General features: G+C 45.4%; 1 protein-coding gene across 3 annotated transcripts; it reads right to left on the reverse strand.

The window, feature by feature from the left end:
* Window positions 1-84,711: 84,711 nt before the first annotated feature.
* Window positions 84,712-220,199, reverse strand: USP15 (ubiquitin specific peptidase 15). Of its 3 annotated transcripts, none has more exons than XM_073541517.1 (21): window positions 220,039-220,199; window positions 192,068-192,195; window positions 191,318-191,460; window positions 171,952-172,078; window positions 163,634-163,779; window positions 162,220-162,278; window positions 144,381-144,525; window positions 143,036-143,209; window positions 137,007-137,165; window positions 132,833-133,057; window positions 129,220-129,303; window positions 123,033-123,127; window positions 117,449-117,640; window positions 117,159-117,274; window positions 113,617-113,889; window positions 107,241-107,311; window positions 103,056-103,171; window positions 96,985-97,134; window positions 89,790-89,893; window positions 88,421-88,509; window positions 84,712-87,009 (listed from the first exon to the last, which is right to left on the reverse strand). In XM_073541517.1, exons 1-21 carry the CDS (start codon window positions 220,125-220,127, stop codon window positions 86,824-86,826), a joined length of 2,871 nt encoding a protein of 956 aa, XP_073397618.1. In that variant the 5' UTR covers window positions 220,128-220,199; the 3' UTR covers window positions 84,712-86,823. The 3 variants fall into 3 exon arrangements, with proteins under 3 accessions (XP_073397618.1, XP_073397619.1, XP_073397620.1); XM_073541518.1 differs by having other exon boundaries at window positions 191,318-191,448; window positions 220,039-220,198; XM_073541519.1 differs by lacking the exons at window positions 191,318-191,460; window positions 192,068-192,195 and having other exon boundaries at window positions 220,039-220,161.
* Between the last annotated feature and the right edge of the window lie 68,159 nt (window positions 220,200-288,358).

The raw sequence follows: 288,358 nt of genomic DNA on the forward strand, positions 1-288,358 counted from the left end.
GTGATGCTTCTCTAATTTGTGTAATTAACAGCACCTGTAACTTACCTGTGGCACCTAACAGGTGTTGGCAATAACTAAATCACACTTGCAGCCAGTTGACATGGATTAAAGTTGACTCAACCTCTGTCCTGTGTCCTTGTGTGTACCACATTGAGCATGGAGAAAAGAAAGAAGACCAAAGAACTGTCTGAGGACTTGAGAAACCAACTTGTGAGGAAGCATGAGCAATCTCAAGGCTACAAGTCCATCTCCAAAGACCTGAATGTTCCTGTGTCTACCGTGCGCAGTGTCATCAAGAAGTTTAAAGCCCATGGCACTGTGGCTAACCTCCCTAGATGTGGATGGAAAAGAAAAATTGACAAGAGATTTCAATGCAAGATTGTGAGGATGTTGGATAAAGAATCTCGACTAACATCCAAACAAATTCAAGCTGCCCTGCAGTCCGAGGGTACAACAGTGTTAACCCGTACTATCCGTCGGCATCTGAATGAAAAGGGACTGTATGGTAGGAGACCCAGGAAGACCCCACTTCTTACACCGAGACATAAAAAAGCCAGGCTGGAGTTTGCCAAAACTTACCTGAAAAAGCCTAAAACATTTTGGAAGAATGTTCTTTGGTCAGATGAGACAAAAGTAGAGCTTTTTGGGCAAAGGCATCAACATAGAGTTTACAGGAGAAAAAAAGAGGTATTCAAAGAAAAGAACACGGTCCCTACAGTCAAACATGGCAGAGGTTCCCTGATGTTTTGGGGCTGCTTTGCTGCCTCTGGCACTGGACTGCTTGACTGTGTGCATGGCATTATGAAGTCTGAAGACTACCAACAAATTTTGCAGCATAATGTAGGGCCCAGTGTGAGAAAGCTGGGTCTCCCTCAGAGGTCTTGGGTCTTCCAGCAGGACAATGACCCAAAACACACTTCAAAAAGCACTAGAAAATGGTTTGAGAGTAAGCACTGGAGACTTCTAAGGTGGCCAGCAATGAGTCCAGACCTGAATCCCATAGAACACCTGTGGAGAGATCTAAAAATGTCAGTTTGGAGAAGCCACCGTTCAAATATCAGGGACCTGGAGCAGTTTGCCAAAGAAGAATGGTCTAAAATTCCAGCAGAGCATTGTAAGAAACTCATTGATGGTTACCGGAAGTGGTTGGTCACAGTTATTTTGGCTAAAGGTTGTGCAACCAAGTATTAGGCTGAGGGTGCCAATACTTTTGTCTGGCCCATTTTTGGAGTTTTGTGTGAAATGATCAATGTTTTGCTTTTTGCTTCATTCTCTTTTGTGTTTTTTCATTTAAGACAAATTAAATGAAGATAATAATACCAAAGAATTTGTGTTTGCAATCATTTTCAGGAAGAAACTGAGTATTATCTGACAGAATTGCAGGGGTGTCAATACTTTTGGCCACAACTGTAACTTGCGTTTGTGAAAAAAATGGAAATTTGGCAAAAATGTTGAAAATTTCGCAATTTTCCAACTTTTATGCTCTTAAATCACAGAGATATGGCACTAAAAAAACTTAATAAGTAGCATTTCCCACATGTTTACTTTACATCAGCACAATTTGGTAACCAAAATTTTTTTTTGTTAGGAAGTTATAAGGGTTAAAAGTTGACCAGAGATTTCTCATTTTTACAACACCATTTTATTTTTACAGACCACATTACATTTGAAGTCACTTTGAGGGGTCTATATGATAGAAAATACCCAAAAGTGACACCATTCTAAAAACTGCACCCCTCAAGGTGCTCAAAACCAGATTCAAGAAGTTTTACCAAGGGTAACAGGAGAAATTGGATGGGAAAAGTTATTGTGCAATTTGTCCTGAGTACGCCGATACCTGATATGTGGGGGGAACCACTGTTTGGGCGCATGGCAGAGCTCGGAAGGGAAGGAGCGCAGTTTGACTTTTTCACTGCAAAAGTGGCTGGAATTCAGATCGGATGCCATGTCAAGTTTGGAGAGCTCCTGATGTGCCTAAACAGTGGAAACCCCCCACAAGTGACCCCTTTTTGGAAACTAGACCCCCCAAGGAACTTATCTAGATATGTAGTGAGCACTTTGAAAACCCAAGGGCTTCACAGAAGTTTATAACGTACAGCCGTACAATTAAAAAAATCATTTTTCTTTCCACAAAAATGATCTTTTCACCCCCAATTGTTATTTTCCCAAGATTAACAGGACCCCAAAAGTTATTGTGCAATTTGTCCTGAGTACGCTGATACCCCATATGTGGGGGTAAACCACTATTTGGGCACATGGCAGAGCTCAGAAGGGAAGCAGCGCCATTTGACTTTTTTGGCTGGAATTGAGATCGGACGCCATGTCGCGTTTGGAAAGCCCCTGATGTGCCAAAACAGTGGAAACTCCCAATTCTAACTCCAACCCTAACACCAGCACACCCCTAGCCCTAACCCTAGCCCTAACGGGAAAATGGAAATAAATAATTTTTTTAATTTTATTACTTTTCCCTAACTAAGGGGGTGATAAAAGGGGGTTTGATTTACTATTTATAGTGGGTTTTTATTTTTGGCAGCTGTCGCACGCTAAAAGACGCTTTTTATTGTAAAAATAGTTTATGCATTACCACATTTTGAGAGCTATAATTTTTCCATATTTTGACCCACCGATTCATCTGAGGTCTTATTTTTTGCGGGACGAGTTGACGTTTTTATTGGTACCATTTTCGGGCACGTGACATTTTTGATTGCTTTTAATTCTGATTTTTGGGACGCAAAATGAACAAAATCTAGCATTTCATGAATTTCTTTAGGGGGGTGCATTTACACCGTTCCATGTACGGTAAAATTGATAAAGCAGTTTTATTCTTCGAGTCAGTACAGTTACAGTGATACCTCACTTATGACTTTTTTTATGTTTTGGCGTTTTTATGCAATGAAAACAATTTTAGATAAAAAATAATTATTTTTGCATCGCTTTATTCTGCGAGCTATAACTTTTTTATTTTTTCGCCGATGACGCTGTGTGGCAGCTCGATTTTTTTGTAGGACAAGATGACGTTTTCAGCGGTACCATGGTTATTTATATCCGTCTTTTTGATCGCGCCTTATTGCACTTTTTGTTCAGCGGTATGATGATATAGCTTTATTTTTTGCTTCGTTTTTTATTATTATTTTTTAAGGGGTTCAATAAAGGGGTTAACAAGTGGGACAGTTTTATAGGGCGGGTCGTTACAGATGCGGTGATACCACATATGTGTACTTTTATAGTTTTTTTTATTTTCAAAAAATGAATTTATTAGGGAATATTTTTTTTTAAATTTAATTAGCGATTTTTTTTATAAATTATTTTTACACTTTTTTTTATCTTTATTACATTGTCCCAGGGGGGACATCACTGTCATGTGACAGATCACTGATCTGTCACATCACAGATTGCTGTGACAGATCAGCGATCTGTCCCAGGCAGTGCTGCAGGCTTAAATAAATATAAAAAGAGAGAAGTCAGCGCTGCCCATGGTCAGAATGCATAACATGAAGTGCAATGCACATATTGACATCTAACTGTAATCAAAATGAGACATTTGGCAAAATATTGATCAATACATTGAGCCACCCCGCCGCGCCAAGGCAATCTCATGTGGGGGGTCCTACTCTACATTTTTTATTACTCACTGTGCCATTACAGCCTCCTGAATATTTTAAAAGCAAGACCATATCTATTACAAATGTACCTGAAACATGTCTGAATCGCTCCCGTGCAGCCAGATGAAACAAGTGCAGATAAAGGCCAACCAGGTCTGAACACAGACATCTCAGGTTAAACCTCCACACACTGCCCAACCAGCAAACACAGATGAAGGGCTATGCAGGCTCAGACACAGATGTACAAATTATAAAGCCTGGGGCAGGGCGGGGCTGCTGTGTGTGTGCACAGCAGCCTAGATCCATCACCATGAATACAGCAAAAATGGCGAGCATAACCCAGCGCGCACGGCAACAGTGGTGGTCAGCCACGATGCAATATGCAAATATAAAAAGAGAGAAGCCAGCGCTGCCGATGGTCAGAACGCATAACATGAAGTGCAATGCACATATTGACATCTAACTGTAATCAAAATGAGACATTTGGCAAAATATTGATCAATACATTGAGCCACCCCGCCGCGCCAAGGCAATCTCATGTGGGGGGTCCTACTCTACATTTTTTATTACTCACTGTGCCATTACGGCCTCCTGAATATTTTAAAAGCAAGACCATATCTATTACAAATGTACCTGAAACATGTTTGAATCGCTCCCGTGCAGCCAGATGAAATAAGTGCAGATAAAGGCCAACCAGGTCTGAACACAGACATCTCAGGTTAAACCTCCACACACTGCCCAACCAGCAAACACAGATGAAGGGCGATGCAGGCTCAGACACAGATGTACAAATTATAAAGCCTGGGCCAGGGCGGGGCTGCTGTGTGTGTGCACAGCAGCCTAGATCCATCACCATGAATACAGCAAAAATGGCGAACATTACCCAGCGTGCACGGCAACAGTGGTGGTCAGCCACGACGCAATATGCAAATATAAAAAGGAAGGCTTCCTCATGCCGGTGCTTTGCAGGCATGAGGAAGCCGCCTCCCTGCAGGCCCCCGAAGGTCGCCGCCGCCATTTTGGATCCGGGGACCTGCAGGGAAGGAGACCCCCGCAGCAGCGCTGCACATCACGCTGCTGCGGGGGTCTCAGGGAAGCACGGAGGGAGCCCCCTCCCTGCCGATGCTTCCCTAAACCGACAGTACACTGCGATCGTGTTTGATCACGGTGTGCCAGGGGTTAACGTGTCGGGGGCAGTCCGTGACTGCCCCTGACACATAGTGCCGGGTGTCAGCTGTGATAATCAGCTGACACCCGGCCGCGATCAGCTGCGCTCCCCCCGTGAATGCAGCTAATCGCGCTAGACGTACTATTCCGTCCTTGGGACTTGGGTCCCAGGTCACATGGACGGAATAGTACGTCTAATGTCGGAAAGGGGTTAAAAGCTCATTAAAAGAGTTAACTTCTCATTCTAATTACAGAGCCTCTAAATTGCACTGGATGGCTATTCTGTCTTGCAATGTCAGCTGCTGACTCCGAAGTGGTTAATTTGCTTGACTACTGCCTTCCTTGGATGTGGTACATGTTTATCAGGTAGCCTGATTATTCATTACACATGTGTACTCTTGTGGTAATGGCCCGGATTGGGGGGTGGTCCACTGCTTACCGTGACCAGACGACACAGACACCAGATGGAGGCACATTTTGGTTGCAACAGGTCCGAGTTTATTGGCCGTCCTCCTGACAACCGTAGCCATACACCGCAGCACCTTCACAGCTCTCCGTATTGAGGCCCGGGTACCTGCACCTTTCTTCAGTCGTAGTGACGTTCCTCGCGGATCTTTCGCTGGGGCTGCCCTAGGCCTATCTGCCGCCAGCGCTTCACCAGTCTGAAGTCGTCGTCCAATTGGTACCCCCGGGGCCTCGTCTGTCCTGCGGTTCTTTGTGTCAGGGCCACCCCCCTGACTGTCTCTTCCTATCAGATCCCTGGTCGAGCTCGTCACCGTTGTCAGTCCTCCGTACTGAGTCTTCTCCTCCTGAGCTCCTCCCGGGACTAGCCTAGCCTGGAACCCTGTCCTGTCCTATTTATCCCCCTCCTCGGGAATTTCCCTCCTGGGTTCCTATCTCCCCGCCCCCATGACTAAGCGGTTTCTATAGCCCTAATCTGCTGTCAAGTCCTAAACTACACTCCCCCCTGCCATCTTGTGGTCAAACTAAGGTACTGCACCCATTCTACACTTTTCCTAGCTATTTCCCTTCTGTCATTACAACCATCCATCTACAGTGCACAAACCGTCCCTTCTCCCTACAGACAAGTCCATCTGTCAGGTCACCTTCCCTACACTACCCCTTCCTTTGTCTATTGTCGTCTCCGACAATTGTACTCCCTACCTTCCTCGTCCTAAAGCTTGCCCACTGTCTGTTGTCGGACCGGTTGTTGGGCCAAACCCGCCACATGCGGGGGGCCGAACCAAACTGGGAGCACCATGCTCCGAGCAGTCTACTGCTACTCGCCGGTGCGCACGCCACGTGACAACTTCTTTCAGGTTGTCTAGGTCCACCCGGACTACTCTACGGCGTGTACCTCCCTCTACTCTCCCCTTCTGTTACTCTCAACTGTCCGGAACGCCATGACAGAGGCCTTTCACCTACCAGGTCATCGTTAGCGCCCACCTATCCTTTTGGGGTGTCCGTGGTGTCGGTGACCTGACTGACGGACCACTGTCTGGTTCACTCTCTTCCGTCTTATCATCCTTCAATTTTTAAAAAGAGTCATGGTCAGCATTTTTATCCTACCCTGTACCCGGGACCTGTTGCACATTCTTATACATATTACACATTAAACCAACTTTTTGTACACCATATATACAGTTACCTTTGCTTTTTTTTTCAACACAACATTTCTTTAAGCACAACATTTCAAAAACAGAACATGAATACTCCCCCTTCCTTTAACATGAGCACTTTCCCATATGCATCCCCGCTGTATCAGGAGAAAACATCAAACAACAAAAAACATTTTCCTTAACTTGGACATGAAACTGTCCTTTAGGCTGCACAACAGTGCATCGAAATCCTGGTAGTCCGGGCCATCTCCTGATGGCCGATGTTCCACCAATTCAGCAGGGAACTCCACAGCCGTGAAGCTCCCGGGATGCCTCGGCTGTTCCTGGGCCCCGCGTGTTCTTTTTGTCCAGGGCTCAGGAGTCATCTCCCTCCTGAGAGATGCGTCGAAAGGGGTAGAAGGGGCCGAAGGAGGTTCCACGGTGCGCGTTCCGTGCCATTTCTCTGCTTGGGGACCAGAGAACTCCGCTGCCACAGCATCGTTAACTGGCAAAAAAGTCTCAGGGGCAGAGCTGGCCTCAGTGGCCCCTGCGCAGGGATTGGCACCCTCTCCACAGGGCCCAGTGACCCCTGGGGGTGCCCAGCACGGATGTTAAGTAACAGGAGCCTTAGGTCCCATGTCCCCGCTGGGGGACAGCGCAGGGGCCCAGCAGTCCACCACCGGTGGTGGCATAGGCGCTCTCATCTCCGGTGATGCGATGGCTTCGCTCCATCCAGCCACAAGCTCCTGCAGTTCCAACCGCAGGCAGGGGACCGGGGTTGTTGACCGGCGAGAAAAGGAGCGGAGAAGCTGGGGCCTGCTAGAGGAGATGGCAGATGACTCCGCAGAGGCGGCGGAGCCCGGCGACCTGGCCAAAGCAGTGATCTGGAATGGGGCCGGCACGGCCGCGGACCTTGATGGGCAGGCTGCAGCCGCGGATGGAAGTGCGGCAAAGGCTGCCACGGGTACCAGTGAGTAGGCCATCACTGGAACCGTGAGCGAGGCAGTGGCGTCCACGGGTGCTGCCGGGTAGGCTGCGGATGGCGTCGTGGGTGGACCAGAGGCGGCCACGGAGCAGGCCGCAGCCAGGGACGAAGTAACGGCAGCTGCGGAGGTCAAAGGATTGGCCGCAGAACCTGGCAGCCCGGCCGCCGCGACGTTCTGGAACGAGGTCGAAGTGATGGCAGGTCTCGATGGATAGACTGCCACTGGAAGATGGAGCATGGCAGGAGTGGCCACGGGCCGGTTCTGCGCCGGCGACGCGGGACGTGGCGCCACCAAGCGGGGTGGCTCGGGATCGTTGGCCGAGATGTCGGTCGTCTAGGTGGGGGCTGCAGAGTCATCCGGAGTCGGGGTCGCTGGAGAGCGGGAGGCCAAGCGGGGAGGCCGAGGGCCGGTGTCGGGGCCCTGGGACCAGTCTTGTGCTCGGGACGTGGGGGGCGGGACCTGCCTGCGGCTACACCGGCTGTTACGAAGGTACTCTCACCTTTCCCGGCACCGCGGCTTTCTGCAGGTTGTTCCTCCACTCTCCCAGAAGTCGGTCCGAAGTGTAGCTGGCCTCTGCTGCTCCTCCGCAGCTCCCGCTCCCGTCGTCTGGCGCCCGCCGCTGCTCTTCATCCCACCCTTCGGCAGGACCGCCTCCAGGCCTGATGGCTCCGCAGGGATGATTGGCCACAGTTCCTCCAACAGCTGCTCTTGGTAGTCCACGTTAGCGCCAACCTCCTCCTGACCGGAGGTCACCAGCGCTGGGGAGGCACAAAGTCTCTTTTGGGTTTTCTTTGGATGGGTCCAGCCACAGTCCCAATTTGTATTCCACTCAGGCACCATCTTGCAAAATTTTCCTTTTCCGGATCTGCTCGAGAAAAGCCAGCGATCCACCGTCCAGTTTTTGTTCCACCCCAGATCCTCTGATGACAGCCAATGATCCGGAATAGTCTCAAATTTGTAATCCACAAGTAAAGCAATTCAAGCCCTTTTGATTTCTTCTATCGCAGTCTTGCCGCTGAAGTTGTAGTATTGGCGGCGGCGATCCTGCCGACTATGCCAAATGTGGTAAGGGGCCCGGATTGGGGGGTGGCCCACTGCTTACCGCGACCAGACGATACAGACACCAGATGGAGGCAGATTTTGGTTGCAACAGGTCCGAGTTTATTGGCCGTCCTCCTGACGACCATAGCCATACACCGCAGCACCTTCACAGCTCTCCGTATTGAGGCCCGGGTACCTGCACCTTTCTTCAGTCGTAGTGGCGTTCCTCACGGATCTTTCGCTGGGGCTGCCCTAGGCCTATCTACCACCAGCGCTTTACCAGTCCTAGGTCGTCGTCCAATTGGTACCCCCGGGGCCTCGTCTGTCCTGCGGTTCTTTGTGTCAGGGCCACCCCCCCTGTCTGTCTCTTCCTATCAGTCCCCTGGTCGAGCTCTTCACCGTTGTCAGTCCTCCGTACTGAGTCTTCTCCTCCTGAGCTCCTCCCGGGACTAGCCTACCCTGGAACCCTGTCCTGTCCTATTTATCCCCCTCCTCAGGAATTTCCCTCCTGGGTTCCTATCTTCCCGCCCCCCCATGACTAAACAGTTTCTATAGCCCTAAGCTGCTGTCAAGTCCTAAACTACGCTCCCCCCTGCCATCTAAGGTACTGCACCCATTCTACACTTTTCCCAGCTGTTTCCCTTCTGTCATTACAACCATCCGTCTACAGTGCACAAACCATCCCTTCTCCCTACAGACAAGTCTGTCCGTCAGGTCACCTTCCCTACACTCTGCTACCCCACCTGTGGGTGGTTTGAGATTGTTTGTCTTAGGCTGGGGTCACACTAACCGACGCAAAATACGGTCCGTAGTTTACATGCGTAATACGGATGAATGACCCCTAAATAGTGCTCCGTATGTCATCCGTAAGCAAGGTGTGGTTGCGTATTTTGCGCATGTAAGCATCCGTATGCCATCCGTATGCTGAGATTTTCTCGCCGCCTTGCAAAATTGACATATAATGGAGCCCTATGACAGGGTGTCTAACAGAAACGAAATAATAGATATAGACACATAGAATGCATATATATATATACTGTATATATATATATATATATATATATATATATACATACATGTTATTGTGACAAACATATATATATATATATATATTTATATTTCACAGAGTTCTTCATAGCAGAATAGCCGCTAATTAAATTGCTGGCTTCTATCAAATCATTCCCCAACCCGACATGAAATGACACATGGTTTACATTCAGTGAAGCATTTCATTTCATGTTTTTTATATGTCCCTGACTAATAATTAGATGAGGGTTTGTGTGCAAAATTTGGGAGTTGTAGTTGTTATTTTAAGGGGTTAGTTTGTTGTTAAAAAATGCGTGGGCTTCCCATTGCCCTGTAGCGGTGGCGAATGGGTTAATCTAACAAAGGGTTAATGTCACCTTACAATCGAATGGTGACATTAACCCTTTGTTAGATTAACCCACTCGCCACCACTATAGGGCAATGGGAAGCCCACACATTTTTTAACAACGAATTAACCCCTTAAAATAACAACTACAACTCACAAATTTTGCACACAAACCCTCATCTAATTATTAGTCAGGGACATATAAAAAAACATGAAATGAAATGCTTTACTGAATGTAAACCATGTGTCATTTCATGTCGGGTTGGGGAATGATTTGATAGAAGCCGCAATTTAATTAGCGGCTATTCTGCTATGAAGAACTGTGTGAAATATAAATACATATATATGATTGTCACAATGACATATGTATATATATATATATATATATATATATATATATATGTATGTATTCTATGTGTATATATCTATTCTTTCTTTCTTTATTAAACCTGTCAGTGTGAGTTTACTGTATAGCGCACTGAATTGCCGGCTTTTCTAAAAGACACCGGGTGCGTATTTCTCGCAAGTCACATGTGTGGTCCGTGTGTAATGCGTATTTTTAGCGCACCCATAGACTTGCATTGGCGTATTACGGGCGTAGTACGCTGACAATCGCAGCATGCTGCGATTGGCAAGGACTGTAGAATACGCCCGAGAAATATACGGCTATTAGGAGCAAACCCATAGAGAATAATTTGTCCGTGTGTAATGAGTGCTTTTAACACCTCTCACTCGTCCGTATTCCTCGCCAGTGTGACCCCGGCCTTAGAGTTCCTCCAGTTCCTTCACTTTGTGTTCCACCAGGTCCCCTCTTATTCATTGCCCCATTTCCAACAAACAAAAAATTGAAAACAGAGTACAATTCCATTATCCCGAGCTGAAATATTCATGTGTGGTTATCTGCTTTGAACCATCATTTTTTCAAAGGAAACACTTTAAGCCCATGGAACCCTTAGGCAACAACATTGGAGAGGTGTCCTAAGGCAAAGTGGCTTGTACTTGCAGTATCAAGTCTTATGGCAGACCGCTATTTGTATGCAGAATCAAACTATGAGCTTTTTATCTGTGGCTGCTCTCCTGTATGCTATTAAAGATAAAAGTTTGGCTCTATGGGTGAGATTTTTAAGCTGCTAAAGTAGGAGTATTCTGCCCCAATCTGTGTGTGAAATTTGTAAGCTGATAATGTAGGGGTAATCCACTCCATGCTTTGTGGGTGAAATTTGTAAGCTGCTTCTGAGTAGAGATGAGCGAATATTTCAATGTTCAGTTCGGCTCACGATTGCCGAATTTGCAATATTCGCAGATTTAATCATCGATTAAATCACTTAATATAGCCGAACATACACAGCACAAAAGCCAGTGTTTACCAAGCTGTGTGACAGCGTGGGAAACACTAGCATAGTGCTTCTGATTGGCGGTGAAATCATCCCCGCCAGTCAGAGAGCTGCGGTTCCCATGCTGTCAAAAGACAGCGTGAGCTCTCAGCTGTGATTGGAGGTATAAAGTTTACCTCCAATAACTGGTGTCTGGACTAAGGGAGGGACAGTACTGTAGTCTTACCTGAATAACTGCAATATCCATGTCCAGTCCTTCCCCTACAGAAAACTGTACTCTTCTCTCCAGCATACCTGTATCTCCAGACTCAGCTTTCTCTGGGCACTTCCCAGGTGACAACGGTCCCTCTTTCAGGCGACCCCCAGCAATGGAGAGACAGTCCAATTTAACCTTAACACTTTCTTTACTGAGTACTTCACATGTTACATCCACAGTTGGTACATCGTGACATTTAATGGTTTTCTCATCTTTCCCTTTCTGGCTGTTGCTTCTGTGCAGTACATGCCCTAGGTGGCTTGGCAGGGGCTTACCGGCACAGTCAGGGTGCTGGTGTCTGTCCTGTCCCCGGTCACTCTTATGGGGCACGTGTGTAATACTCTCAGACATGGAGCGTTCTGTGCTCGCTTCCCGAGAGTCACAGGACTCACGCTGGAAGTCTCTTTCACTCTGGTCCCCGCTGTTGGCGGCAGGCGACGACAGGCACTAGTTTGCACACTGCTAGTGCTCTCAGGGTATGGCACTTCTCTCTCAGTTTGCTGCACAGCTAGCTCAGCTCTACTCGGTGTGCACGGCTCAGCTCTGTGTATAAGGCTCGGCTCTGCACGGTTTGGTTCGGCCTGCACAGCTCTGCAGAGGTCCCTCTCTCCGGAGTGCTGCTGGGCACGCTTGGCTCTGCAGGTGACAGGGCCCTCTCTATGCGACCTGTCGCAGTGTCAGTACTCCATGCAGGGACAAGGGAAGCAGAGCACACCACTCACTGTTCTGCACGCTGCTCTGCCCTGGCGCCTAACTGCTGTCTTTCGCGCGCTTTCTCCTTTTATCTCTCTGCTGCTGCATGCCCTTTTCTGGCTCTCCCCGCCCCCTCCTGTCAGCAGGAAGCCCCGTCTCACTCCTTCCCTCAGACAGCAGGGAAAGGTCTGCCCCAATCAAGCTTCCCCCCGGGAACAGAGGATGCAGCCCCCCTAGTTCCAGACCCGGCATGCAGGTGTAAGAGGGGGCGAGGATGGTAGTCGCAGCTGAGGACACCGGGGCTCTGGTGTCCTGACCTCCTCCCACATAAAAACCATCAGCTTCTACCGGCGTTCCTTTTTGAGGTGCTGGTCCATGGACAGGGATTCCACTGCGGTGCAACCCAGCTCCTGCACACTTGGTTCCAGTGCTCAGAGTTGAAATAACAGACACAGATACCGGTTCTGATGCCAAATCAACGATTTTACTTTCTTCTTCTACAATGGTCCTGGACACATCAGTTACATTACAGTCCACACAGCATTCCTCCTACACTTTTCCTTGCTTACTTTCTATATCCTCATGCACATTACGGGATAGTAGCACCCTTGGGGGTACCGCAGCATCACTCCTGAAGAACCTCACATCATAGGGGAACCCGTTCATCCGCTTCTCCTCAGACTTGCAGGCTTCAGCCCCATTTAAGATCTGCCACATGGTGAACACTCTGCGCCCTGCATGACTTTTGGATCACTTCTTCCTTTCAGTTCCTGCTGCTATCATAAACTGCAATTTCCCCGGGTGCTCCAATCTTATTCAGCACCCGCCTGACTGTGCCCGTGCTCTGCTTCTTTTCTACAACATTACATAGCTGTTATGGTGTCCTGGGCTTAGAGCCCTTTTGGACACTTCGGGCGTGCTCGCCCTTCTGCCTAAATCCTATAGCCTACACTTACTTAACCCATAGCAGCTCCTCCTACAGATAACCCCTTTGAGAACTACCTATCAGCTATACCTAACAAGGCCCTCTAGTATACCCCCATCTAGTGGCCCGCAATAGAACTACACTTACCCAGTCTTTGGAACTATATACTAAGAGTGCCCTCCACTATTGAACCCGAATGACTTACCCTAATCTTATACATTAACATATGGCATACAATACAATATAATACAATATCTTACATCATGATAACAAATAATGTGGCAATACCAATAAACAGGAGGTAATACACCGTAGTGTAGCAATACCGAAGCATCATAATATCTGTACATCATTTAAAATATATATTAATATTAGAACTCCTTAAAGGGAAGGTGAAATTAAAGGGATATCCTGCTCAATACCCTACACAGGTACCCGAGGTCCGGTTTATCTCCTTACACTTACTGCCACTAATAACAGTGAGAGCAGGAGCGGCGGATGAGAGTATTCATCAGCCAGTCTTGAATTGTAAATAAATAATTTAAAAAAAAAAACCTGCATGAGTTCCCCTGTATTTTTGATAACCAGCCAGGCAAAACTCACAGCTGGGGGCTGCAACCCTCAGCTGTCAGCTTCAGCAAGGCTGGTTATCAAGAATAGAGGGGTCCCCCCAAAAGCCGGCAATTCATATGCATCGTTCAGTAAAATCACAGCGTGACATGTAATAATATAATAGATAAAATACACTTGGATCCACCCAAGGCAAGCTGCAAGCCCTGTCTATTGAAAAGTATCCCAGAAGGATTTTTGAGGATACACAATCTAAAGCCATATTAGTCTTCTATCAGGTGAGTGCATAAAATTGTGCACCCTTTAAAGACTACAATATTATGTTTATGCACTTAGAGCGCCGCGATTTGTCTGTTCTCTCCCAAACAGGGTTTTTTTTGCAAGCACTAAATTTTGTATTTATTTTCGGAAAATGTGAAATGGTCAAAATAACAAAAAAAAATCCAGTGCCTGCAGACCTCATATAATGCTAAGAAAACAAGTTAATAATCATTTAGAAACAACAATACTAATGTTTTAACTCAAAGAGTTCAGAAATCAATATTTTGTTTAATAACCATGATTTTTAATCACAGCTTTCATGCGTCTTGGCATGCTTGCCACCAGTCTTTCACCCTGCCTTTGAGTGACCTTATGTCACTCCTGGTGCAAAAATTTCGGCAGTCCTTCTTTGTTTGATGGCTTGTGACTATCCATCTTCCACTTGATTATATTCCAGAGGTTTTCAATGGAGTTCAGGTCAGGAGATTGGGCTGGTCATGACAGAGTTTTGATGTGGTGGTCCTTCATCCACACATTGATTGACCTAGCTGTGTGGCATGGCACATTGTCCTGCTGGAAAAACATTTCTCAGAGTTGGGGATAATTGCCTGAGCAGAAGGAATCAACTGTTTTTCCAGGATAACCTTGTATGAGGCTTGATTCATACGTCCTTTGCAAAGAATGACCTGCCCAATTCCAGCCTTGTGGAAGCATCCCCAGATCATCACCGATCCTCCACCAAATTTCACAGTGGATGCTAATGTCACAAAGGAGGAAGAAAAAGACCGGGTTTTTCAATGTATCCACGCTGACCACACAAGGACAGAAATATACTTCATAGCTTTATTGTGCCGACACGTTTCGTGGCGGATCTGCCACTTCCTCAGGGCAAAAGAATTACAGTATCTGATTACAGCCGTGGTTTTATACAAAACCTTCATGACATCACAATTACATGCAAAAAGACATCACTTCCTGTGGAAACACCCCCTCCAATGTCAAAATGTCATACACCAGTCACAATAACTTTATATCAAGATCGAACCTATGATAAAACACATAAAACATCTAAAAAAATCAATCTTTAATTTGAAAAAGTGTATGAAACCTATATTCACTGCATATTAAAATTTCATAGAAATGGAGTTGACTAGAATTAAACCCACAGATTTTAGGCAAGCCAGAACACTTAAGGCTTCCCATTACCATCATACTATCTCTCCACTTGTCAGGAATGGTTGTGGTTTTATATATGACCTTCATGACATCACAAACAGACAAAACATCACTTCCTGTGAAAACGCCCCCTCCAATGTCAAAATGTCATACGCCAGTCACGATAACTTTATATCAAAATATAACCTCTGATAAAACACATTGAACATCTAAATAATCAATCTTTCATTTCAAAAATGTATGAAACTTATAATAAATATATATTAAAATTTTATAAAGATAGAATGACTGAACTCAAACCCACAGGTTTTAGGCAAGGCGGAACCCTGTAGGCTTCCCATTACCATTATGCTATCTATCCACTTGTAAGGAACAGTTATGTAATTGGGATAAACCGATTATTTGGTAAAATTCCCACTAGGTGTCTGACATCCAAAACCGGACCCCCACGTGAGAACGCTGACCCGCCAGGCCAGGGAAGGAAATCCGTCGGGTTGCTAGGGACAAAAAAACATGAGAGACAGCTTATCAAAAAAGATCTACCAACTCATTGAGGCCTCTAGGATGAATGATATCTAGTTTATATATTCAATACACTTCTCTCTTATTTAGACACTGTATTCTGTTTGGGGTATCCACTGGTATATGATCTATGGGTGTAACACGCAGTGAGGCTTTATTCACGTGTTTTTCAAGACAATGTCGAGACAAGCCATGTTTCAGATATCCTTTAAAGATATTGTGTCTATGTGAGTTCATCCTTAGATGCTGTGTTGTGCGTCCCACATATTGTTTCCCACAGCAGCAATCAATTAGACCAGGGGTCCCCAACCGCCGGTCCGCGGCCCAGCACCGGGCCGCTGCAGTGCCCTTGCCGGTCCGCGGACACAAGGGGAGCCAGGGGCGGTCAGTGGCGTAGCGGGGGCTGGGGCGGCACGCAGCAGTTCTTAGCGGCGGCCAGGGAGCGATCCAAGCAGCTCCGCTGCCTGCAAGAGGGAATAGCAGGAGCGGAGCTGCAAGGACCCGTCCAGCTTCCTGCCCGCCGCCCGCGCTTCCTGTCTCTGACTGACACAGAGAGGAGAGCGCGGCCGCTGCTGTGTCAGTGCGAGGAAGCGTGGGCGGCGGGCAGGTGAGAGGAGAGAGGTGGTGTGTGTGTGTGTGTATGTTTGTGTGTGTGTACATGTATGTCTGTGTGTGTGTGTGTGTGTGTGTGTGTGTGTGTGTATGTATAATGTATGTCTGTCTGTGTGTGTGTGTTGGTCTGTGTTTGTGTAGCCTGGCCCTGGAGGAGATGGGGACATGAGGAGAAGGCCATGAGAGGAGTGATGGAGAGACGGCAGTGATGGGGTGAAGGCAATGATGGGGAGAAGGGAGTGATGGGGTGAAGGCAATGATGGGGAGAGGGGAGTGATGGGGTGAAGGCAATGATGGGGAGACAGCAGTGATGGGGAGAGGGGAGTGATGGGGTGAAGGCAATGATGGGGAGACAGCAGTGATGGGGTGAAGGCAATGATGGAGAGATGGTAGTGATGGGGTGAAGGCAATGATGGGGAGAAGGGAGTGATGGGGTGAAGGCAATGATGGGGAGAAGGGAGTGATGGGGAGAAGGCAATGATGGGGAGACAGCAGTGATGGGGTGAAGGCAATGATGGGGAGACAGCAGTGATGGGGTGAAGGCAATGATGGAGAGATGGCAGTGATGGGGTGAAGGCAATGATGGGGAGAAGGGAGTGATGGGGTGAAGGCAATGATGGGGAGAGTGGAGTGATGGGGTGAAGGCAATGATGGGGAGACAGCAGTGATGGGGTGAAGGCAGTGATGGGGAGAAGGGAGTGATGGGGTGAAGGCAATGATGGGGAGAAGGGAGTGATGGGGTGAAGGCAATGATGGGGAGACAGCAGTGATGGGGTGAAGGCAATGATGGGGAGAAGGGAGTGATGGGGTGAAGGCAATGATGGAGAGATGGCAGTGATGGGGTGAAGGCAATGATGGAGAGATGGCAGTGATGGGGTGAAGGCAATGATGGGGAGAAGGGAGTGATGGGGTGAAGGCAATGATGGGGAGAAGGGAGTGATGGGGTGAAGGCAATGATGGGGAGAAGGGAGTGATGGGGTGAAGGCAATGATGGGGAGAAGGGAGTGATGGGGTGAAGGCAATGATGGGGAGAAGGGAGTGATGGGGTGAAGGCAATGATGGGGAGAAGGGGGTGATGGAGCACTTATTCAAAACCTATGGTGAGTTGAGTCACATTATAAATGTTATTTAATTATAAGTATGCACTGCTACACTACAACCGTGTCCATAGCCCCGCCCCCTTATGACCAAAGCCCCGCCCCTGCCACACCTCCATCCCCGCCCTGCCGGGCCATGGAAGAATGGTCTTGCTTGAAACCGGTCCCTGGTGCAAAAAAGGTTGGGGACCACTGAATTAGACAAATCACAAAACTGGATTGACATGTTAGCTTAAAATTAATGTCATATACTCTATCATTATCACTATTTGAATAAAAGGTATTTACATTATCACTGATCCATAAGCAACACAAGCATTTTTTGTTTTTACATTTAAAGGAAACTCTTATGTGCTTCTGTAAGGTACTTTTTCCTGCATTCGGGACTTTTTTGTCTCCCACATCTCTAATTCTACTGGGGGCTAAAATGTTTTTTAGGGATGGCGCCCTCCTAAAGGTAACCACTGGTCTAGTTGGTAATACTTTCTAATAGACTGGGTCATTTAGTAGGACCTTCCAATGCTTCTGTATTATGTTCCTGATAGTGCCATTTTGGGAAGAAAAGGTTGTGATGAAATTAGTGGTATAGTATTCATCTGTAGATTTTTTATTTTCTGTCCCATGTATTAAAATACTTTGTGAAATTCCCTTTGCCTCTGAGTATGCTTTTTTTTTTTTACTAATTGTTTAGGGTATTCATGCTCTAAAAATCTCTCTCTTAGACATTTACTTTGTTCCTTATAATCTTTTAGTAAGGTGCAATTTTTCCTTATTCGTTGATACTGATTTTATGGTACGTTTGTCAACCATTTGGTGTAATGGTTACTTTTGTAGTGTACATAGCTGTTGGCGTCAACTTTTTTGAAAAAATTCCTTGTTGTTATTTTACCTTTACCATCATGTTTTATCGTTAAATCCAAAAAGTTGATCTCCATTTTACTAATCTCAGGTGTTAATTCAATTCCCCAATTATTGCACATGATAATCTCCAGGAACTCAGACACTCTGTTCCTATGATTATTATAAATTATAAAAATATTGTCTATAAAACGCTTATAAATTATATCATCCCTGAATATGTTATTAAAAACATGCCATGACTCGAAGGTGGCCATGAATAAATTTGCATACGTAGGCGCCACCCTTGAGCCCATGGCCATGCCCCGTTTCTGATGGTAAACCTTCCCCTCAAACGTGAAATAATAATTATTCAAAATGAAGGACATGCCTCTCATAATGAAATCCTTTTGAGTTTCCAGGATCCTATCATCACCAGCGACAAACAGTTCAAAACATTCCAGACCTATCAAATGGTCAATATTCGTATACAGTCCTGTTATGTCCATAGATATAAATAAATAAATAAGACTTCTCCCACCTGATGTTCTCAATGGTTTGAATTAAATGTGTTGAATCTCTTAAACTTTTCAACTGGCTGACTTTGGGATTCATTATTCCATCTATATATGCTGCTAAATTTGAGGTCAGGGCACCAATCCCAGAGATAATCGGGCGTCCTGGGGAGTTTAAAATATTTTTGTGCAGCTTGGGAAGATTGTATAAGAAAGCCATTGCTGGATCTTTCACGTGCAAAAAATCCTTCTCTTGTTTGTTTAAAATCCCCAATGACCCAGCATCGTTGATTAACTCATTGTATGTGCGGATGGACTTATTATATATGTCCATATTGGATGTCCCATATATACTGGTATCTGAAAGTATGCGGTACGCCTCTGTTAGACAGGTGTTTCTATCTTGAATGGATATCCCCCCTCCCTTATCCGCCGCTCTTATAATGATAACCCTTAATTAATTACAGTGGATGCTAGACAATGTGGCTTGTACGCCTCTCCAGGTCTCCGTCTTACTATTAGACGACCAGGTGTTGGGCAAAGCTGAAAATTAGACTCATCAGAGAAGACTACCTTACTCCAGTTCTCTATGGTCCAATCCTTATGGTCTTTGGCAAGCTTCAGCCTGGCTCTCCTTTGCTTCTCATTGATGAAAGACTTTTTATACCTTTACATGACTTGAGCCCTGCCTCTAGGAGCCTGTTACTGAACTGTTTTTGCTGTGTACTTTACCCCAGCTGCCATTTGCCATTCCTGTCATGATCCCAGTGCAGGTTTTTGAGCTGCACACCTGGGGTTAATGTCTGGAGCTCTGTGCAGGTTTTGACCTGCACACCTGGGGTTAATGATTGTGGCCTCTTTCTGGTTCTGGGAGAGCTTCTTAAACCCCTGAGAAGCTTCAATCCCTGCCAGTTATACTTTTGTCTTTGGGCTAGTGTGCTGACCCCTGTGTGCATGTTTGTTGCTATAGCTTGTTTATATGGTTCTGACCCGGTTCTGTTTCCCGTTGTGAGTTTGCCTGTTGATTTTGCACTGCGTTATTATCTCTGTATGACTCTTTGCCTGTGACCTGACTACTCTCTGCTCGCCCCTCTTGTACCTTTGCAGCTATCTCTGTGTGTGACTCTTTGGCTACGTCTTAACTATTCTCCCTGTTTATGCCCCCTGGTAACTTTGTCTCGCAGTTACCCTGCTAGGAGTTATCTTGCAGCTCCTAGCTCTGTGGAGTTTAGGCCACGCCCCTAGCAGTCACATGCTTCAGGTCCTGTGGCTCTGAAGTGCACATCTACTCGGCTGCTGCCCGCTCCACAGGTATCTTTGAGCACTGTTCGCTTTACTCAGGACATGCGCACTGGCTCAGTGAGCAAGTTCAGTGCGGTGTTCCTGACAATTCCTTTTGTAAGTCACTTGATGTCATCCTGCGGTTGCTGAGTGACATTCGAATAAGATGACCATCATCCCGGTCAGTGGAGAGTCGTTTTTGCCCTCTGCCGTCTCTAGTTTTGTGGTCCCTAATGTCTACTGCTTGACCTTATTGTAATGAACTGCCATCTTAGAAATTTCAAGGATGGAGGCAACATGATTCTCACTGTATCCCTCTGCTAGTAAAGCCAGAATTGAGCTCTTCTTTTCCTCACTCAAGACTTTGCTTTTCAACTCCTTTGGCATGGTTAAAAGTTATTTTTTCATTGGGATATTACTAGCACATGTTTTGCCATCCAGCTTGTCCTAATGCAAGAGGATTGTGAACACCACAGCAGGGTTTTTTTATACTCTCCTTCATTAAATAAGATTTGGTTCAGGTGATCACCTAATCAGAAGCACATTAAGTAGAATGAGGTGCACTCTGGTTGGAATTCAACTGACACTGGAATGGAATGGCTGTCAGACATGTAGAGATGCTGAGTTTTATAAAATTGTGCAGTGGTCTCTTAATTTTTGCAAGAGCTGTAGATATATAGATGTCAGTGACACACACACATATATATATTTATGTGTATATATATTACATAGAAGAAAAGTCGGTAATTCAGCAGCCGCGGAAGTGTAAAATCACAGCAGGAGCCGACAGGATAGAAGAGACGGATTACACACAGTAAATACATATATATACACAGTAAATACATATATACAGTAAATACCTATATAGAATAGGTAGATATATAGATGTCAGTTTCAAATACAAATAGTACAGTGTGTGCAACTTACTGTACATGTATTTAATAAAAGATTATTTTTATGAAAAAATGATGTGGGCTCCTGCCTAATTTTCGTACCAGCAGAGGGAAAGCCGATGGCTGGGGGCTGATGTTTATAGACTGGGAAGGGGGTAATACCCATGAAGCTTCCCAGGCTATCAATATGAGCTCACAGCTGTATACTTAGCTTTCACTGGCTATTAAAATGGGGGACCCTAAAATAATGACTTAAAATGACTTAGGATCCCCCTATAATTAACAACCAGCAAAGGTTATGCAGACAGCTGCCGGCTGATATTAATAGTTAAAGAAGGGGCCATGGATACTGTCCCCAACTAAGGCTAAAAACATCAACTCTCAGCCACCCCATAAAATGTGCATCTGCAAGATGCGCCAATTCTGGCACTTAGCCTCGCTCTTTCCACTTGCCCTGTAGCGGTGGCAAGTGAGGTAATAGTTGATATCACCTTTGTATTGTCCAGTGACATCAAGCCCACGGATTAGTAATGGAGAAGCATCTATAAGACACCTATTCATTACTAATCCTATAGTTGTATGGTAAATAAAGACACAGCCAGAATAAAGTCCTTTATTTGAAATAAAACTAAGCACAGTTTTCCATTTTTATTTAAACGCCTAATTCCAGTGAAGCCCTCAATCACCTGTAATGAAAGTAAGATAATAAAACAACAATATACCATACCTGTCCATCGTTCTATCCCACGCCGTAATCCATGTCTCGGGGATAAACAGTTTTCAACCTGGACGGTGCCATGATGTCACTGTCCTGGCTGAAAACCACTGATGAATGAGATGCTGCTAGCACAGCCTCAGTGACTAGCGGTGACGTCACTGAAGCTGCGTTCCCAGCTGGGCTGAACGGCAGTGACCTCAGGGAGAAAGTCACACGGTGCACTCCCAGTGAACTCGCCTCTAGAATGCTGGAGATAAGCCCCGAAAGGCAGTGGCTGCAGCTAATAGCTGAAAAACCAGGTGACAGGTTCCCTTTAAAACACCAAATTTTGATTTCCCACTAGCTTCTATTGGGTTTGGGTCCAGGGTCAAGTTCAGACCCGGAACAAACTTTTTACTGTATGTACGTTAAACCTGGGAAACCCAAACATACTCACATTCGCTCATTTCTAATTACAGGAGCTGCTGACCAGCCAATCACTATTGTGATGATCACCAATATTAGTCATTCTCCGATGAGCTCTTTAATAGAAAACAATAACTTTTTGATCTTTATCATTTCAGATAATTAGAACTTATTTTCTATACAAAATAAAAATGAACATAATGTTGTTAGATGAAAAAGAAAATATGACATCAATGTGTTAAAAATATCAGAGTAAGATAACAATGAGAATATTACTATAATAAAGCAAATACATTCAAAAATGGTAAGATATGTCTCAAATATATTGTCATACTCCCAAGCGAGGTAGTCGTGGGCGAGCTTCTGTTCACACTCGCGTTCATGCGCTGCAATACACTTCAGCTGGACCTGTGTCCAGCTCATCAATAGCGGTCTCTCGGCCAAGAAAATTGTCAAACTGCATCATATGAGTGCCATGACACGTGGAAGAATGCTAAATAAAGTCCGGCCATCCATTCAAAAGCCAAGAGGTGGACGTCCAGGGTCTAGGCAAAATATCGGGGTCAACAAGTCTGCTCATCCCAAAGTCTATCAGTTCTGCCACGACAAACAGCAGTGGAGGTGGCTTGTATGCTTCATAATAGTAAGATCACAGATGTCCATGCAAGCATTGTTTGATTCATGTTACACAATTCTGGAACGGTGGCCCGAAAAAAAGTGAAGAAGCCTCATCTTAAATATCGTCATAAGAAGCTTTGACTCGAGTTTGCAAAAAAGTACGAAAGTGGACAATGGGAAATTGGAAACGGGTGATTTGGAGTGAGGAGACAAAAGTCAATAGACTAGACTCTGATGGGTGCAAAAGGGTCTGGAAGAGACAAGGGTAAAAGGGCTAACAGGTCGAGAAACTGAAGGAACTGTCAAGTTTGGTGGAGAAAGCGAGATGTTATAGGGCTGTTTCACAGCAAACGTGTTGGATACATGACCGAGATCGATGTATGCAAGTATCCTACAAGATAAGTTACTTTGTACACTCAAGTACTATGGATATGAAAAGGATGACATAATGTTCCAGCAGGACTGAAGAATAAGCTGTACCAACTTTGGGAATGTGTAGAAGAGACCTGAGTTCAGATTCTGGTCAAGACATGTTTGAATCTGACCTAGAGCCTGCTCAGAAGGATTCAGGCGGTACTGAAAGCCAAATGGGGAATTGCAAATTCTTACTTAGGCTGGTTTCACACTTGCATTGGGCAGAGCTGTGGAGGGCTGCGTACTTCCTCTGTTAAGCCCCGCCCACTGCTGCACCTCTTCCATTCAGCTCTGCCTACATCAGCATGCGTCCTGCGTACCTATCTTTAACATTGGGTCCCCAGGCCATGCAAATGTATGCGGATGCCTCCGCTTGCATCGTTTTGACGCTGCGCCGAACTGCGTCGAACACAACATGTTGCATTCTGTTGCGGTTGGCACAACGTTTAAAAAATAAAATTTAGATTTTAGGTGCAAATCAGTCACAATGCAGTGACATAATGTACATAACTAATCATATGCTAAATAGTTGCAAGTCAAATATGTGTATGAGATATCCAAGATTATTGTATATAAAATGATGATAGCCTCATGCTCGAAGCAGTAGCGGACAGTGAGTTATGGAGCCTGAAACTCAAAAGTTCAAAACATTGTTACCCTTTTGATCGTCAGTGTATATAAAAGTGAACACTACAAACATATGATTATACAATCAATATTTGGATATCTTATTTTGTCTCTAGCTCCCTTTGGAAGTTCTAATAATCGTAATGACCAGTCGTAATTATCTCTATGTTGTAGAAAACAGTATTGTGTATTCATATTTCAATCATTTCTAATTGATGTTATAATATAAAATTGTACTTATTTCTCCAAACCTCCTGGGTGAAGCCATTTATTTGCAAATGTCACTTTAGCGGTTTGATATTTTTGTTCTTAGTACTGATGAGTTGGTGTAATAAATTATATTTTAGAAGATAATGTATATTGTTAGAACAGCCTGGGATTTGTTTTCGTCTGGTTGCTGACAACAAATCAAAACAAAAGATTCCACATGTTAGTGCGCTGGTGTGAACATGAAATATGCAGAGTCCCTTGGCCAACTGCTTTAACAAGAGGTCAAGAGGTCTCCTTTTTATTCATGCTTTCTTTTTATATATTGTGAAATTACAATGTGGTCCTTGGGCAGTCATTTTACTTCCAGGCCCACCATTCTGTTGGTTCAGGCATTCCATAAACTGTTCATACTCATAAGATCGCTTGTAGAGGAGATACTGTAACTGTAAGCTGAAATTGTTATTGCGTCTGTAAGTGGTTTATTCCCTGCTACCTATTTTGAACACTTACTGATGCAAAAAAATATTTATTTCTACAAATCCCTGCCACTTCTGGCATAGAAGAATTGGATTTTATGAAAATGAAGTCTTGAAGCATATTAAACTGATGGCAGCTTTCACTACAATCAGTTTGACCAACATTATTTGAGAATATTGGCTCATTTTAAAAGAAATCTGTCACCAGGTTTTTGCCACCTAATTTGTGATCAGTATAATGTAGAGACGGAGACCTTAATTACAATATGTCACTCACTGGGCTACTTGCTGTAGATTTGATAAAATCAGCAGGAGATAATCACTAGAGGACTAGTAAACCTGCAGCGATGTATTCCTCATGTATAACCTACCTATAACTGGTAGATTTGTTGCAGATAAAACAGTGATTTTATAAAAACTGCAGTAAGTAGCCCAATAAGTGATCACTGGAGTCAAGATCTTTGCCCCTATGATATGTTGAGATAGAGTAGCAAAAACCTGGTGACTAGTGATAAGTGAGCATGCCCGCCACTACTTGGTACTCGCCCGAGCATCTCACTGCTCGAGATTCTCGGAGGTCGCGAGTATTTCTGTGGTTGCTCGACGGGAGCACAGGTCCCCGCCCTGCATGTTTGAAACTCTTTGGAGAGCCAATGAACATGCAGGGATTGTTTGCCACACGCTATAATGCCACAGCCATGTTGGTTGTGGCATTACAGTGATTGGCTGGCAGCACAGCGTCATCAGGTCTATATCAGACCTGGCACCGCTATGCTCGACACAGTGTACTTCTGTTATGCGGGGCTTAGGTCAAAGGAGGCTGAAATACCCGGGGCCCCTGCGGAGTCCCTCCAACTAGAGGAATACCCTATCTGACCCTCAACCCAGGGTTTCTGCTAATGGTGCAAATGCCTGAGCCTCCAACCTTTCCTTATCTCCTGCTCAGCCCTAAGCTGAACCCTCCACCCAGTGAGTTGTCAAACCACCAAAGCCCACACAGTAATGACAGACAGAGATAACTTAAACCGCACCGCGCCGCAAACACACAGGACAATACTGTAATGTGAACAGGGCAAAACAAAGCACAAATATAGGAAAGCGAAAAGGTAACAAGGGATCATACGCCACCAGATATGAATTTCTCTCTCCAACACCTCCTCTCCAGACCGGAACCACTTGGCATAAAACACAAGCTATAATCGGCGACGCCCACAGGCCAGCACGACTATTTAAAGACCGTGGGCGTGACCAAACATCCCACCTGATTTCCAGCTAGATTAACCCCCGATAACCTGAGTAAAATCAAGCCGGCGCCACTGAGGCTATAGTGGACGGAGATGGAACTACCGCTGCCTGCCGGACGCTGTGGTGTGAATAGCGTCCAACATGACAACTTCAGAATCAGGCAGTGTAGGGAGAGTTGCTGCTAAGCTAGAGAGAGATTTGCTTGGATCTTACTTAGTCTGGGTATACCAAATATTATACACATATCTATTTCAACTAACAGTCCTTCTGAGGACTAATAAAGCTGCATAGATATCAGTGCTAGGCAGGTAGGCAGTATATGTGGCAGACTGCAGTGCATATAGCAAGGGTCCATTCCAGTTCTGTCTGCTGCTGCTATTACAGATACTTGTAGACATAGCCCCAGGTAATAGGGGCCAGGAATACTTTTTTTACAGGCCAACTATTGAAAACTGTGGTTTGTCCATCACACGTATCAGAGATAAAAAGTGCGCTCAAAATTCTGGCATTTCTGGCCTCCCTTTAAATTTTGTTGCAGTGTGTTAGCGAAGTTATTGACACCAGTTTGCTGGTAAAAATAGTTACCTACAGGCCAGCTATTGAAAACTGTGGTTGGTCGGTCCGTCACACGGATCACATATAAGATCGCTCCAAATTCAGCCATTTGTAGTGAATGTGGAAAATATGGTCCTGCATTTAAAATGGGCAAGGCGCTTGGCAAGGGACGGGGAACTGGACGTGATGTTGATGGTGCATGCAGAGGCCAAGGCTGAGACCGTGACCGTGGGCAAGCTGAAATTGTGCCACAACAAACACCCACATCTTCTCGCCCGGCCTTCCTGTCCCAGTTACTAGGGGACTGCAGCACACCACTATTGAACCCAGAGCAGTGTGAAAAGGTTGTTGGTTGGATAGCGGATAATGTTTCCAGTCACTTTGCCACCACCACCATATTTCACACAGCCAAGTCTCAGTAGCCGTGAGTCTGGACTGCATGCTCCTCACCCTGATCCTCCTTCCTCCCACCATGCCGGGTGCCTGGGAGACAACTGATGCCACACTTGGACACTCAGAAGAGCTGTTCACTTTTCCATTTATAGATTCAGGCCTCTCACCAAGTCCACTTGACGCGGTGCAAGAAGATATTGCATGTAGCGAAGCCCAAACATTTGAGCACACGAATGCAACGGTGGGAAAGTGTCACAAGAGGTGGATGATGATGAGACACAATTGCCAGAAAGTCAGGAGGAGGAGGAGGAGGACCAGGGTGCGGAAGTAGAAGGCAAGGTGGTGGATGATATAGTAACTGACCAAAGCTGGCAGGACATGCAGAGCGAGGACAGCAGCACACAGGGAGATGGAGGTGTAGCACTCCAACATGCAGGAAGAAGCAGTGTGGTGGCCGCAGACAGAAGGCAGGCAACCTTTCCCCGTAACACCAACACAACGGAAGTTGCCAGTCCAACTGTTAGGTGTCCTGAGTCTGGTTGTTTTTTAAAGACTCTGCCATTTGCACCACCTGCCAGGCCAGCATTAGCAGGGGTAGCAAAACTACCAGCCTGACCACCACCAGCATGATCAGCCACAAGGCAGCAAAGCACCCGACATTGTGGGCCGAACCCCAGGGTCCAGGAACAGTGTCTGCGGGTGACACCACTGTTTCTTCCACTGTTGTACGTGCAAGCAAATCCCCTGTCCATGGTGCATGGGAAGATGCCTCCTGCCCTGCACCTGTCATTGCACACACTCAACTAGCACCATCATCAAGCTCGTCCACGTTCTTGTCAGAGAGCAGCATTCAGTTGTCCATACCCAAGTCCTTGTAACGCAAGTGCAAATACGCAGCCAATGCCCCACAGGCCACACTACTAAATTCACAAATTTCACGACTGCTTGCACTCAAAATGTTGCCTTTTAGGCTCGTGGAGACAGAAGCTTTCCACAACCTGATGACTGCAGACATCCCTTGGTACTCAGTCCCCAGCTGCCACTCTTTCTCCCGGTGTGCCATCCCTGAAATACACAAGCATGTGTCCCACAACATTAGCCGTGTACTCAACAATGCAGTTACAGGGAAAGTCCACCTAACCATGGACACGTGGAGAAGTGCTTGTGGGCAGGGATGGTACATCTCGCTGACAGAACACTGGGTTAACATAGTGGAAGCTCGGACCAAGTCGGACCTTGGAATGGAACACGTCCTCCCGACGCCGAGGATTATGGACCCCAGGTCAATCAGGGATGCCCCCACAGTCTACAGCTCCTGCACCTCATTCTCCTCTTCCTTCTCTTCAGCCTCCATCTCTGAATTGATCACATCAGTTACAAGCTGGGAGCACTACAGCACTGCCTCAGCCAAGAGGCAACAGGCTGTGCTGAAGCTAATATGCTAAGGTGACAAACCTCACAATGCTGAAGAGTTGTGGACAGATCTGAAAGAGCAGGCAGATCTGAGGCTGACACCGCTGAACCTACAGCTAGGCATGGTTGTGTGTGACAATGGCCAGAACCTGGTGGCGGCTCTGAGGTGAGAAGAACTCACATACGTACCATGCCTGGCCCATGTGCTTAACCTCGTGTTTCAGGGGTTTCTCAAATCCTACCCAGAGCTGCCGGATATGCTTGTCAAAGTACGCCACCTGAGGGCCTGTTTTAGAAAATCAGCTACAGCTTCCACTGCCCTTGCCGTGCTTCAGCAGCGTTTGCAGCTTCCGGATCACCGACTGGTGTGTGATGTCCTCACACATTGGAACTATACACTGCAGATGTTGGAAAGAATTTGTGAGCAGAAGAGGGCAGTTGTTGACTACCAGCATCAACAAGGCTGTCGGTATTCAGCTCAGACTCCACACATAAGACCTCAGGAGTGGATATGGATGTCAGACATATGTTCCATCCTCCAAAACTTTGAGGACTCCACCAAGAAGATGAGAGGCGATGACGCTATAATTAGCATCACCATCTCTGTTTCTCTCTGTTCTGAAACACGCTCTGCTCACAATCAAAGAGGATACATTGCAGGAGAAGCACAATGAGATGGAGCAAGGAAACATAGAGGGTGATTACACATAGCCCAGCCTCATCTCCTCCCATCGTGGATTGGGTGACAGTGAGAAAAGGGAGGAGGAGGAAGACCAGGTGCTAGTTTAATGCGCTATAGACTGTACTACCTGCACAACTGTCATACCGTCTGTTTAGCGTGGATGGCCTGAGAACAGAGAGGAGGAGAGCATTGTCAGTTGTCCTCTTGGTGAGGACGCGGAAGTTTTGTCTGTTAGCATTCTGGCATGCATGGCTGAGCTTGCTACGCTGCCTTTCCCGTGACACTCGTGTTCTTCATATTTTGGGTGACAGTCATTACTTGTTGGTGACACTTCTAGACCCATGCTACAAGAAGAACTTTCTATCTCTTATTCCTGAAGTGGACAGGCCTACTAAAATGCGGCAGTACCAGAAGGCCCTTGTTGCGGAATTATTAAAAAAATTAGGCGTCGAAACGCGTTGTTCTGCAGTCATCCGACTGATATGCTGTACCTGCTGGAATTTTAATATGTATTGGCACAATAAAATGGATTTTTAATTTTCCATTTCTGGCGCTGGAATTTCTCCTTTTTTTCCTTCCACTATTGATTGACTGCCTAGTCAAATCCGTGCGCAGGATTTGAATTTTACCAGCAAGGCAGTACGGTGAGCTGGATTATTTTCTCCCTTTTTCTTTTTTTATTAAAAAAATTCCCATCTGAAAACGCTGGCGGCAGAGGTCACAATTTGTTGGTCAACCAAGGAGTACATGCAAGCGTAGTGCTAAGATGTTAATGACCATCAGAAACCCATATTGGTAGCTTGTCTTTAAAGACCCCTTTAAGATATTAAACAGTAAAAGTTCAGCTCATATCAGCCTTGTATTTTCTGTAATTTTGGGGATTGTATAACTATCAATATTTAATGAGAACATGCATGTTTACAGAATTCACCCAATTATCACATACAGTGAGGAAAAAAAGTATTTAGTCAGTCAGCAATAGTGCAAGTTCCACCACTTAAAAAGATGAGAGGCGTCTGTAATTTACATCATAGGTAGACCTCAACTATGGGAGACAAACTGAGAAAAAAAATCCAGAAAATCACATTGTCTGTTTTTTTTTCATTTTATTTGCATATTATGGTGGAAAATAAGTATTTGGTCAGAAACAAGCAATCAAGATTTCTGGCTCTCACAGACCTGTAACTTCTTCTTTAAGAGTCTCCTCTTTCCTCCACTCATTACCTGTAGTAATGGCACCTGTTTAAACTTGTTATCAGTATAAAAAGACACCTGTGCACACCCTCAAACAGTCTGACTCCAAACTCCACTATGGTGAAGACCAAAGAGCTGTCAAAGGACACCAGAAACAAAATTGTAGCCCTGCACCAGGCTGGGAAGACTGAATCTGCAATAGCCAACCAGCTTGGAGTGAAGAAATCAACTGTGGGAGCAATAATTAGAAAATGGAAGACATACAAGACCACTGATAATCTCCCTCGATCTGGTGCTCCACGCAAAATCCCACCCCGTGGGGTCAGAATGATCACAAGAACGGTGAGCAAAAATCCCAGAACCACACGGGGGGGACCTAGTGAATGAACTGCAGAGAGCTGGGACCAATGTAACAAGGCCTACCATAAGTAACACACTACGCCACCATGGACTCAGATCCTGCAGTGCCAGACGTGTCCCACTGCTTAAGCCTGTACATGTCCGGGCCCGTCTGAAGTTTGCTAGAGAGCATTTGGATGATCCAGAGGAGTTTTGGGAGAATGTCCTATGGTCTGATGAAACCAAACTGGAACTGTTTGGTAGAAACACAACTTGTCGTGTTTGGAGGAAAAAGAATACTGAGTTGCATCCATCAAACACCATACCTACTGTAAAGCATGGTGGTGGAAACATCATGCTTTGGGGCTGTTTCTCTGCAAAGGGGCCAGGACGACTGATCCGGGTACATGAAAGAATGAATGGGGCCATGTATCGTGAGATTTTGAGTGCAAACCTCCTTCCATCAGCAAGGGCATTGAAGATGAAACGTGGCTGGGTCTTTCAACATGACAATGATCCAAAGCACACCGCCAGGGCAATGAAGGAGTGGCTTCGTAAGAAGCATTTCAAGGTCCTGGAGTGGCCTAGCCAGTCTCCAGATCTCAACCCTATAGAAAACCTTTGGAGGGAGTTGAAAGTCCGTGTTGCCAAGCGAAAAGCCAAAAATATCACTGCTCTAGAGGAGATCTGCATGGAGGAATGGGCCAACATACCAACAACAGTGTGTGGCAACCTTGTGAAGACTTACAGAAAACGTTTGACCTCTGTCATTGCCAACAAAGGATATATCACAAAGTATTGAGAAGAAATTTTGTTTCTGACCAAATACTTATTTTCCACCATAATATGCAAATAAAATGAAAAAAAAACAGACAATGTGATTTTCTGGATTTTTTTTTCTCAGTTTGTCTCCCATAGTTGAGGTCTACCTATGATGTAAATTACAGACGCCTCTCATCTTTTTAAGTGGTGGAACTTGCACTATTGCTGACTGACTAAATACTTTTTTTCCCCACTGTACATATTTATACACCTTTGTGCTGTTTATGTCTTATTTTGAGCTATTTCTAAATATATTTCTAATCATTAGGTCCTCCTCAGCACCCTTTTGTGGGTTGAGGATACTAATTCATAGGGCCCTAACCATATGGTTATGCTGCTAATATATGGTTTTAAACAACCAGGTCTCTTCTAGTACCCCACTGTGGGTTGAGGACATCAATCTATTGGCCCAAATTATGTGGTCATGCTGCTAATATATGGCCTTACTATTACGTTTCGGCCATTTTACATAGCTTTTATTTAAATATGTTAACCTGTATACATTGTATGTGCTGTAATCCAAATGATATATGCTAGCATGTTTGTATATCTGTATGTACATGAATTCTTTTGGCCTATTAGAATACTTTTGCATGTGCCAGATTAACCATCAGTCATTTTATATGAATATGTACAGTTGTGGCCAAAAGTATTGACACCCCTGCAATTCTGTCAGATAATACTCAGTTTCTTCCTGAAAATGATTGCCAAACACAAATTCTTTGGTATTATTATCTTCATTTAATTTGTCTTAAATGAAAAAACACAAAAAGAATTGTCCTAAAGCCAAATTGGATATAATTCCACACCAAACAAGAGAGGGTGGACAAAAGTATTGGCACTGTTCGAAAAATCATGTGATGCTTCTCTAATTTGTGTAATTAACAGCACCTGTAACTTACCTGTGGCACCTAACAGGTGTTGGCAATAACTAAATCACACTTGCAGCCAGTTGACATGGACTAAAGTTGACTCAACCTCTGTCCTGTGTCCTTGTGTGTACCATATTGAGCATGGAGAAAAGAAAGAAGACCAGAGAACTGTCTGAGGACCTGAGAAACTAAACTGTGAGGAAGCATGAGCAATCTCAAGGCTACAAGTCCATCTCCAAAGACCTGAATGTTCCTGTGTCTACCGTGTGCAGTGTCATCAAGAAGTTTAAAGCCCATGACACTGTGGCTAACCTCCCTAGATGTGGACGGAAAAGAAAAATTGACAAGAGATTTCAACGCAAGATTGTGCGGATGTTGGATAAAGAACCTCGACTAACATCCAAACAAGTTCAAGCTGCCCTGCAGTCCTAGGGTACAACAGTGTCAACCCGTACTATCCGTTGGCGTCTGAATGAAAAGGGACTGTATGGTAGGAGACCCAGGAAGACCCCACTTCTTACCCAGAGACATAAAAAAGCCAGGCTGGAGTTTGCCAAAACTTACCTGAAAAAGCCTAAAACGTTTTGGAAGAATGTTCTCTGGTCAGATGGGACAAAAGTAGAGCTTTTTGGGCTAAGGCATCAACATAGAGTTTACAGGAGAAAAAAGAGGTATTCAAAGAAAACAACACGGTCCCTACAGTCAAACATGGTGGATGTTCCCTGATGTTTTGGGGTTGCTTTGCTGCCTCTGGCACTGGACTGCTTGACCGTGTGCATGGCATTATGAAGTCTGAAGACTACCAGCAAATTTTGCAGCATAATGTAGGGCCCAGTGTGAGAAAGCTGGGTCTCCCTCAGAGGTCATGGGTCATCCAGCAGGACAATGAGCCAAAACACACTTCTAAAAGCACTAGAAAATGGTTTGAGAGAAAGCACTGGAGACTTCTAAGGTGGCCAGCAATGAATCCAGACCTGAATCCCATAGAACACCTGTGGAGAGATCTAAAAATGGCAGTTTGGAGAAGGCACCCTTCAAATATCAGGGACCTGGAGCAGTTTGCCAAAGAAGAATTGTGTAAAATTCCAGCAGAGCATTGTAAGAAACTCATTAATGGTTACCGGAAGCGGTTGGTCGCATTTATTTTAGCTAAAGCTTGTGCAACCAAGTATTAGGCTGAGGGTGCCAATACTTTTGTCTGGCCCATTTTTGGAGTTTTGTGTGAAATGATCAATGTTTTGCTTTTTGCTTAATTCTTTTTTTGTGTTTTTCATTTAAGACACATTAAATGAAGATAATAATACCAAAGAATTTGTGTTTGCAATCATTTTCAGGAAGAAACTGAGTATTATCTGACAGAATTGCAGGGGTGTCAATACTTTTGGCCACAACTGTAGTATGCAAATATTTTTCTACAATCTAGTTGCATTTGTATTAGTATATTAAGGGTATGATTGGAGGAACTCATATATAAGATTGAGTCTTTGAACTGTTTTGAGACCCCCTTTGATACATTTACATGTGCAAGCATCATTGTGTGGCAACTAATTCACCCATAACTACTTTTTGCATTTTGAGTGTTCTGCTCTACCTGTATACTGGTGTGGTGCAACAATTTTTTGCTACGGCCAGGTCCAACATGTTATATACCAAAATGGAGTCATGTAACCTAATGCATAGATTATATATTCCATCAACAAATTTTGAACAAACTCTTCTGTATTAGAGTCAATCTTCATTTTGGTTCATATATCTAACTTGACAATATGGGCACAATGACTGTATATTTTAAAGTCATCATGTATTGCTTTAATGCAGTATTTGTGCTCTGGTTAGGTCCAATGTGTTAGATACAAAAAGAGAAAATATGTGACCTAATGTGCAGATTATATTAACAAATTTCAAACAAATTTTTCTGCACTAAAGTTATTTTTTATTGTGGCTAGTATACCTGACTTGATAATAGGGGTAGTATGTTCATATATTTGTCAAATTATGGTACCCTTTTCTTTCTCTAGATGTATGTAATATTTTTGCTTACTGTGCCTGCGTTTTTGACACTTGCTCTGTATTTCCGCAATGGTGTATATCGGTGCAAGTAGTCATGATGGTACTTGCTTGTTTTTCTGTCAGCAAGTTTCTGTGTATTCACTTGCCTTTCGTATTAGTTCTGAATGTGCTATAATAGTTTTGTGGTATGCATACCAACATTAGTGATGTAACGCTTCTGTGACACCTACTTATGAATGTCTTTATATTATTGTATTCGCCCGCAAACAATAGTCGGCGAGCCACTCCGCATGCACTACATACACATACGTGATTCCTGATAATCACGCTGAGCGTGCAAGCACACTACAGGCTTTGATTCTGACTAGTGGACACTTCCGGGTGATCCACAGTACATCATTGTAAACACTCTGTTTTCTGTACTGTGGGTGTGCAAGCGCAGTATATGCTCTGATAATCACGCTGAGCTCGCAAGCGCACTACAGGCTTTGATTCCGACTAGTGGACACTTCCGGGTGATCCACCGTACGTCATTGTAAACACTCTCTTTTCTGTACTGTGGGTACGCAAGCACAGTATATGCTCTGACCTTGGCCAGTGAATACTTCCGGGCGACTCAGTGTGTGCGATCACAATGCCCTCTGCTTTTCTCCTGCCGCCAACCACCAGTTGGTAATAATTTATAGCTAATGATTTATGTTTAAATAGTTGGTTACAACAGAACCGGACAAGCTCACCTTGAAAAAGACACCTCAGGTGTCGGAACGCGTGGGTTATTCATACACCAATTTGGCTGCATGACTGCTTCCCATATGATGGGGCAACTGCGTCTTTTCCCTGACTGACTGGTCTGTGGTGATGTATTAGTCCACCTTATTCTATTTAGGCCAGCGGCCTTTCCATCAGGTTGTTTTTTCACTCAGGGTATAGGAGTCTGTGATCTAGCAGGAACTCATTGGTGGTTATAACGATATACTTTATACTATACTATGTTTGTCCCAATTTACTGTATTTTTTAAGTGTTTTTAAATTGTGTGTTGTCCTCTGGTTTTGTAAACAATAAAATTTATTTTGATATATATTTTTGTATCTTGTGTGGTGATACTAAATATATGCATGTTCTTTCCTTATATTGCTCTTATTTAAAGCCGTATCCGCGCCCTTTACGTACTTGACAAAACAGCGAGAGAGACACATCTCCAATCCAGCAGAGGCAGGGGAACACTGGCAAAGTTCTGGGAGAGCTTTCTCAGACCCTCCCATCGCACAGGCCCTGAGGTACGGGGCACTCTCACAAGGAGTGCAAAGTTTGGGAAGATGCTGAGGGAGTACCTTGCTGACTGTACCAACGTCCTCCGTGATTCCTCTGTGCCTTATAATTATTGGGTATTCAAGTTGGACATGTGGCATGAACTGGCTCTCTAGGCCTTGGAAGTCCTGGCCTTCCCTGCCGCTAGTGTTTTGTCAAAGCCGATTTTTAGTGCCGCTGTAGGAATTATAACTGATAAGTGCATCCACCTGTCAAATAAAATGCTTACAGGCTGACTCTTATAAAAAATGAACAAGGGTTGGCTAGGGCCAGACTTCTCAACACCACCGAATTGTAGCAGCATAAAATAAACTCAAATCCAGCGTCTTTTTTCCTGAGATCTGTTCCCATGTACCTCTTCACACCCACACATGGATATGCGCTTCTTGATTTTGGCTATTTGCTGTTGTCTTCCTCCCTTCTCCTCTTCCTCATCCTCCATCACCATATCACCAGGGTGATCGTGGTCCGTGATTCAACACCCACATAATTTTTTTTAAAGGGTGTTTATAACACCCGTAAAAACAATATGTTAAACAGTGTGTTCATTTATACCCCCCAGGGGTAAATGTTTGTCAGCCCATACACTTAGAGCATGGGCATTACAAGTATAGGAGACCCGCTCCTTTCTAATGGGAACTTTTTTTTATGAGGCTCTCCTCCACGTCTCTTCCAAGGTGCACTGGAGTGCCTCCAAATTTTTGGCAGCCCTTATGGGAACATTTTTTCATGAGGCTCTCCTGTATGTCTCATCAAAGGGGTATTGGGGTACATCCAAATTTTTGGCAGCCCTTGCATTCACTGCATTGGCAAACACTATGCGAGACCCACTTCTTAATAATGGGAACATTGTTTGCAGGAGTCCATCCTGTACGTCTCTTCAAAAGGGTATTTGGGGGGCGTCCAAATTTTGGCCTCCCTGCCACTCACTGCATAGGCAAACACTATGGGAGACCCACTTCCTAGTAATGGGAACATTTTTTTCTTGAGGCCCTCCTGTACGTCTCGTCAAAGGGGCATTGGGATGCGTCCAAATTTTTGTTAGCCCTTGCATTCACTGTATAGGCAAACACTATAGCAGACTCACTTCCTAATAAGGGAACATTTTTTCATGAGGCCCTCCTGTACATATCGTCAAAGGGGTATTGGGGTGCGTCCAAATTTTTGGCAGCCCTTGCATTCACTGCATAGGCAAACAGTATGGGAGACCCACTTCCTAATATGGGAACATTTTTTTCATGAGGCCCTCCTATACGTCTCGTCAAAGGGGTACTGGGGTGCGTCCAAATTTTTCGTAGCACTGTCACTCACTGCATACACAATAACAGTATAGGAGACCCACTGTTTAATAATGGGAACAACAAAGCATAGCCGGCTGATGGCTCTCTAAGAATAGTGAGGACCGACTGCTGGCCCTTTAAGAATAGTAAAGGCAGTCTGATGTCACTATAAAAATAGGCTTTGTGACTTTCAGAGTCCCTTGTTGTGAGTTCATTTTCCCCTTCATTACTGAGGCCCGAGGAACTCCCTCTTCTGGTAAAGAAAGGTAGTGAGCCTGAATGTCAAACACCTGAGGCTGATGATTGAGACTGGCTGAGTGGAGTTACGGACTGGATATAATGCTGCTGACGCCCTTCTGCCCTGCGGGTGATTTCTCTGTGGGATCCTTGGAGACCAGTCTGAATTCCTGCTCCTCCAAAGCTAAGTTTGCTGCTCGGCCTTTTGCTTTTGTGCTTTGACTTTGTTTTTGCTTTGTTTTTCTGGATTTCTGCCATTCCCTGCTGGGGTGTGCTGAATTCATTTAGCTCTGTCTTCTGAAAATACCTGAGTGCTGACTCAGTTTTTGAAGCCTAGCTGCTTCAGGGCCTTTTTCATATCAGCTGGTTGGCTTATGTCTTTGATAGGGTTTTGGCAGATTGCAGACAGCAGCCTTCCTGTCCTTTCCTATCTAGGTAGTTTTGGGGCCCTGTCTTTGCTCAGTCTATCTTTCTGTCTGTGTTAGTATTTTCATCTTGCTTCACCATCATTATATGTTGGGGGCTGCCTATTGCTTTGGGGTCTGCTCTGGGGCAGTTTAGATTTCCCCTTTCTTTCTTTAGGCCTATGTATTTCTCCGGCTGTGATTGAGGGGTCTAGGGCATCGTAGGAACCCCCCACGGCTACTGCTAGTTGTGTTGATAGGTTCAGGGGTCTGCAATCTGATAGTTGCCAACTTCTCTGGTTTTCTGGACTTAGCTTGTATTTCTGCTTTTGCCTCCTATGGTGACTCATTCATAACAGAATCACCCGCCATACCGCAGATTCTAGGGTACTCAATAGCAGGAAAGAATTGTAAGAAAAAAAAAAAAAAAGTGTGTATATTTTTTCCTCTATATCTCTGAGGCCGTAGGGGGAATTTTTTTTCTCTCAATGGAGATAAAGCAATTGTCTGATCGAGTGGAGCAGCTCGCTGCGGAAGTGTGGGGAATTTCCGCCTACCTTGCTCATTCACATGCTGCTGAACCAAAGATTCCTACACCTGATGTATTTTTTGGGGATCGGTCTAAATTTTTGAATTTCAAAAATAATTGTAAATTATTTTTTGCCTTGAAGCCTAACTCGTCAGGGAGCTCCGCGCAGCAGGTTAAAATTGTCATCTCTTTGCTGCGTGGCGATCCCCAGGATTGGGCGTTTTCTTTGAAACCAGATGATCCTATTCTGACTAATGTGAACGCATTCTTTCAAGCTTTGGGGTTGTTGTATGACAAACCTAATGCCATTGATCAGGCTGAAAAGACCCTGCTGGCATTGAGCCAGGGTCGTGATTCTGCAGAATTGTACTGTCAAAAATTCCGAAAGTGGGCAGTACTTACTACCTGGAATGATAATGCCTTGGCTGCTCTCTTTCGGAAGGGGTTGTCAGAAGCCGTAAAAGATACTACAGTGGGATTTCCTGTTCCCTCTGGTCTTGACGATTCTATGTCATTAGCCATTCAGGTTGATCGGCATTTGCGCGAACGCAAAGCTGCACGAGAGGTGTTGCCACCTGTTGAACAAATGTCTGAGCCTATGCAATGTGATAGAGTTTTTTCCAGAGAGCAGCGTCAGGAGTTCAGAAGGCGTAATAAGTTGTGTTTTTTCTGTGGAGATGCCTCGCATATTATTTCTGTCTGTCCCAAACGAGAGAAACGCTTTGCACACACGTTTTCTGTTGGGGGTGTTCAACCTAAGTTTCTTCTGGCTATTACTCTGATCTGCTCCCTGTCCACATTTTCCGCCAAGGCGTTTGTGGATTCGGGAGCAGCCCTAAACCTAATGGACTTGGATTTTGCTAAACGTTGTGGATTTCCGATGACACCTCTGCAGACACCTATCCCTTTGAGGGGAATTGATGCTACTCCTTTGGCTAAAAATAAACCCCAGTTTTGGACCCAGGTGGTAATGCGGGTCACCCCAGACCATCAAGAAAATTGCAGATTTCTGGTGTTGCATAATCTGCATGATACTGTTGTTCTGGGGTTTCCCTGGTTACAGATTCATAATCCAGTTTTGGATTGGAAATCTGTGTCTCTGGTGAGTTGGGGTTGTCGGTGTGCCTTTAGTGAGGCTCCGGTGTTTTCCACCTCTCCTCAGTCGCATGATGTTCCTGATTATTTGGCGGACTTTTATGATGTATTTAGTGAGAATGAGTCTGCGTCTCTGCCTCCTCATAGGAGTTATGACTGTGCAATTGAACTGAGCCCGGGGTGTAAATTTCCCAAGGGTCGGCTCTTCAATTTATCTGTACCCGAGCATGAGGCTATGTGATCCTATATTAAGGAGGCGTTGGAGAAGGGTCATATTAGACCATCCTCGTCACCCTTGGGTGCCGGTTTTTTTTTTTTATAGCCAAAAAGGATGGATCATTAAGACCTTGTATTGATTATCGTGCCCTCAACAAAATTACTGTTAAATATCAGTATCCGTTACCCCTGATTTCTGATCTATTCTCCAGAGTTAAAGGTGCTTGCTGGTTTACCAAGCTTGAACTCAAGGGGGCGTATAATCTTATTCGCATTAAGCATGGGGATGAATGGAAGACGGCGTTTAATACTCCAAAGGGACATTTTGAGTACCTGGTGATGCCTTTTGGGCTCACTAATGCCCCTTCTGTCTTCCAGTGCTTCATGAACGATATTTTCCGAGATTTTGTCGATAAATTTTTGATTATCTATCTGGATGATATTTTGATCTTCTCCAAGGATTGGGATTCTCATGTGGAACATATTCGGACTGTGTTCCGGATCTTGAGGGAGAATTCCCTGTATGACAAGGGATCTAAATGCCTTTTTGGAGTACAGAGGATTTCTTTTTTGGGATTTATTTTGTCCCCGTCAACTATTGAAATGGACCCGGCCAAGGTACAGGCCATTCACGATTGGGTTCAGCCCACTTCTTTGAAGGCCCTCCAGAAGTTTTTGGGTTTTGCTAATTTTTATCGGAAATTTATAGCAAAATTTTCTAGTATTGCCAAGCCATTGACTGATTTGACTAAAAAGGGTGCTGATGTGTTAAATTGGTCTCCGGAGGCTGTTTCTTCCTTTCAGGAGTTGAAGCGAAGATTCACCTCTGCCCCGGTTTTGCGGCAACCTGATGTCTCACTTCCATTCCAGGTAGAGGTGGATGCTTCTGAGATTGGTGCAGGAGCTGTTTTGTCCCAAAAGGATCCTGTAACATCTAAAATGAATCCCTGTGCTTTCTTTTCCCGAAAGTTCTCTCCATCTGAACGTAACTATGATGTGGGGAATAGGGAACTGTTGGCCATGAAATGGGCATTTGAGGAGTGGAGACATTGGTTGGAGGGAGCTAAGCATCAAGTCGTGGTCCTCACTGACCACAAGAATTTGATTTACCTAGAGTCGGCTAAGCGCTTGAACCCTAGACAGTCTAGGTGGGCCTTGTTTTTTTACACGTTTTGATTTTGTGGTTTCTTTTCTTCCTGGAACAAAGAATGTCAAGGCAGACGCCCTCTCTAGGAGCTTCCTTGCTGATTCTACTGTGGTGACCAAGCCTGCTACCATCTTAGGCGAAGGGGTAGTTCTTTCTGCCATCTCGCCCGATTTGAGACGTGCTCTGGAAGAGTTCCAGGAGGACAAACCTGAGCGTTGTCCCAGTGGAAAGTTGTATGTTCCTGACCAGTGGAAGAAGAGAGTGATGTCTGAAGTTCATTGCTCTGCTTTGGCTGGTCATCCAGGTATTTTTGGTACTAGAGATCTGGTGAGTCGGTTTTTTTGGTGGCTCTCCTTGTCTCGTGATGTCAGGAATTTTGTGCAGTCCTGTGGGACGTGCTCCCGGTCTAAATCGTGTTCTCGCTCTAGTGGGTTGTTGATGCCTTTGCCTGTCCCCAAGAGGCCATGGACCCATATTTCAATGGATTTCATCTCTGATATGCCTGTCTCTCAGAGGATGACTGTTATTTGGGTGATTTGTGATAGGTTCTCGAAGATGGTTCATCTTGTACCACTCCCTAAGTTGCTGTCTTCCTCTGAGTTGGTGCCCCTGTTTTTACAACAGGTGGTTCGTTTGCACGGTATTCCTGAGAACATTGTATCTGACAGAGGAGTGCAGTTTGTGTCTAGATTTTGGAGAACTTTCTGTTCCAGGCTGGGAATTCAGTTGTCCTTCTCCTCTGCTTTTCACCCTCACACCAATGGGCAGACAGAGAGAACAAACCAGACCTTGGAGTCATATTTGAGATGTTTTATTTCTGCTGATCAGGATGATTGGGTTTCATTTTTGCCCTTGGCCGAATTTGTTTTGAATAATAGAGCTAGTTCTGCCACTTTGATGTCACCTTTTTTTTGTAACTTTGGGTTTCATCCTCGATTTTCTTCAGGGCAGGTGGAGCCCTCTGCCTGCTCAGGTGTTGACACTGTGGTGGAGAGAATGCACCAGATCTGGGACCAAGTGGTGGATAAGTTATCTCTCTCCCAGGAGAAGGCCCAGCGGTTTTCCAACCGACATAGGACCATTGGTCCCCAGTTTAAGGTTGGTGATATGGTGTGGTTATCATCAAAAAATATTGCTATGAAGGTGGCTTCTCCTAAGTTTAAGCCTAGATTTATTGGACCTTACAAGTTTGTGGAGATTATTAATCCGGTCTCTTTTCGTTTGGCTCTTCCTGTCACATTTAAAATCCATAATGTGTTCCATAAATCTTTGTTGAAGAGGTTTGTTGAACCTGTTGTTCCGGGGGTGGCACCTCCAGACCCTGTATTGGTTGAAGGTAACATGGAGTATGAGGTAGAGAAAGTACTGGATTCCCGTCTGGCTAGACGGAGACTCCAGTATTTGGTTAAGTGGAAGGGTTATGGTCAGGAGGATAATTCCTGGGTCTCCGCCTCTGATATTCATGCCAAACGATTGGTGCGTGCCTTTCATCGGGCTCACCCTGATCGCCCTGGTGGCATAGTTGAGGGTTTGGTGACCCCTCCTCAAGGGGGAGGTACTGTTGTGAGTTCATTTTCCCCTTCATTACTGAGGCCCGAGGAACTCCCTCTTCTGGTAAAGAAAGGTAGTGAGCCTGATTGTCAAACACCTGAGGCTGATGATTGTGACTGGCTGAGTGGAGTTACGGACTGGATATAATGCTGCTGACGCCCTTCTGCCCTGCGGGTGATTTCTCTGTGGGATCCTTGGAGACCAGTCTGAATTCCTGCTCCTCCAAAGCTAAGTTTGCTGCTCGGCCTTTTGCTTTTGTGCTTTGACTTTGTTTTTGCTTTGTTTTTCTGGATTTCTGCCATTCCCTGCTGGGGTGTGCTGAATTCATTTAGCTCTGTCTTCTGAAAATACCTGAGTGCTGATTCAGTTTTTGAAGCCTAGCTGCTTCAGGGCCTTTTTCATATCAGCTGGTTGGCTTATGTCTTTGATAGGGTTTTGGCAGATTGCAGACAGCAGCCTTCCTGTCCTTTCCTATCTAGGTAGTTTTGGGGCCCCGTCTTTGCTCAGTCTATCTTTCTGTCTGTGTTAGTATTTTCATCTTGCTTCACCGTCATTATATGTTGGGGGCTGCCTATTGCTTTGGGGTCTGCTCTGGGGCAGTTTAGATTTCCCCTTTCTTTCTTTAGGCCTATGTATTTCTCCGGCTGTGATCGAGGGGTCTAGGGCATCGTAGGAACCCCCCACAGCTACTGCTAGTTGTGTTGATAGGTTCAGGAGTCAGCAATCTGATAGTTGCCAACTTCTCTGGTTTTCTGGACTTAGCTTGTATTTCTGCTTTTGCCTCCTACGGTGACTCATTCATAACAGTCCCTCCTTCATAAATGTAACAGGATGTGTCTGATGATGTCACACATCACATGGCCAGATAAGGTTGGAAATTGTTGAAATGACATTTTACAGTGAATGCATTTGTCTTGGTTGAAAGCAATACTAAAGTTTAAAAACACTACGTGTGAACATAGCCCAAAAAAATATATAAAGTGCTCTCAGTGAGAGAGACAAAATAGGAATCTTGTGGGTATGATACCTTTTAATGGCTAACAAATAATAGTGAATGTTGTTACAAAGCAAGCTTTCGGGACTGCTTACGTCCCTTCATCAGGCTGATATGACAAAATATTTGAAGAAACCCTTATTTATATACAGTTTAAAGCATAACATTTCAATAAACAAACAATGTGTCACGGGGGGCTTAGTTCAACTAAGGCCGTAACTCCCGGGGCCCCTGTGATGTCCCTATAACTAGGGGAAACCCTGTCTGACCCTCAACCCAGGGTTTTTGCTGATGGTGCAAATGCCTGAGCCTCCACCCTTTCCTTATCTCCTGCTCAGCCCTGCACTTAACCCTCCACCCTCCACCCAGTGAGGAGTCACAACACCAAAGCCCCCACACAAATATGACAGACAGGGAGAACTTAAACTGCACTGCGCCGCACACACACAGGAATATACAGTAATGTGAACAGGGCACAACTAAACACAAATATGGGAAGGAGAAAGGAAAACAATGGATCATACGCCACCAGACACGAATCTCTCTCTCTCTGCAACACCTCTACTCCAGACCGGAACCACTTGGTATGAAACACAAGCTATACTCGGCGACGCCCATAGGCCAGCATGACTATTTAAAGACTGTGGGCGTGACTAACCATCCAACCTGGTCTCCAGCAGGATTAACCCCTGAGAGCCTGAAGATCAACCCGGCGCCACTGAGGCTATAGTGGCTGGAGGTGGAACTACCTCTGCCTGCCGGACGCAGTGGTGTGAACAGCGTCCGACATGACATTACCCCGTCTTCTACGAGGGACCTCCGGACCCTCAAGACTCATAGGACCCGGCTTGTCCGGATGACGACGGTGAAAAGAACTGACCAGCCGATCCGCATGTATGTCTGAGGCTGGAACCCAAGACCTCTCCTCCGGACCATACCCCCGCCAGTGCACCAAATACTGAAGATTACGGCGTACTACTCGAGAGTCCACTACCTTGGCGACCTCAAACTCTAAATCGCCATCCACCATGACTGGAGGTGGCATCGGCGTCGTGTCCACCAAGCCTACCACCTTTTTCAATAAAGCCCTGTGAAACACGTTGTGTATCTTGTACACCGCGGGAAGTTCCAACCGATAAGCCACTGGGTTAATGATGGCAGAAATCCTAAAAGGCCCAATAAACCTTGGACCCAGTTTTAAAGATGGAATTTTGAGTTTTATGTTCTTCGTAGCTAACCACACCCATTCACCCACACACAGGTCCGGACCTGGCACGCGTCTACTGTCAGCCACCCGTTTGTACCTGGCACTCATGCTCAACAAACGCTGTTTCACCTGCCTCCAGACTGATGACAATTGGGCTCCTAGCTGATCCTCCTCCGGGACACCCCCCGAGTCACCCTGACGTAAGGTACAAAACTGAGGATGTTGACCGTACACACAAAAGAATGGAGACTCTCCCGATGACTCTTGGCGGTGATTATTTAACGCGAATTCGGCCAGAGGAAGGAAAGTAGACCACTCCTCCTGGTTGTCGGACACAAAGCATCGTAAATACTGTTCTAGATTTTGGTTCATGCGCTCAGTTTGTCCATTAGACTGTGGATGAAACGCCGATGAATGTGACAACTTGATCCCCAAACGTGAGCAAAAAGCTTTCCAAAACCTCTCCACAAATTGCGTACCCCTATCAGATACTATGTCCGACGGTACTCCGTGGAGTCTGACCACCTCCTTCACAAATACCTGAGCCAATGTCTTAGCATTGGGCAATGAAGACAACGCCACAAAATGCGCCATCTTTGAAAAACGGTCAACCACCACCAGGATGACCGTGTTCCCCGCCGAGGCTGGCAAGTCAGTGATGAAATCCATGGAGATTTCTGTCCATGGCCTATTGGGTACCCCCAGAGGCTGTAGCGTGCCAGCAGGACGGGTACGGGGTGACTTAGCCCTAGCGCACGTGATGCAAGCTGCCACGTATGAGACCACGTCCTGCCGGATTTTGGGCCACCAGAAACGACGCGATACCAGCTCTAAGGTGCCCCTCACCCCTGGATGACCAGCCAGTATCGAGTCGTGGTGTTCCTTCAACAGCTTAAGCCGAAGATGCAGGGGTACAAATGATTTTTGGCTGGAAGTCCTGGTGGTACCTCCTCTTGGGCCTCGGCAATCTCCGCCTCTACCTCCGTCGTGAGAGCAGAGACCACTACCCCTTTCTGGAGGATGGGTACCAGCTCTTCCCGAGGTTCTCCCCCCGGAAAACACCTAGACAAAGCATCCGCCTTGGTGTTTTTAGCCCCGGGACGGTAAGTCACAAGAAAATTGAAACGAGTAAAAAACAATGCCCAGCGGGCCTGCCTAGGAGACAGACGCTTGGCCGACTCCAGATAGAGCAGATTCTTATGGTCGGTGATGACTGTGACCTGGTGAGCCGCCCCCTCCAAGAAGTGTCGCCATTCCTCAAAAGCCAATTTGATGGCCAACAACTCCCTGTTGCCGATATCATAATTCCGTTCGGCCGGCGACAGCTTCTTGGAGAAGTAGGCGCATGGATGCATCTCGCTCAAGGACGAGCCTTGAGACAGTACTGCCCCCACTCCCACCTCCGACGCATCAACCTCCACCACAAAAGGTTTAGACACGTCTGGTTGCACCAGAATGGGTGCTGAAGCAAAACTATTCTTCAGACGCTCAAATGCACGTATAGCCACCTCAGGCCAGTTCGCTAGATCGGCACCCTTTTTTGTCATGTCCGTGAGCGGTTTGGCGATAGTCGAAAAGTGTTTTATAAATTTCCTATAATAATTGGCAAACCCAAGGAACCGCTGGAGTGCTTTCAGACTCTCCGGCCTCTCCCATTGCAGCACCGCTTGCACCTTAGCGGTGTCCATTTTAAACCCGGCTGCGGACACAATATATCCTAAAAAGGGCAACTCCTGGACAAAAAAAAAAAAACATTTTTCCAGCTTAGCATAGAGCTGGTTCTCCCGGAGCAACTGTAACACCTGCCTGACATGCTCCAAATGAGTGTCCCGATCGCTAGAATAAATGAGGATATCATCCAGGTATACAATCACAAATCTCCCCAGGATATGAGCAAATACATCATTAATAAAATGTTGGAAAACGGCAGGCGCGGTGGTCAACCCAAACGGCATAACCAGACTCTCAAAATGACCCTCAGGAGTGTTAAACGCCGTCTTCCACTCATCCCCCTGATGGACCCTTATGAGGTTATACGCCCCCCTGAGGTCCAGCTTGGAAAACCATTTCGCCCCCGCTACCTGGTTGAACAATTCCGGGATTAACGGCATTGGGTAGGGATCACGGATAGTAATCTGGTTTAACTCTCAGAAATCCAGACACGGGCGTAACCCCCCATCTTTCTTCTTATTGAAGAAAAACCCCGCGGCTACAGGCGAGGACGAAGGCCGGATGTGTCCTTTGCACAGACTCTCCGCGATGTAGTCTTTCAGAGCTTGTCTCTCAGGACCAGAAATATTAAACATCCTGGGCTTAGGTAATTTGGCCCCGGGTTTTAACCTAATCGCACTGTCATAGGCTCTATGTGGAGGCAGTTCTGAGCAACCCTTCTCAGAGAAAACATCCGCGAAATCCTGCAAAGCCTCCGGCAGGCTGGGCGTCACGGCGGACACACATGTGGCCAAGCAATTGTCTTGACAGAAACCACTCCATTGTACTATGTCCTGAGTTGTCCAATCAATTACCGGGTTGTGCCTGGATAACCATGGAAAACACAGGACCATTTGTGCTGGGAGATTACGGAGGACCCTACATGTAACCGACTCAGAATGTAGGACCCCAATGTGGAGTTTCACCTCTGCCACAAACTCCGTAATTTCCCTTTGAGGGAGGGGAACAGCATTAATGGTCACCACCTGTATGGGATGAGGAAGTTTTTCGATCTTAAACCCGGCGGTGTGTGCAAACTTCTCATCTATGAGATTGGTGGCGGAACCGCTATCCACAAATACTGATATTGGTAGCTCTCTGCCCGCGATAATAACCTTGGCAGGGAGCATACATTGAGATACCATCATGGAGGATATGCATACGCTCAGTTGGGTCTCCTCCATACCCACTGAGCTTAACAGTTTTCCGCCGATGTGACCCTCTTAGGCCGGTTTCACACTAGCGCATTTTCAGCGCGCGCACGGCCGGGGGTAGCTCCGCCCCCGATCCGGCTCTCTGCCCGGCGTGCCCGCCCCTTCCTTGTAGCGCCGCCTCCTAGCGGACAGCGGCGCCTGCGATCGGCGCACCCTATCTTTAGCATAGGGTGCGCCGATCGTGCGCAGGCCGTGCGCTAGTTGCGCTTTGACCTGCGCTGCGCACTTTTGACGGTGCGCCGTGCGCGCCAAAATCCGAAAAGTTTGATTTTGGCGCGCACGGCGCACCGTCAAAAGTGCGCAGCGCAGGTCAAAGCGCAACTAGCGCACGGCCTGCGCACGATCGGCGCACCCTATGCTAAAGATAGGGTGCGCCGATCGCAGGCGCCGCTGTCCGCTAGGAGGCGGCGCTACAAGGAAGGGGCGGGCACGCCGGGCAGAGAGCCGGATCGGGGGCGGAGCTACCCCCGGCCGTGCGCGCGCTGAAAATGCGCTAGTGTGAAACCGGCCTTAGGTAGTACCGGGCAAACGTTAACATAATGACCACTTTTACCACAGTAGAAACATGCTCCGGGCTTCCGGAATCCCGGAGCGCGACGCTTAACCTGTGCCACGCCAGCGATCTGCATAGGTTCAGGGAACTCATCAACTTCAACCACACTTGCACCTCTGCTTTCCCCCAGAGGTAGCGTCTCCTGTGCCCCCTGACGAAAACGGCGATCAATACGTATCACCAAACTCATGGCAGACTCCAACGATGCCGGAGTCTCATACATCAGGAGGGCTTGTTTAACCCTCTCTGATACCCCATGAATAAACTGGCTCCGCAGGGCTGGGTCATTCCACTGTATGTCTACAGCCCAGCGGCGAAATTCCGAACAATAGTCCTCTGCCAAGCGCTCCCCCTGGCGGAGGGCGCGGATTTTAGATTCCGCTAGAGCCAGTCGGTCAGGATCATCGTAAATGAGCCCGAGGGCAGAAAAAACATTATCAACAGAATGAAATGTAGCAGAGTCAGCTGGTAAAGAAAATGCCCATGCTTGGGGGTCACCACTCAGTAATGACAACACTAGCCCTACCCGCTGGGCCTCATTACCTGAGGAGATTGGCCGCATGCGGAAGTATAACTTGCAGGCCTCCCGAAATACGACAAATTTGCTGCGATCCCCTGAAAATCATTCTGGCAGCGGAAACTTCGGCTCTGCACCGATACCTGCAGATGCCGTTTGCACCTTCGCTACTACCAGGGCCTGCTGCTGAACTGCTTCTTTCAACTCGGAGACCTGTATGGACAGCGCCGCCAACTAGCGGGTTATGGACTCTAATGGATCCATGGACTCCTGAAAAAATGTGGGCCGATTATAATGTCACGGGGGGCTTAGTTCAACTAAGGCTGTAACTCCCGGGGCCCCTGTGATGTCCCTATAACTAGGGGAAACCCTGTCTGACCCTCAACCCAGGGTTTTTGCTGATGGTGCAAATGCCTGAGCCTCCACCCTTTCCTTATCTCCTGCTCAGCCCTGCACTTAACCCTCCACCCTCCACCCAGTGAGGAGTCACAACACCAAAGCCCCCACACAAATATGACAGACAGGGAGAACTTAAACTGCACTGCGCCGCACACACACAGGAATATACAGTAATGTGAACAGGGCACAACTAAACACAAATATGGGAAGGAGAAAGGAAAACAACGGATCATACGCCACCAGACACGAATCTCTCTCTCTCTGCAACACCTCCACTCCAGACCGGAACCACTTGGTATGAAACACAAGCTATAATCGGCGACGCCCATAGGCCAGCATGACTATTTAAAGACTGTGGGCGTGACTAACCATCCAACCTGGTCTCCAGCAGGATTAACCCCCGAGAGCCTGAAGATCAAGCCAGCGCCACTGAGGCTATAGTGGCTGGAGGTGGAACTACCTCTGCCTGCCGGACGCAGTGGTGTGAACAGCGTCCGACATGACACAATGAGCTTGAAGAACGAATCCTTACTTAGGTAAGATTGAATAGGTAGTGTGAAAAGTTCTGTGAGATCAAAGGGCTACTTGGAGGAGATAGCTCAGATATGGTAGTGGGTCATAAAACCTTCTGACAAATTGAGTCCTGTGTGAATAGAATCAAAGATTGTAATGAATTTGTGTTCCCACACTCTCTGATGTGTCTGTGATTTAATTTGTCTTTTAAAATGGCAACTTTCATATTGCCTATGTTGTGTCCTGGATGACAGAAATGTTTAGCCACAGGTAAATGGGTTTTTTGTCTGTAATTGTATGACGATGAGACCTCATCCTTGCTCTCAGTCTCTGTCCTGTTTCTCCAACATAGAGGCCACCCACAGGACATATATTGCATAGAATTAAAAACACCACATTGGAAGAGGAACATGTGAATGTCCCTGGGATCTTATAGTCCTGCTGTGTGTTGGGAATTTGGATTTTGTCTTTGGTCTCTATATGAATGCAGGTTTTGCATCTTCTCCCATTGCAAGGATATGTTCCTCTTGGTGAATCTGAGGGCATTGAACTTCGGATAATGATGTTTCTTAGATTGGGAGGTTGTCTGTAACATAGCAAGGGGGGTCTTTGAATAGTGTTTTAACTGTAGGATATGGTGAAGTTTCTTAGCCATTTTTCTGAGTATTTCAAGTTGTGGGTTGTAGGTCACTACCAGAGGTACACAATGATATTCCTCTTTTTTTCTGTATTGAAGTACTTGACTTCTAGGGATCCTTGTGGCCCTAACGATCTGATCATCAATGGAGGTGGGATGGTAACCTTGATTTAAAAATGACATTTTAAGCTGGGTTAGTTGTTCATCCCTGTCCTTGGGACTGGAACAGATACGGTTATATCTGAGGGCCTGGCTGTAGACAATGGACTTTTTAATGTGTTTAGGATGGAAGCTGTCCCATTTGAGGTATGTGGGATGGTCAATTGGTTTCCGATATACTGATGTTTGGAATGAACCATTTTGGATTTTTATGGTGGCGTCTAAGAAGTTGATTTTTGTTTTTGAATGGTCTAATGTCAAGTATATGGTTGGATCAAATTTGTTGAATTGTCATGGAAATTTAGAAGTTCTTGTTCAGGCTCAGTCCAGATTATAAATATGTCATCAATGTAACAGAAATAGGCAAAGAGTTTGATGGAGCAGGATGTTAAAAAGTCAGTCGGAGAGTGTGGGAACACAAATTCATTACAATCTTTGATTCTATTCACACAGGACTCAATTTGTCAGGTTTTATGACCCATTACCATATCTGAGCTATCTCCTCCAAGTAGCCCTTTGATCTCACAGAACTTTTCACACTACCTATTCAATCTTACCTAAGTAAGGATTCGTTCTTCAAGCTCATTGTTTGTTTATTGAAATGTTATGCTTTAAACTGTATATAAATAAGGGTTTCTTCAAATATTTTGTCATATCAGCCTGATGAAGGGACGTAAGCAGTCCCGAAAGCTTGCTTTGTAACAACATTCACTATTTGTTAGCCATTAAAAGGTATCATACCCACAAGATTCCTATTTTGTCTCTCTCACTGAGAGCACTTTATATATATTTTTTTCTACTGGCTAACACGGTACCAAACCACTTTTTTCGTTTTAACATAGCCCAAGGTATGGAGGAGCATTTTTGTTTTTGGTTATTTATTTTGCCTTATATACAAGTCATTACCGTGGAAACGATGTACCTTAACATATTTCCCAGGAAAATCCATTTTGGCTTAGTTTTTGTATGTTTTATTGTGAGTCTGTAAAAGCAGCGTAAGATTCTGGCAGAATTGTTCACAGCAGTGACCTGGGAGTCAGAAATGCTTCCAGGGGTCTTCCCCATGCTGTTTCCATGTCATTTGAGCACTGTTCCCATCGATTTCTGCAATTTCTAGTCCCTCTGCAGACAGACGGGGGCGCCGGAAAAATACTTGAGTTTCCCATAGACTTACATTGGGCTCGTTACTCGGGTTGAGTACCTAAGCATTCCAATTTGCATGATGTGAGCATTTTAGTGCTCGTCAAGCACTACTGGTGACAGATTCTCAATTAAGTGACATTTGACTTTGTAACCAATATTCTTTTTGTTCCATATGCATCTACACATCCTTAGATATTTCCAGTATAAAAGCAACACCCTCCCCTCCCCCACCCCTCACAAAAATCCTGTATTATCTCATTGCAAAGCTAATTGGCCACATATTCAACTCTTACATCATAACTCAACAAAATAAATTTAGGTTATGTTCATTTCAAGTTTTTTTTTTCACTCTACCGTTGAATACGTTAAATGCATAACAGTATCCATTTAACAGACACAGCATGAGCTTTTAATGATGTGTCCAGTAAATTGATGCCACTATAGCCTATGGGCGACGAATGCACTGGTATGCATCAGTTTTCCACATCCATCACCCTTTGGATATAATTACATACTATTAACTGTAGAGTCATGAAAAGCTATTGAAAAGTTTCCATTTAATGGATACATGTGACAGATCCATACAGTGACATCGGTCACTCATATACTTCGAAGTGAGAGAAAAAAGAATTATGGTTGTATGGTTTCTCTGTGATTGATTTACAACAAATGGAATTTTGTTATTGTTATCATGAAACTAAAATATAAGAATTGAGAAGGTGGCCCTTCCTGTCAAGTCTGTAAATTATAAGGAAATTGCAGCAATGGAACAGCGCAGGCCGATGCCGGCTCCAGGTTCGAGTAACGATGTTCTCTCATTTCGTCCTCTTACCCTGTCAAATTGTAAATTATTAGGTGGCCGCATTATCAGCTAGTATGAAATAAAAGGTCCTTTACATGTAGCAAATATAATAGCTATATTTTGGTCCATGAGTGAAGCAGAATCTTTTTGCTTCTAAAAAGTTTATGCTACTTTTATGGGCTGAAACATTATACAACTGGTTGAAAAATCAAGGATTTTTTACATGATCTCAATGTATTGTCTACCAGTCTGTAAATTAACTGGTAACATCAACTGAAAGATCGTGGCCAAACTAAAATTACAGTTTTGTTTCTTCAATATTTTATTACTTTTCCTAGTATTTAAACTTCAATATGAAAAGATGAAAAGACAAAAATACCAAGACTGTCTCTGCTATACAGATCAGCTGGACTGAACGAAGAAAAAAGTATTTTCTTGCATCAGTCAAAATACATGTTAGGTTCCTTGTTATGCGTATTTGGTTAAATATGCTCAAATGACCCATCATAAATCTGCAAAATACTGTATTTCTAATCCTTATAGTTAGTTATAGGCCGTTTACATAAAAAGATCCCAAAGCATATAAAACATTGAAAAGATCCCATATAACTTACCCTAGCTATGAACTTATTTACTGCTGCCACTTTCTGGAGAACATGAAAATGACAACTACAAGTGCGTAACAATGCAAAATTCATATAAACTGCACTGACTGCAGATCAGTAAGGGTATAACTACACATTGCAGTTTATTATACAGTTTTCAACAATATTTTTCAGCAAGAAATGTACATGCTCCCTTAAAAACTATGTTCAAATGAATGAAACAGATGTTTTCCTAAAACCAATCAAAATAGCATAGAATCAATAAAAGAAAAAAAAAAGGTTGTCTCAGCAGCCAAACTGATTTCAGATAACACAGCTAAATGGAAAAGTCTAAGGGCCCCGTCACACATAGCGATCTCGCTAGCGAGATCGCTGCTGAGTCACAAGTTTTGTGACACAACAGCGATCTCACCAGCGAGATCGCTGTGTGTGACAGCGATCAGCGACCGTCCCCCTGCCGGTATCGCTGATCACTGTAGGAAAGTCCTGGACTTTTCTTTGGTCGCTGGTCTCCCGCTGGCCAGCACGCATCGCTGTGTGTGACAGGCGGGAGACCAGCGATCAGCTGGTAACTAACGTACACATTGGGTATCCAAGGGACGTGCGTCCCTTAGAAACCCTATGTGTACGTTAGTTACCAGCGTGCTGATGCAGGGAGCTGGTGACTAACGTACACATCGGGTATCTAAGGGACGCACGTCCCTTGGATACCCGATGTGTACATTAGTTACCAGCTCCCTGCATCAGTGCGCTGGTAACTAACGAACACAGTGACGCCGCGCGCTCGGCGTCGCTGTGCTGATCGCTGGTGAAGCTGTCTGTTTGACAGCTCACCAGCGATCATGTAGCGACTCACCAGCGATCCTGACACGTTGATATCATTGTCGGGATCGCTGGTGAGTCGTTATGTGTGATAATTGACTTGTTTGGTGGGGCAGTACTTGAATGTACACTAAACCTTAAGGCCCCCTTAAGGTTTAGTGTACATTCAAGTACTGCCCCACCAAACAAGTCAATTATCATAGAAAAAGTGATGGTGCTAAGTATGTGAATTTGCAGCCTCTTCTTCTTGGTTCAGGTATGATATTTATATGGAGACAATGCATTTCAGTAATGTTGCCAGGATGATTAGATGACTGTCATGGGTCTGACTTCCAATCTAGGGAGACCACAGCCAGACAGACATTTTCTCTGTTGTGGCCACTGAATAAATTGGCCAATTAATGAGATAACACCAGAAATAACAAGATATATTATATAGTTGAAACCAGACGTTTACATACACTATATAAAAAGACACATATGCATGCTTTTCATAAAATCTGCCATGAGATAATAATAAACATTTCCCACTTTAGGTCAATTAGGATTACCATAATTAATATTTGCCAAATGCCAGAATAATGAGAGAGAGGATGTTTTAAGGCATTTTTATTACTTACTGGAAAGTCAAAAGTTTACATACACTTCATTAGTATTTGGCACCATTGCTCTTAAACTGAATGACTTGAGTTAAATGAATGGGATATCCTTCCACAGGCTTCTGACAATAGTTGGTTGGAGTTTGGGACCTTTCCACCTGAAAAAACCGGTGTAACTGATCCGGGTTTGTAGGTCACGTTGCTCACATCTGCCTTTTCAGCTTGGCCCATCAGTTTTCAATAGGATTGAGATCAGGGCTTTGCAGGATAGAAAAAAAAAGTGGTCAGACAATGCTGCGAATCACTATAAACGATTATTATTACAGTGGTCTTATTTTGAATAAAGACCACTGTAATAATAATCGTTTATAGTGATTCGCAGCGCGGATTGTCTGACCACTTTTTTCCCTATCCTGCATCTTCTACATCGGTCCTTCATGGATCTGTGGTTTCTGCAGCAGGGAATTCTCCATGCTTATTACAAGCTCCATCTGGTGAGTGCATTATTTTTAAATTGATATACTGTACTTACACTGGATAATGCACTATTGTGCTATTTCTCTTCAATAGTATCCCTTGAGATCAGGGCTTTGTGATGGCCACTGCAAAACACTGACTTTGTTTTCCTTAAGCCATTTTGTTACCATTTTTGCAGTATCCTTCAGATCATTGTCCATTTGGAAGACCCATTTGCGCCTAAGCTATAACTTCCTGGCTGATGTCTTGAGATATTTCTTCAGTACTGCCACATAATCTTCTTTTCTCATGATGCCATCTATTTTGTGAAGTACACCAGTCCCTCGTGCAGCAAAACATCCTCACAACATGATGCTGCTACCCCCGTGTTTCACAGTTGGGATGGTGTTCTTATGCTTCCAAGCTTCTTCCTTTTTCCTCCAAACGTAACAACGGTCATTATGCCCAAAAAGTTCAGTTTTAGTTTCATCAGACCAAAAGGATATGTCTCTAAAAATTAAGGTCTTTGTTCCTGTGTGCATTTGCAAAGCTTAATCTGCCTTTTTTATGCTTCTTTTGGAGTAATGGCTTATTCCTGGCAGAGTGGCCTTTCAGCTAGAGATGAGCAAATTTGTTTGGGTCCCTGCTTATTCGCAAGCTATAGCGCTTACCGAATAAGCTACAGCGGGAACCCGGATACATGGCGTGCTTCCGATGATCAGCTGTTCAGCTCTACAGCTGCATGTGTTGCGGCTGTGTCGCACCACATGCATGGAGAGCCTGTGTGTTGTGACTGTTACATAGCCACGACACATGCAGCTGCGGAGCTGAACAGCTGATCAGACGAAGCGCTCCATGTATTCAGGTTCCCACTGTAGCTTATTCGGTAAGCACTATAGCTTGCCAAATCAGCAGGGACCTGAATGAATTCGCTCAACTCTACTTTCAGCCCATGTTGATATAGCACTCGTTTTTCTGTGGATATTGACACAATCTTACCAGCTTCCACCATATTCTTCACAAGGTGTTTTGCTTTTGTCTTTGGGTTGATATGCACATGTCGGACCAAAGCACGTTCATCTCTGGGACACAGAACCCATCTCCTTCCTGAGTGGTATGATGGCTGGACATTCCCATCTTGTTTGTATTTGAGTATAATTCTTTGTATAGATGAACGAGACACTTTCAGGTATCTTGAAATTGTACCCAAGGATGAGCCAGACTTGTGCAAGTCCACAATTCTCTTCCTGATATTTTGGCTGATTTCTTTAAATTTTCCCATGATGGTACACAAAAAAACAGTGTGTTTCAGGTGTGCTTTAAAATACATCTACAGGTGTGTCTCTAATTAACTAGATATTGCCAAAAAATCAGAAGCTTCCAAAGATATGACATCATCATATGGGCAGTCCAGAATTGTTTAAAGACATAGTAATCTTAGTGTATTTAAACTTTTGACTTTGCAGTAAGTAATAAAAATGCCTTAAAACATTCTTTCTCTCTCTCTCATTATTCTGTCATTTGGAAAATATTAATCATTATGGTCATCCTAATTTACCTAAAATGGGAAAGGTTTATTCTGATTTCATGTCATATATTGAGAAAAACATGCATGTGTCATTTTATATAGTGTATGGAAAATTCTGGTTTCAACTGTACCTTTCTTTGATGCGACCCTAAACTAATTTCTACCAAACATGTCTCTCTTGGGCTATAACAGACAAAACCGTTGGCACAACCCAGAGTAGTGGTGCACAAGTAGGATCCCACTCCGTGAATATATAGCATATGAACTTGGCACACACGAGTGAATTCCGATGCAAAAGTATTTAATAAGGTACAGTACATACATTAGACGTTTCGGTCAATGTGACCTTCATCAATGTACCCTATGTTATACTGTGAGCTCGTGGAGGATTGAAAGGAAATGAGGCCAAACAATTCAGTGAGGAGGCACCTGGAGCCTTCTCTCATGAAAAAGTGAGCGTCCTGTATGCCAGCTTGGAGGCGGTATCCGCCGCGAATCCTGTGCCATGTGATTTCATGAAAGATATTGAGAAAAACATGCATGCGTCATTTTATATAGTGTATGTAAAATTCTGGTTTCAACTGTACCTTTCTTTGATGCAACCCTAAACTAATTTCTACCAAACATGTCTATCTTGGGCTATAAGCCTACAAGTGTAAAGGGCAGATAGGAACCAGAACTAGTTAGAAACAGCCTGAGGCTAATGTGGAGTGCTCAGTCAGAAAAGTAGGCATTCAAAACTCCAATACTGTATTACAAAAAACTGACCAGCACATCCTGGATACTACTGGCCCATTAAATTTGTAGAGTTCTACTCCGTCAGAGGTATGTTTGATAAATAATAGGACTAGGGTATCATGAAAGAAAAGTACGGTTTGCTGAGCCTGGTGGGGTCTCGTGAATTGTCCAATAGAGATGGGTGAACCCAAACAGTAAAGTTCGGCATCTGTACCGAACACCTACTGTTCGGGCATGGACACTGAACAAGGACTTCACCAGGAAGTCCATGTTACTGTTCGGGTTCGGCCCCCGAACCCTGAGCCCTGCGCTCTAAATAAATAATACAAAAAAAATGGAGTGGGTTCCCCTGTATGTTTGATAACCAGTCTGGCAAAACTGACAGCTGTGGGTTGCAACCTTCAGCTGTCAGATTTAGCAAGGCTGGTTATCAAGAATAAAGGGGTCCCCATGCTGTTTTTTTAATTATTTAATTTTTGACAACCAGTCAAGCTAAAGCAGAAAACTGGTGACTGGTATTCTCAGGCTGGTAAGGGGCCATGTATATTGGCTCCCTCAGTCTAGAATAGCAGCCAGCAGCCGCAAAGAAAAGGTACATCTTTTAGATATGCCAATTCTCGTGCTATGCCCAGCTCTTCCCACTTGCCATGTGGTGGTGGCAAGTGGACTTCATATTTGTGGGGTTGATGTCACCTTTGTATTGTCTGGTGACATAAGGTCCATGGCTTAGTAATGGAGAGGTGTCGCTCTGTCCCACGTCATATCCATGTTTGGATATAAATAGTTTTCAAACTGGACGGTGCCAAGATGCGACCGTCTAGGCTGAGAACCATGGAGGAATGAGCTGCTGCGAGTGCAGCATCAGTGATAGCGGTGACGTCATCAAGGTCACCGCCTGTCACTGAATCTGCGTTCCCAACCGGGCCCCTGAACTTTGGTGACCTCCAATGACACCATCGCTAGCACAGTGAGAAAAGTCTAATTTTAGGCTGAGGGTCCATATCCATGGCACCTTACCAGCCTGAGAATACCAGCCCCCAGTTGTCTATACCATTTTTTTATTTATTATTTATTTAGAGCGCATGATGAATACTGCAATCAGCTGCGCCTGCTCTCAATGTTATTAAATACAAAATCAAAAAGAAAGTCGGTCAAAAGTAAATGGCACTTCCTATCGCAACAGGGATCCCAAAAAAGAAAACAGAAGGAGTGAACTAGTGCATATGGTACAACAACAAATTTTATTGGAAAATAATTTAACAGAGTAAAAATAAGAAGAGTCATAGAGTGCCACATGGCCAGGATCTGATAGGGTCTACTGGCCACAGTATATGTGTGCATATGACAATGATAGAATAATAATATGATGCTACATTATTGGTACTCCAATCACAGGGGAAAAATCTTAAATAAAGTAAGGGCACTGTAGCTCAGTCAACCATCAGTTCACTCTATACAAAACATTGTCAAGCTCAATGTGGACAAATCTGAACTCATCATCTTTCCTCCATCTCATAGATCTTCCTTACCTGACCTAGCTATAAAAATTAATGACTTCACACTTTCCCCAGTACCGGAAGTCCACTGCCTCGGAGTAACCTTTGACCATGCCCTGTCCTTCATACCGCACATCCAAGCTCTTTCTACCTCCTGTCGCCTCCAGCTCAAAAATATTTCCAGAGTCCGTCCTTTCCTCAACTCTCAGTCTACTAAAATGCTTGTGCATGCCCCCATCATCTCCCACCTCGACTACTGCAACAGCCTTTTCTGTGGTCTCCCTGGTAACACCCTCGCACCTCTCCAGTCCATCCTTAACTTTGCCACCTGACTAATTCATCTCTCTCCTCGCTACTCCCCCGCTTCTCCCCTCTGCAAATCTCTTCACTGGCTCCCATTCTCTCGGCGTATCCAGTTCAAATTACTAATACTGACCTACAAGGCCATCTATAACCTGTCTCCCCCATATGTCTCTTAACTAATCTCCTGATACCTTCCCTCATGTAATCTCCGGTCCTCCCAAGACCTCCTTCTCTCCTCCACACTTATTCGCTCCTCACCCAACCGCCTCCAAGACTTCTCCCGAATAGCCCCTATTCTCTGGAATTCTTTGCCCCAACAAGTCTGACTATCAGCCACATTTGGATCCTTCAGACGGAACCTGAAAACCCACCTCTTCAAGAAAGCCTACAGCCTGCAATGACCCCTCTACCTCCTTCTCTCTCACCACTACTGGTGATATCAACTCAACCAACACCGGAACCGCTGCAACCCACCAACCTACTGTCTCCTTCCCCACCATCCTGTAGCATGTAAGCCTGAAAGGGCAGGGTCCTCTCTCCCCTCTGTATCAGTCTGTCATTGTTAGTTTGTTTACTGTAAGTGATATCTGTAATTTGTATGTAACCCCTTCTCATGTACAGCACCATGGAATCAATGGTGCTATATAAATAAATAATAATAATAATAACCCCTGAATAGTGACAAAATCAATCATATGTCATACAAGCAGTCCATCACGCTGCAAAGGTTAAATGCACAGTTAACAGCCCATAGAAAAATGAAGGCAAAGTGCCTGAGTGTATTACCTGGCAATGAGGTGTGGCAAATCCCAGCGCGCGTTTCGCGTCGGCTTCTTTGGGGGTTATGTGAAGATGACATGAAATGCACGTTGGGGTTTTCCACACATCATTGCCAGGTAACACACTAAGGCACTTTATCTTCATTTGTCTATGGGCTCTTAACCCTAGCATGCGTGACATCACAAATCTACACTTTTAACGGGGGCCTTTTTCATATGAAGAAACTCACATAAATAATTTTTACAAATTTATTTCAATATTGCAAAATAAGATATGACTAATGCACAACATTTTAATTATAATTTTTTTGCGGAAAACACCAAAAAAACTTTTTTTTTCCAAATTCCAAACAAAAATATGAAAAACACACAAAGGTACTGTATATAAATCTAGTGTAAACTAGCTGCAGCTACATTTCTTTTCTAACTTTTTCTTTTCAATTTTATTGGTCTTCCAAACAATTTTCACATGTTATCTTTTCTGAAGAATGTTCTTTACAGACATTTTCCCTACAAGTGGTACAATATCGCTCAGTTTTCCTCTCTAAGTTTCTTGGACAAATTAAACAAAGCTTTTGTTTTATTTCTCCTGGCCCTGGAATATCCTGAAACTGTACGCCACACCGTTTCATTGCTTCTTTATTTTGCTTTGGCAAGCATTTCATGTTGCTTTTCTCCATCATGTGAGGCATTACAAGTTCATGGCAAAGGTCCTTCAAGAATAGGCATCTCCTGTCCTTCCTCCTTGCATGGAATTCTGGATGAGTTTCTGTATAAATAATGAATGAATTCAGGGCTGCAACATCTAGCATATTTGAAAAAATTACTACAGGCGAACGTCTTGTTTGCCTCTTGCATGAATATTCTCCCACCATTTCATCCATTTTGTCTACACCTCCTTTAGTTTTATTGTAATGCAGGATGATTTCTGGTTTCAATTTACTGTCATTGCTGTCAATGCTGCAATCATGATGCATGGTACTGAGTAATACAACGGATTTCTCCTTCACTTTGAAAGATAGCAGCATTGCTTTGTTGTTGAAACCAAAGACACTCTCATAAAGTGTTCGCTGTGGATTGTGTTTCATTGCTTGAGGAATTTCTTGTCGGTTTGGTTTCATAGTACCAATAAGTGTAACAGCTTTTTCAAGCAGAAAATTGCCTAGTGCAACATTGGTAAAATATTTTGTCCATGGTAATATTTCTACCTGAATTGTATATTGGTACAGCAAGTGTTTTTATAATCTCAGACCCTAGATCTTTCTGTACTGGTGCATCAACTTATTTGCCACAGTAGAGAAGCCCATTTATGTCATAATTTACAGAATCACACATCCAGAATATTTTTATTCCATACTTGGCTGGTTTACTGGACATGTATTGTATGAACTTGCAACTTCCTCTGAAGGGCACAAGTTGCTCATCTACTTAGTTCTAGGATTGTAAAGTTTGGTGCAATTTTTGATAAATATGTTCCAGATATAACTGATAGGGGCTAATTTGTCTGTTTGGAACCTCGCTGCACGAGTTCGCTTATCATCAAATCAAATGTTTCTTCTAATTTCCTCATATCTGTCCACTGACATTGTCGCTTTATAGTGTGGATCTGAAAGTGGGTCCAGAAATAATTCTCTGATTGGAACGTCATATGATTTTTGACTCCCTGCCAGCAGTAAAAGTCCAATGTATGCATAAAGTTCCACTTTTGAGATATTTTTCCAGGACTTATCTTTTGCAGAAGCGATACGTCTTCCATCTAGGTTTGAACATAAAAGGACCTTTTCTGCAATATTGTCAGAAAAAAAGTACAGAATACGTCTTTAGGGGAAAAGTACCTGGGACTTCCCGCAGCTCCTTGAGCATGTCTCAAAATATTATATATTGGAGTACGTCCGACTAATGAAGGATTATTGTCCCAAAAAACATTTGTTTTGGATGTTCTAATTATCACTTCTTCAGGATCCACTTCATCATCAGAAGAATCACTGAATGAGGATGTTTGATTAGCTGGTAGCAGGTACTCTTCATCGGACAAAGATAGTTCACTTTCATCATCACTTTGAAACATAATTGCTTAAATATCTTGGTCACTCAGACGCTTGGAGGAAGACTGTGCCATTGCTGACTAGATGTTAGCAAACTAAAAGAAAAAACAATGAACACAATCAAGGTTGTGCCCCCTTCCTCCTCTCATCCTCATCTCTTACCTTTTATACTTTCTTTTAGGTGGTGTACAATTCTCTGGATTTTTGTGGCTCATAAGCTCTACCCTTTGTAAGCTTCTTATTGAAACAAAGAGACTAAAAATGAGTTAGACTTTCTCCCAACATCATATCACCAAAGGTTCTTCAGCAAGTAGCTCACAGTGTATACTGTCCTCAGTACTCTCTACACAGCTCATTACTGAGTTCAGAAGAACCTGAGATGATGTCATGGCCTTATCACTCCCTTCCAAAATCATATGACATTCTCACCTGGCATGATCCACCCCCCGGCCCCTCCACCAGCAACCCTGACTACAAATAAAGTAACCTGAGACACAAACATTGCTGAGTACATGATAAAAATAGCAGGGGCCTAAAAGGCACCCGTTTCGTACAGATGTGGTTTTCCCCAAAAAAAACATTTTTACACCAAAATGCCTATCAAAAAAATTATATGAACAACGGGATATTACCAACAACGACATGCTTGAGGAATACCTAGAGTTTCAAAATTCTAACTAAAGTAATTTTGCAGATAATAGCAAAAAAGTAAGCACCGGGGCATAAAAGGCCCCCGATACGCATTTTACCTGATGGACTGCTTGTATGACATATGATTTACTTTGTTTCTATCCATTTAGGTGTTTATTAACAATGTTTTGTATAGAATGAACAGATGGTTGACTGAGCTACAGTACCTTTACTTTATTTAGGATTTTATCCCCTGTGGTTGGAGCACCAATAATGTAGCATCATATTATTATTCTATCATTGTCATATGCACACATATGCTGCGGCCTGTAGACCCCATGTGTTCCTGGCCATGTGTCACTCCATGACTCTTCTCCTTATTATTTTTACTCTGTTAAATTATTTTCCAATAAAATTTGTTGTTTTACCATATGTACTAGCTTGCTCCTTACTTCCGTTTTTTTTTTGGGATCCATCTCGCTGTTATTAGAGGCAGCAGGTGACAGCTGATGAGAGCAGTACTCCCATCAGCCGATGCCAGTGACCGGAGGTAAACTTTTTACCTCCGATCACAGCTGCATGCTTACGCTATAATTTGACAGCGTGGGAACCGTGACTGTCTGACTGGCGGTAATGATTTTACCGCTGATCAGAGGCAGTGTTTGCCGCGATGTCCTGCATATGACAGCATGGCAAACACTGGATGTTCGGGGCCCCTATTCAAGAGAATGGGGTCCCGGTTCGGATCCAGGTACTGTTCTGGTGCCCAAACCCGAACTGTTTTTAACTGTTCGACAAATCCTGCCGGACCCATACATCCAGGGGTGCGCCCAACACTATTGTCCAATTTATAAGCTAAGTATGTTCATTTTTATAAGTATTTTCTACACACCAGTAATGCAGTTCAAATTTCAAATAATCAATATTTTTATACATCATCATAGCGCTTACGGAATGGTTTGTATATTATGCAGTCATATCAGCTGTACCTGTTCATACTTGCTTTATTATGTTCAAAGGTGCTGATCAGTTTTTCATTAGCTCCTCACAATGCATAGATTTCTCCACCATAAGTCTAGCACCCAAAAATTGTATACCAACAGAAAGGAAGGTGGCCGAGGCTCGATAAGCATTCAAGCCACCATCACGGATGAAACAAGGAGTATCCAGGAATACATCAGAAAATGGCACCAAAAGATGAGATGCTGAGAGAAAGTCTAAGGCAGCAACAACATATTTGGAAGGAAGAACAGGAACATGAAGCGCCATGGAAAGACAAGCAGCTGCATGGGATGTACTATCGACAGATAATGGAGGTGGCGGACATGGAGAAATCCTACCAATGGATGGAGAAAACTGGACTCCGAGACAGCACAGAGGCACTATCCAAAGCGGCACAAGAGCAAGCACTAAGTACCAGATCCATAGACGCAGGAATCTACTGTTATGGAAATTTGGTTGGGATAAATCTATCCCTGTGTGTGCTGCGGCCATTCCAAATTAAACTGAGTATTTTGAGCGCTCAAAGAATGATGACTGTGCACATGCTTGGTTAGAGGATAGCATTCCCTCAATACTCTGAAGGTTTATTACACATACATGGTTTTATAATTACGTATAGAAAGGAGTGGTTATTCAGTTTACATAAGGTTGAGCTTCAATGTTATTGGCTGTTTGAGTATATGGAATATATTGTGATCAATGCATGACAAAAGGCTGGTAAGTTACTAAAGTGTAACTCTTGAAACCAGGACAAAGTTGAGACATATACTCATCATTTTTGCACATCTGTTGTACTTCCTCTTTTCTTAGCCATGAAAAAAACCCTAAAAGCTGTCTGGTTTGTGGCAGCCATTTTAAAGCAGTGGATTATAGTATATATATTAGCTGTGATTATATATGAGTATATATGCAAGTGAGATCTATATGAAATGTACATATTTCCATCACACTACCACACAAGACAAGACCCAAGGTGCAGACTATGCAAAGGAACCTCAGAAACCGTCTAACACATAGTGGCAGGATTTAAAATGCAAGCAGGAATATCGTATACCAAAGCCACAACCAAGTAGCGGGAATTGTATACTGGAACATCTACACGGCATATGGGCTAAGTCCCCATTGTGGCAGGGCTAAGGGTCGTGTAATTGATGGGAGATATGTGCCTCATAAATGGTATATATATGGTAATTGTCTCTATAATGTAAGGCATAAGTAAAGCGTACCAGATATTATTATTGTGGTTGTTTGAAGGACCTGTGGTGAGGTCACAGTCAGGTGACCAGTCAGCTGCTGAGTTTGTGGGTGTGGCTACAGCCTTATAATGTGGCCTGCTCCTGAACCAGGGAGTTGTGTGTGGGGAGGACTAAGCCTCCCATGTGTGCTGAGACTCCTGCTCTGAGTCTACAACTACGGACATTTTGTGTTATTTTGCCTGAGCTAAAAGGCTATTTGTTTGGTGTTACGTTGCCTTGTGCGTTTATTCCGTGAATAAACCGCAAGCACTGTTGAAGAACCTGTCTCATATTTGTCTCCCGCTGCACCTAAGCGAGCCACATCCCCACAATTGGTGGTACACGTGCGGGCAGCGGTCCCAGCAGAGACTTGAGACAGTTGCTGCATGTCCTGGGTGAAGTTTGCAGCGGGGCAACAAGTACTGCCGGGAATCATGGAGGACCTGCTGAAACACCTGGTCCAGTCCCAGGCCCTGCAGCAGGAAACCAACAAGCTGTTGTTACAGCAGATCCAGCAAGGCCAGCAGGAGCAGCGGCAGCAGTTCCAGCAGAGCCAGCAGGAACAACGGCAGCAGATGCAGCTTCTGGCAACCGCCATCCAGGAGGGCAGGACGAGCGCCCCAACCCCAGGTCGGGCTGATGCCACCGACGTCGAGAAGGCGGTAAGACGCGCATTACAGAAAATGACCCCTGAGGATGATGTTGAGGCCTTCCTGACGGTGTTTGAAAGGGTGGCTGAGAGGGAAAAACTTCAGCCAGAGCGGTGGGCGGAGGTACTGGCCCCATACCTAACGGGGGAGCCCCAGAAGGCGTACTTTGACCTGACGGTACAAGATGCCAGAGAGTATCCCAAATTAAAAGCGGAAATTCTCGCCCGCTTGGGGGTAACAATGACTACCAGGGCACAGAGAGTGCATCGTTGGGCCTATCACCGGGACAAATCCCCGCGCTCCCAAATGTTTGACCTGTTGCACCTGGTCCAGAAATGGCTGCAGCCAGAGTCGGCTTCCCCGGCACAGATGGTAGAGCGAGTTGTGATGGATCGGTTTGTGCATTCTCTGCCGAGACCTCTACAGACTTGGGTTGCCCAGGGTGATCCCCAAAATGCTGATGAACTGGTTGGGCTGGTCGAGAGATACCAGGGGATGGAAGGTTCCCTGGGGAAGCAGCCCATTCCGTATTGGGGGTCCCAGCAGGGGGCGGAGTCACAAAAAGGCGTGGTGCGTCCAAGGTCAAAAGGGGTGGGGGAGGCGGTGCCCAAGGTCCTCTCGGGTGTTATTTGCTGGAAATGTCATGAGCCAGGACATATAGCGACCCGTTGTCCCCAGACCACCGAGCAGATGGACTGCAGCATGGGACGCCGTAGTTCATACTACGCATATCCAGCTTGCAGTGTGAACTCGCTACCTAACAAGGGGCCACAAGCGTGTCCCGTGAAGGTGAACGGTCGAGCAGCAATGGCGCTTCTGGACTCCGGGAGCTTGGTGACCCTTGTGAGGGCCAGTTTTCCTCTAAACATACTCCCGGGTAAAAAGATTGGTGTTCGGTGCATACATGGTGATGCAAAGGACTACCCTATGGCTAGGGTGAAGATTGAAACGGCGCATGGCACCGAGTCGCATGAAGTTGGTGTTGTTCGAGACTTGTTGCATCTCATAATTATTGGCCGGGATTTCTGTCTGTTTTGGGATCTGTGGGGGAGGGGTTCTGAGTGTGCTAGCAAGAGCAGGGAACCAATCCAACCCACTGAGGTATCGCCACCACCAGAGGCAGACGACTTTCCTTTATGTGTCCTTGTTGGGGATGAAGAGGAAGGGTCCCCTGTACCTGACATCCCAGAGTTAGGGGTGGCCGGGGAGAATTTTGGGACTGCCCAACATAGGGACCCCACACTAAGGGAAGCCTTTAACAATGTCACCGTCATTAATGGCGTTGCACAAGAGCCAGGAGCAGACACAAGGTTTCCCCATTTTATGTTGAGTGGGGAATTGTACCGGGTCACGAAAATAAGGGAGGAGGTGGCAGAGCAGTTAATAGTACCAGGCCCCTATAGACGAAAAGTGTTGGACATGGCCCATTCACACATCTTGGGGGGACACCTGGGGGTGGAAAAAACCCAGGAACGGGTTGTACAGAGGTTCTATTGGCCTGGGTGTCACCGGGAAATAGTAAACTATTGCAGGTCCTGCCCGACATGTCAGTTAACTGCCCCCACATCTCATTTTCGGAACCCTCTTGTGCCACTGCCCATTATTGAGGTGCCATTTGAGAGAATTGCCATGGACTTGGTCGGTCCCTTAGTTAAATCAGCTCGGGGGCATCAGTATATATTAGTCATCCTGGCCTATGCCACACGCTATCCTGAGGCCATTCCCCTGAGAAACTCCTCCGCGAAGAGTATAGCCCGTGAGCTGGTCCATGTGTTTTCCCGGACGGGTTTGCCGAAGGAGATCCTGACCGACCAGGGGACACCTTTTATGAGCAAAGTGATGAGAGAATTGTGCAGAGTCTTGCAAATTTCCCAGTTAAGGACTTCAGTGTTCCATCCGCAGTCAGATGGCCTTGTTGAGAGGTTTAACAAGACACTGAAGAGCATGCTGAGAAAAGTCATAGAGGAAGATGGTAGAGACTGGGATTGTCTCCTACCGTATTTACTGTTTTCTATCCGTGAAGTTCCCCAGGCCTCCACGGGGTTCTCTCCCTTCGAGCTTCTGTACGGCCGGCATCCACGAGGTCTCCTAGATATAGCCAAGGAAACCTGGGAAGCCGAAGTCACGTCCCACAGAAGCGTCATTGAGCATGTGGCACTGATGCAGCAGAGGGTTGCGAAGGTGATGCCCATTGTTAAAGAACATCTCCGCCAGGCACAAGAGGCTCAGGCCAGGGTCTACAACCTGTCAGCCAGAGTGAGGCAGTTCAATCCGGGAGACCGAGTTCTCGTGCTAATCCCGACGGTGGAAAGTAAGTTCTTGGCCAAGTGGCAAGGGCCATATGAGGTGGTGGAGAAGCTGGGAGACGTAAACTACAAGATCCACCAACCCGGAAGACGGAAGCCATACCAGGTTTACCATATTAACCTTATCAAGCCATGGCAAGATAGAGAGCCAGGGGTAACTCCGTGCTTGCTGGGCAACCTAGAAGGGGAGGTTGGAGCCGTTACCATAGCGGAGACTCTGTCGAAGGCCCAGAAACAGCAGTGCCGGGAGTTACTCCAGAAAAACAGCGACCTGTTCTCAGAGTTGCCGGGGAGCACGAAGGTGGTGGAGCACGAAATTCTGACCGAGCCACATGTGCGGGTGAACGTGAAACCCTATCGTATTCCTGAGGCCCGGCGAGAGGTAATCTCCAAGGAGGTGCAGCGTATGTTGAAGCTCGGGGTCATTGAGGAATCCAAGAGCGGCTGGTCGAGCCCGATTGTCCTGGTCCCAAAACCTGATGGTGAATGGAGGTTCTGCAACGATTATCGAAAGCTGAATGAGGTCTCCAAGTTCGACGCTTATCCCATGCCACGCGTTGATGAGCTCATCGAGAGTCTTGGACCGGCCAGATACATAACCACTTTGGATCTGACAAAGGGATATTGGCAGATTCCCATGGCACAGGAAGCCAAGGAGAAGACGGCATTCTCCACACCAGACGGGTGCTTCCAGTATGTCCGGATGCCGTTTGGCCTACAGGGAGCTCCAGCAACCTTCCAGAGGGCGATGGATAGAATCCTTGCGCCTCATAAGCTATATGCTGCCGCATATCTAGATGATATCATCATCTTTACCCCGGACTGGGAGACTCACCTGGAGAAGGTCCAAGCAGTGTTTGATGCTCTAAGAGAGGCGGGGTTTACAATAAACCCGAAGAAGTGTGCCTTGGGGAGAGAAGAAGCCAAGTACCTCGGATATGTAGTGGGGCGTGGCGAGATCAAACCCCAAATCAATAAAGTGGAAGCAATTCAGACATGGCCGAGACCTCTGTCAAAGAAGCAAGTTAAAGCTTTCCTGGGGATTGTGGGATATTACAGGAGGTTCATCCCAAACTTCGCCACAATGGCTGCACCTCTAACTGATCTGCTTAAGGGGACGAAGTCAATGATGGTCAGCTGGTCCGAAGAAGCAGAGTCAGCCTTCCAAGAAATGAAGGGAGCTCTTTGCAAACAACCCGTTTTGGTGGCCCCAGACTTTAAACGTGAATTTGTCCTCCAGACAGATGCCTCAGATGTCGGGATAGGAGCAGTCCTCTCCCAAGAGATACGTGGGGAGGAGCATCCTGTTCTCTACTTGAGTAGGAAGTTGACTCCTTGTGAGAGAAATTACTCAGTTGTAGAGAAGGAGTGTTTGGCCATAAAATGGGCAGTGGACACATTACGGTACTACCTGGTGGGACGGAAGTTTAGATTAATATCCGACCATGCCCCACTCAGGTGGATGAGGGAAACAAAGGGCAAGAAAGCTAGGGTCACCCGCTGGTTCTTAGCCCTACAAGACTTCAGCTTCCATGTAGAGCATAGGGCCGGGAAGCTACATGGGAATGCCGATGCCCTCTCCAGAATCCCTTGCCTGGTAGGTGAAAGTGCCAAGCCCCACGGCTTTAGGCAGAGGGGGGAGGTATGTGGCAGGGCTAAGGGTCGTGTAATTGATGGGAGATATGTGCCTCATAAATGGCTTGTCTCTATAATGTCAGGCATAAGTAAAGCGTACCAGATATTATTATTGTGGTTGTTTGAAGGACCTGTGGTGAGGTCACAGTCAGGTGACCAGTCAGCTGCTGAGTTTGTGGGTGTGGCTACAGCCTTATAATGTGGCCTGCTCCTGAACCAGGGAGTTGTGTGTGGGGAGGACTAAGCCTCCCATGTGTGCTGAGACTCCTGCTCTGAGTCTACAACTACGGACATTTTGTGTTATTTTGCCTGAGCTAAAAGGCTATTTGTTTGGTGTTACGTTGCCTTGTGCGTTTATGCCGTGAATAAACCGCAAGCACTGTTGAAGAACCTGTCTCATATTTGTCTCCCGCTGCACCTAAGCGAGCCACATCCCCACACCATATATAAGTCCCATGTGGGAGACCCCAGGGAAAGTGGTGGAGAATGAAAGGGCTAAAATCCTGGGGGACTTCAAGCTCCAGATGGATAAGCAGGTGTTGGAAAATTAACCAGACATTGTGATAGTAGACAAGGATCAGAAGACAGCAATGATAATAGATGTGGCTGTGCCAAGTGACTGCAACATCAGAAAGAAGGAATATAAGAAGCTGGAGAAATACCAGGACTTCAAAGGAGAACTGGAGAAGATGTGGAAGGTGAAGGCAACAGTGATCCCTGTGGTGATAGGGGCACTTGGAGCAGTGACCCCTAAGTTGGAAAAATGTCTACAACAGATCTCAGGAGCTACATCTGAACTCTCTGTCGAGAAAAGTGCAATGCTGGGAACAACTAAGATCCTGCGCAGAACCCTCAAACTACCAGGCCTCTGGTAGAGGACCTGAGAATGAGAAAGAACAAAAAAGACCACCCCCATTGGGGGTGAGAAGGAAGTTTTTTATTTACATATATACACACAGTCATGGCCGAAAGTGTTGGCATCTTAGAAATTGTTCCAGAAAATGAAGTATTTCTCCAAGAAAATAATTGCAATTACTCATTTGGAATACACATTAATTTATTTTACTCACTTATATAGCACCATTAATTCCACATCGCCATACAGGCATTATCGGCAGTCAGCGTTGGGACTATAGGTTCCTTTGCAGTATGTTTTTTTGGAATGTGGAAGGAAACCAGAGAACCCGGAGGAAACCCACGTAAACACGTGGAAAACATACAAACCTACTTGGAGATGCTGTCCTTGGTGGGATTTGAACCCAGGACCGCAGCGCTGTAATGCTGTAGTGCTAACCACTGAGCTTTGCACACCCTTTGGAAAAAACAACTGCAATCAATCTTTTCCTTTAACCATGAACAAGCTTCTTACATCTCTCAAATGGAATTTTGGACCACTCTTCTTTTGTAAACTGCTCCAGGTCTCTCATATGTGAAGGGTGCCTTCTTCCAACAGAAAATTTAAGATCTCTGCACAGGTGTTCAATGGGATTTAGAGCCAAATTCATTGCTGACCAGTTCAAAACTCTCTCCAGCGCTTTGTTTCCATTTCTGGGTGCTTCTTGAAGTATGTTTGTGGTCATTGTCCTGTGGAAGATCCATGACCTAGGACGCAAACCCAGCTTTCTGTCACTGGGCACTACATTTCCACCCAGTATTGAGGCTGCTTATCCACCATCCGGACTATCCTGCGTTGCAACGTTTCATTAATTTTTTTCAACCGTCTGCGTTCAGGGAGATGAGCTACAGTGCCATGAGTTGTAAATGTCTTGATTATGTTGTGCACCATTGACAAAGGAACATCAGGATCTCAGGAGATGGACTTGTAACCTTGAGCTTGTTGATATTTTTCAACAATTTGGGTTTTCAAGTCCTCAGACAGTTCTCTTCTCCATGCTTAATGTGGCATAGAAATACACACAATGCAAAGATTGAATCAACTTCTCCCCTTTTTATTTGGTTTCTGGTGTGATTTTTATATTGCCCACATGTTACTTGCCATAGGTGAGTTTCAATGAGCATCACATACTTGAAACAAAGCTGTTTACCCACAATTATGGAAAGGTGCCAAAAATCTGTCCTGCCCATTTGGGGTTTTGTATGAAGTTATGTCCAATTTGCCTTTTTTTCCTCTGCTTTTTTGTGTTGTTCCAATACACACAAAGGAAAAAAACATGAGTAATTGCAATAATTTTCTGGGAGAAATACTTCATTTACTGGAACAATTTCAAGGGTGCTAATACTTTCGGCCATGACAGTGCATGTGTATAGTGTTGAGCATTCCGATACCGCAAGTATCGGGTATCGGCCGATATTAGCGGTATCGGAATTCCGATACTGACTTCCGATACTTTTGTCATATCGGATTCCGGAATCGGAATCGGAAGTTCAAATTTGATTGACAGCCGAAATGACGTCATCATGATGCGCGGTGTGTGCGCATCATGATGCGCCGTCATTTCGGGCCTTCCGGGGGTCTCTGCCGGCCTGCCGGGGGTCTGTGCCGGCCTGCCGGGGGGCTGTGTGGACTGCCCGGGGTCTGTACCGGCCTGCCGGGGGGCTGTGCCGGCCTGCCGGTGGTCTGTGCACCCTGTGGGGGTCTGTACCGGCCTGCCGGGGGGCTGTGCTGATGTCCGGGGGTCTGTGCAGGCATCGTCCGATGGGACTACAAGTCCCATCGGGCGATGCCTGCTACCATGACAGTGATTGACACATTAGCCAATGATGGGACAGTAGTAGTCCCATCATCCGGCTAATGTGTTAATTGTAAAAAAAAAAAAAAAATACTACATACATACTACATGCATACTACATGCATGCTACATACCACATATATACTACATGCATGCTACATACATACTACATGCTACATACATACTACATATATACTACATGCATGCTACATACATACTACATGCTACATACATACTACATATATACTACATGCATGCTACATACATACTACATGCTACATACATACTACATACATACTACATGCATGCTACATACATACTACATGCATGCTACATACATACTACATACATACTACATAGATACTACATGCATGCTACATGCTACATACATACTACATGCTACATACATACCACATATATACTACATACATACTACATGCTACATACATACTACATATATACTACATGCATGCTACATACATACTACATGCTACATACATACTACATACATACTACATGCATGCTACATACAATACATTCATACAATACATACATAGACATACAGTACATATAACATAGAGTAACATACTTACCAATACTTGTCACATTGTTCCCCGAAGCCATTGTCATCTACGGAATAAATATTAACATAACAAACCAGAAAAATACTCACCCATGATCCGAAGCAGTCCACGAGTGTGTCCCACGACGATCTTGGGTAGAGAACTGCAGCATCAGCTGATGCTGCCGCTCTCTACGGGCTGCAGGAATCCAATGACGGAAGGTAGGTATCCTTCCGCACTGTATTCCTCCGCCACTTAAAAAAAAAAAATCCCTAGTCTCACTTTAAGTGGCGGAGGAATACAGTGCGGAAGGATACCTACCTTCCGTCATTGGATTCCTGCAGCCCGTAGAGAGCGGCAGCATCAGCTGATGCTGCAGTTCTCTACCCAAGATCGTCGTGGGACACACTCGTGGACTGCTTCGGATCATGGGTGAGTATTTTTCTGGTTTGTTATGTTAATATTTATTCCGTAGATGACAATGGCTTCGGGGAACAATGTGACAAGTATTGGTAAGTATGTTACTCTATGTTATATGTACTGTATGTCTATGTATGTATTGTATGAATGTATTGTATGTAGCATGCATGTAGTATGCATGTAGTATGCATGTAGTATGTATGTAGTATGTATGTAGCATGCATGTAGTATGTATGTAGCATGTAGTATGTATGTAGCATGCATGTAGTATGTATGTAGTATGTATGTAGTATGTATGTAGCATGTAGTATGTATGTAGCATGCATGTAGTATGTATGTAGCATGTATGTAGCATGCATGTAGTATGTATGTAGTATATATGTGGTATGTATGTAGCATGTAGTATGTATGTAGCATGCATGTAGCATGCATGTAGTATGCATGTAGTATGTACTGTATGTAGTATGTATGTAGCATGTAGTATGTATGTAGCATGCATGTAGCATGTAGTATGTATGTAGCATGCATGTAATATATATGTAGTATGTATGTAGCATGTAGTATGTATGTAGTATATATGTGGTATGTATGTAGCATGTAGTATGTATGTAGCATGTAGTATGTATGTAGCATGCATGTAGTATATACAGTATGTGGTATGTATGTAGCATGTAGTATGTATGTAGCATGCATGTAGTATGTATGTAGTATGTATGTAGCATGTAGTATGTATGTAGCATGCATGTAGTATGTATGTAGCATGCATGCAGTATGTATGTAGCATGCATGTAGCATGTAGTATGTATGTAGCATGCATGTAGTATATATGTAGTATGTATGTAGCATGTAGTATGTATGTAGTATATATGTGGTATGTATGTAGCATGTAGTATGTATGTAGCATGTAGTATGTATGTAGCATGCATGTAGTATATATGTGGTATGTATGTAGCATGTAGTATGTATGTAGCATGCATGTAGTATGTATGTAGTATGTATGTAGCATGTAGTATGTATGTAGCATGCATGTAGTATGTATGTAGCATGCATGCAGTATGTATGTAGCATGCATGTAGTATGTATGTAGCATGTATGTACTATATATGTAGTATGTAGTATGTATGTAGTATGTAGCATGCATGTAGTATATATGTACTATATATGTAGCATGTAGTATGTATGTAGCATGCATGTAGTATGTATGTATGTAGTATTTTTTTTTTTTTTTTTTACATTTAACACATTAGCCGGATGATGGGACTACTACTGTCCCATCATTGGCTAATGTGTCAATCACTGTCATGGTAGCAGGCATCGCCCGATGGGACTTGTAGTCCCATCGGACGATGCCTGCACAGACCCCCGGACATCAGCACAGCCCCCCGGCAGGCCGGCACAGACCCCCACAGGGTGCACAGACCCCCGGACATCAGCACAGCCCCCCGGCAGGCCGGTACAGACCCCCACAGGGTGCACAGACCCCGGGCAGTCCGCACAGCCCACCGGCAGGCCGGCACAGACCCCCGGCAGGCCGGCAGAGACCCCCGGAAGGCCCGTACAGACCCCCGAGAGGCTGTACAAGGGCAGGAAAGGGTTTTTCCAATTCCGATACCGGAAGTTTCATAGACTTGAATGGGACTTCCGGTATCGGCATCGGCGATACCGATACTTTTTTTTAAAGATCGGCCGATCCATTCCGATCCGATATTTTGAAGTATCGGACGGTATCGCTCAACTCTACATGTGTATAATATATATTATATGCACACAACCAAATCAGTTCTCTCAAGTGCCTTTGATTGTCATATGGGATTTGGAAATCTATCAAACTCATATTTTATATAAACAGATCATAGAACACGTATCAGAAGTTGAAAATAAGATATTTTTCCATTTCATTTGAAAAAATTTACTCATTTAGTTGTTGGCAACAGCTCATCTCAAAAAAGTTGGGTCAAGGCCAGGTCTACCATTGTATAGCATCCCGTCTTCTATTCATAACAGTCTGTAAACTACTCTGAAGTAAAGAGACTAGTTGCTAGAGTTTTGTTAGATGATTATTGTCCAATTCCTCTCTGATGTACAATTCCAGCTGTTCCACAGTCCGGGGTCCTTGCTGGATGTTTTGTTTCAAAATGAGCAAAATGTTTTCTATTGGTGAAAAGTCTAAACTGCCGGCAGCAGGTCCATCACCCGAACATTTCTTCTGTGAAGCCATGTTGTTGTGATGGATGCAGTATTTGGTTTGGCATCCTCTTGATGCAATATGCAAGGCCTTCCCTAAAATATATATTTTGACTGGATTTAAGTATTGTTCTATATAATGCATAGATATCTGATAGTGATAGTGATAGTGCCTGATAAGATGTGTAAGTTGCCCATGCCATAGGTACTAATGCAACCCCATGCCATCAGAGATGCAGGCTTTAAATGGTGTGTCAATAATAAACTGGATGGGTCCTCATGTCCAAAAGGTCACAGTTTCCATAAAAGATATTCTAATTTTGACTGACCTAACCACACAACAGTTTTCCATTTTGGCTAAGTTCATTTTAAATGAGCTTTGTTAGAGAGGTGCATTTCTGGATTGTGTTGATATATGACTTCTTCTCTGCATGACAGAGCTTTAACTTGCATTTGTGGATTGTATGGCGAACTGTGTTCACAGACAATGATTTCTTGATGTATTTCAAGCCCATACAGTGATTTTGTTTTTAACTATAAATTTTTATTAAGTGTTTAAAAAATGTATATCACAAATATAAGGGGCTCTGGTCAGATGAGACCAAAGTTGAACTTTGTGGGCTAAATGCAAAACATTATCTGTGGTGGAAAACTAATATGGCGCCCCTGAGGCTTAGTCGCCACAGAGGTACTGCACCTTCTCCTAAGGTGTAGCGCCCCACCAACTAGGTAAGTTGAGAAATCCTTTCCACACTCCAACACCTGCACCCCCACACAGGATAGTTCAGCAATGGACCGGATTGCAGCTCCATGCTTAGAGGATAGCAGAGCACCTCAGGTGGTTCCTTGCTTCGTAACACGAGATGTGCTGGGAGGTGGGTGGAGTTGTGATTCATATAAAAGGTTGGGAAGGTTTAGAATTGGAGGGCAGATCAGTCTGGAGGAGAGGCAGAGAGCAGGCTGACAGGAGGTCAGCCTGAGGGGAGCTCAAGGCGGAGGAAGACAGTCAGTCAGGCGGGGCTGAGGACTGGTCTTAGTGGAACGAGCTCCCTAGGAAAGGAACACAAGGAGAAAGATGTAGAACTGCAACCTAAGCTTCCATAAGAGAGAGAAGGAACAGCGCGGAACGAAGGAGTAGGAGAACAGAGAGTTGTAGGTTGGAAGAGGAACCCTGCCTATAGGTTCTCAGCGCAAGGCCGGGGCCCGGTCCCCGAGGTTGTATGGACACTTATGGTTCTGCAGCAGACACCGGTAGAGTAGTTGGCTGTAAATGCACTACTCCCATCCAAGACTTGGGACACAACAGCAACTAAATAGAGAGCCAGGACTCTGGAGAAAGGAGTCCCCGATAGAGGCTACAGCTGTCTGTCATACAATTAGAGTTGTTAGGAACATCTGACAGGAGGAACTTCAGAGTACCACGGTACTGGAGCTCTTCACACTAAAGGCGCAATAGAGGAGTCGTTCAGGAAAGGTACATGTTGGTGGAGTGTTGGAGAGGAGAAGCCTAACTTGCCCGGGAGGTTGATTGAGTCTCTGCCCCGGAGGACACGGCATGGAAGCGGGCACCAGTGGTTACCAAGAACTGTGAGTAAAGCGTTGAAACTACAAGCCCTGGTGTCCTCCATTCCTCTTGCGTCCACCAGCACTGCTACATTCCCTGCGCCGGACACTACACCATCAAGGTGTCCCCACATCTACACTGCCCTGGGACAACAGCCCTTCCTGTGGAGGGCTCTACCACCATTACTGCATCCCACCATCTGTCCCAGAGGATCTGTCTGCAGCGTCGGCTTAACATCTCCCTTTCTCGAACACCACAGGTGGCGTCACGAACTATTCAATTCCATTAACCACACACCACCATTGACATTGGGCGCCCAGGGTCATGGACCGGGTCACAGCTGCCGTGATACTTTCCCCCTGACACCGGCCCGGTACCGATTACCCCACTGCCCTGGACTGGAGGGCGACCCACTAAGACTGCACATTACCCTGCTAACACCATCCCCACTCTCAAACATGGTGGTGACAGCATCATGCTGTAGGGATGCTTTTCTTCATTAGGGACAGGTAAGCTGGTCAGAGCTGCTAGGAAGGTGGATGGGGAGAAATACCTGGCAATCCTGTAGTAAAAACTGTTAAGAGGCTGCAAAAGAGGAGACAGTTGAGTAGACCCTGAACATACCATGGAATGGTTTGGATCAAAACATATTCTTGTGTTTGAATGGCTCAAAGTCCAGACCTAAATTCCTTTGAGAATCTGTGTCAAGACATGAAAATTGTGGTTCACAGAACCTCCATCCAATCTCACTGAGCTAGAATCATTTTGCAAAGATTAATGGAGAAAAAAATCAGCCTCTATATGTGCAAAGCTGGTAAAGACATACCCCAAAAGAGTTGCAGTGAAAGGTGGTCCTACAGAGTATTGATTCAGGGAGGCTGAATACAAATTCAAGTCACAATTTTCAGATTCATATTTTTAAAATATTTAGAAAATTGTATATCATTTCCTTTACATTTCACAAATACTTGCTATTTTGTGTTGGTATCTCACAAAATGTAAATAAAATACATTTAATGTTTGTGGGTGTAACATGAAAAAGTTCCCTTTTTCAAGGAACTCAATTTGTCAAAAAGAAATAGATGGCCAGAGACTCAAATTTGCTTTCTATTCCCAATTGCTGCAATATGTCTTTCTCCCCATGTTTACTTCTTCCATCTAGGTTTTAGAGGCAGTTTCTTTCAAATTTACAGCCAATTCACACCTCCGGTGCATTCTAACCACATCAGTCCCTCTCTTCTCCCCTCGCTTATGTATAGATCACATGCACATGCTCCATGCACATTTGGAAAACACTCAAAACCATCCTCTCCCACAATAGAGACACTCACAAAACACTTTGGGGCAGCATGTAAGAAACTCCCTTACATTAAAAGCTTTTTTATTTTAAATTCTCTAAACCAGGGTTCCCCAACTCCAGTCCTCAAGGCCCACCAACAGGTCATGTTTTCCGGATTTCCTTAGTATTGCTCGGGTGAGCAATACTAAGGAAATCCTGAAAACATGATCTGTTGGTGGGCCTTGAGGACTGGAGTTGGGGAACCCTGCTCTAAACCGTCTGGCTCTCACTGAAACCTGGATCAAACAGTTGAACACTACCTGCTCTGCTGCTTTCTCGTATGGGGGTGCTACATTTTTATCAAACAAGCTGGATTTGTAGGCCTGCTTCTTTCTTCAAATTCTTTCTTTCAGGACAATCCCTGCAGTACTCTTAAATACAGATGCATCTCACAAAATTAGAATATTAATTCTAATATTAATTTATTTCAGTTCTTCAATACAAAATGTGAAACTCATATTCGATAGTCATTACACACAGAGTGATCTATTTCACATGTTTATTTCTGTTAATGTTGATGATTATGGCTTACAGCCAATGAAAACCCAAAAGTCATTATCTCAGTAAATTAGAATACTTTATAACACCAGTGGATACTGGTGGATACTTCACACTAGACCTTGGAAATCAAGGTCCCAGAGTCTGGAGGAAGAGTGGAGAGACAGACAATCCAAGCTGCTTGAGGTCTAGTGTGAAGTTTCCACAATCAGTGATAGTGTCATGACCAAAGTCAATGCAAGCCGTCTACCAGGAAATTTTAGAGCACCTTATGTTTTCCTCTGCAGACAGGCTTTCAGGAGATGGAAATTTCTTCCTCTAGCAGGACTTGGCACTTGTCCACATGGCCAAAAGTACCAAATACCTGGTTTAAAAACAAAAATATCAATGTGCTTGATTGGCCAGCAAACTCGACTGACCTTAACCCCATAGAGAATCTATGGGGTATTGTCAAGAGGAAGATGAGAGACACCAGACCCAACAATGTAGATGAACTGAAAGCTGCTATCAAAGCAACCTGTGCTTCCATAACACCTCAGCAGTGCCACAGGCTGATCGCCTCCATGCCACTCCGCATTGATGCAGTAATTGATGCCAAAGGAGCCTCGACTAAGTATTGAGTGCATTTACTGAATACACATTTTAGTAGGCCAACATTTCAGATTTTAAAATCATTTTGTCAAGCTGGTGTTATAAAGTATTCTAATTTACTGAGATAATGACTTTTGGGTTTTCATTGGCTGTAAGCCATAATCATCATTAACATAAATAACACCTGAAATAGATCACTCTGTTTGTAATGACTCTAGCTAACATATGAGTTTCACTTTTTGTATTGACAAACTGAAATTAACTTTTTGATGATATTTCAATTTTGTGAGATGCAACTGTATGTTGCTCTCTTGAGGTCTGTACTATCAAGTCTCTTCCACCTTTTCCCCAGGAGAGGCAGTTGTGTACTGCGATCCAGGTCAACCACACCAGTTCCTGAATCACTTTGCAACCTGGCTTCCTCATATTCTAACCTGTGTCACATCCATACTCACGAAGGGGGACTTTAAAATCCCAATTGATAATCCAATATCTTCTTCTTTAGCTCATTTTCTCTATATCTAACGTATCTTCTTGCTCTAGTCTCTGCACTAGTGACCTTTTCCCCTGAAACCTCCTTCACTCCATCTCCCGGCCATCACTACCCAAACTAAAATATATAGCTTCTCTCTTTCTTCTGGTATGTTTATTTTCAGTTTCAAACATGCGGTCATAATGCATTACCTAAAACGAAAAAAATTTTACCCATCCTGTTCTGCTAATTAAAGATCTGTCTTTAATCTTTCCTTTATCTCTACACGCTTGGGTTACTCATCTAATCGGTTATCTTTCAGATAACTCATATTGACCCTTTACAATAGTTTCTGCTCTTTTCACTCTACAGAATTGTCCATTACAAAAGTCTCTAATGATCTACTAATAGCTAAATCTAATGGTCAGTACGCTCTTCTCGAGCTCTCTGCAGCATTTGACACTATGGATCAATAACTCATCCTCACTATGCTCCTATTTATCGGTCTCATGGATACAGCTTTGTCTTGGTTCTCTTCCTACCTCACGGGATTGTTAGAGAGACAAATTAGAACCCCTGCTTGACTGCAAAAGACCTTCAGAAAGATTTAGCAAACTCTGAATTTGTGGTACACTGTTCTACGGTTCAGAGGCACCTGCATAAATATGGCCTTTGTGGAAGAGTCATCAGAAGAAAACTTCTCCTGCATCCTCACCATAAAATTCAGCATAAGTAGTATGCAAGAGAACATCTAAACAAGCCTGATATATTTTGGAAACAAGTCCTGTGGACCAATTAGGTTATAATAGAACTCTTTGGCCACAATGATCAAAGGTATGTGTGGAGGAAAAAGTACACACAATTTCAGGAAAAGAACATTTCACGAACCATTATGCAAGGGTGTGGATCAATCATGTTTTGGGGTTGAGTTACAGCCAGTGGCAAGAGGAAAATTTCACACGTAGTGGGAAGAATGGATTCAAATAAATTTCAAATTTCTTGATGCAAACATAACACCATTTGTAAAAAAAAAGTTGAACTTGAGAAGAGGATGGCTTCTACAAATGGCTAATGATCCTAGACACCATCAAAATCCACAATAGACTACCTCAAAATGCACAAGCTGAAGGTTTTACAATGGCCCTCACAGTCTCCTGATGTGAACATCATTGAAAATCTGTGGCTAGACTTCAAAATAGCAGTACATGCAAGGCAACCCAGGAATCTCACAGAACTGTAAGAATTTTCCAAGGAAGAATGGATGAAAATCCATCAAACAAAAACTAAAAGGATCTTGACTGGCTACAAAAAGCATTTACAAGCTGTGATACTTGCAAAAGTGGGTGCTACTAGGTACTAACCACGCAGGGTTCCCAAACTTTTGTATTTCCCCTTTTTTCTTTTAGTAATTTTTTTTAAATGTAAAAGCTGAAAATATATTTTTTTTGCGTGAAATATAAAGGAAATGTGTCATCTTACACTTTAGGCCTTCTAGAGAGCATTTCATTGTCAACTTGCTTAACTGTTCACAATTACAATAATTTTGACAAGGGGTGCCCAAACTTTTAAGTGCGACTGTACATACCCTCTGGCCCCTGGTCAGAAATCGCCGAATCCCTACAGCACAGTGCATGCGCTGGGGTGATTCATAAGTCTACAGTCACACAGAGTGACTGCAAACTTATCGATTTGGACCGGACAACCCCTTTAAGTACTCTTCTCTTTTATTACCACATAGCTCCAATTGGAAAAACGAACAGCAGATTTATCCTTCAGTAGCAGCTGTATGTGGATGACATCCACTGATACACATCTTCTCATGACTTCACTCCTACTAAGAACCAGTGATTGTCTGCTGTTTATATCTTAACGTGCTCCACGCATTTTTAACTGACACTTTCCAAAACTGAACTTCTTGTGTTTCCTCCCTCTACTAACCTACATACACCTGACATTTACATTTCTGTGTGTAATACTACCATGACTTCCAACCTGCTCGCTTGCATATCATAGGACATGTGACTCAGATCTTTCATGTCAGCCGAACCTCAAAAACATTTCCAGAAGCTGTGCATTTCTTATCTTTTCTAGATTGCACTGATTCATTCTTGTCTTGATAGCTGCAAATCACTACTAATCAAGCTTCCGCTCACTAAACGCTCCGCTTTCTAATCTATACTGAGTGCAAGAGGCAGGTTCATATTTCTGCCATTTATTACACTGGTTACCCATCCACTACAGAATATAAATTTAACCCTCACCCATTAAACTTCCCAAAGTTTTTCAGTACTCTACATCATCATTACCACCCTACTTGTGCTCTCCATTCTGATACTGATCTCAAGGTGCAACAGTTGTCTGGAACGTGCTACCCCATGTAGTAGGAATAATTCTCAGTGTCCACAGCTTTAAGCATGTCCTAGAAACATATTTCTCAAGCTAGGCCTATCACATCACTTTGCTAATGTAACTTTTTCCAGTTTTTCATTCCTATATTTTCAATCTGGTCCTACCATCTGTTTACATAGCATATTTTGACTTAGACAGATCCCTGATGAAGGAGAACATTAATTTTTCCCGAAACGCATAGGAGATGGTTCTTGTCGCCCATCGTTGTGGAAGAGTGCGCACCACAAGACGGCAAGAGTCACGTGACTGAAGACGTCACGCAGGTCCTACAGGTCCTGAAGCCGGTACACGTGCTCTCTACAGTACCGCAGGACATTGATCTCCAGCATCTGTCACCAGCCGGGACAGCGCTGCAACTTCATCTATAAGTGTACCAGTTATTGGTTTCTTGTCCCTCAATCCGGGCACTACTTCATCCATGGACATTTTAACCTAAGGATTTGAATGCAGCAGTATCTCCACAGGATCAACATTTCATATGGTGGAAGTAAGGTAATTTAACCCCACATTGACTAGAGTGTTATACTAAATGGAGAAAAATCCCGCACACCAGAAGACTTCATCAACTTCAAATTTATGTTAAGAACCTATAACGCTGCCCTTCACCTTGCCAAACAGACCTACTTCACCACCCTGATCTCCTCACTAGCCAACAACCCCAAGAAACTTTTTGACACTTTTCACTCCCTCCTCAGGCCAAAAGCACAAGCCCCTATCACAGACATTTGTGCTGATGACCTGGCCTCCCACTTTACAGAAAAAATAGATAATATCTGTCAAGAAATCTGCTCCCAACCACCAAGTGCTGTGACTCCCATCCCTTCCTACATCTCCCCTGGCTCACTCTCCACATTTGATCCCATCACAGAAGAAGTCTCCAGACTCCTCTCTTCTTCTCGTCCGACTACATGCACTACCGACTCCATTCCCTCACATCTCCTCCAGTCTCTCTCTCCAGTCGTCACAACCCACCTAACTACAATCTTTAATCTCTCCCTCTCCTCGGGCATTTTCCCATCCTCCTTCAAACACGCCATCGTTACTCCATTACTAAAGAAACCTGCTCTCGACCCATCCTGCACAAACAACTACAGACCAGTCTCCAATCTCCCCTTCATCTCTAAACTTTTGGAACGCCTAGTTTACTCCCGCCTTACCCGTTACCTCTCCATTCACTCCCTTCTAGACCCTTCACAGTCCGGCTTACGCCCCCTACATTCGACTGAAACTGCACTCATCAAAGTGACCAATGACCTTCTGACAGCAAAACGTAACGGTGACCACTCTCTGCTCATTCTTCTTGACCTATCTGCAGCTTTCGATACTGTTGACCACCATCTCCTACTCTCTAGGCTCCAGTCACTAGGCATTAAGGACACTGCACTCTCCTGGTTCTCTTCCTATCTCTTTGACCGCTCCTTCAGTGTTTTGTTCTCTGGCTCCACATCATCTCCTCTTCCTCTTGCTGTCGGGGTACCTCAGGGCTCAGTCCTTGGCCCCCTTCTTTTCTCTCTCTACACAGCCCCAATTGGACAGACCATCAGCAGATTTGGCTTTCTGTACCATCTTTATGCTGATGACACACAACTATACACGTCTTCCCCCGACCTTACCCCCGCTGTACTACAGAACGCCAGTGACTGTCTGTCCGCAGTCTCCAATATCATGTCCGCTCTCTATCTGAAACTCAACCTCTCCAAAACTGAACTTCTTCTGCTCCCGCCGTCTACTAACCTCCCTAAATCTGACATTTCCCTCTCCGTGGGTGGTACCACAATAACACCCCGGCAGCAGGTGCGCTGTCTGGGTGTTATGTTTGACACCAATCTCTCCTTCACATCCCATATACAATCCCTTGCCCGCTCTTGCCGCTTACACCTAAAGAACATCTCTAGAATCCGCCCTTTTCTCACTATGGAAACAAAAACCCTCACTGTTGCATTGATCCACTCTCGCCTGGATTACTGCAACGCTCTATTAATTGGCCTCCCCGTCACTCGACTATCCCCTCTCCAGTCCATACTTAATGCAGCGGCCAGGATCGTCCATCTGGGTAACCGGTACTCGGACGCGTCCGCTCTTCGCCAGTCCTTACATTGGCTGCCCATTCATTATAGGATCCAATTCAAAGTACTTGTTCTCACCCACAAAGCTCTCCACAGTGCTGCACCCCCTTACATCTCTTCTCTCATTTCTGTCTATCGGCCTAGCCGATCGCTGCGCTCTGCAAACGACTTTCGACTAACCTCTGCACTAATCCGTACCTCCCACTCCCGACTCCAAGACTTCTCCCGTGCTGCTCCTATCCTCTGGAATGCTCTACCCCAAGAAATCAGGACTATCCACAATTTGCATAGTTTTAGGCGCTCCCTCAAAACACACCTGTTCAGAGCGGCCTATCACATTCACTAATCAAAGTCATTCTCTGTGTAAGTGTGCGTGTGTAGCCCATTCACTATCTCCATCCATCCTTCACTCCCGCAAGATGGCTGGACCTTCATTGTAAATAAATCATTGTAAATACACACCTGTACTCTGTATCTCCCTCACCTCATTGTAGATTGTAAGCTCTCACGAGCAGGGTCGTCTTATTTCTTCTTATTTTCCTTTAATTATTGTATTGTTAGCGTTGTTACTTATGACTTGTGTTTTGAAACTGTTAAACTGTAAAGCGCTGCGGAATATGTTGGCGCTATATAAATAAAGATTATTATTATTATTATTAAATGTAATATCACACATTTGGACACATATAGAGGCAAGAAAATCCAGTGTACCTGTTACCAGTGCAAAATTCATTTATTTTATAGAATATAAATTTAACCTCACCCACTAAACTTCCCAAAGTTTTTCAGTACTCTACATCCTCATCATTACCACTCTACTTGTGCTCTCCATTCTGATACTGATCTATGGCTAACAACCCCTCTAATTAGAACCTTCCCCTTTTGTTTGTAAGACCCTCCTCAAGGTGCAACAGTTGTCTGGAATGTGCTACCCCATGTAGTACGAATAATTCTCAGTGTCGCCAGCTTTAAGCATGTCCTAGAAACATATTTCTCAAGCCAGGCCTATCACATCACTTTGCTAATGTAACTGCCCCCAGTTTTCCATTCCTATATTTTCAATCTGGTCCGATCATCTGTTTCCACTCACCCCATAGCATATTTTGACATAGCCAGATACTAGCTGGTGACTGGCTCACAAATGTGCTGGGATAAGGTGTTATCCAACCATGCTCGGGTTCTAACAGAGTGACTTTGGAGTGCTCAAATAATATGCTCAATTCCCCGCACCTGCATGTCTCGCACTGTTCGACAGCCACAACACGTGCATGGATTGCTTAACAAACCGGCAATCCCTACAGGTGTTTCGGCTGTCAAACAGCCGCGAGACTCGAATATATTATTCAAACACGCCAAAGGCACTGTTAGCACACGAGCATGCTCCGATAACACCTTATCTGAGCACGTTTGCTCATCAATAGTAAATAACCTTATTTATTATGTAGATGGCCTGATCGTACAATAAAACCACTTTTTACTATTTCTGGGACCTCGATTTCATAACTGACTGTAAACTCTTGTGAGCAGGGCCCTCCATCTTTGAATTGTTGACCTGTATGTTGCTCTGTTTTGTCTGATATGATTTGTAAATGTTGGCACAATAAAACTAAAATTATTACAACATAAATTAAAAGGTATGCTTTCATTTTGGCCATGTACTTGTGAGAATAACATTTTCCCAGAATGTAAAAACCCATCCACAGGGTATTGAAACTAAAAAAAGAAAACGGACTACATAAGGCCTTCAACAACTTTATTTAAATTCATATAAATAAATTAATCATGCACATTTTAAATGTAAACCCAAGTGAACGTAAAGTGCAGACAAACCTGTAACCTTCGTCATGCAGAAGGTTAACATTTGACATTATAAAATGAAAAACAAAAAGCAGCTTTAAAATACCAGGATATAATCACATCAGCTTTAATATCAAGCTAGGAAGCAAAGCCAAACCCTCAAGTCTCCTGGTCTTATACATTTATCTGTATTCTTAATGCTAATGTATAAATAAAATAATTTACCAAAATGTGCACTCACAGAGTGAACTCGTATTTACAATACACAATTTAAAACCTATTGTAGTTTTATTACATTGGTTCAAGTGAAGAACGTTATATTTTTTCTTTTATTTTCTTCTCTTTTTCTCGATTAGCTTTCCTCTGCCGGGACAGTGAAGAAATTTGTCAGGTAGTAGATATGTAAAGCATGTCCCACCATTCACAGAGTCCTCTCGTAGGCAGTGTACAAAACAACGATACATTCTTCAAACAAGATCACAGGTAAAGCAGCAAATAAACAACTTGTCTTACAAAATGTTCAATGTTTTCTAGGTTGGTTTTGTTTTTTTTGGCATCTTGGACCCTTGAATGCAGTTAGCCAACATTAAATCCAAGGCTTGTTTGCAATATACACAGTACAGGTTCGGATAGTTGAACATGCAAATGTCAGTTTTCCTTATCTTTTAGAACAATTTACCCTTTGAGATGAGTTGTAAGGCCATGGTGACTTAAGAGGGAGCACACGAACTTCCACAGACCTACCTTGGATAAAGTCATACATTGTCAAAGGAACTAAAAAAAAAAGAACATCATCCCATTAAAGATTATTCCACAGTCATTGTCAGCGGCACAAAGCGCCATTGTAAATGTTTTTTTTTTTTTTTTTTACATTTACAGGGTCACACGAGAGCTCAAATATTCCCCTAAATGAAATATACTGGATGGGTAGAGGTTACAACACAAAAGTTAAACGCCCGACTGACGAAGTTCCGAAAATGTACCAGATTTAAGCAAATATAACAGGAATTCAACAATTGACAGGAGAAACTTACATTCAATCCAACCTATTCCATGACACAGCATTGTGAAATCCAAGTCCAGTACGCAGCTTTAAATAAACCCCAAACTAGATCTTAAAAGGCTAAAACACCTTTGCTATCCCCCCCATTTCATTGTTCAGATGGTGGTTTACACCGATTCCAGAGTAATTCAAAAACATTAAGTAAATATATAGTGGAAATAACTGACCTATATATCAAGCAGAACCTCTAAAGAAAAAGAAAACAAAACATCAAAAGTGGCTCTAGTTCTGAAAGTAAAGAAAAAAAACCTATCTAGAAATAAACATCAGAGTAAGTGATAACACAGTATCTATGGCTCTTCATACCCTAAAAGGCTCAGCAGATCACATGCCGCACTCGTAGCATCCGGCCCTGCGAGCCTTCGCCCGTAGCATCCGGCCCTGCGAGCCTTCGCCCGTAGCATCCGGCCCTGCGAGCCTTCGCCCGTAGCATCCGGCCCTGCGAGCCTTCGCCCGTAGCATCCGGCCCTGCGAGCCTTCGCCCGTAGCATCCGGCCCTGCGAGCCTTCGCCCGTAGTATCCGGCCCTGCGAGCCTTCGCCCGTAGCATCCGGCCCTGCGAGCCTTCGCCAGTAGCATCCGACCCTGTGCTTGTAGCATCCAGCACTGCGAGCCTTTGCGAATAGCATCCAGCCCTGCAAGCCTTTACCCGTAGCATCCAGCCCTGCGAGCCTTTGAGGATCTAAGAGATGTCATATAACAGCATGAACTAGTAACAGCAGCAAACATGACATTTTTGTAGCTCCTTAGTTTGCAGAAATAAATCTACATGGAGCAGAGATTGTTCTGTCATAGTATTTACCACACTGTTCTGTCATGGAACACTGCAATAAAGGGTTGAAAAAATAAAATTTGCAAAACCACACAAAAAGTTTACATTCTGCCAGCTGTGATTCACCTTTTTTTCATTTTGGTAAAAAAAGAAAAAAAATAGTGGCTTTTTATTAAAGGTGATTGACATTGCCACGTATGTGATCACAGGCCCCATTAAGTTAGTTGGTATGCATACAGTTTTCATTCTCTATGTCGTTTTCATTCTCATTCGTCTCCTCATCGCTCTCCAGTGCGGCTCCAGAGGCGGCTGAAGCACCTTGCTTGACTTCTCTGTCCAGAGGAAAGAAGCCAGTCCCGCTAATAGTATCTTGGCGTTGATAGAAAAGAACATATGCTGCTTTGGACTAAGCAAATAAAAAAATAACAAATTTTAGAATATGTCATGGTCTTAAAGGAGTTTTCCTGTGTTTAAATATTATATTTCTCAGTTACATCATGCGACACATAAGCATTGCTGGTCCTAGTAGTAACTGGTCAGAAGAAGCAGCTTCTACTAATGCCTGTTTCACATTTCCGTTTCTTGACGGAAGGCCAAATCCGCCAGAGCTGTTAAAAACGGATCCGCTGCCGTTGTGGGCCAAACGGTTGTCACTGGATCAGTGTTGTGTACGGATCCGCTGGAGTCGGCATGTGGGCGAAATTAAAAGGAACCGCGCTCCGGGAAGACGAGAAAGAGAGAGGGAGAGAAAGAGAGAGAGAAAGAGAAAGAGAGAGAGAAAGAAAGAGAGAGAAAAAGAGAAAGCAAAAGAGAGAAAAAGAGAAAGCGAAAGAGAGAAAAGAGAGAGAGAGAGAGAGAGAGAGAGAGAGAAAGAAAGAAAGAAAGAAAGAAAGAAAGAAAGAAAGAAAGAAAGAAAGAAAGAAAGAAAGAAAGAAAGAAAGAAAGAAAGAGATTTTATAGACGCTCCCAGAACGGTATTTAGGGTTAATATGCTCGGCAGGGGAAATCTGCCGGGCATGTGCACTATAAAATAGCGGACCGTCGCTGCAAAAAAAAGTTGCATCGTCCGTCTCTTCTGCCCGCGAGACGCTAAAATTTTCACGGATCCGCAAAAAAACGGATCTGACGGACGAACATCAGTCAAAATCCGCCGCTAATGCAAGTCTATGGGGGAAAAAAAACGGATCCGCCAAAAAATGGGCGGATCTGTTTTTTTCTAAAAGTGGCAGATTTTGACTGACGTCAAAAAACTGAAGTGTGAAACAGGCCTAAGCCACTTTTTATTAAAGAGAATCTGTCAGCAGGTTTTTGCTATGTAATGTAATCTGAGGACAGCAACAATCAACTCAACGATATGTCACAAGTCAGGCCGTATGTTGTCGTCTACTTAAAGTGAAGGTTTTACAACCTGGTGATTATCAAGGCTGTGACTAGCTGGCACACAGGCTCTCATCCAACTCCGCCCCCTCCTGTGATAAGCAGCAGTGTGCCTATAGAAAATGTACATAGATAGTCTGGTGTTGGTCGGATTAGCTTTCTCAACACTGCTACATTGCTAAATCTGAATACTTTAAGTCAGAACTGATGCACCCAGTAAACTACAGTAAGTGATACCTTTTTGGAATCGGTGTCTCTTTCTCTGACAGATCCCTTTAAGTCACCTGCATAAAAGCAAGAATCACTTAACCAGCTAGGTACAACTGGACCTGAATGGTGGGACCGGTGCTACTACGAAGCACGCGTGACCGTGGGCAATGGACACACTAGATAAATGTCTTATGAGCATGCAGAAAATAGTTTGTACACATAATACTCACCACTATCTGGTCTTCAGATGCAGTAGAAACACTGCTGTCATCAAAATAATACCATTTCCCATCATCTTTATTTTTTGCAAAAGCTGTGTCTAGAAAAAATAAAAAAAAATTAAAAAACTCCCCCATTTTAAGTATTATCCTTTATGTCTGGAAGAAAGTATTTGCAAGTTATTCACAGGGTTCAAGACTTGGGGGAATTAAAGAGGTTGTCCACTTTCAGAAAATGTTTGGCCCCGGCTGCAGTTTCTTAAAAAATAACAAACCTTTCTGTACTCACCTTTCCCGGGTCCACCGCTTCCGGTACTTGGCATTGGCTGCAGCGCTGATGTCACGATAACAGTCAGTGAGCTCAGCGGCTCTGACAGGACATTCTACACTAACAGAGTGGCGAAGCTCAAGGACTGCCTGCCGCGCTGTGGACGTGACGTCTTCGCCACAGCTAATGCAAGACACCTGGACCAGGGGTGGCCACTCATCGGTAGACCTAAGGAAGGTGAGTACAGCAAGGTTTGGTTATTTTTTTTTTTAACAATCTGTAGCTTGGGGTGAACATTTTCTGAAAAGGGACAACCCCTTTAAGTAAATTTATCTGTAGATTCACTGTGAATTTCATCTTCTGCAGTGCAAATGATGTAAACTGTGTTTTCTGCGCACACATTTAAAGGTCTGCAGCATGCTCAGATTTCTGTGCGGATTTCTGCTAAATGTGGATTGCATTGTGAAAACCACGTCCATTTGCATTGTTAAGCAAATTGCTGCGCTTTTGTGAGTGGAATTCACACCACAATTCTACCACATCTGAATACAGCCATACTGGAAAAGTTGAGCTCATCAAAACCTAACCCATGAAAATTAAAGAAAATATTGCTTCAATGTCTTCCTGGGTATCACCGATACCAAGAATCATAACAGCTAAGCAGGAAAAAAAAAATCTGTTATATAGAGTATACAACCCAATTATCTTTATGAGAAATACGTTTTTCAGTTGTATAAATAAAACTGCACATAACCAACAGTGTGCGCAGCATGGCGGCTTGGTGCGCTAATGGTAGCAGTGTGATGGAAGCTTCAGGAATTTATGAGGTATACACATGAATGACTCAAAAAAATAAAATCATGGCGTGCTGCATTGGCCACTGTATAATGCCATATGGTGCAACATATGCCAGCATACAGTGTCCCAGGCTTCATAGCATGGAGTCAAAGGCACAGTGTGTACGGCCATACAGCTTCCAGGCACAGAGTTCTGCCGTATGTGTAGGATCAGTCTATTATAAGATGCTATTCACTTTCTGCTAAGCTTCTGCATTTCCTACAATGCACTATATCAGTTTAATTAATGGCGGCAATATAAAGGTCTGTGACTTACAATGACCGCCTCCCATTCCTCCATAGTGATTTGATACAGCAATTAAGTTGTAGCAAGAGGGGCCAGCGTTTGGATTGATGAGGAATTTCGACATGTCCAAATCACTGTTGGGAAAAAAAAAAAAAAAAGTATGAGTACACTACTGTAGGGAACCGTGTAGGGCAGGCAGCATGGTGGCTCTTGTCAGCGCTGGGGCCCTAGATTCAAATGCCACCAAGGACAACATCTGCAAGGAGCTTGTATGTTCTCTAGGCATTTGTGCGGATTTTCTCCGGGTTCTCCAGTTTCCGCAAAAGACATACTGATAGGGAATTTAGATTGTGAGCCCCCTCGGGGACAGTGACGATAATGTCTGTAAAGCGCTGTGGAATTAACGGCGCTATATAAGTGGGACGAGGTGGAACACTCTGATCACATTTGTAAGTACTAAGATATTTGTATTTAACATGCTGTTTTGTAATGTAACTATGGTTTTATTCTGTTTATTGCAATTCATTTAATACAGACGTTCGTCTGTTTGACCAGTAATTATATGAATTTTTTCATGAAATAATTAAGCTACTAGGTCTTAATATACTATTTTATATTTCAGTCATGTGATTTATTTAATCATCAGAGTGTTCCACTTTCAGTGCAAGTGTGCTCTGCTTTTCATCTAGTGTCTTTTTGGATTTTATAAATATTTTGCTTAATAAATGTATTTTGGAATATACTCATTTGTTCTTTGGTGTTAATATATAAGTAAGCATAATAAGTAAATAAAAATAAGTAATAAAGATTTTACACAGCACACAAATTATAGGACGCAAAAGTAAAATGGACCTAGAAATAAACATCTCATGGAGGTTGGGTAATGGCTAGTAAGAAAGTGATGGAAGGGCTGCTTGAGGCCACTGCTCACATTTGATAAAGATGGATTTTTGGTTCTTACCGTAAAATCTCTTTCTTGGAGCCTTCATTGGGGGACACAGAATACCATGGGTGTATGCTGCTGCTGCTAGGAGGCTGACACTATGCAAAAACAATGAAATTAGCTCCTCCCCGGCAGTATACACCCACCGACAGGCACCAAGCACCTCAGTTGGTGAAAAAGCAGTAGGAGAAGCAACGAGAAAAAACTCGAACCATATGTACCAACCCAACAGGGGACTCTAAGACCCAACACGGTACAACTGAAAAAGGGAGGGTGCTGTGTCCCCCAATGAAGGCTCCAAGAAAGAGATTTTACGGTAAGAACCAAAAATCCATCTTTCTTTATCGCCTTATTGGGGGACACAGAATACCATGGGACGTCCCAAAGCAGTCCCAAGGGTGGGAACAGCAAAAAGGAACGAAGTAACCGAAAGGCTCAGGTCGGCCGGTGAGCCACCGCCGCCTGCAGAACCTTCCTACCAACCACAGCATCAGACGAGGCCTGGGTATGAACCCTGTAGAACCTCGTGAAGGTGTGCAAAGATGACCAGGTTGCAGCCTTGCAAATTTGCATGGCCGAAGCCTGGTGACGAGCAGCCCACGAAGCTGCCACAGCCCGGGTGGAATGAGCTCTTACTCCCGGAGGGGGCCGCTTTTCCTGAAGACGATACGCTTCCAGAATGGTAGAACGAATCCAGCGAGCGATCGTGGATTTGGAAGCCGGAAGGCCCTTCTGGCGACCTTCAGAGATGATTAGCAAGGAATCGGACAGACGGAAGGAAGAGGTCCTGGCAAGATAGACACGCAGGGCTCTAACTACGTCCAGTTTGTGGAGAGACTTCTCAAGAGGATGAGATGGAGCCGGACAAAAAGAAGGAAGGACGATATCCTCATTGATATGGAAAGCGGAAACCACCTTTGGAAGAAAAGAAGGAACGGGCCTGAGGACGGCTTTGTCCTGATGGAGAATGAGGTAAGGGGAACGACATGACAAGGCCGCCAATTCAGAAACTCTTCTGATGGAGGAAATGGCGATCAAAAAGGTGACCTTCCAAGAGAGAAGGGACAAAGGAATGTCCTGGAGAGGCTCGAACGGCGCCTTCTGGAGCGCGTTAAGAACGAGGTTGAGATCCCACGGGTCTATTGGCGAATGATGAGGGGGAGCCACGTGGGAAACCCCTTGTAGAAAGGTCTTGACCTGTGGTAGAGAAGCTAGCTCTCTTTGGAAGAGGATAGAGAGAGCGGAAACCTGGCCCTCGAGCGTACTGAGGGACAGACCCGCGTCTAACCCAGCTTGAAGAAACCCTAGGATAGACGGGATAGAAAACGACATTGGGAAGACTTTTCTATCATCGCACCAACGGAAAAAAGCCTTCCAGTACCTATAGTAAATGCGGGAAGAGGCTGGTTTCCTGGCTCTGATCATAGTTTGAATAACCTGACTGGACAGACCTGATTCCTTTAGAATTGCGGTCTCAATGGCTATGCCGTCAAACTCAGAGACTGAGAATTCTCGTGGTAAAGGGGGCCTTGCGAGAGAAGGTCTGGACGGTCCGGAAGCCTCCAGGGAACGTCCGCGAGCATGTTGACCAGCTCCGCGTACCAAGGCCGTCTTGGCCAATCTGGAGCAACTAGAATCACTGGTACGCCTTCCGATTTTATCTTTTTTACCACCCGAGGGATCAATGCCAGAGGCGGGAACAAATACGGAAGTTGAAACTGGGACCACGGAGTCACCAGTGCGTCGCATGCGACGGCTAGAGGGTCCCTGGACCTGGCTACGAACTGCGGTACCTTGTGGTTCATCCGAGATGCCATGAGATCGACATCCGGGGTGCCCCAACGGTCGCATATCTGAGAGAAAACCGCGGGGTGCAGGGACCATTCGCCGGACGCTAGGCCCTGGCGACTCAGAAAGTCGGCTGCCCAATTTTCCACCCCTGGAATATGGACGGCAGAGATTGTCGGAACGTAACGTTCTGCCCAGCGGAATATCTTGGCCACTTCTGACATTACCTGTTTGCTGCGCGTACCCCCCTGATGGTTTATGTACGCCACGGCCGTGGCGTTGTCCGACTGAATGCGGACCGGCTTGCCGGAAAGGAGGGGCTGCCAGTGAAGAAGGGCCAGGAAAATCGCCCTGATCTCCAAAAGATTGATTGGAAGGAGAGACTCCTGTGGCTTCCAGCGTCCTTGGGCCGCTTTCTGATGGAACACGGCTCCCCATCCTAGAAGGCTCGCATCGGTGGTGATGATTTGCCACTGAGGAGGAAGGAAGGACCTCCCTTGGAGAACTGACGCTGGCCGTAGCCACCAAGTGAGAGACTGCCTCACTCTGAGAGGAAGCCGAATAGGACGGTCCAAGGACATCGTGGTCTTGTCCCAGGCTGAAAGCAGAGACAGCTGGAGAGGACGAAGGTGGTACTGCGCAAAGGGCACTGCCTCCATGGAGGCCACCATCTTCCCCAGGACCTTCATGCCGAACCGAATGGGAATGGGAGCAGGCCTCTTGAGAGATTTGATGCACTTGGACAGAGTTGTAAATTTTTCCTTTGGAAGAAAAACACGGGCTAGCTCCGTGTCGAATTCCATACCCAGAAAGGTCAGACGCTGGGTGGGGACCAGAATGGACTTCTCCTTGTTGACTAGCCAACCTAGGCGGCTGAGAGTGTCCAGGGTTATCTGAAGGCTCCGGAGACAGTCCTGGCGAGACGAACCCTTGATCAAAAGATCGTCCAGATAAGGGATGATGAGGATCCCTCTGGAGCGAAGGATGGCCATCACAGTCGCCATCACCTTCGTGAAAACCCGGGGCGCTGAAGCCAGGCCGAAAGGAAGAGCTGTGAACTGAAAGTGGTCTCCCTGAAACGCAAATCGAAGATACTTCTAATGTTGCACACATATTGGAATGTGGAGATAGGCATCCCGAATGTCCACCGAGCAGAGAAATTCCCCGGGCTCCATGGAAGCAATCACCGACCGAAGAGACTCCATCCTGAAATGGAGAATCTTCACGTGGCGATTGAGCAATTTGAGGTCCAGAATAGGACGAAGAGAGCCGTCTTTCTTCGGGACTACAAAGAGATTGGAGTAGAACCCGGAAAACCGTTCGTCTGAGGGAACGGGAACAATGACTCCGGCGGAAAGAAGGGAGGAAATGGCCTGCCGAAAACCCGGAATCTGGGCCCGCTGTCGCGGAGGCCGAGACCGGAAAAACCGTCTGTTCGGGAGTGAAGCAAATTCGATTTTGTAACCGGATGCGACGAGTTCTCTGACCCAAGCGTCGTCTACAACGGACAGCCAAGCATCCGCGAAAAAGGAAAGTCTGCCGCCCACCCTGGAAGAAATTCCAGGTGGGGGTGACCCGTCACTTAGACGAAAATCTGCCGGAATTGGCTCCTGCAGATCTGGAATATTGTCCTCTAGATCTCCAGCGAGGAGCGGGTTTGTAGGAAGGTTTCCTCTGATCCCGCTCCCTGGTGGCAGGCGGCCGATCCTGTTGAGTGGCCCTCTCCGTGGCAGAGAAGGGACGAAAAGGCCTGAATGGTCGAAACCCCCTTCTGTTGAAGGGACGTATTGGTCGAGACTGGGGAAGTGAAGTACTTTTGCCTCCAGTGGCATTGGAAATTATCTGATCCAGCTTTGCTCCAAAGAGCCTAGAGCCATGGAATGGCAGATTGGTAAGCGACTTTTTCGAAGTAGTGTCCGCATTCCATGACTTTAGCCAAAGGACTCGGCGTACAGCTACTATGTTGCTGTTAGCCCTTGCTACGCAGCCGGCCGCGTCCAAGGAGGCGGCCAAAAGGTATTTTCCCGCCTGGTTAATCTGATCTGCAAGATCTGCCAATTCGTCTTGAGGAGCTGACGCTAAGATGCCTCTGCGAAGGATTTTTGCCCAAGCGGAAATGACCTTCGCCACCCAGGCGGATGCGAAAATAGGGCAGAGAGAGGCGCCAGATGCCTCAAAGATAGACTTAGCCAGAGATTCAATCTGCCTGTCAGAAGGATCTTTGAGCGACGCCCCGTCTGGAAGAGAGAGCACCGTTTTAGAGGCTATCCGGGATACTGGAGGATCTACCTCTGGAGCCTTGGACCACTTTGAGAGCAGTTCTGCGTCAAAGGGGTACAGAACGTCCAAATACTTGCGGCCTGAGAAACGTTGTTCAGGGCGCTCCCAGTGTTTGGCTAAGGTAGTATTGAAATCGTTGTGATTGGGAAAGGTTCGGGACGGAGGTCTGGCTCGTCTAAGGACAACCGAGCTTTCCTGAGCTGGAGCCTCATCCTGTTTAAGTTTTAGTGTTTGGAAGATAGCTGCAAGCAGACTATCGACCATGTCCCGCGTTTTAGAAACGCTGTTCCCCTCAGAGCTAGCTTCCGAATGAGAATCATCGCGTGACTGAAGGCTGTCATCTGAGGAAGGAGAAGGAGGCCTGGGAGCAGAAGGGGCCTGCGAGCTCGAGGACGAAGTGGACCGAGCCCACTTCCTAGAAGACCTTCCCCGTCTGTCTCTCTGAAGGTCGCGGTCAGGTGCGGACGACTCACCCCGAGAGGTGGTCGGGGCAGAGGTGGCTGAGGATAGCTGAGGTAATCGTTCTAAAACCTGGACCAGCGACTGTGATACTTTTGTCAAGTCAGACACAGACTGTGACATTGTAACGGCCCACTCCGGGGGGAGAGAGGAGGGAAGAGCGCCCTCCGCCCGGGACTCTGTGCGCTCCTGAGATGCTGACATATTGGAAGGACTGCAGGGGGGGCAGAATGGAGACGACTGACCTGATGCCCACTTCTTTTTACAGCGCGCACAGGCGTAATAGATAGCGGTGGGCCTGAAGCAGAGATCCCCTGAAGGGTTGGGCATAAGTAGACTGCACTGAATGGCCGCAGGATTTAAGGAATAACTGCCGAGGAGAGCTAATCTTTGCCTCAGAGCAGAGCCTACCGAGATTCTGTGAGCAGCAGAAAACGCTGAAGTGTCCCCCAAACAGCGCAGGAAGGAGTGAGACAACCAGGAAATCCTTGTGCTGGAGGCTGGTGGCGGAGCTTAGCGGCCGCTCCATGACTGGTTAACAGCGAAGGAGAGGGCATGGCCGAAGGAGGAGGCTGGCATATGAAACGAAAAGGAGCCCTGTGATGGGCTAGTAAAGGCGCGCTGAAAAGAGCGCGCTCAGGAAGGGAGGAGGGAGCACAGCGATGAGGAGACTGTGAGGGAAAGTGAAAGTGAAAGTGAAGACGCCGCAGCTCCATGCCAGCGCCGACATAACGGAGCTGATCTGACAGTGGCCCTGGGAAGTCTGCCTCCCCTGCTTGTGACGCTGTTGGAGGAATCCCCAGTGTCTCCCTGGGAGTGAGAAACAAGCGGCTTGAGTGTGCGGCAGGCAGAGAGGGCGGGAAATTCAAAAGTTGTGGACCTGAAATCACAAAGGTACAACTTCTGCCATTCACGGAGCTTATGCGGGGCCGGAGGGAACGTACAGGCACTTACCTGACGTCCCTGAAGAGGATGACCACAGGGGCCCACGGGGAAACGGCAGGCCGCTGGGGGGAAAGGAGTCCTCTGTACCCGCATCCTGCAGAAGACGGCTTGAAATACCTGCGATCGCCGTCTTCCTCTCAGCCCTGTCCCGAGAGAGGGGTGAGGAGGGGGATTCGGCAAGGACTAGCCACCTGTCCACAACCCTTATCACCGGAAGGCGAAAGGGAAAAGTCCTGCCTGCGGTACTGAGAGTTGCGATGTGGATGACACCACACTGCTCGCTCAGCCGCATGATATGGGAAATCAGGGTGACAACTACACCCTGTTTCCCGATGGAAAATAACCTAAAAGACAAAAGAGGGAAAAATTAAAAAGTTCAGACTAAACCTGAAAAGAAAAATGCGGATCTGGGGAGATCCCGGTCCGCCTCCTACAGACACTAAGCACAAACTGAGGTGCTTGGTGCCTGTCGGTGGGTGTATACTGCCGGGGAGGAGCTAATTTCATTGTTTTTGCATAGTGTCAGCCTCCTAGCAGCAGCAGCATACACCCATGGTATTCTGTGTCCCCCAATAAGGCGATAAAGAAAAGTTATTTCTGCAGGATGGATGAGGGTCTCCTGATACTTCTCCAGACAAATGATGGAAAGCTGATGCCACAGTCTAGAGAACACAGGAGCGCTCAGCAGAAAGGAGCGTTACTGTATATGGGGGAACTGGGAAAGAAAGCGGATGCCTGACCAACATCCAGTTAACAGCTATCTGATGCGTATGGCCAAGGGTACAGATATGGTAGTGAGATGGATCTTACCTTACGGGAAAATCAACTAATGTGTCCAGTTTATCCCTCATATATCTACTATATGAAAAGCGTTTCAAGTGTACCACAAGAACCGGAGGCAAAGACCAGAGATCTAATTTTTTGGTTGCTTGCTGATGTTCCTTGCAATTTGGACAATACCTGTAAAAAATAGATTACATTCAAGTTCTTTCACAACTATAACAGAATAATCTACACAAAGGTTAGAAATACTGGCAGATCATCAGGCTTAGCAATGTAGCAAAGAGTGGAATGTGAGCTTTCTCAAATCCTATGCATGGATGAAGCAGCACTAGGTCTAACTTCTTCAGAGAATAGCTACCATGATGGTGAGCGGACTGTAAACTATGTCGTAAGAGGAAAGGTTAACGCATCTAGGAATATTTAGCTAGCAAAAAAAGAGGGCTAAGAGACTTAATAGCTGTCTACAAATATCTGAAGGGATGTCACAGCATAGAGGGATCATCCTTATTCTTATTTGCACATGGAAATATGAGAAGCAATGGACTTAAACTGAAAGGGAGAAGATACAGATTAGACATTAGAAAAAAATTTTTGACAGAGAGAGTGATCAATGAGTGGAACATGAAAACCTGGCACTCAACTTAATGCTTGGTGAGGCAGTTTATTGTAGTACCAGAAAACATTTCGGTCGATATAGACCTTCATCAGTTACGTGCTAGTATGTTTGAAAGTAGCTTGAAGGAGGGCGCTTTTTATGTTATTCACTGATAACACCAGTAATCAAATGGTCAGAATGCTGCTGTAACGCAGGATAATCTTAATAGTTGAAAATATCTGCGCTGATATTTTCAACTATTAAGATTATCCTGCGTTACAGCAGCATTCTGACCATTTGATTACTGGCGTTATCAGTGAATAACATAAAAAGCGCCCTCCTTCAAGCTACTTTCAATCATACTAGCACGAAACTGATGAAGGTCTCTATCGACCGAAACGTTTTCTGGTACTACAATAAACTGCCTCACCAAGCATTAAGTTGAGTGCCAGGTTTTCATTTTATCATATATGGTTTGGGAACCTAACTTGGCACCACTACAGTAGTGCACACGGTGTTTTCTACTCATTGAGTGGAACAGGCTGCTATGAGAGGACACGAGTACTCCTTCAACCTTCAATTGAAGTCTTCAAACAGAGGCTGGACAGACATCTGTCTGGGATGGTTTAGTGAATCCTGCTTTGAGCAGGGGGTTGGACCAGATGGCCCAGGAGGTCCCTTTCAACTCTACGATTCTATGATTCTTCATCAAAATAGGGATAGTGACTAAGTGAACATTAGAATAATAAAATGACCAGACATTTTCAGGTTATTACATTCTCAATTCACTTGGGTAAAACATAAATTTACAAAAAATAGTGACAGGCTAAATAAAAAAAGTAAAAAGGCACAGAATAGTCAGTTTACTTATGCAAAAAAGTTGAGACTGTTACCTTTATTAATGGCTATGATGCACATCGCCAAAGGAATCCACATTCCTGCACGTGTACAAGGTCTTCATGACCTCTTCTAGCATTACACGGGCTCCCGCACACATTCTTTACAAAGAACCAACAAGCCCTAGAATTCATAAATCCGCTCTCACATTGCAAATGCTGATCTAAGGCCATGTTCACACAGTCAGTATTTGGTCAGTATTTTCCATCAGTATCAATAAGCCCAAACCAGGAGTGGGTGATAAATCCAGAAGTGGTGACATGTTTCTATTATACTGTTCCTCTGATTGTTCCTCTCCTGGTTTTGGCTTACAAATACTGATGGAAAATAATGACCAAATACTGAACGTATGAAGGTGACCAAAGGATGAGAGGAGACAAGCAAAATGTATCCTTTAATAATGCTGTCCAATGCATCCAGAACCACTAGAATAATGATCCTCAGGCTGCTGCCTGTAGAGAAGATCTGCTGAGTGGGGATTTAGATTGTGAGCCCCATTGGGGACAGTGATGATAATGTATATAAAGCGATGTGGAATATGATAGCGATATATAAGCAAAGCATAATTAATAAATAATAATGGTTAAAGTTATAGATCTGCAGCTACGCGGCGAGAGCAGTGTTTTTCTAAGTCACCACCCTTCCACCCAAAATAAAAATATGGACCATCGCAATCCTATGCCAATGTACTAAACTTCCAGAATAATTTATTTTTAATGTTGGCATCTTTGAGAATCCATGCATAAAGCAATCACAAACAATGAAATAAAAAACACAAGAGAAAATTATTGTCCATGTGAAAGTTCAGTTTTTACCCACCGAATTTGGCCATACAATGCCTACTCAGTCCCCCATATAGTGCCCAACTAATATCCACTACACAATTGTTTCCGAGTTATAAAAGGAACCTGTCATCTGTGTCATGCTGACCGAATGAATCAGATTCTGGCTTTGCGGGATCTATCTCTCCCATCTAAAACACCAGGGTGGGGAAAAGGTCAGGGCACCTTCTTTAGACTAGTCAGCCGAGACACAGTTTCAAGACGTAGTTCGGCAGCATGAATCAAGCCACACGTTCTCTTTAATGTTGCCACTCAGTATCTAAATAATGCCGTATTCCACTAGCATTCATGGTACAATTAATTTGGATAGTCATTTGTCAATTTACCTGGCCACACCTTCAGTACAACTAATGCTACCATCCACCCTCAATACGTTACCGTTAATGCAGTCACACACCGTATAATTATACACAATGAGGAAATATTGCCAGCTAAATTCATGGCAAAACCGTTTTTTTCATGACTTGCACCATATGTATTAAGAGCTTTAGACACTATTTGTGCCTTGCATGTCTAGGAATGTGGCCTCGCTAAAAGGTGTGATTTATCAGGAAAGGGGACATTGACTTGCAACACTGTGCCCTAAAAAATACACCAAAATTGGGGTGCAAATTTTGGACACAAAATTAGGTAACCCATAGGTGGTGAAAACAGACTAGACAATCAAAGAATCCCTGATTTACAAAACAGCATGGACCACTTTGGTAAATCTGGCAGGTTTTCAGACTGTCCAGTCGTAGTTTGCACTAAGTGGCAGACATTATTGCTATATCTGCTGCTATGACTCCACAGGCCATGGTATACATATTTGATCAGTAGGAGTCTGATGCTGGGATCCCCAGAATTGTACGAACGTTTTCACGGAGGCCACTTATTCTAAGAACATGTTCATTGATTCTTTCACAGTTTATGGAAACTTTTATGTTGGAGTCACTAAAGAGCGTTAAAACTTTCTTTGCTGTTTCGGTCACTCCATATTAAGGCATATATCAAGTGTGTCCATAAACGAAAATCATGGGCTGAAAACCACTGACACAAAGTAAGACACATACATAGTGTACCAATAAAGCACCATTTATTTCATAAATGGTTTACACCATGATTGAAAGATTTGGACATGGCTTCAGTGACGTAGTAATAGCCCATTATAAAAAACGTTAGTACCTTGTTCTTACAATAACCGAGAATCCCCATCAGGCACTTACGGAATGTATTGTGGGTAACCAATAAATGTTACCTGACTTCTCGCATATCACAATTTTGTTTCCTCACTGTATTTTCTTGCATGCATTCTGCCCAGTCTAACTACTCTCAGCATATTACCATCTCTCAGCGCAAAGTCCATTAACCCCTTAATGTCCAATGACGGACACAGTCCGTCATTAGACATCTCCCTGCTTTGATGAGGGCTCCGGCGCTGAACCTGCATCAAAGCCGGGACATTTCAGCTGTTTTGAACAGCTGATATGTGCCCGCAATAGGCGCGAGCGGAATCGCCATCCGCTCGCGCCTATTAACTAGATATATCCCGCTGTCAAAGCTGATAGCGGGCATTTAAATAGCACTTCCGGCCGCCGGGCTGGAAGTGAGCTCATCGCCGACCCCCGTCACGTGATCGAGGGTCGGCGTCATGTTGCTGGGCAACCAGAGGTCTCATAGAGACCTCTATGGTTGTTCCAGGCTGAAATAACAGGGGTAAATCTGCTACATATGGGCGATCTGCTCATCGCCCATATGTAGCAGAGCCGATCGAGTTGTGCATGCTTCAAGCCTCCTATGGAGGCTATTGAAGCATGCCAAAAGTAAAAAAAAAAAAATGTTTAAAAATAAAAAAACCCCTAAAAGTTCAAATCACCCCCCTTTCGCCCCAATCAAAATAAAACAGTAGAAAAAAATACCACATACACATATTAGGTATCGCCGCGTTCAGAATCGCCCTATCAATAAAAAAAAAGCATTAACCCGATCGCTAAACGGCGTAGCGAGAAAAAAAGTCAAAACCCCAGAATTACGTTTTTTTGATCTCTGTGACAATGCATTAAAATGCAATAACGGGCGATCAAAAGAACTTTTCTGCATAAAAGTGGCATCATTAAAAACGTCGGCTCAGCACGCAAAAAATAAGCCCTCACCCGACCCCAAATCACGAAAATTGGAGACGCTACGGGTCTCGGAAAATGGTGGTTTTTTTTGCTTTTTTTTTTTTTTTTTTAGCAAACTTTGGATTTTTTTTTCACCACTTAGATAAAAAAAAGAACCTAGACATGTTTGGTGTCTATGAACTCGTAATGACCTGGCGAATCATAATGGTGGGTCAGTTTTAGCATTTAGTGAACCTAGCAAAAAAGCCAAGCAAAAAACAAGTGTGGGACTGCACTTTTTTTGCAATTTCATCGCACTTGGAATTTTTTTCCCGTTTTGTAGTACACGACATGGTAAAACCAATGGTGTTGTTCAAAAGCACAACTCCTCCCACAAAAAATAAGCCCTCACGTGGCCATATTGACGGAAAAATAAAAAAGTTATGGTTCTGGGAAGAAAGGGAGCGAAAAACAAAAACGCAAAAACAAAAATAACCCCGGTCCTTAAGGGGTTAAACAGTTGTGTATTTCAGACACAACTGTGCCGTGTTCCAATGATCAGCCTGACAATAATGAGGAGAACAATTCTCTCCCGATGTCCTTTTATTATTCCAGCAAACCTTTTAGAGACAGGATGTTGGACAGAACCACAAAGCTTTGTGACCTTACTCCACAGTGGGATACATCATCATTATAATAATTAGAAACTTCAAAAGACATATTGCTTCTGTGCAGGGGAAAAAGTACTTAAAAGCAGATTACTATAGGAAACAGTGAACGAAAATCTTTAAAACAAAAAAAGGAAAGGGCAAAATACAGCATTACATTTTCCAAAGAACATAGAACTAAATAGTTCTAAAAGAAACAGACTTTGTGCATAGAAGCAGTCCAAGGATGTTCTCCCCATAACTGCACCCCCATCTAATTTTCATACTGTACCTTTATACATGCTGTATATACTGTAAGGTAATCTAAGTATACACTCAGAGAGGCTGAACTGAACAGTCATCATCTTCATTATAACTGTGCGACAGGAGCTGTCAAATCATCATCAGGTTTGGCTTGAAAGTCTGCAGTCACTATGTTACTGGAAAATTTGTGAAACCTCACAGTGCGCACTGTCAGGATTTTCTGGAGCCGGCAGCGAGACCAGGCAGTCTAGTCACCTCAAATAAGCACACTCTCGGCCACATTCCGACTAAACGTGCGTGCCCCCTTCCTCAATTCACTTGCATTAAGTGAGACTACGCACGTCTAGAGGGAATGTGGCCGGGAGTATGCATACTGCATACTTGCAGCGACATGACCTCCCGCTGCTGGCACCAGAGAACCCAAACAACGCGCACTGTACACGATGTGAGGAATTAACATGTATATAGAACAGCAAGAGGTGGCGATATGAATACACCCAAATACAATCTCTCAACATCAATATGTGTATACAGTAAGAAAAAAGGGAGGAATTAACATGGCGTGACTGCAGACTTTCATGCAAACCTGGACAACCACTTTAAGGGTTTCTGCCCCTCACTTGGAGAACTTGCGTGGTACAGTCCAAGCGGGTTCGTCATACGGGAGGTGTGATCCAATAGGCAGCACATAGATGAACAATGCTAAATAATAAAAGACTAGACTACATTAGACAAAATATTCTTCGATCCCTTTTATCCCTGTGAAACCTACCATGGATCCTCAGCCCCCAATTTTTCCTTTGTGGTAAAAAGTTCAATGCAATCTTTTAATTTCATGAAGGACTTTTTCTGGGGAGTGAAATCCACACTTTCGTGCTTTTCAAAATCCTGAAAAACAAAGCAAATGGGATCCCACATCATAAAAGTTCACCAAAGTTTTCCCGTTTTTAGTTTGTACAGTAATCATAATTTAAAAAAAGTGTTCTGGAACGATTTGCTAATGAGCAGGTTGCAAAGGAAAAAATATATTGTAGTCATGTATCTTATTATACTACTACAATATACCTGATAATAATAGGCCTTACTGAAAGTCCTAAGCTCTCAGCATAAGGCTGAGTTCAGACAGGGGGATTTTCAGCCAGCGTGCTCAACGAACAGCAAACTAATCCAATAATAACTGGTGTGCCTGTGGACACACACTAATGGTCCGTGTGAAATTAGTCACAACATTCAGTAGTACGATCCATTCTACAGAACAGATTAGTGCATATCAATAGCACACACCTCTGTGGAGGAGAACAGGAGCTGCACACACAGCCACTCACATCCACAACTTGCAGGCATGATTGGCTCAAGTTTTAGCTAGGTCATCTGAATCTGGCCTGAAAGGGAATCTATCACCAGATTTTTACTACCCATCTGAGAGCACCATAATGTAGGAAAAGAGACCCTGATTCCAGCGATATATCACTTACTGGGCTGCTTGCTGTTATTTTGATAAACTCACAATTTAAACTGTTGCGTATCTAGCAGTTATCTGACTGCTGAGCTCTATATAACCCCACCCACACGACTGAGTGACAGCTTTCTGCCCATGTAACAATGTACACAGAAAGTTGCCAATCAGTAGTGGGGCGGGATTATATAGAGCTCATGAATATGGAGGACTACATGGCAGCAGGTTTACTAGTCCTTGAGTGATAATCTCCTGCTGATAAAACAGTGATTTTATGAAACTTACAGCAAGCAGCCAAGAAAGTGACAATTGCTTGATTCAGGGTATCTGTTTGTACATTATACTGCTCTCAGATTAGGTGGCAAAAATCTGGTGACAGATTCCCTTTAAACGATAAACCTAGGCCTAGATTAAAATTCTTTTAAAAAAGCAGGACACATAGAAACACTCTTTCCATGAAAACAGGTTTAACACAATAGAAAATATTTTTCAGCATTATATGGAATGTGATTATATTAACGCACCGACTGGAGTATGGTGGAAGGAATAAGCGGCAGCAGTTGTCATTATGGCTCATATTAGTATTAGTGTCTAATATTCAACCATATAAGGCTAGCATATCATACACCTGGTCAAACCCTTAAAGGAATTGTCGTGTCTTATGACATCCATGATAGGTCACCAATATGGGTATGGTGAGGATCCAACACCCTGCAATCAGTTGTTTTAGGTGTGGGGCTTGCCAAATGTAAATTGGTAACAGAGACTCATCTGAGATCTAGTCTGTCAAATAGGAGCTGATGTGCAGCTTTCGGTGAATGAAGCCATGCTGTTCGGATTTCATTCATCGTATCTACTCAACGTGAACTGAAAATAGCTGATCGGTGGGGAAGCCGGCAGACAGTTGCCCACCAATCTGATATTGAATAAGTAGGGAAACAAAGAGCCTGTAAAAGCCAAAATGGTACAAAAAATGTAAAACACCCAATGTTTTGTAGCCCCAAATACATGCATTTAACAGAAAAAAAAATGTCCCTAGAGGTGGACATCCCCTTTAACCACATATAATCTAATATATAAAGCTCAATGTGTGTGTGTATGTACAGTATTGTGTGTATGTCCGGGATTGGCTTCTCCACCGTCGTAGCTACAGCCACAAAATTTTGCACAGTCACACGTCTGGACCCCGAGAGTGTCATAGGATATGTTGTGAGGCGAAATTTTAACCCCACGCTTTCCTATTCACCAAACAATTTTGCCTATTATTCTTATCATTTCTATGGTGTTATCGTCCTTCTGTAAAGCTGGAAATAACACAATTTATTACCGTGCCAACACAGACTGCAGGGGGAGCCCAGGATCACACAGGATAGGATTAGATACACGGCTCAGCAGTCAGTATCACACAGGATAGGATTAGATACACAGCTCAGCAGTCAGTATCACACAGGATAAGATTAGATACATGGCTCAGCAGTCAGTATCACACAGGATAGGATTAGATACACAGCTCAGCAGTCAGTATCACACAGGATAGGATAAGATACACGGCTCAGCAGTCAGTATCACACAGAATAGGATTAGATACACGGCTCAGCAGTCAGTATCACACAGGATAGGATAAGATACACGGCTCAGCAGTTAGTATCACACAGGATAGGGTTAGATACACGGCTCAGCAGTTAGTATCACACAGGATAGGGTTAGATACACGGCTCAGCAGACGGTATCACACAGAATAGGATTAGATACACTGCTCAGCAGTCAGTATCACACACGATAGGATTAGATACACAGCTGAGCAGTCAGTAACACAGGATAGGATTAGATACACAGCTCAGCAGAAAGTATCACACAGGAGAGGATTAGGTACACAGCTCAGCAGACATTATCACACAGGATAGGGCTAGATACAGATACACATGTTGTTTATCAAAAGGCTCTTGAATGAGTTGAAAATAAAATACTATCAATACTTGGGTAATCGTTTAGTTAATTTGTGTTGCAAATCTGTAGTGTTGAATATGTAATGTGAAATGTTTTTTATGTGCAATATAATCATTATAATTTGTTATAACTGACCACAGATGGTTACTATGCCCAGGCAACGCCGGGCTCTTCAGCTATTATTTACATATATATAAATATATATATACAGACATATACATACATATATATATATATATTTTTTTCAAATCACCCTCCTCTTGCCCAAATCAAAATAAAACAAAAAAAAAAATTACACATATGCATATTTGGTATCGCGACGTTCAGAATCGCCCGATCAATAGAAAGAGAGGATTATCCTGATCTGATCGCTAATCGGCATAGTGAGGAAAAAAAGTCGTTACGCTTTTTGGTTGCTGTGACATTGCATTAAAATGCAATAACGGGGGATCAAAAGATCGTACCTGCACCAAAATGATATCATTAAAAACATCAGCTTGGCACGCAAAAATAAGCCCTCACCCAACCCGAGATCACGAAAATTGGAGACGCTACGGGTGTTGGAAAATGAAGTAATTTTTTTAAACAAAGTTTGGAATTTTTTTTCGCCACTTAGGGTATGTGCACACGTTGCAGATTAGTCTGTGGAATTTTCTTCACAAAATTTGCATCTCTTGGCAGAAACTGCAGGTGAAAACGCTTGCTGATTTCATGCGGAATTAATGAGCAAGAGAGAGAGAAAGAGAGAGAGAAAGATAGAAAGAGTGAGAAAGAGAGCGAGAAAGAGAGCGAGAAAGAGAGCGAGAAAGAGAGCGAGAAAGAGAGCGAGAAAGAGAGCGAGAAAGAGAGCGAGAAAGAGAGCGAGAAAGAGAGCGAGAAAGAGAGCGAGAAAGAGAGCGAGAAAGAGAGCGAGAAAGAGAGCGAGACACAGAGACTGACTGACTGGAAAACGCTGCTGCGGAACCACAAAAAGAATTGACATGCTGCAGAAAAAAAGCCGCTGCAAATGTGGCCGGCGTTTTCCGCAGCATGGGCACAGCGGTTCTTCATTTACCATAGACTAACATTGCCTGTGCACTACACTGCGGATTTGATGCAAATCCGCGTGGCAAAAACCGCTGCGGATCCGCATCAAATCCGCAACGTGTGCACATAGCCTTAGACATGTTTGGTGTCTATGAATTTGTAATGAACTGGAGAATCATAATGACAGGTCAGTTTTAGCATTTAGTGAACCTAGTAAAAAAGCCAAACAAAAAACAAGTGTGGGATTGCACTTTTTTTGTAATTTCACAGCACTTGGAATTTTTTCCTCATTTTCTAGCACACACATGGTAAAACCAATGATGTCGTTCAAAAGCAAAACTTGTCCCTCAAAAAACAAGCCCTTACATGGCCATATTGACGGAAAAATAAAAAAAGGTATGGCTCTGAGAAGATGGGGAGCAAAAAACGAAAATGCAAAATCGAAAATGCTCCAGTCATGAAGGGGTTAACAAGCAGAACCTTCCAGACATAATGGAGTAAAATACTGTCCTATAGGGGGACACTTACCTCTGCTGCATTTTCATCAAAGTACTTTTTCTTCATTTTGGGATCCCAGTCCAGTGCAAGGTAAGAGCTTTCTATGATAACAGAATAGATTTTGAGTCCATTATACAGATATTTCTACATTTAGGGCAGGTTTTACAAATAACTATGTCTGCAATATATAAAGTATATAAAAGATCTCTCACTAAGTATCTTACACCAGGGTAAAAAGACGCCTCTCTACATTCTTGAGGAGTATTTCTAGGCAAGGAGGACTATATAATTTGCAAACTTTTACATTTGTAATACTAAGGTATACATAATGCTAAGACTGAGTATTAAGGCATGGAAACATGGCATCTCAGAACATTGGTTCCATGCGTAAATAGAGAATTGCAGTAACTCTTATAAGAAATCATATTATGTTGTATACACACATTAGATATCATACTTAGAATGAATACGGACAGTAGCAGGCGGGGCGTCCTCACAAATGCAACGGTAAACCAGCGTAGATTGGAACAGAAGCAGATGGGGTGTCCTCATAAATAGAACAGTAAACCAGCACTGTTTGGGACAGATGCAGGCAGGGTGGCCCACCCGTCACAACCGTAAACTGATGCTGAATGGGATGGAAGCAAATGGGACGTCCTCATACACTGAAGTCTGTTGTGTTCTGTCAAACAGCTTTATACTATTACATATCAAAGTTATTATATGTCCTGTTGGGTTTTGCCATTACAAAATGTGATACTATATCAACATGATATGTCAGGTCTCTCAGAACTATAGCCATAGAATAGCTTTAAGAGATTTTTCTATGTAACAATTAAATCCACTCTACATAGGTCTGTTTATCACCTTACATACCCTCCAATATTTTAGCCCCAATGTTACTTTCATAGCATCAACACGAGATAAACCAGACAGAGTAGTCACTACTGTATGTACAGTAATGCACAAAGAAATTTTTTTCAACGCACATGGATGCACTTTTACTCACATTCATCACACACATGGACCCACTGATCCCTACATTCACCACACATATTGACACACACATACCCATATTCACCACACACATGGACGCACACACATCTACATTCACCACACACTTGGATGCACACATACCTATATTCACCATACATACATACATACATTTGGACACACACATCCCTACATTCACCACACACATGGATGCACACATATCTACATTCACCACACACTTGGATGCACACATACCTACATTCACCACACAGACGTACACATCTACATTCACCACACACATGGACGCACACATATCTACATTCACCACACATGGACGCACACATACCCACATTCACCACACATATTGGAACACTTATAGCTACATTCACCACACATATTGGAACACTTATAGCTACATTCACAACACAAACATGGATGCACAAATATCTACATAGACCACACACATATAGTCACACATACCTACATTCACTACACACATGGGCAAACTGATACATTCACCACATACAGATGTACATTCTCCATATACATGCACGTACTGGTACCCCCATCCAACACATTCATGTAAGTACACACATAACTATATTGACACACTTATACCAATATTCATCACACACATGGCTGCACTAACAAACATTCACCACACACATGGCTGCACTAACAAACATTCACCACACACATGGCTGCACTAACAAACATTCACCACACACGGCTGCACTAAAACATTCACCACACACGGCTGTACTAAAAAATATTCACCACACACATGGCTGCACTAACAAACATTCACCACACACATGGCTGTACTAAAACATTCACCACACACGGCTGTAATAACAAACATTCACCACACACGGCTGCACTAACAAACATTCACCACACACATGGCTGCACTAACAAACATTCACCACACACATGGCTGTACTAACAAACATTCACCACACACGGCTGCACTAACAAACATTCACCACACACGGCTGTAATAACAAACATTCACCACACACGGCTGCACTAACAAACATTCACCACACACATGGCTGCACTAACAAACATTCACCACACACATGGCTGTACTAACAAACATTCACCACACACGGCTGCACTAACAAACATTCACCACACACATGGCTGCATTAACAAACATTCACCACACACGGCTGTACTAACAAATATTCACCACACACATGGCTGCACTAACAAACATTCACCACACACTTGGCTGTACTAACAAACATTCACCACACACATGGCTGCACTAACAAACATTCACCACACACGGCTGCACTAACAAATATTCACCACACACATGGCTGCACTAACAAACATTCACCACACACGGCTGCACTAACAAACATTCACCACACACATGGCTGCACTAACAAACATTCACCACACACGGCTGCACTAACAAATATTCACCACACACATGGCTGCACTAACAAACATTCACCACACACATGGGTGTACTAACAAACATTCACCACACACGGCTGCACTAACAAACATTCACCACACACATGGCTGCATTAACAAACATTCACCACACACGGCTGTACTAACAAATATTCACCACACACATGGCTGCACTAACAAACATTCACCACACACATGGCTGTACTAACAAACATTCACCACACACATGGCTGCACTAACAAACATTCACCACACACGGCTGCACTAACAAATATTCACCACACACATGGCTGCACTAACAAACATTCACCACACACATGGCTGCACTAACAAACATTCACCACACACATGGCTGCACTAACAAACATTCACCACACACGGCTGCACTAACAAATATTCACCACACACATGGCTGCACTAACAAACATTCACCACACACATGGCTGTACTAACAAATATTCACCACACACATGGCTGTACTAACAAACATTCACCACACACGGCTGTACTAACAAACATTCACCACACACATGGCTGCACTAACAAACATTCACCACACACGGCTGCAATAACAAATATTCACCACACACATGGCTGCACTAACAAACATTCACCACACACGGCTGCACTAACAAACATTCACCACACACATGGCTGTACTAACAAATATTCACCACACACATGGCTGTACTAACAAATATTCACCACACACATGGCTGCACTAACAAACATTCACCACACACATGGCTGCATTAACAAACATTCACCACACACGGCTGTACTAACAAATATTCACCACACACATGGCTGCACTAACAAACATTCACCACACACATGGCTGTACTAACAAACATTCACCACACACATGGCTGCACTAACAAACATTCACCACACACATGGCTGTATTAAACATTCACCACATACATGGCTGTATTAACAAACATTCACCACATACATGGCTGTACTAACAAACATTCACCACACACATGGCTGTACTAACAAACATTCACCACACACATGGCTGTACTAACAAACATTCACCACACACATGGCTGTACTAACAAACATTCACCACACACATGGTTGTACTAACAAACATTCACCACACACATGGCTGTACTAACAAATATTCACCACACACATGGCTGCACTAACAAACATTCACCACACACATGGCTGTATTAACAAACATTCACCACACACATGGCTGTACTAACAAATATTCACCACACACATGGTTGTACTAACAAACATTCACCACACACACGGCTGTACTAACAAATATTCACCACACACACGGCTGTACTAACAGATATTCACCACACACATGGCTGCACTAACAAACATTCACCACACACATGGCTGTACTAACAGATATTCACCACACACGGCTGTACTAACAAATATTCACCACACATGGCTGCACTAACAAATATTCACCACACACATGGCTGTATTAACAAACATTCACCACACACATGGCTGTACTAACAAATATTCACCACACACATGGCTGTATTAACAAATATTCACCACACACATGGCTGTATTAACAAACATTCACCACACACATGGCTGCACTAACAAACATTCACCACACACGGCTGCACTAACAAATATTCACCACACACATGGCTGCACTAACAAACATTCACCACACACGGCTGCACTAACAAATATTCACCACACACATGGCTGCACTAACAAACATTCACCACACACATGGCTGTACTAACAAATATTCACCACACACATGGCTGCACTAACAAACATTCACCACACACATGGCTGTATTAACAAACATTCACCACACACATGGCTGTACTAACAAATATTCACCACACACATGCCTGTACTAACAAACATTCACCACACACATGGCTGTACTAACAAACATTCACCACACACACGGCTGCACTAACAGACATTCACCACACACACGGCTGTACTAACAAATATTCACCACATACACGGCTGTACTAACAAATATTCACCACACACACGGCAGCACTAACAAATATTCACCACACACACGGCTGTACTAACAAATATTCACCACACACATGGCTGTACTAACAAATATTCACCACACACATGGCTGTACTAACAAACATTCACCACACACATGGCTGTACTGACAAACATTCACCACACACATGGCTGTACTAACAAACATTCCCCACACACATGGCTGTACTAACAAACATTCACCACACACATGGCTGCACTAACAAACATTCACCACACACGGCTGCACTAACAAATATTCACCACACACATGGCTGCACTAACAAACATTCACCACACACATGGCTGCATTAACAAACATTCACCACACACGGCTGTACTAACAAATATTCACCACACACGGCTGCACTAACAAACATTCACCACACACATGGCTGTATTAACAAACATTCACCACATACATGGCTGTACTAACAAACATTCACCACACACATGGCTGTACTAACAAACATTCACCACACACAGGGCTGTACTAACAAATATTCACCACACACACGGCTGTACTAACAAATATTCACCACACACACGGCTGTACTAACAAATATTCACCACACACACGGCTGCACTAACAAATATTCACCACACACACGGCTGTACTAACAAACATTCACCACACACATGGCTGTACTAACAAACATTCACCACACACAAGGCTGTACTAACAAATATTCACCACACACATGGCTGCACTAACAGACATTCACCACACACATGGCTGTACTAACAAATATTCACCACACACACGGCAGCACTAACAAATATTCACCACACACACGGCTGTACTAACAAATATTCACCACATACACGGCTGTACTAACAAATATTCACCACATACACGGCTGTACTAACAAATATTCACCACATACACGGCAGCACTAACAAATATTCACCACACACACGGCAGCACTAACAAATATTCACCACACACACGGCTGTACTAACAAATATTCACCACACACACGGCAGCACTAACAAATATTCACCACACACACGGCTGTACTAACAAATATTCACCACATACACGGCTGTACTAACAAATATTCACCACATACACGGCTGTACTAACATTCACCACACACATGGCTGTACTAACAGATATTCACCACACACACGGCAGCACTAACAAATATTCACCACATACACGGCTGTACTAACAAATATTCACCACATACACGGCTGTACTAACAAATATTCACCACACACACGGCAGCACTAACAAATATTCACCACACACACGGCTGTACTAACAAATATTCACCACATACATGGCTGTACTAACAAACATTCACCACACACGGCTGCACTAACAAATATTCACCACACACATGGCTGCACTAACAAATACTCACCACATACATCGATGCACAAACACATTCACCACACACATAAATGCTTTCATACAGATACTCACCATGATCAATAACAGTGGGGGAATCCCTCAGCCCTCCACTGTCTCTAGTGACAGACCATTAAACCGTCCATAAGTGAAAAATGCAGACCCTGGCACCTCAGCTATCATTTTGCTGACTGCAGTTAACAGCTGAAGGCCCCCACTGCCATAATGGCAGCGGCATATTTATCCAGGGTTTGTACTGGATGACATGTCAGCCTCTTCCACAGTCAACAGTGATAATAGTTAGAAGGAAAATGAGGGTCACAGCTGCACATAAGCTCAGTCCGAACATGCCCAATCTCAGCCTGCATGGGTGGTGGGATCAGTGAGTCCCCCCTTATATATGGGTTTAGATGATACAGTTTATAGTGTCTCTGAGCCAAAGCCCACTGCTAGGAAGCAATGTTTTCAGGAACAGGTGAAGGAGCCAGTCTCATAGAAACAGATTTCCTGTTTTGAATAACAGCTGCTGTACTAAAGAGGAAAACATCCTGCACACACATAGATGACTCATATGTAGGAGTAACTGCAACACAATACTGAAACAACCACTGAACTTACCATCTAGCCTGAGTTGTCGGTCATCAAATCTGATGTACCGAGTGTCATCTTTGATGTAACTGATGTCAGCGTTGCCCAAGTTAGTAAACTGGAATGTAAACAGGCGCTTTTTCTGCCCCGTGGCTGATTGTCCTTTGCAGGTCTCTTCGCACAATCCATTTTCGGAGTCATTATCTCCTCCCACAGAGTCTTCTGACTGACTGTTCTCATTCTCTGAAGGAAGCTCCTGATCCTGGCTAGACTCGTCATCGGGTTCATCAGTTTCCATTTCACCTTGGAAAATAGTCACAGTTTGATCACAATACTGATAACATGGCCCTGTGTACTGACTACACAACAAAACATGGAAGGATTCAGAAGAAGGAAAAGCTGCTACAGTATACAACTCATCCAGAAGGATCGGCATGGACTATAGCATTCTACATTGTATTTAGCTGTAATTTTTATCGAAAATAAAGATATAGATAAAGAAAAAATATTAAAGGTCCTGGAAACATTAAGCTATGAAAGGTAAATGGGCCATCAATTTGATTGGGTGCTTCATAACTATTCACTCTAGTATTACACTCTCTTCTCGCCAAGCGACCCAACATACTGGGGGTTCCACTAAATAGGACACGTTCTATGACAACTGAGCATCTACTTAGCTGACTGACCACATCCATGTCACCTTTCATACTACCATGCTATGGATTCTCAAATATACTGTCAGCTTTTAAATCAGCTCCAAGCAGGCGTTTTGGGTCCCCTCAGTGGGTACAGGAGCATCCGCATGCTCGTTTATGCAAGGGCACTTGTTAGATACCCCAAGATGTATTGTACAAACTGATTGCAAATACAATCGGAAAAAAAATACCACCAAAATAATGGGTTCACAAATGGAAATATTACAATAAAATCGACACATCTAAATACTGTAGTTCGACTAGTGCTTAATAAAAAGGAATCATCATGTGCGTCATTAGAATCATCTCGTCCGATCAGCAATCTTACTCTACAAACAGATTGCAGATCTTATGCTTCGGATCTGGTGTGCAAGGGTCCATTCAGCAGGAGCATTCAGTTGACAGCGAACAAAAAGGGGTTTTGGCACCTTAGTCCCATAAATAATTCCTAAAGACTCCCCTCCAGACTCATACATACTTCTAAGCAGGGGTGGGATTCAGAGCCACTTCGACCCATCCACTTGTTAAAATGACAGCCAGATCCCAAAATCAGTTGTTGGCTGATTCGCAATCTGCCGCTCTACACGTCAGTCTTTTATTGGCATATAGTAAAGAGCACCTTTAACATGGCCGAAGGCTCTTCCTTAATGGCGGCATGAACTCTCATGTTCAGCTGCAACTCGACATTCCTTCATGTGATCATTCCAACTGCGTGCAGCTTGGGCCACAAAGAGCCCAGTACTACCACCAGAGACCTAAAGTTCTGCCTCAGCTGCGCAAGGAATGTCAAGTAGCTGCATGGGAGGTGCAGAGAAAAAGAGAAAACAAAAATGATTTCAGAATAACTTTTGAGATATACACATGTACGCATGTGTGTAAAGTTAATTGGATACTACGTGACTATTCGCTCCAGTACTTTTTTCTCCCCAGACCCTAACACAATGTTTTGCACTGTATAATAATATTATATAAATTTATGTAGCATATAAACGGTACTTGTGTATATTTTTGTAGCATATATACTGTATGACAGGCCTTGACATTATACTGGTCCATGGGCCGCAGCGACAGCCAAAGGGCTGGATTCAGCGGCGTCCCGCATTGTGCGGTCGTCTCCTTCCAGGCATCTACAATTATTTTTTTCTAATTTACAGTACATCAAGATGTGCCCTAAGGGACATGTGTGGAGATATACTGCGTGAAGGCATTATACTGTGTGGGAACATCATACAGTGTGAGGGGGCTTGTGGGGACATCATACTATTTGATGGGCTGTGTGGGGGACATCATTTTGTGTTGTGAGCTGTTGACTAAGGTACAAAGGCTAAATAACAAGAGCAGAATAATTTGCCACTTTCTATAAACTTTATAAAACTTAAATTAACAGCAGGGAGTCACCAGACTTAATTCTGCACAGGATTAAGTGATAAAAATTGATCTAAAACAATAATAAAAACAATAATAATAATGAGCGGAATTGAGCTAGGTTTGGCTGGATCTGCCCTCCACAACAACTATGGTCTTCGGTGTGGCCCTTGGGAATATAAATTCCCGACCCCTTCTGTATGATGTATCTGTGTAACATATAGATGGTGTGAGTATGTGTAGTGATGTATTTTTTATGTATAAAGTTGTGTATAAACGATATCCGCGTAACTTATATTGTATGTGTGTGCATGTAATATTATATGTACCGTATATACAGTTCTGGCAAAAATTAAGAGACCACTGCAAAATTTTCAGTTTGTCTGATTTTTCTCTTTATAGGTATATTTTTGAGTAAAATGTAAATTGCTCTATTATTTTATAAACTACTAACAACTTGTCTTTGAATTTCCAAGCACTAAATTTTGTAATTATTTTCAGAAAATGAGAAATGGTCAAAAGAACAAAAAATGCAGTGCTTGCAGACCTCAAATAATGCTAAGAAAATAAGCTCATAATCATTTAGAAACAACAATACTAATGTTTTAACTCAGGAAGAGTTCAGAAATCAATATTTTGTGGAATATCCATGATTTTTCATCACAGCTCTCATGCATCTTGGCATGATTTCCACCAGTCTTTCACACTGCTTTTGGCTAACCTTATGCCACTCCTGGTACAAAAATTTAAGCAGTTCTTCTTTGTTTGCTGGCTTGTGACTATTCATCTTCCTCTAATAATAATCTTTATTTTTAAATAGCGCTAACATATTCTGCAGCGCTTTACAGTTTGCACATATTTTCATCACTGTCCCTGATGGGTCTCAATCTAAATTCCCTATCAGTATGTCTTTGGAGTGTGGGAGGAAACCGGAGTGCCCGGAGGAAACCCACGCAAACACGGGGAGAACATACAAACTCCTTGCAGATGTTGTCCTTGGTGGGATTCGAACCACTGAGCCACCGTGCTGCCCTGATCTTCTTGATTACATTCTAGAGGTTTTCAATGGGGTTCAGGTCTGGAGATTGGGCTGGCCATGACAGGGATTTGATGTGGTGGTCCTTCATCCACACATTGATTGACCTAGCTGTGTGGCATGGCACATTGTCCTGCTGGAAAAAACAGTCCTCAGAGTTGGGGAACATTGCCTGAGCAGAAGGAATCAACTGTTTTTCCATGATAACCTTGTATGTGGCTTGATTCATACCTTTTGTTACCCAATTTTGTAAAAAAATTTGAGTCCCATCCCTGCTTCTGTAAATCTGATCATGCTACATGATAATCACCACAGGCATGCACTCCAGAATTCATTTTACAATCATTCCAGAAATGTAGTAATAGTAAATGCTGGAAATGACAATAAATGTATCCATGAAATCCCGCACATTCCCAGTGGCAATTGTCTGCTTCCTTCCTTAGTGACAATTGTGTCCTTTCATTGACATTACTTACTTGGGGAACCCTCTTCATGGATACCATTTGGGCCATTGCCGTTTATGGTATGTTCTTTATTACAGTGTAAAGGGCCATCACTTTCCTCACTGTCGTTTGTGATTTTTACATATCGGCTACACACAGTAGAAAATAAAAGGAGAAAGTAAAGTCACACACGAGAAGTAATAGATTGCCATATCTACATAGTCCATCTATAGCACAGCACAAGAGATGGATATTTGGAAACAAGACACAGCTCAAACTAAAGCTGCTTAAAAGCAAGTTCTGTTGTTTCTTGGAATACATACCACATCCTCGCTAAGAGCAAGTTATACAGCTTATCTTCAGTGATGTTTCTAGGCACGGTTAGAAGAAAAGGTTGGCCAAACAACGTTGATGCATGGTGATGGCTGTAAGTGGTATGACGGAACTTCTCACGGAGATAAATAGGAATTATCACCTGCTCTGTATCTTCTGTCCTGCTGATGGACGTTTCAAATCTACAAGAATAAAGTATACAGTTACCTACAGATTTTAGAATGTATTTATATAAATCTATTTCACAATAGTGAGCGTGTAAAAAGGGAAGATTCCAAACAGGAGTACAGAGTGTATACAAAAACAATGAAAAGTAGGTAATAGATGAAATAGTACTGGGAGTACTTCTCATGTCCCATGTCAGCTTTTCAAAGAGAAATCGAAATAAAAAAAAAGAGCCAAAGAAGTCCTAGAGCAATAGAAAGTAAAAAGGGACATTTTATTTACAACACTAAATCCTGATGTAACCAAGAACAGAATCTTTCTAAAATACACCTATACTGAAACAGTTCAGTTTCTTCAGATATGTGCTAGTACACAAACATAGGTGCTGGACATATGGACTACGCTTAGTGAAAATAGTTTTTCAAGATTGCATTAGCTCCTATGGGGATGGGGGCTCGGTGTCAATTGCTTTCTGTACACCGTTTACAAGTGGTTAACATATACTAAACATTAGGCAGACCCCGTCTTCAGATCTACCTTTTCAAGGGTCACGCAAAAAAGCCCATGTGAAAAAGGCCATTGGGGACCTTTCTAGGGTCGTTCACTGACACTTTACCATGGATAAGCACCTTATACTACCAACCAATGTTGTGGGTTGACTGCCTTTTGATAAGTGATACTGTATCCCTGACCATTTCTTAATAGATCACCTGTCATTGATGTACAGTTTGAGATATATACACAATATGACTTGTTGACTTGTCTTCCACTTCAACAAATGTTTGCGTTTCTAAAAAACTTGGGACATTTTGAATCTTCTATTGGAGACCTATTGTCATATTTGGTGTGAACTGTGTTTCATTATTAACCCCTTCATGACCAAGCTTATTTTGACCTTAATGACCAGGCAATTTTTTTGCAATTCTGACCAGTGTCCCTTTATGAGGTAATAACTTTGGAACGCTTCAACGGACCCTAGCGATTCTGAGAATGTTTTTTCGTGACATATTGGGCTTTATGTTAGTGGTAAATTTAGGTAAATAGTTTTGGCGTTTATTTGTGAAAAAAATCGGAAAATTGGCAAAAATTTCGCAATTTTCAAATTTTGAATTTTTATTCTGTTAAACCAAAGAGTTATGTGACACAAAATAGTTACTAAATAACATTTCCGACATGTCTACTTTACAACAGCACAATTTTGGAAACTTTTTTTTTGTTAGGAAGTTATAAGGGTTAAAAGTTGACCAGCAATTTCTAATTTTTACAACAAAATTTACAAACCATTTTTTTTAGGGACCACCTTACATTTGAAGTCAGTTTTAGGGGTCTATATGGCAGAAAATACCCAAAAGTGACACCATTCTAAAAAATCTCAAACTTATCAAAACCACATTCAAGAAGTTTATTAACCCTTCAAGTGTTTCACAGCAGCAGAAGCAACGTGGAAGGAAAAAATGAACATTTAACTTTTTAGTCACAAAAATGATCTTTCAGCAACTATTTTTTTATTTTCCCAAGGGTAAAAGGAGAAAGCCCCAGCCGGAGCTAGCTGACCCGCACAAAGCAGAGATAAACAGAACCAGATCAAATGCAAACAGAATAGCAAATGAACCACTTAGCTGAACATGCAGGTAAAGAGTAGGAGACATCAGACCTCAGGAGGCACAAGAAAAAAATCACCAGCAGGGATAGAGGGACTCAGCTGTCTTAAATCCCAATCAGAAACCCCAGATCTCCAATCGTCTTCCTCATTATCAGGTGGCAAGCCTCTGTCAATCTGACCAGCTCCACTATCTTCAGTAATCACCAGAGGGAAGCCAGAGAGAGAATTCACAACAGGAACCACTGTTTGGGCACACGTCGGGGCTCGGAAGAGAAGTAGTGATGTTTTGAAATGCCGACTTGATGGAATGGTCTGCGGGCGTCATGTTACGTTTGCAGAGCCCCTGATGTGCCTAAACAGTAGAAACCCCCCACAAGTGACCCCATTTTTAAAACTAGACCACCCCAAGGAACTTATCTAGATGTGTGGTGAGCACTTTGAACCCCCAAGTGCTTCACAGAAGTTTATAACACAGAGCCGTGAAAATAAAAAAATCTTTTTTTCCCCTCAAAAAATGATTTTTTAGCCTGCAATTTTTTATTTTTTACAAATGTAACAGGAGAAATTGGACCCCAAAAGTTGTTGTCCAGTTTGTCCTGAGTACGCTGGTACCCCATATGTGGGGGGGAACCACTGTTTGGGCACATGTCGGGGTTCGGAAGGGAAGTAGTGACGTTTTGAAATGCCGACTTGATGGAATGGTCTGCGGGTGTCATGTTACATTTGCAGAGCCTGTGATGTGCCTAAACAGTGGAAACCCCCCACAAGTGACACCATTTTGAAAACTAGACCCCCTAAGGAACTTATCTAGATGTGTGGTGAGCACTTTGAACCCCCAAGTGCTTCACAGAAGTTTATAATGTAGAGCCGTAAAAATAAAAAATCATTTTTTTTCACAAAAATGATCTTTTTGCCCCCAATTTTTTATTTTACCAAGGGTAGCAAAAGGAATTGGACCCCAAAAGTTGTTGGGCAATTTGTGCTGAGTAGGCTGATACCCCATATGTGGGGGTAAACCTCTGTTTGGGTGCACGGTAGAGCTCGGAAGGGAAAGAGCGCAGTTTGACTTTTTCATTGCAGAATTGGCAGGAATTAAGATCGGACACCATGTTGCGTTTGAAGAGCCCCTGATGTGCCTAAACAGTGGAAACCCCCAAAAATAATTTTTTAGCCCCCAAATTTTTATTTTCCCAAGGGTAACAGGAGAAATTAGTCCCCCAAAGTTGTGCAATTTTTCCTCAGTACGCTGATACGCCATATGTTGGGGTAAACCACTGTTTGGGCACACGTCGGGGCTCAGAAGGGAGGGAGCACCATTTGACTTTTTGAATGCAAAATTGGCTGGAATCAATGGTGGCGCCATGTCACGTTTGGAGACCCCCTGATGTGCCTAAATAGTGGAAACCCCTCAATTCTAACTCAACCCTAACCCCAACACCCCCTAACCCCAACACCCCCCTAACCACAAGCCTAACCCTAATCCCAATCCACCCCTAACCCTAATTCCAATCCTAACCCTAATTCCAACCCCAACCCTAATTCCAACCCCAACCCTAATTACAACCCTAATTACAACCCTAACGGAAAAAAAAAATACATATTTTCTTTATTTTATTTCATCTCCCTACCTATGGGGGTGATAAACGGGGGGTTTATTTACTTTTTTTTTTAAATTTTGAACACTGTGAGAGGGTTTATCACAGTGATCAAAATGTACCTGGAAGGAATGAATGAATCTGCCGGCCGATTCGGCGGGTGCATTGCGCATGCGCCCGCCATTTTAGAAGATGGCGGCACCTATGAAGGATCCAGGAGGGCCACCGGGACTCAGGAGATACTAAGGGGAGCGGAAGGCGGGGGAGACGGAGAGCAGGGGAGGGGGAGCAAATAATGACACCGGCGGTAGATCGCCGCCGTCAGTCAGTGGTGGGGGCACATTGCCCCGTCAGTCGGTGGAGGGGGGGGGGGTCAGATCTCGGTTTCCAGCCATGGCCGATGATATTGCAGCATTTCATTGGTGAAATATTACAATTGCTCTGATTGGCTGTTGAAAGTGAAACAGCCATTCAGAGTGATCGTAGCCACAGGGGGGCAAAGCCACCCCCCGGGGTGAAGTACAAGGCCCCTTGTACCTGCGGGTCGGGTGACCTTTCATTGACCCAGGGCACCCGACCCGCAGGAGAGCGATCAATTCATGACACAGCATATGCGTCATTGGTCGGATTGGCACCGACTTTCATGACGCATATGCTGTGTCAAAGGTCGGGAAGGGGTTAATATTTTAACCATTTGTGATTATAGTACTAGAATTTGTATGTGACAAATACGATTCTTGAATAGAATATAGTTCAAGGAGCCAAAAACATATAAAAATATTACGCTCGTTTAGTGTACGCATTTCTGAAGCAGTACTGAATTGGTGCATCAATTAAAATTAGTGGATCAATGAACCAAAATTGGATTTCAGGTGCAGTCATTCAAAACTACAAAAAAATACAATAAGGTGAGAAGATCCAGAGGGAAGACAGTATTTAGTTGTAAATATAAAAACATTACAGTCAATCATGCATTTTAGTCACAGCGTGCTAACTTGAAATGCATTAGTGGCAACTTTTTTTTTTTTTTTTTAATTTTGACTTCTGGATCTTCTCATTTCTATTCGCTCTTCTATCAAGTGAATTTACATCAACAGAGAATCCTACACTTCCATGCTGGTACAATACAGTAATGCTGAACGAGCTACTGACGGAAACCCATTAAGTACCCATTTCATAATTCTTCTAAATACACGTCTAAACCAGCAGTAATAGTTTGCTTATTCAAGTGGTAAAGTGTTTCCTGGGAATTTGTTACTAATGATCGATGATACCCATGAATCATTAATTTGTGGAAGTCCATCCTCAGGCACACCTGCCAATCAGTTGATTGAAGAGACCATGGCATCACCATTGTCACCACCATCCCCTACCCCACCAATAAGCTGAATGAAGGGACTGTGGCACAGCATTATTTTCCTCCACAACTAGCTGAATAAAGAATAAAGCCGGAATGGTGTCAGTATTGTTTACTCTTCTCACTTCCCTACCCCTGGCCAATCAGCTGAATGAAAAGACCATGGAATCAACATTTTTTAGCCCTCTCCCATCCATTCAGCTGAATGGAAGGACTGTGGCGTCAGCATTATTTTTATCCCTTCTGGCCAAACAGCTGAATGAGGGGACCATGGCATCAGCATTGACCCACTCTCCCTACCCCCCAACAATAAGCTGAATAAAGACTTTGGCGTCCGCATTGTTTACGCCCCACCCCCCGGCATAGGCATTTTTTACCCCCCGACCAGCTGAATAAAAGGACAGTGGTGTCAGCATGGTTTTCCACTTCCTTGCCAATCAGCTGAATAAAGGGGCCATGGCATCAGCACTGTCCATCTCTCCTCCCCCAGCAATAAGCTAAGGGAATGAAGGGACTGTGACATAAGCATTATTTCCCCCCCCTCCGCTTATCCACTGAATAAAGCCACCATGGCGTCAGCATTGTTTTCCATGGCTTGGTGTCATACATGGTTTTGCAACTGTACTTCAACCAAGCTGACAACCATTTTTACCACGCTGTGCTTTCATAAACAACAAAGATGAAAACATGGTTTTGAAATAACGATGGCTTATCCTATATATACAGTATAAGTATATATATTATATTATTATGGAAATTCGATTATCTTTTAATTGGTTTCTTCTACTCCTGTTACATTTTACACTTCCCTCTGGGTACACATCTAACTTCATAGATTAAACTCATAAACCTACACATAGATGTCATCCCGCTCCATGATGCTACTCAAGTTTTCATCCATAGCAAATATCCTGTGAAATCGATGATTGTAAATGTCTGTGACCACCATCTGGAAAAAATAAAAACATGGATTTTTGTGATAAACTCACCGTAAAATCCTTTTCTCTGAGACGCTCATTGGGGGACACAGATACAGTGGGTATATGCTTCTGCCGCTTGGAGGCTGACACTAAGTGAAAAAAAGAGGTTAGTTCCTCCTCCGCCGTATACACCCTCGCCCCCATTGCGGGCGGAAATCAGTTTGGTGCCAAAGCAGTAGGAGGACAACAAAATCAGCCTTATACAGGTACAACATGTCCAGAAAAAGACCACCCTCATATCACATAAATAAATTCGTAATAATTAAACAAAACATACGCCAACTTGGCTATCATGGTGGGTGCTGTGTCCCCCAATGAGCGTCTCGGAGAAAAGGATTTTACGGTGAGTTTATCACAAAAATCCATGTTTCTCCTTCGCCTCATTGGGGGACACAGATACTGTGGGACGTCTTAAAGCAGTCCCTGGGTGGGAGATTGACTCTTTGATCCAAGCTACATGCACCTCTTGTTTAAAGGTGCGCCACCTCTGCTTGGAGAATCCTTCTACCGAGGCTCGCATCCGCTGAGGCCTGAGTATGGATATTATAATGTTTGGCAAATATGTGAAGGCTGGACCAGGTTGCTGCCTTGCAAACCTGTTCCGCCGAAGCGCCCAAAGCCCGAGTAGAGTGTGCTCTGATCCCTGCTGGACTCGGCTTGCCTCTAATGTGGAAGGACTCCTGAATTGTCAAACAAATCCAACTGGCTATGGTCGATTTTGAGGCAGAAGGTCCCTTCCTGCTCCCTTCAGGGAGCACGAACAGCGTGTCCGCCTGACGAAAGGGTGCCGTCCGTGACACGTACCTCCAGAGTACTCTTACCAGGTCTAACGTGTGAAGAGCCTTTTCCACATGGTGCACCGGTGCTGGACAAAATGAAGGCAAGACAACATCCTCATTAATATGAAATGAGGAAACGACTTTCGGTAGAAAAGGAGGGGCTGGTCTGAGCACTACCCCATCCTTAAGAGGAATGGAGCTCGACAGGATAGGGCCGCCAGCTCCGAAACCCGCTTGATAGAGGTTATGGTCACAAGTAACACCACCTTCCAGGAAAGGTACCTCAAAGAGACCTCCTGAAGAGGTTCAAAAGGAGCTTCCTGCAGAACACTTAGGACCAGGTTAAGGTCCCAGGCATCCATAGGCGCCCTATAGGGAGGTACCAAATGGGAGACTCCCTGGATGAAAGTCTTCGCCTGCAAATTGGTAGCAATTCTACGCTAGAATAGAACGGATAAGGTCGATATTTGTCTCCCGAGGGAGCTTGGGGCTAACCCAGAGTCTAGGCCTGACTGGAGAAAAGCCAAGATGTTGGGGATTGAGAATCTCAGTGGAGACACACCCCGGCCTCGAAACCAAGCAAAGAACACCTTCCAGGTGTGGTGGTAAATTCGTGCTGAAGCAGGCTTCCGGGCGCTAACCATTGTAGCGACCACCTTGCTCCCAAAACCTGCCTGGGTTAAGATCCAAGATTCAACGGCCATGCCGCCAAATACAGGGCCCGAGTTCGGGTGGCAAATTGGCCCTTAAGAAAGTAGATCTGGGTGCTCTGGTAGGCGCCAAGGGACGTCGACGAGCAGCTACATTAGATCTGTGTACCACGCTCGACGAGGCCAGCAGAATCGCCGGAACCCCTTCCGTCTTGATCTTTTTGATGACTCTCGGAAATAGTGGCAGCGGGGGAAATAGATCTGGGAAGCGGAATTGGTTCAATGGCAGAACCAATGCATCCACAGCGATTGCCTGCGGGTCCCTGGCCCGAGCGACATATGTGGGCACCTTGGCGTTCACTCTGGAAGCCATCAGGTCCACATCCGGAGTTCCCCACAGTTGACAAATCAGCTGGAAGACCTCGGGATGCAGTGACCACTCTCCAGACGCAAGACCCTGCCGGCTGAGAAAGTCTGCCACCCAATTTTCCACACCCGGGATGTAGACTGCCGAAATTACCGAGTGGTTTGCTTTGGCCCATTGAAGCACGTGCCCCATCTCGCGCATGGTTGCTTTGCTGCGGGTGCCCCCTTGGTGATTTATGTAAGCCACCGCCGTGGCGTTGTCCGATTGAATTCGGACGGGGCAGCCTGCTAAGAAGTGATGAAATTGTCGCAGAGCCAGCCGAATTGCTCGTATCCCCAATAAGTTGATCGGGAGGCGGGCCTCCTGCGGAGACCATCGCCCCTGGGTCGTGTGGTGGCGAAACACCGCTCCCCAGCCGAGGAGACTGGCGTCGGTGGTCATCACCAACCAATGGTCTGAGGGGAAGGGTTTCCCCTGGGTCAGAGAGGAACTGGTCATCCACCACCCGAGTGACCGCCTGACTTGAGGGGACAATCGACACCGCCGATAGAGCATGAAAGGATTTTTGTCCCAGGCTGACAAGAGGGCGCGCTGCAGAGGGCGAAGATGGAACTGGGCGAATGGTATTGCTTTCATTGCTGCCGCCATTTTTCCTAGAATCCTCATCCCGAAACGGATGGTATGAGTGACTGGTTGGCGAAACGTCCAGACTCCCTGCCGGAGAGCTAGCGCTTTGTCCTGAGGGAGAATTACCAACCCTCGACAAGTGTCGAAGATCATTCCTAAGAAGGAAATCCTCTGAGCTGGCACAAGCGATGACTTCTTCGCATTGACCAACCACCCTAAGCGGGTAAGAGTATCTAGCGTGATGTTGACATTTTCCCCACATGCCCGTATTGAAGGGCCCTTGACCAAGAGGTCGTCCAAGTAAGGCAAGATGACTATGCCTCGAGAATGCAGTAGGGCAATGACAACTGCCATAACCTTTGTGAACACTCTGGGAGCCGTGGCTAGCCCGAAGGGTAGTGCTACGAACTGAAAATGAAGACCGTTGATGGCGAAACGTAGAAACCTTTGATGAGGAAGAAAAAAATGTGAATATGCAGATATGCGTCCCGGATGTCGATTGAGGCCAAGTATTCTCCCTGCTTCATGGCCGATATGACTGAACGGATAGACTCCATCCGGAAATGTCTGATCCCGATGAATTTGTTCAGAAGCTTCAGGTCCAAAACCGGTCTGACAGGTCCGTCCTTTTTGGGAACCGCAAACAGGTTGGAACAAAAACCCTGAGCCCTTTCGTGTTCTGGCACGGGAACAATGACCCCGTTGTGCTGGAGCGATTTGATGGCTCCTAACAGAGCTATTGCCTGGGTATCCACCCTGGGAAGACGAGAAAGAAAAAAACGTCCTGGAGGGCATCTGACAAATTCTATTTTGTAACCTGAGGCCACCAACTCCTTTACCCATGCGTCGCATGCGACACTGAACCAGACGTGGCAAAACCAGAGTAGTCGGCCACCCACCTTGCTGGTGTCGTCTGGTAAACGCCTCGAGTCCTTTGGCTGACGATCTTTGGGATCTGGCTCTCCTTGATCTGGGCTGCTGAGAACGCATTCTCCCCAATGGGTTGGTTCTATATGAGACCTGCCGCTCCCTATCCTGGTTGGGGCGGCTAGAAGCGGCGGAATTGGCCGCTGTGGTCCCCCCGGGGTTGCGAAAGGCCCGAAAAAGTGCCTGAAACGGGTGGCAAAAAGGCGGTTTGACCTTTTGTTGAGGGAGAAAACCGCTCTTCCCTCCTGTGGAGTCGGAGATAAGTTGATCTAACTTCTCCCCAAATAGCCGGCCGTACTGATAAGGCAGGGAAGTCAAGGACTTCTTGGAAGTAGAACTGGCCCACCATGTCCTTAACCATAGAGCTCTTCTGATAGAAATTGTGTTAGCGGAAGCAAGTGCTGCACAATTGGTGGCATCCAAAGATGCATTGATTACGTAGTTTCCGGCCATCGCGATCTGACTCGCGATCTCCGATATCTCTGCAGGTAGATCTTGCTCCTGCACGATTCTGACCATGAAATTATGGCCTTGGCTAACCAAGTTGCTGCGAACGAGGGAGAGAGCGCTGATCCTGACGCCTCATATACTGAGTGAGCCAAGCTCCCTATGAGGTGATCCATGGGACCCTTAACAGAAGAACCACTAGGTACGGACAACAGGGTTTTAGTGGCTAGGCGCGAAACCGGTGGATCCACCATCGGAGATTCCGTCCATTTTTTATGGAGGTCTGGGGCAAATGGATACCTTGCTTCGAGCGCCTTTTGACCTGAGAAACGCCTGTCTGGTCTTTCCCTGTGTCACTGCACTATGTCCTCAAACTCAGGGTGAGTGGCAAAACCCGCTTAAACACCACCTTATGGCCCCGTAGCTGCTGAGGGATCACCCTCAATCCCCAAGGTCTGATTGACGGCTTCTATGAGGCTGTCCACTGTTTCACGTGACCCTGGAGTATCCAGGTCAAGGGGCTCGTCTGAGTCGAAATCTGAGGTCTGCTCGCTATCAACCACTGGTGACGGGGAGCGAGAAGCAGAACTTACGGATGCCAATGCACCGGATGGACTGGGCGACACCATGTGGATTCTTTTCCCCCGGGTCTGCCTGGAATGAGAGCGGCCCCTGCAGGCCGAAGGCTTTTGTGAGGTGGAGGTTCCCTCTATGGCCGGCGAGCCACTGTCCCTGCCCCTATCTGGGGCCTGAAGGGACTCGATTGCCCTCGTAAGCGACACCATGGACTGTGATAGTGATAGGGCCCACTCCGGGGGGTTTGGGACCTTGGTCGCGGTCACAGGGGAGGGCTCCTGGGCGCGTTCAGACTCACAGGCCTCGCATAATCGCTTGCTCTGCGCCCGCGGAAACGCAGCCCGACAAGAGATGCATGCAGCGTAAAAAAACGAGTTTGTCTTTGCTTTTTTCGGACATGCTGTATCTGTCCGCTGCTGGGGAAGGGGGGGGGGAGGAGGTAGCACCTCGTTTTCCCTGTAGTGTGGCCTCTCGGGCAGCACTTACCCCAGTCCTGTGCCCCCACGTGTCCTGGACGCCTCTTCACATCAAAATCGCACGCCACAGCTGTGGGGCGTGCCTGCCAGCATATGGACCGCTCCAGGGGCGGTACTTCCAGCTCTGCGGCCTAGCCGCGCTCCGAAGCCGGGGACTAAATTTATTCACCGCCGCCCGGGCCTGAGGGGCGGGCCGCCGGAAGTGATGCGCGGCCCGGAGGCGGAACTTCCGGCTGCGGCCTAGCTCTGGCTAAAGCCGCGGCCTCAATTACCCACTGCCCGCGACGGGGGCGCGGACCTTCCATGGCGCCAAAAAATGGCGCTACTTACTGGCGCGGGCTACTGTTACTGCCGCACCGCGCCCGCCAGCTAAGGGCACCAGCCCTGGATCTTCACCGCAGGAGCCCTCCCAGGCCGTCGTCCTCTGTCGATCCTCTTCAGCTTCCTGAGCTCAGGTATGTGAGGGGGGCCTTGAACAATAGGACGGTGCAGGCACCCTAGCTCCATCTAACCCCTTCAGGGGGTGAGGAGAGGGACCATCCGCCGCCTTGCAGCCCCGCAGTCTAAGCATTGGTGGAGCAGTGGGGGCCGCACGGACTAGTCTTGTGCCTCTGTACAGCCCATGGTTTCAATACCTAGGGGTGGTCAGGGCTAAGTCCGGCATCATGTCCCACGTCGCGGGAGAGGATACGTGGAGGCGACACTTGCATGTGCTCGCCCGTTGTTCGTTTGGGGAAATCTGACCCTTTCAATAGGATCCATTGCCCCTGTCATCTTCATGGAAAAAATAAAAAAGTCTGGGAAAAAAAAAACAGACGTGTCCCTCGTTGCGGGAGAGGATACGTGGAGGCGATACTCGCACGTGCTCGCCCGTTGTTGGTTTGCAGAAATCTGACCGTTTCAATAGGATCCGTTGCCCCTGTCTAATCTTCATGGGAAAAAAGAAAAAAGTCTGGAGAAAAAAGCCAGACTTGTGCCTCCATGGACACTAAGCAAAAAACGGATTTCCACCCGCAATGGGGACAAGGGTGTATATGGCGGAGTAAGAGCTAACCTCTTTTTTTTCCACTTAGTGTCAGCCTCCCAGCGGCAGAAGCATACACCCACAGTATCTGTGTCCCCCAATGAGGCGAAGGAGAAATGTTCAGTCAGTTCATTAATAAGTATAAAAAGATGAAAGCACAGGGTAATTCTTCATAATGCACACTGTACCTTCTCTGGAGGAACGTCTGACAGAGAAGAAAGGGCTGTGCAAAGGTCCATAATGTTTCCAATCTTTGGAACAACTACTTTGTACTAAAAAAAAAAAAAAACAAATACAAAAGAACAGAAACTCTATAAAATATTTATCCATTTGTAATATAATGATTATAATTAACCCCTTAAACCAGGGTTTTCCCCAGGAACAGAGTACACTTTAATCAACAGATCTTGGAATAAAAATGAGTTCCACTATGTTCCTGCGCTGAGATAACCTTATAATTGTGCCCCTGCTGTGTACTGTGTAAAGGCTGTGTCTGACCGTACAGAGACATGGTCTGATCATACCACAGCTCCTAGGTGGGGGTAGGAGGCTAGGAAAGTGTACAGACATTACAACAAGAGTATACAGACATTACAGCATGGGATCATGGCTGATTCATTATGTGAGGTAATAAATGTCACTGCTTTTTTAAAAACTTGTCTTGCAGAAATAATCACCTGCGATCCCATGTTGCGATGCCTAAATGCTCTCTTTTGCTTCCTCCGCTGCCCAGGAGCTGTAGTACGATCAGACCATGCTCCTGTACGGTGAGACACAGCCATTACACAGCAGGGGCACATTTATAAGATTATCTCAGGACAGGGACATTTATTTTAGACATATCCAATTGTGGAATTTATTATTATTCCAAGATCAATTGATTAAAATGTACTTTCTTTGTGGGAAAATCACTTTAAATGAACACTTCAAGCAAAGCTTGTACACTGTGTAATATCTAGCCTGGGGGAGGAGGGCTATGCATGACATAAAAGATATAGAAAGACATCGATTAGTAAAACATCCCAACAACAAGCTATACAACACAGTGTTGCCCAAAGGTTTTGCGTGTCTTACAGCAATTTTGTCTTTACTATAATTCCTGGACACATTCTTATTTTTATAATTATATATATATATATATATATATATATATATATATATACAGTATATATATATATATATATATATATATATATATATATATATATATATATATATATATAAAAAAAATTATAAAAATAAGAATGTGTCCAGGAAATATAGTAAAGACACAATTGTATATATATACACTGGGTGCAGAATTATTAGGCAAATGAGTATTTTGATTACATCATCCTTTTTATACATGTTGTCCTACTCCAAGCTGTATAGGCTTGAAAGCCAACTGCCAATTATGTAAATCAGATGATTTGCATCTCTGTAATGAGGAGGGGTTTGGTCTAATTACATCAACACCCTATATAAGGTGTGCTTAATTATTAGGCAACTTCCTTTCCTTTGGCAAAATGGGTCCGAAAAAAGATTTGACGGACTCTGAAAAGTCAAAAATTGTGAGATGTCTTGCAGAGGGATGCAGCAGTCTTCAAACTGCCAAACTTTTGAAGTGTGATCACCAATCAAGCGTTTCATGGCAAATATCCAACAGGGTTGCAAGAAGCGTATTGATAAAAAAGGCGCAAAATAACTGCCCATGAATTGAGGAAAATCAAGCGTGAAGCTGCCAAGATGCCATTTGCCACGAGTTTTGCCATATTTCAGAGCTGCAACGTTACTGGAGTATCAAAAAGCTCAAGGTGTGCCATACTCAGGGACATGGCCAAGCTAAGGAAGGCTGAAAAATGACCACCTTTCAACAAGAAACATAAGATAAAACGTCAAGACTGGGCCAAGAAATTACTTAAGACTGATTTTTTTTAAGGTTTTATGGACTGATGAAATGAGAGCGACTCTTGATTGGCCAGATGGATGGGCCCAAGGCTGGATCAGTAAAGGGCATAGAGCTCCACTCCGACTCAGACGCCAGCAAGGTGGAGGTGGAGTACTGGTATGGGCTGGTATCATCAAAGATGAACTTGTGGGACCTTTTCGGGTTGAGGATGGAGTGAAGCTCAACTCCCAGACCTACTGGCAGTCTCTGGAAGACACCTTCAAGCAGTGGTACAGGAAGAAGTCGGTATCGTTCAAGAAAAACATGATTTTCATGCAGGACAATGCTCCATCACATGCATCCAAATACTCCACAGCGTGGCTGCCCAGTAAAGGTCTAAGAGAAGAAAAAATAATGACATGGCCCCCTTGTTCACCTGATCTGAACCCCATAGAGAACCTGTGGTCCCTCATAAAATGAGAGATCTACAGGGAGTGAAAACATTACACCTCTCCGAACAGTGTCTGGGAGGCTGTGGTGGCTGCGGCACGCAATGTTGATCGTAAACAGATCAAGCAACTGACAGAATCTATGGATGGAAGGCTTTTGAGTGTCATCGTAAAGAAAGGTGGTTATATTGGTCACTGAATTTTTTTGTTTTGGTTTTGAATGTCAGAAATGTTTATTTCTAAATTTTGTGTTATATTGGTTTACCTGGTGAAAATAAACAAGTGAGATGGGTATATATTTGGTTTTTAAGTTGCCTAATAAGTCTGCACTGTAATAGTTACCTGCACAAACAGATATCCTCCTAAGGCCTCTTTCACACTTCAGTTTTTTACAATGAGTCACAATCCGCCAGGTTTTGAAAAAAACGGATCCGCAATTTACTTTTGAGGATCCGTTTTTTTCCCCATTGACTTCCATTATTGGCGGATTGTGACGGATTGCCGTCCGTTGCTCCTTTTTTTTTTTGCGGATCCGCCAAAAGTTGCTGTCCGTCACCATCCTCAAAGATTTCAAAACAGAGCTTGCATCCATCTCTCTCTCTCCTTTTCCAGGCTGCGATTCCTTTAGAATTCTTCATTTGTAGGATCCGTTAAAAAAACGGACGGGTGGCATCCGTTGTCATCAGTACTAAAACGGATCTGCCATCCGTCCTTTTGGCGGATTTTGACTGATGCAAAAAACTGAAGTGTGAAAGAGGCCTAAGACAACCAAATCTAAAAAAAAAACCCACTCCAACTTCCAAAAATATTAAGCTTTGATATCTATGAGTCTTTTGAGTTGATTGAGAACATAGTTATTCAATAATAAAAAGAATCCTCTCAAATACAACTTGCCTAATAATTCTGCACATGGTGAATATACATAGTAAGTATCCATTCGGACATGAACTCAATGCTGAATTTTCAATAAAGCTTTCTCCTTAATGCAGAAGATCTATATCCTGCCGCAAAGCACCAGAAACCTCTCCTGATTAGACCTGTTTCACACTTCCGTTTTTGTGTCCGCCAAACGGATCCGTTTCCGTTTTTTTGACGGAAACTGATGCAAACGGATCCGTTTTTTTAAAAACGGATCCGTTTTTTTGACGGATCCGCGGTAACCGTAATGGAAGTCTATGGGACAAAAAAAACGGATCCTGCAAAAAATGGCGGATCCGTTTTTTTACGGAAAACAACGGATTTTGACGGATTTGAAAAAACGGAAGTGTGAAACAGGCCTTACCGACCATATATTCATTAAAGACCATTATAGTTCAGACATTTAAAAAAAAAAAAAAAGCTCACACAGAGGGAACAAAAATATTCACATATGCTGATGTGAAAAAAGTTCTGCAAAATGACCATGAAAAAATATATTGATGCATCACAGTGATACTCAACGGCTAGGACTCTCAGTCCAATTACTGCAAGCGTCTTGTCTCTTACCTGCATAGGTTTGGCAAGAGGGTCCATTCTTACAAGATACACTTCCAGCGTGCGCTCTTTTTTCATCGGTAGTGGAAGTGTTAAGTAACAAAAAGGATCAAACGTCACAGAAATTTTCGCACATTCAGGACAAACTAAGGTGGACTTAAATAAACCATGAAATATATCAACAATAATGGAGTCATTTCTTTTTATATGGTTCTCCCAGGCCTCTTCAGCGACTACCTGTAATACAAGAACATCCAGTGTAAGGGTTAAAACAGAGTAATAGTCATATGTTTTCCAGGTACCATATTTTTCAGACTATGAGATGCACTTTTTTCCCCAAAAATTTTTGGGGAAAATGGGGGTAAGTCTTAGCGTGGTGGCAGCAGAGTCGGGCGATTCTTCCAGTGGTCTGACGCTGCAGGGGTGATGATCTCGCTCCCATCCCAGTCTGGTGCGGCAGTTTCGGCGGTGCTCGGAGCTGCGGGGTGCTCTGGTTACATGGCGGTTTTGGCGGTGCTCGGTGTTGCAGGGGGCTCCAGCGACGTTATGTGAAAGCCCGAAGCCCCCCCACAGTTCTATTGCCTCAATGCTGGGACCTCCGGGAAAATGGCCACAGGAGACGGCGCATGAGCAAATTGAGATCTTGTCTCCCGAGATTTCGGGACGAGATCCCATTGCCGAGATCTCAACCTGCGCCTGGAGAATCAATCTAGCCTCCAGGAAAATGGCTGTCGGAGGCGGCGCACGTGCAGATTGAGATCTCGGCTCCAAGATCTCGACTCCCGAGATCTCATTGCCGAGATCTCAATCTGCGCATGTGCCGCCTCCTGTGGCCATTTTCCCGGAGGCTACAGAATCAAGGCAAGGCAATAGATCTGCGGGGGCTTCAGGCTTTCACCTAATGTCGCCGGAGCCTTCACAGCACTGTGCACCGTGGAAACTGCCAAACCATGTCGTCAGAGCCCCCCCGCAGCACTGTGCATCGCCGAAACTGCCGCACCATGTCACCGGAGCCCCCCCGCAGCACCGAGTACCGCCGAAACTGCCGCACCAGGCTGGGATGGGAGCGAGATAATCGCTCTGCAGCGTCGGACCACCGGAAGAATTGCCCGACTCCTGTTGCCACCAGTGCTGCCGATAACCCCCAGGTAAGATGAATTCAGGACTGTAAGACGTTCCCCCCACTTGGTGCATTAATTTTTTTCCCTCATTTTCCTTCTAAAAATTTGGGGTGCGTCTTATGGTCTGGTGCGTCTTATAGTCCGAAAAATACGGTAACTATGAATACATATGTCACAGGCTTTTAATGCAGGAAAGATATATCTCTTTGTACTTTGTTAGCCAGTAGGTAGAAAAATATTAAGATTTCAGAGTCCTCATTAGCTGATACCTTTTAATGGCTAACTGGATAGATGGTAACAAATAGCAGCTTTCGAGACTACTAAGCCTGATGATGAGACCCAAGCAGTTTTGAAAGCTGCTATTTGTTACCATCTTTCCAGTTAGCCATTAACAGGTGTCAACCACTGAAATCTTAAGGATTTTAATAGACATTTTATCCAATAAGCTTGGTCAATGGTAACAAAAACGTGTACCCTGCTGTCAGATGACCTGATCCACTTTTCTTTTGCATTGTTTTTTTTTAAATTTTACTTATATAGCACCAATGTTCTGCAGCGCTACACAAAGATTCCATTCAATAGTATTCAGTAACAAACTAAATTCCAAATTAAAGGGATTGTCTGACAGTAAATTATTTTTTCAATCTAGGCATGGACTGATTAAATATAGCAAATAAATAACATACTTCCTTTCCAGCGTCCCCGCAGATGCAACTTGGCTGCTCTAAAAAATCTCAGCAACACAGCAGCCGTAATTGGATTCAGCAGTGCTGTGACTTCCAAACAGTGGTGTAGAGCCTTTAGTCTTTTGGGAGTTTTTAGCGGCTTGCGCTACATCTGCGGGAACGCTAGAAGGCAAGTAAGTCTCCGTTCATTAATTTTAATCAATCCATGCCTTAAAAAAAATAATTGTATAATATTATTATTACTTTACTGTCAGGCAACCCCTTTATGGCAGAAAAAAAGTAGTAGTCTTAGCCAATTTTTTTCCCCTAAGCTCTACAAAATGTGTGCAATGTAACATAAGTGTCATGGCTCTGTTGTCGGGTGTCCCGGGATCAGGGGCGCCCTAGCTAGCCCTGTTCCCCGAATTACTTCTGATGGTGAAGACGCTGGGGCCACGTACATTGCCTTAGCTACTAATTCCGCCCTCTGTATCCTTTCACCACCCAGGGAAGAGGGGAGTTGTAGTGTACCGTAATACACCAACCAGACTAACAAGGTAATACAAACAGGGATAAAGGAAAATTCCAAACATACAAATATACTCATACAAACAACAGAGGAATGCACCTGGGAGTGGAGAATGGGGTAAAACTAAAGTAGGGGAAGGAGGGGAAATTAGCACACACCCAAAACCTAGCAACAGTCACAGATACATCCAACAAACACCTTCTCAAATAACAACCGCCAACCAACAACTTCCTACCATGCAGCAAAAGCTAGTTCTGGCAACGAGTGCTTGCCAAGGTCCAGATTATATAGGAGATGGGAGTGGCTAACAGTGTACATCTGAGAACCTTAATGCAGGAAAGCTTCCAGGAGCTCTCAACTGAGCAGATTATCCCCTGCAATGCTAAAAGAAAACTGCACCACTTAATATGAAGATGACGTGCTTCTAATCAGTGCAGGAGTAGGAGAAATCAGACGCTGCGGTCTTCTGGCTCATATAGTGACAGCAAGTACTTACAGATTGCCGTCTCCTCGTTTCTAGAGCCGCCTCAGTCCTCTCCTATACATGAACGCTCTTCAGATTTTTCAGTTCACACTATGTGTTGCAATGCTTCTTTTGCAATGTAAAGCCTTTGAGAACCAAAACAAGGCTCAATAGGCTCACAATGAGAAAATGACTTCTGCTCCACACAAACTATAGCGAGAGTTTGCTAGTTTGATTTCAGATCACGTGGGCCAGAAGAGGACAAGAGTGATGCTGGAAACTTGAGAAGACTGATCTCCTTTAACCGATTCGGATGTTACCTAGAGGATGAAGATGACCTACACAAAAAGCCTTGAGAGAACATACAAACTCCTTGCATATGTTGATGGTTTAAACCCCAAACTTCAGCACTTTAAAGGGAAGCTGTCACATCAGATAATGATTACCTACAGATCCAGGGATAATCTACAGGCTAGTAGCGTTAAAAAGGTGTCCAGCAGCCTTAGGGCTGATACTCATTTGCGAGAGACTCGCACGATTCTCGTGCCAGTCTCTCGCATGAAAACCTGGCACTGCCGCCGGCACTCGGACCGCAGCGTGTGGCTACATGCATTTCTATGTAGCTGCACGCTCTGGTCCGAGTGCCGGAGGCAGTGCCAGGTTTTCATGCAAGAGACTCGCGTGCGAGTGTCCCGCAAATGAGTATAAGCCCTTACTGAAAGCGAACCTCCTGGAAGAAAATGGACCTTATTCCTCCCGGAAGCCTGACAGCTTTAAGTCCTGCATTCGTGACAGCAAGGCTTCAATCATCGCTCCTGTCAGCACACCTCGTCACTATGACTGGCAGCTTCAATGTATATAAACTATAGGAACACAAAAGCGCAATAGGGTCTTATCTGGGTAGATATTAAAAGAACGAAAGAAATTTACTCACCCTTTCCAGGAGAGATTTAAGCATGTAAGATCCGTAGTCAGCTTGCTGCATGTCCAAAAGGTCAACTCTGTGACCGCCAAAACTATCAGACTTTTTGTGGAACTAATTCATGGACTTTAGTGCGCTGCTTGACAAAATACCAAATCCAGGTTATGTTGAAAGATTAACCATTTAATTCCCAACGCGTTTCGAAGTATATAATACTTCTTCCTCAGGGGATGACATACACATACACATGTATGTCATCCCCTGAGGAAGAAGTATTATATATTTCGAAACCCGTTGAGAATTAAATGATTAATCTTTCAACATAACCTGGATTTGGTATTTTGTCAAGCAGCGCACTAAAGTCCATGAATTAGCTCCACAAAAAGTCTAATATGACTGGCAGCTGGCTCTCCACTGATGCACTGTAGAATAGGTTGTCAATCCATGTTACAGCACTTAGTGATGGAATCTACAAGAGACAAGTACCTTGTCTGGCCTCCCATCTGCATCCTTGAGTTGGATATAAGGCTTCTTTCGAATTCGATTTAAATCTTCATGTAAGCCATCTAATAAGAAAGCAAGTAGTTCTTGGCAATCTTGCTGCTGATACCCAGAGAATTGAGGTGCAAATCGGCCTACCTGAGTCTGCAAGATGGAAAAACAATTATTTCTGCTACCAGTAAGAGAGGAGAATACATACGACTACAATTACAGCCCATTAACAGAGTAGTGGAAGCAGTTTGTACGGTGTCTAAAACATGGAGCAGTACGGATTAGACTAATAAAATACATTTGTCCAGAAAAATAAACTAGTAGACAGTGTGCAGAACAGATAATAATGAACAAACTTTAATGCTAAAGGGTAACTGTACTTTTCAGAACTCATAGAATCCCACGGTTTGCAATATCATCTCTACGCAGATGACACGCAGATCTACCTTGCTGGACATGTCATCACCTCCTTACTGACCAAAATCCCACAATGTCTGTCCGCCATTTCATCTTTCTTTTCTGCTCGCTTTCTAAAACTGAACATGGACAAAACAGCAGGGCTGTGGAATCGGAGTCGGTGCTCATTTTGGTGGAGTCGGTATAAAATGGACCGACTCCTAAAATATATAATAAATTGGGTAGAGTAGTTCAATGCAGAATGTGCTGAATATTTTTTCATACGAATTTGGGAAAGTTATGAAATGTCCTATAAATGGCTGTTCTATTCCTGATCTAAGGCTACATTCACACACAGCGTTTTTTGAGGATACGTTTTTCAGCTGCAAAAGCAGAACAGCTTTTTAAAAAACCGCATCACCTGAAAGGTTTTTGAGCTCATAGATAATGTTTTCAATAGTAAAAGCAGATTAGAAAAACGCCACACAAACTGACATGCTCATTCAGCCCAAAAACGGATCCTCACAAAACAATGTGTCTGAATGTCATATTTTGAAACCCATTGACTTTGCTGGGATGCCCAGAGTTACTGCATTTTACTGCAAAAAACGGATCCGCAAAAACGCTGTGTGTGAATCGTGGCAGTAGCCAGCGAGGGGCAGCTGCCCCCCCTAGAAGTAGGGGCACGCACCTATCAAAACTCACTTGTATGCTGCAGTGCTTCCATCCTGCACCGGCTCCAGACTGCAGGGGGCAATCTCCCCTCCTCTGTCCGGTCTTCTGCTGTCTTCACCAGAGAGAGGAGGGGAAGGGGTGCCTGCCCTGCACAGGATCCGATTCCTGGGTCCCGAGCTGGAGAAAGTGAGAAAGTTGTGCACACGCTGCAGCTGGCAATAAGAGATAGTCTGCAAGAGGGACATGCTGGAAATCTGATTGGAAATGTGAGGAAATTGGTTATTGCCGTCAGAACCCCTAAAATTGATTCCATCTTGAAGAGATGTGCTGGGAAAGGGGCAATTGTGGATCAAGCCACTCGGTGGGGCAGCACTTATTTAATGATTGAGCGATTGCTTGAACATATTTACAATCTATTACAGTTTGTGTTCTAAAGTTGTATTCCAATAAATATATATTATGTTCTATCTAAATTTCTCGATTATTGTATAATAAAAATGATTAAATGTCTGATGTTCACATTGTACTGCAATACATTTTTCACTTAAATATAAGCAATATATGTTGGAGTCGGAGAGTCGGTGTAAGGGAAATTGAAGAGTCGGAGTCGCGGGTTTGGCTTACCGATTCCACTGCCCTGTTAAAACAGAATTCATTAATCTTTCCCCCATCTCACTCTACCCCTCCACCAGACCTATCCATCAACGTCAATGGCTGCTCACTTTTCCCAGTCTTGCATTTTCGGTGCCTCCGGGTGATCCTCGACTCTGCCCTCTCTTTCAAGCCACATATCCAAGCCCTTGCCTCCTCCTGCTGACTCAGAACTCAAAAATATTTCTGTACATTCCTTGACCAAGAAACTGCAAAAACGCTTGTCCACGCCCTCATCATATCCCCCCTCGACTATTGCAACCTCCTACTTTCTGGCCTCTCCTCTAGCACTCTTGCACCACTCCAATCTATCCTAAACTCTGCTTCCCGACTAATGCACCTGTCTCCCCATTATTCCCCAGCCTCTCCTCTCTACCAAGCCCTTCACTGGCTTCTTATCGTCCAGAAGCTCCGGTTCAAAACCCCAACTATGACATACAAAGCCATCCACAACCTGTCTCCTCCATACATCTGTGACATGGTCTCCCGGTATTTACCTACATGCAACCTTCGATCCTCTCAAGGTCTCCTTCTCTGCTCCCCTCATATCTCTTCTTCCCACAACCGCATACAAGACTTCTCCCATGCTTCCCCCATACTCTGGAACTCTCTACCCCAACACATAGGACTCTCGCCTACCACGGAAACCTTCAAAAGGAACCTGAAGACCCACCTCTTCCTACAAGTCTACAAACTGGTGATTTTTAGTCTATTGAACCGCTGCATGACCAGCTCTACCCTCTTCTAATGTATCCTCACCCATCCCCTGTAGACTGTGAGCCCTCGTGTGCAGGGTCCTCTTTCCCTCTGTACTTGTGTGTGTGCCTTGTATTGCTCATGTTTATTGTAACTGTTTATGTATGCCCCTTTTTCAAGTTGTGAAGAGCAATGGAATAAATGGCGCTATAAAAATGAATAGTAATAATTATAATAAGTTGTCCTTTGTGTACATAACATATAAACGCTACTTTTGAGTATGTCTTGTATCCTGCATTTTCACCAGTTTTCCCCTCTGCATGCACGATTTCTAATTTGCCATCCACTGTGAGCTAGATAAAGGAGACTAACTGCAATGACCTGTTCCATACACAGCCCAGCACACAGAGAAGGGCTCCTGCTCTCCATACATTAGCAAACAGAGACAAGCTGCAGCATGGAGAAAATTATACAGAGGTACTAAGCTATCTGGATGTTAATCATGCTCTGGCGTGAGGTAAAAGACTTGTAAGAAAGCTCAATATGATCTCTGTGAACCCTGTACGTGGGCAGAAAGTTTACAATAAGTTGGGGCAGTGGGGTTATATAGAGTTCATGAATATGATTGACTACATGCCAGCAGGTTTACAAGTACTCCAGTGATAACCTCCTGCTGATAAAATAAAGATTTTATGAAAACTACTCTAAAGGCGCTTTACATTTAGCGATGCACCAGCGATCCTGACAACGATACGACCCGGTCAGGATCGCTGGTGCATTGCTAAATGGTCGCTAATGAGCTGCCAAACAGGCAGATCTCACAGCGATGCAGCAGCAACGCAGTAGCGGTTGTTACTTATCTTTCAGACACGGCGATCCTGACGTCCTCCCGCCCGCGTCCACGCGTCGCTTGTCGGCGCCAGCAGGAAGCGCCCGACGAGAAATGGAGCTGAACGATCTCGCGCGATCAGCAACAGACAGCGGGGGAGCTGGTCGGAGGTAAGTATCACACATAGCGATATCGCTGCTGCGTCACAAAATCGGTGACGCTTTAGCGATATCGCTATGTGTAAAGGCCCCTTAAGCAATCTCGTAAGTGACACACTGCTGGAATCAGGGTCTCTGCATCATGCTGCTCTCAAGATAGGTGGCAAAAAACTTGAAGACCGATTCCTTTTAATATTTTAATATGGTATGCTGCAGGTACAAGGTACATCCCCTGACCAAGCTTGATGTGAAACGCACATTGGGTGCATTTTCTTTATCGGTAAGGTCTGTCAGATGCAACTGTGCATTACTAGAGCTATCTGACAACACTCCTTATTCTTTATTCTCTTTTCTGAATATCTACTCTGGCTAAATAGTATTGACTATTTCTGACTCTTACTTTCACCGAGCATCTGGCCTCAATGCTGAGACTATATTAAATAGATTTAGTTTCTTCTATATTTTTTCTATATTATGGGAGAGTGGTAAGATTGTCTACCTATTGATTGTTTTTAGTATGCCTGAATATGCATATTTATTTTACTGTATTTAATCATTAATAAAATAAAATACATATTCTTAATGTGTTGAGCCTTGCACAATCTTGGTGTAAGTATTCAAGGTACACTGAGGGATTGATTCAGCACTGAATTTGCAACTCTATTAGTGATTTCCCATACTTTTTATTTTGCATTTTTCTAACCCCTTCTCACCCAGGCAATTTTCTGGACTTTATTTTTTTCCCCCACTTCTTTCAAGAGCCATAGCTTGTGTATTTTTCCATCAACAAAAGTACGAGAGCTTATTTTTTTGCAAAATGAGCTGAAATTTTGAATGACACCATCTACGTTACAATACAATATACTGGAAAAAGGGGAAAAAAAGTTCAAAGTACGGCAAAATTGAAGACTCTTAAATAATAAATACATATTCACTTGTGTCACCATTTTTCTAAGACTCGCAAAACATTTTCATTTTATGGTCGAAGGGCTGTGTGAGGGCGCTTTTTTTGTGTGACGTGCAGTTTTTTATTGATACTTTGGGTAGATAGATACAACGTTTTAATCTCTTCTACAAGCATTATTTTGCAGTGCAGCGGAAGGCAAAAGACTGCAACTCTGGTATTAAAAAAAACAGGCACACTATATAAATAAATAAATTATATATATATATTTAATATATATTTTGATATACAGAACTTTTATAGATAAGGCAATACTAACTATTTTTTTAATAATAAATTTTAATGGGGCAATCCCTATGGACTTTGACCTGTGATTAGGGATGAGCTAGTAGTGAAATACTCAGACTCGCTGTACTCGTTACGAGTACCTCCTAATACTCGGGTACTCGTAACGAGTCCAATGTAAGTCTATGGGAAATGCGAGTAATGGGCTGTGCTTGACTGTGCGGGGACCGTGCTGGACCGTGCTGGGACCGTGCTGGACCGTGCTGGGACCGTGCTGGACCGTGCGGGGACCGTGCTGGACCGTGCGGGGACCGTGCTGGACCCTGCGGGGACCGTGCTGGACCCTGCGGGGACCGTGCTGGACCCTGCGGGGACCGTGCTGGACCCTGCGGGGACCGTGCTGGACCCTGCGGGGACCGTGCTGGACCCTGCGGGGACCGTGCTGGACCCTGCGGGGACCGTGCTGGGCTGTACGGGGACTGTGCCAGGCTGTGCGGGGACTGTGCCAAATATTGCGAGGCGAGTAGTGAAATACTCGCCAGGATTCGAGTACCGCATTACTTGCCGAGTACAGAGTCCTAACGAGTATACTCGCTCATCCCTACCTGTGATCATATGATTGATTTATGCAAAACAGATGGACTGCCGTATAAAGGTAAAATCATGGTCCCCTATGACCTCCAATCTCATCCTTTACATGTGCACAAACATGGCAGCCAAGGGGGCCTTCAATAGGACCTTGGCTTCCATGGGTAGCCCTTAATGTTATCACAAGGCTTGGGAGGAGGACAATGGGTGCTGGGAACAGTGCACCCACCAAGGTAGCGCCTTAATTGACAGCAGCATTCAAAGGGCTAACAGTAGGTACAAGAACTTAGCTCTGATTGCTGCAGTTACATTCCGATATCAGCTCTGCAGCACAGCCGACATCTGATGGATATGGTGTGGGCTCAGCTCCTGAGAGTGCTCCATACACTCACACAGGTATGTCACACGTTGGGAAAGGATTAAAGGACCGCCTGACTCATAGGCTACATTCCCGCAATGAGCGTTTTGGTGAGTTTTTGACGTTGCAGATTTTCATTAAGTAAAACAGGTTACTTGCATTGTTTCGAAATGTGCAGCGTCAAAAAAATGATCAGAAACTCATTGGGGGTGCAAAGCAAAACAAAAAAAAAACATCTTTGAATTTGTGCATAATTCAAACATTGTGTGCCAATTTGATGAATTTGGTATAAAAAAGAAATTGATATTAAGAATATGAAAAAAAAAAACAAACAAACAGACAAACGCAAATGATGAATTGCGGTGAAAGTGTATTAGAAGTCACTGTATGCAAAGAGCGTAAGTGCACAACTCTGCCACTGCAGCGCAATACTACATCCGTATCTCATTTGCCATTTATACATGGTATTTTGGAAAAACAAACCTTGAATGCTCTGGGAGTTACATAGCTGTATTTCCCTGACCACATTTGCTTGATGAGCTCTGCATAAGACTTGGCAATTTCTCCTCTCATTCCTAAGGGGTTGTCCAGGTTCAACTCATCTTGATACTTATCATTAAGGAAGTACTCTGTGAGTGGCGGGGTATTGCTCAAACACTGGGAAAAAAGGGACATGATGATGTCAATTCAAAGAGCTGACAAATACATTTATTATTACAAGTGGATGGCTACTGAACGCAACTGACTGTTTAAATGGAATCTGACGTGTCAATCAGGCGATTGCCACTGGACTGACTACTCTAACGCAGACATTCCGGTTCTGCGGAAGTGGGTCTAGTGGGTAAATTTTTCTCCTTGTGGAGAGTAACAAGCCAAGTCTGGCATGTCAGAGTGAGAATACTTTTAAGTCATGCATGCTCCTATAGAAAATTAAATATGCAAATTGTCTTTTCAGAGAGGAGGAGGACTAGAACTCTAGTGCCTCCTACTGGAAGCAGAAATCACAAAAGTCAATACAGACTCTTTAACAAGCCTTGCAATGTGACTTAAGATAAAAGTCTAATCAAAATCTCAGTTGCCGAAATGGTGTTTTGGAGTGTTGTCAATGTGCAAAGTATGACATCTGATTTGGATAGGTGAGAGACTGGTGTCGAATGGGTAACGTTTCCTCCTTGTGGAGTGTGACAAGCCAGGCCTGGCATGTCAGAGTGAGGAGACTTCCAAGCCATGCATAGGAAATTAAATGGTCTCTTCAGAGCGCAAGAGGACCAGTCCTGTTTCTCTCTAAAGAGACAATTTGCATATTTAGCTTCTGCAGAAGCAGGATGTATAACGCCATACATTTGTCTTCCATAAGAATAGCCATTCACAAACTGCATGTAGAGAGGTTCGGGCTGAGAGAGCGAGAGATGCTCTTACAAAGCAGCTCTCTTCCTAACTCATAAAAGGGATGCTAAATAAGAAGCCCATATGTCCTACTCAGGGTTTGTGCCTCGCGTACACGTGTTATACAATCATACACAGAACCGTGTCTTGCTGATGCTTTGGAGAACAGTTGCAGTATGACAAATTACCGATAGGTTGTCAAACTGTACTGATCAAATTCTTGTGCCTACAGATCAACCACAAGGACAATTCCAACCTTTTACCGATACCCTTGGGTCTTTCCTGCCACCACGTCCCCTTCTTTGCAGCTCATTACATTTTATTATCCCGATTCATAGACAGTGGAAGTGCCCCAATAGCTGAAATTCAAGTCGAAAATGCCTTTCCCAGCTAAGCACTAGTGATATTATCCAATATTAAGATGAAGTGACTGATATTTTACCTGAATTGCAGAATTCATAAAACAAGTGTTCCCCAGGTTACTTAGGCCACAAAGTCCTGGCTGCTCATTGTGTCTTCCCGGCTCAGAGTACTCATAGTTCTTGTAGGCAGCATATGAAGGCAGGCAATAGTTAGAATTTTTCACACTGGAAAAAGAAGAAACAAATGCATTGCTAAATGCAATGGATTTACAGTAGGTTAACAAAAACACTTTATATACCCAGAAATTTGCGTAGATTCACAGCTCTCTCGGTGTTCTATGGACACATCCAATGTTAAGCATTTAATCTAAAAAGAGGGATTTTGGGTTCTTACCGTAAAATCTTTCTTGGAGCCTTCATTGGGGGACACAGAATACCATGGGTGTATGCTGCTGCTGCTAGGAGGCTGACACTATGCAAAACAAGAAAATTAGCTCCTCCCCGGCAGTATACACCCACCGACAGGCACCAAGCACCTCAGTTGGTGAAAAAGCAGTAGGAGAAGCAACCAAAAGCAATGAACATATGTACCAACCCAACAAGGGACTCGAAGACCCTGCACGGTACAACTTAAACAGGGAGGGTGCTGTGTCCCCCAATGAAGGCTCCAAGAAAGAGATTTTACGGTACGAACCCAAAATCCCTCTTTCTTTATCGCCTTATTGGGGGACACAGAATACCATGGGACGTTCCAAAGCAGTCCCGAGGGTGGGAACAGCAATAAAAGGAACGACAGAAGGAAGGGCTTAGGTCGGCCGGTGCGCGACCGCCGCCTGCAGAACCTTCCTACCAAGAGCTGCATCAGACGAGGCCTGGGTATGAACCCTGTAGAACCTCGCAAAGGTGTGCAAAGATGACCAGGTCGCGGCCCTGCAAAGTTGTGAGGCCGAAGCCTGGTGTCGCACAGCCCAAGAAGCCCGAACAGCCCGGGTGGAGTGGGCTTTCACTCCCGGAGGGGGCCGTTTCTCCTGAAGTCGATAGGCTTCCAGGATGGTAGACCGAATCCAGCGAGCAATTGTGGATTTGGAGGCCGGAAAACCTTTCCGGCAACCCTCAGAAATGAGAAGCAGGGAATCAGATTGGCGAAAAGAAGCGGTCCTGGCAAGGTAAACACGCAAGGCTCTCACTACGTCCAGTTTGTGGAGTGACTTTTCCAGAGGATGAGCAGGCGTAGGACAAAAACGATAGAAGGACGATATCTCCGTTAATGTGAAAGGGAAATACCACTTTTGGAAGGAAGGAAGGAACTGGCCTGAGAACAACCTTATCTTGGTGGAGGATAAGGTACGGAGAACGACAGGATAAGGCCGCCAGCTCAGAAACTCTCCTGATGGAAGTAATGGCGATTAGAAAAGACACCTGCCATGAAAGACAGAAGGATGTCCTGGATTGGTTCGAATGGTGCCTTCTGGAGGGCGCCAAGAACAAGATTGAGATCCCATGGATCTATCGGAGAATGATGAGGAGGAGCCACATAGGCGACTCCTTGGAGAAAAGTCTTCACTTGCGGTAAGGAAGCTAGATCCTTCTGGAAGAGGATTGCTAGGGCAGACACCTGGCCTTTGAGAGTACTGAGGGATAGTCCCGCATCCAAACCAGATTGGAGGAAACGAAGAATGGATGGAATGGAGAATGACAGTGGAAGAACCTCGTTATCGCTCCAACGGAAAAAGGCCTTCCAGTACCTATGGTAAATGCGGGAGGAAGCTGGCTTCCGAGCCTTGATCATGGTCTGAATGACCCGGCTGGAAAACCCTGAATCCTTCGGAATTGCATCCTCAACGGCCATGCCGTTACACTCAGAGACTGAGAACGCTGGTGGTAATGAGGGCCTAGCGAGAGAAGATCTGTACGGTCTGGAAGCCTTCGTGGGACGTCCACGAGCATGTTCACCAACTCCGCGTACCAAGGGCGTCTCAGCCAGTCTGGAGCCACTAGGATGACTGGAATGCCCTCTGACTATCTTTTTGACCACTCTAGGAATGAGGGCAAGGGGAGGAAACAGGTAAGGCAGCTGGAACTGGGACAACGGAATTACTAGGGCGTCGCAACCGACGGCTAGAGGATCCCTGGACCTGGCTACAAAGTGAGGAACTTTGTTGTTCATCCGAGATGCCATGAGATCGACGTCCGGGGTGCCCCAACGCTGGCATATTGGGATGAAGGGACCATTCGCCTGACGCTAGACCTTGGCGACTGAAGAAGTCGGCTGCCCAATTTTCCACCCCTGGAATGTGAACAGCGGAGATCGCCGGAACGTGACGCTCTGCCCAGCGCAGCATCCTTGCCACTTCTGACATTACCTGCCTGCTGTGAGTACCACCCTGGTGGTTTTTGTACGCCACAGCCGTGGCGTTGTCTGACTGAATGCAGACTGGTTTGCCTACGAGGAGATGCTGCCAACGAAGGAGAGCAAGGGGGATTGCCCTGATCTCCAGAAGGTTGATGGGCAGAAGAGTCTCCTAGGCGTCCCAGCGCCCTTGGGCCGTTTTCTGATGGTACACCGCCCCCCATCCTAGGAGACTGGCATCGGTGGTGAAGACCTGCCACCGAGGCGGAAGAAAAGACCTTCCGCGGAGAACTGACGCCGGCAATGTCCACCAAGTCAGCGATTGTCTGACTGAGCGGAAGAAGAATGGGGCGGTCCAAAGAAAACGAGGTCTTGTCCCAGACTGACAGGAGGAACAGTTGGAGAGGGCGAGAGTGGAATTGTGCGAAGGGCACTGCTTCCATGGAAGCTATCATCGTCCCCAAGACCCTCATGCAGGACCGAAGGGACTTGATCCTCGAGCGTTGTAGAGACTGGATCCTTTTGGAAAGGGTTGAAAACTTGTCCCTCGGTAGAAACACCCGGGCTAGATTCGTGTCGACCTCCATGCCGAAAAAGGTCAGACGTTGCGTAGGGCGCAGGATGGACTTCTCCTCGTTGACTATCCATCCGAGGCGGCTGAGGGCATCCAAGGTTATCTGAAGACTGTGAAGACAGTCTTGGCGGGACGAACCCTTGATCAGGAGATCGTCCAGGTAAGGGATGATAAGAATCCCTCTGGATCGAAGGATGGCCGTGACTGTTGCCATCACCTTCGTAAAGACACGGGGAGCGGAGGCTAGTCCAAAGGGGAGGGCCGTGAACTGATAGTGATTGTCCTGAATCGCAAAGCAGAGGTATCTCTGATGCCGCAGAGAAATGGGGATGTGGAGGTAGCCCTCCTGTATGTCCACAGAGCAGAGAAACTCTCCGGATCTTCACGTGGCGATTGAGCAACTTGAGATCCAAAATTGGACGAAGAGAGCCGTCCTTTTTCAGGACTACGAAGAGATTCGAGTAGAACCCTAAAAACCGTTCGTCTGCAGGAACGGGAACGATGACCCCTGCGGAAAGGAGGGAGGAGACGGCCTGAAGGAACCCTGGAATCTGTGATCGCTGTCTTGGGGATCGAGACAGAAAGAAGCGACTGGGGGAGAAGAAAACTCGATTTTGTATCCGGATGTGATGATTTCCCTGACCCAAGCGTCGTCGATAATGGATAATCATGCGTCTTAGAAAGAGGAAAGTCTGCCTCCCACCCTGGAAAGATTTCCAGGTGGGGGTGACCCGTCACTTAGATGAAAATCTGCCGGATCGGGAGCCTGAGGACCTGGAGGGCTGACCTCTGGATCTCCAGCGGGGAGCTGGCTTATAAGAAGGCTTTCTCCGGTCTCTGGAAGCAGGATGCCGGTACTGCTGGGATGAACCTTCTGCGGGAGAGGAGGGGCGAAAGGACCTAAATGGCCGAGAAGCCTTCCTGTTAAAGAACCTCTTAGGGCGGGACTGGGGAAGGGAAATGCTCTTTCCACCAGTGGCATCCGAGATTCGCATTCCACGACTTCAACCAAAGAATGCGGCGTATGGCTACTATGTTGCTGTTAGCTCTTGCTACGCACCCAGCCGCGTCCAAGGAGGCAGCCAAAAGGTATTTGCCCGCATGACTAAATTGGTCTGCTAAATCCGCCAGCTTGTCCTGAGGGGCTGCTGCTGAAATGCATTTGCGCAGAATCTTTGCCCAAGCTGAAATGACCTTCGCCACCCAAGCGGAGGCGAAGATAGGACAGAGGGGAGCGTCGGATGCCTCAAAAATTGACTTAGCCAACAACTCTATTTGCCTGTCTGTTGGATCTTTAAGAGAAGCTCCGTCCGGAAGGGAAAGAACCGTCTTAGAGGAAATCCGAGAAAACTGGTGGATCTACGTCGGGAGCTTTGGTTCATTTCGTGACTAGATCTGCATCAAAGGGATATAGTACATCTGAGTACTTGCGGCCTGAAAAACGTTTCTCAGGATGTTGCCAGTGATTGGCTAAGGAAGTGTCGAACTCTTTGTGATTAGGAAAGGTTCGAGATGGAGGCCTCGCTTTCTTATAGGAAACAGGGCATTCCTGAGGGGGTGCCTTATCCTCCTTTATCTTGAGAGTTTGTAATATAGCCGATATGAGACTATCTACCATATGTTGTCCGCTTCTGAGTCAGATCCAGATTGGGAATCATCGTCTGACCTAGGATCGTCTGTTGAGGATGGAGACAAAGAGCGTAGCCTGGGAGAAGCGGAGGGACCCTGCGAACTGGAAGAAGAGCCAGACAGGACCCGCTTCCTAGAGCCCCTACCCGGCTTGTCCGTCTGAGGGTCGCGGTCAGGTGCTGGCGACTCACCGTGAGAGGCGGTCGGCGCACAGGTGGCTGCAGATAGCTGGGGTAACCGCTCTAAGACCTGGACCAGAGATTGAGACACTTTCGTGAGATCAGAGACCGACTGAGACCGCCACGGCCCACTCAGGGGGTGGGGTGCTCTCAACCCGGGGCTCGGAGTGCTCCTGAGGGGCAGACATGGAGGAAGGGCTGCAGGACGGACAGAAGGGAGACGACTGACCTGATACCCACTTCTTTTTACGCCGCGCGCAGGCGTAGTGAATAACGGTGGGTCCTAGAGCAGAGAGCTCCTGCAGGATTGGGCATATGTAAAAGGGGTAGAAACACTGCCTGATGTGGAACTGCGGATGGGAGCTAATTCTAGCGTCAGCTGAAGCAGCGCCGAGCCTACCGAGGTTCAGGTGCAGAAAAACCAGCGTTGTGACCCCCAGGAAGAAATCTTGTGAAGAGAGAGGCAGGAAGAGACGCTAGCGATGGGCGGGGCTTAATCGCCAAGCCCTGTGCTATGCTGTAAAAGTGCGCGAAGAAAGCGCGCGCAGGGAGAGGGGAGAAGCTTCCTTAACTTTTTTTTTTTTTTTTTGAAAAAGAAAGTGAAAGTGCTCCCTCTGCCCTCATGAGCGACGGCGCGCCCAGAGCAAAGAAACCACAGGGACAGGACCCACAGAGACCGGGAGGCCACAGGGATAGGAAGGTCACAGGGACAGGGCAGCCACCGGGTAGGATGCTGCCTGTGGAGGCCACCGCTGAACCCCCCGATGATAAGCGCGTCTAACAGCGCTTGGAGAAGGAAAACTGGCGGGAAATTCAAAAAGGGGTACTGATCCTGATAGCGTGGTGCAGGGCTGTATTTTAATACAGCGCAGTACTGGCTGTAACGCTGCAGGGCTAGGGTCCATATTTGAGAGCGGGGCTGGAGGGGACATCTGGATCCGCTTACCTGACGTCCTTGAGGAGGATGACCGCAGGGGCCCACGATAGCCAGCAGGCCGCTGGGAGAAACGATCCTCAGTACCCGCACTATGTCCGTATGGTGCAGAAGACGGCCATGGTAGGGGAAACGTCACCGCTGGCGACCGCCGTCTTCCTCTCAGCCCTGTCCCGGGAGAGGGGTGAGGAGGGTACTCGGCTAGGACCGGCCACCGTTATAAGCCCATAGCACCCGAGGGTGATAGGGGAAGGTCCTGCCTGCGGTCCTGAGAGTTGCGATGTGGGTGACACCACACTGCTCGCTCAGCCGCATTAATAGGAAAAGCAGGATGAACTCACATCTCGTTTCCTGATGCTGTATCTGAAAAAGAAAGGGGAAATCATTAAAAAACACAACTAAAACCTGAAAAGAAAGGACTAAATGCGGATCTGGGGAGATCCCGGTCCGCCTCCTACAGACACTAAGCACAAACTGAGGTGCTTGGTGCCTGTCGGTGGGTGTATACTGCCGGGGAGGAGCTAATTTTCTTGTTTTGAATAGTGTCAGCCTCCTGGCAGCAGCAGCATACACCCATGGTATTCTGTGTCCCCCAATAAGGCGATAAACAAACATATCCAGCAGCATCTGATCATCGCACCTTCAGAGCAATGCTCTGGGTGTTGGTGTTCTTGTTTGCACAGTTTTACTAATGAATATTGGCTATTTAATTACAGACGATCCAGCGAAATTCCTCGGACTGCTGAGGCATCTCAGAGCCAATGCAATAAGAATAAGGACTATTTATAGCTGTTCCTAAGGACAGTGTGATCTGGAGTTTACAAGCCAATAACCAAAAAGACCAATGAAGGATACGGAAATGTGTCCCAGTTAGGTAATCTATACAGTGTGCCCCAGCGGGGAAGCTTTCCAGGGCGCACAGCTTATCTTATCAGAACATCAGGGACAGAAAATTCTAAAATACTTTTCCATTATGACAAAGCATTAGAAATTCAGACAGAAATACACTATATAAAATAATGGCAGTGAAGACAGAGACTCAATGCAAAAAAAATAGAATAATCCCAAAATATTATTCAGCTACATAGGTAAATAGTAAGAGACTCAAAAATTATAGTGTTGGCCTCAAAAATAGTCTGGGGAAATGGTGAAAGAATATGAGGGAAAGGACAATTAGTCTGTGTGCACACAGTGCATTTTGGCAACTTTTTTTCCAAGTGGAAATGGGCCAAAAGCACTATGAATCCTTATGCAAGCTAATTTAATGACAATCCTGAAGTGTTTTGCACATGATCAGTAAATTTCTTTCTGGGGTCCCCTTGTAAACTAGCCAGTAAAGGCTAAGCAAACAGCTGTGAGCTAATATTAATAGCCTGGGAACTTTTATGGCTATTGGCTCCTTCCCACAATATTAACATCAGCCCTCAGCTTTCCTTCTGCTGGTTGTTAAAATTACGCGGGAGCCCTCACAAATTTTTATTACTTCATTTTTTTCTTCTTTAAAATTAACAGTCGCTGTTTGGTTACAGCCTATGTACACAGTGCCTTGCAAAAGTATTCGGCTCCCTAGAACTTTTCAACCTTTTCTCACATATCATGCTTCAAACATAAATTCACAAATGTGAATTTTTGGTGAAGAATCAACAACAAGTAGAACACAATTGTGAAGTTGAACAAAATGTATTGGTTATTTTAAATTTTTTGTGAAATTTAAAAACTGAAAAGTGTGGTGTGCAATATTATTCGTCCCCTTTACTTTCAGTGCAGCAAACTTACTCCAGAAGTTCATTGTGGAACTCTGAATGATCCAATGTTGTCCTAAATGACTAATGATGATAAATATAATCCACCTGTGTTTAATCAAGTCTCCATATAAATGCGCCTGCTCTGTGATAGTCTCAGGGTTCTGTTTGAAGCACAGAGAGCATCATGAAGACCAAGGAACACAACAGGTAGGGCCGTGATACTGTTGTGGAGAAGTTTAAAGCTGGATTTGAATACAAAATGATTTCCAAAACTTTAAACATCCCAAGGAGCACTGTGCAAATGATCATATTGAAATGGAAGGAGTATCATACCACTGCAAATCTACCAAGACCCGGCCGGCCCTCTAAACTTTCATCTCAAACAAGGAGAAGACTGATCAGAGATGCAGCCAAGAGGCCCATGATCACTCTGGATGAACTGCAGAGATCTACAGCTGAGGTGGGACAGTCTGTCCATAGGACAACAATCAGTCGTACACTGCACAAATCTGACCTTTATGGAAGAAGAAAGCCATTTCTCAAAGATATCCATAGAAAGTGTCGTGTAAAGTTTGCATCAAGCCACCTGGGAGACACACCAAACATGTGGAAGAAGGTGCTCTGGTCAGATGAAACCAAAATCAAACTTTTTGTCAACAATGCCAAACGATATGTTTTGTGTAAAGGCAACACAGCTCATCACCCTGAACACACCATCCCCACTGTCAAACATGGTGGTGGCAGCATCATGGTTTGGGGCTGCTTTTCTTCAGTAGGGACAGGGAAGATAGTGTTTGAATGGCCAAGTCAAAGTCCAGACCTGAATCCAATTGAGAATCTGTGGAAAGAGCTGAAAACTGCTGTTCACAAATGATCTCCATCAAACCTCACTGAGCTCGAGCTGTTTGCCAAGGAAGAATGGGCAATAATTTCAGTCTCTCGATGTACAAAACTGATAGAGACATACCCCAAGCGACTTGCAGCTGTATTCGCAGCAAAAGGTGGCGCAACAAAGTATTAAGTTAAAGGGGCCGAATAATATTGCACGCTCCAATGTGTGTGTGTCTGTGTGTACTTATTGGCTTAGCAATGAGTGTGTTGGGCTGACACCTTTTCAGTACTAAGCCTAGGGCTAGGTGTCAATGACAGCTGCAGACACCAAGACCTAGTCCTATTACCTTGATGCCACTGCATCAGAATGAAAAAGGTGGTAATGAACCAAGAAATTACATCACAAAACATTTTTTTTAAATATCTATAGCTCAAAAAAGCCTTCATTGCTGTACAAAAAAGCATACAAATACACGACAAAAACACACCAAAAATGCGGGTTTTTGTTGCAGCGTTTTCCTGCCAAGAGGTGCAGAAACCTTGCAGAAATTTCTGCAAGCAAATACTGAACGTGCGCATATAGCCTTAAAGGGGTTGTCTGGTTAAAATCGATAAGTCTGCAGTCATTCTGAATCCCCATCATTTCAGATCCAGGACCATAGGGTAAGTATGAGTTATACATACCCCTGGGTCAGCAGGCACTGCCGCTCTCCATACACTTGTATTGAACAGAGGCCACACCCCGTCTAGTGAAACAATCGACCAGTGGGCATGTCCAACTAGAGGGCCTCTTGCTCAATACAAGTATATGAAAGCAAGGCCATGCCCACTGGCAAGGGGTATGTATAATTCATACATACCCTCTGGTCCTGAGTCTGAAACTGGTGAATAATCACAGCACACAGTGCATGCGCTGGGGGGACTCCTAAGTCTGTAGTCACATAGAGTGAATGCAGCCTTATTGATTTGAACCTTACAACCCCTTTAAATGCCACCTTATCTACTGTATAGTATTTGCACACTAAAATTGCATCAGCCTTCAGCCTTGTTATGTGTAGCAGAAAGGCTGATCTACTATGAACGCCGGCCACGGGATAGCGATCATAGCAGCTCAGCAATGACAGCCACACGAGTCTCCTGCAGACCTCTGCCTCTGTCAAGAGATTGAAAACGTGATTTAACATGTTAAAAGCCACGGAGGAATTGCAATTACACTTGCAGCTGTTTGGGGCACATATCAGCTGATGAAATCAGCTGTCAAGTGCCTGGAAAGATGCAGGCTCATCACTGGAGCCTACATCAAAGGGGGATAGATGACATATACATGTCATGAAGGGGTTAACACTAATTCCAGTTTCCTCGCCTCTGACTCTAAATATTTATGGAGCTATTTTCAATGACATTATGGCATGTTTTACTTAGAAAAACGATTATCCCTAGTATGAAGTTTCATGGGTATTCCCATCTACTAGATCCTATCCCAATATGAAGTAGGTGTAATATTAGCATTTTGCCTCCAATTAAAAATGTAGTCTAGTTTTTCTGATTCACGGTCTCTTTCTTCATGTGCAGACATTGCAGAACCTTAGGTATCCATGGTTATGACCACTAGCAACTAGCTAACTGTTAATGTATCAGTGGTCGTAACCATGGATACCCAAGGTCCTGCAATGCCTGCATATGAGGAAAGAGACATAGCAAATCAGAAAACTACTCTACATTTCTAATTGGAGACATTTGCTAATATAATTATTATTACTATTATTACTACACCATTGGGATAGTATCTTGGACAAGGGAATACCCCATTAAAGGAGTAGTCAGAGCATATAATATTAAAGACCTAAACTTAGGATAATCAATATCAGATTGTTGGGGGGTCCGACACCCAGCACCCCCCAGGCGGTTGTTCGGTGTGTAGCGGCTGCTGGAGACAACTGCAGATCAGCTCCTGTTCCCAGAAATTCTTCTTTCATATACACGTAATACAAAATCATTTGATGAAGTTAGGAATTGAGGAAACCCTGAAAATAAAAAAACCCAAGATGCTTAAAGTAAAGTTATAGGGAGATTTCTGGCGCAGAGGAAAAAAAAATGCTGAACGTGTGCCTTCTCAGCTTGAATAAAAATGCAAATTCATCGCCTTTCCCTTGGAAGTCAAATGACATTTTTTTTTCATATCCATTAAAATACAAAATTACCCATTACACACCGCCCTGGCACAGTCTCAGGTTCAATAACGAGACTTCTAATAACTCATTTATGATGCCATAGCCGCAATCAACAAACTACTAGCACAAAGGTATTTTAAAGACACTGAAAAGATGGACAAATATGTATAAAATACACATGATGTGTGCAAACCTAGTCCTGGGTATTCCTAGCTACACAGTAGATTACGGAAGGAATTCTGCTGGAAATACACGTTGTAACACGCTTTGAAGTAAAGAGCACAGGCAACAAATCCAATAGACATGCTGACGCAAATCACGGCATTTTCAGTACTTTTGAAAATTGAAATCAACAGCACACGTGCAGAATACTGGGCATTCTTGTTATTACGAAATTTGCAAAGGAAAATTAGACAAGTAATTTATACCTTTTTATTCTTTGGAGAACTAAAGTGTTTTTAAGAGAAATATCTCAAAGCATGCAACTTAGTAGAGGTGAAGATTTGTTCCCTTTGCATCTTAAATGGCCAGTAACATATAGGGACCATAAAGAGTTACGTTTTAGACCAAACACATTGACGAACATTAGCCAAGTTAAAAGAGGTTACCACTTTCGGCTGTTTTACCTTCCCTACAGTCTCAATAGGTAACTGACCTGCTTACATTGGCCTGGGCAATAGTAAGCCTGTTTCTACCTTGGAGAGGTGCACCTGAATGCAGCTGCGCTTGTATCTGAATATGGCTAATTAGGGCTAATGTTCAGTAGAAAATATATTATTGGGCGGTTCATGCGCTTAGGCTTATAAATGTAATTTTTAAATCCAAAGCCAAGTATGGCTTCACAAAGGAAGTTTCTGTCTTTCCTTTAATCGTGGGATACCATCGGATACTGGTTTTGGATTAAAAAAAAGCTGCATCAAAAACCTTTAAGAGGTATTCCGGGCCGAAATGAAAAGTCTGCAGTCACTCTATTTGACTAAAAACTGCGTAATCGTGACAGTGTGTGATTCCACATGCAGGTGACTGTATGTATGCCATTTCCATTCTTAAAATCACATACCGACTAGACTCCTGTATTACTCAATGTGCTAGCAGACAAGTCTAGTCGGCATGTGACAAATGGCATACATATGGTCATGTAACTGCCCACCTACACTGGGAAAACAGTAATCGTGACACCCGCACATAGCACACTGTCTCAATTCAGCAGTCAAATAGTGTGACAACAGAGTTTTAATTTCAGCCAGGACAACCCTATCAACATGGTAACTCACCCAAAGGGGTTGCCCAGCTAGAAAATACAACTTACTAATATACTTTCATTACCAAACTTCTACCGATGTCCAGCGGCCAGCACCTTTACTGGGTCCTAGCAGCTTTATTTCCACATTTGCTTCACTAAGGGATAAAAGTTACTGCCCCACTCTCTCGGTGACATGTATCAAGGGGACATCAACTGCTTGCAGAGAGACAGCCCACTTAAAGAGAGAGGGGTGGGAAAGCGCTTTGCCTGTGCCATAACAAATGCAGAAGAAGAGGTTCTTTGACAGTAAGACAAAGGTGGAACTTTGATAATGAAGCTATTAGTACATTGTTGTCATTTTAATCTAATTGGAGAACCCCTTTAAAATTAGCACATTTGTCTTTTTGACCCAGTGAAAATACACAGTTAAATAACAGGTAAATGTGACAAGCATTATTCTGAAAAAAGTGATGTGATAAGCTGCTCTGGGATGATGGAGAACATGAGCGGTTGATTGAACCTTACCGTTGACTATACAAGACCACCTCTTTAACTATTGTGAGATTAATTTCTCGTAGGTGATATGGTCACTTTATATATGAAAATTTTGATCCGAGTATTACCTGAGTTATATGTAAAAATTAAGACACGTGCAGATAAATTCATAACAATAATCATGCAAGGCATTAGAGAGATCAGGCTTAAACTGTGCGGCAAAAAACCTAGATGAGGAGGAAAACTAGACTTGCAGTAAAGGGAGATTGGGACAAATCACAATTTATTTAGGATGATGGGTTAAAAACACACACTCCAGCATACACAGCTTACTTTCTGGTGCTGATGTTGCTATAATTATTTGACAGAGATGGAGCAGATATCTTTGGTAATGCTGAACATTGTGGTGTACCTGTAGACCTTCAAAACATGGAGACAGGGAGGAGCAAAGGAGGGTTAGGACAGTCGGGAACTGAAAATCATGAGCTACACACGAGAGCAATAATATTTGTTTGGGATTCTAGATAAAGACAGTGTTGGGATAATATAATAAGAAGCTAAACTAGGAAAGTCCTAACACAGAAACTTTCAGTGCAAGTACATAGAGGTCGATCTATATGGTAGGGGAGTATGATATGCGCGTGTAAATATTATAAAGTTGTGCTCAAAAGTTTACATGCCTCGGCAGAATTTTCACTGTCTTGACCTTTTTTTCAGATAATATGAACAACACCACCAAATCTTTTTCTCCACTCATGGTTAGTGGTTGGGTGAAGCCAAACTACTGTTTTCTCTTTTTAAATCATAATGACAACGCAAAACATCCAAATGACCCTGATCAAAAGTTTACATACCCTGGCGATTTTGGCCAGATAACGTACACAGAAGTTGACACAAATGGATTTGAATGGCTACTAAAGGTAACATCCTCACCTGTGACCTGTTTGCTTGTAATCAGTGTGTGTGTGTATAAAAGCTGAGAGAGTTTCTGGGATCCAGACAGACTCTTGCATTTTTCATCCAGCCACTGACGTTTATGGATTGTGAGTCATGGGGAAAACAAAAAGAATTGTCAACGGATCTACGGGAAAAGGTAGTTGAACTGTATAAAACAGGAAAGGGATACAAAACGATATTCAAGGAATTTATAATGCCAGTCAGCAGAAGTCAAACTGTGATTAACAAATTGAAAATCAGGGGCTCTGTAAAAACAAAACCACGGTCAGTTAGACCAACAAAAATTTTGTTCCCACCTGCCAGGAAAATTGCTTGGGATGCAAAGAAAAACCCACAAATAACATCAGCTGAAATACTGGACTGTGAAAACTAGCGGTGTGGCTGTTTTAAGATGCACAATGAGACACTGGAAGAATGGGCAGCATGGTCGAGTCGCCAGAAGAAAGCCATTACTGCATTACTCCACAAAGTATCTCGCGTACAATACGCAAAACCGCACAGGGACAAGCCTCAAAACTTCTGGAACAAGGTAATTTAGAGTGATGAGACCAAAATTGAACTTTTTGGCCACAAACATAATCGTTACATTTGGAGAGAGGTCAACAAGGCCTATGATAAAAGGAACACCATTCCTACTGTAAAGCAAGGAGGTGGATTGCTGATGTTTTTGGGATGTGTGAGCTGCAAAGGCACAGGAAACTTGGTTAAAGTTGAAGGAAAGATGAATGCACCATGTTATCAGCAAATACTGCTGCGTATTGGACGTACTTGGACGTTCCAACAAGACAACGATCCAAAATACAACGGCAAGTCGACCTGTCATTGGCTACAGCAGAACAAATTGAAGGTTCTGGAGTGGCCATCTCAGTCTCCTGACCTCAATATCATTGAGCCACTCTGGGGAGATCTCATGCGTGCAGTTCATGCTAGACAGCCCAGGAATTTACAGGAACTGGAGGCTTTTTGCCAAGAAGAGTGGGCAGCTTTACCATCTGAGAAAATAAAGAACCTCATCCACAACTACCACAAAAGACTTCAAGCTGTCATTGATGTAAGAGGGGGCAATGCACGGTATCAAGAAATGGGGTATGTAAACATTTCATCAGGGTCATATGGATGTTTTGGGCTGTCATTATGATTTAAAAAGAGTAAACACAGTAGTTTGACAATAAATGGCTTCACCCAACCAATATCCATGAGTGGAGAAAAAATGTTGGTGCTATCATTCATATTCTTTGAAAAAGGGCCAAGAAAGCAAAAATTCTGCAAGAGTATGTAAACTTTTGAACACAACTGTTTACAAAATACATTTAAGTTTGTGGGTGTAACGCGGAAAAAATGTGTAACAGTTCACGGGGGATGAATACTTTTTAAAGGTGCTGTGTTTGTGTATATATTATAGATGACAAATTCACAAGTGGTTAGGGCTGCAATGTGCTTGAGAAAACAAGCAACTCTGAAAATTGCTTGTTATTAAAAATCCTCTCTGTTCTGAAGAAGGAAGTTTATTTACAGTTTGTTGCCTCGGTTACCAATCACTGTTGCAGTCTAGCAGAAGTGACCGAACATGTGCAGTGCTTACAAGCGCTTTTCTATAGAACTTGTAATCACTGCTCTAAAGCTGAGTATGGATCACTGCTTTCTCCCGACCAGGCCAGCTTCAGTGCTCCTCCGATACTGCAGAGGCAACGCTGCCTCATATAGTAACATAGGAGAACCAAGAGTTTGGGCCAGCTGGAATGATACTTCTGGTCGGAATTGTCAATCAATCAGGTGCAAGCCTCAAAAAAGAACATAAGACTTCACATTACCCCTTCCTGTTCAGGTGATTTTCAGTTTACCTTTTTGCCATTTCCTCCCCAAGAGCCATAACTTTTTTTTTTTATCTTTACGGCCACATGGCCACCTAAGGGTTTGAATATTGCAGGTAGAGTTCTAGTTTTGAATGGCACCAATCATTTTCCCATTAAAAGGGCATTCCCATCTCCAGGATCCTATCCCAATATGTAGTAGGTGTAATAATAATAATAATATTAGCAAATTCTTCCACTTAGAAATGTAGTATAGTTTTTCTGATTCAATATGACTCTTTCCTCATATGCAAGCATTGCAGGACCTTGGGTATCCATGGTTACAACCACTGATATTGTGACAGTTAGCTAGATGCTAGTGGTCGTAACCATGGATAGGCAGATGATCGCAACAGCCATCAACTGCTGGGAATGATGCAAGTTCAACTTTAGAGCTTGTTTCAAAGTCAAGAACCTGAACTCTGCAAAGGAATACGTGGATTTCGTCTGCGCTGCCCAAAATGATGACATTCCAGAAGGTTAATAAAGTTTGATAGTGGTTTATTCTACATGCTTCAAGGTTTTTTGCAACCTCTTCTTCAGGAAATACCACCTATATAGTCGGTGAGCGTCGTGTGGATCTGCGGCAGTCCTTATATATAGGTGGTATTTACTGAAGAGGTTGCAAAAAACCTTGAAACGCGTAGAATAAACCACTGTCAAACTTTAATAACCTTCTGGAATTTCATCATTTGGGCAGCGCGGACGAAATCCACGTATTCCTTTGCAGAGTTCTGTTTCATATAGTTGGTGACCGATTTGTGGATCTGCAGCAGCCCTTACCTATACGTGCTTTGAATACCTACTACCAGGTGAGCAGTTTTTTGTCAAACCGCTTACTTTATTTGTGGGATAAGACCCTATATTGCGCTTGTGTCTCCCTCTTTCCTCACAATAAAAGTCAAGAACCTGACATATAACTTAAAAGTATGTCATTTGTTAGGAATGGGTTCATTAAAATAATACTGACATACCGTATTTTTCCGACCATAAGACGTACTTTTTTCCCCAAAAATTTTGGGGGAAAGTGTGGGGTGCGTCTTATGGTCGCAATATACTAACCTCCGGGGCTCTGCGGTGCGGTGGTGGCAGCGGGCGGGGCTCTGCGGTGCGGTGGTGGCAGCGGGCGGGGCTCCGATCGGCAGCTCCGCCAGCATTTCCTCGCAGCCCAGAGGCCCCCGCACATCCCTTGCTGGCCGCCGCCATGTTGAATTTGAATCTCGCCCCCCGAGATCTCGGGACGAGATCTGAACCTGCGCATGCGCCGTCCCCGGACCGGCGGCCATCTTCCTGGCGTCCATGTTCCCGGAGGCCATCGCAACATGGCGGCGGCCAGCAAGGGATGTGCGGGGGCCTCCGGGCTGCGAGGAAATGCCGGCGGAGCTGCCGCCCCTGCACCGGAGCACAGCCCGCTGCCACCCTCACCCCGCAGAGCCCACCTGCCCCAGCTCAGCACAGTCCACCTGCCCCAGCACAGCTGCCCCAGCACAGCTGCCCCAGCTCCAGCACAGCAGCCCCAGCACAGCTGCCCCAGCCCCAGCACAGCTGCCCCAGCCCCAGCACAGCTGCCCCAGCACAGCCCACCTGCCCCAGCTCCAGCGCAGCTGCCCCAGCCCCAGCACAGCTGCCCCAGCACAACCAACCTGCCCCAGCACAACCAACCTGCCCCAGCACAGAGCCGCCACCGCACGAGCCTGGACCACTGAATGACCCCTGTGACTACTCCTCAACCTGTGCCGGATCCCTTCTCAGGTAAGCTGAATTCGGACTGTAAGACAGACCCCCATTTGACACATTATTATTTTTTTCCCTATTTTCCTTCTGAAAATTGGGGTGCGTCTTATGGTCCGGTGCGTCATATAGTCCGAAAAATACGGTACTTGCTGACAATAATTTAAAGATATACCTTTTTTCCGTTATTTACAATTATTTATGGATTTCTTTCAAAAGTAATATCCCTCCTGTTAAATTACAATAATGTCTCATATTAAATTGTCAGGACAATTTATGTGCACCACTGGACTGGACCAGGTTGAACAATATAGGCAGGTGACCTGACCTCTAAATAATATTTAAAGCAAGTGTGGTAAAAAGAAAAAAAAAAAAAAAAACTAAAACGTGAATTGCTTAAAGGGATTGTCCCCTTTCAGATTGGTGCCGAATGCATTTTGTTAAAAACTAACAAACCAAACTTCCCTGGGTCCACTGGTAAATCTCCACCGCTGCTCCCGGTATCTGGCATTGGCTGCTGCACTAATGCCAAGTTGACAAAAGCCAATTAGGGAACTCGTCAGCTGTGCCCGTGTAGACAGAATGCCCCCTTCAGAGCCGCTGAGCTCACGGACTGACTGGTGAACGGACAATGTGACATCCATGCTACAGCCAATGCCAGATAACGGGAGCAGTGGTCAAGACACGCACTTGGACCCAGGGAAGGCGAGTACAGAGAGGTTAAAAAAGGGTCTGAAAGGGAACAACCCCTTTAATGGGAATGCACCATCTACCTTTTTTTATATAAAACAATCAAAACCAGATAGTAGAACACATTTTTTTTTTATTATAGATTTTATTTTCCGTACATGGGTCACCTCTAGTCTGAGCTTCTGTTAACAGCATTTTGAGATTTGTTTTACAACAGCCAAGTGAGCCATAAAAGGCAATAGACGGGGGTTTGAAGATTATAGGATTTTTCTACTTACGGTACATAAAAAAAATACGAGAATTTAAAAAAAAAAAAAGTTTACCATAAAAATGGACGGCAGGTTTCCCACTAGTTTATTTTCTGAGGATACAATCACTTTAAACAGTAAAGACTATAAAACAGCTCTTTTCATGGAACAGTCAGCTTCCACTGTGACTCCCCTGTTACTTTTCATATAAAGAAGTTAATTTTTATTCTACATGTATGCAGTTAAACATATTTAATGAAATTAAAAAATAGAAAAAAAAAAAGAAACTTACTTCGGCATTGAACCTCTTGGCCACTGACCATCTTGGTTTCTCTGTTCAATTACCAGCATCTGTGCAAAAAGTAAAAATTAATCTTAAAAGCTTACAGACTTAAAAAAACACGTTCCCCAAAGTGGCTGCTACACTGAGCACCAGCATTACATCCTGGCCATTCAAATGAACAGCATTCCTTTAAGTACAGGGACTAGACAGCAGTGGTGGACGGTTTCCTTGGCAATGAGATGTAGAGTAGGTTTTCACCCCTCCCTTGTGGGCCATGCACATATAAGCCGTCATCCACAGCGTGTCCACATCGGACATTACCTGTCTGAATCCTGCTCATATAGGTACTATTCACATGGTCAGGTTTTTAAATACATCAGTTAGAGACTGCTCTGATATGGATATACCTTGACGTTTGGTAGAGCGGCTTAGTATACATTTTTTGCAAAAAACTTATCAACCAAACCCTGTTTTGTTACCATCTTTTTACTAGCACTTGCTGTTTACTGTTACTTTTTTACAACAGAGTATTTTTATACATTTGTTGCACTGTGTTTCTCTGTGTTTCAGTCTCTTGGTGGTGTGATCACTGTCCTACCGACTTGTTCACTGTGTGCATGGCCCGTGTGTTTATATTCGAAATGTAATCAAAAGTAGTGATGAGATATTTAGAAAGGCTGAAAATGATAACAAAAACAGTAAACTGCAAAATGGTTTTAATTTACAAGTGCTATCCGAAAATACCCCTCTAAGAAGATAGGAATACCGCATTAAAAAGGTTTAAATTTTTAAAACAACCCGAAAAAGACAACTATCCACTCGAGCAAAGACCCCCTTCCCTTTCTTTTGTAATATCAAATCTGAGTAACAGTTACGGCTAGTCCAGATTATTTTGCCATTTTATTGTTGGGAGAATTATCAGTTTAGTGAAGGCAATCCCGTTCAAAAATCATAACTACCCACCAACGTAAGGACTTGTTCACACATTGTGCTTTTTCTTTGCATTTTTAAGCAAAACAAAAAAAACGCAGCATTTTACAGTACTAGCAAAGTGAATGAGGTTTCTGAAATTTCATGCTGCTTAATTTTTCCTTGCAGATTTGAAGCAATTTTCTAAACCTGCAGCACGTCCATTCTTTCAACGTTTTTCATTCATTCAAATGAGTGGGGGGGGGGGACATGTCAAAAGAGCAACGCAAAATTGCACGTATTTCACAGTTTTTTTCCTGCCACTCTGAAAAGTCTGCTGCAAATACTCAGTGTGTGCACACAGCCTAAAGATGGGAATCTTTAAATTTCAGTAGTTTGCATGAATAGTGAATGTGTGATATACACCTCACAAGATGATAGAATTTGCGTTCCCTTTAATTATCAACAGAAAACGATCCCCAGTAGCAGAACACACAGCAGGTCAGTACTCTACCTGTCCTTGATACAAGCCAGCATCCTGTATAGTGCTCTCGGGTTTATTTAGAGGTTCAAACGTATTGCTCATATATTTGTTCCACAGTCTGGTCTCTTTTTCATCTGGAATAGTGAAGATTTTTCTCATCTCCTTTTCAATCATATCTGAATGTAGTAATAAAATCATTTAGATAAGGAATAGCAGTAAGACGTCATTCACAAGGAAATTACTGTAATCGTTTCATGCTGATCAGTGACACATATAGCTTTATGAATGACCATTTACAAATACCAATGAATAGCTTAGCACAGTGGTCCCCAACCTTTTTTGCACCGGGGACCGGTTTCAAGCAAGACCATTCTTCCATGGCCCGGCAGGGCGGGGATGGAGGTGTGGCAGGGGCGGGGCTTTGGTCATAAGGGGGCGGGGCTATGGACACGGTTGTAGTGTAGCAGTGCATACTTATAATTAAATAACATTTATAATGTGACTCAACTCACCATAGGTTTTGAATAAGTGCTCCATCACCCCCTTCTCCCCATCATTGCCTTCACCCCATCACTCCCTTCTCCCCATCATTGCCTTCTCCCCATCACTGCTGTCTCCCCATCATTGCCTTCAACCCATCATTCCCCTCTCCCCATCATTGCCTTCACCCCATCACTGCCATCTCTCCATCATTGCCTTCACCCCATCACTGCCATCTCTCCATCATTGCCTTCACCCCATCACTGCTGTCTCCCCATCATTGCCTTCACCCCATCACTGCTGTCTCCCCATCATTGCCTTCACCCCATCACTGCTGTCTCTCCATCATTGCCTTCACCCCATCACTGCCATCTCCCCATCATTGCCTTCACCCCATCACTGCTGTCTCCCCATCATTGCCTTCACCCCATCATTCCCCTCTCCCCATCATTGCCTTCACCCCATCACTGCCATCTCTCCATCATTGCCTTCACCCCATCACTGCTGTCTCCCCATCATTGCCTTCACCCCATCACTGCTGTCTCCCCATCATTGCCTTCACCCCATCACTGCTGTCTCCCCATCATTGCCTTCACCCCATCACTGCCGTCTCTCCATCATTGCCTTCACCCCATCACTGCCGTCTCTCCATCATTGCCTTCACCCCATCACTGCCATCTCCCCATCATTGCCTTCACCCCATCACTGCTGTCTCTCCATCATTGCCTTCACCCCATCACTGCCGTCTCTCCATCATTGCCTTCACCCCATCACTGCTGTCTCCCCATCATTGCCTTCACCCCATCACTGCTGTCTCCCCATCATTGCCTTCACCCCATCACTGCTGTCTCCCCATCATTGCCTTCACCCCATCACTGCTGTCTTTCCATCACTGCCTTCACCCCATCACTGCCGTCTCTCCATCATTGCCTTCACCCCATCACTGCCATCTCCCCATCATTGCCTTCACCCCATCACTGCTGTCTCTCCATCATTGCCTTCACCCCATCACTGCCATCTCCCCATCATTGCCTTCACCCCATCACTGCCATCTCCCCATCATTGCCTTCACCCCATCACTGCTGTCTCCCCATCATTGCCTTCATCCCATCACTCCCCTCTCCCCATCATTGCCTTCACCCCATCACTGCCATCTCCCCATCATTGCCTTCACCCCATCACTGCCATCTCCCCATCATTGCCTTCACCCCATCACTGCCATCTCCCCATCATTGCCTTCACCCCATCACTGCTGTCTCCCCATCATTGCCTTCATCCCATCACTCCCCTCTCCCCATCATTGCCTTCACCCCATCACTGCTGTCTCCCCATCATTGCCTTCACCCCATCACTGCCGTCTCTCCATCATTGCCTTCACCCCATCACTGCTGTCTCCCCATCATTGCCTTCTCCCCATCATTGCCTTCACCCCATCACTGCCATCTCCCCATCATTGCCTTCACCCAATCACTGCTGTCTCCCCATCATTGCCTTCACCCCATCACTGCTGTCTCCCCATCATTGCCTTCTCCCCATCATTTCCTTCACCCCATCATTGCCTTCTCCCCATCATTGCCTTCACCCCATCACTGCTGTCTCCCCATCATTGCCTTCACCCCATCACTGCTGTCTCCCCATCATTGCCTTCACCCCATCACTCCCTTCTCCCCATCATTGCCTTCACCCCATCACTCCCCTCATGGCCTTCTCCTCATGTCCCCATCTCCTCCAGGGCCAGGCTACACAAACACAGACCAACACACACACAGACATACATGTACACACATTATACACACACACACAGACAGACATACATATACACACAGACACCACCTCTCTCCTCTCACCTGTCCGCCGCCCGCGCTTCCTCGCACTGACACAGCAGCGGCCGCGCTCCTCTCTGTGTCAGTCAGAGACAGGAAGCGCGGGCGGCGGGCAGGAAGCTGGACGGGTCCTTGCAGCTCCGCTCCTGCTATTCCCTCTTGCAGGCAGCGGAGCTGCTTGATCACTCCCTGCCCGCCGCTAAGAGCTGCTGCGCGCCGCCCCAGCCCCCGCTATGCCACTGACCGCCCCTGGCTCCCCTTGTGTCCGCGGACCGGCAAGGGCACTGCAGCGGCCCGGTGCTGGGCCGCGGACCGGCGGTTGGGGACCCCTGGCTTAGCAGATTTAGACCCAGTAGGTCTAGGAATTGTAAAGGGGGTTTTACACATAGTGATATCGCTAGCAATATCGCTAAAGCATCACCGATTTTATGACGTGCTAGCGATATCGCTATGTGTGATACTTACCTCCGACCGGCTCCCCCGCTGTCCATCGATGATCGCGCGAGATCACGCAGCTCCATTTCTCGTCGGGTGCTTCCTGTGGCGCTGTCGAGCGACGTGTGGAGGCGGGCAGGAGGACGTCGGGATCGCCGTGTCTGAAAGGTAAGTATCGTCCGCTGTATCGCTGCATGCATCGCTGTGAGATCTGCCTGTGTGGCAGCTCACTAGCGACCATTTAGCGATGCACCAGCGATCCTGACCGGGTCGTATCATGGTCGGGATCGCTGGTGCATCGCTTAATGTAAAAGGGCCTTAAGTCTCTTTCACATGAAAGTTTTTCTCTATGGTCTATGACAACTGCAAACACGAAAGCAAGTCAAATCTGAGCAATATCTTTAGCTTATTAACTAAAAATAAAATAATTGCAGGATAAACTCCCGAAGTGTAAAAAATAAATTATTTTCCAATACACAAATGTTTTACTACTGAAAAAAATAAGTAAAACACACTGCACATAGATGTCCATAAATTAAGTTATGCATAATAATGAGAAACGACACAGGGAAAGAGTATTGAACACATGAAGAAAGAGAGGTGCAAAAAGCCGTGGAAAGTCACGACACCTGCTGAGATCTATCAGCAATTAGCAAGCAATCCTGCCACACAGTGAAAAATAATATCATCTAGTTTAACTGAAAGCCTATAAAAAGGTGTCTGATTGCTGAGGTGTCACATAAGAAACCTCTCATGATGGGTAAAACCACTGAGCTGTCTCAAGACCTTCACAACCTCATTGTTGCAAAACATACTGATGGCACTGGTCAGAACAATTCTTCTAAAAATAGAATTTCTAAACTACTGAAAGTTCCAGTTAGCACTATTGAGGCCATAATTTGGAAGTGTAAAACAAAATAATTTCACCATAAACTGGCCACGACCAGGTGCTCCCTGACAGATTTTAGACAGAGGAGTGTAAAGAATTATTAGAAGAGTTATCCAAGAACAAAGGACCACCTGTGGAGAGCTGCAGAAAGATCTGGAATCAGCAGGTACAATTGCTTCAAAGAAAACTAAAAGTAATGCAGTCAACTTATATGCACACTCACCACACAAAACTCCACTGCTGAACAAAAACCATATTCAAGAACTTTTAAAGTTTGCTCAACAACATTTAGACAAGCCTGTGAAATACTGGGAAAATATAGCCTGGTCAAATGAGACCAAAATTGAACTCTTTGGATGCCATAATACACATCATGTTTGGAGGCCAAAAGGCACTGTATACCACCCCAAAAACAACATACCAAGTGTGAAATTTGGAGGTAGGAATAATATGATGTGGGGGTGTATTCAGAATAAGGCATTGGCAAACTTCATATAATTGAAGAAAGAATGAATGGACAATTGTACAGCGAAGTCCTTGATAAAAATCTGCTGACATCTACCACGATGATGAAGATGGGTAGACATTTCAGAAAAACAATGATCCCAAATACACAGCCAAGGAAACTCTCAATTGGTTTCAGAGGAAAAAAAAATAAAGCTGCTAGAATGGTCCAGCCAATCATCTCACCTGAAACCCAAAGAAAATTTATGGAAGACACTAAAGCTCAGAGTTCATATAAGGAGTCCAAAAGCCTTCAGAATTTTGAAGTGTTTGTGTGGAAAAAATGGGCCAAAATCACACCTGAGCAATGCATGAGACTAGTTTCTCCATAAAGGAGGCGTCTTAAAGCAGTCATCACCAACAAAGGCTTTTGTACGAAGTATTAAATACATTTCAGTAAGCGTGTTCAATACTTTTTCTCATTATTACACAATGTAATTTATGGACATCTATGGTTTGATTTATTTGCTTGTGTTGATAGGATGTTTTGTTACGGATTTGGTGAGAATTTCATGTCAATAGCACATTTAGAAATATATTTACTTAGAAAATTGTTGACGTGTTCAATACTTATTTCGCCTGTAGCGTCTTGCTCCTTCTACCTCTAATAAACAGGAACCAAAAGTGATCAAAAAGTCTTTGGCAGCACAAATGGTACCAAGGAAACTTATGATTTGTCATAAAGCCCTCCTAACAACATTCACAGAAAAGTCGATTCATAGGACCTGACTCAATGCCATGTTCACCTACTACCTGGCGGCATTGGTGGCCCTTCATCTGATTAGCCGATATCACTTCACATATGCAACAATAATTTAACACCCGGCCAGCTAATCAAAAGAAGAGCTGCGGATATGTTTGGATTACGAAACTCACTTTTTAGGAAGAAAAAAATCTTGCTAAAAAAAAAGAAATACATGTGTTCTAGTCAGGTGTCAGCTTCCAATGATTGAAGAGGACACTAACACAATGTCCTTCCCGATTACAGAAATCTATGCAGCGGTACAGCTCTCTCCTCCAGTCCAACAATGATCAGTCTGATTGGTGCATGGCAGGAAAACATGAACTTGTGAATCATTAAAGCTGCAAAAATGCGTCAGTACTGAGTAACTGAGGGACCATTTAGTGATCAGCCACATTCCTGGAAGGAATTTCAAAAAGCTGAAGTGCAGCAGAGGTGTGCATTTGAGAGTAGAGATGTAGCAGAGATATGCGTGTGTATATACAGTATAGTGTGAATGTAATGTATATGCAGCAATGTTGTGTATATACAGTTGTGCTCAAAAGTTTACATACCCAGGAAAAATATTTGCTTTCTTGGCCTTTTTTCAGAGCATATGAATGATAACACCAAAACTTTTTCTCCACTCATGGTTAGTGGTTGGATGAAACCATTTAATGGCAAACTACTGTGTTTTCTCTTTTTAAATCATAATGAGAAGAACCCAAAACATCCAAATGACCCTGATCAAAGGGTTCACATACCCATTTCTTAATACCATGTATTGCCCTTCTAAGATCAATGACAGCTTGAAGTCTTTTGTGGTAGTTGTGGATGAGGTTCTTTATTTTCTCAGATGGTAAAGCTGTCCCACTCTTCTTGGCAAAAAGCCTCCAGTTCCTGTATACTCCTGGGCTGTCTCTTATGAACTGCGCACTTGAGCAGAGTGGCACAATGATACTGAGGTCAGGAGACTGATATGGCCACTCCAGAACCTTCACTTTGCTCTACTATAGCCAATGACAGGTCGGCTTGGCCTTGTGTTTTGGATCATTTTCATGTTGGAATGTCCAAGTACGTCCAATGTGCAGCTATATTTGCTGATAACGTGCTTCATTCATCTTTCCTTCAACTTTGATCAAGTTTCCTGTGCCTTTGTAACTCACAAATCCCCAAAACATCAGCGATCCACCTCCATGCTTTACAGCTGGAATGGTGTTCCTTTCATCATAGGCCCTGTTGACCTCTCTCCAAATGTAATGTTTATGGTTGTGGCCAAAAAGTTCAATTTTGGTCTCTTCTCTCCAAATTACCTTGTTCCAGAAGTTTTGAGGCTTGTCTCTATGCTGTTTTAAGTATTGGAGGCGAGATACTTTGTGGCATTTGCCTAGTAATGGATTTCTTCTGGCGACTCGACCATGCAGTCCATTTTCCTTCAAGTGCCTCCTTATTGTGCATCTTGAAATAGCCATACCGGTAGTTTTCAAAGGGTCCAGTATTTCAACTGATATTATTTGAGGGTTTTTCTTTGAGTCCCTAACAATTTTCCTGCCAGTTGTGGACAAAACTTTTGTTGGTCTACCTGACCGTGGTTTTGTTTTTACAGAGCCCCTGATTTTCCATTTGTTAATCACAGTTTGACTGCTGCTGACAGGCATTATCAATTCCTTGGATATCTTTTTGTATCCCTTTCCTGTTATACACAGTTCAACTACCTTTTCCCATTGATCCGTTGACAATTCTTTTGCTTTCTTCATGACTCACAATCCAGAAACGTCAGTGGCTGGATGAAAGATGCAAGAGTCTGTCTGGATCCCAGAAACTCACGCAGCTTTTATGCACACACACTGATTACAAGCAAACAGGTCACAGATGAGGATGTTACCTTTAGTAGCCAGTCAAACCCATTAGTGTCAACTTCTGTGCATGTTATCAAGCCAAAATCACCAGGGTATGTGAACTTTTGATCAGGGTCATTTGGATGTTTTGGGTTGTCATTATGATTTAAAAGAGAAAACACAGTAGTTTGACAATAAATGGCTTCGCGCAACCACTAACCATGAGTGGAGAAAAAGCTTTGGTGTTATCATTCATAAACTCTGAAAAAAGGCCAAAAAAAGCAAAAATTCTTTTAAACTTTTAAGCACAACTGTATGTGCATTGGAAAGAGTGTATATAATGTGCATGCTGTAACACTATATGTGTATAATAGAAATACTGCAAAGAAACACAAATAGAACGATCACCTCCCTAGTGTATTAAAATTAGCTATATTGAGCCTTCCACATCTTTACACCACCAGAGAAGTTTTAAAGGGAACCTGTCAGGTGCCCCTGTGCCCCCAGAACCACCAACAGTTGTGTCTGCATATGTAAATACTTTGCCTAACAGTCCCTGTATTACATTACACACATAAACAGATCCTTAGAAAAAGTATTTCTAAGGCTAATTTCACATTAGCGTCTTTTTGCGCAGCGCATCGTGCGCAATAGAAACGCATCATGCGTTTTTGCCTGCGTTTGCGTTTTTTATCCGCATTCGTTCTCTAGGGGTTAAAACCAGTGTCTACACATTTTTACGCCAAAAACGTATGCGCACGAAAATGCAGACGAACGCATGTCCATGCGCACGCCTGCATTCCCATAGACTGTAATGCGTTTTGTCACATTCGGTGCGCAAGCGTTTTTTGACGCCTTTCGGCAGAGCCACATATTCAATAGGTTGCGTCTGGCACGCCTAGGCGCACACCTTGAAAAAACACATGTGCACGAAAACGCATACAAACGCGTGCAAAAGCAAGACCATGCGCACGCCATGTTAAACATAGGTACGCATGCGCATGGACGCGCACGATGCGCTGCGCAAAAAATGCTAATGTGAAACCAGCCTTAAGTCTGTGTATGATATGTAAATCATAGCGCTATACCTGCCTTATACTTGAGCCCGGCTTCTTCCTCTCTCGTCATTGATCCTCTGAAGCCGGGTCGTATGCGTTATGGTTTCACTGAGTCGCACTGCGCATGATCGGAACTGCAGAGACTTCCAATCATGTGCAGTGAACCTCTGAAGCCGGGACCCATACACCCGGCTTCAGAGGATCAATGATGAGAGAGGAAGAAGTCAGGTGAGTATAGTGCTTGCAATGACGCCGGTGCTTTAAGCATGCTATGTGGGCTGACTAGTCTGGGGACAATAAGGGCCCCTCGACTAGACAAAAGCCTCATTTACATATCATGAATGGACTTCAGAAATACTTTTTCTAAAGATCTGTTTATGTGTGTAATGTAATTCAAGAACTGTTAGGTAGGGAATTTATATATGTAGACAACTGCTGGTGGTTCTGGAGGCACAGAGGACCAAACAGGTTCCCTTTAGTAGGAAATGTTTTTTCCCTATTTTCTGCTGTCTAAACATTGGGGGAATTTAATAGTTCAAAAGATGAAGTAATTTTGTCAATTAAATTACAGTCAAGCAAATAAGAAAAAAAAAGGCATACCTATAGTGTCAGCCTTACTAAATCTTCTTGTGACCACATTGTTCATATTCCCATTCTCGCACAGCTTTAATTCAGTTAGGTAAACTTCGACTTTACAGTGCTTTACAAACATACCCTGTTCAACAACCTGGAAATGGAAACCCACAGTAAATGTCAGTATAGTACATAGCAAATACAAGAGGAACTCAACAGCAAATTTAAGGGAACCGGTCAGGTCTCCCATGGCCTCCAATCCGACTGCATTCACCTGTGTATGATCAAACTCCCTCCCTAACCAGCCCTCTATAACTATCAGCTACATGCTTTAAAAAAGCATTTACAACCTTGTTTGTCTTATGCTAATGAGGTCTTTGACTTGTGGATGGGATGTTCCATGCACCAGACTAGTCAGCCCTCTTTCCATGTTATCACGCACGTGTGAGCGTGGTAACCTAAATTTGCAAGAGCAGGCCTCATCCCCAAATCATTTGCTCCTTCCAACAGCATCACTGTCTCTCTGAAGATGGGTGTACTCTTCCTGGCATCAGAGGCGCGCACTGCGCATGACCGAAGTTCAGAAGATGGCTTCCGGTCATGCGCAGAACGCCTCTGAAGCCGGGATACGTACACCTGGCTACAGAGATGCAGTGGCATTGCCGAAATGAGCATCACACATGCAATAGATTAGGCCGGACAACTCCTGCAAAGCTGGTTGCAGCCAGATTGCATCACTGTTCAGTAAAAAGGATGGTATAAACTTTCATGACTCCATATATTGTATCAGGGCGTCTAATTATGTATATTTAGTGAATGAGCATATTCATGATTGGACAGAAAACATAATGAATCAGGACACAATATATTAAGCCCACCAATTATGTTGTTTTTTATTACTAAAGTTATTTTTGATACTTGTAAGTGATGAAGTCCCAGGTGATATCTACTCCATTTTATGACAGCTATGAAAATAGCGGATTTAGTCACCTGATTGGCTTCTTTGGTCTTTGTTACACAGGCTTGCGAAAATATTCACTGCCTTGGCATTTTCAGTGTTTTGCTACCTCACAACCTGGAATTTCACTTTTTTTGAGGGTTTACATCAGTTCAGGTAAAGAACATGAATACAACTGTGGACATTTGTTTTTCTTTTTATTGGGAAGCAAATAACAAATAGAACAAAATAACTGAAAACTTCAGTGTGCAAAACTATTATCTCTCTAAAGTCAGTACTTTGTAGAGCCTCACTTTGTGGCAATTACAGCTGCAAGTCACTTTGGATAAGTCTCTGAGTTTCTCACATCTTGCCACTGGGATTTTGGCCCATTCCTCAAGGCAAAACTGATCCAGCTCCTTCCTTTAGATGGTTTCCTCTGTTGGTGATTTTCAAGTCTGACCACAGATTCTCAATTGGATTAAGGTCTGGGCTTTGACTAGGCCACTTCAAAACATTGACCCATCTGGTCAACAGAGCATTCTGCGGTGGTATCGACAATTTAAAGACACAGAATGCTTGTGTAAATGTAACGATTGAGTGTTACAGACGAACCAATGGAGAGGGTTTGAGAGACCTTTGCACGTAGCCCACAGGACTCAATGCGTCGTGCAAGTGGTGAACTTTGCATTCCTCAGCCGACCGTTCTGCGATGGAGACTATGCCAGAAACCATATCACATACAGCTATAGCAACATGTACGACCAGCCGATCAAGGCATCCGACACAAATTATGTGCAATTTTTAAGGCAACATTGGAAGATGACAAATTCACTTCCTGTCTAGTCTTCATTGTTGAGGCAGCCTTCCAATCAAGTGGAAAGGTAAATTGTCACAATGTCTGAATATGGGGAATGGGAAATCCCAATTCCACTGTGGAAACCAAAAGAGAATCTCTGAAAGTAAATGGGTTCTGTGCAATCTCGAAAACAAAAGGTGTATGGGCCCATTCTTTCGCTGAAGAGACTGCGACGGGTACATCGTACCTCAATATGTTACAGTTATGGTTGTTTTCACAACGGATAATTGATTCCAGAAATTTCACTTTCCAACAAGACAGAGCTGCACCCCATTGGAATTAAGAGGTGCGCCGCTATCTCAACAAAAAACTTCCAAACTGGTGGACTGGGCACCGTACTGGTGGTCACTTGGCACTCTTCATACTGTTACCGAGATTTCCCAATCTGATGTTGTGTGACTTCTTCCTTTGGGGGTAACGTCAAAAACATTGCTTACGTGCTGCCTTTGCCAGCAACACTGGATGAGCTCTGGGACTACATTACCACCGCTCTAATGATCATCGATGGGGACATACTGCAGAGTGTTTGGATTGAACTAGATTACCGCATAGATGTGTGTTGAGTGACAAAAAGGAGGATACAGGGAACATTTGTAAACATTTAGTGCTAAACTTAGAAAGTGTATGTTTGTTATCATGTGACATTCACTATAATGGATGTAATACATTTTTAAATATACCTCCTTGACACCCGAAGAATCTTTTATAAATCACCCTATATAAGCATTTCATGAGCTGGAATTGGAGATGTATTTACCATACGCTTATTGAGTTCCCCAATAAACGGCCTATAATGGAAGCAGCCGCGACCATCATTCGCCAGACAATTGTGTATCTGTAGTGACATCTGAAGGCAGCGGACCCTCATAAAAGGATGGCAGTGGTGGGATCTGCATGACCACCCCTTCCCCGGCTGTTATCTGTGACATGTTCCTTGACGATGTGCCACTGTACTATCTACTTTGAAAAAAGAAGGGTGCCACACAACTTGGGGTGCTCTTAAACCTTTAAAAAGATGATCATTGTAGAAGCCAATGGGCCACCAATCCCCTATGCCCAGCCCTAAAATAAAAAGATGATTATATATATATATATATATATACATATATACATATACATACACACACATACATACATACAGTTGTGGCCAAAAGTATTGACACCCCTGCAATTTTGTCAGATAATACTCAGTTTCTTCCTGAAAATTATTGCAAACACAAATTCTTTGTTATTATCATCTTCATTTAATTTGTCTTAAATGAAAAAACACAAAAAGAATTGTCCTAAAGCCAAATTGGATATAATTCCACACCAAACATAAAAAAGAGGGTGGACAAAAGTATTGGCACTGTTCGAAAAATCATGTGATGCTTCTCTAATTTGTGTAAATAACAGCACCTGTAACTTACCTGTGGCACTTAACAGGTGTTGGCAATAACTAAATCACACTTTCAGGCAGTTTACATGGATTAAAGTTGACTCAACCTCTGTCCTGTGTCCTTGTGTGTACCACATTGAGCATGGAGAAAAGAAAGAAGACCAAAGAACTGTTAGAGGACTTGAGAAACCAAATTGTGAGGAAGCATGAGCAATCTCAAGGCTACAAGTCCATCTCCAAAGACCTGAATGTTCCTGTGTCTACCGTGCGCAGTGTCATCAAGAAGTTTAAAGCCCATGGCACTGTGGCTAACCTCCCTAGATGTGGACGGAAAAGAAAAATTGACAAGAGATTTCAACGCAAGATTGTGCGGATGTTGGATAAAGAACCTCGACTAACATCCAAACAAGTTCAAGCTGCCCTGCAGTCCGAGGGTACAACAGTGTCAACCCGTACTATCCGTCGGCGTCTGAATGAAAAGGGACTGTATGGTAGGAGACCCAGGAAGAAACCACTTCTTACCCCGAGACATAAAAAAGCCAGGCTGGAGATTGCCAAAACTTACCTGAAAAAGCCTAAAACCTTTTGGAAGAATGTTCTCTGGTCAGATGAGACAAAAGTAGAGCTTTTTGGGTAAAGGCATCAACATAGAGCTTACAGGAGAAAAAAAAAGAGGCATTCAAAGAAAAAAAAACACAGTCCCTACAGTCAAACATGGCGGAGGTTCCCTGATGTTTTGGGGTTGTTTTGCTGCCTCTGGCACTGGACTGCTTGACCGTGTGCATGGCTTATGAAGTCAGAAGACTACCGACAAATTTTGCAGCATAATGTAGGGCCCAGTGTGAGAAAGCTGGGTCTCTCTCAGAGGCCATGGGTCTTCCAGCAGGACAATGACCCAAAACACACTTCAAAAAGCACTAGAAAATGGTTTGAGAGAAAGCACTGGAGACTTCTAAGGTGGCCAGCAATGAGTCCAGACCTGAATCCCATAGAACACCTGTGGAGAGATTTAAAAATGGCAGTTTGGAGAAGGCACCCTTCTAATATCAGGGACCTGGAGCAGTTTGCCAAAGAAGAATGGTCTAAAATTCCAGCAGAGCATTGTAAGAAACTCATTGATGGTTACCGAAAGCGGTTGGTCGCAGTTATTTTGGCTAAAGGTCATGCAACCAAGTATTAGGCTGAGGGTGCCAATACTTTTGTCCTTTCCATTTTTGGAGTTTTGTGTGAAATGATCAATGTTTTACTTTTTGCTTCATTCTCTTTTGTGTTTTTTCATTTAAGACAAATGAAGATAATAATACCAAAGAATTTGTGATTGCAATCATTTTCAGGAAGAAACTGAGTATTATCTGACAAAATTGCAGGGGTGTCAATACTTTTGGCCACAACTGTATATATATATATATATATATATATATACACACACACACACACAGTACAAACCAAAAGTTTGGACACACCTTCTCATTCAAAGAGTTTTCTTTATTTTCATGACTATGAATATTGTAGATTCACTCTGAAGGCATCAAAACTATGAATTAACAAATGTGGAAGTATATAACAAAAAAAGTGTGAAACAACTGAAAATATGTCTTATATTCTAGGTTCTTCAAAGTAGCCACCTTTTGCTTTGATTACTGCTTTGCACACTCTCAGGCAATCCACGCATGTGTTGCAGCTGTCGAACAGCCGTGAGACATGCAGGAGCGGGGATTCAAACTTATTTCTCATAACATATTTTTTGAGCACTCCAAAGTCACTCACTTACCACACGAGCATGCTAGGATAACACCTTCGCTCATCACTAGAGGGGAACACTCCTCATGCTTTAATAGCGGCTGTGTCGCCACAGAGCATATGTATGGCAGCCATCAATCACTGCTGAGTGAGAGGGTGCTGAGACCAGGGAACACTGCCTCGTGAATACCGTACACTTCTAACCTTATTCGGCTCTATTACCTGCACAGACCTGTCTCCCGATGACAGATCCATTCCAGCTGTTTCGTTAGTCTCCAACCCGGGGATCTCTCCAGCTATAGTCAAGCTACAAGTCCCAGCACGTCGGGACAGTCTGTAGCTTTCACATTATTTTGAACATGTATTTTCACAATAAAATCAAACTACACACCTCTGATGAAGATGTGTAAGATATATGCATTCCTAATATGGGTGACAGTATTCAGAAGCACAGCCAAGTTATTTTTGCACTGTAGGAGACAGAAGACGGACAGCCCAGGATTATAGCGACATGCAGAACACTGAAGAATAATGTAAAGAGAAATATCACTTTGTTACATTGTAGGTACATACACTGCACTGTATGGTAATGCTAGTTTACTTAAAGGGTTATTCCCAAGATAGTAAGTTATCCCCTCGCCATAGAATTGTGGATCACTGGGACCTCCATCCATCCAGTGAAAAGGGGGTCTGGAATGTGAGAACAATGCTCTGAGGGTATGTCTTGAAAGGAGCGAAGGTGGGCATACTCAAAGACCACGCCAGTCACTACCTACGGGACTGCCGTAGAAAGCCGAGAACAGCACTTACAGGCTATTCCAGGATGGAAACTATAGCAACAGATTTTCCGTCTAAAAAATCTGCTGTAGATATGCCATTCATTTGTACATTTTTTGCAAAATATGGGTATACTTTTAGATCAGCCAAGTATCGTACACTAACTCACTGGCAAATCTGCAAAGATCTAAAGCCATGTAAAATCTGAAAGATTTGCCAACAAAAGAATAATACATTTTATTTATAAAGCGCCAAATTCCGCAGCACTTTACAATTATGCGGAGACAAGTACAGACAAGAAAGATATCACATCTTTCACCAGTAACAGGAGGAGTGAGGGCCATGCTGGCAACCTTATAATCTATAAGGAAATAGGGGGACTCAAGAGGGAAGGATTGCTTGTCATGTATGCTTCAGCCATCATTATAATAAAAAGGAGATTTTTGTGTACTCACCGTAAAATCTCTTTCTCTTAGCCTTTAATTGGGGGACACAGAACCTTGGGTGTTATGCTGCTGTCCACTAGGAGGCGACACTATGCATAATCAGAAAAAGATTAACTTTGGCTCCTCCTCTGCAGTATACACCCCTGGACGGCGTCAGCCTTCTCCAGTTTTGTGCCAAAGCAGAAGGAGGAACGTAACCAAATAACATAACCATGCCTGTAAGAAGGCTACTATGTACGAGCTCAAAAACAATATGAGAACTCAACAGGAAACAACGGCCCGTAAGGGCAACAGGGTGGGAGCTGTGTCCCCCAATTAAAGGCTAAGAGAAAGAGATTTTACGGTGAGTACACAAAAATCTCCTTTACTCTGTCGCCTAATTGGGGGACACAGAACCTTGGGACGTCCCAAAGCAGTCCCTGGGTGGGAAGCAGTGGACGAATATTGTGCTGACAGTCCCCTAGACTTGGGGTACTGCCGCCTGCAGAACCAGTCTACCCAGGCTCGCATCCGCTGAGGACTGGGTATGAACACTGTAGTGTTTCGTAAACGTGTGTAGGCTAGTCCAAGTGGCCGCCTTGCACACTTGTTGTGCCGAAGCCTGATGCCGAATGGCCCAGGAGGCCCCTACTGCCCGTGTAGAGTGTGCCGTGATACCGGCCGGAAGAGGGGAACTGTTAAGTCGGTAGGCCTCATGTTTGGTGGACTTGATCCACCTGGCAAGGGTAGCCTTGGAAGCCGGCAACCCCTTGCGACTACCTTCCGGAAGAATGAAGAGGGAATCGGATTTCCGGAAAGGTGCAGTCCTGGACACGTAAATCCGCAATGCTCTGACTAGGTCAAGCGTATGCAGAGCCTTCTCCACTCTATGGACCGGAACCGGGCAAAGGGAAGGCAGTGAAATCTCTTCGTTAAGGTGAAAGTTGGACACAACCTTCGGAAGGAAGGATGGTACCGTGCGGAGAACCACCTTGTCCTGGTGAAAGGCTAGGAAAGGTCGTCTGCAGGAAAGTGCTGACAATTCCGACACTCTGCGTAACGAGGTGATAGCCACTAGAAAAACCACTTTCTGAGACAGAATGGAGAGTGGAACTCCTCTAAGAGGTTCGAAGGGTGGAGCTTGCAATGCTGTCAGGACCAGATTGAGGTCCCACGTATCCATCGGACGTTTGTAGGGAGGAACCAATCGGGAAACTCCCTGGATGAAAGTCCTTACTTGCGGTTTAATAGCAATGCGCTTTTGAAAAAGGCCTGAAAGCGCCGACACCTGACTCTTAAGCGAACTTAAGGATAGCTTGGCATCTAGGCCCGATTGAAGAAAACCTAGTACCTTCGGGAGGGAATAAGGGAGTGGGACTTGTCCATGAGATTCGCACCAAGAAAAGAAGGCTCTCCAGGTACGATAATAGAGCTTGGCGGAGGCAGGCTTCCTTGCCCTGATCATAGTTGCAATGACTGCCGGTGAAAAACCTGCCTGGGTTAGAATCCAGGTTTCAAGGGCCATGCCGTCAAATTGAGGGCCCCTGAATTCTGGTGGAAGAACGGACCTTGAGACAGAAGGTCGTGGCGGTCGGGTAGACGCCAGGGGGTGTCTGCCGTAAGTTGGACGATGTCGGCGTACCAAGTACGTCTGGGCCAGTCTGGCGCGATGAGGATGGTCGGAACTCCCTCTTGCTTGATCTTCCTCACGACCCTGGCGATTAGGGGGAGGGGTGGAAAAATGTACAGGAGTCGGAACTGGGACCAGTCCTGGACCAGGGCATCCGCTCCGAGCGACCGCGGGTCGTGTGTCCTGGCCATGAAATTGGGAACCTTGGTATTGAGATGGGATGCCATTAGGTCCACATCCGGGGTTCCCCAGCGTTGACAGATCTGGTAAAAAAATCTCGGGATGGAGAGACCACTCCCCCGAGTCCATTCCTTGCCTGCTGAGGAAGTCGGCTTCCCAGTTTTCTACACCCGGAATGTGTACCGCAGAAAGTACCGACCTTGTGTCTTCCGCCCAGCGGAGGATATGAGCCACTTCTCTCATCGCCTGGGCGCTGCAGGTCCCGCCTTGGTGATTCACGTATGCCACAGCCGTGGCATTGTCCGACTGTATCCGTATGTGCGAGGCTGCAAGCAAGTGATGAAAGGCTCTCAGTGCCAAGAGAATGGCCCTGATTTCCAGAACATTGATGGGCAATGTCACTTCCCTCGGTGACTACTTGCCCTGTGCCCTGTGATGTAGGTGCACCGCCCCCCAGCCTGTCAGGCTTGCATCGGTAGTCAGGATCTTCCATTGTCCTGAGAGGAATGGCTTCCCTCGTGTAAGCGAAGTTGGTTTGAGCCACCAATGCAGGGACCTCCTGGTTGATGACGTCAACCTGAACTCCCTGTCGAGGGAGAAGGGGTTCCTGTCCCAAGATCTGAGTATGGCTAGTTGAAGGACCCTGAGGTGAAACTGGGCAAATGGCACTGCCTCTATTGCTGCTGCCATCCTGCCGAGGATTCTCATGGCAAACCGGAGAGATCGAGGAGGACTGCGAAGGAGTGTGCGAACTCCCAGACTGATGGCCAGTGTCTTGTCCTTGGGAAGGAGCACCAGGCCCCTGGTGGTGTCCAATACCATTCCCAGGAATGTTAGAGTCCGAGTTGGGATGGTTGACGATTTCTGTAGGTTGACTAGCCATCCCAGGCGACTCAGAGTGTCTAGAGTGATTGAGACACTGACCTCGCAGTCTTTGAAAGTGGGAGACTTGACGAGGAGGTCGTCCAGGTACGGGACGACTAGAATGCCTCTTGAGTGCAGGACGTCCATGGTGGCCGCCATGACTTTGGTGAACGTTCTTGGAGCCGTGGCGAGTCCGAACGGAAGGGCGACAAACTGGTAGTGGTTTTGGTTGACCGCGAACCTGAGAAACCTTTGGTGGGCGGGAGCAATTGGTATGTGGAGATACGCATCCTGTATGTCTATGGAGGCGAGGTATTCTCCCTGCTCCATGGATGCAATGATGGACCGGAGGGACTCCATGCGGAAATGACGGACCCGTACGTAATTGTTGAGCTGTTTTAGGTCCAGTATGGGTCGGACGCCGCCTCCTTTCTTGGGGACTATGAACAAATTTGAGTAGAATCCTCGGAATCTCTCGTTCGCGGGAACCGGCACCACAACTCCTGATTGAAGGAGAGAGGAAACCGCTTGGTGGAAAACACGAGCCTTTTCTGGTGGTGTTGGAAGAACAGAAAGGAAGAACCGGTTCGGTGGAACGGAAGTGAACTCTATCTTGTATCCGGAAGACACTATTTCCCTGACCCACCTGTCTTCTGTAATAGGCAGCCAGACTTGCTGAAAGAGTAAAAGTCGGCCGCCTACTGGTGGGGTGTCTTCCGGAGGTCTCGAGTCATGATGAAGTGAAGTTCTGAGGTTTTCCTCCCTTGGGTTTCGCTTGGCCTGCTTTCGACTGCCAAGCCCTGTCCGGTCGCTGCTGCGTCCGTGGGTTGTCTCTGCGTGGAGAACGGTTGCGGTTTTGCACTGGGCGCGAAACGGACCAGCCCGAGGAATTCCGAAAGGATCGGAATCGCGTCTGGTTTCTTCGTTTAAATGTGCGTTTCGGTTTTAGTTGAGGGAGAGAGGTACTCTTACCCCCGGTGGCATTGGCTATCATGGTGTCCAACTTTTCGCCGAAAAGTCTACCAGTAGAATACGGAAGTCGCGTGAGGGACTTCTTTGAGGCCGCATCCGCTTTCCATTCTCGCAGCCAGAGGATGCGTCGGATCGTGATGGCGTTTGATGCTATTCCCGCTACACCTCTGGCGGAATCCAGGGCTGCATGAATCATGTAGTCTGCTACCACTGCCATCTGGACCGCTTGGTCCGAGAGCTCAGGATTTGAAGCCTGAAGACCCTCCTGTAGTCTTTTGGCCCAAGCTAGGATGGCCTTGGCTGCCCAAACTGAAGCAAACGCAGGGCCCAGAGAGGCGCCTGCCGCTTCGAAAATAGAACGAGCCATGCGTTCTACTTGCCGGTCTGCTGCGTCCCTGAGGGTTGAGCTATCCGGCAGAGAGAGTAAAGTCTGCGCTGCTAGCCTAGAAACCGGAGGGTCCACTTCAGGTGGATCTGCCCATTGTTTGGTGTCTTCCTGTGGGAAGGGGTACTTCGCTTCCAGATATTTGCGATTAGCGAATTTTTTGTCAGGCTGCGCAAACTGTTTGGTAAGTATTTTCTCAAACTCATCGTGATTAGGGAAGACCTTAGGTGGTTTTTGAACATTTTCGAAGCAAATCCTATGTTTTGGGACTTCCGGGGGCGACTCTGGAATTTTTAGCACCCGATGAATAGAAGAAATTATGTCCTCAACTAGCGCTGTATTGCTAGGGGGAGAAGGTACCACGGACCTGACCGTTTCATTATCTGAGTCGGAGTCACAGATGCCCTCCGAATCCTGTGCCTCGCTAAGGTGATCCCTGGAGGGCGACCTGGGGCGGGGGTCTTCTGTGGTGAGGGATCCCTGTGGTAAATTGCACTGTCTGTCTGTGGCAGGGGACTGCCCAGGAGACCTGGAATGACGCTGTCTCTCCCTAGAGGGGGACGACCTTGTGCTATAGTGCGACTCAGGTGATCGAGACCTGTGAGTCCGCTTACGTCTGTGAGAGTCGGAAGCAGCATGTTTCTGAGACAAGCTGTCCGTTTGCTGTGTACCGTCCATAGCCGGGGCCCGACTCTGCAGAGCTTGCAGCAATGTAGCAGTTAGGTTGTCTATGGACTGTGACATAGACTGAGACATCTGAGTTGCCCATTCCGGCGTGGCCTGTGACACTGAAGCGTCAGTAGGGACTCCCTGGGGTTCTGACCCAGAGTTCTGGATGCAGTCCCGGCAGTGCGGATACGTGCTGCCACTAGGGAGCGTGGCTTTGCAGGCTGTGCAGAATGCATAGAAACATTCCTGCCTGGTTCTCTTCCATGAGCCCGGCATAGTGCACAGAGGCTGGCTATAAGGGATCGTACAGGGGTGGCTACGCAGAGGGAACCCACAGAGAGCCTTATAGGAAGTATAGATTCACAGCTGAGTAATGAAAACCCAGCTGTGAGCTTACCCCACCGGTGTGCCCCTAGGTCCAGCGCCGACAGATCCCAGTTCTGTGCCCCCCGGAGACCGCTGTGATGCTTCTCTCCTGGATCTCATCCAGAAAAAATGGCCACCGGGGCTCTGAGGAGAGGGAGGAGGGGGCGGAGAGCTGAAAAGGGCGCGCTGGCTGTGTAAAAACGCCCCCTTTCTGCCTCAATCCGCCCCTTCTATGACACTCCAGTGTGTCATTTTGGTCATCCGGGGGGCGGGCCGGGGGGCAGGGAAAAGGCGGCGGCTTCAGCTAGGCCGAAGCCGCGGTCTAAATTTGAAGCCTGATGCCCAGGAGGGCTCCAGAGCGGCGCGGTAGTCCGGGGGGGGGGGCGGATTTGTACCAGACCCCCCCAGAACGGTCGACTGGATAGCGGTGGGGGTAGCAGGGGTAGCGGTTTTTGTATGGGGGGCCCCTGAAGGGCTATGGAGCCGCTGCTGCTGCAGAGACAGGGACGCAGCAAAAGCCCTGTTTCTGCTGTGCCATCCAGTCCGCACCCTCCCCCGGCCCCCACAGGATGCCTCAGCCGGCCTGGGGTCCCTGGAAGCTGCAGAATGCTGCCTGATCTCCGACCCTACCTGAAGCGTCTCAACCTAATACCCCCTGCGGGGGATTAGGGAGGGTGCGTCTGTCACCGTCAGGGGGTCTTCATCCTCGCCTCAACCTCAACCCAGACCCCTTAAAGGGGTTGGGGAAGGAGGGGGGTCTCGACCTCGAACCAGGACCCGAGGGACTGGGGAGGGAGCGACATGGGGAAAAAACCACCTCGACCTCAACCGGGTACCCCTAATAGGGGACCGAGGAGGGAGCCATGCCGGGAGTCTCGCTGGAGACCCACTTTTCTTCATCTGTATTTCCGTGAAAAAAAGGAAAAAAAATGGAAGAAAAAAGGTGTGCCTCCTTGCGACACTAAGCAAAAACTGGAGAAGGCTGATGCCGTCCAGGGGTGTATACTGCAGAGGAGGAGCCAAAGTTAATCTTTTTCAGATTATGCATAGTGTCGCCTCCTAGTGGACAGCAGCATAACACCCAAGGTTCTGTGTCCCCCAATTAGGCGACAGAGTAAAGGGGTTTTCATATTAAGCTGCATGATCAGGTCATCAGTCAGTATATGTCTAAGTACCGTTACTGTTTTCATGGAGGATGTGGAGACCGATTTATAGGAGAGACCAGATTCTAAGGAAAATTTAAAAAGAGGGAACAGGTAAGAGTTAAATTAGTGAAGTGAGGTAATAGACTGGTCTAAAGGAATGTGCTTAAAAACTTGGTGGCTAGGTATTAGCCATATTGTCTGGACAGTGCATTCAAAAAAACTGGTGCAGCACGAGAGAATTATTGAGTATGTTAGTCTAAGATCAGTTGCAGAATGAAGAGTATAGGTAGGTTGATAGACAGAGATGAGGGAGAAGACATAGCGTGGTGCAGAACTGTAGAGAGCTTTGTGGGCAAGACAGACAAGTTTGTACTGTATTCTGTAGAGAATGAGCAACCAGTGTAACGACTGGCACAAGGTGGAGGCATTGGTGTAATGGCTGGACAGAAATACCACCCTTGCTAGCGCATTCAAGAGGGATTGGAAAGGAAAAAGTTTGGTTAGAGGGAGACTCAAGTGCACTGTTCTCTACTTTTTCCTTTCCTACCTTTCTGATTGCTCCTTCACTTTATCTTTTTTGCTAGCTCTTCTTCCCCTTACTGTTGCGGTTCCTCAGGCCTTAGTCTTAGGCCCCTCCTCCTCTATACAGTTGTGCTCAAAAGTATACATACCCTGGCAGAATTTTTGCTTTCTTGGCCTTTTTTTCCAGAGAATATGAATGATCACATCAAAACTTTTCTCCACTCATGGTTAGTGGTTGGGTGAAGCCATTTATTGTCAAACTACTGTGCTTTCTCTTTTTAAATCATAATGACAACCCAAAACATCCAAATGACCCCGATCAAAAGTTTACAAACCCTGGTGATTTTGGCCTGATAACAAGCACATAAGTTAACACAAATGGGTTTGAATGGCTACTAAAGATAACATCCTCACCTGTGACCTGTTTGCTTGTAATCAGTGTGAGTGCATAAAAGCACTAAACCCTGAGGAAGTGGAACATCAACAGTAAGGGGAAGAATAGCTAGCAAAAAGATACAGCGAAGGAGCAATCAGAAAGGTAGGAAGTAGTGATGAGCGAGTATACTCGTTGCTCGGGTTTTTCCGAGCCTGCTCCGGTGTCCTCCGAGTATTTAGGCGTGCTTGGAGATTTAGTTTTCGTAGTCTCAGCTGCATGATTTGCGACTGCTAGACAGCTTGAATACATGTGTGGAATGCCTGTTTGTTAGGGAATTCCCACATGTATTCAGCCTGTCTACAAGTCGAAAATCATGCAGATTAGACAACGAAAACCAAATCTCTGAGCACGCCAAAACCCAAGCAATGAGTATACTCGCTCATCACTAGTAGGAAGAGAAAAAGTAGAGAACAGTGGACTAGAGGCCGATAGTGTGGAACATAGTAAGGAGGAGCTAGTGATCAAATGCTGTCGAGAGATCCAGGAGAATCACCCGGGGGTAATGGCTATTACATTTAGTTGTAAGTAGATTGTTAGAAACTGTAGTAAGGGCAGTTTCTGTAGAGTGTAAACAGCAGAAACCAGATTGTAAGGGGTCACAAAGGGAGTTAACAGAGATAGAGGATTAAAATAGTGGAAAAGCATTGCAGCAGTTTAAAGATGAAGAGATGATTAGAGACAAAACTGTAGTTAGCAGCGTAGTTTCGGTTTAGATTTTTTTTTTTTTAGCAAAGGGATAATTCCGTCATGTTTCAATGAAGAGAGAAAGACACCAGAAGAAAGAGAGGTTAAAAATTTTAGTTAGGTGGGCAGGGTATAGGGTCAGTGGCACAGGTTGGAGGGGAAGAGAGAGCCTTGGTAATTTCTTTTCTTGTAACAGGTGGAAAGTGAGTTTGAGGTGTGGGGGGAAAGGGACGCAAGTTCTGAGCGGATTGTGCAAAAATGACCGGAAGGATATGGTTGATTATTTCTAGGAAATAAGGGGACAGATTATCAGTGCTGAGGTTGGTGACAGTGGTCTGAACTTTAGTACCATATATACTTGTGTATAAGCCGACCTCCCTAATTTTGCCACAAAAAAACTGGGTTAACGTATTGACTCGCGTATAAGCCTAGGGTGGAAAATGCAGCAGCTACTGGTAAATTTCAAAAATAAAAATAGATACCAATAAAAGTAAAATTGAGACATCAGTAGGTTAAATGTTTTTGAAGATCCATATTGAATCAGGAGCCCCATATAATGCTCCATACAGTTCATGAAGGGCCCCATAAGATGCTCCATACAAAATACACCCCATATAATGCTGCACAAAGATGCTCCATAGAATAATATGCCCCATATAGTGTTCCATAGATTATGCCCCCATAAGATGCTTCGTAGAATATGCCCCCCATAAGATGCTCCATAGATTATGCCCCCATATGCTGCCCCATATGCTGCTCCATAGAATATGCACCCATATGCTGCTCCATAGAATATATACCCCCATATGCTTACCCATAGACTATGCCCCCATATGCTGCCCCATAGAATATGCCCCCATATGCTGATCCAGAGAATATGTCCCCATATGCTGCTCCATAGACTATGCCCCCATATGCTGCTCCATAGACTATGCCCCCATATGCTGCCCCAATAGACTATGCCCCCATATGCTGCCCCAATAGACTATGCCCCCATATGCTGCCCCAATAGAATATGCCCCCATATGCTGCCCCAATAGAATATGCCCCCATATGCTGCCCCAATAGAATATGCCCCCATATGCTGCTCCACAGAATATGCCCCCATATGTTGCTCCACAGAATATGCCCCCATATGTTGCCCCCGTATGCTGCTCCATAGACTATGCCCCCATATGCTGCTCCATAGACTATGCCCCCATATGCTGCTCCATAGAATATGCCGCCATATGCTGCTCCATAGAATATGCCGCCATATGCTGCTCCATAGAATATGCCACCATATGCTGCCCCATAGAATATGCCCCCATATGCTGCTCCATAGAATATGCCCCCATATGCTGCCCCATAGAATATGCCCCCATATGCTGATCCATAGACTATGCCCCCATATCCATAGACTATGCCCCCCTGCTTCTCCACGGTCTCACTTCCTGCCTTCAGCGGTCATGTGGTACCGCTCATTACACTCATGAATATGCGCATATTCATGAGTTTAATGAGCAGTACCATGTGACCGCTGAAGGCAGGAAGGGAGACCGTGGAGAAGCAGGGGGGGCTGCAGAGACCGCGCCGGGGGGGGGGGTTATGATCTGTGACACCCCCGCTCTCCCTCCCCCACCAACCCCCCAGGTATATGACTTGTGTATAAGCCGAGAGGGGGACTTTCAGCCCAAAAAAATGGGCTGAAAATCTCATCTTACACACGAGTATATACGGTAATAGGAAAGAATTGGCTGAAAGCCACAGCCAGCTCACTAACAACCACACTGGTGAATGGAACTTCGTCTTGACAGAGCGTGGTAAACATCAGAAAAATGGAAAATTGGCATTCCAGCTCATTAAAATCACAAATCGTTATTAATCCATAAAAATAAACAATGACAAAAACTCCTGATAACCTCTAAAAGGGTGTAAACAGAGGTGTACAGCGACGCGTTTTGATCTATATATAGATCTTTATCAAAGCTAAACCTCATGCAGAAACAGGAAATCCTTATAGTACTAATGGACCAATCAAAAAAATTCCCTGATGTCAGATGAATATTGACAAGGTCCTGAAAAATTAACTAGTGACACATTAGATGAGTGAAATCACACATTGTACCGAAAAAACATATACATAAGTACTGAAAATAAATATAATATATCAAAATGAATACAAACACATAAAACCAATTGAACTTCAATAATGAAACGTTATTTTGTGGCGTCTATTAAGGCCATTTGGAAATCAAGTATCCAGATTGTAGATTGCGTTTTCTCAATTTTTTCTCAAGATTTTGAAATTCTAACTCCATATCTTCCTCATACCTTAAAGTCCGGTATTGCAGACACATCGATCCCCCATATGATGAGGATATCATCCATGTATCTGCCATACCAGATCAAAACCTGAAGATACGGGTTATGTGTGGAATATATGTACTCTAAATTCCAAAATGCCATCACAAGATTGGCCAATGACAGGGAGTATTTAGCTCCCATGGCTACGCCAGCTCTTTGTAAGTAGAAACTTCCATCAAATGAAAAAAAGTTATGAGTCAATAAAAAATACGGCACCTGTAAAATAAATTGAATCAAATCTTGTGAATAATGGCTAGAATTTTCAAGATGAAAATGCAATGACCGCATAGCTACATCATGGGGGATACATGTACATAACGAAATGACATCATAACACAAAACAGGTATAGTTCCTAGACCAGGTTTTGTTTTTAGAAAAAAATTCTCAAAATATCTCTAGAGTTGTTAATATACCCCACTAATTTGCATACCAAGGGTTGAACTTTAGGGCCCAGGAGGAAGTGAAAAGTTTAAAAGTCGTTTTGGATTGTCAGCTAGTGCTGTAATAAGGGTGATTAAACAGACTTGTTTGGCCAGATGGAGAGCAGACTTATAAGTTTTGAGAATGAACTTATGTCACGGCCCCCGTTGCTCCCCGCTGTACTCACCCGGCCGATCCCGCGCCGCAGCCTGGCTCCTTCCCTCAGCCGCGGCGTCTGGTGTCCGGTCCGGTGCGCAAAGCATGCAAGGACGTCGCAGGCCGCGTCCTTCTCCCTTCTCTATTCTCCGGCGGTGCCCTGACCCGGAAGCACCGCCGGACCAATGGGGGCTGCTTCCAGGATATTTCAGGCCGCCTTCCTGTAACGGAGGCGCCTGATCGTCGTTCTGCGACCTCATGTTAGGCCCCCGTGCCTCTGCTCCTTGCACTGTGCCGGTTCTCTCATTGTCTGTGCTTTCTTGCAGTCTGCCTGTGCCTGTGTCCTATTCCATCCTGCAGTCCTACTCCAGTCCTGCCTGTCTGTGCCTGATTCCCGCTATCCTACTCCGGTCCCGTCTGCCTGTGTCCTATTCCGTCCTGCAGTCCTACTCTGGTCCTGCCTGTCCATGCCTGATTCCGGCTATCCTACTCCGGTCCCATCTGCCTGTGCCTTGCTCCGTCCTACAGTCTTACTCCGGTCCAGCCCGTCCGTGCCAGATTCCTGTAGTCCAACTCCGGTCCCGCATGCCAGGATTCTTGCAGTCCTACTCTGGGCCTGCCTGCCATGCCTGGTTCCTGCTGTCCTGCTCCAGCCTCTCCACCCGAGCTCCACGCCTGTTCCCGTGCTCGTGGTACCAGGTACTCACTCTCGCTCCAGTCCATCCGAGCCGCCCCTCTTGGTACCGGCTGCTCTTGGAACCCTTGGGCCTGCTCCTAACGGTCCCTGTATAGGGGTCGGTTCCACCTGGTGGCTTGCCCAGGGGCCCCTCAGTGCCACGATCCAGAGGTTCACTCTTGGAATTCCGCCTTGCCTAGTGGAACGCTTACAACTTATAGTGGATGAAGTCTTGTGCTGAAAGTAATTTTCTCCACTGACGATAGGCACACCTTGAGCAATGCTGGATAATGTGTTTGCAGCGTGTGCCAGGGTTGCCTTTGTCTGAGTTGGACCGTTTTGTGTATAGCAGGTGCTGCTACATGCAAGGTGCTCTGAAATGTATTATTATAATGTGACCATGCTGAGTCTGGACAGGAGAGGGAAGAGATTGGAGCTAAAGATGACTGTAGATTGTTCATAAGCTGCTTGATATTGATGGCACCTTTAATTTTCTGTATGAACGCTAAGTGTGGGTGTCCTGTGAGATGAGACAGTTCTTAACACAGAAAGAAAGTTGTGGTCACCGAGCAGGAAAGGGGAATTAGTAAAGCCATACACTGAGCAGAGCTGGGAGAAGACCAGGTCCAGAATTTTCCACATTCTCATGTGTAGAATTAGTAAGTTATGAAAGGCCAAAGGAGGAGGCGAAAAAAAAAAAAAAAAAAAAAGATGAGCGGCAGATGGAGAGAGTGGATTATTACAAAATGAACGCAAAACCTTATTGAAAAAAAATCTTACATACATATCTAACCTAAAGATGGATATACCCTGATCTAAGAGCAAAGAAAGGGAAATGCATGTTGGTTACAAAGACTCCTCTTTACCATTCGCCTTTTGACTTTCCTTTTTAGCTGACACTCTTTCAATGGAATTTTTAAAAAGTGTTTGTTTTTCTTCAATTTTCCATCTCCCAAGGAGGATTCTATTTTTTAAGTGGATGTTTCCTGCCAGCGTGAACAAAATGCCCTCTAGGATGACAGAAGCGTGCTACTCTAAAGGGGGTTTTACACATAGCGATATCGCTATGTGTGATACTTACCTCCGACCGGCTCCGCCGTTGGTTATCGCTGATCGCGCGAGATCGGGCGGCTCCATTTCTCGTCGTCAGCTTCCTGCTGTGTGAGACGAGCGACGCGGGCGGGAGGACGTCTTCATCGCTGTGTGTGAAAGGTGAGTATCGTGCGCTGCGTCGCTGCTGCATCGCTGTGAGATCTTTCTGTGTGAAAGCTCACTAGCGATCATTTAGCGATGCACCAGCGATCCTGACCGGGTCGGATCGCTGGTGCATTGCTAAATGTAAAAGGGCCTTAAATGCAAAGTGTGCTGCCCATACTTTTGTCTTGGAGCACAACTGATTTGCTAGTCAGTATCTTACATGAGAACGTAGCTGTAACAATTAGTAAAAGTTTCCCTGAAACCTACATTGTGTGCCAATCAATACATTCCTATGGGGATACTACTAAATTTTCATGTAACCCAGGCAATCAGAACAGGGACAATTGCAACGGAGAAGTAATTGGGTTTCATAATGAAGGATACAGACAAAAGTTAACACGTCAGAATAGAAAAAACTGCTAAGGCCGAGCTGCAGAAAGTGTTGGAAATGTGGCTAAAAGAAAATTAGAGCAGCACTTGGCAACAAAGACTGTGAAAGATTAAGGGTGACCTGCCGGTAGAAGTTCTAGATCAACGTTGGCCCTTCACAGCCCGGCATACTAGCATAGCTTGGATTTACAATCTGGTGCCATGTGATAGAATATAGGACAGAAATGAAATACTACACCTTGCGAGCTATGGGTTCCTGATTCTCCATAACGGTGTACCAGCTGACAAGCTTGTTCCAGCCCTCGGTAGGCAACAGAATGTAATCAAGTTCATCAATAAGATGCTCCTTGAGAGACTGCGTATCAGTGTCTGTGAAAGAGACTGTCAGTATTTAACTATGAGAAACCAAACCGGTAACAGATATAGATATATGCAAACACGCACACACACACACACACACACACACACTGACAAGCCGACACCTTCATGTATTACATCAATTTATATCACGACAGAAGCCCATACTGCACGTTATGGGATGAAGACTGCTTAGGGATACAAGACCACTGTTTGTGGGAGACCGTTTAAGTATATTTTCATTAAAAAAAAAAGTATTTTGCAAAAGATCGCAGAGACACCTATACAGTAGCATGCTATTGCCATTAGCTTCCATTGTGAAAAAAAATACGGTAGACTTCTGGAAAAGTGAATCCTGCTGTGCATTTCTATTCTGTTAAATAAACAGGAAAAAAAACAAACAAACAAAAAAAACTATTCAATCGTATGTCAGCCCCCACCCCGATGTCAATGGAAGTCAATGACAATGCTACTCTGGCCTTTTTTTTGCAGTATACTTTGCAAAGTAGCCAATGAGCAGTACCAATATAGCAAACATATGGTGTAACATTCTAATAAATATGAAAATAAACACATATATAATATGTATACGGCTAGGTATTGTCTCATATATTCAGAAATAGGGAATGACCTTTAAGGAGTCCAGAATTATCAATAGGACCTGGATACACATTCTGATCTCCCATCTGGTACTTGTCCCAGCTGTCAAACCCCACATATTTCTTCCACTGCTTGAACCAGCGACTATCAATCAAGTACCTAAAATAATAAAAGATTACAAAAATAAATGTTGGAGCAAATACGAATCAGATGGGCTACAGCGAAACAGAACATTGAAAAGAAACCACTTGACAAGATAAAAAGTTCTCTAGAAATGTCAAAATGTGAAAGCAATAAAACTTACTATTTTTTTAAATTTATTTTATTCATTTATATAGCACCAATAATTCCACAGCGCCTTACAGACATCATCATCACTGTCCCCGATGGTGCTCACAATCTAAATTCCCTATCAGTATGTCTTTGGAATGTGGGAGGAAACCGGAGAACCCGGAGGAAACCCATGAAAACACGGGGAGAACATACAAACTCCCTGCAGATGTTGTCCTTGGTGGGATTTGAGCCCACGACCCCAGTGTTGCAAGGCTGCAGTGCTAATCTCTGAGCCATCATTCTAATGTACTTTAATCCTGAATACTGCCTTTTGGTCTGATGTCAGTGAGCTGGCTGTCTGGCTCAGTTCATAAGCTAAGCCAGCCCCCTTCCCTAAGGGCCCCGTCACACATCGCGACTCACCAGCGATCCCGACAACGATATCAACGTGTCAGGATCGCTGGTGAGTCGCTACATGATCGCTGGTGAGCGGTCAAACAGACCGCTTCACCAGCGATCAGCACCAACGACACCCAGCGTCGCTGTGTACTTATTTACCAGCGCGCTGATGCAGGGAGCTGGTAACTAGGGTACACATCGGGTTTCTAAGGGACATGCGTCACTTAGAAACCCGATGTGTACCTTAGTTACCAGCTCCCTGCATCAGCACGCTGGTCACTAAGGTACACAGAGGGTTTCTAAGCACAGCGCAGTGCTTAGAAACCCTGCGTTTACCTTAGTTACCAGCTGATCGCTGGTCTCCCGCCTGTCACACGCAGCGATGCGTGCTGGCCAGCGGGAGACCAGCGACCAAAAAAATGTCCAGGGCTTTCCAACAGCGATACCGGCAAAACTTGTGACTCAGCAGCGATCTCGATAGCGAGATCGCTATGTGTGATGGGGCCCTTAGTCTCTGCAAAAGATGCAGAAACTACTGTATAACACAAATATTACCATGACAGTAGTTAATTATGAAAATGGATAGAACATACTGAAGGTGTTAGTTTTGCAAGTTATTCAACAACTTAAAGAAACTAGGATTCGGAGGTATGTATCACAAAATCGGAGTCCTGCACCTATAAAATACAATGTGAAATTAATCAGCAGTATTTTCAGTCCATTAAGAATAAGCTATAGGTACACATCTAACCAGTTCCAGAGGTCTGTAAAATGTCAAAAGGTATTGTAAGGCAAGCGGAATAAAACAGCTCAGTATAGGCTTCACTGAGAGTGGACTGGCACACAGGATAACAGGTGAATCACCAGGTGGGACACTCTGAAGGACTACTCGGCACCTTCATATTCTATAGACAGACAAAGGGTAGGATTTCATCCTTTATTTAAAAAGGTATTCTCCACTGTTACAGAAGCTAATATTAATGGGGTCAGGAGCAGGTCAGTATTTCTATACTCAACTGCATGCTGAGAGCCCTTTCAACTAACTACCCAATTTTTCTATTATATAAAAGCATAAGCTAAGATTACATAAAAACCACTAGAAGATCACACAGTATTTGCCATCCTCAGGCTTTGCCTTAACACCTTTCCTAACATCTTATGCTCCCTTTATGCAAATGTAAGAATCTGTCAGCAGAATCACCCCTCCTAAACCGATTATGTGGGCATACAGGTCATAGAAAGCTGAATAAAATTATACCTTGATCTCTGCGATCCGATGTCTTATTCCAGAGAAAGTCAAGTTTTTCTTACCTGCAAATGAGCTGTTAAGCTCTATGGGTCGGACACAGATCTCCCCGAGTATCTGCTTCCACGGCTTATTTTATATGAAAAGGGATGTTACCAGTGTGAGAAACGTAGAGAGCAGACTGTCACTCATTACATGTCTCACACTGGTAATATCTCCTTTCATTTAAAATAATCTCTGGAGGCAGATTCTCAGGGAGATCAGTGTCCGGCCCATAGATCTTAACAGCTCATTTACACATTAAATATGTATATTTATCTGGAACAAAACATTGGATTGCAGATCTCAAGGAATCATGTCACGTGATCGCGGGTCAAATATGGGTTGGCATGACAACCAGAGGTCTCCTGCTGACCTCTATGGTTGTCAATGCCAGCTTACTATGAGCTTCGCCCGGTGGTCGGCACTCATAGCAAGTAATTCTGCTACATACAGGTGATCTGATCACCGCCAGTATGTAGCAGAGCCAATTGGGTTAGGGCAGCTTCTAGTCTCCTATGAAAACTATTGACGCATGCCAAAAGAAAAAAAAAATGTTTTTAAAAACATAAAAATAATAGAATATAAAAGATGACATCACCTCCCTTTTGCCCCATTCAAAATAAAACAATAAAAAAAATCAAATGTACACATTTGTTATCGCCGTGTTCAGAATCACCCGATCTATCAATAAAAAAAAGGATTAACCCGATAGCTAAACGGCGTAGGGAAAAAAAAAACCCTCAAAACGTCAGAATTACGGTTTATTGTCGCCGCGACATTGCATTAAAATGCAATGACAAGAACATATATGCACCAAAATGGTATAATTAAAAACGTCAGCTCAGCACACAAAAAATAAGCCCTCACCCTACCCGAGGTCACGAAAAATGGCTCAAATTTTTATTTTTTAGCAAACTTTGGAATTTTTCTTTACCATTTAGATAAAAGAGAACCTACACGTTTGGGGTCTATGAACTCGTAATGACCCAAAACAAAAAATTTTGACCTAAAAAAAAAAAAAAAAAAAAAAAAAATTGTTATGGCTCTGGGAAGAAATGGAGCAAAAAATAAAAAATGCAAAAAAGGAAAAAAATATATATATATATAGCTCTGGTCATTAAGGGGTTAAAATGAATCTAAGTTTCCATTATGTACATTATATACAGTCATGGCCGAAAGTGTTGGCACACTTGAAATGGTTCCAGAAAATGAAGTATTTCACCCAGAAAAGTATTGCAAATACACATTTTTTTATATACGTTTATTTCCTTTGTGCGTATTGGAATAACACGAAATGAAGGCAAACAGGACAGAATTTGACAGAAAACCCTAAAAATGGGCAGGACAAAATTGTTGACTCCCTTTACTTAATATTTGGTGGCACGCCTTTTGGAATAAATAACTGCTTCCTGTAACCAGCAACAAGCTTTTTACACCTCTCAACTGGAATTTTGGACCAGTCTTCTTAGGAAACTGCTCCAGGTCTCATACTTGGAGGGTGCCTTCTCCCAACAGCAATTTTAAGTTCTCTCCACAGGTGTTCAATGGGATTTAGATCCGAACCCACTGCTGAACACTTCAGAACTTTTTAATAATTTTGCAAAAATTTCTACATTTCTGTTTTTTTCAGTCAAGATGGGGTGCAGAGTGTACATTAATGAAAAAAAAATGAACTTTTTTGAATTTACCAAATGGCTGCACTGAAACAAAGAGTGAAAAAAATCGTAGTTACTTACCGATAACGGTATTTCTCTGATCCCATGACGGCACCACGGAGAGAGAGGGATCTGCCCTCAGGGACAGGAAACCTACAGATGAAAAAGGCGGTACCTCTCTCCCACATCAGCTGCTTTACAGAGCATTACACAGAACTCTCAGCTGCAACTCAAACTGTTATAAAAAAAAATCCAACATTAATCAAATTAAGCTTAACAAAGGCACCGCGTGGCTAAGTAGTAACACTAACTCACTCTTATGTGCACACCTGTGTGTGTGAAAGGGAGGGGATGTACGGGTGCCGTCATGGGATCAGAGAAATACCGTTATCGGTAAGTAACTACGATTTTCTCTTTCCCCCATGATGGCACCACGGAGAGAATTACAAAGATTGTACATCTAGGGAGGGACCACCGCCTCCAGAACCCTTTTCCCAAAGGTGAGATCTGAAGAGGAGGTCAAGTCTAGACGGTAATGTTTGAAAAATGTAGAGGGGGAAGACCAAGTGGCAGCTCTACATATCTGATCTATTGAAGCGCAGGCTTTCTCTGCCCAGGATGATGCCACTGCCCTGGTTGAATGGGCCCTTACGTCCTCTGGGATGGCCGCCCCGCAGGAGGAGTAGGATAAGGTGATGGCTTCTCTTATCCACCTCGCCAGTGTGGACTTCGATGCCTTCTGCCCCTTCCGAGGACCCTGAAAACAGACAAACAGAGCCCTATCCTTCCTAAATTCCCTCGCGGTTGTCAAATATTGGACCAGGCATCTTTTTACATCTAAAGTGTGTAATATCTCTTCTGTTTTGTTTTTGGGATCGGGACAGAAAGAGGGTAGGGAGATTTCCTGAGTCCTATGAAAGTGTGAAGACACTTTGGGGAGATACGCTGGATCAGTTCTAAGAATTACCCTATCATCCAGGATTTGCGTGAAGGATGAGTGGGCCGACAAAGCTTGTATATCACTAACGCGGCGGGCAGAAGTTAAGGCCACTAGAATGAGGTCTTAAGTGACAAAATTTTTAAGGGAATTTCCGTTAGGGGTTCGAAGGGAGATTTGGTTAGAGCATTTAGCACTAGGTTTAGATCCCAGGGTGGGGTGGTGTGTAGAGGGATCGGTCTAGATCTACTTGAGGCTCTAATGAATCTCTTAACCCATATATTTTTTGCTCCCAAGGCCGCCACCTGTACTTTTAAGGTGCTGGTAGCTAACCCCTTCTCCAACCCCCTTTGTAGGAATTCCAGAATTTTATCTACAGGGATTTCGCCCGTTGGGTCGGAACCTGACACTGATATGAATTTCTTCCACACTTTGCCATATGCTTTGGTGGTTACTGGCTTTCTACTCTGTAGTAGCGTGGTTACCAAGTTTGATGAGAAGCCCCTGATGCTTAGGAGCTCCCTCTCAAAAGCCAAGCTGTCAAGTGTAGGTTTTTTATGTGTGGGTGATAAACTGGACCCTGGCATAACAGGCCTGGATTTTCTGGTAGAACCCAGGGGTCTGTCACGGACATTCTTCTCAGCCAGGAGAACCAAATTCTCCGTGGCCAGAAGGGCGCTATTACCACTACTGTTGCCTTGTCCTCCCGTATTTTCCTCAGTACTAAGGGAATGAGAGATATTGGGGGGAAGGCGTAGGCCAGATGATAAGCCCAGGGTATCATGAAGGCGTCTAGGGCTTCTGGGACCCCCCGGGGATCGATTGAGCAGAAGGTCTCCAGCTTCCGGTTCTGACTGTTCGCAAATAAGTTTCTCTCTGGTTGACCCCAGAGTTTCACGATCTGGTTGAAGACTAACCAGCTTAGTTCCCACTCCCCCTGTTTTAGACGTGTCCTGCTTAAAAAGTCTGCCGTTCGATTTTCTGAACCTTTTATGTGAAGGGCTGTCAGGGATTCTAGATTGTGTTCTGCCAGGTGGAAGATGGACTTTGTTACCTCCATCAGTGGTCGAGACCTGGTACCCCCCTGGTGGTTTAGGTATGCTACCACTACTACCTGGTTGTCCGAGAAGACCCTTATGTGATGGGAACGTAGTGAATCTAGAAAATAAACGAGGGCTAGTTTCACTGCCAGCAGCTCTTTCATATTGGAGGAAGCGGACTCTCTTCCCTGATCCCAGGACCCCTGTGCCACCTGGTTGCCTAGATGTGCGCCCCACCCCCAAGGACTTGCGTCCGTAGTTAGGATCTTTGTTTCAGGCAATGCTAAAGCAACCCCCTTGGCTAGGCTGGCTGGAGCTGTCCACCACGTTAAGGAATGCCTTGTTTCTGGCGAGATGTTTAACTGCGTGTCTAAATTTCCGTGTAGGGAAAAGTCTGCATCTAATATTTCCCACTGCAAGCCCCGGGTATGGCTCTGGGCCCATTGGACGGCTGGCATGCAGGCTTGTCATAGACCCCAACAGTGACATGGCTTTCCTCAGGGTGGTGTTCGGGGAAGCTATCATTTGAGATGCCATTTGTGTCATTTTTTTGAACCTTTGCCTTTGGAAGGTAACATTTCTGCTCGATTGAGTCCAGTGTCATCCCCAAATACTCTTGCACCTGACTTGGTACGAGTCTGGACTTGGGCAAGTTCAGCATCCACCCTAGGCTCCGTAGTGACTTCATGGCCAGGTCCAGAACTGCTGTGTGCAATGGTGAAAGGTGACCCCTATTATTAATAGATCGTTCAGGTACGGGACTATCAGAACGTTTTGCTCTCTTATGTGGGCCATTACCTCTGCCATAGTCTTCGTAAATACCCTTGGAGCAATGGCTAGGCCGAAGGGGAGGGCTCTGAACTGAAAATGTTTTAACCCCCCCCTGAATCGTCACCGCTACTCTGAGGTATTTCCTGTGATCCCTGTGAATAGGCACATGATAATATGCGTCCCTCAAGTCTAATACGGCCATGAAGCAAGCTGGGGGAAGCATTTTTATACAGGATTTTATCGTCTCCATTTTGAAGTGCTGAACTTCTAGAAATTTGTTCAGCTTTTTTGAGATTTATAATCACCCTGTACGAACCGTCTGGCTTCTTGCGAAAGAAAAGAGGGGAGTAGAAGCCTTTGCCCCTGTCTTGGTAGGGGACTTCTTGCAATACGTTTTTCTCCCTTAGGATCGCTATTTCCTGTTGTAGGGCCAGCTGCTCTTGTGATGTCCTTTGAGGGGTTATCACGAAGGAGTCGTTTGGTTGGGAAATGAATTTTAGCCTCAGGCCTTCCTTTACTATGTCCAGTATCCAAGAACTTGCGGATATTTTTTCCCAGGCCTGGAGAAAGCAGGATAGTCTTCCCCCGACCTGGGGGAGTACCTTCATTGTGGCTTTTTGTTGTCGGGGGGCTTGTTAAACATAAAGCCCTTATTTTTATTTCTCCTATCCTCCCATCCTTCTTTGTTCCCTCTTGGGGGCTTCCGTCGCATGAACCTTCTGTTCCGAAAAGGCCGTTTGTATGCCTGACTGGGGAACCCGGGGAAAGATTTTTTCTTGTCCCCTGCCTATTCCAGGATGTCATCTATGTTGGTCCATATAAAAATTCCCCCTCACACGGGATTGCACACAATTTGGTCTCTGTCTGTAAGTCTCCCGGCCAGCATTTCAGCCATAAGGCGCATCTTGCGGCATTTGAGAGGGCGGCTGTTCTGGCTGCCAGTCTGGTTGAGTCTACTGATGCATCCGCCAGGAAGGCTGCTGCCCCCCTCATCACAGAAACTGACCTCTGCATTGTATCTCTTGGGACTTTCCCCTTTATCTGTGACTCTAAGTGATCTAGCCAGACCATTAGGGCGCGCGCCGTGCACGTGACTGCTATGGCTGGCTTTAGCCCCCCTGCTGCCGACTCCCACGTATTTTTTAAAAAAGGCTTCTGCTTTTTTGTCCATTGGGTCCCTCAGGGTGCCCATGTCCTCGAAGGGCAGGGCAAATTTTTTAGAAGCATTTGCAATTGCCACGTCTAATTTAGGAGCTTTACTCCATGAGGAGCAGGCCGGGTCGTCGAAGGGGTATTTCCTCTTGGGTGTCAAGAGGACTTTTTTGTCTGTTTTTTTCCATTCCCGTTTAATTAGGGAATGGATTTTCTCATTGACAGGAAAAGCTCTCCGTTTTTTTTGTTCCAGCCCACCAAACATCAGATCTTGGGCTGTTTTCTTAGGCCGTTCATCTACTAACCCCATCGTTGTCCTCACCGCTTTTACTAGGGTGTCTGTTTCCTCGATGGGGAAGCAGCTATGCCCCCCTACTGAGGATGATGATTGGGAGGATGAGGAGTTACTTGAGTCCGACAGTTCGTTTTCTGACTCGCTAACACTGGACTCTGGCGACCTACGCCTGGACCTACGTTTCTTTTTTGAGGATCTAGCGCCCTTAAGGGCGTCTTCGACCTGGGTCCTTATCAGGGTTTTGAGATCTGAAGCAAATCTCGGGGATTCCTCCTGAATTGTTTGCTCTATGCATGCCGCACAAAGCTTTTTCTCCCATATAGGGGGTAGCTCTTCCGTGCATATGGCACATATCATGTGCTTAGATTTGGCCGTGCATTTACGCCCCTGAAAACAGAAATTAACAACCGCATATTAGCGAGCGGGACTTAACGGAGATCACTCACCCTCCTTATGGAATGAGAGATACCGTCTCAGGCGCAGGGATTATTTCCACCGCTGAGTCCACGTCTGGCTGTGCCGCCATGGTGGATCTTTGGCTGCGCCGCGATCCTGCGTGACCGTCGCTGCTGCGCTGCTGGGAAGAGTTGCGCTGGCGCTGTGAATGTTGGCACTGTTCCTGTGTTTGCCGCGGCCCCTGCTTCAGGGAACGCCGAGTCTCCTTCTGTTTCTGCTTTCCGCTCATGCAGACACTCCTTTACCTTTTTTTAAATGTGAGCGGTCTTTTTTTTTTTTTCCTTTCTTCCCCGGCGCTGCCTCTCCCAGCACCCCCCGGAAGTGGCTGCCCGCGCATGCGCACTGCGGCCTCCCAGTGGTGCACTGCAGCCCCATCTATTTTGGCGCTTGTAACGGCGTGCGCGCCCGGCCGTACCTTGCGCCTCACGGTAGCCGCCGCTATCTCCGGGTCGCCCGCGCCTGTCCAGCCGGCGCTGGACGTTCGGCGCCGATCGTATGCGCCCCTCCAGCACTGTATGTGAGACTGGTGGCCGCCGCCACCCCTGCCTGCTTCAAGAAACCTGGAGGTCACCACCGCCTCCCCTGCCTCGGTATGGCCGGCCCCGACCTGTGCTCCCGGTGACCGCCGCCACCTGCACATGCTGCCTTGCGGCTCAGCGGGCCTCTCCCGTAGTGATCGCCATCACTATACTGCAGGAGGCAGCCCCCTTTTTTTTTTCCCCCCTTTCTGGGATCGGCAGACTTCCACAGCTTCTTCACTGCCTCTCCCCACTCAACCTAAAGGCCCGCCGACCCCAGTGGTGGTGCTTCGGGGGGAGCCTGTTCGAGGCCTCGACCCAGGAGAGGCAGGGAGCCCCGCTGCCTATCACCGGAGTGGATCGGTCCCCGGAATCCTACGACGACTTGTCAGGTATGCTGTAGGTTCCCCGTCAGGGACAGGAAACCAACTGATGTGGGAGAGAGGTACCGCCTTCTTCATCTGTAGGTTTCCTGTCCCTGAGGGCGGATCCCTCTCTCTCCGTGGTGCCGTCATGGGGGAAAGAGAAATTTAAAGGGGTCTGAATACTTTCCGTACCCACTGTATATAGATGACACAGGACAAAACTGGTGACAGGTTCCCTTTAAAGCTATAGTGAAAATGAACACTGCATAACCATAAGGCTATGTCTCACGGGGTGTATTGGCAGGGCTTTGGACGCAGCCGATACCCCGCTCCGCCCAAAGCGCCGCCCCGTTGTACGTGCGGTGATTCCAGTCCCCGCAGTGTAAATTTCCCATAGACTATCAGTAGATGCGGTAAAACCGCATCTAATTATTAGTCACATGCGTAATAACTGCGAGAATGAAACTTTCAACGCATGTGTACTAATTTACATATGTTGAATCTTTTGTCATATCCGGAAATACGTGACAGGCTAATGTCACACTTGCGAGTGTGATGTGTGAGTCTCTTGCATCAAATCTCGGCACTGCCGCCGACACTCGGGATCGGAGTGTGCGGCTGCATAGAAATACATGCAGCTGAACACTGCGAGAGCCGAATGTTGATGCGAGAGACTCACACGATTGTGATGCGAGAAACTCACAAGTGTGACACCGGCCACACAGGAAGTTCCTGAAAGCAGAGAAAGGGATATGTCCTTTCCTTTTTTTTTTAACTAAATAATTAGCCTGGGAAGTGGGTAAAACACATAGATCTTCCAGGATATTATCAGCTCACAGCTGTATATTTAGCCTTTACTGGCTGTTAAAATGGGTGAGCACTCAAAAATGAAATGGGGTCTCCCTATAATAGCCAGAAAAGGCTATGCAGACAGCTGTGGGCTGTTATTAATAGCCTAGGAAGGGGCCATGGATATAGCCCCCCCCCCGGCTACAAACACCAGCTCTCAGCCACCTCAGAAATGGCGCATCTCTGAGATGCGCCAATTCTGGCGCTTAGCCTCTCTCTTCCCACTGCCCTGTAGCGGTGGCATATAGGGTAATATTTGTGGGGTTGATGTCACCTTTGCATTGTAAGGGGACATCAAGCCTGGCTTAGTAATGGAGAAGCATCAATAAGATACCTATCCATTACTAATCCTATAGTTGTAACATGGTAATAAAGACACAGCCAGAATAAAGTATTTTAATGAAATAAAGCACTAAACACAGTTTTCCCATTTTATTATACTCCTAATTCCTACAACGCCCTCATTCTCCTAAAATAAAAATAAAATAATAAACCAACACAAATAATTCCTGTCCCGACGTAGTCCTTAATAACAAGTGTCTCACGACGAGTCCAGGTCTGCTACATCTGGATGCATGACACCCAGAGATAGCAGAGCTTGTTGATGACCACCGGAGATCACAGGCAGTCACCTGCACTGTAGTTCTCCCGGTCAGCTGACCGCGAGAACCAGCCTAGTGACCGGAGATAACATCAGCGGTCATGTGCACGGCAGTTCTCACTGTCAGCTCAGTCATCGCGAGAGCTGCAGTGGACGCGAACTTCCAGCGGTCACAAGGTAAGACATTATTTAAATTAGTACACATGCGTAGTAAGCTACGTTTCCGCAGTTATTACGCATGTGACTAATAATTAGATGCGGTTTTACCGAATCTAATAATGGTTTATGGGAAATTTACGCTGTGGGGACTGAGCATCTCGGCATCGTAAATAGACATGCTGCGGTCTATAGAGACGTGTTGCGTGTCGGTTTATGCAGGTCTGCCACCTGCGTCTCTGATCGCATAGTGGACATGGGATTTCATGAAATCAACTCCACTACACTGTGTTCCAAATTATTATGCAAATTGGATTTAAGTGCCATAAAGATGTTATTTTTTGTTTTTCAAATAAACTCATAGATGGTATTGTGTATCAGGGCTCTTTGGATCACTGAAATCAATCTCAAATGCCTTTGATAATTAGTTTACCAGGTGAGCTCAATTAAAAGAAAACTACTTAAGAATGATGTTCCACATTATTAAGCAGGACACAGGTTTCAAGGAATTTAGGAAATAAAAAGGATCTCTCTGCTGCTGAAAAGCATCAAATAGTGCAATGCCTTGGTCAAGAGATGAAAACATTAGATATTTCCCAAAAATTTAAACGTGATCATTGTACTGTTAAGAGATTTGTGGTTGATTCTGAGCACAGACATGTTTGTGCTGATAAAGGCAGAATGAGGAAGGTTTCTGCCAGGCAAGTTCACTGGATTAAGAGAGTGGCTGCTAAAAAGCCATTACAAATCAGCAAACAGATATTTAAAGCTGCTGGTGCCTCTGGAGTCCCTCGAACCTCAAGGTGTAGGATCCTTCAAAGGCATGCTGTGGTGCACAAATTTACTATTCGGCCACCCCTAAACAGTGTTCACAAGCAGAAATGGTTGCAGTGGGCCCAGACATACATGAAGACTAATTTTCAAACAGTCTTGTTTACTGATGAGTGTCGAGCAACCCTGGATGATCCAGATGGATGGAGTAATGGATGGTTGGTGGATGGCCACTATGTCCCAACAAGGCTGCGACATCAGCAAGGAGGTGGAGGAGTCATGTTTTGGGCCGGAATCATGGGGAAACAGCTGGTAGGGCTCTTTAAGGTTCCTGAAGGTGTGAAAATGACCTCTGCAAAGTATATAGAGTTTCTGACTGACAGCTGTCTTCCATGGTATAAAAAGCAGAAACGTGTCTTCAGGAGCAAAATCATTTTCATGCATGACAATGCACCATCTCATGCTGCAAAGAATACCTCTGAGTCATTGACTGCTATAGGCATAAAAGGAGATAAACTCATGGTGTGGCCACCATCTTCCCCTGACCTCAACCCTATAGAGAACCTTTGGAGTATCATCAAGCAAAAGATCTATGAGGGTGGGAGGCAGTTCACATCAAAACAGCAGCTCTGGGAGGCTATTCTGACTCCATGTAAAGAAATACAAGCAGAAACTCTCCAAAAACTCACAATTTCAATGGATGCAAGAATTGTGAAGGTGATATCAAATAAGGGTTCCTATGTTAACATGTAACTTGGCCTGTTAGGATGTTTTGGTGTTAAATAGCTTTTTTGTTCAGTGAATGTGACCTCCTAATGCTGCAAATTCCACAAATGAGCATTTTCAGTTCTTTAAAACATTTCAAATGTTTAGAAATTCTACTTTGCCTAATAATTTGGAACAGTGCAATTTGAGCTTTTATTCATTTTGGAGATTATACTGTTATTATTGGGAGGTTTTTTCAATAAAATTTGATGCATACTCTAACCGGTGATGACTTTTATTAGACTGACTGTCATTTGTACTGACTATTTAGGAAAATCAGAGAAAAATATCATTTGCATAATAATTTGGAACACAGTGTATGCTGTAACATCTGGACACTGCGGGTTTGACGCTGCGGATGTACACAGCGTCAAACTCGCGGCATTTACTGACCGTGGAAACATACCCTACGAAGGGAGGTGTACACACGTCGATACATTCTGATAAGAGTGGTTGCCACTACACACCTGGCTTCTAAGGGTATGTGCACACGTTGCAGATTTGCCTGCAGAATTTTCTGCAAAGAATCTGCACATCTTGGCAGAAAAGCAGCTAAAAATCCAAGCGTTTTTTCATGTGTTTTTTTCATGCGGATTGTATGCGTTTTTGTAACATAAATAAAGATGTTATTTAACCAAAAAAAAAAAGATTTGTGATTTCATTTCTTGTCCAACCACCTCTTTTACATTTGTCCAACCCACACTCCATTACACATAGAGTGACTTGCAAAAGTATTCACCCCCTGGAATTTTTCAACCTTTTCCCACATATCATGCTTCAAACATAAAGATACCAAATGTAAATTCTTGGTGACGAATCAACAACAAGTGGGACACAATTGTGAAGTTGAACGAAATTTATTGGTTATTTTAGATTTTTGTGGAAATTCAAAAACTGAAAAGTGGGGCGTGCAATATTATTCGGCCCCTTTAACTTAAAACTTTGTTGCGCCACCTTCTGCTGCAATTACAGCTGCAAGTCACTTGGGGTATGTCTCTATCAGTGTTGTACATCGAGAGACTGAAATTCTTGCCCATTCTTCCTTGGCAAACAGCTCGAGCTCAGTGAGGTTTGCTGGAGATCGTTTGTGAACAGCAGTTTTCAGCTCTTTCCACAGATTCTCGATTGGATTCAGGTCTGGACTTTGACTTGGCCATTCTAACACCTGGATACATTTATTTGTGAACCATTCCATTGTAGATTTTGCTTTATGTTTGGGATCATTGTCTTGTTGGAAGACAAATCTCCGTCCCAGTCTCAGGTCTTTTGCAGATTCCAACAGGTTTTCTTCAAGAATGGTCCTGTATTTGACTCCATCCATCTCCCCATCAATTTTAACCATCTTCCCTGTCCCTGCTGAAGAAAAGCAGGCCCAAACCATGATGCTACCACCACCATGTTTGACAGTGGGGATGGTGTGTTCAGGGTGATGAGCTGTGTTGCCTTTATGCCAAACATATCGTTTGGCATTGTTGCCAAAAAGTTAGATTTTGGTTTCATCTGACCAGAGCACCTTCTTCCACATGTTTGGTGTGTCTCCCAGGTGGCTTGTTTCAAACTTTAAACAACACTTTTTATAGATATCTTTGAGAAATGGCTTTCTTCTTGCCACTCTTCCATAAAGGACAGATTTGTGCAGTGTACGACTGATTGTTGTCCTATGGACAGACTGTCCCACCTCAGCTGTAGATCTCTGCAGTTCATCCAGAGTGATCATGGGACTCTTGGCTGCATCTCTGATCAGTCTTCTCCTTGTTTGAGATGAAATTTTAGAGGGACAGCTAGGTCTTGGTAGATTTGCAGTGGTATGATACTCCTTCCATTTCAATATGATCGCTTTCACAGTGCTCCTTGGGATGTTTAAAGCTTTGGAAATCTTTTTGCATCCAAATCAATCTTTAAACTTCTCCACAACAGTATCACGGACCTGCCTGTTGTGTTCCTTGGTCTTCATGATGCTCTCTGTGCTTCAAACAGAACCCTGAGACTATCACAGAGCAGGTGCATTTATACAGAGACTTCATTACACACAGGTGGATTATATTTATCATCATTAGTCATTTAGGACATTGGATCATTCAGAGATTGACAATGAACTTCTGGAGTGAGTTTGCTGCACTAAAAGTAAAGGGACCGAATAATATTGCACGCCCCACTTTTCAGTTTTTTTAACACAAAAATTTTAAATACCCAATAAATTTCGTTCAACTTCACAGTTGTGTCCCACTTGTTGTTGATTCTTCACCAAAAATTTACATTTGGTATCCTTATGTTTGAAGCATGAAATGTGGGAAAAGGTTGAAAAGTTGCAGGGGGCAGAACACTTTTGCAAGGCACGATAGATAGATAGATAGATAGATAGATAGATAGATAGATAGATAGATAGATAGATAGATAGATAGATAGATCGATCCGCAAAAAGAATTGACATGCTGCGGAAAATAAAACGCTGCGAATTTGCGCTTGTTTTTCCGCAGCGTATGCACAGCGTTTTTGGATTTCCCATTAACACTGTGTGCACTCTGCACTGCGGATTTGATGCAATTGCGCGTGTCCAAAAACGCATCAAAATCCGCAACGTGTGCACATACCTAACGGTTCTCAACAAATCTATATGAGCTCTAATGGCTTTCCCAGCACAAAACATTTCACAATTAATCTTCCCCAAGAACAGCATCATACACCTTGACTTGAGATCTCACAGATCCATATCATCTTACCGCAATAAAAGAACCATGATTTCTGCCTAATGAATAGTATAACTGGAAAATTCTCATTTCCATAAGTAAAAATGTTTTATCCCAATGAACACACGCTAATGGTACCATTGGATATCAGCACTTCTGGGTGTTGACTCCATTATACAGCTGACTCTCTAACTTAACAGCTGGGATCAGAGGTATCTCCAATCCTGGCCATTTAACCCTTAGTTGACAGAGTCACAGATGACTGCAGCATCGGTACGACAATCAGTATGCGAGGTAAAAACCTGTCTATTACTTTAACGTTTACACACAATTCACGATGATAATCAGTTTTCTAATCGTAAAGTCACAATTTCAGTAGCTTCCTTATTAGAACCCAACTATACTAATCTCTGGGAAATTACAAAGACATTGTCACTGTCACACATGTAGCTTAGAATATTTCTTTAAAAACGCTATTCCTCGACAGAACAAGGCAGTTTTATATCATAATTTCTAACTCTTTATTCATTACAGCATAAGTAGTCAAATTCTAGAGGACCGACCGTCCCATTTGAGTGTGGTATGTGAAATTTCTGCTTTACAGTCCAACTTTTTTCAGTCTCCTCTGGGTTAAGTGAACTTTCACCTCTCCCTTCCAGATGATGACAATCACAGCTCAGCAGCATCTGAGACTGCAAGATCAACTGCGATTGACAGGGAGGGGTGAAAGAGCACTCTCCCAGAGAAGCGCAGTTGCACTACAAGCAGAAATTTCACATACGGAGTTCCAAAAGCAAGAAATGTGAATATCACTGCAATGGAACAAAGCAGTGCGAAAATGGAAAAAAGTGGCGGAATCAGGGAAGCTCTAGGTTATTTTTTAAGGTGCTTAACTTTTTTTTTTGAGCAAGTGACTAGTCCTCTAGATATAACAGATGAAATTTGCCATAAAACAGCTGAAGCCCTTAATACATTTGGTACTGAAAATACAGCCATAGCTCTGTATGAACTAACAGGTTCTGTTCTGGTTTTCGAACTTCAATCTTAAAGGGAATCTGTAACCCTTTTTATTGACCTTTCAGCTGCCGGCATAGACATCGGGGGCTTATCTACAGCATTCTGTAATGCTGTAGATAAGCCTCTGATGTAACCTGAAAGAGAAGAAAAACACGTTATATTATACTCACGGAGGTGGGCGGTCCGGTCCGATGGGTGTCGCCGTCCCGTCCGGCGCCTCCCTTCTTCATGCGATGACATCGTCTTCTCCCGTCCTGTAATGGCTCCGGCGCAAGCAGACTGCTCTGCCCTGTTGAGGGCAAAGCAGAGTCCTGCAGTGCGCAGGCGTCGGGAGAGGTCTGGCGCCTGCGCACTGAAGAATTCTGCTCTGCCCTCAACAGAGCAGAGCAATGTGCCTGCACTGGAGCCATTTCAGGACGGGAGAAGAGGACGTCAGCGCATGAAGAAGGGAGGCGTCGGACCGGACCGCAACACACACCGGACCGGACCGACCCCCCTGGTGAGTGTAATCTAACTCTTTTTTTCTTATCTTTCAAGTTACATCGGGGGCTTATCTACACCATTACAGAATGCTGTAGATAAGCCCCCGATGTCTATGCCGGCAGCTAATAGGGCAAAAAAAAAGGGGTGACAGATTCCCTTTAAAAGGAAATCTCTCAGTGGGATCAATCCTCCTAAGCCATCTATATGGGCACACGTCATTGAAAGTTGAATAAAATGATACCTTGATATCTGCGATCCAATGTCTTATTCCAGAAAAATCCATATTTTTTTTCTATGTAAATGAGCTGTTAAGATCTATGGGCTGGACACTGATTTGCATCAGAATCTACCTCCAGAGATTATTTAAAATGAAAGGGGACGATAATAGTGAGACATGTAATGACTGACAGCCTGCTCTCCTGATCTACATGTCTCACACTGGTAACTTCCCTTTCATTTATCATCATCATCTCTGGAGGCAGAGTCTCATGCAGATCAGGGTCCAGCCCAGAGATCTTAACAGCTCATTGACATAGAATAAAAATATGGATTTCTCTGGAATAAGACATTGGATAGCAGATATCAAGGTATCCTTTTATTCAGCTTTCTATGACCTACATGCCCGTATAGATGGCTTAGGAGGGTTCAATCTACTGACAGGTTGTAAAATCAAAGAGAGAAATGACCACAATGTAGGCAGAAGTCATTCCAGAAAGACTTACGTACATGTAAACTGGTCATTAAATTCTTCTACTTTACATTGCAGATTTGTCCCCAGAAGATGCAAACATGTTTCTAAATTGAGATGTTGCTTATATATGGCAACTAGTGTTGTGAAGCACTGAACTGATAGCTTATCTGTAAGTGACAGCAGCTGCATGCAATGTGCTGCACATGGCCGCGAGCAGGACTGGGAAAAGAATGCGGACATAGAAAAAGCTGCTGAACTATATAGGTTCAGATTTTACACTGTACTCACTACATTATTATGGTGTCCAAGCATCAGAAAATACAGATTTAAAAAAAACAAAACCTTAAAAGGCGTTATCCAGTTTCAGAAAACTCGTCTCCAGTTTGTTTTACTTACCCTCACCATGTCCAGCTGTTTCTTCCAGTGTCATATAGTGATGAGCGAGCGTGCTCACAGAAGGTGTTATCTGATCATGCTCGGGTGCTAACAGTGCCTTCGGTGTGCTCTAATATGTTCGCGTCCCCGCAGCTGCATGTCTCGCGCCTGTTAGACAGCCACAGCACACGCATGGGTTGCCTGTTTGTTAGTAAACCCTTGCGTGTGTTGCGGCTGTCAAACGGCTGCAAGACATGCAGCCGCGGGGACTCGAGCATGCCGAAGTCACTCGGTAAGCACCCAAGCATGTTTATCTGAGCACATTCCCTCCTCGCTTCTAGTAAACCTTCTGCACGGTCATTGATTAACTCTGCATAACCTCACCTCCACCAATTATTGGGAGCTTTCTGCCTATGCACAGTGTACATAGAAAGTTGTCAATCAGGGGTGTGGGTGAGATTATACAGAGTTCAGCATTCCAAGGATGGGTAGACTTGCTGCAGATAAAACAGATTTTTCAAAACTGCAACCAGCAGCCCATTAAGTGATACATCACTCAGGGTCTCTGCCCCAACATCATACTGGAGTGGCAATAACGTGGTGATAGATTCCCTAATAAAAGGGAGCTGGACGGCTGATGTATGCTGCTGCAACCACTGGCTGCATGAATCAGAGACCAGCTTCATTATTGATGCAGTGTTTCTGATAGAACATACTTCTAGATGCCAGCAGGGGACTATGAGAGGGGACCTGTCTCTCGGACTACTCCAGCTAGTCTCATCATTCCCAGATTCTTTTAAAAGTATGTTTTAAATACAATCAGAAGAACGCAGACACAGCTGCAGCTGGCCACCATGAGTCAGCTGTCATGTTCCCTTTAAATACCGATCTCATGTTATCAGACAGGTTTGATTGCAGCTGATAGAAATGAAAGGAGGCACAACAAGGAGCTACTATCATGCAAAGCTGCACTTTGAATACAGGAATCTATAAAATGATGATCCATGGTCAGTCAGCTGGGACAGGACACTGGACTGTCCCTCACACAGGATTTGGGGATGCTGTTTGCTGCTCCAAGAATTTCTGAGAAAATGATCTACACATGGCACTCAGGGTCTGTGCACACGTTGCGGATTCTGCTGCGGATCCGCAGCGTTTTTGGCTCTGCGAATTCGCAGCAGTTGCTGCTGCGGTGTACAGTACAGTACATTTATAATCAATGGAAAATAAAAAACACTGTGCACATGCTGCAGATTTTTCTGCGGTTTTATATCAGCAGCATGTCAATTCTTTGTGCGGAATCCGCAGCGTTTTTACACCTACTCCATTGTCCAGGTGTCAAACTGCAGGGGAAAACTGCAGGCCAATCCGCAGATAAAACGCAGGTCTTTTGACCTGCGGATTTACCTGCGGATTTTGCCAAATCTGCGTGGAAAAATCTGCAGCACAATTCGCAACGTGTGCACATACCCTCAGGGAAGAAAACCAGTCATCGGCATTAGCTGTCCCAACTACAGTACTTGTAGTAATTTGCCGGTATGTGAGGACAGTGGAATGCTCTTTACCCCACAAGCTTTCTATACTGCAGGGTCCCTTACACCAGGACAGAGCCCACGGCATTGTGCTTCTCTAAGGCACGGCACTCTCGCCTATTGCAGAAGAAGTACGGTTGTCCTCAAAAGTTTACACACCCCGTCAAAATTTTTGCTTTCTTGGCCTTTTTTTCAGAGACTATGAATGATAACACCAAACCTTTTCTCCACTCATGGTTAGTGGTTGGGTGAAGCCATTTATTGTCAAACTACTGTGTTTTCTCTTTTTAAATCATAATGACAGCCCAAAACATCCAAATGATCCTTTCCAAAAGTTTACATACCCTATTTCTTAATACCGTGTATTGACGCCTCTAACATCAATGACAGCTTGAAGTCTTTTGTGGTACTTGTGGATGAGGTTCTTTATTTTCTCAGATGATATCAGATGATACTCTACACGACTATTAATTACTCGTGTACATATAAGAGGAAGAAGTGCACAACCAAATTAAACTAAAAGGAGGGAATATACGGGTGCTGTCATGGACTCCGTAACATACTGTTAACCGGTGAGTAACTACGACTTTATTCAGTCGTCCATGACAGCACCACCTGATAGAATTACAGAGAGTAATAATTACTTTAGGGAGGGACTACCTGGTCTGAACCTGCCTGTTGCTTTAATAAACCTATTGATCCAATAGTTATTGGCGATGTTGCAGTTGAAAAGTGCCCCTAGAGCCGACACCTGTACTTTAAGGATGCTGGTGGAGAGTCCCATGTCCAGACCTCTTTGTAAGAACGCTAAGATCTGCGCTATGGGAGTGGACTGCCCAGCTACTACCCCTGATCCCTGAAGGAATCTTTTCCAAATCCTGATGTAGATTTTAGTCCATGATGGTATGATCTGTAGGGAATCCTGTCCTCCAGGAACAGGAAACCAACTGATGCGTGGGAGAGGTGCCGCCCTTATGTATCTGTAGGATGTCCTGTTCCTGGAGGGCGGATCCCCTCTCTCAGGTGGTGCTGTCATGGACGACCGAATAAAACATTTTGGCGTTATCATTCATATTCTCTGAAAAAAGGCCAAGAAAACAAAAATTCTGCTTGGGTATGTAAACTTTTGAGCACAACTGTACATACATTTGGCAAGATACTGGAATTTTAATTATGATTTAAAGCGATGTTTGATATCCAGCATGAACCGCTAGGCGCAGGCTAAGAATGTGCTAAAAAAAAAAAAGCATGGATTAGTAAATCTGCCCCAGATCACGACCACCCAGACACCGTATAATGCCATGCACATAGGTCACAAAGGGACTGTTCAGAACATATATAAGCTGTAGGGACAGTTTAAAAAAAAACAAAAAGTTGCTAAATTTTGCTCAACTACGGGTTGCCATAAAGTTTGTGACTTTGTAAAGAAAACTGGCAGAAAGTGTTTCATGAATCCCCCCATTATTTTAACGTAAAATAATGTCTTCTCCAAGCTATAGTCACAATACTGAAAATAAAATAACTCATTCACTGCTGTATTACACTGTACTAGCACAACAGTTGTAGCCACCGAGAACTGGTGACAGAGGTACCCTGACAGTACGGTAGGTGTGTGATGTATGTAGTGCATGGTGACAACAGAGTAGGTGAGCTGTAGTACCGGGATGGCAGGTGTATTCAAGGGTGACAGCACAGTGTGTGTTACCATACTACTGGGGTGACAGCAGAGTAGTTGTGGGTAAGCTGAAGCATTGGGATGACCAGCGCAGTCTATGGTGATAACAGTATAGGTGTGGGTTAGTTGCAATCTATGGCAACATTAGTGTGTGAGATAGCTGTGTACAAGACTGGCAATGGTAGTTTATTGTGAGAGCAATGTATGTGTTGGTGAGCTGTAGTCTATGGTGACAGTAGTGTAGGTATCGGTGAGTTGTAGCACCAGGGTTACATGTGTTGTCTATGGTGATAGAAGTGTAGGTGTGGATTAGCTGTAGCTTATAGTGACAGCAGTGTAGGCGGTGGTGAACTGTAGTATCAGGGTTACAGGTGTTTTCTATTATGACAGCAGTGGAGGTGTGGGTTAGCTGTGGTACCACAATGACAGGTATTTTCTATAACAACAGTGTAGGTGATAATGAGCTGCAGGATGACAAGTGTAGTTTATGTTGACAGCAGTGTAGGTGTGTGTGAGTTGTAATCTATGGTGACAGCAGTGTAGGTGTGGGTGAGTTGTAGTACCAGGATGGCAGGTGTAGTCTATGGTGACAGCATTGTAAGAGTGGGTGAGCTGTAGTACCGGGGTGACAGATGTAATCTATGGTGACAGCAGTGTAGGTGTGGGTGAGCTGTAGTACCGGGGTGACAGATGTAATCTATGGTGACAGCAGTGTAGGTGAGCTGTAGTACCAGGATGACAGGTGTAGTATATGGTGACAGCAGTGTAAGAGTGGGTGAGCTGTAGTACTGGGGTGACAAATGTAGTCTATGGTGACAGCAGTGCAAGAGTGGGTGAGCTGTAGTACTGGGGTGACAGATGTAGTCTATGGTGACAGCAGTGTAGGTGTGGGTGAGCTGTAGCACCGGGGTGACAGGTGTAGTCTATGGTGACAGCAGTGTAGGTGTGGGTGAGCTGTAGCACCGGGGTGACAGGTGTAGTCTATGGTGACAGCAGTGTGGGTGAGCTGTAGTAATAAGGTGACAGGTGTAGTCTATGGTGACAGCAGTGTAGGAGTGTGTGAGCTGTAGCACTGAGGGTGACAGCAGTGTAGGTATGGGAGAGCTGTAGCACCGGGGTGACAGGTGTAGTCTATGGTGACAGCAGTGTAGGTGTGGGTGAGCTGTAGCACCGGGGTGACAGATGTAGTCTATGGTGACAGCAGTGTAGGTGTGGGTGAGCTGTAGCACAGGGGTGACAGGTGTACTCTATAGTGACAGCAGTGTGGGTGAGCTGTAGCACCGGGGTGACAGGTGTACTCTATAGTGACAGCAGTGTGGGTGAGCTGTAGCACCGGGGTGACAGGTGTACTCTATGGTGACAGCAGTGTGGGTGAGCTGTAGCACCGGGGTGACAGGTGTACTCTATGGTGACAGCAGTGTGGGTGAGCTGTAGCACCGGGGTGACAGGTGTACTCTATAGTGGCAGCAGTGTGGGTGAGCTGTAGCACCGGGGTGACAGGTGTACTCTATAGTGGCAGCAGTGTGGGTGAGCTGTAGCACCGGGGTGACAGGTGTACTCTATAGTGACAGCAGTGTGGGTGAGCTGTAGCACCGGGGTGACAGGTGTACTCTATAGTGACAGCAGTGTGGGTGAGCTGTAGTAATAAGGTGACAGGTGTACTCTATAGTGACAGCAGTGTGGGTGAGCTGTAGCACCGGGGAGACAGGTGTACTCTATAGTGACAGCAGTGTGGGTGAGCTGTAGCAGCGGGGTGACAGGTGTACTCTATAGTGACAGCAGTGTGGGTGAGCTGTAGCACCGGGGTGACAGGTGTACTCTATAGTGACAGCAGTGTGGGTGAGCTGTAGCACCGGGGTGACAGGTGTACTCTATAGTGACAGCAGTGTGGGTGAGCTGTAGCACCGGGGAGACAGGTGTACTCTATAGTGACAGCAGTGTGGGTGAGCTGTAGCAGCGGGGTGACAGGTGTACTCTATAGTGACAGCAGTGTGGGTGAGCTGTAGCACCGGGGTGACAGGTGTACTCTATGGTGACAGCAGTGTGGGTGAGCTGTAGCACCGGGGTGACAGGTGTACTCTATAGTGGCAGCAGTGTGGGTGAGCTGTAGCACCGGGGTGACAGGTGTACTCTATAGTGGCAGCAGTGTGGGTGAGCTGTAGCACCGGGGTGACAGGTGTACTCTATAGTGACAGCAGTGTGGGTGAGCTGTAGCACCGGGGTGACAGGTGTACTCTATAGTGACAGCAGTGTGGGTGAGCTGTAGCACCGGGGTGACAGGTGTACTCTATAGTGACAGCAGTGTGGGTGAGCTGTAGTAATAAGGTGACAGGTGTACTCTATAGTGACAGCAGTGTGGGTGAGCTGTAGCACCGGGGAGACAGGTGTACTCTATAGTGACAGCAGTGTGGGTGAGCTGTAGCAGCGGGGTGACAGGTGTACTCTATAGTGACAGCAGTGTGGGTGAGCTGTAGCACCGGGGTGACAGGTGTACTCTACAGTGACAGCAGTGTGGGTGAGCTGTAGCACCGGGGTGACAGGTGTACTCTATAGTGACAGCAGTGTGGGTGAGCTGTAGCACCGGGGAGACAGGTGTACTCTATAGTGACAGCAGTGTGGGTGAGCTGTAGCAGCGGGGTGACAGGTGTACTCTATAGTGACAGCAGTGTGGGTGAGCTGTAGCAGCGGGGTGACAGGTGTACTCTATGGTGACAGCAGTGTGGGTGAGCTGTAGCACCGGGGTGACAGGTGTACTCTATAGTGGCAGCAGTGTGGGTGAGCTGTAGCACCGGGGTGACAGGTGTACTCTATAGTGGCAGCAGTGTGGGTGAGCTGTAGCACCGGGGTGACAGGTGTACTCTATAGTGGCAGCAGTGTGGGTGAGCTGTAGCACCGGGGTGACAGGTGTACTCTATAGTGACAGCAGTGTGGGTGAGCTGTAGCACCGGGGTGACAGGTGTACTCTATGGTGACAGCAGTGTGGGTGAGCTGTAGCACCGGGGTGACAGGTGTACTCTATGGTGACAGCAGTGTGGGTGAGCTGTAGCACCGGGGTGACAGGTGTACTCTATGGTGACAGCAGTGTGGGTGAGCTGTAGCACCGGGGTGACAGCAGTGTGGGTGAGCTGTAGCACCGGGGTGACAGGTGTAATCTATAGTGACAGCAGTGTGGGTGAGCTGTAGCACCGGGGTGACAGGTGTACTCTATGGTGACAGCAGTGTGGGTGAGCTGTAGCACCGGGGTGACAGGTGTACTCTATAGTGGCAGCAGTGTGGGTGAGCTGTAGCACCGGCGTGACAGGTGTACTCTATGGTGACAGCAGTGTGGGTGAGCTGTAGCACCGGGGTGACAGGTGTACTCTATGGTGACAGCAGTGTGGGTGAGCTGTAGCACCGGGGTGACAGGTGTACTCTATGGTGACAGCAGTGTGGGTGAGCTGTAGCACCGGGGTGACAGGTGTACTCTATGGTGACAGCAGTGTGGGTGAGCTGTAGCACCGGGGTGACAGGTGTACTCTATGGTGACAGCAGTGTGGGTGAGCTGTAGCACCGGGGTGACAGGTGTACTCTATAGTGGCAGCAGTGTGGGTGAGCTGTAGCACCAGGGTGACAGGTGTACTCTATGGTGACAGCAGTGTGGGTGAGCTGTAGCACCGGGGTGACAGGTGTACTCTATAGTGGCAGCAGTGTGGGTGAGCTGTAGCACCAGGGTGACAGGTGTACTCTATAGTGGCAGCAGTGTGGGTGAGCTGTAGCACCGGGGCGACAGGTGTACTCTATAGTGACAGCAGTGTGGGTGAGCTGTAGTAATAAGGTGACAGGTGTACTCTATAGTGACAGCAGTGTGGGTGAGCTGTAGCACCGGGGAGACAGGTGTACTCTATAGTGACAGCAGTGTGGGTGAGCTGTAGCACCGGGGTGACAGGTGTACTCTATAGTGGCAGCAGTGTGGGTGAGCTGTAGCACCGGGGTGACAGGTGTACTCTATAGTGACAGCAGTGTGGGTGAGCTGTAGTAATAAGGTGACAGGTGTACTCTATAGTGACAGCAGTGTGGGTGAGCTGTAGCACCGGGGAGACAGGTGTACTCTATAGTGACAGCAGTGTGGGTGAGCTGTAGCAGCGGGGTGACAGGTGTACTCTATAGTGACAGCAGTGTGGGTGAGCTGTAGCACCGGGGTGACAGGTGTACTCTATAGTGACAGCAGTGTGGGTGAGCTGTAGCACCGGGGTGACAGGTGTACTCTATAGTGACAGCAGTGTGGGTGAGCTGTAGCACCGGGGAGACAGGTGTACTCTATAGTGACAGCAGTGTGGGTGAGCTGTAGCAGCGGGGTTACAGGTGTACTCTATAGTGACAGCAGTGTGGGTGAGCTGTAGCACCGGGGTGACAGGTGTACTCTATGGTGACAGCAGTGTGGGTGAGCTGTAGCACCGGGGTGACAGGTGTACTCTATGGTGACAGCAGTGTGGGTGAGCTGTAGCACCGGGGTGACAGGTGTACTCTATGGTGACAGCAGTGTGGGTGAGCTGTAGCACCGGGGTGACAGGTGTACTCTATGGTGACAGCAGTGTGGGTGAGCTGTAGCACCGGGGTGACAGGTGTACTCTATGGTGACAGCAGTGTGGGTGAGCTGTAGCACCGGGGTGACAGGTGTACTCTATAGTGGCAGCAGTGTGGGTGAGCTGTAGCACCGGGGTGACAGGTGTACTCTATAGTGGCAGCAGTGTGGGTGAGCTGTAGCACCGGGGTGACAGGTGTACTCTATAGTGACAGCAGTGTGGGTGAGCTGTAGCACCGGGGTGACAGGTGTACTCTATGGTGACAGCAGTGTGGGTGAGCTGTAGCACCGGGGTGACAGGTGTACTCTATAGTGACAGCAGTGTGGGTGAGCTGTAGCACCGGGGTGACAGGTGTACTCTATGGTGACAGCAGTGTGGGTGAGCTGTAGCACCGGGGTGACAGCAGTGTGGGTGAGCTGTAGCACCGGGGTGACAGCAGTGTGGGTGAGCTGTAGCACCGGGGTGACAGGTGTAATCTATAGTGACAGCAGTGTGGGTGAGCTGTAGCACCGGGGTGACAGGTGTACTCTATGGTGACAGCAGTGTGGGTGAGCTGTAGCACCGGGGTGACAGGTGTACTCTATAGTGGCAGCAGTGTGGGTGAGCTGTAGCACCAGCGTGACAGGTGTACTCTATGGTGACAGCAGTGTGGGTGAGCTGTAGCACCGGGGTGACAGGTGTACTCTATAGTGACAGCAGTGTGGGTGAGCTGTAGCACCGGGGTGACAGGTGTACTCTATGGTGACAGCAGTGTGGGTGAGCTGTAGCACCGGGGTGACAGGTGTACTCTATAGTGACAGCAGTGTGGGTGAGCTGTAGCACCGGGGTGACAGGTGTACTCTATAGTGACAGCAGTGTGGGTGAGCTGTAGCACCGGGGTGACAGGAGTAATCTATAGTGACAGCAGTGTGGGTGAGCTGTAGCACCGGGGTGACAGGTGTACTCTATAGTGACAGCAGTGTGGGTGAGCTGTAGCACCGGGGTGACAGGTGTACTCTATGGTGACAGCAGTGTGGGTGAGCTGCAGCACCGGGGTGACAGGTGTACTCTATAGTGGCAGCAGTGTGGGTGAGCTGTAGCACCGGGGTGACAGGTGTACTCTATGGTGACAGCAGTGTGGGTGAGCTGTAGCACCGGGGTGACAGGTGTACTCTATAGTGGCAGCAGTGTGGGTGAGCTGTAGCACCGGGGTGACAGGTGTACTCTATGGTGACAGCAGTGTGGGTGAGCTGTAGCACCGGGGTGACAGGTGTACTCTATGGTGACAGCAGTGTGGGTGAGCTGTAGCACCGGGGTGACAGGTGTACTCTATGGTGACAGCAGTGTGGGTGAGCTGTAGCACCGGGGTGACAGGTGTACTCTATAGTGGCAGCAGTGTGGGTGAGCTGTAGCACCGGGGTGACAGGTGTACTCTATAGTGGCAGCAGTGTGGGTGAGCTGTAGCACCGGGGTGACAGGTGTACTCTATAGTGGCAGCAGTGTGGGTGAGCTGTAGCACCGGGGTGACAGGTGTACTCTATAGTGACAGCAGTGTGGGTGAGCTGTAGCACCGGCGTGACAGGTGTACTCTATAGTGACAGCAGTGTGGGTGAGCTGTAGTAATAAGGTGACAGGTGTACTCTATAGTGACAGCAGTGTGGGTGAGCTGTAGCACCGGGGTGACAGCAGTGTGGGTGAGCTGTAGCACCGGGGTGACAGGTGTACTCTATGGTGACAACAGTGTGGGTGAGCTGTAGCACCGGGGTGACAGGTGTACTCTATGGTGACAGCAGTGTGGGTGAGCTGTAGCACCGGGGTGACAGGTGTACTCTATGGTGACAGCAGTGTGGGTGAGCTGTAGCACCGGGGTGACAGGTGTACTCTATGGTGACAGCAGTGTGGGTGAGCTGTAGCACCGGGGTGACAGGTGTACTCTATGGTGACAGCAGTGTGGGTGAGCTGTAGCACCGGGGTGACAGGTGTACTCTATAGTGACAGCAGTGTGGGTGAGCTGTAGCACCGGGGTGACAGGTGTACTCTATGGTGACAGCAGTGTGGGTGAGCTGTAGCACCGGGGTGACAGGTGTACTCTATGGTGACAGCAGTGTGGGTGAGCTGTAGCACCGGGGTGACAGGTGTACTCTATGGTGACAGCAGTGTGGGTGAGCTGTAGCACCGGGGTGACAGGTGTACTCTATAGTGGCAGCAGTGTGGGTGAGCTGTAGCACCGGGGTGACAGGTGTACTCTATGGTGACAGCAGTGTGGGTGAGCTGTAGCACCGGGGTGACAGGTGTACTCTATGGTGACAGCAGTGTGGGTGAGCTGTAGCACCGGGGTGACAGCAGTGTGGGTGAGCTGTAGCACCGGGGTGACAGGTGTACTCTATGGTGACAGCAGTGTCGGAGTTGGGCATGTGACAGGTGGAGCACACTGTGGCAGTCTGTAGTGACAGCAGTGAGTCCCGCAGGCCTTCGGCACAGTCTAGAGCAATGACGGCGGACAGGCACCGGCTGGCAGAGGCCGCAGCACGGGATACCGATGACTGACAATGAGCAGGTGACCCGGTGCTGGCTGCAGCGCTCACTTCCTGGCATGATACAGATGTTTTCTCTATCACTCGCGACTCGTCCAGGACATCCACGCCCCCGGCAGCGCCTCTCCTCGCACTCTAGGCCTTCCCGGGCCCCTGTGCCCTTTAGCACCACTTACCAGGTGTCCCCTCTCCGAAGCGGAGTCTTCAGCAGCGCTGACACTTCGGATCTCTGAGTCTCCAGATCAACCACTCCGCCCTCCGCCATCTTCCTGCACTGACAGCTGCGCGCTGCATCCTGGGAGTGACGTCACTGCTGGGAAGTAGGGGAAGCGTTGAGAGCGGCTGTGTGCGCCTGGGAAACGCTGCAGCCAATCACTGGAGACGCGAGCTGTAACCAGGACACTGAGGAAGCTGCAGTGTCAGTGCGCACGGCACACAGCAGCACCAGGGCTAGCAGCTGGCAGTGAGGCCGCACGGGCACTGCCCAGGAATGACCGTATAGCCGGGTGTTACAGGCAATAACTAATATGCTGCCGTTAACCCCTTTATCATTCTTTCCTCCCCCGTTCCTCGCAGTCCTGAGGGCTTGTCTGTCTGCAGGGTGAGATGCAGTTTTGCATGACAACATTCCCTTTACCCTGTCACAGGGGAGCACTGTGTTTGGTCAGCGCTGACCTTTGTTTTTGACCAAATTTTGGCTTTTGATTCCCAAAGTGACCCCAGTTTTTCTCCATCACAACAACTTTTTAATCTAGAGGATTCCCCCCTTCATCTCCAAAACCATACACCATGCATATAGAATGGGAAATAATGCAAAAAACATGACCTGAATGCACAGGCGTAGCCAGGGGTTTAGCTGGAGGGTGAAACTTCTCCCTAATAGTGGAGGAGAACCTCAGCAGATCACAGCACTGTTACTGTAAAAAATCTCGCTGCAAAGACCAACATGGATATTACCGCCATATGGTGACAGTGGTAGATACCAGCCCTACAGAACATATAAGACTACAGCACAGTTATAGATGGTGACTTACAGCTGATGTTCTGTGTGATTCGGGTTGTACTCTTTTCCCATCTTCTTCATCTGGCCCAGACCGACATGACAACTTCTCCAGCCAGGACTCAGCTGCAGAGATTATAACAAAGACATTTCGGCTATGTGCACACAGTGCGGATCCTCCCGCGGATTTTTCCGCGCTGATTTTACTAAATCCGCAGGTCAAATGACCTGCATTTTTCCAGCAGATTTCTTACTTTTTTTTGTGCGGTTTTACTGCGGTTTTTGTGCGGTTTTCCACTGCGGTTTTCCACCTGCGGATTTGTAGAATGGAGCAGGTGGAAAACTGCAGCAAAACCGCACAAAAGAAGTCACATGCTGCTTTTTTTTTTCCGCACAAAAACCGCAGCATGTGCACAGCAGTTTTTTTTTTACATAGGCTTTAATGGTACTGTACATCACCTGCAGTTCTGCTGCACATTCGCAGCGGCAAATCCGCTGCGGATCCGCAGCAGAATCCGCACCGTGTGCACAGGGCCTTCTTCACATTTCAGGCATCATTGCCATCTATTCCCAACTTGCACAACCTCTTCATCCTGCTGATACCCCAATGCTGATCCCCTGCTGCCATATGTGTCCCTATTACTGCACCTACAATGTGGTTCTGTGCACTCTCTACGTGGTAAAACAACCCTCTAGAATATATTAATGCCATGTGCAAGTGCTCTAGAAAACAGTGCCCACATTTTTCCCCATGGAAGGTAATAATGCCCTCTGTGTGCCCCTATAACAATAAGTTCCCACTTTACATTTAATAATGTTCAGAGTCCACCCTCCTATACAGCTTCTCTCTACATAGTATGATGCTCCCCTATAAACAGTATAATGCCCCCACACAGTATACTGACACCTTAGTAGTCCACAAACTGTTCAATGACTCCAACACCCTATGATGGCCCACACACTGTATGATGGCCCCCTAAACAGCCTCCATATAGTATACTGCACTCCTCATAGGCTTCTGTATAGTATAATGCACTCCCCATAGGCCTCCTTATAGTATAACGCATCCTATAATCCTCCATATAGTATAATGCACTCCCAATGCAGGGGAGCCAGGGTATCAGTCGTGGTGAGGGGCTTTATCTCTTCCACACCTTGACACTCCGCTACTGTAAAAACAGAATGTCCATTTTGTAATGTGCTGTGTGTGTGCACAGCATTCTCCTCCGAGTGCAAGGCTCCTTTTCTTCTCACGCACACACAAACATTGTCAGAGTCTCTATTCATTTTCTGAAAAACTTTATTCAATCCCACTGTGACGCAGTGACCCCTGTTACAGCTAGGGGGCGCTGTGTGCGTGCTTCGGGATTCACTTGGAGGCATAATTATGATGGTGAATTAGGGACTGGCATTATTGTAAATGGCCGGTATGTGTCGCAGAGGTTCTCTGCGCTGTAAGCACAAAATGATATGGTTATGCTGGGACTTATAGTTCCACAAGTGTTTGTTGTGTTTACTTATAAGGGGGGCATATAGGATTAGAGAGCTGGGCGGGAATTGACTAACCACACATGTGGGGGGCCCAGCCACGGCTATCGGGGTACTCGGCACCAGGCCCGTTGATCTCAATGGGAGTTGTCACGGAAGCTGTGACCCGGTCTGTGGCCCTGGCGCTCCATGGCAAAAAAGGGGGTGAAAGAACAATGAAATAGAATTGATGAATAGTTTGTGACGCCACCTGTGGTGTTTGGCAAGGGAGATGTTAAGCCGACGCTGCATGCAGATCCTCTGGGACTGGTGGTGTGTTGCAGCCAAGATGGTGAAGTTCCCCACAGGTGGAGTTGTAGTCCCAGGGCAGTGTGGATGTAGGGGTAGCTGAGAGGCGCGGGCAGTGTAGAAGCTGATACCCTGATGTAGCGGTACCAGGCGCTGGAATGAATGGAGGACACCGAGGCTTGTAGTTCCAAAGCTTTACTCACAGTCTGTAGTACACAACGGTGCCCGCCTCCGTGCCGTGTCCTCCGGGTCAGGGACTCAATCAACCTCCAGGCCAGATGGAATGCTCCCTTCCAACACTCCGCCAACATGTGCCTTTCTGAATGTCTCCTCTTATAGCGCCTTTAAGTGTGAAGTACTCCTTGTACTGAGTTACACTGGAGTGCCTCCTGACAGATGTTCCCAAGAACTGTACTTGTACGGCAGACAGCTGTAGCCTGCTTCGGTGACTCCTTACTCCTGAGTCCCGGCTCACTATTCAAGTTGCTGTTGTGCCCCCAAGTCTTAGATGGGAGTAGTGCATTTACAGCCCACTACTCCACCGGTGTCTGCTGCAGGACTATTAGCATCCATACAACCTCGGGGACCGGGCCCCGGCCTTGCGCTTAGAACTTCTAGGCAGGATTCTCCTCTAACCCACGTCCTCTGTTCCCTTTTACTCCTTCGTTCTGTACTAATCTCTCCTTCTCATGGAAGATCAGGTTTCAGTTCAATGTCTTTCTCCTTCTTTCCTTTCCCGTGCCAGCTGGCTCAGATCACTGAGGCAGTTGCAGCACTCCTTCCTCCATCCCTCTCCCAGGGATCTTCTTTCCTCACTCCTCTCTGAGTGACTGACTGAAATTGTAAACCTTCCCACTCTTTTATGTATTCTAAACTCCACCCGCCTGCCAGCACGTTTTGTGTTCCAAGCAGGGAGCCACCAAAGGTGCTCTGCTACACTCCAAGCAGGGAGCCGCAATGTGGCTTTGCTGAACTACCGTGTTGTGTGGGATGCGAGTGTTGGAGCGTGGTTAGGAGCAGCCTCCAACTCACCTGGATGGTGGGGTACCACACCTCAGGAAGAGTTGCAGTACCTCTGTGGCAACTGAACCCTCAGGGGCACCACACATGCGCCGCCCATCCATGGGGGTGGTTGCAACCATGTAATGTGACTGAGGTCTGGTCACATGGGCAGAGTGTATGGACCTGAATGATTCAGAGTGCTAGGTCCTGGAAGGTCCCGGGTGGGGATGACCTTCCTGAAGAGCACGTGATGAGACCTTGGACCTGGTGGCCTGGGTGTTGGACGACCGTCCTAAATAGCACCCGGGCAGGCCACATGTGTGTGCAGAACCTAGGACGGCCCTACACTGAGAAAGATGCCATCCTGTTGATGACCTTGGACTGACGAGGAGTCAGCCTGTGGAGCTGGAGCTCCTGAGAGGTAACCCCAGGTATGGGGAAAGAACTATGTGCAATGACAATGGTCAGTTACTGAACTGTGCAGTCACCCGGTGACTGGAGAGAGTCAGGCGTAACTAGTGAATGCTTTGTAAAGCCACACATGATAAAGTAATGGACTATGTGTAAGCTGGTGATGTGCAACCTAGCTTACGGTGCGGTTCATGACGTTTAAATAAACCGTATTGACTGTGTGAAAATCCGTGCCTGACTATGTTAATCCACTGCCAAGTGAGTGTTGCCCAACACACACAGTAAGCGTTACGCTACACCACGTACAGCAGTTACAGTCCAGTATTTTCCGCATGACACAGAAACTTCCTTCTCTAGACTCTCCATAATACTGTCTTCTGGCACAAGATCTGGTTTCCAGGTACCCAGAACCACAGCTAACTGAGATGACGGTCCCTCTTCTTCCAGGGGCTCCCCGTTCCTCCCATTTCAGAAACGTTTTGGTAGTGGCCCAAAGCCTCGCCATTTGTTCCCTCAGGCTGCCCAGTCCCACTTGTTTCCTGTCGACAGTTTCCATCTCTGTAGTCCGAGCCTTCACTTCACTGTGTCTCCCCCTCTGGCACTGCTTCACTTCATTTCACTTTTCCTCACAACTTTTTTTAGAACAATCCAGTTACCTCAGAACTAACTCCTCGCACTAGCTAGCTTCCTATTGGGTTAAACATTTAACTATTACGACTCTGGCTTAAACCAGTTAACTATCTTATCTTACATCTAAATCTACATCCCTGCCTCTATAGTGCCCCGACTGCACTATACTTCACATAACCTCATACTATGCTAAACATTAGGCCTAACTATGTTGTTAACTGTCCCTACCTTAATCCCTAACACAATACAGGTATATAAACATTGCATCACATGTAAAAGTATACTATAAATGACATATACACATAAGCACATTAGTAAAACATCCACAGCGTACCCGGTTTGATCCAGCAGGTATGCATCGAGGTGCAGGGGTGAAATCAGCCACCTGCACACCCCTTACATACCTCCTTTCTAAAACCATGTTCGTCCCTGACCATGTGATACCGGTAAAAGCATCAGCAATATAAACATTAGAATAAGTACAAGAATATGGAAAGACATTATTAAAACATTAATAACGTTGACAACTATTATACATTATATAAAGAACCTTGCTCCAGTCCACCACGTTTGACCCTACTACAGGTCAGGACTAGTACCGATCCCACTTCTTTGGGACCCCAGAGCAAACAGTTCAGTTCACACCAGCTCACAGTCATGTAAGCACAGTCCCTGTATATTCCGGCCGCTCCTTCCCTTCAGCGTTGGTCTCCATCTGCTCCTCAGGAATGCGCTGTAGGAGGTGGGATTTCTTTTTCCTTCACTGCAGGCAGGCACTGCTCACTAGGGGATGGGGCCGTGGCACAAGGCACCCTCCCCGCCAACCTGATTTTCGCGCCATTTTCTTCCTATGATGCCCACGATGGGCGAAGCTATCGCCAGCCTCCGCACCATTTTCTGCCCTGTTAGTACTCATGGCCGCCATCTTTGCCGCTTCCCATAACGGGTTTTCTCCATTTTTCAAGCACATAAAGTCCTTATCCTGCCGACTATGCCACTTTGCAATAGGGGCCAGGGTGTCATTCGTGGCGAGGGGCTTTAATTCTTCCACATCCTGATGCTCCGCTACTGTAAAATCAGAATGTCCATTTTGTAATGTACTGTGTGTGTTAGTGGTTTTACCCACCTGAGGGCCAGCATTCTCTTCAGAAGACAGGGTTCTTTTTCTTCTTATGCACACACAAATATTGTCAGAGTCTCTGTTCATTTTTTGCAAAACTTTACTTAATTCAAACTTGCAGCAGTTGCAGTCCAGTATTTTCCACATGACATAGAAACTTCCTTCTCTAGACTCTCCATAATACTGTTTTCTGGCACAAGATCTGGTTCCCAGGTACCCAGTACCACAGCTAACTAAGATGACGGTCCCGCTTCCTCCAGGGGCTCCCCGTTCCTCTTCCATTTCAGAAACGTCTCGGGAGTTGCCCAAAAGCCTCGCCATTTGTTCCCTCAGGCTGCCCAGTCCCACTTGTTTCCTGTCGACAGTTTCCATCTTTTCTGTAATCCGAGCCTTCACTTCACTGTGTCTCCCCCTCTGGCACTGCTTCAGTTCATTTCACTCTTTTCCTCACAACAATCCAGTTACCTCAGAACTAACTCCTCCCACTAGCTAGCTTCCTATTGGGTTAAACATTTAACTATTACTACTCTGGCTAAAACCAGTTAACTATCTTATCTTACATCTAAATCTACATCCCTGCCTCTATAGTGCCCCCACTGCACTATACTTCACATAACCTCATACTATGCTAAACATTAGGCCTAACTATGTTGTTAACTGTCCCTACCTTAATCCCTAACACAATACAGGTATATAAACATTACATCACATGTAAACTTATACTATAAATGACATATACACAAATGCACATTAGTAAAACATCCACAGCTTACCCAGTTTGATCCAGCAGACATGCATCGAGGTCCAGGGGCGAAATCAGACACCTGCACACCCCTTACAGGCTTTTCTATAGTATAATGCACTCTCCATTGTCCTCAATATAGTATACTGCACTCCGCATAGGCCTCTATATAGTACAATGCACTCCACATAGGCCTCTATATAGTAAAATACACTGCCCATAGGTCTCCACATAGTATAATACATTCCCCATAGGCCCCATATAGTATAATGCAGTCCCCTTAGGCCTCCATATAGTATGCTGCACTTCCCATAGGCCTATATATAGCACAGTGCACTCCCCATGGGTCTCTACATAGTATAATGAACTCCAAATAGGCCTCTATATAGTATAATGCACTCCCCATAGGGCTCTATAAAGTATAATGCACTCCCATAGACCTTTATACAGTACTAGATGGTGGCCCAATTCTATTGCATCGGGTATTCTAGAGTCTCTGTTAAAATAAAAAATAGTTATATACTCACCTTCCGATGGCCCCCGGACTCTTTCTCTCCTCTCCACGCTCCCGGCATCTTCCGGTTCCAGTAATGCTTTGCGCGAAACACCACTGATGATGTCGCGCTCTCGCGAGAGTGATGCCATCTTCAGCCCTTCTCGCTAAGCATTACTGGACCCGGAAGATGCCAGGCGCGTGGTGAGAGGAGGGACAGAGTCCGGGGCCGTCGGAAGGTGAGTATATAACTATTTTTTATTTTAACAGACTCTAAAATACCCAATGCGATAGAATCGGGCCACCATCTAGTGTATTATACTCCTGTTACACCCGGAGGTGCTGTCACTGTTCTGCTGTTACCTAATGTATTGTACTCCAGTTACAGACAGAGCTGCAGTCACTGTTCTGCTGTTAGCTAATGTGTTGTACTCCAGTTCCACCCAGAGCTGCTGTCACTGTTCTGCTGTTATCTAATGTATTGTACTCCAGTCACTCCCAGAGCTGCAGTCACTGTTCTGCTTTTACCTAATGTATTGTAGTCCAGTTACACCCAGAGCTGCAGTCACCATTCTGCTCTTACCTAATGTATTTTACTCCTGTACAGCCAGAGCTGCGGTCACTGTTCAGATCTTCCCAAATGTATTGTACTCAAGTTACACCCAGAGCTGCAGTCACTGTTTGGCTGTTACCTAATGTATTGTACTCCAGTTACACCCAGATCTGCAGTCACTGTTCTCCTGTTACCTAATGTACTCCTGTTACACCCAGATCTGCAGTCACTGTTCTCCTGTTAACTAATGTACTCCTGTTACACCCAGAGCTGCAGTCACTGTTCTGCTGTTACCTAATGTAGTGTACTCCAGTTACACCCAGATCTGCAGTTACTGTTCTGCTCTTACCTAATGTACTCCTGTTACACCCAGAGCTGCAGTCTCTGCTCTGCTGTTACCTAATGTAGTGTGTTATGAACTCATTTTCGGCTCCACCAGTTGAGAGTTCCCCTCCCGTTCTCCCTCTGGTGGTGACAGGAGGAAGTGAGGTTGGTTTAAGTGGTAGTTATCTGCCACCTGATGAGGAAGATAACGATAGGATCTCTGGAGTATCAGACTGGATATAAGACAGCCGATACCCAATCCTAGTGCTGGTGAATCAGTCTGCTTCTCAGGGCCTGGACTTCAGCTCTCTTCTAGTCTTGTTAAGTTTGTTTTTTGCTTATGTTCACACTTGCGCTTGTTTGTCAGTTCAGTTTTTTGTGTCATCAGCCTGCCCCTGCTGGGGCTATGCTGAATTTCCACTCCTATGTATCAGTATTTGCCAAGCTGCTTTTTGTCCCTTATTGGATTGGCCTCTTTTTGCTCTGTCTCAGAATATTTCAGAGTGCTGATATAGGTGTAGAAGTCTAGTGACTTCAGGGTTAATTTTGTTATCAGAAGTGTTGGACAATATTTTTGTAGATTTTTTAGGCAGATTGCAGACAGTGTCTTTCCTTTCCTGTCCTGTTTAGTTAGCCGGGCCCCATCGTTTGCTCAGCTTATTTTCCTGCCTTTGTTTGTAATTTCATCTTGTTTCACCGTCAATACATGTGGGGGGCTGTCTTTCCTTTGGGGTCTGCTCTGGGGCAGTTAGTTTTCCTCTTTCTCTGCTTTAGGCTTATGTAGCTCTCCGGTTGTGACGAGGCGTCTAGGAACATCGTAGGAACGCTCCACGACTACTGCTAGTTGTGCGGTTAAGTTCAGGGATCTGCAATCTGCATAGTTACCAACTTCTCTGGTTTTCTGAGACTTTGCTTGTTGTTTATTTTTTCCTCCTCGGTGATCCATTCATAACAGAATCACCAGCCATACCGCAGATTCTATGGTACTCAAAAGCAGGAAGGAATTGTTAAAGAAAAAGAAAAAAAAAGTGTCAGAATTTTTTTTTTTTTTTTATGTATTTTTTCCTCTGGGGCCGTAGGAGGATTTTTTTTTCCTCATGGAGATTAAGCAACTGTCTGATCGTGTGGAGCAGCTTGCTGCTGAAGAACAGGGAATTTCCGCCTACCTTATTCAGTCACATGCTGCTGAACCCAAGATTCCTACTCCTGATGTGTTTTCTGGGGATCGGTCTAAATTTCTGAATTTTAAGAATAATTGTAAATTATTTCTTGCTTTGAAGCCTAACTCATCGGGGAGCTCTGGGCAGCAGGTTAAAATTGTCATCTCCTTGCTGCGCGGCGATCCCCAAGATTGGGCTTTTTCTCTGACACCTGAAAATCCTATTCTGACTAATGTGGATGCATTTTTTCAGGCCTTGGGGTTGTTATATGATGAACCTAATGCTGTTGATCAAGCTGAGAGAACCTTGTTGGCATTAAACCAGGGTCAGGATCCTGCAGAGTTGTACTGTCAAAAATTCCAAAAGTGGGCGGTCCTTACTACATGGAACGATAGTGCATTGGCAGCTCTCTTTCGGAAAGGTTTGTCAGAGACCGTAAAAGATATGATGGTGGGATTTCCTGTTCCCTCTGGTCTGGATGGCTCTATGTCATTAGCCATTCAAGTTGATCGGCGTTTACATGAACGTAAAACTACACGGGAGGCGCTGCCACCTTTTGAACAAATGTCTGAACCTGTGCAATGTGATGGGGTTTTGTCTAGGGCGCAACGTCAGGAGTTTAGAAGGCGTAATAAGCTGTGTTTTTTCTGTGGAGATGCCTCTCATACTATTTCTGTCTGCCCTAAACAAGAGAAACGTTTTGCACACACATTTGCTGTGGGCAGTGTACAACCTAAGTTCCTTTTGGCAATTTCTCTGATCTGCTCCTTGTCCACATTTTCCACTAAGGCTTTTGTGGATTCAGGAGCAGCTCTGAATCTGATGGATTTGGACTTTGCTAAACGTTGTGGTTTTTCCATGACGCCTCTGCAGACGCCTATTCCTTTGAGGGGTATTGATGCCACTCCTTTGGCGGAGAATAAACCTCAGTTTTGGACCCAGGTGATAATGCGAGTGGCCCCAGACCACCAAGAAAAGTGTAAATTTTTGGTGCTGCATAATTTGCATGATACTATTGTTCTGGGGTTCCCCTGGTTGCAAACTCATAACCCAGTTTTGAATTGGAAATCTGTGTCTGTGGTGAGTTGGGGTTGTCTGTGTGTTCTTAAGGACGCTCCTGTTTCTCCACCTCTCCTCAGTCTCATGATATTACTGATTATCTAGCTGATTTCTCTGATGTATTTAGTGAGAGTAAGTCTGCGTCTTTGCCTCCTCATAGGAGTTATGACTGTGCAATTGAGTTGATGCCTGGGTGTAAATTTCCCAAGGGTCAGCTTTTCAACTTATCTGTACCCGAACATGATGCTATGCGATCCTATATTAAGGAATCGTTGGAGAAGGGTCATATTAGACCATCCTCGTCACCTTTAGGCGCTGTTTTTTTTGTGGCCAAGAAAGACGGTTCATTAAGACCGTGTATTGATTATTGTTCCCTTAACAAGATGACGGTTAAATATCAGTACCCGTTACCTCTGATGTCTGATTTATTCTCCAGAGTTAAGAGTGCCTGCTGGTTTACTAAGCTTGACCTCAGGGGGGCGTATAATCTTATTCACATCAAGCACGGGGATGAATGGAAGACGGCGTTTAATACTCCGGAGGGACATTTTGAGTACCTGGTGATGCCTTTTGGGCTCTCTAATGCCCCTTCTGTCTTCCAGTCCTTTATGAATGATATTTTCCGAGACTTTGTGGATAAGTTTTTGATCATCTATCTGGATGATATTTTGGTCTTTTCTAGTGATTGGGATTCCCATGTGGAACATGTCTGGACTGTGTTCCGGATTTTGAGGGAGAATTCCCTGTTTGTTAAGGGATCGAAGTGCCTCTTTGGTGTACAGAGGATTTCATTTTTGGGATTTATCTTGTCTCCATCGACTATTGAAATGGACCCGGCCAAGGTACAGGCCATTTATGATTGGGTTCAGCCTACTTCTTTGAAGGCTCTCCAGAAGTTTTTGCGTTTTTCTAATTTCTATAGTAAATTTATAGGTAATTTTTCTAGTATTGTCAAACCACTGACTGATCTGACCAAGAAGGGAGCTGATGTGTTGAATTGGTCTCCTGAGGCTGTCTCAGCATTTCAGGAGCTTAAGCGGAGATTTACTTTAGCTCCAGTTTTACAGCAACCTGATATCTCACTTCCATTTCAAGTGGAGGTGAACGCTTCTGAGATTGGTGCAGGAGCTGTTTTGTCCCAAAAAGACCCTGTGACTTCTAAGATGAATCCCTGTGCCTTCTTTTCTCGAAAGTTCTCCCCATCTGAACGCAACTATGAGGTGGGGAATCAGGAATTGTTGGCCATGAAATGGGCATTTGAGGAGTGGAGACATTGGTTGGAGGGAGCTAGACATCAATTTGTGGTCCTCACTGATCACAAGAATCTGGTTTATCTGGAGTCGGCCAAACGCTTGAATCCTAGACAGGGTAGATGGGCCTTGTTTTTCACGCATTTTAATTTTGTGGTCTCTTTTCTTCCGGGCACTAAGAATGTTAAGGCAGCCGCCCTTTCTAGGAGTTTCTTTGCTGATTCTCTTAATGTGACCGAGCCTACTACTATCCTAGGTGAGGGGGTAGTTCTTTCTGCCATTTCGCCCGATTTGAGACGCGCCCTGGAGGAATTTCAGGAGGATAAACCTGAGCGTTGCCCTATGGGAAGATTGTATGTTCCTGACCAGTGGAGAAAGAGAGTGATGTCTGAAGTCCATTGGTCCGGTCCGCATTGGCTGGTCATCCGGGTATTTTTGGTACCAGAGATTTGGTGAGTCGGTCGTTTTGGTGGCCTGCCTTATCTCGTGATTTCAGGAATTTTGTACAGTCCTGTGGGACTTGTTCTCGGTCTAAACCCTGTTCTCGTTCTAGTGGGTTGCTGATGCCCCTGCCGATGCCCAAGAGACCATGGACCCATATCTCAAAGGATTTTATTTCTGATCTTCCTGTCTCTCAGAGAATGACTGTTATCTGGGTGATTTGTGATAGATTTTCGAAAATGGTCCATCTTGTACCACTCCCAAAGTTGCCATCTTCCGCTGAGTTGGTGCCCTTGTTTTTACAACAGGTGGTTCGGTTACACGGGATTCCTGAGAACATTGTGTCCGGTAGAGGGGTACAGTTTGTTTCCAGATTCTGGAAAGCCTTTTGTTCCAATCTGGGAATTCAGTTATCCTTCTCCTCCGCGCTTCATCCCCAGACCAATGGGCAGACTGAGAGAACAAACCAGACCCTGGAGTCTTATTTAAGATGTTTTATATCTGCTGATCAAGATGATTGGGTCTCATTTTTGCCCTCGGCCGAATTTGCGCTGAACAATAGAGCTAGTTCTGCCACTCTGATGTCACCCTTTTTCTGTAATTTTGGGTTTCATCCTCGATTCTCTTCAGGGCAAGTGGAATCTTCGTCCTGCCCAGGTGTGGACACTGTGGTTGTGAGAATGCAGCAGATACGGGACCAAGTGGTGGATAAGTTGTCACTCTCTCCGGAAAAGGCCCAGCGTTTTTCCAACCGGCGTAGGACCATTGGTCCTCGGTTTAAAGTGGGTGATATAGTTTGGTTGTCGTCTAAGAATATTCCTATGAAGGTTGCATCTCCAAAATTTAAGCCAAGATTTATTGGACCTTTTAAGATTTTGGAGATTCTTAATCCTGTTTCTTTTCGATTGGCTCTTCCAGTTACGTTCAAAATCCATAACGTATTTCACAAGTCACTGTTGAAGAGGTTTGTTGAGCCAGTAGTTCCTGTGGCGGCACCTCCTGATCCTGTATTAGTTAAAGGAAACGTGGAATATGAGATAGAGAAAATATTGGATTCTCGTTTGGATAGACGGAGACTCCAGTATTTGGTCAAATGGAAGGGTTATGGCCAGGAGGATAATTCTTGGGTCTCTGCCTCTGATATTCATGCCAATAAATTGGTTCGTGCTTTTCACCGGGCCCATCCTGATCGGCCTGGTGGCATGGATGAGGGTTCGGTGACCCCTCAAGGGGGGGTACTGTTATGAACTCATTTTCGGCTCCACCAGTTTAGAGTTCCCCTCCCGTTCTCCCTCTGGTGGTGACAGGAGGTAGTGAGGTTGGATTAAGTGGTAGTTATCTGCCACCTGATGAGGAAGATAACGATTGGCTCTCTGGAGTATCAGACTGGATATAAGACAGCCGACGCCCTATCCTAGTGCTGGTGAATCAGTGTGCTTCTCAGGTCCTGGACTTCAGCTCTCTTCCAGTCTTCTCAAGTTAAGTTTGTTTTTTTGCTTATGTTCACACTTGCGCTTGTTTGTCAGTTCAGTTTTTTGTGTCATCAGCCTGCCCCTGCTGGGGCTATGCTGAATTTCCACTCCTATGTATCAGTATTTGCCAAGCTGCTTTTTGTCCCTTATTGGATTGGCCTCTTTTTGCTCTGTCTCAGAATATTTCAGAGTGCTGATATAGGTGTAGAAGTCTAGTGACTTCAGGGTTAATTTTGTTATCAGAAGTGTTGGACATTATTTTTGTAGTTTTTTTTTGGCAGATTGCAGACAGTGTCTTTGCTTTCCTGTCCTGTTTAGTTAGCCGGGCCCCATCGTTTGCTCAGCCTATTTTCCTGCCTTTGTTTGTAATTTCATCTTATTTCACCGTCAATACATGTGGGGGGCTGTCTTTCCTTTGGGGTCTGCTCTGGGGCAGTTAGTTTTCATCATTTCCTACTTTAGGCTTATGTAGCTCTCCGGTTGTGATGAGGCGTCTAGGAACATCGTAGGAACGCTCCACGACTACTGCTAGTTGTGCGGTTAAGTTCAGGGATCTGCAATCTGCATAGTTACCAATTTCTCTGGTTTTCTGAGACTTAGCTTGTTTATATTTTCCTCCTCGGTGACCCATTCATAACAGTAGTGTACTCCAGTTACACCCAGAGCTGCTGTCACTGTTCTGCTTTTCCTAATGTATTCTAGTCCAGTTACACCCAGAGCTGCAGTCACCATTCTGCTCTTACCTAATGTATTATACTCCTGTTACAGCCAGAGCTGCAGTCACTGTTCAGATCTTACCAAATGTTTTGTACTCAAGTTACACCCAGAGCTGCAGTCACTGTTCAGCTGTTACCTAATGTATTGTGCTCCAGTTACACACAGATCTGCAGTCACTGTTCTCCTGTTACCTAATGTACTCCTGTTATACCCAGATCTGCAGTCACTGTTCTCCTGTTAACTAATGTACTCCTGTTACACCCAGAGCTGCAGTCACTGTTCTGCTGTTACCTATTGTAGTGTACTCCAGTTACATCCAGATCTGCAGTCACCGTTCTGCTCTTACCTAATGTATTATACTCCTGTTACAGCCAGAGTTGCAATCACTGTTCTGCTCTTACCTAATGTATTGTACTCCAGTTACACCCAGATCTGCAGTCACTGTTCTGCTGTTACCTAATGTACTCCTGTTACACCCAGAGCTGCAGTCACTGTTCTGCTCTTACCTAATGTATTGTACTCCAGTTACACCCAGATCTGCAGTCACTGTTCTGCTCTTACCTAACGTATTGTATATGTACAGGACTGTGCCTGTGTAATGAGCGACGCAGCAGTGATGCCTTTAACGGCTGTAACGTGCCTGTACATTAAAGGGAATCTGTCACCCCTTTTTTGAGATATCATATAATGATAACATTCAATTGTGTGTCACATAAGGATTCTCTTAGTACTTTTGCTTCCCCCTGACCCTGCACCTTTCATGCATAAATACCTTGTTTATATCGGTTCACATGTATGTAAACTGCCGCTTTCCTGTCCGCTGGGCGGGGCTTATTCACCTGCTCCCCCCTCCCTGTCTTGCTCTATGCATTTCTTCTTGTGTAGAGCAAGACAGGGAGGGGGGAGCAGTTGAATAAGCCCCGCCCATTGGACCGGACCGTGGCAGTTTACATATATCTGAACCGATATCAAAAAGGTATTTATGCATGAAAGGTGCGGGGTCAGGGGGAAGCAAAAGTACTAAGAGAATCCTTATGTGACACACAATTGAATGATATCATTATATGATATATCAAAAAAGGGTGACAGATTCCCTTTAAGCGATGCGGCCGTGTTGCCGCGATGACTAAGCGACTGTTGCTGATTGGTCACGGCCTAACTGCCGCGACCAATCAGCGACGCAGGATTTCGGTTACAGACAGATATGATAGGACAATTATATATATAGATAATGCACTGGCAATATGCCTCTATATAGAATAATGCATTCCTCAGAGGCTTCAATATAGTATATATAATGCAGTCCCCATAGACCTCTAAATAGTCTAATGCACTCCCCATAGGCCTATATATAGTATAATGCATTCCTCATAAGCCTCGATATAGTATAATGCACTCCTCATAGGCTTCTATATAGTATAATGCAATATTCACCAGTCACCTCTCCTTCTCGTTCTCTCGCTGCTCTGAGCGCTCGCTCTTCTCAGCACAGTGGGCATTATGTCTGACATCATAGCGTAGAATATAGAAAATACAACAATATTGTAGGGTATTATTGTAGAAAAATACAAAAGGATAAAAGAAACTCCTTTAAATATAATCTTTTATTGGTATATAATAAAAAATGCCAAAAATAACCAGCTTTATAATAAAAAGGGCATATGAGGGTCCAGGTTAGCCAAAAATTGGTCTGGTCTAGGATGAACGGATAGGGTTAACAGGAGTGCCTGGGATTTGGCACAATTGAGTGGAAACACTTGGATAAGTCTAGGGAGGATAGAATGTATATAACCCTATTTGACCCTTCCTATCAGCGGATGTTGGCACCCTATACAGTGTATGTGTATATATATATATATGTATACATACACAGTACAGACCAAAAGTTTGGACACACCTTCTCATTCGAAGAGTTTTCTTTATTTTCATGACTATGAAAATTGTAGATTCACTCTGAAGGCATCAAAACTATGAATAAACGTATGTAACATAGTAACATAGTTATTAAGGTTGAAGGAAGACTTTAAGTCCATCTAGTTCAACCAATATCCTATCCTAATTTGCCCTAACATGTTGATCCAGAGGAAGGCAAAAAAAAAAACCCATGTGGCAAACAGTAAGCTTCACATTGGGGAAAAAAATTCCTTCCCGACTCTACATACGGCAATCAGACTAGCTCCCTGGATCAACGCAATATTAAGGAAACTAGTGTACATACCCTGTAATATTATACTTTTCAAGAAAGGCATCCAGACCACTCTTAAATTTTAGTAGTGAATCACTCATTACAACATCATATGGCACAGAGTTCCATAGTCTCACTGCTCTTACAGTAAAGAATCCGCATCTGTGATTATGCTTAAACCCTCTTTCTTCCAGACGTAGAGGATGCCCACTTGTCCCAGTCACAGGTCTAAGAGTAAAAAGATTATTAGAAAGGTCTTTGTATTGTCCCAGCATATATTTATGCATTGTAATAAGATCACCCCTAAGCATTCGATTTTCCAAACTAAATAACCCTAAGTGTAATAACCTGTCTTGGTATTGCAGACCCCCTAGTTCCCTAATAACTTTGGTCGCTCTTCTCTGCACCCGCTCCAGTTCAGCTATGTCTTTCTCATACACCGGAGACCAGAACTGTACACAGTATTCTAAGTGTGGTCGCACTAGTGACTTATATAGAGGTAAAATTATGTTCTCCTCATGAGCATCTATGCCTCTTTTAATGCATCCCATTATTTTATTTGCCTTTGCAGCAGCTGCCTGACACTGGCCACTAAATGTGAGTTTGTCGTCCACCCATACACCCAGGTCTTTTCCAGTGACAGTTTTGCCCAGTGTTTTACAATTAAGCACATAATTATACATCTTGTTTGTTCTTCCCAAGTGCATGACCTTACATTTATCCCCATTAAAGCTCATTTGCCATTTATCAGCCCAAGCTTCTAGTTTACATAAATCCTCCTGTAATATAAAAATGTCCTTCTCTGTATTGATTACCCTGCAGAGTTTCATGTCATCTGCAAATATTGAAATTCTACTCTCTATGCCCCCTACAAGGTCATTAATAAATATGTTAAAAAGAAGCGGGTCCAAAACTGACCCCTGTGGTACCCCATTGCTAACTGTGACCCAGTCCGAGTGTGCTCCATTAATAACCACCCTTTGTTTCCTATCCCTGAGCCAGCTCTTAACCCACTTACACATATTTTCCCCTATCCCCATTGTTCTCATTTTATGTATCAACCTTTTGTGTGGCACCGTATCAAAAGCTTTTGAAAAGTCCATGTACACCACATCCACTGCATTCCCTTGGTCCAGTCCTGAATTTACCTCTTCATAAAAGCTTATCAGATTAGTCTGACAGGAATGGTCCCTCGTAAATCCATGTTGATATTGGGTCATGAGGTTATTCTTCTCCAGATACTCCAGTATAGTATCTCTTAGAAAACCCTCCAGGATTTTACCCACAGTTGAGGTTAAACTTACTGGCCTATAATTTCCAAGTTCAGTTTTTGTCCCCTTTTTGAATATTGGCACCTCATTTGCTATACGCCAATCCTGTGGTACAGACCCTGTTATTATGGAATCTTTAAAAATGAAAAATAATGGTCTATCTATGACTGTGCTTAATTCCTGCAGTACTCGGGGATGTATCCCATCCGGGCCCAGGGATTTGTCAATTTTATTGATTTTTAGACGCCGCTGTACTTCCTGCTGGGTTAAGCAGGTGACATTTAATGGAGAATTTTTATCCCTGATCATGTTATCCGTCATGGGATTTTCTTGTGTAAATACTGTTGAAAAAAAGTCATTTTGGCTTTTTCCTCATCCTCATCCACCATTTCACCCAGACTATTTTTAAGGAGACCAACACTATCATTTTTTAGCTTCTTACTATTTATGTAGTTAAAGAATATTTTGGGATTATTTTTACTTTCTCTGTCTCAATCTTTGCTGTCTTGATTTGCTTTTTACAGAATTTATTTAATGCCTCATCACTACCTAATTGCTTTAATTCTCTAAATGCTTTCTTTTTGTCACTTATTGCTCCCCTTACAGCTCTATTTAACCATAGTGGTCTCCTCCTATTTCTAGCATGTTTATTGCCATACGGTATATATTGTGCACAGGTCCTATTGAGGATGCTAATAAACGTCTCCCATTTTCTTTGTGTATTTTTATGTGTCAGGATATCATCCCAGTTAATTGCACCAAGATTATCTCTCATCCGTTGGAAATTTGCTTTCCTCAAGTTTAGTGTCCTTGTAACCCCTCTACTACACATCTTATTAAAAGATACATGAAAACTTATTATTTTGTGATCACTATTACCCAAGTAACCCCCAACCCTTATATTTGATATGCGGTCTGGCCTGTTGGTTAATATTAGGTCTAGCAGTGCCACCTCTCTTGTTGGGTTCTGAACCAGTTGTGAAAGGTAATTGTCTCTCATAGTTGTCAAAAACCTATTACCTTTGCTGGAACTGGAGGTTTCGGTTCCCCAATGTATTTCAGGGTAGTTGAAGTCCCCCATAATAATGACTTCTCCTTGAGTCGCCGCTTAATCTGTTTTCTTTATGAGGATATTGTCTGTTGCTTCCATCATTTTTGGAGACTTATAACAAACCCCTATAAGTAATTTATTATTTCCCCCTCCCCTTATCTCCACCCACAGGGACTCTACATTTTCATTAGATTCATATATATCATCACGCAGGATGGGTTTTAAGGATGATTTTACATATAAACACACCCCTCCCCCTCGCTTATTTGTAAGGTCATTTCTGAACAGACTATAGCCCTGTAAATTAACCGCCCAGTCATGGCTATCGTCCAGCCATGTCTCAGATATTCCCACCATGTCATAATTATGTTCCAACAACATTAACTCCAATTCCTCCACTGGAGGAATTATATAATTTACAAAAAAGTGTGAAACAACTGAAAATATCTTATATTCTAGGTTCTTCAAAGTAGCCACCTTTTGCTTTGATTACTGCTTTGCACACTCTTGGCATTCTCTTGATGAGCTTCAAGAGGTAGTCACCGGAAATGGTCTTCCAACAGTCTTGAAGGAGTTCCCAGAGTTGCTTAGCACTTGTTGGCCCTTTTGCCTTCACTCTGCGGTCCAGCTCACCCCAAACCATCTCGATTGGGTTCAGATCTGGTGACTGTGGAGGCCAGGTCATCTGGCATAGCACCCCATCACTCTCCTTCTTGGTCAAATAGCCCTTACACAGCCTGGAGTTGTGTTTGCGGTCTTTGTCCTGTTGAAAAATAAAAGATGGTCCAACTAAACGCAAACCGGATGGAATAGCATGCCGCTGCAAGATGCTGTGGTAGCCATGCTGGTTCAGTATGCCTTCAATTTTGAATAAATCCCCAACAGTGTCACCAGCAAAGCACCCCCACACCATCACACCTCCTCCTCCATGCTTCACGGAGGGAACCAGGCATGTAGAGTCCATCCGTTCACCTTTTCTGCGTCGCACAAAGACACGGTGGTTGGAACCAAAGATCTGAAATTTGGACTCATCAGACCAAAGCACAGATTTCCACTGTTCTAATGTCCATTCCTTGTGTTCTTTAGCCCAAACAAGTCTCTTCGGCTTGTTGCCTGTCCATAGCAGTGGTTTCCTAGCAGCTATTTTACCATGAAGGCCTGCTGCACAAAGTCTCCTCTTAACAGTTGTTGTAGAGATGTGTCTGCTGCTAGAACTCTGTGTGGCGTTGACTTGGTCTCTAATCTGAGCTGCTGTTAACCTGCGATTTCTGAGGCTGGTGACTCGGATGAACTTATCCTCCGCAGCAGAAGTGACTCTTGGTCTTCCTTTCCTGGGGCGGTCCTCATGTGAGCCAGTTTCTTTGTGGCGCTTGATGGTTTTTGCCACTGCACTTGGGGACACTTTCAAAGTTTTCCCAATTTTTCAGACTGACTGACCTTCATTTCTTAAAGTAATGATGGCCACTTGTTTTTCTTTACTTAGCTGCTTTTTTCTTGCCATAATACAAATTCTAACAGTCTATTCAGTAGGACTATCACCTGTGTATCCACCAGACTTCTGCACAACACAACTGATGGTCCCAACCCTATTTATAAGGCAAGAAATCCCACTTATTAAACCTGACAGGGCACACCTGTGAAGTGAAAAACATTTCCGGTGAATACTTGAAGCTCATCAAGAGAATGCCAAGAGTGTACAAAGCAGTAATCAAAGCAAAAGGTGGCTACTTTGAAGAACCTAGAATATAAGACATTTTTTCAGTTGTTTCACATTTTTTTGCTAATTATATAATTCCACATGTGTTAATTCATAGTTTTGATGCCTTCAGAGTGAATCTACAATTTTCATAGTCATGAAAATAAAAAAAACTCTTTGAGAAGGTGTGTCCAAACTTTTGGTCTGTACTGTGTATATATTTATACTGTATACATGAAATGGCGTCCCCGCTCCACGTCGGCTAGCCTTCTCTGACCCTCAACAGGACTCACTCAACAAGACACCACCAACACCCAAAAAGAGTGCTAAGGTGCAACGTATGTAATATATAATGCTGCGTGTCTCATATACAAAGAGCCGTGCAGCCATATGGCTCAATGTAGCAAATGGTCTCTATGTGGGTATATTTAGGGCAACCTTACATAAGAGAATAAATCCCTGTAGGATGTGCAACGAAGATGGTTTATAGCTTCAGCCTCAGCGGATGAAAATTATTTTTTGTGTATAGGGAGGCCCACCCCCAAAAATGTCCAATAGAGAAAGCATTCAGGTTGGTAGGGAGGTAATTAAATAGGCCCCAGTCACAATAATATGTGGCTAGATCTAGAGACACAGCATATCAATAGTACTGTATGTCGGGCATTAGAAAATCAAAATTGGGAGAAAATGTGGACTTATTCTGTGCTGCTGAATAACTGAAGATCCGGGTTAAGTCCACGTTGTCTCCCAATTTTGATTTGTATGGTGGTCGTTACTAAACCTGTAGATCTGCGGCAGCGAATACTCCTATAAACTCAAATTTTAGCTCCATCTGGTGAGCACAATTTGATTGGATTAAACCATTTATATCTTGGATAAAACTCTATTTGTGCTATTTTCTCCAGCAGCATCTACTTGGGCATTAAAGAATAAAAGACTGCCCATACTGAAAGAATTGTACAATGAGTACAAGATTACAGCCCATTTTTTTGTAATCTTAAGTGTTTTTTCTACTTATCTCAAAGGGGAAGGTCCCCCATTCCGATGCGTTTCTCCCCTTTTGTCTGTCCAAACGGGTTTCATCAGGGGAATGGTTATGATAAACCAGGGGCTACACATGTGGGCTACCCTGCTTGTCATTGCGGATCTCCTATGAATGACGGAGATGATGAATTGTGCTACATATAGCAGGGTTGAAGCCCTGCTATGTGTAGCAAAAGTATTTGGATGATCTCAGCTTCGAATCTCCTAAGGGGACTAATCAAGTAAAATGTAGAAAAAATGTTTTTAATTAAAAACTATAAAAGTTCAAATTATCCTCTATTTGCCCCATAAAAAATATAGTAAACAAAATAGACATATTTGATATCACTGCTTTCAGAAATGTCCCATCTAACAAAATATAAACTAAAGTAATCTGATCGGTAAATGGTATAACAAAAAAAAAATCAAAATGCCAGAATTGCGTTTTTAGGCTCGCCACAACATTGCAATAAAATCCAATAACAGGTGATCAAAAGATCGTATAAACTCCAAAATGGTATCGCTAAAAACATCAGATCGGCATGCAAAAAATATACCCCAGCCCCAAATCCTGGAAAATGGAGATGTTCCGTGTGTCGGAATATGGCGGCATTTTTTTCTTTCTTACAACCTTTGGATTTTTTTACCACTCAAATAAAAAAAGAAGCTATACATTTTTGATATCTGCAAACCCATAATGAACTGGAGAATCATAATGGCAGTTTTCCCACCGCACTCCCCCTGACATCACATCGGTGAAGTGAGTTCATTGACTGTGAACTCTCAGGACCTCTCTGACGGCACCATGAGCAGAAGAACTTTCTCACGCTCGCTGTTACCTCAGACAGGGAATAGGAGTTCACAGGGACTAGCCAGCCTATACAACGGGACACTTACACTATGAGAGGGCGAGCAGCAGCGGCCCACCCTCCACAAAGCCCTCGATGGGATGAACAAGATTTGTTTGCATGCAGTCCAGTGTTGGAAGCAGAGTTTGAAGGGCGGAAGATGAGATGCTTGGTTGACACGGGATCCGAATGTACCATAATGCCCTTAGAAGTGTATGAGAGATACTTCAGTCAACTAGTGGTTCCCAAAGACGGCCGAGTGATATGACTTACCACCGCTAGCAATGGCCAACTGATGGTTAAGGGGATCGTGTGGACGCAGTTGAAATTGTTTGGTGAAGAGCTGGGTCAGTTTACATGATGGCCAAATTGGACACCTTAAATTTACTGCTATTGACAAGGTATTTAAACCTCAGAGGGGGGGGGGGCAACTGGGATCAGTTGTTTTTACAACGGGAGGCTAAATGGATTTTTTATTTGTATAAGGGCCTCAATGATCAGATTAATTACGGTTGTTTCATCTGAATTCCTTCTTCCTTCTTGTCCTTTTTTTTACCCACAGTATAAAATCATTACATCATCATGCCTTAATCTCTTTTTTGTCACCTTGTATTAGGATTTGCACGTGTGTGTGTGTGTGTGTGTGTGTGTGTGTGTGTGTGTGTGTGTGTGTATATATATATATACAGTCATGGCCAAAAGTATTGACACCCCTGCAATTCTGTCAGATAATACTCAGTTTCTTCCTGAAAATGATTGCAAACACAAATTCTTTGGTATTATTATCTTCATTTAATTTGTCTTAAATGAAAAAACACAAAAGAGAATGAAGCAAAAAGCAAAACATTGATCATTTCACACAAAACTCCAAAAATGGGCCAGACAAAAGTATTGGCACCCTCAGCCTAATACTTGGTTGCACAACCTTTAGCCAAAATAACTGCGACCAACTGCTTCCGGTAACCATCAATGTGTTTCTTACAATGCTCTGCTGGAATTTTAGACCATTCTTCTATGGCAAACTGCTCCAGGTCCCTGATATTTGAAGGGTGCCTTCTCCAAACTGCCATTTTTAGATCTCTCCACAGGTGTTCTATGGGATTCAGGTCTGGACTCATTGCTGGCCACCTTAGAAGTCTCCAGTGCTTTCTCTCAAACCTTTTTCTAGTGCTTTTTGAAGTGTGTTTTGGGTTATTGTCCTGCTGGAAAACCCATGACCTCTGAGGTAGACCCAGCTTTCTCACACTGGGCACTAAATTATGCTGCAAAATTTGTTGGTAGTCTTCTGACTTCATAATGCCATGCACACGGTCAAGCAGTCCAGTGCCAGAGGCAGCAAAGCAATCCCAAAACATTAGGGAACCTCCGCCATGTTTGTCTGTAGGGACCGTGTACTTTTCTTTGAATGCCTCTTTTTTCTCCTGTAAACTCTATGTTGATGCTTTTGCCCTAAAAGCTCTACTTTTGTCTCATCTGACCAGAGAACATTCTTCCAAAATGTTTTAGGCTTTTTCAGGTAAGTTTTGGCAAACTCCAGCCTGGCTTTTTTATGTCTCGGGGTAAGAAGTGGAGTTTTCCTGGGTCTCCTACCATACAGTCCCTTTTCATTCAGATGCCGACGGATAGTACGGGTTGACACCGTTGTACCCTCGGACTGTAGGGCAGCTTGAACTTGTTTGGATGTTAGTGGAGGTTCTTTATCCAACATCCGCACAATCTTGCATTGAAATCTCTTGTCAATTTTTCTTTTCCGTCCACATCTAGGGAGGTTAGCCACAGTGCCATGGGCTTTAAACTTCTTGATGACACTGCGCACGGTAGACACAGGAACATTCAGGTCTTTGGAGATGGACTTGTAGCCTTGATATTGCTCATGCTTCCTCACAATTTGGTTTCTCAAGTCCTCAGACAGTTCTTTGGTCTTCTTTATTTTCTCCATGCTCAATGTGGTGCACACAAGGACACAGGACAGAGGTTGAGTCAACTTTAATCCATGTCAACTGGCTGCAAGTGTGATTTAGTTATTGCCAACACCTGTTAGGTGCCACAGGTAAGTTATAGGTGCTGTTAATTACACAAATTAGAGAAGCATCACATGATTTTTCGAACAGTGCCAATACTTTTGTCCACCCTCTTTGTTATGTTTGGTGTGGAATTATATCCAATTTGGCTTTAGGACAATTCTTTTTGTGTTTTTTCATTTAAGACAAATTAAATGAAGATAATAATACCAAAGAATTTGTGTTTGCAATCATTTTCAGGAAGAAACTGAGTATTATCTGACAGAATTGCAGGGGTGTCAATACTTTTGGCCATGACTGTATATATATATATATATATATATATATATATATATATATATATATATATATACCTCCTTCTCGCTATCTCTAATTTTCTTTCCCCATTTTTTGTTTATTATGTTATCATGACGATTGCTCTGATGTTGTACGTACAGTATATTGCCTTGCTCCATTGATCTGCTTGTATGATGGATCGGAAGTTGGGCACATTTGATTGACATAAGTTATGCGCTCCCTGGCAGCGTTGAGTAGGAGGCTGTACCAGAGTTTCCAGAAGTGATGCCATGCGCTTTGTTGGGCGGCCTATTGTTTGCCGGCTTATGTTTCACAGACCGGAAACCGGGCCCCTTATACCGCTGCACTTTATAGAATGAGTAGGAGGCTGTACCAGAGTTTCTGGAAGTGACGCTGGGCGCCTTGTCGGGCGGACTATAGTTTGCCGGCTTATGTTTCACAGACTGGAAAGCGGGCTCACTACACCGCTGCACCTTATAGAATGACGGTATCGGAAGTTACATCGGGTGAGTGGGTTGCACTCGCCAGCGTATGTTCCGTAGACCGGAAATCGGGCACATTTCTCTGATGCGCTCTATGAACTGACGTCACTGGAAGTGAGGCCAGCGTCTCAATGAGTAGTTCCGCATTCGCCAGCGTGCGTTCCACAGACTGGAAGCAAATGTGAGTAATGATAGTCGCTGACTATCCGTTCTGTCTAATCCTTTGGTACTGTTATGCTATCTCATGCTTTGACCCCCGCCTCATCTGGTAAACGTCCCAGTCTATGCCCCTTGGTAACTTTGTCCCGTAGTTACCCTTCTAGGAGTTTTCCTTCAGCTCCTAGCTCTCAAGCTTAGGCCACGCCCCCAGCTGTCAGGTTCTTCGTGTCCTATCTGGCCTGAAGCAATCTCTCGCTGTTCCTGCTTCCTCTGAGAGACCTGTAGCTGGATCCGTCCCTTGGCACTCACTTGCTTCAGGTCCTGTTTGTCTGAAGCACGCATCTCCACCACTGCTTCCCCGCCTCACAGGTATCTTTGAGCACAGTTTGTCTTACTCAGGACATGTGCACTGGCTCAGTGAGCAAGTGCAGTTCGGTGTTCCTGACAATCTATATGCTGATGACACTCAGATCTACCTCTCTGGTCCAGATGTCACCTCTCTGCTATCCAGAATCCCAGAGTGTCTATCAGCCATATCCTCCTTTTTCTCCTCTTGCTTCCTCAAGTTCAATGTGGATAAATATGAACTAATTTTCTCTCCTTCATCTCGCATATCTTCCCTACCTGATCTATTTATCACAATAAATGAAATCACACTTTCCCTGTCCCAGAAATCTGTTGTCTCGGAGTAACCCTTGACTCTGCCTTGTCCTTCAAACCACATATCTAGGCTCTCGCCACCTCCTGTTGCCTCCAGCTCAAAAATATTTCCAGAATCCTTCCCTTCCTCAACTCTCACTCTGCCAAAATGCTTGTGCATGCCCTAATCATCTCCCGCCTGGACTACTGGAACATCCTCCTCTGTGGCCTACTTTCTAACACTCTTGCATCCCTCCAGTCTGTCCTTAACTCTGCTGCCCGACTAAATAATCTATCTCCTCGCTACACTCCTGCTTCCCCTCTTTGCAAATCCCTTCACTGGCTCCCAATTTCCCAGCATATTCAGTTTATACTACTAACACTGACCTGCAAAGCCATCCAAACCTTTCTCCTCCATATATTTCCAAACTAATCTCCCGATATCTTCCCTCACATAATCTCCAGTCCTCCCAAGACCTCCTTCTCTCCTCCATGCTTATTCGCTCCTCACCAAATCACCTCCTAGATTTCTCCCGAATATCCCCTATCCTCTGGAATTCTGTGCCCAGACACGTCCAGTTATCCACCACATTTGGATCCTTCAGATGGAACCTGAAAACCCATCTCTTCAAAAAAGCTTACAAGCTGTAATAACCACGCTGCCACCTCAACACCAATGGAGCTACTGCAACCCCGACATACTGTCTCCTTCCCCATAATCCTGTAGAATGTAAGCCAGCAAGACAGCAGCGTCGGAAGGCTCAGTTTCGAGTGCGATGTGGTATGGATGTATGTCTGAAGTTGCCGGGGCTGATCTTGGCGTTTCCGCATGACGTAGTCACCAAGGCAGGGGTAAGGGTACAGAGGAAATGGTACCAAGTGCCCGAAGGCAGGTAATTAGGTGACAGGATGAGCTGCAGGTTTAGGGAACCCCAAATAAACAAGGTCGAGACCAGAAAAAGCTGGCCCAAATCTACTGTTTGTCAGGAAAGTGGGTGTGTCTTTTGCAACAGAGAACAGGGAGGTGGGTGGTCACGTAACAAAGTATGGAGGAAAACCACGAAGGGGAGGGATGCTTGCATCAACCGATGTTTACGGTCCTTACTTTGGTTTCTCAGTACAGTGTCGGGTGGGGGTTTCACAGTGTCATGCGGATGCCCTGTTATGCTCCCATGTGGGGTGACAAGTGTTCAACCTCACAGATTTGAACAGAGGGAGGGAGTATATGAGGCAGTGACTGGTGGTACATGTATGGGTCACTGTATGTTCCCCCAGGATGCGCACGGAGGCGTATTGAGGCCATGAGAGTCCATTGCAGTCACAGGCGTAGCTGTGGTTGCAATGCAGACTAAAGTGAGTATAGGTCTTGGACATGCTGGTTGTCCAAGGCAGATTTAGGGAAAGCCTGCTCTGGGCTTATGTGTTTTGAAACAGTACAGATGATAGTGGGGCAGTCCATTTCATTCCCGGCCCAGGTTTTCCATGTGGCTGAAGGTCACAGGTTGCTAGTTAAAAACCCTGCAGTATAGGGTTTGGGTGTATAAGGTTCAGGATCAGTGTCACTCTGGTGTTTGCTAGAGTGCAGTACAGTCGGTCCTGCACAGCTCCGCCTGTGTGAGGCAGCACAGGCAAGCGGAGCCAAACATCCAAGGCAGCTGAACAGCCTGGCACCCACAGCGTACACAGCGGTGCAGTTGCCCACGGCAACAGGTCTCAGGAGGTGGACTGCCATGTTTATTGGCTGTAATCCAGAGGATATGGTTCCCCGCTGTGATCCAGAGGATATTGTGTGCTGTGCATTATTTGTGAGTTAAACATTAAAGAGACTTTTGCTTTGAAATTTGCTGGGTCACTGTCTCATCACTGCATATGGTGTTACTGCTGCATTACAGTGGGCACAGTATTTAACTCCAGGGCTGAAAGGCAAAGCCTTGAAAGTTATTGCTAACCTTTCGCCAGAGCTGGAAAACTCTATAAAAGAGGCCTTGGTCAGGAAATACAACCTCACCCCAGAGGTATATCAGAAAAAGTTCTGGAATCTACAGTGGGGATCACCTGACAGCTATGTGGATGTTGTGAGCACCTTGAGAACCATGTTCCATCAATGGATTCAAGGACTTTCCGTTGCCAGCTTTGAGGAACTAGAGGATCTTATGGTTAAGAATCAATTCCTCCATATATGTCCCATGGATGTTCAACAATTTGTGTGATCACACATCAGAGGAGAGAGAAATGGGGTCTCGCGATCCTGCCCCTGTACCTCCAGTGTCCCTGCATCCCCCCCCCCGTGAAGTCTACCTGCCGCCGGCGTCTTCTTCCGGGAAGAGAATGCCGAGATCTGCTGGCCAGCACCAGGAAACAATAGGATATTTTTCCTATTGGTTCATTTTGATCACTGTGATAGACCCTATCACAGTGATCAAAATAAAAAATAGTAAATCAAGCGCCCCTTTATCACCCCCTTAATTAGGTAAAAAATAATAAAATAAAAAAAGTATTTATTTCCATTTTTCCATTAGGGTCAGAATTAGGCTAAAGTTAGGGTTGGGGCTAGTGTTAGTGTTGCGCTAAAATTAGGGTTGGGCTAAAGTTAGGGTTGGGGCTAGGGTTAGCGTTGGGTTTAAATTTGGTTTGGGCTAAAGTTAGGGTTGGTATTGGGGTGTTAGGGTTAGGCTTATGGTTAGGGTTATGATTATGGTTGGGATTAGGGATAGGGGTGTTGGGGTTAGGGGTGGAGTTAGAATTGGGGAGGTCCACTGTTTAGGTATATCAGGGAGTCTCCAAACGCAACATGGCACCACCATTGATTCCAGCCAATTTTGCGTTCAAAAAGTCAAACAATGCTCCCTCTCTTCTGAGCCCTGCCATGCGCCCAAACAGTGGCTTACCCCCATGTACGGGGTATTGGCGTACTCAGAAGAAATTGCACAACAAGTTTTGTGGTCTATTTTATCCTAATACCTTTGTGAAAACAAAAAAATGGTTCCAAATTAAATTTTTTGTGAAAAAAGTAAAATGTTCATTTTTTCCTTCCACATTGCTTTAGTTCTTGTGAAGCACCTGAAGGGTTAATAAACTTTTTAAATGTGGTTTTGCACACCTTGATGGGTGCAGTTTGTAGAATGGTATCACTTTTGGGTATTTTCTGCTATATTGACCCCCAAACTTCAAATGTAAGGTGGTCCATAAAAAAAATGATTTTGTAAATTTTGCTGGAAAAATGAAAAATCACTGGTCAAAGTTTAACCCTTATAAGGTCCTAACAAAAAAAAATTACGTTTCCAAAATTGTGGTGATGTAAAGTTGACATATTGTAAATATGTCAACTCTCTGATTTAAGGGTACAAAAATTAAAAGTTTGAAAATTGCAAAATTTTAAATTTTTTTACCAAATTTACTTTTTCTTCATAAATAAACGCAAGCTATATCGAAAAAATTTTACCACTAACATGAAGTACAATATGTAATGAAAAAACATTCTCAGAATCAGTGGGATACGTTGAAGCGTTCTAGATCTATAACTTCATAAAGTGACAGTGGTCAGTTTTGTGAAAATTGGCTTGGTCATTAAGTACCAAATTGGCTCTGTCACTAAGGGGTTAAACACAAAGATAAACATGGCCCTCTGGGCAAAAAACAAAATTGTATCACTTTGTGCAGTCCTTGCACTAGTGGGGGTCAGCCCACTTGGGGTTAACAATGTCCTTGCACAAGCACTATGTTCATAAACACTCTCCTGGTGTGCTCTCCCGACTCTCAACAGCCCACACTAACCCTGGAGTTCAGCCATTTAAAGCAGACCATGTGATTCTCCATCATGTGAAGGATCACATGATCTTGACATCACACAGATTCTGTCAGGACTCTGCATGTGGAGATATGGTGGACCCTCCCACCCACTCTATGGAGGTCCACTAAAACCAGTCCATAACATACTGTACCTCTCATTCATACTCTCAACATGTAGTGTGCTGGAGGTAACTACTCTGGTTTTACATCACTGACGCCATCTTGTGCAGTGACACGTATCTCCCCTCCATCACTTCACCAGTGGCACCTTCACTGGCTAAGCAGGGGACTCTGGACAGGGCATCTGCGTTCCCATGCAACCTCACTGGCCTGTCATCCACATGGAAAGTGAAGTCCTGGAGCGCCAGAAACCTAGTTACCCAGGCATTCTTCCCCTTCTTTTCTCTCATCCACGTCAGGGGCACATGATCAGATATTATCCTGAACCTTCTGCCTAACAGGTAATATCTCAGGGTCTCGACTGCCTACTTGATGGCCAAGCACTCTTTCTCCATGATGATGTAGTTCTTCTCACAGGAGGAGAGTTTCCCACTCAGGACTGGATGTTCGTTGCGGTCTATTACCTAGGGCAACAAAGCTCCTAAACCGACTGGTGCCATCAAGACTGGCTGTCTGCACAGGACAAGCTTCAACTCCTGGAATGCCAACTTCAGAGGATCATTTGATCATCGTTGACTTTGTGCCCTTGAGAAGATCAGTTTGGGGGTAGCTATCATGGCAAAGTTTGGGATAAATCACGATAATATCCCACAATTCCAAGGAATGCCCTGACCTGCTTTTTGGAGACCGGCTGTGGCCACTTCTGGATTGCCTCCAGTTGGTCCACTTGTGGCTTTTTCTTGCCTCTTCCAACGATATAGTCCAAGTACTTCTCCTCTTTCCTAAGGGTGCACTTCTTTGGACTTATGGTAAACCCTGTGTGACGGAGTCAGCTTATGCTGAGTCGTTTTCTTTAGAATGGACCCTCTGGGTCGTGGCACCCACCCACCTAGGGCGAGCTGACCTTGTGAGGAACCACCCCCCTATACAGGGAGTGTCAGGGGCAAGATCAAGGGGGTGAGCCACCACGACTGCTGGAACCAGACGGCCGGCTCAGGTAGCCACTAAGTACGAGTGTCTGACAACAAAGGACATGCAGGAAACAAGACAAGACATGAATTCAAGGTATCTTCATTAAGTCAAACTCAGGGTAACATCAGGTGCAAGACGTGATAACAGGAAAACACAGCAAGGTGCGTGCGAGGGCACGCCTAGGTCCATGGCATGGTATGTGCTATATGACACGCCTGGGTACAGGCAAGGGCTCAATGGCATCGGACTCCGGACAGCTGGCAACGATCGACATGATCAGGGCATCAGGCTGTGGACATCAGCTCCAGACACCAGGCTGCAGTCGTCAGGCTTACGATCTCTGGCAATGATCGGCAGGTTCCAGGCATCCGGCAGGCAAACCAGGGTTCAGGCAAGGAGGCACGACAGATCTCCAGACATGGTGCATGTTAGGGAACATGCCAAGGTCCAAGGCAAGGTTCCAGGCAGGGTGCGTGCTTGGGGCACACCAGGGTCCAGGGCAAGGTGCAAGGCAAGGTGCATGTGTAGGGGACATGCCAGGGTTCAAAGTACGAGACACCGTGCGTGTGTAGGGGACCCACCAGGGTTCAAAGTTCAAAGTACAAGACATGGTGCGTGTGTAGGGACACGCCAGGGTTCAAGGTCCAAGGTCCTGGGCGTGCTAGAGGAACCGCCAGGGTTCAGGCTAAGGTCCTGCATGTGCAGAGGGGCACGCCAGGGTTCAGGCTAAGGCAAAGGCCTGCACGTGCTAGGAGACATGCCAGGGTTCGGGCTAGGGCCTGTGCGTGCAAGGGGGCACGACAGGGTTCAGGCTAGGGCCTGTACGTGCAAGAGGGCACAACAGGGTACATGGCAAGACTTGCACGTACTTTTAGAGAAGCACGGGTATTTCTGCCAAGGAGCAGGCTAGGGCCTGCGCGCGCTACTAGAGAAGCACGACAAGCACAGTGCAGAGACAGCATGAGTGCAAGGAAGCACAGAGAGCACGGCTGGGGCACTGGCTAGCTGATTGGGCTGAGGCTCAGACCAGCGGGCACGACCGAGGCAAGCACGGCTGAAGCACAACAGGCGGACACAGCTGTCACTGGCCAACGAGCACGGCTGAGGCACAGACAGGCGGCTAGGGAAGGCCAGGCGCATGCAAAGGGCACACGAAGAAACAAGGCAAGGCAAGAAACAAGGCAAGGCAAGGCTAGGCAAAGTACAGAACAAGGAGCAGAACATAGGCAGAAGCACAGAGCGGGGTCAGAGAGAGTAAAGGGATAGCAGCAGAGCGTAGGCCGAAGCCCAGAGCCGGGTCAAGGGAGAACCTTGAGACTAGCCATGAAATGTGCTAGAGAGCACCATAGGACAGAGTCTAGCAGCGGAGCGTAGGCCGAAGTCCAGAGCCGGGTCAAGGCAGAACCTTGAGACTAGACATGGAATGTGTTAGCGAGCACCAGAGGGCAGAGTAAGGAAAACCAGGCAGAGACAGAGAACGTGGAGTACTACAAGGCTCAGAATAGCAAAGGCCAGACATGGCGAAACGGGCAAGGCAGAGAACAGAGGAAGGACTACAAGTCAAAGAATAGCTAAGGTGAAACATAGCAAAACAGGCTAAGGCAGAGAACACAGGAAGGACTACAAGTCTAAGAATAACAAGGACAAACACAAACACAGCACGAGAGACAACACAAGACAAGGCACGGTACAAGAGGCAGAATACAAGCACAGAGGGTGTGCAGAGACGCACTACAGATCAGAGTGCAGGGGCACAGAATACAGAGAGCGACCAAGCAGCCATGCAGGGAAGCAACACGATACTTAGGCCCCGACCATAGGAAGGGGCGGTCTGATATAGGGCATTAGCACCTGCACTTCCGGGTCAGACCAGGGGAGGACTTCCGGTTCAGTCCTCCAGGATCACAAAGAGGATCACATGTTCGAGTCCTCCAAGACCATAGAGAGGACCATAGGAAAGGTCACATGGTTAGGGTCTCCAGGATCACAGAGAGGATAGCTGGATCAGATTGTGCTGGAACATAGGAAAGGTCACATGATCAGGGTCTCCAGGAACACAGAGAGGATTCCTGCAGGCAGAGCAGAGACGGATGGTCACACTGCAACGGCGTGTAGTCATGAGGTAAAAACACACATGCGCACTGGCACTGGCAATGGCAGGCAGCCATGAGATGAGGCACGCGTGCACACTGCTCCAGGCATCTTGCAGCACAACAGTCATGAGGTGCGTGTGCACACTGCTTCCAGGGATCTTGCAGCATAAGACATAACGGGCATGATAGTTCAGTGCACGTGCACACTGCTCCAGGAGTCATGCGGCATACCAGACATGGCGGGCATGATAGTTCGGTGCGCGTGAACACTGCTCCAGGAGTCATGCGGCATACCAGACATGGCGGGCATGATAGTTCGGTGCGCATGCACACTGCTACAGGGGTCATGCAGCATAACAGACATGGCGGGCATGATAGTTCGGTGCGCGTGCACACTGCTCCAGGGTTCATGCGGCATAACAGACATGGCGGGCATGACACCCTGCTTTTCTCAGTGCGTCAAGTACCGCCTGAACCTTCTGCAGTTGACTGCCCCATTCCGGGCTGAAAATCACAATGTTGTCCAAATAAGCGGCGGCGTACTTCTTGTGAGGGTCTAGTATCCTATCCAATGCCCTCTGGAAGGTGAATGGGGCTCCTTGTAGTCCTGAACGGCATCCGGGTATATTGAAAGCACCCTTCAGGTGTAGAAAAGGCCATCTACTTCTTGGCCCTTGGAGACAGGAGAATGTGCCAGTACCCCTTCATTAGATCCAGGGTGGTGATGTACCTGGCTGACCATAGCCTCTCAATAATCTCTTCGAACCAGGGCATCAGATACGTGCCGACAGGGCTGCCACTAGGAATTTCGGGTCCCCATACTGGCAAAATTTTTGGGGCCCCCTTGAGACTCCGCCCAGGCTCCACCCGGCCCCGCCTCCACCCCTCGAACTGTCCACAGTCCCACCTCTCTCTTGGAAAAACTCCACTTCTCACTTATCACACATTAACAGTTCCCATCACCAGATCAGTCATATAGCTGGCAGCTTTTGCTTTGGCCAAAAGATTTTTTAAGCCGCCACCATAACAGGATAGACACTTTTGGCCAGGCCCTACTCTACTGTAACCTATTAAATATTTGTTAAAATATGCATTACAATTTAGGTATATTTTTATTTATTTTTCAACTTTTAAAATGACCAATAATACCACATACAAGGAACAAATACCGCTACACCATGTCCAGACCACATATTACCACCACATAGTGACCTACAATACCACATACAAGGAACAAATACCGCCACACCATGACCAGGCCACATATTACTACCATAGTGACCGAATAATATCACATACAAGTAACAAATACCACCGCACCATGACCAGACCACATATTACCACCACAAAGAGACCAAATAATAGCACATACAAGGGAAAAATACCACCGCACCATGCTCAGACCACATATTACCACCACATGGTGACTGAATACTACAATACTGATCATTAATAAAAAAATAATACTATCACCATAAGTGGCATTATACACAGGAGATCTGTACTTAGTATGCAGTGTCTGTGTACAGGTAATATAGTGATCAATGACATTATACACAGGAGCTCTGTATATAATGTATAAGTAATACAGTGATCACTGGTGACATTATACACAGGACCTCTGTATATAGTATGCAGTGTATAGTATCAGGGTATAGGTAACACACTAGCTCACCAGTGACGTCTCTAGGTGAAGTCCTTCATCCTTGCTTTTCATCTTTCATCCAGCACAGATCGCCATCACGTCTTCCAGCCAGGGCTCATCTCTGTAGGAAATAACACAGTTATCTAGAGCTCTGCTTGCAGAACACATTACTTATTTTTTCCCAACTTCTACATTACACCACATGAAGAAAAAAAGGCGACATAGTGTCACTCTGCACAGTAACAGGACCTCCTCCCATTTAAAACAGTATACTCAAAAAATTAAATACATCACTGCAGTAATAATATCCCTTAATTAGCCACTATGGTAATAATATCCCCCATCCTGACCCCCGTGTGTCTCATTCCTGGCTTCAGCCATATGTTCTCCCATCCTACCCTCATGAGTATCCATTCTGCCCCATATGATCTCCCCATCCTGCCCCATCTGTCTCCATCGTATCCATCCTGCCCCATGATCCTGTGTGATCTGTCTCCAACCCTGCCCCATCTGTCTCCATCGTATCCATCCTGCCCCATGATCCTGTGCGATCTGTCTCCAACTCTGCCCCATCTGTCTCCAATCATGCCCCGTGTCTCCAATAATGCCCCGTATCTCTAATCATGCCCCGTGTCTTGCATTCTGCCCCATGTCTCACATTCTGCCCCCTCCTGTGTCTTACTGTCACATTCTGCCCCCTCCTGTGTCTCACTGTCACATTCTGCCCCAGTGTCCAGCATTCTGCCCCAGCATCCAGCACTCTGCCCCCATGTCTGCATTCTGCCCCAGTGTCCAGCATTCTGCCCCAGCATCCAGCACTCTGCCCCCATGTCTGCATTCTGCCCCAGTGTCCAGAATTCTGCCCCAGCATCCAGCATTCTGCCCCCATGTCTGCATTCTGCCCCAGTGTCCAGAATTCTTCCTCAGTGTCCAGCATTCTGCCCCCATGTCTGCATTCGGCCCCAGCGTCCAGCATTCTGCCCCATGTCTGCATTCTGCCCCAGTGTCCAGCATTCTGCCCCCAGCATTCTGCCCAATTGTCCAGCATTCTGCCCCCATGTCTGCATTTGGCCCCAGTTTCCAGCATTCTGCCCCAGTGTCACAGTGTGCCCCAGCGTCCAGCATTCGGCCCCAGCTTCCAGCATTCGGCCCCAGCTTCCAGCATTCTGCCCCCATGTCCAGCATTCTGCCCCAGTGTCCAGCATTATTCCCCCAGCATCCAGCATTCTGCCCCAGCATCCAGCATTCTGCCTCAGTGTCCAGCATTCTGCCTCAGTGTCCAGCATTCTGCCCCCATGTCTGCATTCTGCCCCAGTGTCCAGCCTTCTGCCCCAGTGTCCAGCATTCTGCCCCATGTCTGCATTCTGCCCCAGCGTCCAACATTCTGCCCCCAGCGTCCAGCATTCTGCCCCGGTGTCCAGCATTCTGCCCCGGTGTCCAGCATTCGGCCCCCATGTCTGCATTCGACCCCAGTGTCCAGCATTTTGCCTCAGTGTCACAGTCTGCCCCAGTGTCCAGCATTCTGCCCCAATGTCCAGCATTCTGCCCCAGCGTCCAGCATTCTGCCCCCGTGTCCAGCATTCTGCCCCCCAGCGTCCAGCATTCTGCCCCAGTGTCCAGCATTCTGCTCCAGTGTCCAGCATTCTGCTCCAGTGTCCAGCATTCTGCCCCCATGTCTGCATTCTTCCCCATGTCCAGCATTGTGCCCCCATGTCTGCATTCTGCCCCACTGTCCAGCATTCTGCCCCCATGTCTGCATTCAGCCCCACTGTCCAGCATTCTGCCCCATGTCCAGCATTGTGCCCCCATGTCTGCGTTCTGCCCCAGTGTCCAGCATTCTGCCCCCATGTCTGCATTCTGCCCCAGTGTCCAGCATTCTGCCCCCATGTCTGCATTCTGCCCCAGTGTCCAGCATTCTGCCCCATGTCTGCATTCTGCCCCAGCGTCCAGCATTCTGCCCCCATGTCTTGCATTCTGCCCCAGCGTCCAGCATTCTGCCCCAGCGTCCAGCATTCTACCCCAGCGTCGAGCATTCTACCCCAGCATCCAGCATTCTGCCCAATGTCTGCATTCGGCCCCAGTCTCCTGCATTCTGCCCCAGTCTCCAGCATTCTGCCTCATGTCCAGCATTCTGCCCCAGTGTCCAGCATTTTACCCCAGCGTCCAGCATTCTGCCCCAGTCTCCAGTATTCTGCCCCAGTATCCAGCATTCTGCCCCAGTATCCAGCATTCTGCCCCAGCATCCAGCATTCTGCCCCAGCATCCTCCCTTCTGCCCCAGTGTCCAGCATTCTGCCCCGGGCCCGGATCACCGCTCTCAAAAAATTTATTTTGCCCCCTCCTGTGTCTCACTGTCACATTCTGCCCCAGCATCCAGCATTCTGCCCCAACATCCAGCACTCTGCCCCCATGTCTGCATTCTGCCCCAGTGTCCAGAATTCTGCCCCAGCGTCCAGCATTCTGCCCCATGTCTGCATTCTGCCCCAGTGTCCAGAATTCTGCCTCAGTGTCCAGCATTCTGCCCCAGCGTCCAGCATTTTGCCCCCCATGTCTGCATTCGGCCCCAATGTCCAGCATTCTGCCCCAATGTCCAGCATTCTGCCCCCATGTCAGCATTCTGCCCCAGTGTCCAACATTCTGCCCCAGTGTCCAGCATTCTGCCCCCAGCGTCCAGCATTCTGCCCCCATGTCTGCATTCGGCCCCAGTGTCCAGCATTCTGCCCCAGTGTCACAGTGTGCCCCAGTGTCCAGCATTCTGCCCCCATGTCTGCATTCGGCCCCAGCTTCCAGCATTCTGCCTCCATGTCCAACATTCTGCCCCAGTGTCCAGCATTCTGCCCCAGTGTCCAGCATTATGCCCCCAGCATCCAGCATTCTGCCCCAGTGTCCAGCATTCTGCCCCCATGTCTGCATTCTCCCCCAGTGTCCAGAATTCTGCCCCCATGTCTGCATTCTGCCCCAGTGTCCAGCATTCTGCCCCCCTGCTTCCAGCGTACTGCCCCAGTGTCCAGCATTCTGCCCCCATGTCTGCATTCTGCCCCCATGTCCAGCATTCTGCCCCCATGTCTGCATTCTGCCCCAGTGTCCAGCATTCTGCCCCCATGTCTGCATTCGACCCCAGTGTCCAACATTCTGCCCCAGTGTCCAGCATTCTGCCCCCAGCCTCCAGCATTCTGCCCCCAGCCTCCAGCATTCTGCCCCAGTGTCCAGCATTCAGCCCCCATGTCTGCATTCGGCCCCAAAGTCACAGTGTGCCCCAGTGTCCAGCATTCTGCCCCTATGTCTGCATTCGGCCTCAGCGTCCAGTATTCTGCCCCCATGTCCAGCATTCTGCCCCCCAGCGTCCAGCATTCTTCCCCCCCAGCATCCAGCATTCTGCCCCAGTGTCCAGCATTCTGCCCCCATGTCTGCATTCTGCCCCAGTGTCCAACATTCTGCCCCAGTGTCCAGCATTCTGCCCCCAGCCTCCAGCATTCTGCCCCCAGCCTCCAGCATTCTGCCCCAGTGTCCAGCATTCGTCCCCCATGTCTGCATTTGGCCCCAGTGTCACAGTGTGCCCCAGTGTCCAGCATTCTGCCCCCATGTCTGCATTCTGCCCCAGTGTCCAGCATTCTGCCCCCATGTCTGCATTATGCCCCCATGTCCAGCATTCTGCTCCAGTGTCCAGCATTCTGCCCCATGTCCAGCATTGTGCCCCCATGTCTGCATTCTGCCCCAGTGTCCAGCATTCTGCCCCCATGTCTGCATTCAGGCCAGTGTCCAGCATTCTACCCCCCCAGCATCCAGCATTCTGCCCCAGTGTCTAGCATTCTGCCTCCATGTCTGCATTCTGCCCCATGTCCAGCATTGTGCCCCCATGTCTGCCATCTGCCCCATGTCTGCATTCTGCCCCAGTGTCCAGCATTCTGCCCCCATGTCTTGCATTCTGCCCCAGTGTCCAGCATTCTGCCCCCATGTCTTGCATTCTGCCCCAGCATCCAGCATTCTGCCCAGCATCCAGCATTCTACCCCGTGTCCAGCATTCTGCCCCAGTGTCCAGCATTCTGCCCCATGTCTGCATTCTGCCCCAGCATCCAGCATTCTGCCCCAGTGTCCAGCATGCTACCCCAGCCTCCAGCATTCTGCCCCAGTCTCCAGTATTCTGCCCCAGCATCCAGCATTCTGCCCCAGCGTCCTCCCTTCTGCCCCAGTGTCCAGCAATCTGCCCCGGGCCCCCTGGATCGCCGCTCTCAAAAAAAAAAACAAGTCCCTCTTACCTGGTCACGTTCCAGTGGCTAGGCTCCGTCCCTCCACGCAGCTGAAGCGCGCACTCACTGGCGATTGACAGTGACGTCAGACGCTGGTGATGTGCATGCTGCGGCTGACGTCAGCTGCCAGCCTCCGATTGGCTGGTGGCTGTTAAGTATTGACGTGTGGGCCGGCGGGCCCGCATGTCAATAGTGTTTAGCTGCCGCAGCGCCACGATGAGGGCCCTGTTTACCTGTCGGTAGGGGCCCGGTGAGCAGAGGAGACCAGGCCCGATGCGGGCCCCCTCTGCCCACCGGCCCCCATATACCAGTCAGGGCAGTAATGCCCTGATGGCGGCCCTGCGTGCTGAACTTGGACACCTCATTGAGCTTTCTGTAATCGTTATTTAAGCGACACTCTCCATTCGGCTTCAACACCAGGACAGTAGGGCTGGACCAGTCGCTCTTTGACTCCTCGATGACACCCAGGCTCAACATTCTTTTCACCTCATGGTTAACTTCAGGAATCCGATATGGCCTTTGGTTCACCATCACATTTGGTTCAGTCAGGATCTTGTGCTCCACCACCTGTGTACAACCTCGTAACTCCGAAAACAGGTCTCGGTTCTGCTGAAGCAACTCATGGCACTGTTGTTTTTTGGCCGACGACAGTGTCTCTGGCACTGTGACATCCTTGACCTTGGCTTCAGGATGGGCCCCTAGGCATGGTGCCTCTACCAGATCCCTGTCTTGCCACGGTTTCAGCAGGTTAATGTGGTACATTTGGTATGGCTTTCTTCTCCCTGGTTGGTGAACCTTACAGTTGAAATCACTCAACTTCTTGACCACCTCGTATGGCCCTTGCCACTTGGCCAGGAATTTGATTTCCACAGTGGGGATCAACACAAGCATCCGGTCCCCAGGGCTTAACTGTCTCAGCCTCACGGCCTGGTTGCAGACCCTCTCTTGGGCTTCCCAGTCAAATAGGGGGCCAGCACCTCCACCCACTGGTATGGCGGTAGCTTTTCACGCTCCGCTACCCGCTTGAACACAGTCAAAAATGTCTCCACATCATCATCCGGGGTCACTTTTTTGCATGGCTCGCCTTACCGTCTTTCGGACGTCCGTGTCATCACCTGGACTTGGGGGAGGGGCTGCCGACCTTCCATGAACTGCCTCTGTAAGCACGTCAATCTGCTGCTGGTGTTGCTAGTGCTGCTGCATTTGCTGAATAAGCAGCTTACTTTCTCCTGTTGCACCATCTCTTGCTGCTGTAATTGCGGCTGATGTTGTAGCTGCTGTTGCTGCTGTGCTTGTAGTAGTTGTTTGAGCAGGTCCTCTATCTTGCCTGACGTCGTCTGCTGGCTGATGTTGTGGCTGCTGTTGCTGCTGTGCTTGTAGTAGATGTTTAGCTGGAAACATCGCCCGCACTTCTAACACCACCTGGGGTAGATCAACTCACTCGGCTGCACACTGAGGTAGTAAATGGAACACTGTGTCTTTAAGGGTGAGCTTGGTTTATTTAGTAAAACATAAACCAATGTTTTAAGCACAAAGATAAACACTGCCCTCTGGGCAACAACAGCAAAAACAAAACAAAACTGTAGCACTTCATGCAGTCCTTGCACTAGTGGGAGTCAGCTCACTCAGGGTTAACAATGTCCTTGTACAAGCACTATGTGCATAAACACTCTCTTCAGCCCCAACTAACCCTGGAGTTCAGCTTTTTAAAGCCAGACCATGTGACTTCATTATGTGATGGATCACATGATCTTGACATCAGACAGGTCCTGTCAGGACTCTGCATGTGGAGATACGGTGGACTCCCTCCCTCCCGCTCTATGGAGGTCCACTAAAACCAGCCCATAACATAACTCTCTTTCAGACTCTCAACACATAGTGTGCTGGAGGAAACTACTCTGGTTTTACATCACTGACACCATCATGCACAGTGACACGTATCTCCCCTCCATCACTTCACCAGTGACTCTGTTACACACCTTTTTCCCCATTTAAAAATAATGAAATAAAAAAAATGTATAATATCTCCACTTCCAAAAAGTCAGATCTTTGTAAATCTAAAATTAATTGACCAATCAGTAAATGCCATAAAGAGAAAAAAAAACAAAACAACAGAATTGCAGGATTCTGGGAGCCACAATAGCGCAAAAAACTGCAATATGAAGCATCCAAAATATTATATTTACCCCAAAATTGTATCAATACACGTCAACTTGTCATGCAACAAACAAGCTCTCATCCACCTGAATAATGAAAATTTAATGAGTCTCAGAAAATGGTGCCACAAGCATTGAGTGGAAGATGGCAGTGTAAGGAGGTTGAAGGCGTAGCAGTGGAGATTGAAGTATGAAGTTTGGCCTAGGAAGGGGCGGATCCATACAAACAGGAAGCACGTGGTGGGTGAGAGGCCAGCGCCATTTTCCCTACAGCTTGTCGAGAGAGTGTAGGCAAAAGAACCGGGCTGGGGGTACCTGCTTTGTGCACGGTCCGGAACTGTTGGGGCTGTCTCTGTTGTCCGGGGGGAAAGCTTAAGCAACCAGACCAACCTTTGCACTCAGCTTCAGGGGGCGTGTTTGAGCGAGGGAAGCAGGAGCAGAGCTTGTAGGAACAGGTTGTTCTGGTGGGAAGACGCAGCGTGTGGCTGGAAAAAGGGAGAGCTACTGCCCTGGAGCTTTAGAGCAGTGCAGGTCCGCACCTGGCCGTATCGATTCCCCCCCAATGACTGAGCAGAAGCTTGCCGTGTGCAGGCCAGCTACCACACAGCCAGGTGCCTAATGCTCCGTAACAGTCAGTGCTGTATGCATGCTGCCTAAGAGAGACTGGGAGCGTGACCAGGGACTGTTCCCTGAACCTCTGGTGTATAACTGTCGGACCACGCTAGGCTCCAGCAGTGCTTTGAACTGTGCCCGACTCTCCGTACCGAACCTCAGACCAGGAATACCGCAAAAGACATCAGTTACTGATCTCTGCCGTCAGAACCCGACTTATCGACGTATTATTCTCTTCGCGCTGACCGTTGTTGGTGCCGTCGTCTGCCTCTTGGACATTCCAGCCTGGGAGTCGTCTAGACCGGATAAGTTACACCTTAAGAAAACTGTTACTACTCTTATTTACCCATATTTACACCAATTACCAGCCTTGCCCTCATTTTACCCGCTACCTTCCTGCGTGGAGTAAATTTCTGTTAAGAGTAAATTCGTTAACCCTTGATCCTTGATCTGACTCCTTTCTGTCACTGCATCCCGCAACCTGCCCACACTTGGTGTAGTCGGCAGGATGCAGTGTTCCAGCATGCAGGAGTCAGACCAAGCGGTTGGGAGTGCCCCAAGAACTAGTATATCCTTAGGGGCGATGCTGAGTAACCTCCCGAAATTTACCAGAAGCAGCACTCTGTTGTGGGACTGGACTGAATGGGTCCAGAGGATGTTGAGGATGCACCCCATGACCCCTGCATTAGAGGCAGAGGTTGCCGTGATGGCTTTGGATGGGGAGGCAAGGAGTTCCGTCATGCACTGGTCCCTTTGTAAATGGGATACCTTCAACAAGGTGCTAAAAATACTGGGGCAGATGCACAGAGACCTCACAGACGTTGGAGAATTGCGCATGTGTCTATTTAGCTGTGTACAAAGGGAGGGGGAGACCGTGACCCATTATATGAATGCGCTACAAGAGATTCACACTGTAATTGTTAAGCGAGACAGCGTAGGCGTAGGGCCCTCTGATAAAGTACTGCGAGATCAGCTAGTGGCATGCTTGAGAAATGCAATGTTGAAGCAGGCCTTGTGAGAGCGCTTGCAGGTAAATCTGCACATTACCTTTTTGGAAGTCGGGCCTGAGGCACTCGCACGTGAGCAGGAGAAGGGGGTGACAGTCGCGGGAGGGAAGTTCTGGAGTGGGGAGGTATCTCTAGCACTGGCAACAGAACCAAGTTGGGTGAGAGAATTACTGAAAGGACTCCAGGACATACGGTAGGAATTGTTTGACTCCAGGAGGAAACTGTCATGATCCAGGTTGGATCTGACAGATAAATGCACAAAGTAACCTTTTTTTTTCCTTTGGCTGTGTGCCAAGGTTTGGTTTTTGCCCCCAGTGGCCATTAGGATTATTGAACTGTGGTGTCTTTTGTTCTAAATTTGCCCCCCCGGTGGTGGTGAGCGTCATTGCACTTGGTTACTTTAGTTTGTGCATGCAATTATGTAACAGGTGTGATTGCTCTATAAGAGAGTGTCAGGTGTGTCAATCACTGTTGGTGATTAGTTCCTCATTTGCAAGCAAGCCTGGGTGAAGAATGGAGCTGAAGGAGAGTCACGGGCAGCTCAGTGAGAGTCCTGGAGTGTCAGCTATGGTGTCTGCAAGGAGGGCTGGCATGGCTTGGTGGAGTCGCAGCTATGGTGTCAGCAAGGAGTTCTTGCATGGCTTGGTGGAGTGGCAGCTATGGTGTAGAGCTGCACTCAGGATGCTGGATTCGGTTGCTGGAAAGCTTGACTCAAAATGCTGGACTCTTTGGTGGAAAGCTGGACTCTTATGCTGGACTCTGTTTTCTGGACAGCTGCACACAGGTGGTGGACTCTGTTTGCTCCAAGGCTGCACTATGGTGTTGGACCCGGTCGGAGGAAAAGATGCACGCAGGTGGTGGGCTCGGTTGCTGGGAGCATAAGCAACAGAGCAAAGCTAAGTGGTGTTCCCCTGTTTTGTCACTTTTCCTTGTGTGTGTTTAGTGCAGTGGTGGGATTAGTTTCTGCACCGACCAATTCCCTAGTGAGGGTTTAGTTGCAGGGCGAGCTAGGGTTTAAAGGTATCCTGAGCGGCGCCTGGTGCGGAACCAGCCTGGAGAACGCTAGGAGTGTAGAGACACTGACTCAGGGGAGTGCAGGAGTTCTCCACGTCCCCATCGCAGGGCCACCATTGTTATTGTTACCCAGGTTTTCCCTTATTGTTTAAATTCGCCTTACTGGAGGCAGGGTTTCCAGATTTACGTGTTACGTGTATTACCTAAATTTGCCTGTTGGAGGCGGCGTATCCAGCTGCACGTGTTATTATTTAAATTCGCCCAACTGGAGGCGGTGTATCCAGGGTCACGCGTGTCATCTAAATCTGCCCTGCTGGGGGCGCTGTGTCCAGTCGCGCGTGACCGTGACAGAATCACCAACCATACATTTTTTTCTGGTGAGCCTTGGCCATGTGGAGACCTGTGAGCAATTGCCACTGGGCCTCACTGAGGTGAGTGAGGACCTGCATGGTGTAGAAGCAGTTCCAGCAGCAGTAATCAGGGTCTGGGGCCTTCTCTCTGGCTCAACCAGAAAATCAAAATTGCGGCTCCGACAAAGTAGCCCCCTAGAGTCGCTGCTGGGGAGCAGGACTTGTTCATACAGGCGGATGTACCCAGACAGGTGGGTGGAGTTGGTCCCCATGGTGCTGTCTGGGGTTCCCCGAGGTGAAGGGGTGCGTCCTTGTAGTGAGCAGACTGGTGTTATAGTCCGCGAGGTTTACTCCAAATCTTCCATACCACCGAAGAAGCCTCCCCTCCTGGTCGTTCGGAGGAAGGCGACCAGGGAGTGTATTTTTTCTCCATATCCCGGGCCCCTTCCTCTCCAGTGTGAGCAGCAGGTGTGCTGCAGGAGAGTAGGGGCATGTCTCAACCCTCGCCATTAGCCAACCCAGAGAGGCACAAACCTCATGGTGAAAAGGGTTGGAGGGTGGTGTTCCTGTGGAGAATAGCGGGGGTGTGAGTGTGGTGATACAGGGGGATGCCTCTGTTGTCGATCCCAGAATGAGTTCACCGAAATAGGACAAACGAATGTGTGGCAATAAACGTTCAGGTCCGGACCTGTGTGTGAACGAGCATGTATGGGTGGCCACCAAAAAACATCCTGTGGAAGTGTGTTGCGGAGTCTTACCAGCTCATACCGAACATACACATACATAACTCGTTACCCAGGTCGGCGCTTTGGAGATGAGTGGTGCCTCCAGAACATACTTTGCCAATACCAGCGGTGCGTTTGTCATTAACCTGAAGTGTCAGGTAGTGATTGGGGTGAACTCTGGATCTGGGTGTCCCCGCTGTAGGTGGTTCCCTAATGAGGAGCGGTCTTGAGGGTCCAGAGGCCCCTCATTAAGGGGAGGGTACTGTCATGATCCAGGTTGGATCTGACAGATACAGTGGGGAAAAAAAGTATTTAGTCAGTCAGCAATAGTGCAAGTTCCACCACTTAAAAAGATGAGAGGCGTCTGTAATTTACATCATAGGTAGACCTAAACTATGGGAGACAAACTAACTGAGAAAAAAAAATCCAGAAAATCACATTGTCTGTTTTTTTTTCATTTTATTTGCATATTATGGTGGAAAATAAGTATTTGGTCAGAAACAAAATTTCATCTCAATACTTTGTGATATATCCTTTGTTGGCAATGACAGAGGTCAAACATTTTCTGTAAGTCTTCACAAGGTTGCCACACACTGTTGTTGGTATGTTGGCCCATTCCTCCATGCAGATCTCCTCTAGAGCAGTGATGTTTTTGGCTTTTCGCTTGGCAACACGGACTTTCAACTCCTTCCAAAGGTTTTCTATAGGGTTGAGATCTGGAGACTGGCTAGGCCACTCCAGGACCTTGAAATGCTTCTTACGAAGCCACTCCCTCGTTGCCCTGGCGGTGTGCTTTGGATCATTGTCATGTTGAAAGACCCAGCCACGTTTCATCTTCAATGCCCTTGCTGATGGAAGGAGGTTTGCACTCAAAATCTCACGATACATGGCCCCATTCATTCTTTCATGTACCCGGATCAGTCGTCCTGGCCCCTTTGCAGAGAAACAGCCCCAAAGCATGATGTTTCCACCACCATGCTTTACAGTAGGTATGGTGTTTGATGGATGCAACTCAGTATTCTTTTTCCTCCAAACACGACAAGTTGTGTTTCTACCAAACAGTTCCAGTTTGGTTTCATCAGACCATAGGACATTCTCCCAAAACTCCTCTGGATCATCCAAATGCTCTCTAGCAAACTTCAGATGGGCCCGGACATGTACAGGCTTAAGCAGTGGGACACGTCTGGCACTGCAGGATCTGAGTCCATGGTGGCGTAGTGTGTTACTTATGGTAGGCCTTGTTACATTGGTCCCAGCTCTCTGCAGTTCATTCACTAGGTCCCCCCGCGTGGTTCTGGGATTTTTGCTCACCGTTCTTGTGATCATTCTGACCCCACGGGGTGGGATTTTGCGTGGAGCACCAGATCGAGGGAGATTATCAGTGGTCTTGTATGTCTTCCATTTTCTAATTATTGCTCCCACAGTTGATTTCTTCACTCCAAGCTGGTTGGCTATTGCAGATTCAGTCTTCCCAGCCTGGTGCAGGGCTACAATTTTGTTTCTGGTGTCCTTTGACAGCTCTTTGGTCTTCACCATAGTGGAGTTTGGAGTCAGACTGTTTGAGGGTGTGCACAGGTGTCTTTTTATACTGATAACAAGTTTAAACAGGTGCCATTACTACAGGTAATCAGTGGAGGAAAGAGGAGACTCTTAAAGAAGAAGTTACAGGTCTGTGAGAGCCAGAAATCTTGATTGCTTGTTTCTGACCAAATACTTATTTTCCACCATAATATGCAAATAAAATGAAAAAAAAACAGACAATGTGATTTTCTGGATTTTTTTTTCTCAGTTTGTCTCCCATAGTTGAGGTCTACCTATGATGTAAATTACAGACGCCTCTCATCTTTTTAAGTGGTGGAACTTGCACTATTGCTGACTGACTAAATACTTTTTTTCCCCACTGTAAATGCACAAAGTAACCTTTTTTTCCCTTTGGCTGTGTGCCAAGGTTTGGTTTTTGCCCCCAGTGGCCATTAGGATTATTGCACTGTGGTGTCTTTTGTTCTAAATTTGCCCCCCAAGTGCTGGTGAGCGTCATTGCACTTGGTTACTTTAGTTTGTGCACGCAATTATGTAACAGGTGTGATTGCTCTATAATAGAGTGTCAGGTGTGTCAATCACTGTTGGTGATTAGTTCCTCATTTCCAAGCAAGCCTGGGTGAAGAATGGAGCTGAAGGAGAGTCACGGGCAGCTCAGTGAGAGTCCTGGAGTGTCAGCTATGGTGTCTGCAAGGAGGGCTGGCATGGCCTTGTAGAGTCGCAGCCATGGTGTCAGCAAGGAGTTCTTGCATGGCTTGGTGGAGTGGCAGCTATGGTGTAGAGCTGCAATCAGGATGCTGGATTCGGTTGCTGGAAAGCTGGACTCAAAATGCTGGACTCTTTGGTGGAAAGCTGGACTGTTATGCTGGACTCTGTTTTCTGGACAGCTGCACACAGGTGGTGGGCTCTGCTTGCTCCAAGGCTGCACTATGGTGTTGGACCCAGTCGGAGGAAAAGATGCACGCAGGTGGTGGGCTCGGTTGCTGGGAGCGTAAGCAACAGAGCAAAGCTAAGTGGTGTTCCCCTGTTTTGTCACTTTTCCTTGTGTGTGTTTAGTGCAGTGGTGGGATTAGTTTCCGCACCGACCAATTCCCTAGTGAGAGTTTAGGTGCAGGGCGAGCTAGGGTTTAAAGGTATCCTGAGCGGCACCTGGTGCGGAACCGGCCTGGAGAACGCTAGGAGTGTAGAGACACTGACTCAGGGGAGTGCAGGAGGTCTCCACGTCCCCATTCCCCATCGCAGGGCCACCATTGTTATTGTTACCCAGGTTTTCCCTTATTGTTTAAATTCGCCTTACTGGAGGCGGGGTTTCCAGATTCACGTGTTACGTGTATTACCTAAATTCGCCTGTTGGAGGCGGCGTATCCAGCTGCACATGTTATTATTTAAATTCGCCCAACTGGAGGCGGTGTATCCAGGGTCACGCGTGTCATCTAAATCCGCCCTGCTGGGGGCGCTGTGTCCAGCCATGCGTGACCGTGACAAAAACCTCCGGCACCACCACACCCCCCTGAAGGAAGAATTGGCCTGGAGCCTCGATGGGAAACGAGACCCACTTGCAGAGAAGAACAACCCACTTGTTACAACTGTGGAGAACCTGGACACTTGGCCGGGGATGTGTCTGATGGGGGCGCCCCCTTCAGTGTCAGCTGTTAAACTAGGGGGCTCCATGACTGGGGGACGCCACCCAGAGCCTGTACAGTCCAGAAGGAGAACAAGAAGTCCCACAAGTTTAGTATCTCTGTGTCCTCTCTTATGGGCCGAAATGGATGGACAGGCCGTTCGCTCTTTAGTTGACACTGGCTCCCAAGTAAACACGATACTGGTGTTATATTTCAGAAGACATTTATCCGAGATGATGCGTCCTGAATGGGGTCCAGTGATAAAGTTAGCAGCTGCTAATTGGTTGCCCATCCCAGTCACAGGGGTGGTCTGGATGCAAATCACCGTGTGTGGAAAAAATGTGGACCGGAAAAGACCCTGACTATGCTCCCACTGTGACTTTAGGGATGAAGGTGCTAAATGAACTTGGAAGTCTCCTGGTCAACGAGCCGACAGATGTGTTTTTGAAGCAGTGGAGTCCCCGCACTCCTCAAAGGAGAGTGTTTCAACAGTTGATCCGAGTGGCGCAGGCCCAAGAGACCTCGAGCAACGGAAAAACTTTGGGGAAGGTGATTGTCCCAGCTGCAGCCAACCTTGTCTTACAACCAGGTCAAACTATGCTCACTCTGCCCATCTGAGCCTGCACTCCCCTGGAAGGTGTCGAAGTTCAGATAGAGCCAGCTTGTATGGAGCAGCATTGGGTGGCCCAGATGGCTAAATACTGGTATAAGATTGCCTACCGGAAAGGAGCAGAGAACACACACGCAGACACTTTATCCAGAGTGACACACGAGCGACCTGGACCAAACCAGGATGAAGAGCTGAAGCCTGAGGAGATCCCTGAGTTCCGACATTCCGTCAGAATGATGGCGGCTAGGCAGGAACAGATTCAGACGACCCTCAAAGAATGTACCCTGGGGCGATCCCGTGATGAATGGGTACGACTTCAGCAGGAAGATGTAGAACTCACTCAGATAAGATAGTGGATGGCTATGAAACAGTTTCCCAATCAAGAAGAGAGAGACGTCCTGTCCTCAGGAACTCTGCAGATCCTTCTCCAGTGGGAAAGACTTCAACTGCGGAATGGCCTATTGTATCGGAAGATTCACCTAAATCGAGAATTGGGAATCACCTAGCAAGTGGTACTCCCTGAAACGCTGTTACTTAAGGTGGCCATGGAGGCTCACGAAATAGGGGCCCACTTTGGTCAAGAGAAGACATTTCAGTGGCTATAAAAGGTAGTATATCATCCTCGACTGAAAACTGCTGTAGAGGAAGCCTGTCGGGAGTGTAGAAGCTGTGAGTTAGCTAAACCTCCTGAACAGAGAGCTCCTACACAGACCATCGTAACGTCTGCTCCCATGGAGGTGTTGATGATCGATTACCTGACAATAGGCCCAGTCCATCTTGGATATGAACATTGTCTTGTGATGACGGACCACTTCACCAAATTCGCTGTGGTGACCCCGACCTGGGATTTGACTGCTAAATCACCGGCCCAAGCCAAAGTAGGGACTTCATCCAAATTTCTGGTTGTCCGAAGAGAATTCACTCCGATCAAAGTGCCTGTTTTCAGGGGCGAGTTATGGAAGAACTGCAACGCCTGTATCAGATCGAGAAATCTTGGACGATGCCTTACCACCCTCAAGGGAATGGTGCCTGTGAACGGTTCAATCGAACCTTGATCGAGATATTGAGAACGTTAGAGGAAGACAGAAAAGTATGATGTCCTGAGTTTGTAGCTGAGTTAGTTTGGGTGTACAATAACCGAGTACATTACACCACTGGATCTACACCCTGCTGTTTGGCCAACTGGGATGAGAGATCACCGAGCTGGAGTTGGACCCAGAGGAGGACTACCCACAGATGGGGGTGTCCACCTGGGTCCGAGAACATCACCATTTGTAAACATTACATCGGCTTATGCAGACCAAGTTTCGGGAACTTGAACACCCGGAAACAGCTCCTCTACGAGAGACAGCCTTCATGGTCGGAGATCACATGCTAGTCAGAGACAAATGCCCTCGAGGCAAGTTGTAGTACCAGTGGGAAAAGTTCCCGTATCGGGTGATGCGAAGGATCAGTTCCGAAGGTTCCGTCTATGAAATTCAACTTGAAGGTGAAGAGGACACTCCCATTCAGGTGGTCGATCGGAATATGCTACGACCTTGCCTCTCAAAGGACCCTGAACAAACGGGAGAAATACAAAGTGCACCTGAAACACTTCCTTCTGCAACAGGTGATTCTGATGAAGAAGAATTTCTTGACTCACCCCATGTTGGCCCAGAAGAGGGACAGGCACTTGAAGCTCCTGAAATGACTGTCCCACTGGATCTAGGCACATCCCCATCCTCTCCCGTTCAACCTGACTCCACTACACAACCTGATTCTTCTACTCAATCTGACTTACGACGCATTGAATGAGCAACAGCTGGAATACCATCCAACAGATATAATCAAGACCAATTCATTTGGCAGCGGATTATCCAGGAAATGGAAGAATGTCAACAATAACTGCAAGAACTCTTGCCCATGGAATGGCAAGCAACAGGAGAGGGGGAGTGTAGGTAGAAGGACTGGGCCGGAGGTATCTGCTTTGTGCCGGGTCAGGAACTGTCGGGGCTGTCTCCTCTGTTGTCTGGGGGAAAGCTTAAGCAACTGGACCAAACTTTGCACTCAGCTTGAGGGGGCATGACTGAGCGAGGGAAGCAGGGGCAGAGCGTGCGGGAACAGGCTATACTGGCGGGAAGATGCAGTACGCAGCTGGAAAAAGAGAGCTCCTGCCCTGGAGCTTGAGAGCAGTGCAGGTCCATGCCCAGCCATATCGATCACTCCCCGCAGTGACTCTGAGCAGAAGCTTGCCATGTGCAGGACAGCTACCACACAGCCAGATGCCAAATGCTCCGTAACAGTCAGTGTTGTACATGTGCCACCTTAGGCCTCTTTCACACATCAGGTTTTCGCCGTCAGGCGCGATCCGGCTCTTTTGACAAAAAACGGATCCGGCGAAATGCAATGCCGGATCCAGTTTCCCCCCCATTGACTTGCATTTGCGCCGGATGGCCATGCGTTTCATCCGGTTTTCGCCGGATCCGGCAATGTGTCGCAATCCGGCGTCTGGAAAAAACGGCAATTGTAACTTTTTTTGTCTCCGGCGAAAAAGCCGGACTCACCGGATCCGGCGTGTCTGGCTTTTTCACACAATGAAAGTCTATGAGCGCCGCAATGCGCCGGATCCGGTTTTTTGGGTCTGAGCATGCTCAGTAGCTCTGCCCACAGCACACATATATAAAACCATGACAGTGGGACCCTCAGCCACACCCAACATGCCACCCAAGACAGGAACCAGACGCAGGAGAAGGCAGGAGACCACTGCACCACCATCAGCACCACCACCACCCCAAATGGAGCAAAGCGACCATGAGGATCAACGGGAGGGGAGTCCACCAGCAGATGAGAGACGGTAATTATCAAATCCCCCATTCCTCAAAACTAGGGCCATGGAATATCAAAATATTCATTGGCCCTTTGTTTCACTTTATTCAACAGCCGCCCAAGAGATGCAGCAGCAGCACTGGCAGCACTGGCAGCAGCAGCAGCAGCACCACCCACAGCCATGGAGTCTGGCCAGCAAGAGGACACCACATCTTCTTCTGGGAGCCCTCCCTCGCATCGTCAGCGTTTGATGGTAAGTTTTTATTTCCAAAATCCATCATCTCTGTAATATATGTCTATTCATTGGCTTTTATTTCAAAACAGGAATCACAAGCTGAAGAGGAGCTCCCAGAAGAAGAAGGAAGGGGTGGACAGACACCTGGAGTGGGCTCACAATTGGTAAGATTTTTTCATCAAACGCAGAAACACAACATCACACTACACACAACACATAGAAAACAATGTACCGCAGACATCACACAGCAAACAAATATGCCAACATCCAAACACATTCATTTTTTTCTTTTCTTCTCTAGTCTTCCCAATCTGGTGCTCGGCCAAGAGGTCCTCGCAGTGCCTCCCAGGGTCGTCGGCGACAGCAACGTGGCGGTCACCAGCGTGTAAGTATAATATTTAAGTTAAATTTTGGTACACTTTTTATTTCATGTCTTAAAGTGTGGTGCCTAATTTTGCTATTTTTCTCTTTTACTTTAACAACCTTCACAGCGTGCTCCCGACTCTGACGGTGAGGATGGAGGAATTGATGTGGACCACCTCATCGATCTCATCAGAGAAAGGGAGCCGCTAAGGAATATGGCTGACCGCCGCCATGCTGACCTGATAGTTACCCGACAGCTCTGGGAGGAAATCTGTTCGCTCCTTGTGGACCGCTGGGAGGACCTCGATGCTCGGGCCCAGATTAAAGAGCGTAAGTATATACAGTACCGGTTGCTTGATGTAAACCAGTGTTTTCCGAACTCCAGTCCTCGTGGTCCCCACGGATCATGTGTTCAGGATTTCTATTTACTATGGAAATCCTGAAAACATGACCCCTGGGGACCATGAGGACTGGAGTTTGGGAAACACTGATGTTGTATACTAACCACTTTGTCCTTTCTCGTTTCAGGGGAGAGAATTGTGAAGCGGTGGCGGTCTGTGAGGGATCGTTTCAAGAAGGAGTTCAATAAAGAGATGCGGGCCCCGAGTGGATCTGGACGACGCAGGAGCAAGTACAAGTACGCACGAGCCCTGTTGTTCCTCCGGGATACAATGATCACCAGAAGGTAAATATTACACACCACAGGTAAAAAAAAAATGTTTAGATGTAAAAAAATTTTTTCAGCCAGGGCCATGCCATGTCACTATTTTAATTGTTTTTTTTTCTCTTTATTCCACAGCACGGTGAGCAGCACTCGGGAGCCTGCACGGTTGGACCCTTCTGAGGCGATCCCTGAGGAGACCGTCACCGAGGGACACTTCGACCGCCCCGGTACATCTGCACCTTCCCAGCCTTCCCACACATTAGACCCATCTGTCCCATCCACCAGCACCAGAGCATCGTGGCCGACAACATTACATGGAGCTGCTGGTGAGGAGATCGCTTTCCCTTTACCCCACCCTTCTGCCCCTGCCACCTCTAGTACACCTGCGGGTACTGGGCGGCAGCAGCAGAGGGGTCAGGAAAAGACTTATGCGCCAGAGTTCTTGCATCTGAATGCATCTTTCCAGAACTATCTAAAAGTCTTGTCAGAGAAAATCTCCGCAGGCTTTCAGCAGATCAACTCCGGCATTCTGGAGGTGAAGACACTTCTGCAAACCATGCATTCAGAAGCAAGATCTTCGCCAAACCACACCTTTTTCAGGTCTGTTGTGGAGCGCATGGAAACGCTCTCTCCTAGCCAGCAGATGCATGTAATGCATTCGTGCCACGGTGCTCTCCAGCACGTTACCTCCCAACCTCCTCCTCCCACCCCAGTAGTTCCTCCACCTGCACCCCCTCCAGCCACTTTCCATCCTCCCCCTCCTATTACATACCAGCCACCTCCCCAGTACCAGCAACCTCCCCAGTACCAGCAACCTCTCCATTACCAGACATCTCCCCACTTCCAGCAACCTGCCCCGTACCAAACTCCTTCCCCGCACCAAACTCCTTCCCCATACCACGTTCCATCCACATCATCTGCTCCTACAGTCCCTGCCCAACCCTCCACTCCACCACCCACCACCTCTTCTGCCTCCCACATGTCCACCCATTCTCTAGCTTTTTCCACACCTTCACCTCTAACTGTTCCTTCCCCACCACGATCCCAGTCCTCTCTCCACACTCCCAGTGTCGAAGTGTCCCGCAGCCCCTCCAGCAGTATTTCCACCCCACACTACACAAATTTATAAGAATGTGTGTTTTTAAATAAATTAACAATTTTGAAGTTTAACAGTTTTATTAAAAAAGTTTTTAAATTTCAAAAAAGTATTCTAAAAAAAAAATTTTCAATAAAAGTTTAATTATTGTTTTACACTGGTTGTCTGTCATTTCTTTCTGCGGCGAAATATGGTAAAAAAAAGGTTAAATACAGGGTATTTAAAAGGTTAAAAGGTTCTCAAAACCAGGTATATAACTGTAGGTAAAAGGTAAATAAATTTTACCTTTTTGCCACAGTTGTGTTCCTGGTTGTGTTTGAAGCAAACTATTTCACCAAAAAAGTTGTGTATCTTGTTGGTGATTTCCTATCAATGTACACAACTTTTGTTAAAAGGTGAAATACTTTGCATAAAACACAACCAGGTACACACCTGTGGCCTAAAGGTAAAAATAGTTAAACCTGGACAAGATAGCCAACTTTGGTTGGCAAAGGTATATACTGTTGGTACAGAAGGTACACAAGTTTGGTTAGGGCACAAATCTTTCACACTCTGTCATCCTGCCAGTCTATTCTGCCTTGAGGTGACATAAAGTATAGTGCAAAATTGTCCCTCATTACTGAAACCATCACAGAACTTCTAGTGGTAATGTTCTGGTAATCTTGCAAGGTGGTTTCTTCAGAGGTGTCCTCAATGGAAATGGGTTCCTTGCAGATAACAAAATTGTGGAGTACCACGCAAGCTTTGATCACCTCGTCCACAGTTTCTGTCTTGAGGTTGATCGCAGTCAATAGGACCCGCCATTTGGCTGTCAGAATACCAAAGGTACATTCAACCATTCTTCTTGCTCTGGTGAGGCGGTAATTAAAAATGCGTTTTGTTCTTGACAATCCTCTGCTACCATACGGTTTCAAAAGGTGTTCTGACAGCTGGAAGGCTTCATCCCCTACACAGACAAATGGCATAGGTGGACCAGATGTTTGCGGCAGTGGTCTAGGGGGTGGGAACTGGAAGGTGTTTCCATACAGTTTACGCCCCATGGCAGACAGTTTGAAAACTTGAGAGTCATTTGAGTGACCATAGGCCCCAATATCAACAGCAATAAATTTGTATTCCGCGTCAGCGATGGCCATGAGGACAATTGAAAAATATTTCTTGTAATTGAAATATTCCGATCCCGATCCAGCTGGCTTTACAATGCGGATGTTTCCTGTCCACAGCGCCCAAGCAGTTCGGAAACTGACATATCTGTAGAAACTTTTCAGAAATTTCAATCCACCTCTCTGTTGTGGGCTCTGGTAAAAACTCTTCAGCTAAGGAGTCCCACAGTGCACGGCATGTGTGCTTCACTATTCCAGATATGGTTGAAATCCCGAGTCTGTACTGGAAATGCAGTGACGAAAGGGATTCTCCAGTTGCAAGAAATCTGTGGGGAATTAAAAAACAATTAGTTTAAAATAACAGCATTACATACCAGAACTCAGCTATGAAGATACAAACTACCACCAACAAGATTGCAGTGAAAGTGCTCTGATGCGAGCATATCCAATAAATGTGGCTTACCTTAAAGTCACCATCAGACGCTCTGCGGGTGAAACAGAGAAGCGGCAATAGGTGTCCGATTTTCTTATGAGGTGTGCAATGTGCTCCACCAAGTAATCAAAATCCTCCATTTTCATCCGAACATATCCAAAAAATTTCTCCGGGTTTCGTCTAAGGTCCATGCAGAGTGTAAAATAGACCCCACGCGTCATTCTCTTGGCTGTGATGGGGTGGATCCACAAACGTCGTCTACGATGCCTGATGCACTGCTGTCTCGCTCTCTCCTTCTCCAGAGCAATCACCCTCAAACGATTCGCCTCCGCTGTAAAATCCGCCAAATTCTTCAAAATATTTCCATCTCCTCTACAACCTGTCAAAGAAGGGCTGTAGGAACACGGTATATATAGTTTTTCAGTAGCCAATCCCGTTCGGAAGGCCACAAGGGGCGTTTTTAAAAACCGGATCCGGCATAATCCGTCGAAAAACGGATCGAAAACCGGATGAACCGGATGAGACGGATCCGGTTTTGGCTGTCATGCACAAGACGGATCCAACAGAAAATCGGATCCGTCACATCCGGTTTTACAAAACATTTGCCGGATCCGGCGCTCCGGCACGACGCCGGAACGCGTCTGACGACGAAAACCTGATGTGTGAAAGTAGCCTAAGAGGGACTGGGAGCGTGACCGGGTACTGCTCCCTGAACCCCTGGTGTATATCTGTTGGGCCACGCTATGCTCCGGGGGTGCATTGAACTGTGCCCGGCTCTCCACACCAAACCTCAGACCAGGAAAACCGCAAAAGGCATCAGAGACTGATTGCTGCCGTCAGAACCCGGCTCATCGTCGTCTGCAGGACTACACCATATTCTCTTCATGCAGACCTTGATTGGCACCATCATCTGCCCCTTGGACATTCCAGCCTGGGAGTCATCTGGGCCGGATAAGTTACACCTTAAGAAAACTGTTACTACTCTTGTTTACCCGTATTTACACCAATTACCCGCCTTGCCCTAGTTTTATCCGCTACCTCCCTGCATGGAGTAAATATCTGTTAAGAGTAAATTCATTAACCCTTGAACTGCCTCCTGTCTGTCACTGCATCCCGCAACCTGCTCACAAGAGAAGCTGGGGAAGACATCAATCGTGATGGCACACAGTGACCATGAGGCAAAGGCACAGCGTACATGGCAAATGAACATTGGCGGTGATGATGAGGAGACCAACAACATGAGCGGTGAGAGTCAATATGGTGATCTGTACGCAGTGGGTGAGTACTGGTGGGAATTTGGAGTCTTTTGTCTGCCCTGGGGACCTGATTACTGCAATCAAGTAGTTCCTGGAGATACTAACATCCCCAGTTAATGTGATCAGCCTGAAGGGAGACATGCAGAGTATGCGAATCGGGGGACTTGAGAAGCCATGACCACTCCAAAGTACCAAGAAGAGGTGAAGCCAACTGCCTTCCGGAGAAGCAAACAATTCATGTTTTTTGTGTGGTGTTGAATTGTCTTACAGGTTCCTGTATGGTCGAGGATGACCATCATTAAAGAAAGAAGGAGAGTGAAGAGGTGGACCATATGCCATGTCCCCCCCTCAAGACATCAATGCTACTGTGGTATAGATTATGTAGAATGTGCATAATGTTTTTCTCCTGATAGGTTTTCTTGAGGTAACTACTGTGAATTTATCTGTGGACTGGTTTACTAAGCAATAGCTACAAGATGTCACTGTCTTCTTTTTCACTCTTGTATAGAATGTACGTTAAAGTTGAAATATGCCCAGTAACAAAGACAGCAGGCAGGCACAAAGACAGTGTGATAGTTAACTTGAAGTACGACCCATAGTGGAAGGAGAAAGAGAAAGAGACAAGACCTTTTCTTACCTTTGACTCTGCAAAAATTCTTACTGTTTCTCTTATTCATTCTCGTCTGGACTACTGTAACTCTTTTCTAATCAGTCTCCCTCTTACCAAACTTTCCCACCTCCAATCTGTCTTGAATGCTGCAGCCAGGATCATATTCCTCGCCAATGGTTACAATGATGCCTCTACCTTGTGCCAGTCCTTACACTGGCTACCAATCCACTCCAGAATCCAGTACAAACTTATTGCCCTCACCCACAAAGCACTCCATGGCTCAGCACCACCCTACATTTCCTCCCTTGTTTCAGTCTACCACCCTACCCGTGCCCTCCGTTCTGCTGATGACCTGAGGTTAGCATCCTCGATAATCAGAACCTCCTACTCCCGTCTCCAAGACTATACACGTGCTGCGCCAATTCTTTGGAATGCACTTCCCAGGTCAATACGAGTAGTCACCAATCCCTACAATTTTAAGCGTGCCCTGAAAACTCATTTATTCAGACTGGCCTACCGCTTCAACACATTAACCTAACTATCCCTGTGTGGCACAGTCAAAAGTTTTACCATAACCAGGTTCCCCGTATCATGTTCTCACATGCTTTATGCATCTATTAGCCCTCTGTGTCCGTACTGTTACACACTTAACATTATGGCTGGTCCAAACAATCAGGGCAATTGATACCACCCACCTTTCGTGTCTCCCCTTTTTCCCTCATAGATTGTAAGCTTGCAAGCAGGGCCCTCATTCCTCTTGGTATCTGTTATGATCTATGTGATTATTGTTATTCTGTAATGTCTATCGTCTGTACAAGTCCCCTCTGAAATGTAAAGTGCTGCGGAATATGTCGGCGCTATAGAAATAAAATTTATTATTATTATTAAGACAAGTTTTTCCAAGTGTTTAGCTCCAAGGCTCATGAGGAAAAGGATTTAGTTACAGAGGCAGCAGGACAACACAGGCAAGTGGAGAACCCTGCAAGAGAGAGGCTTAGAAATCCGGGAAGTGTACTGTCCAATGAGAAGGGGACTTAAGGACGAGGTAGCGCCCTGCTGTGGGTACTGAAGGTACTGTCCAGCAAGAAATTGACTTTGGCACAAGTCATCACCCTGCTGTGGGTGCTGAAATAGGGAGCATAGTTCTCGGATCAGTCCGTGGGACTAATATAAGCAAGGATCCAGGGTTTCAGAGCATAACAACACACGCGAATCCGCATGACCCTACTCCTAAGAAAAATGCAAAAATGCAGGCATGGAAGCGCTCTCCTCATTATTGTGCTGTAACTGTTGCCAGAATCAAAGTGCAAATTGTAACTCCGAGAGTGAAGCCAGTACTGTGTGGGAAGTGATGAGGAATGTTTTATAGTGGCTCTGATACTCCTCCCTGATTGCAATATTCAGCAATATTTGTGATTTATGTAAATTAAATTGCAAATTGTTAGAATTTGCTGGAACATTTTGCAGGCTCAGTTTGATGGTCTCTACATAGGTGCCTAGATTTATTTGTTTGCAATATTTCAAAATAAGATTAAAAAAATAATATTCAAGGCTAGGGAGCTGAAAGCAGGTCTTTGGTTGAAAGTGAACCCTCCTAGCGTATAATAATAATAATAATCTTTATTTATATAGCGCCAACATATTCCACAGTGCTTTACAGTTTAACAGTTTCAAAGCACAAGTCATAAGTAACAACCTTAACAATACAACAATTAAAGCAAAATAAGACGACCCTGCTCGTGAGAGCTGACAATCTACAATGAGGTGGGGGAGATATAAAGTACAGGGGTGTATTTACAATGGTGTATTTACACTGATGGTCCAGCCATCTTGAGGGAGTGAGGGATGGATGGAAATGGTGAATGGGCTACACATGCACACTTACACATAGAATGACTTTGATTAGTGAACTTGATAGGCCGCTCTGAATAAATCTGTTTTGAGGGAGCGCCTGAAACTATGCAAATTGTGGATAGTCCTAATTTCTTGGGGTAGAGCATTCCAGAGGGTTGGCACAGCGCTGGAGAAGTCTTGGAGTCGGGAGTGGGAGATACGGATTAGTGCAGAGGTTAGTCGAAAGTCATTTGCAGAGCGCAGCGGTCGGTTAGGCCGATAGACAGAAATGAGGGAGGAGTGTTATGAATGAGCCACCGGAGGAGGAAAAAACAAAAACACAAGCTAAGTCCAGAAAACCGGAGAGGTTGGTAGCTAGCGGATTGCAGACCCCTGATCCTATTCACCACAACTAACAGTAGCCGTGGGGGGTTCCTACGGTGCCCTAGACCCCTCGTCACAGCTGGAGAGCTAAATAAGCCTAAAGAAAGAAAGGGGAAATCTAAACTGCCCCAGAGCAGACCCCAAAGCAATAGACAGCCCCCAACATGTATTGTCGGTGAAAAGCAGATGAAAACACAGACAGAAAGACAGGCTGAGCAAATGATGGGGCCCAACTAACTAGGTAGGAAAGGACAGAAAAGATGCTGGCTGCAATCACGCAAAAAACCCTGCCAAAAATAATGTCCAAACACGTCTGATACAAAAAGGCCCTGAAGTCACTAGACTTCAAAATCACTATATCAGCACTCAGGTATATTCTGAAGACAGAGCAAAGAGATCAACTGATCAGAGACAAAAATGGAGTTCAGCCCATCCCAACCAGGGCAGGCTGAACACAAACACTAAGTAAACAGACAAAATCTCATGGAAAAATAGCAGAGCAAAAACTTAGCTTTTAGTAGACAGAAACTAAACTGGATGCCAGAGCTCAGAGCAGAAAGGGTCACCAGCAACCCTGCAGGGCATCGGCTGCCTTATATCCACTCAGAAATTCCGGATGTCCAATCACACTCCACCTGTTCAGATGACAAGTTCTTCCCATCCAGATCAATTTCACTACCTCCTTTCACCAGCAGAGGGAGTTCATCAGACATCAGAGGTGAAGGAGAAAATGAACTCATAACAGAGGAGATGTAGGGGGTGCTGCACTGTGGAGAGCTTTGCGGGTGAGAACAAGTACTTTGAATTGGATCCTATAATGAATGGGCAGCCAATGTAAGGACTGGCGAAGATCAGACGTGTCCAAGTACCGATTAGCCAGATAGATGACCCTGGCTGCTGCATTAAGTATGGACTGGAGAGGGGATAGTCGAGTAATGGGGAGGTCAATTAATAGAGCGTTGCAGTAATCCAGGCGGGAGTGGATCAATGCTACAGTGAGGGTTTTTGATGTTTCCATGGTGAGAAAAGGGCAGATTTTTGAGATGTTCTTTAGGTGTAAGTGGCAAGAGCGGGCAAGAGATTTTATATGGGATGTGAAGGAGAGATTGGTGTCAAACATAACACCCAGACAGCGTGCTTGCTGCCAGAGTGTTATTGTGGTGCCACCCACAGAGAGGCAAATGTCAGATTTAGGGAGGTTAGTAGACGGCAGGAGCAGAAGAAGTTCAGTTTTGGAGAGGTTGAGTTTCAGCTAGAGAGTGGACATGATGTTGGAGACTGTGGACAGGCAGTCACTGGCGTTCTGTAGTACAGCGTGGGTAAGGTCGGGGAATGACGTATATAGTTGTGTGTCATCATTATAAAGATGATACTGAAAGCCAAATCTGCTGATGGTTTGTCCAATTGGGGCTGTGTAGAGAGAGAATAGAAGGGGGCCAAGGACTGAGCAGACAGTGAGAGGAAGAGATGATGTGGAGCCAGAGAACAAAACACTGAAGGAGCGGTCAGAAAGATAGGAAGAGAGCCAGGAGAGAGCAGTGCCCTTAATGCCTAGTGACTGGAGCCTAGAGAGTAGGAGATGGTGGTCAACAGTGTTGAAAGCTGCAGAAAGGTCGAGAAAAATGAGCAGAGAGTGGTGACCATTACGTTTTGCTGTCAGGAGGTCATTGGTCACTTTGATGAGTGCAATTTCATTCGAATGTAGGGGGCGGAAGCCGAACTGTGAAGGGTCTAGAAGGGAGTGAGTGGAGAGGTAACGGGTAAGGCGGGAGTAAACTAGGCGCTCCAAAAGTTTAGAGATGAAGGGGAGATTGGAGACTGGTCTGTAGTTGTTTGTGCAGGATGGGTCGAGAGCGGGTTTCTTTAGTAATGGAGTAATAGCGTATGAATATTAGTGAAATTAAGGCTAGTTTCACACTAGCGTTTATTTCCTGCAGTGCACGGCGTCGCTAAGCCCCGCTCCCTCCCGGCTCCCTGCCCGCCCCATCCGGTCATCACCGCCTACTAGCGCACATGGGCGCTTGCGATCTGCGCACCCTATCTTTAGCATAGGGTGCGCAGATCGTGTGCTGACCGTGCGCTAACAGGATTTTGCCGTGCGCTGCGCACTTTTGAAGGTGCGCCGAGCGCGGCGAAATGCAACATGCTGCGTTCGGCGCACACGGGCGCACCTTCAAAAGTGCGCAGCGCACGGCAAAATCCTGCTAGCGCACGGCCAGCGCACGATCTGCGCACCCTATGCTAAAGATAGGGTGCGCAGATCGCAAGCGCCCATGTGCGCTAGTAGGCGGCGATGACCGGATGGGGCGGGCAGGTAGCCGGGAGGGGGCGGGGCTTAGCGGCGCCGTGCGCTGCAGGAAATAAACGCTAGTGTGAAACTAGCCTAACTTACACAAAAAAATAGTCCTACTTGCTCGCTCACAAGAGCGTATAACATGGTCGAGTGCTATGCAATGTTTTATTGGACAGCACTCAGACCAGTGTTTTTCTGTGAGGCAGCTCAGATATGCGATTATTTTCTCATGCCAGTTTTTCATGAGTAAACAAAACCAATAAATGATACCCGTGGCCTGCTGGGGTAAGTGATGGAGTCAGCCACTTTGTGCTTCGTCATAACTTTTAACACTATGGGTGTCTTGAGAACGCCAATTCTGTTAACAACATAGCAGACGAGGCGGCCCACAACCAGACAGGCCCTTCTGGCATTTGCCAGAATTGCCAGATGGCCAGTCCTGCCCTGCTCTCTGGGTAGAGTGTTGCTCACCTGTGCAATAGACTTTAAAAAGGCTTTAGATTTCCATGCCCATCTTAGTATGTCTAAGTCTCTCCTTATATTTTTTTTAGAACTAACAGAAATATTATATAGTTTTTAACATTAACCCTAGAACTTGCCTTGACTGCCCAAAATATTGGATATTAACACATAACCACAAGTGACCACTATGTATAATGAATATCAATACTAACTTCTTAATTATCTTAGACCACAATACACAGTAGTTATTATCACTAAATTGTTCTAAGCCTCCAGAGATATCTCCGGAATACAAACATTAACCTTTAACCTTGCCTATGTGAATATGTGCCTTAAAGTATGTGGACTTCTATTAGAATGTATTTTCCAACAATCTTCTTTGATTTTTTTAAGCTGTACAATGTCTTCCTTGCCTGAAAGCTGAGTACTAGATAGCAAAAAAGTTTTTTACATTCTCAGATTTAATAATAATCTTTATTTTCATACAGCACTAACATATTCCACAGCGCTTTACAATTTGCACACATTATCATCACTGTCCCCAATGGGGCTCACAATCTAAATTCCCTATCTGTATGTCTTTGGAATGTGGGAGGAAACCAGAGTACCTGAAGGAAACCCACACAAACACGGGGAGAACATACAAACTCCTTGCAGATGTTGTCCTTGGTGGGATTCGAACCCAGGACTCCAGCGCTGCAATGCTATCCACTGAGCCACCATGCTGCCCACAAGAAAGTGGAGCTGAACTCTGTGGTGATAAATCAACTCCGAAGAGTTCAAAAGAATAGAGAAGGGTCAGTTTGTATGAGTGGAATTAAATTGTAGTCAAACTTTACACAAATCTGAATTCTGGAGAATACAGATTTTTTTTAATTTTATGTGCATGGATTCAGTAAAATGTCTGCCAGCTGCTGCCGCCATCTTTCTGAACAATAGATGACCAGCAAACAATTGCAAAGAAAAAAAAAACCACATACCTCACCTCTCTGGTTTTGCCCATTGCTCCTTGCCCACTACTCCAAGGTCCTCCTTGTGTACATTGCATTGCTTCACGGTCCCAGTGTTCACTCTAGGCCAGGACTTCTGACTCTGAACAGACCCTGGAGTTGACTGCACATGCTCTACGAGTACGCCTACTAACAGCTAGATGTCCTGACCTAGATTGAACACCAGGCCGCGACTACCAGCCCTAAGCCCTGACACTCACTGCACGTGCTCCAGTGCCAAGTCATGGCCAGAAGCACTAGCCTTGAGTGAATACCAGGTTTTCGATGCGACGTGACAGTGGGCAGGCAGCAATCAGGACTTTCAGAAATGTATAAGACAAAAAGTCTAAACGATTTGATCGTTGGTTTTTGCTTGCTAGTGTGCTATAGTGCTGGATGCCATATGCTGGTCAATTTATCTACATATAATAAAAGTTTATTTTTAGTCACCTTCCCCATCAGCTGGATTTTTTCAACGTAAATCTATAGAATTGTAATACTAGTTAGCCCCATCAGTGAACACTGTAAAAAGAAGTACCGGTAAATTCAAAACGTGCAAAAAATACTATGCTTTTTCACCATACCACCAAAAATAAAGTGGAATAAAACATGATCAAAAAGATTAAAGTAAATAAAAATGCTAAAGCTGAAAACGTAATTCTGTCCTGCAAAAAACAAGCTGCAATACAGCTCCATCAGTCGAAAAATAAAAATGCTAAAACTTTCAGAATATAGCAATGCAAAAACAGTATTTTTTTCTATAAAATTGCTTTTATTGTGTAGAAGCAGCAAAACATAAACAAATTATATAAATATGTTGTGTCTGTAATTGTACTGATCAAAAGAATGAAACTGTCGTATCAGGTTTACCATATGGTGAATGATATGAAAAAAATCTGAATTGCTGGTCTTTGTTTATAATGCATCCCATAAATCAGAATAAAAACTGATGAAAAATATTATGTGCCCGAAAATGGTATTAACAAAAACTACAACTCATCCCATGAAAAACAAACCCTCACATGACTCTGTCGGCGGAAATATAGAAAAACTATAGCTCTCAAAATATGGCGATGCACAAACTTTTTCTTGCAAAAAAAGTGTTTTTCAGTGTGTGATAGTATCCAAACATAAGAAAAGATATAAATCTGATATTGCTGTAATCACACCAACCCAAAGAATAAAGTCGTTTAATCATCTAAACTGCTCTTTGAATGGCATAAAAAAGAAATAAAACCAATCCTTCACCTGCTCATGATTTGTTTATTCTGCCTCCCAAAGATTGCACTAAGGCTCAACTCACATTCCTCCTGCTCTTTACACTGAATACCTACATTGTTTTTTTTTGTGTAAATCTATGAAATACATAATTCAGACAGAACCACTGTGGACACTGTCTGGCCTATGATCCAGCAGTGACTGTCTTTTTATGGGTGCATAAAAGTGTGGTTAATCACAGTTTTGTGTACCTGTCATGATCCAGACCGGGTTTTGAGTCCTGTATTTGCATGTTCCCGGTCTGGTTATTTCAGGGGTTAACTTTTCTCAGCCTCGATCTGGTCTCAGTTTTGCTTTTTAGCTCTGCTACATCCTGCAGGCGGTGTCAGCTATAGTTCTGCCTTCGACGTGTGTATCTGACTCTGGTATACCCTGATTTGTCCTGCTGTGATCCCTGACTTGCCCCGTGTCTGTTTATCCCCTCTGTCTGTCCTAAATCAGTGTTTCCATGTAAGTTTGTTGACTCCCTGGTTTTGATTTGGCTTGCATTCGTACCTGCTTCTGTCTTTTGTCTTTGCCTTATCCGCTTCCTACCTTTGCTGATACCCTGGCTTGTTTCTGACCACGTCTACTGCTGTGATCTCTGGTACTTCTGCTCCTGACTGTTTCTGACTTGGACCATCTGACCACTCATTCGCAACCTGGTGGCACTTGTGCTACTGCTCAGTGTTGCTATGCTGTGTGTGCAGCCTCTCTTCCCTTTACCAGAACCCCCTGGTGGAAGTTGCGCTATATTGCACTGCAGTAGCATGACAGCACCTTAATTCAGACAATTTTGTGCTCCAAAAGTCAAATGGTACTCTTTCCCTGTCAAGCCCTGCTGTGCACCCAAACAGTACTTTTCCCCCAGGTAAAACAGTCTATTTTCTCCTGTTACCCTTGTGAATTTAAAACATTTGGAGTAAAGCAAGATCTTTGGTTTTGACACTTTAAGGGTAAAGTTTTTAAAATGTTGTCACAGAGACACATCACCATCAGTTCAAATGTGCCGTGGTCCCTAAAAAAACAGAGTTGTAAATTTGGTTGAAAAAATGAAAAAGTGCTGCTAAATTTTTAACCTTTCTAATTTCCTAACAAACAGCAAATCACATTATATTTCAAAAGTGATGCTAATGAAAAGTAGACAGACATATGAGAAATGTTATTTATTACTATTTTGTGTGGGATAGCTGATTTAAGTGCATAAAATGTCAAAGTTTGAAAATTGAAACATTTTTTAATGTTTTTGTCAGATTTTTGATATCTTAAATAAATGCAAAAAAAACATTCTCAGAATCACTGGGATATGTTGAAGTGTTCCAGAGTTATTACCACATAAAATGACACATGTCAGATTTGAAAAATGAGGCACAGCCATTAGCATACAAAGTGGCTAGATCACTAAGGCATTAATCCCTTCACTCCTGGGTAGTGTTGAGCATTCCGATACCGCAAGTATCGGGTATCGGCCGATACTTGCTGTATCGGAATTCCGATACCGACATCCGATATTTTTTCAATATCGGGCATCGGAATCGGAAGTTCAAAGTTGATTGACAGCCGAAATGACGTCATCATGATGCGCGGTGTGTGTGCATCATGATGCGCCGTCATTTCGGGCCTTCCGGGGGTCTCTGCCGGCCTGCCGGGGGGCTGCCCGGGGTCTGTACTGGCCTGCCGGGGGGCTGTGCCGGCCTGCCGGTGGTCTGTGCACCCTGTGGGGGTCTGTACTGGCCTGCCGGGGGGCTGTGCCGGCCTGCCGGGGGGCTGTGCTGATGTCCGGGGGTCTGTGCAGGCATCGTCCGATGGGACTACAAGTCCCATCGGGCGATGCCTGCTACCATGACAGTGATTGACACATTAGCCAATGATGGGACAGTAGTAGTCCCATCATCCGGCCTATGTGTTAAATGTTTAAAAAAAATATATATATATACTACATACATACTACATACATACTACATGCATGCTACATACATGCTACATACATACTACATGCTACATACATACCACATATATACTACATGCATGCTACATACATACTACATATATACTACATGCATGCTACATACATACTACATGCTACATACATACTACATATATACTACATGCATGCTACATACATACTACATGCTACATACATACTACATATATACTACATGCATGCTACATACATACTACATGCTACATACATACTACATATATACTACATGCATGCTACATACATACTACATGCTACATACATACTACATATATACTACATGCATGCTACATACATACTACATGCTACATACATACTACATACATACTACATGCATGCTACATACATACTACATGCTACATACATACTACATACATACTACATGCTACAGACATACTACATACATACTACATACATACTACATGCATGCTACATACATACTACATGCTACATACATACCACATATATACTACATACATACTACATGCATGCTACATACATACTACATGCTACATACATACCACATATATACTACATACATACTACATGCATGCTACATACATACTACATGCTACATACATACTACATATATACTACATGCATGCTACATACTACATGCATGCTACATACATACTACATACTACATACATACTACATACATACTACATGCATGCTACATACCACATATATACTACATGCATGCTACATACATGCTACATGCTACATACATACTACATACATACTACATACATACTACATGCATGCTACATACATACTACATGCTACATACATACCACATATATACTACATACATACTACATACATGCTACATACATACTACATGCATGCTACATACAATATATTCATACAATACATACATAGACATACAGTACATATAACATAGAGTAACATACTTACCAATACTTGTCACATTGTTCCCCGAAGCCAATGTCGTCTACGGAATAAATATTAACATAACAAACCACAAAAATACTCACCCATGATCCGAAGCAGTCCACGAGTGTGTCCCACGACGATCTTGGGTAGAGAACTGCAGCATCAGTTGATGCTGCCGCTCTCTACGGGCTGCAGGAATCCAATGACGGAAGGTAGGTATCCTTCCGCACTGTATTCCTCCGCCACTTAAAAAAAAAAAGTCCAGTGAGACTAGGGACTTTTTTTTTTAAGTGGCGGAGGAATACAGTGCGGAAGGATACCTACCTTCCGTCATTGGATTCCTGCAGCCCGTAGAGAGCAGCAGCATCAGCTGATGCTGCAGTTCTCTACCCAAGATCGTCGTGGGACACACTCGTGGACTGCTTCGGATCATGGGTGAGTATTTTTGTGGTTTGTTATGTTAATATTTATTCCGTAGACGACAATGGCTTCGGGGAACAATGTGACAAGTATTGGTAAGTATGTTACTCTATGTTATATGTACTGTATGTCTATGTATGTATTGTATGAATGTATTGTATGTAGCATGCATGTAGTATGTATGTAGCATGTATGTAGTATGTATGTAGTATATATGTGGTATGTATGTAGCATGTAGTATGTATGTAGCATGCATGTAGTATGTATGTAGTATGTATGTAGCATGTAGTATATATGTGGTATGTATGTAGCATGTAGTATGTATGTAGCATGCATGTAGTATATATGTAGTATGTATGTAGCATGTAGTATGTATGTAGCATGCATGTAGTATGTATGTAGTATATATGTGGTATGTATGTAGCATGCATGTAGTATGTATGTAGTATGTATGTAGTATGTATGTAGCATGTAGCATGTATGTAGCATGCATGTAGTATGTATGTAGTATGTATGTAGCATGTAGTATGTATGTAGCATGCATGTAGTATATATGTAGTATGTATGTAGCATGTAGTATGTATGTAGCATGCATGTAGTATGTATGTAGTATGTAGTATGTATGTAGTATGTATGTAGCATGTAGCATGTATGTAGCATGCATGTAGTATATATGTGGTATGTATGTAGCATGTAGTATGTATGTAGCAGGCATGTAGTATGTATGTAGTATGTATGTAGCATGTAGCATGTATGTAGTATGTATGTAGCATGTAGTATGTATGTAGTATGTATGTAGTATATATGTGGTATGTAGCATGTAGTATGTATGTAGCATGCATGTAGTATGTATGTAGTATGTATGTAGCATGTAGTATGTATGTAGCATGCATGTAGTATGTATGTAGCATGCATGCAGTATGTATGTAGCATGCATGCAGTATGTATGTAGCATGCATGTAGTATATATGTAGTATGTATGTAGCATGTAGTATGTATGTAGCATGCATGCAGTATGTATGTAGCATGCATGTAGTATATATGTAGTATGTATGTAGTATGTATGTAGCATGTAGTATGTATGATGCATATATGT

The sequence above is a fragment of the Dendrobates tinctorius genome, unplaced genomic scaffold (genome assembly GCF_039654945.1).
Source record: "Dendrobates tinctorius isolate UK_male_01 unplaced genomic scaffold, ASM3965494v1 ptg000122l, whole genome shotgun sequence".
Classification (NCBI taxonomy): domain Eukaryota; kingdom Metazoa; phylum Chordata; class Amphibia; order Anura; family Dendrobatidae; genus Dendrobates; species Dendrobates tinctorius.

Bases quoted from the DNA above. Each gene is read 5' to 3' on its own strand.
- USP15 (XM_073541517.1), bottom strand. From the start codon at position 220,127: ATGGCGGAGGGCGGAGTGGTTGATCTGGAGACTCAGAGATCCGAAGTG. The intron at 137,166-143,035 runs GTTTGTTTTTCC...TCCATCTTGCAG, and splicing joins TAACTCCCAGAGCATTCAAG to ACTCAGGTAGGCCGATTTGC. The intron at 117,275-117,448 runs GTATGTATTCCA...TACTGTGTGTAG, and splicing joins TTGCTCTTAGCGAGGATGTG to CCGATATGTAAAAATCACAA.